Source organism: Myxocyprinus asiaticus, chromosome 14 (genome assembly GCF_019703515.2).
Source record: "Myxocyprinus asiaticus isolate MX2 ecotype Aquarium Trade chromosome 14, UBuf_Myxa_2, whole genome shotgun sequence".
In the NCBI taxonomy this organism is placed as follows: Eukaryota; Metazoa; Chordata; class Actinopteri; order Cypriniformes; family Catostomidae; genus Myxocyprinus; species Myxocyprinus asiaticus.
Window position 1 is genome coordinate 26167522 of NC_059357.1, and position 288358 is coordinate 26455879.

At 39.1% G+C, this 288358-nt stretch overlaps 11 protein-coding genes and 1 long non-coding RNA gene across 31 annotated transcripts in view; 6 read left to right on the forward strand and 6 right to left on the reverse strand.

Moving 5' to 3' along the window:
* Window positions 1-657: 657 nt before the first annotated feature.
* On the forward strand, window positions 658-101709 carry si:dkeyp-72e1.9 (syntaxin-binding protein 4). 8 transcript variants are annotated; one of them, XM_051717701.1, is made up of 22 exons: window positions 658-864; window positions 21912-21985; window positions 28493-28588; window positions 34707-34776; window positions 35455-35529; window positions 51885-51964; window positions 52935-53058; window positions 53418-53559; window positions 64318-64424; window positions 64894-65035; window positions 69592-69664; window positions 76131-76219; window positions 78087-78183; window positions 80004-80131; window positions 82101-82193; window positions 82366-82431; window positions 85384-85572; window positions 86759-86875; window positions 88167-88216; window positions 88316-88446; window positions 89208-89265; window positions 100269-100430. In XM_051717701.1, the coding sequence occupies exons 1-22, from the start codon at window positions 800-802 to the stop codon at window positions 100300-100302; spliced, it is 2100 nt and encodes a 699-aa protein (XP_051573661.1). In that variant the 5' UTR covers window positions 658-799; the 3' UTR covers window positions 100303-100430. The 8 variants fall into 8 exon arrangements, with proteins under 8 accessions (XP_051573661.1, XP_051573659.1, XP_051573660.1 ...); XM_051717700.1 differs by lacking the exon at window positions 658-864 and adding an exon at window positions 20343-20479; XM_051717704.1 differs by lacking the exon at window positions 658-864 and adding an exon at window positions 20343-20479 and having other exon boundaries at window positions 88167-88212; window positions 100269-100413.
* A 5142-nt stretch (window positions 101710-106851) lies between these two features.
* rrn3 (RRN3 homolog, RNA polymerase I transcription factor) lies at window positions 106852-114049 on the reverse strand. Of its 5 annotated transcripts, XM_051717056.1 has the most exons (19): window positions 113937-114027; window positions 113780-113803; window positions 113573-113692; window positions 113406-113462; window positions 113212-113301; window positions 112989-113118; window positions 112592-112651; window positions 111669-111732; window positions 111513-111582; window positions 111316-111414; window positions 110976-111068; window positions 110672-110798; window positions 110421-110551; window positions 110057-110187; window positions 109703-109887; window positions 108292-108400; window positions 108044-108196; window positions 107866-107953; window positions 106852-107544 (listed from the first exon to the last, which is right to left on the reverse strand). In XM_051717056.1, exons 3-19 carry the CDS (start codon window positions 113666-113668, stop codon window positions 107392-107394), a joined length of 1836 nt encoding a protein of 611 aa, XP_051573016.1. In that variant the 5' UTR covers window positions 113669-113692; window positions 113780-113803; window positions 113937-114027; the 3' UTR covers window positions 106852-107391. The 5 variants fall into 5 exon arrangements, with proteins under 5 accessions (XP_051573016.1, XP_051573013.1, XP_051573015.1 ...); XM_051717053.1 differs by lacking the exon at window positions 113780-113803 and having other exon boundaries at window positions 113937-114049; XM_051717055.1 differs by having other exon boundaries at window positions 113780-114036.
* Window positions 114050-115531: 1482 nt separating this feature from the next.
* Window positions 115532-117165, reverse strand: si:dkeyp-72e1.6 (transmembrane protein 238-like). The gene is made up of 2 exons (XM_051716416.1): window positions 116539-117165; window positions 115532-115802 (listed from the first exon to the last, which is right to left on the reverse strand). Exon 1 carries the CDS (start codon window positions 117024-117026, stop codon window positions 116553-116555), a length of 474 nt encoding a protein of 157 aa, XP_051572376.1. The 5' UTR covers window positions 117027-117165; the 3' UTR covers window positions 115532-115802; window positions 116539-116552.
* Window positions 117166-120883: 3718 nt separating this feature from the next.
* Window positions 120884-125148, reverse strand: mpv17l (MPV17 mitochondrial membrane protein like). The gene is made up of 4 exons (XM_051716442.1): window positions 124341-125148; window positions 122748-122818; window positions 122484-122513; window positions 120884-122026 (listed from the first exon to the last, which is right to left on the reverse strand). Exons 1-4 carry the CDS (start codon window positions 124642-124644, stop codon window positions 121841-121843), a joined length of 591 nt encoding a protein of 196 aa, XP_051572402.1. The 5' UTR covers window positions 124645-125148; the 3' UTR covers window positions 120884-121840.
* Window positions 125149-125569: 421 nt separating this feature from the next.
* Window positions 125570-148774, forward strand: pdxdc1 (pyridoxal-dependent decarboxylase domain containing 1). 5 transcript variants are annotated; one of them, XM_051716041.1, is made up of 24 exons: window positions 125570-125664; window positions 128706-128779; window positions 130311-130379; window positions 130511-130585; window positions 130669-130818; window positions 131180-131369; window positions 131497-131565; window positions 132929-133007; window positions 133099-133183; window positions 133323-133371; window positions 133470-133571; window positions 135074-135199; window positions 135320-135370; window positions 138337-138381; window positions 140419-140479; window positions 141707-141777; window positions 141932-142037; window positions 142954-143125; window positions 143395-143513; window positions 143613-143734; window positions 143848-143940; window positions 144561-144657; window positions 144758-144856; window positions 147123-148774. In XM_051716041.1, the coding sequence occupies exons 2-24, from the start codon at window positions 128706-128708 to the stop codon at window positions 147350-147352; spliced, it is 2334 nt and encodes a 777-aa protein (XP_051572001.1). In that variant the 5' UTR covers window positions 125570-125664; the 3' UTR covers window positions 147353-148774. The 5 variants fall into 5 exon arrangements, with proteins under 5 accessions (XP_051572001.1, XP_051572000.1, XP_051572002.1 ...); XM_051716040.1 differs by lacking the exon at window positions 125570-125664 and adding an exon at window positions 126945-127099; XM_051716042.1 differs by lacking the exon at window positions 125570-125664 and adding an exon at window positions 126945-127099 and having other exon boundaries at window positions 130672-130818.
* Window positions 148775-149528: 754 nt separating this feature from the next.
* Window positions 149529-176403, forward strand: gspt1l (G1 to S phase transition 1, like). Its single transcript, XM_051716046.1, has 14 exons — window positions 149529-149993; window positions 151411-151452; window positions 156392-156631; window positions 157059-157092; window positions 157188-157265; window positions 158889-159069; window positions 160168-160322; window positions 160463-160603; window positions 167550-167643; window positions 167749-167829; window positions 167933-168106; window positions 168227-168316; window positions 168501-168669; window positions 175765-176403. The coding sequence occupies exons 1-14, from the start codon at window positions 149798-149800 to the stop codon at window positions 175815-175817; spliced, it is 1728 nt and encodes a 575-aa protein (XP_051572006.1). The 5' UTR covers window positions 149529-149797; the 3' UTR covers window positions 175818-176403.
* Window positions 176404-180975: 4572 nt separating this feature from the next.
* LOC127451125 (nuclear distribution protein nudE homolog 1-A-like) lies at window positions 180976-188028 on the forward strand. Of its 2 annotated transcripts, none has more exons than XM_051715565.1 (9): window positions 180976-181156; window positions 182024-182128; window positions 182309-182462; window positions 184295-184443; window positions 184556-184692; window positions 184866-185069; window positions 185743-185828; window positions 186058-186203; window positions 186326-188028. In XM_051715565.1, exons 2-9 carry the CDS (start codon window positions 182043-182045, stop codon window positions 186372-186374), a joined length of 1011 nt encoding a protein of 336 aa, XP_051571525.1. In that variant the 5' UTR covers window positions 180976-181156; window positions 182024-182042; the 3' UTR covers window positions 186375-188028. The 2 variants fall into 2 exon arrangements, with proteins under 2 accessions (XP_051571525.1, XP_051571526.1); XM_051715566.1 differs by having other exon boundaries at window positions 182027-182128.
* Window positions 188029-188093: 65 nt separating this feature from the next.
* LOC127451119 (myosin-11-like) lies at window positions 188094-211690 on the reverse strand. Of its 2 annotated transcripts, XM_051715556.1 has the most exons (43): window positions 211674-211690; window positions 210585-210950; window positions 209831-209987; window positions 208773-208800; window positions 208043-208142; window positions 207828-207854; window positions 207241-207267; window positions 206779-206871; window positions 203993-204056; window positions 203732-203830; window positions 203412-203555; window positions 203239-203334; window positions 203011-203129; window positions 202309-202461; window positions 202047-202220; window positions 201734-201907; window positions 199328-199442; window positions 198985-199184; window positions 198600-198721; window positions 198418-198487; window positions 198142-198302; window positions 197838-197946; window positions 195429-195560; window positions 195106-195312; window positions 194768-194905; window positions 194528-194651; window positions 194133-194304; window positions 193791-194003; window positions 193548-193692; window positions 193178-193384; window positions 192984-193088; window positions 192732-192884; window positions 192402-192650; window positions 192092-192304; window positions 191727-191939; window positions 191375-191536; window positions 191154-191282; window positions 190953-191041; window positions 190662-190785; window positions 190339-190547; window positions 190159-190267; window positions 189848-190049; window positions 189484-189622 (listed from the first exon to the last, which is right to left on the reverse strand). In XM_051715556.1, exons 2-42 carry the CDS (start codon window positions 210918-210920, stop codon window positions 189849-189851), a joined length of 5862 nt encoding a protein of 1953 aa, XP_051571516.1. In that variant the 5' UTR covers window positions 210921-210950; window positions 211674-211690; the 3' UTR covers window positions 189484-189622; window position 189848. The 2 variants fall into 2 exon arrangements, with proteins under 2 accessions (XP_051571517.1, XP_051571516.1); XM_051715557.1 differs by lacking the exon at window positions 211674-211690 and having other exon boundaries at window positions 188094-189622; window positions 189877-190049; window positions 209831-210674.
* Window positions 211691-217150: 5460 nt separating this feature from the next.
* Window positions 217151-221350, reverse strand: LOC127451129 (THAP domain-containing protein 6-like). The gene is made up of 4 exons (XM_051715570.1): window positions 221220-221350; window positions 220702-220894; window positions 220513-220617; window positions 217151-218128 (listed from the first exon to the last, which is right to left on the reverse strand). Exons 1-4 carry the CDS (start codon window positions 221297-221299, stop codon window positions 217970-217972), a joined length of 537 nt encoding a protein of 178 aa, XP_051571530.1. The 5' UTR covers window positions 221300-221350; the 3' UTR covers window positions 217151-217969.
* A 711-nt stretch (window positions 221351-222061) lies between these two features.
* abcc1 (ATP-binding cassette, sub-family C (CFTR/MRP), member 1) lies at window positions 222062-267432 on the forward strand. Of its 3 annotated transcripts, XM_051715559.1 has the most exons (32): window positions 222062-222196; window positions 225569-225745; window positions 225901-226026; window positions 226288-226425; window positions 230407-230532; window positions 230652-230713; window positions 230972-231103; window positions 231213-231440; window positions 232180-232357; window positions 232833-232994; window positions 235324-235416; window positions 235530-235733; window positions 241481-241627; window positions 241731-241818; window positions 244316-244385; window positions 245042-245168; window positions 245280-245456; window positions 245845-246012; window positions 247810-247996; window positions 248264-248305; window positions 250342-250393; window positions 250741-250879; window positions 251020-251227; window positions 251500-251810; window positions 253874-254073; window positions 256137-256263; window positions 256352-256453; window positions 263922-264068; window positions 264213-264371; window positions 264532-264698; window positions 264787-264981; window positions 265912-267432. In XM_051715559.1, the coding sequence occupies exons 1-32, from the start codon at window positions 222149-222151 to the stop codon at window positions 266018-266020; spliced, it is 4596 nt and encodes a 1531-aa protein (XP_051571519.1). In that variant the 5' UTR covers window positions 222062-222148; the 3' UTR covers window positions 266021-267432. The 3 variants fall into 3 exon arrangements, 2 of the variants coding, with proteins under 2 accessions (XP_051571519.1, XP_051571518.1); XM_051715558.1 differs by lacking the exon at window positions 248264-248305; XR_007899062.1 differs by lacking the exons at window positions 245280-245456; window positions 245845-246012; window positions 247810-247996; ... (11 more) ...; window positions 264787-264981; window positions 265912-267432 and adding an exon at window positions 244547-244613 and having other exon boundaries at window positions 245042-245120.
* Window positions 267433-268214: 782 nt separating this feature from the next.
* Window positions 268215-288358, reverse strand: part of abcc6b.2 (ATP-binding cassette, sub-family C (CFTR/MRP), member 6b, tandem duplicate 2) — a 70204-nt gene continuing 50060 nt past the window's right edge. Inside the window, exons 12-31 of the mRNA XM_051715560.1 lie at window positions 287230-287433; window positions 286583-286729; window positions 281407-281494; window positions 280050-280119; window positions 279793-279919; window positions 279530-279706; window positions 278594-278761; window positions 278220-278403; window positions 278052-278124; window positions 276290-276398; window positions 275801-276008; window positions 274330-274640; window positions 274030-274229; window positions 272551-272677; window positions 272344-272445; window positions 272095-272241; window positions 271854-272012; window positions 271509-271675; window positions 271226-271420; window positions 268215-269683 (exon numbers count right to left, since the gene is read on the reverse strand). Coding sequence (XP_051571520.1) covers window positions 269575-269683; window positions 271226-271420; window positions 271509-271675; window positions 271854-272012; window positions 272095-272241; window positions 272344-272445; window positions 272551-272677; window positions 274030-274229; window positions 274330-274640; window positions 275801-276008; window positions 276290-276398; window positions 278052-278124; window positions 278220-278403; window positions 278594-278761; window positions 279530-279706; window positions 279793-279919; window positions 280050-280119; window positions 281407-281494; window positions 286583-286729; window positions 287230-287433 — 3072 coding nt within the window. The 3' untranslated portion in view covers window positions 268215-269574. The remainder of the gene's footprint in view (window positions 269684-271225; window positions 271421-271508; window positions 271676-271853; window positions 272013-272094; window positions 272242-272343; window positions 272446-272550; window positions 272678-274029; window positions 274230-274329; window positions 274641-275800; window positions 276009-276289; window positions 276399-278051; window positions 278125-278219; window positions 278404-278593; window positions 278762-279529; window positions 279707-279792; window positions 279920-280049; window positions 280120-281406; window positions 281495-286582; window positions 286730-287229; window positions 287434-288358) is intronic.
* Window positions 271561-288358, forward strand: part of LOC127451130 (uncharacterized) — a 17487-nt gene continuing 689 nt past the window's right edge. The window contains exons 1-5 of the long non-coding RNA XR_007899064.1: window positions 271561-271688; window positions 271927-272044; window positions 272135-272266; window positions 279562-279718; window positions 279835-280141. This is a non-coding gene — a long non-coding RNA (uncharacterized LOC127451130). The remainder of the gene's footprint in view (window positions 271689-271926; window positions 272045-272134; window positions 272267-279561; window positions 279719-279834; window positions 280142-288358) is intronic.

A 288358-nucleotide genomic window follows, 5' to 3' on the forward strand; every position in this document is an offset into this window, starting at 1 on the left:
ATAAAAATGTCCCTCTGCAATTTTAACTTAAAATTGTATTGTAAAACTCTTTCCATCTCCAGTTTATACATATGCACCAAACAGAGGGATAAATATAGACAGAGGTTTTGATTTACAGTATGAACAAGGACTACAGAGAGACAGTGTTACAAACAAATGTCTATGTGAGGAAACTGGAAACCTCTCTGGTGTTTAGGCTGCAGTGCAATGGATCTCTTAGGACAGGTCAACAGCCCGCCTATTAATCCGCTGAAGCAGAATTGTCATGACTGGGCTTCACCTCAGTCTAACTACACATACACACACAAGATAGGCTATGATCTCATATATTTGTATATTCAACATATAAGCTCAAAGTTTAGTGAGTTGCCTACCTCGACAGCATTTCGAGCATTTAGCCAATGCGCATAGGATTCTGTTGAAAGATTTTTAGACATTATATCTCAATATAAAGCCTATATGCAGACATTGCTTATATAAAAAGTCAGAGTAAGGTAACCAGAGTGGCTGTCTGCAAGATGTTGATTTTGTCTCACAGACGGCCAGGTCAGCATGAAAACCACGTGGTTTACAGATTAGAAGCTATAGTTGAGCACTTGCTACAGCACTTGCTGTATCATTGATTTAATGCTGAATGAATGCTGACTCTTGAACGTGCTCAACGAGGGAGGCTGGGAATCAGAGAGATGACATGAAATCTAGGTGATGTGACTGATGCAAATATTTGAAAGCACCGGTTAATTCCGTGACACAGGATTCGGAGCACAATATTTCAACCTTAACGTTTCTGTTGGATGCGATGTCCTATCTGAACCCCCGGGGGAGAGAACTCGAGCGCTTTGATGGACTTTCGCTCATTTACTGGTAAGATTTCATAATGTTTGTAGAGTCTTTTTATTTAACAGTTTTTATTTGGACATTTCCTTGGCATCTTCATCCGTTAAATGTGCCTGTTTCGCTGGGACATAAATACTTCAACTGTAAAATTACTCATATAGATTAGCCTACTTCATTCTGTAACTATAAAAATACATTTTAAAAGCAGAATTTGTAGGGAAAAGCATATTTTCTCCATGTGAGGTTCTTGTGATGGATCGCGTGAGGTACCGCTCTTCCACGGTAACATCTTGAACCGCGGTAAGAACAGGTATCTGTGAGCATTTCCAAACCTATATCATGATAACATCCACAGATTTGACAGGTTTTTTTTTTTTTTTTTTTTTTTTTTTTTTTTTTTGAATTGACATTGTATCCGTGGGACTGTTTCAAAGACTTAATAGAAATAATATTTAGAGAATCGCGAAATTCACGCCATGCGTGAGATATAGCGTATAAAGGTACTGCGAAAAATCTAGAGAGAATCTAAATGCATTTTTATGGAAAACATATGTTCTTCGTGTTTTAAACAGTTTTAAGTACAGTAAGGCAGATAAGGAATTCCCTCCAGAAATGTAGGTGTTAAAGTGAACATCTGTCACTGAAGCGTTTTAGCAAACTCTGTAAAGTCAACAGGCTTCAGATTCATTTGAAAGTTGTTCATTGTATAACGACTTTTGCAAGTGATGAGGTGTACGTGTGACAGGTTGAATAAAATCATTTCTGTGATCATTCCTGAATATTCTACTCTCATGACACAAATATTACAGTAACAATATCTGAAGAATAGCCAACAGCGCTTGTACCTGGGAATGAATCTGCCCAGCGACGTGCTAAATTAGAGGTTGGTGACCTGGGTAGTGTTGCACCAGCTGTGCGTAAGTTCTCATGTAAGTTAGGATGTAAAGTTCACATTAAGGGCTTAGTAACTACTTGTTAGTTTGTAACTAAGTCAGTGCTTAATTTGATTGCACCATCTGTTCTTAAGGCAAGACTAGTAGGTCGTAAACTCTCCATAATGTGTAGTCGCATAATATGACGTTTACTTGTATTTATCCAATAAACAGCCTTCAAATTTATACACAGAAGTGTTAAAAATCCGTGAACTTCAATTTGATCTTGTTCCGGTTGATGTTCAAACCTTGTTTGTTCACGTAACTGTCAGCTGTAATAAATTAAATCCCCATTAAATAGATTTAATAAATAGTATATTTTCCCTGTGTAAATAACAATATATAGGAGCTGTATCTAAAATAAATGAGGGGTGATAAATAAATACTAATACAACAGGCTGGAAAAACAGACATTTATTCATTTTAATATCCTATATATATATATTTTGAATGTGTTGAAACTTGACACCGAGCGACGCACCCTGAAAACTGCACCGTTAGATCGGTTTCATGCTGAAGAGGCGCATAAAAGTACTTTTTTTCTCTCTCTCTCGTAAATGTCAACATCATAATGTATGTTGAAAGGATTGATGCCTGTCACGCAAAACATGAGCTCATTGGTGAACTTTACGTCCCAATTTACGTGAGAACTTACGCACAGCTGGTGCAATCCTACCCAGGACACGAGTAGACTATTGGGAAGAGTCAGAAGAGACTACTGAGGGTGGCAGAGAATGATGCCGTCCCATGCCCTGAAATAACAGTGGCTATCTGAACTTAACTCAATCACAGCAACTCCCTGGAACAGCCTAACAAAATGAGTTCACCAATGTGCATGCCTAAAAACAAGTTCAATGTCACAACCTACTTAATTGCTCAAACACATGCTCTGCTGAACAGACATTGAAGTGAAACCATGTTGTTGTTTTGCAGAATGATAACTGGGATCTTTAAATTATAATATAATATCATAGCCTATAGAAAATGTGTTAAAATGATTTTAAGATGCTGTATAATCTATTGGGCGAGTTAGATTATATTCTAATATAAATCAGTTTTTTGAATCTGCTTTTTAAAATAAGGTCCAGTTCAGCTAGTGTATAAAATAACATAACTTTATCCCCTAAATTTGATCATTTTTATTTTGACATTGAAAAATTGCACAGTACTTTTACTACATAGTGTTAGAGAAACTACAAATCTTTTCTTCATTGTGAAATGACTCAACATAATATTAATCTACTATTAATAATTCTTTGAAACGTCTGTGATGTATTTTGTGCATTATGTAATTATCAGAGGCAACAGAGGACAAATGTAAACAAATGTACTTTACATACTCTGGCTGACTTGTATGAATAATTCATCTCATAATGACAGGTTTACATAAAACCCCATTTATTTACCTGATGTTGATCATAAACCACACTTTGAGGTAGGGCTGCACAATTAATAAAAAAAAATAGGCTTTTTGGATTACAATTACAGCTGCTGCAATTAACTAACCATGAAAAGCGTTAATTACATCATTCAATTTAGATCTATTCCTGTAGTGTCAAGATTTAATATTTACAAACAATTTTGGTCCGTTGTTTGCGTGAATACAATAGACAATCAGAAAATCTGTTTAAATTAGTTTATTAGCATATCAGAAACAACAACCTAGTATTCTAGTATTGTTGTGTTGCACACTGTCGGTGTATAATTTATTCAGAATGTAAGCAAAATTTGAAAACACTTGTTTTTTATGCAATAAAGCAAATTCAGAAACAATTCTCAGCTTGTTTTGGATGTATAGCCTACATAAAGAATGTGACATGCAGTTGCCCCACAAGTAATCCCAATTACAATATCAAGCTAAATAATCGTCATTTATGATTTTCGTCATAATCGTGCAGCCCTACTTTGAGGTATGACAATGTGCTTGATCATTAATTTGATTAGCTCTGAGCAGGGTTCATATTCTGTATCTCAGCAATGTGTCCATGTGCTGTAAACCCAAACAAGTGTCTCAAATCCTGGACATTTATAAGTAAAAAAAAAAAAACACTCAAAAGTGTGTATACACTCCTTGCTGATAAAAATGAATTAATCACTAAAATACACCATCATTATGTTAATGTTTGATGTTACATTTAATCAACTCGACCCCATCAATGCTGTGATGTTTGTGTCACTGACATTTTAAATAGTGCTTTGAGCACCATACATAATAGGATTGTTAACTTTATCAGTCTGATAAATACTTGTGCATATTATATTTCACAAACAGGGACATTATGTCCTTGTGCCCTGAACATTGTGGATTTGCGCTGATGTTGCACTGTGAAAATGATTGCATTCACTATTTCAGTTGCCATTTGCGTTTCTATTTTTTATCCAGACGATGACTGAGGCGTCAGGTAATCTTTTGAAGTGTAAATTTTATACTCAGTGTATAAAAGTTTTGTGTGCGTATTATATGAAAAGTGCTCTCTCTGCTATGATGTTGCAGTTATTTCAGTGTGACTGCAGTTGTCTCTGGCTGTGAACATGAGGGCTCTTCATAATGTACACAGCAGTTCAATGCTTAGATTTGTTAATGCGGTATAGCAACAAATACAGTAAGTTCAGTTAATGAGTATCATCACAACAGATTTGTTTCGATTGTTTCTTTGGATCAAAAACATATTTTAAAACCTCGTTTGTATACTATATTACAATATACCCAGTAACCATTATTTATCTGCACCGTGATTTGAAGTTTTTTTTTTTGTTTTTTTTTTTGCTAGTAACCATAATCAATGAATTATCATCATATTTTTGCTGATGCCAATCTTTTAGCTGCCTTGTTATTCTTGATCCTACATAATAATGAGCTTTTGTGTTGTTTTAATGATTGGAAAAATATTTTAATGTTGTTGTATTTGTAAACCTCATAATTGTTTACCTATTTTTAAAATTCTCAATTCATAAAACATTTATTTGATTTCTTGTATTGTGTGCATTAAACATGTTAATTATGCGAACATGTGATTTCAGTAAAAATTAGGTCATTAAAGGACTCATTAGACCAAAATACAGCCCCCTTTTAATTCGAACAATCCCCTTGATTGTTCATCCCTGCCCAAACACTTTCAGTGGCAACATCAAGCGAGATTAAAAGTTGATGATATGTTGTGATATTCCCTGAAATTCCTGTCTGTGCATTGCCTATGGAGGGCAGTCATGGGCCCAGAATTCAGCAGTTCGTAAACAGGTCAGACTGGCTTTTCAGACAGTTTCAGATTAACCCATTTCACAACACTGGGTGGTCCAGCATGGAAACTTGGCACCTGTCAAAAGCTCTCTCTCTCATCTCCCATCCTTCATTTCTGGAATGGGTGCCGTGTGAACTGAGCTTCTCTGTTATGAGTGACAAAAAAAGAAGCAATGGCCAAAAAACTGACATCACATTCACATAGTGCATCTCCGTCATCTCAGTTATGATGTCTCAATGTGGACTGGATTATCTGATAATCTGATAACAACCCACTGTGCAGATTTGGTGATTATAGTTTTGATGCAATGGGTGGTTGCCATGGCTGCTGAAAGAAACAGGGATAGGTCTCAGTCCATTATGGTGTACAATAGGTTAGTGTCTCCGTGTATTTGCATACAGCTACCGATACAAGAATGTGTAGGTGTGTGCTTGTACATAGCTGCTTTGTGTAAAAGGATGTATGTTTTTTGATGAGTGTTTGGTTGACATGACATCATGCTATGTGTTCAGGGTGTCCTAAAGGGATTAAAAAGGGATAAAAAGTTGAAAATTGTCTTAAAATATGTCAAAATAAATAAATAATGATAATCAACTAATGCATTGAGTGTACAGGAATTTCAGTCACTACTTAAACCTTTCTCAAAAAAAAAAAAAAAAAAGTGTTCTGGCCTGAATAAACAAATATTTTTGTTTCAATAAAAACCCTCATTAAAAGATTGAAAAATATTTTTTTACTTAAAAATATACAAACACGTTTGTTTGGTTTTTGCAATGCTATAAACTCTTACGTCCATGCATAATACAAAGATGCCTGAGAAATAGGTGACATGACTTTTTAACAACCCATTGTTTAGACACCTTTGTGGTGAAGTTGTATTTGCTCAACCTAAATTTACAAATTACATCTTTGAAATGTTTTTTTTTTTTTTTAAATGGTGTTGAGTTTTGTCTTGTTCCTTTAAAATAAAAATATACAAATAATTACAATAAATATTTAATGTTTTAAATTGTATTTGGTAACACTTTATTTTACAGTGTCCTTGTTACATATATAACATGTATTGACTATAGTAATAACAGTCAATTATGCATAATTACAAGCAACTAACTCTGAACCAAACCCTTACCCTAACCCTAAACCTATAGTAAGTACATGTTGTTAATTAGCTATAATCAGTAATTACTTGTGTAATTACAATGTAACAAGGACACTGTAAAATAAAGTGTAACCTTGTATTTTTTAAATATTTTATATATATATAAAATGTACAGAAATGTACTCTTGGCATTTTCTCAACCAACTTCTTGAGGTATCACCCTGGGATGCTTTTTAAACAGTATTGAAGGAGTTCCCATCTATTTTGGCACTTGGCTGCTTTTCTTAATTATTCGGTCCAAGTCATCCATTTCAAAAAGTCATCCATTTTTTGTAATAAAATGTTAGTTTTGTAATTAAAATAAATTAATATATTGGCACAATTATATTTTTGTCTACAAAACTAATTTCAAACATTTAAGCATACGCCTTCAGATCAAAAGATTTTTAAGATCATGAGAAACATTTCAGGCAAGTGACCCCAAACTTTTGACTGGTAGTGTATATATATGTATATATATATATATATATATATATATATATATATATATATATATATATATATATATATATATAATGGTGAGTTTTGTCTTGTTCCTTTAAAAAAAAAGTAAATAAATAAATAATTTTTTATTTAATTATTTAAAATTGTGTGTGTGTATATATATATATATATATATATATATATATATATATATATATATATATATATATATATATATATATATAATGTACAGTATATATTATAATATCAGACCTTTTATGGTAAAATAGTAACTTTTTTTTTGTTTTTTTGGCATTTTGTTACTTTTTAATTATAATATTCATCAGTTCTTCATACTGCATTTTCAAAAACAGCCTAGTATTCACAAGTTTCATGCCACATGGATAATTTATTCTGAGGTACAGAAACACCAATATTCTCAATTAGAATCACCACATAAATCTTTTTACTGCACATATACACTCTCAAATTTCCACTTACCCGTATCATTTATTTGTATTGGTGTTATCAAATATGCTACAGCAGGGAGCCCACTAGCCACCATCTTAAACTACACTATATTCTTTAATCTGCTTTTGCACACTTCTCACTAGTTGATCATATTGAACTGCAGCGCTCTTTCAGAATATAGCAATACATTCATCTGCTGTAGTGGCAGTGGCTGTTACTTGACAAGCAGTGTGAGTTAGTGAGTTGGGGTGGTGGATTGGTACTGGTAGGGAGGGCTTTAAGATTAACATTATATGAAAAGTCCTGCCAAGCATGCAGACACCGCAGTTGGAATAGATACATAAATATTGTTGTCCTTAGAATAGCTATAAATTCAGGATGTTCTCTGAGCCATTTCAATACCTCAAATTGTCTCATCTAGCGCAGTCTTATGGTAAGCCTTCCAGGGGTAATTATCTGCCATTCTGCCTGAGTTTATTGTGTTCTGCCTTTCTTGTGCATTGCAGTTTATTGAATAAAGAACAGCTGTCTCCTGTATCACAGAGGCTGCCCTGAAAGACTATTTTTAGCCTTTTTGCATCAAAGTTTACAAATGTAGGCACAGCCAGGCTTTTTAGAACAAATGAGATGAAAACTCTTCAATTTCTGTATACACAACAAGTCTTTCTCTGTGCCCATCATAAGTGGAAGGCAATGACACACAAGCTCAGAGTGCAGGAGTTGTACCAGAGGTCACCTGCTTTATTATTTTTGAGATAGCTGAAGCCCCTATCTCTGAGGATGCCTGGCCCATGCAAGTTTGAATTTGATCAGAATCAGAATGAGCTTTATTGCCAAGTATGCTTACACATACAAGGAATTTGTATTGGTGACAGAAGCTTCCAGTGCACAAACAATACAACAAGACAGAGATAATAAAAATATAGAATAAAAATAAAAAACGAATAGAAAATATAAGTATATATAGAAATACACAATAAGACAAAATGTATATACACCGATCAGACACAACATTAAAACCACCTGCCTAATATTGTGTAGATCCCCCTTGTGCCACCAAAACAGCGCCAACCCGCATCTCAAAATAGCATTCTGAGATGATATTCTTCTCACCACAATTGTACAGAGCGGTTATCTGAGTTACCGTAGACTTCGTCAGTTTGAACCAGTCTGGCCATTCTCTGTTGACCTCTCTCATCGACAAGGCATTTCCGTCCACAGAACTACAGCTCACTGGATGTTTTTTGTTTTTGGCACCATTCTGAGTAAATTCTAGAGACTGTTGTGTGTGAAAATCCCAGGAGATCAGCAGTTAAAGATACTCAAACCAGCCCATATGGCACCAACAATCATCCATGCGATTATTTAATCAGCCAATCGTGTGGCAGCAGTGCAGTGCATAAAATCAGGCAGATACGGGTCAGGAGCTTTAGTTAATGTTCATATCAACCATCAGAATGGGGAAAAATGTGATCTCAGTGATTTGGACTGTGGCATGATTGTTGGTGCCAGACAGGCTGGTTTGAATAGTTCTGTAACTGCTGATCTCCTGGGATTTTCATGCACAACAGTCTTTAGAATTTACTCAGAATGGTGCCAAAAACAAAAAACATCCGGTGAGCAGCAGTTCTGCGGATGGGAACGTGTTGATGAGAGAGGTCAACAGAGAATGGCCAGACTGGTTCGAACTGACAAAGTCCACGGTAACTCAGATAACCACTCATAATTATTGCTCAGTGGAGAAGTTTTAACTGTTCATGAGGTGGATGGCCTGAGGAAAAAAACTGTTGTTGTGCCTGATGGTTCTGGTGCTCAGTGCTCTGTAGCGCCAGCCAAAGGGCAACAGTTCAAAGAGGTAGTGGACAGGGTGAATGGGGTCCAGTGTGATTTTTACAGCCCTTTTCCTCATTCTGGAGTGTACAGTTCTTGAAGAGAGGGCACGGGGCAACCAATAATCCGCTCAGCAGTCTGAACTGTTCTTTGTAGTCTTCTGATGTCTGATTTCGTAGCTGAACCAAACCAGACAGTTATTGAAGTGCAGAGGACATATTCAATGACTGCTGAGTAGAACTGTGTCAGCAGAGGCTGTGGCAGGTTGAACTTCCTCAACTGGCAAAGGAAGTACAACCTCTGCTGGGCCTTTTTCACAGTGGAGTCAATGTGGGTCTCCCACTTCAGGTCCTGTGATATGGTAGAGCTCAGGAACCTGAATGACTCCACTGCTGCCACAGTGCTGTTCAGAATGGTGAGCGGGGTCAATGTTGCGGTGTTCCTCCTGAAGCCCACAATCATCTCCACTGTTTTGAGCATGTTCAGCTCCAGGTTGTTTTGACTGCACCATACAGCCAGCTGTTCAACCTTCCTTCTGTATGCGGACTCATCGTCATCCTGGGGCCGGTTGCATAAAGCTGTTTTAGACTAGTCTTGCTAGTTAGTCATCTAAAATGTTGGTCTTAATTTTTTCAGTCAGTTGCATAGATCAGTCCAATTTAAGACAAAAATGTAAGACAGCACACCCCTAGACTAACTTTTGTTTGCATTCCATGTTGCCATGTCAAATAACTGTCAGCTGAGCCAGTGGGGGATTCAGTTGAGGGCTGAAAGGGGCTTGAGTTGAGACTTTGTAGAAGACTTTGACTTCAATGATGGTAACAAAATGTCATGTGTTTTTTATTATTTGGGTTAAAATAACTAAATTTGTTCATTAGAATACATTTTGAAGCACTGTACTCCTCTAATATGCAAATATTTTCAGCAAATGAAAACTGTATTGAGCGTCGGCCATTTTTCTAAAGCTGTTCAGTGTTTTACATTTCCCACAATGCAATGCAAATTAGACTGTCTTACTAAAGACAACTGTGAGCTTGTTTTATGCAACAGGCTTTCTATGGCATCTTTAGCTAGTCAAACTAATTGTTAGACGCAGTCTTAAGTTAATGGCTGTTTATGCAACAGGCCCCTGGATGAGGCCGATGACTAGTGTCATCTGCAAACTTCAGGAGCTTGACAGAGGGGTCCTTGGCAGTGCAGTCATTTGTGTTGATGTAGAAGAGTAGTGAGGAGAGCTCACATCCCTGGGGGGCACCAGTGCTGATCGTACAGGTGCTGGAAATTTAAGCACAGCGTAGTTCTAGCGGGAAGACTCACAGCTGTACATCATCGCACCATTAGCTAGGTTACTCCTAGCCAATCAAGCGTTAGCCATCGCTTTATAAGCCTGCTCACAATCTATCACATTGCTGTTTCAGTGTGCCAACACGGCAACCTCCACCACCCCACCGCCACAAGTTGAGTCCTGTCCTGCACAGGGGTAGGCTCCTCGCAGGATAGACGGTTCCGAGTACAACTTCTTTGGACCGCCAGACGGGGCTTACGCCAAAGAGAGACATTACATTTCTGTTTTTTATATTCATCAAATAAATGTAATCTTCAATTTTACTCAAGTCTGCGAGTCTTCCTGATAGAAGTGAATTTCCCCAGTCTCACTAACTGCTGCCTGTCTGTCAGAAAGCTGGTGATCCACTGACAGATAGATGTGGGAACCCGAGAGCTGGGTTAATTTATTCTGGAGAATAGCTGGGATGATGTTGTTAAAAGCCGAACTGAAGTCCACAAAAAGGATCCTTGCATATGTCCCTGGTCTGTCCAGATGTTGCAGGATATGATGCAATCTCATGCTGACTGCATCATCCACAGACCTGTTTACTTGATAAGCAAATTGAAGGGGATCCAGAAAGTTCCAGTGATGTCCTTCAGGTGGGCCAACACCAGTCTCTCAAATGACTTCATGATCACAGATGTCAGATCGATGGGTCTGTAGTCATTAAGTCCTGTTATTTTGGAATGAAATACTGAATTCAGTTGTGAGACATTGTTATAGCATTTCCACAGTACTTGAATTGATTCACTGACATTAATCGACTATCTTCAAATAATTCACTAAAATTCAGGATTGGCAGTGTAAGTTACACTAACAATTTGCTTTGGTGGGTTGTTCCAAAAAACACAGTTAACATGCCATATAAATCAGTTTGTATGATATTACTTTACATACAGTATTCAATATACAATATGTAATAAACAATAATACAACACAGTGCAGTTCACATATGGGGTGTGTAATGATGTACTGAATAGTGCAATTGGAATGGGCAGAATAAATAATAGATGGATTCTAGTTGTTATAACTTATGTACAGTGTTGGGTAAGTTATACATTTTTTAAAAATAAAATACACTACAAATGACTAATTATTTCTCTAAAATTGTAATCAAATTACTTAATTGCTTCATTGAAAAAGTAATCACATTACTAATTAGTGTTAAGTTACTTTCTAAAACACTTTTTTGCTCAACAAATTCCAAATAATGTCTATATTTCTTTCTTGTTCATTGTTACACACAAGTCATACACTCAGCACCTCACATTTCTCCTTCAATGACTCGTTACAGGGTCGTAATTGATGTATTCTACATAATATATTAGAAATAAGCATAACCCTATAATGTAATTAAAATCAATTAAATTATTTTGAAAGTCAGTAACTGAAATCTGATTACAAGAATCTAAAATGTAAAGAATTACACTACTTTTTTTTACTAAAAAGTGATTTGATTGAATTACTTTGTAATTGGATTACACCCAACACTGTTTACAAATATGTCAGTTATCCCTTTGTAGTGTTCTATAAGCATTTCACTCATGCGTAGCCTGTTTAACCTCTAATGTGTGTGAACAGATGAAAGCTGTTATGCTGCCATAGAGCACCATTTGTTTATATTCATGGTACACATTATTCTGCAATGCATTGGGAAGCATGACTGCTGTGTAGCCCTATGCACATATGATTGACAGGCCATCCTGGAAGCAGATTATTGAGTAAATTGAAGTATTCTGCCCTGTCATGGCTCGATATATGAATGTGCAAATCACAGTTGACATTACTGTAAACTCATGAGAGACATGCAGAGTGCTTTAAGTCAATGTTGTTTTCTGTAGTAAATTTAAAAATAAAGCTCATGATGTTGTTCAGTGTAAAAGCTAATCCTCAAATTACATCATTTCAGTCTGTGAGTTTGGTAAAAGAAAGGCTCAGTCTGGTCACATAGACTTGACAGGTTGGGGGGAGTAACTGAAAAATCCCTGGCTTGTTTATATGCTTGTACCATTGTTACATGACGCAATAGATGATTTTTGACTGATCCATTTTTTTCTATTTTGCCTGGTACTATTATAATTTTGGTACCAAAATATTGCATTGTACTTAATACATTTTAAGACTTAAATGGCATGCATATAAAAATCTAAAGCAAACACACTATTTCATGATATTTACAGGTGAGTTTCATCTGCAAAATTCTGAGCTTTCAGAGCAGCTTTGTGTGACTTGTTTTGGACTGTAACCCAAGGAAGAGATTCAAAGTGGTCTCTGAGTCACAAGACATATGTCAAGGTACATGACAGCAAAGAGTACATGGTGTCAGTGTATTTAAGGCAATGTGTCACTCTGACTCTAACTAGGGCATAAGCAACACTGTTTGCTTAAAACTAAATGACAGTAATCTCCATTTAGAGTCACTTCATTACATTATGAATGCGGAGTTAGTCATTTCTAAGAAAGTTTTGAAAGACCCACTAAACCAACATACTTTATATTTAAAACATTACACATTAAATTGGAAGAAAACACAAGGCAGAGTAAATTTGAATATTGTAATCCACCTACTGTGTAGTTTTACCTCAAACGTGTATAGAACTGATTGCTGTGTGAGAGGACTGCACTCTAGCTTTACATGACATGACAGTAGACAATAGCATTGGCTAAAAATGGAAACAGCAAATGGTTTAAGAGATTAAATATGTCTTTCAGAGTTGACGAGGATTTAGAGTTTTCTGCTTTTGCATAAATGTTGTTTTCCCCCAAACCATCAGCAATTTTTTATCTGTGGCCACCCATGAAGGAATTTTCTGGGGAGGCAAATATGTAAATAATTATTGAAAGATCAAACAAATAAAATATTGCAGTGGGTTTAAAAATATCATGTTTTATTAGCCTCTAAGTTTGTGCTGGTAGTAATTGTACACAGATGATCTCCTCTCCGTGATATCTTAAGAGAGTCTTGATAACTACCTATGTGTTATTATCTTTCCGAACACCAACCCAACTTTTGTCAATACAGTAAACAAGTGGAACAAATCACGCGTGCCATCTACAGACTACGAATAATGCAAACATTTATAAATGAATAGAGGGACCCATTCTTTGTACAGTAACATCAGCAGTACTTAACCAATACAGAATGTGAGGAACTCCATCCTTCACTGCTTCATTGAGTCGAATTTTTATATGATCATATTGTTCGGCCTTTTACGTGTTCATTGATATTTTGGTAAATTTTGAAAGTTTCTCTAGACCTGTCACGTTAACTAGAAGTAATGGTCGACTGATATGGGTTTTTCAATGGCCGATGCTGATACCAATATTTAGAGAGCAGGATGGCCGATATTAATGCCGATAAACATAATACAATTTAACAACAGCAAATGAGATGTACAAAAAAATTCTAAAGTGAAACCAACACTTATTTTATGGAATATTTCCTCAAATTTGCATTAACTTCAAAAGAAAGAACATTGAAAACAGACATTTTTGACTATCCATTGACAAATCTAAATCTGAAGCAGGTAGATTTTGTAACTAACGCAAGTGATATTTAACACTCTTGTTAATCTACCAAGCGAACAAGGTTATAGGCCGATGCTGATAATCACAAAATGGACAAATATTGGTAGATTTATCTGCCTGGCCGATATATCGGTCTGTCACTAACTAGAAGCAGGCTTGATGATGCATTAATGTAATACTGAAAGCTGATTGGCTTGAATGGTTACCTCCGATAAGGATTGGTTATGAATGCGGAAGAAGGCAAGTTTCATTTTGGCTCTGTTTTGACTTTTTTGGCTGCATTTTCGACAGAAGCAGATGACGATGAATATCTATTTTGATTGGTCAGTTTACTAATGAGAGGAGGCTTTATGCCCTCAGCCTCCTCTGGCATTCATACAGATTCATACAGTGGTTAAAACTCACCTGGGCAACTGTGCATGAAAGAAAAATCTTTTTTTTTAAAGGGATCTGAGTTATGCATGTTAATAGGTAAATTGATTTTGAATTTGATCACTTTTCTTGTTATGTTCATTTTGAATAAATTTTTTTTGAGGAGGCTCAGCTTCCCTTGCCTCCTCTGATGGGCCATGAGCATTTTAAATTCTTGTATTCAGATTACAGTTATTGACTTTCAATTAATTTAATTACTTTTAAGTACATTATAGGGTTATGGTTGTTTAGTTATGTAGAATACATGAATTATGGCCCCGTAACGAGTCATTGTGAAGGAGAAATGTGAGGTGCTGGGTGTATGACTTGTGTGTAAAAATGAACAAGAAATATAGACAATATTTTGAATCTGCTGAGCGGAAAAGTGTTTTAGAAAGTAACTGAAAAGTGGAATTATTATTTATGTGATTACTATTTTAATGAAGTAATTAGTAAAGTAATATGATTATAATTTGAGATAAATAATTAGTAATTTGTTGTGGATTACTATTTTTAATAACTTACCCAACACTGAATGTAACACAACTGAACATCTAATTTACCTCATTCTAAACCATAGACCCTTTTCAAATATCCAGGTTGGAGAGCAGAAGTAGATGCATAGCAGGGTAAACTTGAATGGTGGTGAATGGGAGACCACAGCTAATTTTATTTTTGCTTACCTGTTTTGCTCTTTTTTGCTTTGCAAAAGAAGATAAAAATATACAGCTGTAAGAAGAGAGAAATGTTCTGTCACTCCCTCAGCTGTTAGAAGCCTTATCGCAGCTGTGGTAATATAATACAAAGTACAAATATTAAAAAAATTGGAAATATTAAAAAGTTTGCTACATTTATGTTGTTAAAGAAGGTGGAAATGCATCATAACAGGTCTGTGAAAAGGGTCCATTGGCTTCACCATGATGTCTAGTGTATGCTTTGCTATTCCAGTGATACAGAAACTCTGTATCTCATGGTCAAAAGATTACAACAGCCTGTCAATGTTATAAGTATAATTCTATAAGTATAATTTTTATATGCACATTGATCTTAAAAGACGTTGATAGATGCTTTGCAGCTATGTGTATCCTAATGTCCCTAATAGACCACATATATTACTTAATGTCAGAGACACTTTGTATATCAGATATTATTAGGGTGAATCTCACAAAACCTGGCTATTTCTTCTAAAATGAAAATAAAGAAATAAGAAATTAGATTTTGCCTAAAGCACATTTTAAGGCTCATCAAGATTTTTTGCATTTTGAAATTGTTTTCAGTTAAAGACATTTCCCCCTAAATTATCATTAGCTACTGTAAGAAATAAGAATAATAATGAAAAGACAATGTAGCATATTATTTAAAAGTATAAAGTAATTAATATATATACCGATCAGCCACAACATTAAAACCACCTGCCTAATATTGTGTAGGTCCCCCTCGTGCCGGCCAAAACACCGCCAACCCGCATCTCAAAATAGCATTTTGAGATAATATTCTTCTCACCACAATTGTAAAGAGCAGTTATCTGAGTTACCGTAGACTTTGCCATTCTCTGTTGATGTCACGAACTCAAGGACTCCTCCTGCTCACCACCAGAGGTCTCCCTCGCCCAAGTTCTGAGGGCACCACGAACTACACTTCCCAGCATGCCAACCTGGACTGATTACACTCACACCTGTTCCCTATTTCATAGACTATTTAAGTGCTGTTCAAACAATAGTCATTGCAAGACTTGTTTTGCTCTTGCTAACATTTCTGAGCGTTTACCTCTGTTTATACTGCCTGCCTGTGTTTGACTTCTGCCTGTTACCCACCGTTTGATACTCTGCTGCCTGCCCTGAACTTTGCCTGTTTATGACTATGTCTCTCGTCTGCCTACGCTGTTCCATTACTGGTGATTTACCCTGCCTGTCTGTTTATGAGTTGCACGTTTACTATTAAACCGCATATGGATCTTAACCTCTGTTCTCCGGAGTCTGTGTTACAGAAGACTTCACCTACTAAAGATCCAGCGGCACTCCAGCAATTGTCTACTGAAGTTTTCGCTCAAGCTAATGTGTTGGCTGCCCACCAACAGCAACTCACCCGGCTGACTGCTTCTACGGAGGAATTAGTAAAGATCTTGCAAAACCTCCGCATTCATGCATCGGACCAACCGCCACATGCATCTCAGTCCATTCTGGTGAATAACACTCCTTCTCCGAACACCTTCACCGCCAACCCACATCTTGCTTTTCCGGAGAAGTTTGATGGCACATCAGCTAGGTGCAAAGGGTGTTTGATGCAGTGTTTGATGTTTGTGAAGCAGCAACCCACTCTATATCCATCTGATGACAGTCGCATCTCTTTTGTCTGCTCCCTATTAACCGGAAGGGATCTGGACTGGGATACCGCTATATGGTCTTGTGAGGGTTTGAGGTTCACCACCTTTGAGTTTCTCCAGCGATTCCGAGAAGTATTCGAGCATCCCGAGGGAGGAAAGAACACTGGCAAGCTGTTACTCTCACTCCAACAGGGGAAGGACACCGCTGCCGAGTATGCGCTTACATTCCGCACACTCACCGCTCAGACTGTATGGGTAGAGGACACCCTCAAGTTGCTTTTCCGAAGGGGACTCTATCTGGAACTGCAATCCGAGCTGGCATGCCGTGATGAAGGGAGAACCATGGGCCAGTTTATCAACCTAGTCATTCGCCTCAATCTCATCCACTCTCGAAGATTGGTCCACTTCTCTACTGTCACTTCACAGACCACATCCAGCACTGGTGGAACTGAACCCATGCAGATTGGGCACGCTCATCTGACGTCGGAGGAGAGAGAACGCAGCATGAAGCTCCATCTGTGTTTATACTGCGGTCAGGCCGGACATCTACGAGCAATCTGTCCCTTAAGGCTAGTCCGATCATTTAAACCGGCGGTGAGTGACGTCTTGACTCCTATTCACTTCTTCCTGTATTAAGGTACCCGTCAATATAACTGGTTGTCAGAACATAATCACCACCCAAGCTATGATTGATTCTGTTGCTTATTGATGAGGGCTTAGCCAAGAGGTTCAAGATACCACTAATCCCCTGTGAATCTCCTTTGGCAGTGGCAGCGTTAGATGGATGCCACCTGGGAACCGGCCATGTTCACTTCACCACTACAGACATCTCCCTCCAAGTTGGCACTATTCACACTGAAAGAACACGCCTCTATATCATTCATTCTCCTCACAACCCTGTGATACTTGGATTACCGTGGCTTCAACAACACGAATCCTCAAATCTCTTAGTGTGAAGGACAGATTTCCCGGTGGGACTCAACTTGTTTCTCCAGCTGCCTAAAGCCCATTTCACCTGTTTCCATCGGATCCACTACTGTCACAGAGGTTCCCTCTTCAGTGCTCAACCTACCCTCTGAGTATGAAGCCTCTCAACTTCCTCCTCACCATACCAGTGATTGTGCTATTGAACTGTTGCCCGGCACTACATTACCACGAGGTAGGATCTTTCCTTTGTCTGAACCTGAGTCTGAGGCTATGAAAAACTACACTGAAGAAGAACTGGCAAAGGGCTTCATGCGACCATCCACTTCACCCGCGGCAGCCGGGTTCTTCGTTGGCAAGAAGGATGGCGGGCTCCGTCCTTGCATTGATTTCCGCACTCTCAACCACATTACGGTAAAGTTCTGTTATCCTTTACCTCTGGTCCCAGCAGCATTTGAACAGTTAAGCACCGCAAGATACTTAACCAAACTCGACCTTCGCAGTGCATACAACCTCATACGCATCCGGGAGGGGGACAAATTGGAAGACAGCATTCTCCACCAGCAGAGGCCACTACGAATATCTGGTCATGCTTTTCGGGTTGGCCAACAGTCCTTCGGTCTTCCAGTCATTCATTAATGATGTCTTCAGAGACATGCTTAACCGGTGGGTCACTGTCTACATCGACGATATCCTCATTTATTCAAACTCTCTGGAAGAATACATCACCCATGTTCGAGCAGTCCTTCAGCGTCTGATCCACCACCAACTCTACGCCAAGGCTGAGAAGTGTGAGTTCCATCAGACCTCTGTGTCTTTCCTTGGCTACGTCATCAGCCCAGAGGGGGTCGCCATGGACGACTGTAAGGTATGTGCGGTACTAAACTGGCCTCAACCTACTTCCGTGAAGGAGTTGCAATGCTTCCTGGGGTTCGGCAATTTCTACAGGCGATTTATCTGAAATTTCAGTTCAGTCGCTGCCCCACTGATGTCCATGTTAAAGGGAGGGGCTCCAAACTGTGTTGGTCTGCAATGACCCTCCAAGCCTTCAAGAACCTGAAGTCTTGCTTCACCTCCGCTCCCATCCTGCACCATCCTGACCCTAACACTCCTTTCACGGTTGAAGTGGACGCCTCTAACACAGGAATCGGAGCCATTCTCTCACAACGTCATGGAACGCCCCCGAAACTCTACCCTTGTGCATACTTTTCCCGTAAGCTATCTCCTGCTGAGCAAAACTATGATGTGGGCAACCGAGAATTGCTGGCTATGAAAGCGGCTCTAGAGGAATGGCGACATTGGCTGGAGGGGGCGAGACATCCTTTTCTCGTGTTAACAGACCATCAAAACCTTGAATATTTACGCTCTGCTAAAAGACTGAATCCTAGGCAGGCTAGGTGGGCATTGTTCTTTACTCGATTCAGTTTCACCATTACCTACTATCCAGGTTCCAAAAATTCCAAAGCCGATGCTCTCTCTCATCTGTTTGAGTCTGACACTCAGAACCAGACATCTGAATCCATCATCCCCACGTCTCTAATCTTGGCTCCAGTTCAATGGGATATTATGACCGAGATCGCCCAAGCTCAGATTCAGGATCCGACTCCTCCTGACTGCCCTCCTGAGAAAACCTACGTTCCATGACTCCTTTGGGAAAAGACCTTACAATGGATCCATACTACCACCAGTTCCGGACACCCAGCAGCCACACTACAACTGCCTCGGAACCGTTTCTGGTGGAACACCATGCAGGCGGAAACCATTGCCTATGTCAACAACTGTCCCACCTGTGCAGCAAACAAATCCTCCAGGCAACTTCCTGCAGGACTCCTCCAACCTTTGGCTATTCCCCATCGTCCTTGGTCTCACGTTGCCATCGACTTCATCACTGATCTCCCTGTCTCTCAGGGTAACACAGTCATTCTTACTGTCATTGATCGATTCTCAGTTGAGTTCTACATTTGACCTCTCTCATCAACAAGGCATTTCCGTGCACAGAACTGCCTCTCACTGGATGATTTTTGTTTTTGGCACCATTCGGAATAAATTTTAGAGACTGTTTTGTCTGGCACCAACAAACCTCCATGCAATTATCTAATCAGCCAATCATGTGGCAGCAGTGCAGTGCATAAAATCATGCAGATATGGGTCAGGAGCTTCAGTTAATGTTCACATCAACCATCAGAATGGGGAATAAAATGTGATCTCAGTGATTTGGACCGCGGCAAGATTGTTGGTGCCAGATGGGCTGGTTTGAGTATTTCTGTAAATGCTGATCTCCTGGAATTTTCACACACAACAGTCTCTAGAATTTACTCCGAATGGTGCCAAAAACAAAAAACATCCAGTGAGCGGCAGTTCAGCGGACGGAAACGCCTTGTTGATGTGAGAGGTCAACAGAGAATAGCCAGACTGGTTTGAACGGACAAAGTCTACAGTAACTCAGATAACCGCTCTGTACAATTGTGGTGAGAAGAATAGCATCTCAGAATGCTATTCTGAGATGTGGGTTCGCACTCTTTTGGCAGCAGGAGGAGGACCTACACAATATTAGGGAGGTGGTTTTAATGTTGTGGCTGATCGGTGTATGTATGTGTCATAGTATATTTGTAATAAGCCAATAGGAAAAATACTGTATAACAATAAGAATTTAATGAAAAATATAATTTGCTTTTGTGGTTAAATGTGACCTGAACATCGTTCTGACATGAATATTTGGTTTTCTTTAAACCACCTGTTCCAGTCATTTTTATTTATTTATTTATTTTTATTTTTATGAAACAACAACATAAAATGTATCTATGTAAAACACTGCCCCCCCAACCCCCCCATTTTTGTTGCCTTATTGCATAAGATTTAAGCTGTGGGCAAAGTTGATGTTTAGGATGATCTGTTAACTGCGCGTGGTATTAGAGGACTGTAGCAGTGGATCATGTGGCTCGCGCTGTGCCGGACCTCCGCGAGGCGCTGATCACGAGAGGAATGGGCATACAGGACGCGTCGCTGGATGCGCAGAAATCTCTTCAAAATGCCAACATTCTCGGTCATGTACAAGGGAGCTGTCATGATTAGCAGGTACAAATATTTATTATGTAATTTTAAGGTAGTTACGCTCCAAAATGTAGACACCGTGCGCGCTTTGGTAGCTCATTATTTCTGGAGTGAGCGATTAGCGGTTTGAGCTGTCTCGAGAGAAGAATTTAAATGAGCGCGAGATCTCAGATTCTCCGCTACCCTCAATATTTAGATGAATTTGGGTACAGGTGTTGGTTACCTGTGGTGCACTCAGGGATGTCCTCTACAAAAATGAACCATGCGCGCGGACTTGGTCATATAATTGAAGACAGAAAAGGAAACGCGGATGAAATGTATTATTGGACCATTCATCCATTCATGCAAATATACAAATGCATTTTAGACACAACAGTACGACAAGGACATGTTTGCATCCATGAACCAGATGCGTTCCAAAAAAAAAAACATTTTAGGAATCCACAACACTGTAGGATAAACTATTAATGTGTTCTAATCACCTAGAGATTATAATGTGTTTGTGCTGACTAAATTCTTTCAGAACATAGGCGACCTCATAAAACTTTGTTTGTGCTTTTTTGTTTTGAAAGACATTATGATGTTGGTTAGGGAAAGCATGCATTCTTTGTTATGTAACTCTGATATTCTCAAATTAATTTGCAAAGCATTGCTAACTTGAATTTTAGCCTCAGAAAAAGTGTAAGATTAAAGCAATTTAAAGTACAATTTTAATTCATTGACAGTATAAGGCAACCCTTAGAGAAAAGCTAAATTTGCGTTCATAATACAATTTGTATTTCTCTGGTGTAGTGGTGCTTTGCTATTTTAAGTCAACAAAATATTGTCAGTGTTCTGAGATACCGTCTAAAATAAGAGAAGTCTTTAAGAAACTTACAATGACATTAATTTGTATGGAAAGTGTTTCCTCTGCCAAGAGTGTTGAGTTTTCTTAATTATACTTAAGTAACTAATGTTACTTATTTAGGTAAATAATTAAGTACAAACTTAATTACTGCTATGTGTCTCAAAAATCAGACTCCCACAATTTTCCCTGTGTTTGCCCACTTTTAGGAGCCTAACTAAAAATAATGCAGGACATTTATACTAAATAAATAATACTAACTCCCCAATGGAAAGTGGTAACAGTTCGCAGGCACAGTGAGACTGTAAATTCTGTCTCTGTTTACCTGTACTTTGTGTAAGATGTAAAGATATACATAATCTGAGTCATCAGCGTGTACATTTTCAAGGTTATTAGTAGTGACATGGTTCATTTCAACCAAGGGGTTTAAACCAAGAGGTTTGTTTCACAAAAAGGCCAGGAACTTGTTTTTGCACATTTCTTTGAATCTAACTAGAATCATCATGATACTAGTGTTCATTGCATCCTTGAGGATTTTATTAAAATATTTATCAAAGTTTGACATGGTAAATAATGTATCTTCTTTATTGCTCTTGTTTCTGTCCGGCATAGGACACTGATGGGTCCACATGGAGTAGATCGAGCAGTGCATTCTATGGAATTTACAGATTGTGAAAATGGATTAGGTAAGTGATTCACAAAATGTTATCTATGAGCATTTGTGTGCATCTGCCAAATGTCCCTTCATATTTTAAAGGAATATTCAGGGTTCAATACAAGTTAAGGTCAGTCAATTTACCACAAAAATTCATTTTGATGTGTTCCTTTTCTTTTTTCTTTTTTTTTTTTTTTTTTGTTGATTTGTCTCCCCTTTTCTCCCCAATTTGGAATGCCCAATTCCCAATGTGCTCTAAGTCCTTGTGGTGGCGTGGTGACTCGCCTCAATCCAGGTGGCGGAGGATGAATCTCAGTTGCCTCCGTGTCTGAGACCTTCTATCTGCGCATCTTATCACGTGGTTTGTTTGAGAGTGTTACCGCGGAGACATAGCACGTGTGGAGGCTTCACGCTTTTCTCTACGACATCCACGCACAACTCACCACGCGCCCCACCAAGAGCGGGAACCACTTTATAGCGACCGCGAGGAGGTTACCCCATGTGACTCTACCCTCCCTAGCAACCGGGCCAATTTGGTTGCTTAGGAGACCTGGCTGGAGTCTCTCAGCACGCCCTGGATTCGAACTCGTGACTCCAGGTTTGGTAGCATCTTTACTCGCTGAGCTACCTAGGCCCCCTGTTCCTCCCTATCTTTAAAAAAGCAAAAATCAAGGTTACAGTGGGGCACTTACAATGGAAGTGAATGGGGGCCAATCCATAAACATTAAAATCCTCACTGTTTCAGGGGGCCTGGGTAGCTCAGCAAGTAAAGACGCTGACTACCACACCTGGAGTCACAAGTTTGAATCAAGGGCGTGCTGAGTGACTCCAGTCAGGCTTCCTAAGCAACCAGTTGGCCCGGTTGCTAGGGTGGTTAGAGTCACATTGGGTTAACCTCCTCGTGGTCGCTATAATGTGGTTCTCACTCTCGGTGGGGCGCATGGTGAGTTGTGCTTGAATGCCGCGGAGAATAGCGTGAAGCCTCCACACGCGCTAGGTCTCCACGGTAACGCGCTCAACAAGCCACTTGATAAGATGCGTGGATTGACTGTATCAGACGTGGAGGCAACTGAGATTCGTCCTCCGCCACCTGGATTGAGGCGAGTCACTACGCCACCACAAGGACTTAGAGCACATTGGGAACTGGGCATTCCAAATTGGGGAGTAAAGGGGAGAAAAACAAAATACTCACTGTTTCAAAAGTATAGCCACAAAATGTAAACAATATACATGTTAACATGATTTTAGTGTGATAAAATTGCTTGCTAACCTTTTCTGTGTAAAGTTATAGCCAATTTTACAACTTGGTTGCCATGATGCCGTAAACCCTAAAATCCTAAAACGACTAGTAAACATGACAATTTAAACAACTTTACAGTTTAAATAAGTAGGCTTGGAATCGATTCCTTTTTCAGGCATCGATAATTGCAAGATTTTCCCGATGATAATATCTATCTATCGATCGATCGATCGAACTGTTGCCTTCTGGCCGACGCTTCAGAGCTCTGAGCACCAGAACTGTCAGGCACAGGAACAGTTTTTTTCCCTCAGGCTATCCTTCTCATGAACAGTTAAAACTGCCCCATTGAGCAATAATTAATGTGCAATACACAGCTTAGTCTTTCTATATTATCCAACACATCCAACCTCTTTTGCCATTACATTCCCTTGCACTGTATAAAACTGATTTGTTTTAGATTTGCACTACACATGTGTATGTATGTTTGTGTGTGTGTGTGTGTGTGTGTGTGTGTATATATATATATATATATATATATATATATATATATATATATATATATATATATATAGTGTATTCTAAATATACTTTTTTCTTTTCAATATTTATTTATTTTGTATCCAATTTAATTATTTTTTTAAAAGTCTTGTTGCTGTTTTGTATTGTTGTGTACTGGAAGCTCCTGTCACCAAGACAAATTCCTTGTATGTGTAAGCATACTTGGCAATAAAGCTAATTCTGATTCTGATATATATATATATATATGAATTTTTTCAGATATAAATTGGGCTGCTTGTTGCACAATTGTTTTTGTCTCTTCAGACATATTTCTCAACACAACTTTAATAAAGTGTGAGCGGCAGGGTAAATTAAAGTGGGCCGCACACCAGATGCGTCTGGCGGACGACATGGCGTTTAAAATTCAAAACAATTATTTATTTTCTACAAAAGGTATGCACACACTGCCAACACACAGCGTCAACGTTCTGCAGCGCCACAGAGCGCAACTCGCACAGTTTTCCATAAAATTCGACCCAAATAATTATCGATGGACAAAGATTATTTACTCTAGCCATCACCCCATTGACTTTCATTGTAAGTGCCTCACTGTTTTGTTTTTGTTTTTTAAAGAAAAAAAGGGCCGAGTCGAAATACATTTTTGCGGTAATCAACATTATGCTGAAAATGTTGTTGATTGAGCTTAACTTGTATTGAACCCAGAATATTCCTTTAAGGTGAAGTGTGTAATTTTGACAGTGCTTTCCCAGCTTTTCCCATTTATAGGCAGGTTCCCCAAAAGTGTAAACACTGTGGCCCTGTGGCAGTATCAAAACATTTATCTGTTTGTTTGAACATTCTGACCAGTCCAACATAGAAACATTGGCACAACCAAAGGTGTGAGTTTGGGGCATGACTATTTGTTTTCTGACCAAAGGCAGATGAGTGGAGTGTTGAGGAAACCTGTTTGAAACATAATTTTTGCAATTTCGTATGGTAATGCTAATTGTGCAGATTTGGAAGTGAAATCAGTTCTGCATGCTAGTTTGATTTTTTTGTTTGTTTTGATTTGTTTGTTTGAACCTTTTTTGTGTGAGAGTTCACAAAAGCCAATGTATCTTTGTTCTCTGAACAGCATGTGAAGTCAAGTCATTTTTATTTGTATAGCGCCTTTCACAACACACATCGTTTCAAAGCAGCTTTACATAAAATCATGCAAGACCACCTTAGCATCAGCAGTGAGACATGAGAGCTATTAATAACAAACTTATCCAAAACATTAGAAGTACAACATATTTCTTGTCAGCTTTAATGAGGGCCAGTGCGCAGCATGCATGTCTGATCTCTAATGGCCACAGGCAAGTGAAATGGAGCATTCAGCAGACTGTTGGAATAAAACGATGGCATAGGGTTAGGATACAGTTATTTTCCAGTATGCAGATGCACACAAGTATATGCTTGCACTCTCTTTGTTGTGTTTATTCCGCAGCCTGCTCTTCCTCCTCACAATAGATCAAAAACACTATTTGAAGGGAGCACTAAGCTCCTTAAACCTGTCCTTCTTACATCTCAACTTGCCTAGTCATCAATCCATTGTGTTGAAAGAGGATTCTTTTTTAGGAGAAATATTCATGATACAGACTTTGGAAGCAGCGCTCTGAATCAAAACAGCACTGCTAAATAAAATAATAACACGTGACATGATTTGCAGTGCTATCATGTAGAGAGTTAAAAGTGTGAAACTGTTGTACTCTCAGAAACATTCAAGCTTTTATACAGTCCTTACTTTGCATTTAATTCATAGTATATGGGATTTACTGTATGTACAGAACATTTTTGGGGGATTACCAGGATCGCAGTTCTTGACTCTGTTCATTTAAGTGTCTCCACCTCCAATTTTTATCGGAAGTGAATCTATTAATATGCAACACCAACTTAATTGAACTAAACTCAATTAGTGCCAATAAATTGTTTCCCTATTAGCACCAGATAAGCCTGGTGCAAAAGAGCATAGTTATTACTCCATGAATGTGACTAAACTATTATAGTGCCTTTTACAATATATTAGAAGAACGGATAGTTCTTACTCTAAACTTCGAAGCCTTTGTAAAATGACTAACACTTTCTGTATTAATGTGGAAAATTGCAAACAGCCTAACCTTAGAGTTGGGCTAATTAACTATTTACTTGGTGACATTTTTTTTATTTATTTTGATTATTATCAATAATTAATTTAACTGTTTATAAAACATTGCTGCCATTTTATAATTTTGCCATTGCTGCCATTATATAAAATAAATAAGCCACTAGAGTCCATGTGTTACAGTGATTTTACAACAGTTAAAGGAATATTCCAGATTCAATACAAATTCAGCTCAGTTGACAGCCTTTGTGGCATAAAGTTGATTACCACAAAAAAATTATATCTACTCGTCCTTTTCTTTAAAAAAAGCAAATATTTAAGTTACAAGGCACTTACAGTACAATGGAAGTGAATGGGGCCAAATTTTGGAAGGTTAAAAAGCAGAAATGTGAAGCTTATAATTTTATAAAAGCATTTAAATGAATTCTTCTGTTAAAACTCATGTATTATTTGAGATGTAAAGTGTTTTAAATTGTAGTTTTTACAATCGTCTTAGGGTTTATCATGGCAATGAAGTTGGCAATGAAGTTGTAAAATTGGCTATATCTTTACACAGAAAAGGTTAGTAAGCAATTTTTATCACACTAAAATCATGTTAACATGCAAATTGTTTACATCTTGTGGCTATACTTTGAAACAGTGAGTATTTTAATGTTTACGGATTGGCCCCATTCACTTCCATTGTAAGTGCCTCACTGTAACCCAGATTTTTTTTTTTTAAAGAAAAGGAGGAACGAAAGTTTAATCAACATTATTTCACAAATGCTGTCGATTGAACTTAACTTGTATTGAACCCAAAATATTCCTTTTGAGGCAGTTTTTGGCACTTCGCTATACCAAAGAGCACCCCTTTACCGTGATAAAAACCACTGCACTGTGGCTTATTGCTTCATTCTGTTTGTGTCCTGCATGCAAATAAATATTCCACAGGTTGTGGTGTGAAGATACTCATCTCATTAAAGGCTTTAGTGTTTTGTTGGTGACAGAGCTTGTTTCTGTTGTCTCAACAATTAAGGGCCTAGCAGCTGCTCTCTCAGATAAGGGATCTACGATTTTTTCTCACTGGTATCTAGACAATGCAGTCAATAATTTTATTTAGGGTTTCCATGGTCATGGAACACCTGGAAATATCATGGAATTTCTCAGTTGTGATTTCCAGGCTTGGTATAGTCTTGATAAAATCTTAAAAGTCATGAAAACGTCACAGACATGTCTGTAGTGAATATACATTTTACTTGTTTTCCTCTGCAGAAAAAATATCCCATTGGCTAGGTCATAGTGATGTTTGATTTGTAAGCAAATCGTTCTTTTAAATCAGTGAGTAGGTCAGAATATTTTATAAATTCATGAGTCTAAATGATTCATTAATCAGTTGATCTAAATCAAAATTATTTAAAAAAATACATAACTAGTAATCACAAATTACTGGAAAAGTCATGGAATTTCATTGTTCAAAATAAGTGGGAACCCTGATTATTGTTTATAGATAAACCCTGTGCTTATTTAACCTACAGGATTTCTATGTGTTTAATGCCCTTGGTAATGGATTCAGTGAGGCAGAGAATCATCTACATCACAGGAAGAGGATCATTCTATCACTAGGGAGATTTGAAGCTTTAAGGGCTGAAGAGTTGCTGTTGTCAATACTGAAATCCAATAAACTCATTTTAGTCTACTGAGAGCTTTACAACTTACAACTGAGGCATTTGGTGACCTCGGGGTGATGCTTACCTCACAGCATATACCTGATGCTCTGAAAGTTAAGGCTCTGACATGTAACGATTAAAATTTGACCTAGGTCAACTGTAAATCTTTACTTTATCGGGACTCGTTTTCACAACATAGGCTGTTTATCTCATTAGTTATCTTGGAGATCAGACACGCACCTACAGCACCTGGGGTGCAATACATTTACAATTGTGTCCTTCACTTTTCTTACCAAAGTGACAATAATACAGTTCCCAAAACACGTTATTGACAATTACTAGCACAATAAAGGTTCCAGTGATGCACTTCAACCCGAGGCTGTGAAGTTAACTAACTCTATAAGCAATCTCTGATTAAAAATCTAATTCATCAGGCATAGGGTAAAGCTGTCTGATACAGTAAACCTGTTCTATCTCCTCTTGTTTAGGAAAGAAAAGGATGAATCACACTCTGTTCTGGAAAAGCCAATTCACACTGCCCCAACAAGCTCCAACAAACACCAAAAAACACATTTGTTGGGTTTTGTTGGGCCAGTGTGTTCACTCTGTTGGCATTTGTTGGGGCAGTTTGACAATGACAGTTATGCTTCTCAACATTCTAAATCCAACAGTGAACTTCAGAATGTTGGTTTTTGTTAAGGCCAATTCACACTGCTCCAACAAACTGTAACATTCTAAATGTTGAGAAGAAAAACTGACATTATCAATCCATCCCAACAAATGCCAAGTAGGTGAACACACTGACCCAACAAACCCGTGTTTGTTGGAGTTTGTTGGGGCAGTTTGAATGAGCCTTACAAGAAAACACTAGTCATTGCTCAGATCTTTTGGTTCACCATAACCTTTAATAAAACTAGAAATGCAATCAGATAAGAAGTGATTAATCAGTAATGAGGACTATAGTGGGATTTCTGAGTTTTGTTTAAATTACACATATTTTGTCTCCTTAAGGAATCAAAGTGATTGGTGGTGTGAAAGAACTAACTGGAGAGGAATATGGAGTTTATGTGAAGAGGATCTTACCTGGTGGCCTTGCTTCCAGTGATGGTAAGTTCTCACTGAAGATTAATTATGGAATATTTTGTCATAGTTTCATTTTGACAGTTTCTTGTGTTAACATGTATCCAGACACCCTCCTAAACAATTTAAACAATGTTAGAAAAGTGCTTCCGAACTTTTTTGACTCATCCCAGACACCAAACCAGAAATGTTTTCTTTTAAACTCAACCTGGATGTCATTTAGCATTATCATTAATATTATTTAAGTGTCCATTTCAACAGCTGTTCACTTCTACATTGAAAACAAACAATACTGTGTGTGAAAAACTCACCAAGTACCAGCTTGTTTGTCTAATCAGGTTTTGACAGTCCTGGGGCAATCGTAGAAAAACTTTCTCTGAGAAAGACCTAACAGCGGAAAAAAAATAAATTAATTTGCGGTTTTTGTATGGTGTAATTTAATTTATCATTGAAGCTCAACAAGTCATCTCACTAAGTCTTATTATCCTTAAAAATTATACTGATAAAATCATGAGATTAATTGTGATCATTATAGAAATTCAATTTGTAGTCATTCAGACACTTCAAACATCCATCGCAGGGACTGCTGTAATTTACAGTGAAGTTAAAATCTGTTAATCTCTTAATTATATTGCTTTGAAACAGCTTTTGCTAATGAACAAAGGGAATCAGTGCTGTTATTATGAATCAAAGCATCTCCTGTTATCAAGCAATCACAATTTGAGATTAGTTTTCATGCAAATTCAGATTACAATTAGAATTTTAATGTGAAATATATAGTAAGTTCCACATGAACAGAAATTATAATGCTTCAAAATGAATTTAAAAAGGAAACTGTTTACATTTCTGGGAAAAAGATTGTCTATCTCACTGGGTATAACTCTGCTTAAGTCTCTCACGTGTGAAGGGGAGTTTAGCCTCATCCCTCTGCTTAGAGTTAATGCCCCTGACGGACTAGAATTACAGTCCCGTTCTGCCACTGCATTGCACAGGGTATATGAGAGCTTGTATGGGCGCATGCGTGCTGCAGTGACTTTGCTTGTTTTTAGCCTGCTCGCACGATTGCTGTCAGCTCACCATTCAGAGAACTCAAGCTTCCTGACTGCACTCTTTGGTTCGGTGGAAAGTCAAGCTTGTTAAACTCAGACTAGCTTTTACCTGTGAAAAATGTTCAGAGGGAATCTAGTCAGCTTTTTAAAAATTGTGATAATCCAGGGTGATTGTAAAATATTATCTCAGACAGAGTAGGACATAAAGTACAGTGGCCCCAAAAATATTTGGAAACTTTTGGACAATTAAGTCACACTAAAATGTCTAAGAAATGTATAAACGTCATTGCATTTCAAATAAAATATCTAACCAAGTGGAGAATGCAAACAAATGATGCTAACTTTTTAATTATGTTGACTTGATGAAGGTTTTTTTCAAAATCCTTAAACCAAGACAAAAATGTATAACACTAAAGGGGCAGTCAAACTACAATTCGCGCTACATTCACTTCTATTCAAACACATCCGAATGCAGCAGACCAGAAATGCAAGTTCATGCAAAGAAATTTCATACTACGCTGCATAGCAAAGTTCAAGCTTTTTGAACTCTGAAACATGAATTCATACAATGAGAGGAGCCGTGACCAATGGAAGATGGAAACCTCACACCCTGACATCTTGGCTCAATTCAAAGAATAAATATATAAAAGCTGAAAGTTTTATTGTTGCAGGAAAGTGAGAAGACAATATATTTGAACATTTTTAATATAATATTATTTGTTATTTGTGATGTATTATTTACTAACACCAGAAGCCCTACTGCGTGATATCATATCCTGGTTTGTTGCATTTTCCGAAAAAATTTGTGTGCTCAAAGCCTAGTGTGACTGACCCTTAACTCCTCCTAGGTAGTTCGAGCTACATCCACCAAACCTGGTACAGACCTTCAGAGTATTCTGGAGTAGTGTGCTTTGTCTTTACTAACTAAACAGACTTACGGTTTTCGCACAGCGGAAGATCAAAAATGAGACAATTCCCCTAGACTTGCATTGACAGAATGTTCGAACAGGCCAACGGAATGCTTGTTAATTCAAACTCCAAACGTCACAAATTTTTAATGTAAACAAGCCTAAGACATAAGGCCTTTGATCTACATTTTTTGCATACCTTTCCATGAAAAAATAGCTTACAGCACCTTTAAGTCTCTCTCTCTGCGGATCTATCTATCTATCCATCCATCCATCCATCCATCCGATGGTTTATCTGACTATCTATGTGACTTTAAAGTCTTTCTAGCAAGTCAGTCCACTGGCGGCCATCTTTGGAATGTTCTTGGGAAGCTATTTCCAGTCATGAAAGCTCCTATCTACTTTAATGGGGAAAGACCAAAATCTCCAAAATGGTTGGTCAAGATTACGATAAACAAACACTGGAATCATAGCGGGACTTACTTTCTGCATCGTTGACCATTGGCCATTTCAATTTCTCCCATTAATTTTAATAAAAGTGGCCCATCTCTGCTATTAGATGGGAATAAAGTTTGGAATAATGTACAGATTTTGCTGTTATGGAAAGAAACTGGTACTTTTATTCACCAAAGTGGCATTCAAATGATCACAATGTAGAGTCAGGACATTAATAATGTGAAAAATTACTATTACAATTTGAAAAAAATTAAACTACTTCAAAGAGGTCTCATCAAAAAATCCTTCATGTGCAGCAATGAAAACTTTGCAGATCCTTGGCATTCATGCTGTTAGTTTGATCATATACTCAGGTGATATTTCACCCCACGCTTCCTGTAGCACTTGCCATAGATGTGGCTGTCTTGTTGGGCACTTCTCACGCACTTTATAGTCTAGCTGATCCCACAAAAGCTCAGTGGGGTTAAGATCCATAACACTCTTTTCCAATTATCTGTTGTCCAATGTCTGTGTTTCTTTGCCCACTCTAAGCTTTTCTTTTTGTTTTTCTGTTTCAAAAGTGGCTTTTTCTTTGCAATTCTTCCCATAAGGCCTGCAGCCCTGAGTCTTCTCTTTACTGTTGTACATGAAACTGGTGTTGAGTGGGTAGAATTCAATGAAGCTGTCAGCTGAGAACATGTGAGGTGTCTATTTCTCAAACTAGAGACTCTGATGTACTTATCCTCTTGTTTAGTTGTACATCTGGCCTTCCACATCTCTTTCTGTCCTTGTTAGAGCCAGTTGTCCTTTGTCTTTGAAGAATGTAGTGTATACCTTTGTATGAAATCTTTCTCTCTTTTTTTTTTTTGGCAATTTCAAGCATTGTATAGCCTTCATTCCTCAAAACAATGATTGACTGAGTTTCTAGAGAAAGCTGTTTCTATTTTGCCATTTTTGACCTAATATTGACCTTAAGACATGCCAGTCTATTGCATACTGTGGCAACTTAAAACAAACGCAAAGACAATGTTAAGCTGCATTTAATGAATAGCTTTCAGCAGTGTTTGATATAATAACAAGTGATTTTCTAGAACCAAATTAGCAATTTAGCATGATTACTCAAGGATAAGGTGTTGGAGTGATGGCTGCTAGAAATGGGGCCTGTCTAGATTTGATCAAAAATGACTTCTTTCAAATAGTGATGGTGCTGTTTTTTACATCAGTAATGTCCTGACTATACTTTGTGATCAGGTGAATGCCACTTTGGTGAATTAAAGTACTAATTTCCTTCAGAAACAGCTAAATCTGTACATTATTCCAAACTTTTGGCCACCAGTGTAGTCTCTAGTGACGTTCTGTCCGACTAGCTATCCAGCTAACTAGCTGATGGTTTGTCTTACTGTAATGTCTGTATAACCATTAATCTTCAAACTTTTAAATGGGTCATGAAATGTTATTTTTTTAAATAATTGTATTATCTTCCCTGAAGTCCAATGATAATGTTAAGTTTTTTTTTTCACCAAAACAGTCACAATTTAGTAATATATGATAATTTCCCACCCTGTTTTTGGCCCTCTGATTGAAACGCTCGGTTTTGGCCTAAGCGCCTCCTTAAAACTTCAACGTAAATGCCCATTGTTCTGATTGGCTAACATCATGCAGCCCCTCAAATTCAGCAAACTCAGTCAGAAGAGAATGAATAAGCCCCTCAACATTATAAAACAAAATTGCAGGATTTACACATAATGCACATCCAACACATTGAATTCAGATATATTAAACTGTTCATCTCAAGCACAACTGTTAACACTCAGCACCATCAAACAGTCTTGACATTTGAAATATTCATGAATGAAATGATTTACTTACGTTTGATCGGGTCCAAGTGTTTTTAATTGCCCCCATCCTTCAATAACAGTTCCTTTGCAAAGCTTGAATCGTATTATAACTGGTTCACAAGCAATCCACACCGAAATAAACGAACACACCATGGTCTAAAGCACTGTGAAATGACACACACACATACTATAGGCGTACTGAGGTGCACATCACTGGAAACACAAAGCGGTCAAAGATGTCCATCTTAGTTTATGTTTACATAAACCAACAATTAAAATTAGTTAGTATTTTAAAATAGTAGGGTGAAAGAATGTGTCCATGACGCATTTGTGCTCAAAAAAACAAGCTGAATGAAAGAGAATTGCTTCTCCCTTTCAGAGTTGTAACTTGACACCGCGTCTTTTAAAAGCAGCGAGATACATGGCAGCAGCCAAAGAGTCTGTGTTGTTCATGTTTATATACAAAATAATTCAAAATTGTCCAGATGGGTCCCCTTTGGTGTTATGTTAGGAATGGTTAGCCACACAAGGCCTGCTCTCTTGACTTGAACTGCACTGCACGCCAGTTGGTGGGGCCAAGGGTGCGATGACGCATGTTGTAGAATGTGTAAATACAAATGAGCAATGTTTTGTGACATCACAAACAGACAGATTTCAAAATGAGACATTTCAGCAGGGTGGTACCTATAAATGCTTTTTTTAGACTGGGGAGGAAGTGTTGAGTTTTTACAGTAAATTTACAGTATGTTTTTATAGTACAGATACCTCTTATGTCTAAATATCAAGGTAAATGTTATTCTCCATTTCATGACCCCTTTAAAACCAGTTTAAACTTTTAGACAAAGCTTTGTCAAGCCAACATCAAAGTGTGTTGTGACAAAGTTTACAACTGGGGTCAAAGTCATTTTTTGTGGATGTACAGTATGTGGTTCCACTCAAGTTCACACATGTATGCTACCACAAGTGTAGTTCATCATATTAACTATGGACATGTTCCGCAAAGTTTGATTCCAAAGTGTCCAAATACATTTTGTCTTAATTTGGAGGACTTGTTTTATCATTTGAAATTTGACTTCTTTTTGTGAAATGTTTTGCTTTAAAAGAGTGTTTGTGCTATAGTTCTTTAAAAAAAATGCCACTTGGTTTGATATTTTGTTACGTAATGCATAAAGACATTCATACATATTTAAATGTGACTTAAGTGTCCAATTACTTTTGGGGGCTACTGTATGTGACTTCTTTGAGGCTTTGCAGATTGGTTGATTTGATTAGATCTGACAAGATATCACTAAGGTAAATGTAGAAGGGGGTTGAGTAGAGGTAACCCTGACCTACATCTTAAGAGAGACGTTTCAATATGTCCCAAGGAAATGAAAAGGATTAACAGATTGTTGTGCTGCCTGTCTGTGCATTGCTCGGTGATATGCAATGGTTGATCCTACTTTTACCAAATAACTAGACAAAACTAGACAGAATAACTGCCTATCTAGAGTCTAAAATGTAAGTTACTCAATACTTGTTTATAAAACTGTTGAATGAAAGCAATTTCACATTCGCAATAGTGCTTTTTTACTGAATATCAGCACAGCTGTGTATTGGCTGGGGGCACAGTAATCATGTGGCAGGTAATAATAATATCCAGGATTGCAAAAGCAGAAGTCAAATCCATGTATTGAAAAAAGAAATTGTTCGGGGATTTTGTGCTTACAAATTTTTTAAAGAATATAAATCAGTGAAACACACTCAAACATTGTATGAAAGTTCACATAACAGTCACCAGACTTACAGTCTAGTTCACTTAATGGTCAACAATCTTACCATAGGGTGGACAAAGTATTTATTTCATACCCTTCCTTTTCTTCACCCATGTCTGGGCCCATGTGGCCATTTAAAGTTTTTATTTGTATTTTTTTAGGAAACCTACAGCCTGGAGACCAAATCCTTGAAGTGAACGGTGAAAGCTTGATTGGTGTGACAAGTGAAAGGTACCTGCCCTCTTTTTTTTTTAATCTTATTTTAGTTATTCTTTAAAAAAAAAAAATGTTATCCCCTTTTCTCCCCAATTTGGAATGCCCAATTCCCACTGCTTACTAGGTCCTCTTGGTGGCGTGGTTACTCACCTCAATCCGGGTGGTGGAGGACAAGTCTCAGTTGCCTCCGCTTCTGAGACCATCAATCCGCGCATCTTGTCACGTGGCTCACTGTGCATGGCACCGCAGAGACTCACAGCATGTGGAGGCTCATGCTATTCTCCGCGATCCACGCACAACTTAACACGTGCCCCATTGAGAGCGAGAACCACTAATCGCAACCACGAGGAGGTTACCCCATGTGACTCAACCCTCCCTAGCAACCGGGCCAATTTGGTTGCTTAGGAGACCTGCCTGGTGTCACTTAGCACACCCTGGATTCGAACTTGCGACTCCAGGAGTGGTAGTCAGCGTCAATACTCGCTGAGCTAAACAAAGATCCTGAGAATAAGCAGATCAAATGCATTTTTTGGGTGGGTGGATGGATGGATGGATGGATGGATTTGGTGGAATACATATATTGCCATACATCACTGTATCACAAACAAGTTACATACTGTATCTGCAACAAGAGTGACTGGTCATCCTTTCATCATGGCTTTAAATCTGTCTGATATTGTTCTTTGATTGTAGAGCGGTGGACATTCTTAGAGCAGCATCCTCAACCAATCACATGCGCCTTCTGATAGCCAGGGATGAGGAAGCCAGGTAAGCCACTGATCCATCCATCATAATATCAGCCCTGAAGAGAGTGAGAGATGGATTTACCCTGATAAATCTCACTGTTACAGTAACTCAGCAGATTGTCCAGAACATTTGTTTTGAAATCAGCATAAGACTGTGTTGATTAGTTGCTGTGTTCTCTCTGGTGTGAGTTGGTTTGTTCAGCAGGGAAACAAGCGGCTGTATTTGGTTTTATTTTTGGACTCTTCCACTGAAGGTCCCTTCCATCCCTTTTCTGCCACTTAATTACTAGCCCTTGCCATCACTTAAACACTCTTATCCTCGATTACTGTTATTGATCTATGGATGTCTGACCTGGGCACCCCTCAGAAGACATTTTAAATAATTAATTGAAAGATTAATCATTTTGTTCATAAACTAGAGTGTTGGCAGTGCATGTGAGCCTCTTGGCATGCTGTTCAAAGAGGCTCCTGGCAGCATGGGTCTGGTAATAGGCAGGAGAACACAGGCCTCTGGCCCACAGGCTCCCATACTCAAACCTATCAGTGGAAAAACAACATTCCTGCTCATGGACATGATAGTGATCTTTTCATTTTCCAACGCTTGGAGATTACATTGGCTACATTTACATGTGCACTAATAATCTGATTATTACAATAATCAGAGTATAAGGAATAATTAGATTATGATGTTTACATGATTTGGGCAAACCTCTTGAATCCCGTTTACATGCAACTTGCCAATACGGACAATACGGATAATACGGATTATACGCTGAGAAATGTGATGTTTTAATGCTTTTTTTTATAAATGAATTATTATTACAAAAAACTTCTTGTTGCAAATATGTATCTTAAGGTAAATTGTATCTAAGGAAAATTAGTCAGTTTGTGAGTCTTTTTGAACGATGTATTAAAAGAAATGGTTTATAAGAGACATTTTCAACTACACTGGATGCACTTGTTTTTAATTCACTAAAAAGGTTCTGTTCATTAGAGTCATTCGTTTGTCTAACTACACTGGTCACTCTCTCTGTTTTGATTCACTAAAATGAATAGTTAATAGAGTCATTTGTTCGTGAATCGGAATACATGCGCTGGATGTTGTTATGTTCTACCCATGAGGACTCATTTGAAAAGGATGTTCTATTCCAGAAATTTGGGAATCGACTCCGATTCCTGGTTTTGGAATGGATGGAACTGTTACCAAAAGTCATATCCAGACTCATATTTTCGATTCTTTTTCGATTCCGAAAAAAATGGGAGGTAAAGTTAAATCTCATAATAAACAGCACACTACTAAGTGTTATTTGCACTTTATAATAGCATGAATGACATTTACTATTAATAGGTCCATTCTAAAAATTAATTTAGGGCCTATATGCACTTACCAAAGCGCGATGGTTCAATCCCATGAGATAAATTTGAGGGAAGTTTGAGTAGATGTGCCTGTATTTCGAAGAACTACTGCAAATAATCTTAAAAGCCCCATTTAACCTACATTGAAATTGTCTGTTTCCACTCATGAGTTCTTGTTTAGAAAGAGGTTTAAATTAGAATGTACAGTAATTGTCCACTACCTTTTGTACACTCAATAAAATGTCCAAACAATACACTTCAGTTTTATTGAAAAATCTATTTTTAAAAATATATCTTTTATAACGTGTATTTAAAATTTTTGTTTTTGAATTTGATTTCATAAAATAATTTTAATGTAAAATTGTGTAAAATGTAGGCTTATTAAAAAATATATATGTGTAAAATGTTTTAAAACAATGTAAAAATGTCCAGAACGAGTAGATTAGTGTTACATTCTCACTTTTATAAGTGCAGCACATTGATCATTTACACTTTAACATACCGATTTATTGATGTGATCTGGGAAGCTAACTGAACTCTGCCATCTCCTTGTTGCAGACTTGTGTTGTAACATCTGGGAAGTTGTTATTGTTTGCCAATTTACTGTCACAAATTTGGCATGTTACTTGATTTGAATCCAAAGTAAAAATACCAGTGTTGTTCCAAATTTGTGACCTAGAGAAATCTGTGACTAGAGGTCGCTGTTCATCAAACGTTAGTGCGAGAACGTGCTTTGCGCATGTGCACGTTATCGTGAGCGCACCTGGGGAGTCTGTTGACCAGGGACGGATTAACCACCGGGCCGATTGGGCCGTTTCCCAGGGGCCTCTAAACTCAAAGAGCCACGAGCTCTAAATCAATGATTTATTTATTTTGGGATACCTATTATAAATCCACGTACATTTCAGCCTTATGTGAAATATTATTTGTTCGGCCGAATGTGTGCTGGACGACAGCAGCACGAGCACAGGCACTCAAGTGCACGCTCAGGGAATCTGCGTCTCACAGGTGCAGTGCCTTTATTTGAAAGACTGCAGAGAATAGTGTCTGATTTACAAAACTCTTCCAAACACAAAGATAAGGTGCAGTTTACCCTGGCTGTGTACAAAACTGATGGTTTAAATTCATATAAGTGACAGAATTCGTGCAACAGTATAGAGTACTTTAAAATGTTTAAGTCCTGCATGCTTTTAATGTTTAATGATAAAGAGAAAAGTGCCTTAATACCCTAAATATGAGCATGGTAACCTTTTGTAATATTTGGTTAACCGCCAAAGTTCACGAACAGTTATTGTGTTATTTATCGGGAGTTGGGAATCTCAGATAGCAGGGAATAAAGTGCACAGTGAGATTTGAGTCTAAATAGCACAATACATAGATCTCCGAATGATAAAATCACATTAAAGTTGAACAAAAATAATCTCTGTCACTGCCTGCATCATAGTAGGCCTATTTATAATGAATAGAAAATGCGTAATTCTCCCGGGCACGTTAACTTTATAGGACTTCTTCTGTATGCTTTGATTTTGAAATGATTCAGCATTTAACTTGTGTAATTATTGTCTGCACACCAGAGCAAAAGGGGGAAAAAACATTGGCTCACCGTTTATCAAGCGCTGAAACTTTGCCAGGTAAAAAACAATCTGGAATCATGTGTAACAGTCACATTAAGTCATCTTTGCAACCTGAAGGCTGCTTCATCAGAATGTTGATTTGTGACACCAGCGCTAAAAAAGCTTGATACAGTGCAACAAATGGTGAAACAGAACACAGGTGTCTCGAGATGCATTAATAAATATTGAAATTATATAATAACTTACACAGTGTTTAAAAAATGCGACTGTCCTGCACAACAAATTGTATAACAGAACGCAGGTGTCTTGATGTGTTTATAAATATTAAAGCTTTTTAAAACTTCACAGGGAGTTGTGGCACAGTAATCAAAGACGTCTGTCCAGCGCTTGTTTACGTGGTCTCGATGCACATGTGAACAGCCCGTAACTTGCCCTATAGCTTTCTTGAAAAACTGACCCGAACCTGGCCCAAAACCTGTAGGTTCGTCGGGTACCGTCGGACTCAGATCGGGTTGAAGACCTCTAAACACGTGCAGAATAACCAAATAGTGATTTTTGTATTTGATTACCATGCACATCCCTATTAATAACGCATGATTTTGGATAGGTTCATAATTAAAAAGTACATATAATTGGCCATTTAAGACAAAAATCCAACCAAATCTGGTATACCGCATAAAAGTGAATGTAGTTACATGACACGTCATAAGGGGTCTCCATGGTGTTCTTAATCTGTCCTTGCTGTTCACAATGCTGTGGAGAAACAGCCGCGTCGAGTCAGCGATGCTGTAAAAACGGGTTAATTTACTTAAAAGAAATATCCTTATTAGACAAGCTGTCCATGCTCTATTCTGATGATTATATTTTTTTTCTGTTTGTGTTTTGCCATTGTGAAATTTTATGTATCAAATACATTAATAAAATGATGTGTAGTCCAGTGTCAATTGTTCATTTTAATTTGTGTGTGCGTGTGTGTGTTTACCATTGCGATGGTTATTTAAGTATAAAGTATATTTATTCATGTATAATTATTATTATCAGTATTATTATTACTATTATTTATAATAACACTTTTTTTTTCTTCACAGAACTGATGTCTAAACTCCACTGATTTATCTCTAAAAAGCATTTTAATGTTAAAGTCTTTAATGTTGTCCAAATTCATTCTGGTAATGTCTAAACTCCTCTGTTTTATTCCCAATAAAGCATTTTGGTCTGATGTAAATATCTACTGAGATACAGCAGGGTCACCAAACCTGACAAGGCAGCATAATCAGAAATCTGTTACCCACCTTTATTTCATACAGACTATCTCTAATGTTCTTCAAATTCACTCTGGTGAGATCTAAACTTCCCTCTTCTGTACTTTTAAAAAGCATTTTGGTCTGATGTGAACAACTACAAACATACAGCAGGGTCACCAAATCTGACAAGGCAATAACAAACAGTATTCACTGTTTGCAGTGGCTCTTTCTTAGTGTGACCGTTCATTTCAATCACTTTATAAAGCAGCTCAATGGCAGACTGACGTATAATGTTTTCACATGAAATTGACATTAAAGTTTACTCAAATGAGATGACTCTGTGTAAGTTGTTGTAAAGTCTGTGTGAACTTTATTCATAAAGGAAAAAACAAAACATTTAGTAGATTATTTCTAGAAATAAAACGTAAAAATGTAAGAAATTTATGTTTATATATATATATATATATATATATATATATATATATATATATATATATATATATATATATATACACTCACCGGCCACTTTATTAGGTACACCTGTACATCTACTTATTCATGTGATTATCTAATTAACCAATAATGTGACAGCAGTTTAATGTATAAAATCATGCAGATATGGGTCAGGAGATTCAGTTAATGTTCACATCAACCATTAGAATGGGGAAAAATTGGATTTCAGTGATTTCAACCGTGGGATGACAGTTTGTGCCAGACGGGCTGGTTTGAGTATTTCAGTAACTGCTGATCTCCTGGGATTTTCATGCACAACAGTCTTTAGTGTATAGAGAATGGTGCAAAAAACAAAAAACATCCAGCAAGTGGCAGTTCTGTGGATGAAAACGGCTTGTTGATGAGAGAGGTCAACGAAGAATGGCCAGACTGGTCCAAGCTGACTGGAAGGTGACAGTAACCCAAATATCCACCCGTTACAACAGTTCTATGCAGAAATGCATGGACAACACCTCGAACATTGAGGCGGATGGGCTACAGCAGGAGAAGACCCCTCCAGGTACCACTACTGTCGGCTTAGAACAGGAAAATGAGGCTGCAGTGGGCACAGGCTCACAAAAACTGGACAGTAGATGATTGGAAAAACATCGCCTGGTCTGACAAATGTGGATTTCTGCTGAGGTACACAAATGGTAGGCTCACTGCAGCCTCAGTTTTCTGTTCTTGGGCAGAAGTGGAAACCAGCGTGGTGGTAGCCCATCAGTCTCAAGGTTCGACATGCTGATTCCCAATGCCTCAGAATCGATTCTTTTTCTTCTTTTTGGAATAGATTTCCAGCCCTACACATTTGAAATAGGTGTTTCCCTGCCATTATTTTGTGGTATATGGTCTTTTTATCACACCAACATTCAATTCAGACTGCAACCGGACATTTACAACTCTGGAAATTTGGCTTTTTTTTTTTTTGCCGTGGGGCTGTAGATTCTGCAGCAGGGGAGGAATACTGCTGGAAAACCATGCAAGAAACTGTTGTTTCACGTGAAGCCGAGAAGTAAGTGCAGTTTCTTCTGTTTCGTGGTGTTTTCGAACCTGTGCTTGAGTGAAACATCATCCGTTTGCAGCATCCGTAGTCATGACATTTGGTCACGAGACACGCAAGACACAAGAACCAAAGAGGTTTGATGTTATTGATGTGTCGCCATTTTTTTCTGATTAACAATTTTTTATTGATTCACATATTTAACACAGAAAAACAAAACATATATACACAGAATCAACAATTAACCCCCACTATTACCCCTCCCAATCCCCAAGATATCCGCCCCATTTCCCCACAAACAAGTTAAATTTCCCCAGTCTTCTAAATGACCCTTCTTCAAAGTCCGCCACCCTCCCCATCTCCGAGCACCACTCCTGAAATAAGGGCGCTCCAGTCGACCTCCATCCCCTTAAAACTATCTGTCTGGTGATCATGACACTGGTTAGGACCCAACTCTTTATGTGTCTATTCTCTACATCGATGACTGCCCCATCGCAACAAATACAGAGTCTGGGGCAAAATGAAACCCGAGTGCCCAATACATCACACACAAAACTCTGAACCTTCAACCAAAACTCCTGGATCTTAACACACCCCCAAAAGACATGAGTAATGTCTCCATCCTCTGATTGTCATCACCAGCAGGTGGGTGTGTCTTTAAGTCAAAGCTTATACAATCTACAGGGGGTCCAATAGAATCGATGTAAAATCTTGAATTGCAGGAGGCATGCAGACTTGACGTTTTTTAGAATCCTAGCCCACTCTCCTTCCTCCAGTACCAAGTTTAAATCTTTCTCCCATAATCTCTTGACAGAAGTTAAAGCTCTGTCCCACTCTGAATTAGTCAGGCACTGAATAAGCAGGGAGTAATACACTGATGCCTCCTGATCTTTTCCAAAAGCAGTAATCACCCCTCCCAGAGTGTCTGCCACTTTAGGGGGGTGTATGCTACTCCCAAAAATAGTACAGAGCAGGTGACGCAGCTGTAAATACCTAAAGAACTGAGATCTGGGAATCCCAAAATGTTGAACCAAATTTTCAAAGGATCTCAACACTCTGCTCTCATATAGGTCACCGAGTGTAGTAACCCCCATCATAATCCACTCTGACCAGCAGAAAGGAGACTTATTAATACATAATTTTGGGTTCAGCCATATGCTCGAGGCAACATTTAAATAACTGTCCAAATTAAACACTCTGGATACTTTTGTCCATACTAAGTGCAAATGTGAGATAACGGAGTGTAATTCAACTTCTCCGGTTAGTTTGATAGAAAGGCTTTGTAATGGAGAAATAGGGGCAAGAACTTCCTGTTCAATACAAAACCAGGGAGGGGCTCTCTTAGGTGGAGGCGACCAATGAGCCAAATGTCGGGTAGGCCCGACATTTGGGTAGGCCTAGCCCACATTTGTCATTCAGCCTATGCAGTTTACCAAAATGTAATCTGGGACATTTCCCATTCAAATGAAGGACTTCGCTATGCTATCAAATTGCTTGAAATAAAAGAGGAACATCTATAGGGAGAGATTGTAGCAGGTAGTTTTGGAATACAATTCATTTTAATAACATTAACCTTCCCAATCATCGATAAATGTACTGAAGCCCACCTGCCCACATTGCTCGAAATCCTTTTTATTAAAGGGTCAAAATGAACTCTAACTAAATCACACAAATTTGCTGGGAATAAAATACCCAAATGCTTAAAGCCCTGTTTGGGCCACTGAAAGGCGCCCGGCTGAAAAGCCGTTATTGGGCAGTACGCTGTCAGAGACAAAGCTTCGGATTTAGACCAATTAACTCTGTATCCCGAGAACTTAGAAAAATAATTAATAATTCTGTGGAGGCAAGGCATAGACCTAGAAGGGTCGGAAACGAATAACAAAATATAATTTGCATAAAGCAGAAGCTTATGCGCCATACCTCCCGCCATCACCCCTGGAAAATCGTCCTCCTTTCTTATCGGGCTGCTAATTGTTCCAGGGCAAGACAGAATAATAATGGGGAAAGAGGGCAACCCTGCTGGGTGCCACTATCCAGAGTAAAGTAATCTGAAATTAATAAATTTGTTTGTACTGCCGCTACCGGGTGTCTATAAAGTAACTTAATCCATCCAATAAACGTACTCCCAAACCCGTACATTTTCAAAATCGTAAAATTTAATCCCATTCTACCATATTAAACGCCTTTTCGGCGTCAAGTGAGATGGCAGCAACTGGAGACTGATCATTCGCCACAGACCACATGATATTGATGAAACGCCTAATGTTATCAGTAGAGCTGTAGCCCCAAATAAACCCCACCTGATCTATATGTATAAGAGATGTCATAACTTTATTTAATTGGTGATCCAAATTTTTTTACAATAGTTTAACGTCTAGCTGGATCAGGGAAATTGGATGGTAACTCTTACACTCGTTTGGATCATTGTCCTTTTTAAGAATCAGACTGATCTGGGCTTGCATCATGGTTGGCGAAAGCTTTCTATTCTTTAATGATTCTGTATAAACTTCTACCAGAAGTGGAGCCAATTCTGTAGCATAAGATCTAAAAAACTCAGCAGCAAAGCCATCTGGCCCTGGAGCCTTGCCTGTAGGCAAGGCCTTAATTACCTCGCCAGCTCCTCCATGGTTATATCAGAATAAATGTTTTGCTCATTCGTCAGTTTAGGGAGTTCTAATGGTTCCACAAAGTTTCTAATATCTTCATCAGTAGACGAAGATGTGGAACTATAGAGATCAAGATAGAATTCTTTAAAAGCATTATTAATATCAATGGCCGAGGTAAAAATTTCACCACCAGCAGATTTCACTGAAGGAATGGTAGAAAAAGACTCTCTCTGCTTTATATAGCTAGTCAAAAGCTTCCCTGCTTTGTCCCCCAACTCAAAGTATGACTGTCTTGCCCTGAATAGCCAAAACTCCACCTTCCATGACAAAATAGTATTATATCTGTATTTCAGTCGGGTCAATTCTCTGAGACCATCAGACAACATTCGGCGCTTCAGCTCTGCCTCTGCACTTTTAATTTTCCCTTCCAACTCCACGAGTTATCGTGCTTCGGATTTTTTGATGAATGAGGCATACTGTATTATCCGACCCCTAAGAACTGCCTTAAGTGCCTCCCAAGCCACGCCCACAGAGGATACTGAGGACCAGTTGGTCTTCTTTTAAACATTGATTTCAGCCTTTAATATTTGTTGGAATTCAGGATTTTGCAGAAGGGACACATTAAAGCACCAACTATATGAATTCATTTTCTCCGTATGTGGCAACATCTCTAAACTCACCAGGGCGTGATCTGAGACTAAGATGTTTCCAATTGAGCAGTCAACAACAGATGAAATGAGGGACTTAGGTATAAAAAAATCTATTTTAGAATAAATCTTGTGGAATGATGAAAATAATGTATAGTCCCTACCAGATGGGTTCAAAAGTCTCCAAATATCTGTAAGACCAAGATCTTTACACATCCCGTGAAGCGTCATTGTTGCTCTAAGTGGCTTACACACTTTTGCTTCACTATGATCAAGGACTAAGTCCATCAATAAATTAAAGTCTTCCCAATATTATATCATGAGGGGTGCCAGTGGCTTGCAACAACCCTTCAAGATCTATAAAAAAGTCCTGATCATCAGCATTAGGTGCATAAATATTAGCCAAAATCAATCTTTGCCCCTGAATTTCTGCTAAAACAATAATGACTCTTCCTAATTTATCTTTAATCTGTTTGAGACATTTGAATTGTAGATGTTTACTTATCAATGTAATGAATCCCCTGCTCTTACTTGGGCCAGCACTAAAGAAAACATGCCCACCCCATATCTTCCCAAATTTTTCAACTTCCTGCGGAGAAAGATGCGTTTCTTGAAGAAACACTATGTCATATTTCTTACGTTTAAGAAATAACCTTCCTTCTTTTTATGGGGTGCCCCTACCCATTTACATTCCACGTGAATAGAGACAATCCACTCATACTAACATCTGACATTTTGACATATTAGAAAAATAGATTGTGTCAAAAACAAAATTATAAAGACCACATTCCAACATTAGTGCAACAGTCAAACCCCGAACTTCCCCCAGAACCAAACAAACAGAAAAAAGAAAAATGTGCACATTAACCCTGTTCAGTTTCCTCAGGCAGTCAAATGAATGTTTAGTGAGCCAGCTGTTACATGAGTGCAACAAATGACCTAATCACTCCAATGTCTGGCAAAAAATACTCCACAAAACAAACTCCAGCCAATAGGAGGCATAAGCAAAAAGAACATGCAGATTCATCCACAACACTGTCCCGAAGGAGTGTTACTACACAAAACAAACTCCCGCCGCTAGGCGGAACCAGCACCAAATGAAACAAAAAAGGCGCCCAGTTTCCTCAGATGGTCAAGTGAATGTTCAGTGAATTCATCTGCAAAGTGAGTATCACATAATGACTTACTCATTCAATTGACTTTATGAAGGACATCGCTTGTTGGGGACATGTAAATACTTTGCGGCCTTCCTTAGCATCTATTCTCAATTTGGATGAGAACTTCAGTGCAAAAGCGAACTTCCATTGGTGTAAGCGACCTTCCGATTGCATTCCTTGAATCGATCACATCAAATTCACAAAGTCTGGGAACAAGAAAATGTTGTGGTTCTTCCAAGAAAGCCTTCCTTTAATCATCGCCTCGCGTAACACAAGATTTTTATTGATCTCAGAAATTTGGCCAGGAGTCAGTGGATTGCTGAGCCGGAACTCTATGAGCTCACTCGATTTAGAGCTTATGGCCTGTTATGTCGAGCAGACTCGGGAAGAGCCCGTCCAGAAATTCCACTATATTCTGACCCTTTGCTCACCCAGGAATTCCAACAGTTCGGACGTTGTTCCTTCGGTTACGATTCACCATATCTTCCAACTTTTCCCAAACGCGTTTCAAGTCTGCCTTGGTCGCTAGCGGTTTAGCTGCTAATTCCCTCTCCAGGTAATCGATCCGTTTGTCAGCATCTGCCACTCTTGTAGCCATCTCAGTGAATTTTGTCTCCATGGCAGTGATCGATTGATGGATTACAGCAAGCTCCTCCAAGTCCGCAACGACCTTCGTCAGCATTGCAGACATGTTCATCAATTGTCGCCGAATTTCCTTCACCTCACTGGCCAAATTGACTCCCGGGCTTTCGGCCTGCTGCTCGGGAGGCTTCAGCTTGAGCACGGAAGGGTCTTTTAATGTCTCCAGAGCCCGAGGATTTTGAATTCTTTGACATATTGTCTTCCTAGAACAGTTAAGAATCAGGGTGTATCAAGTCTCACTGGTTTATTACACAAAAAGTATTAAAACTAGCAAAGTGCACAGAGCTCGCCGTTCACACGTCCGAACCTCTCATGGCGCCACGTGACTCCTGTGTCGCCATTTTTTATATATTTGGGCTCACTATACATATGGGATTGTCATATAGGTATGGGTGTCATGTTGGTTTGGAATGAGTAAATAATGACAAGGAATTGAGTAAATAATGACAACATTTTATTTTTGGGTAAACAATTTCTTAAAGATTTTATGAAGATAGGTCATTTTTTAAATTGCTCAAATGATTGCCCAATTTATTGTGCAGAGACAACTGTAAGACATTCGTAAGTTAACTTCCACAGCAGTGTAAAGCCGGGTCTCTGTGGCGTTTTCAAAACATTGCTCTGTTTTTTTGAGATGGTGTGTCAACTTGCTAGGTTTTCACATTCTAAACTACTTTACCTACAAAAACACCTGTTCATGCACTGAAATATGCCCGTTCATACGGTTTAAATTAAGATGACTACTTGCCAACTATCTGTCACATAGAAGCAAAATGTTCTCCCATATTTCTGGGACACTTTTAGTTTTGAGGTTAATAGGCATTTATAGGTGTGTATAATGCAGTTTCTCAGATGTGTTTGCTGTGAGAATCTGTGCCCTGACCTCTACAGAAAACTCTACATACTGTACAGACAGAGCAGCAGGAGACTCAGTCACATGACTCTGTAACTACAGCACAGGGATTGTATGAATGAAGCAAGTCAATCTGCATTGCGTGCAAATCTGATTCTGAGAGAGAGAAAACGAGAGAGTAGAATGAGAGCACACTCAACGTTTAAGCTGTAAGCATGATGAGATGAGCACTCGGGTCTCCATGCTTTAATCTGCGTTCTCCCCCTAACCAGTGTGCATTGAGGGGATTATGCCACTGCCTCCATGCAAAGACCTCTACTGCCTTCACCCACATATCAACAACCTGCAAGTCGTCAGTGACCGAAAGACTGCACACACCATTTCTAGGATTTTTGTTTGTGGATGTATAAGTAAGGCTGTTTAGAATGTGCACATATTCGCTGTGGTTTCTTCAGACAGTGCTCACACCTTTTTGAGTCAGCTCCTTACCACATTATGCATCACGACCTTGCATGACTTCCACCCTTTAATCCACACAGATACCCTGTCCTGAGGACAAAGAAAAAGAAGGAAAAGCCATTTTTGCGTTGTGTCATGTACTTCGAAAGCTGTCACCTACTGTAAAATCTAATTAGTTGACCTTACTTTGATTTTTGAAGGCAGTGGTTTGCTTGTTTGCTAGTTATGATTCCAAAATGTGACATTTCAAGTACTATTTAATTAGGAGCACTTAATTGTTTTGATTAATGATAGCTTTAGGGTTTAGAGAGTAATGGTAACTTAATTAAAACTAGTAAGAATATTACAAAAATAAAGCTTAAGTTGAATCAGCAAATTTTATTTTTTTAGATAAGTACTAATATTTACAGTGTACACCTAGCATTTGAAATATATTTTTAGCTTAGGGTTGGAGGAATGCAATTTAAGAGTAAGTAAGGGCCAAGTTATTGAAGATGCTTTAAACCCATAGTATAATTTCATTGTACATTTTCAGACTGATTACACTGTGAATTCTGCAACAATAGGTCAAAGGTTTTGCTTCTGAAATTGGTCTGTGCTTACCGAAATTCAAATCACTGCCCCCAGTCGCCAAAGGTGGAATTTTGGTTGAATGCATGGGCACGTGTGAGCTTCAGTTTCCAGGTGAAATGTCCACAAAGTGGCGCCAAAAGCGAGTTTGTTTTTCTAAATGATGTAATACAGTAAACAGGAATGCATATTTTATTTTCTCTTCCCTCTAACCCAAACCCCAACCCTAAACCTAACTGTCAGTGGAGTAAAATTTTTTATTTTAAAGCGAAAATGCAACCTCCAAATCATGCTAAGAGGTTGCTCAAGCAATGCACTAGAGGAAAATTTGTTCATGCTTGAACTGATGCAAAAATGTCTGATGGAGATGCCGCTTGTCAGTAAGTTGGCTGAATGGGGTTGATTTCAGGGTAAATAAACTTTCAGAAGCAACATATCGATTTCCCATGTGATCATGTTGGATATTTAGGGCTTGTGCAACTACTCATTTTTACTAGTTGGCAAGTCTTCCAGTCAACTAATCGACTAGTCATCTCAGATGTCTGCAGTGCAAACAGCACTGTTCGCTTATAAGATGCTTTGGGAATGCAAAGCTCTATAGGGTTTCTTTATTTTACATTTTGTGTAATTTCTAATATATTTGGTTACAGTTTGCTATACAAAACTAAAGTCATGCAGCTACGCTGGGACCAGAAAACACTTCTGGTGTCATCATGTATAGAACAAGCACAATTGAAGTCATGTGAACCATGCCTAGTTGACACTGACCCAGCACATCCACAAGTGTCAGAATTAATCTATCAGAACTAGTAGCTGCCACCCCCAGTGCAGTTACATTATTTATGAATTTATCCAAAGTGACATACAACTAGGAATATTACAAAGCTGTTAGAGGGTGAGTTCACCTAAACAGTAATATTCTGTTATCATTCAATCACAAGTCATTCCACACCCGTAAGACTTTCTTTCGTAGAACACAAAGGGAAATTTAAGGCAGGATGACAGACTCAGTCACCATTCACTTTCATTGCATGGACAAAAATGCAATGAAAGTGAATGGTGACTGAAGTTGACATTTTGCTGTTCTATGGAAGGAAGAAAGTCATTAGAGTTTGGATCAGGTACACTTGCATCAGAGCATAATGAACACATGTCCATAACTGAAGAGGCTTTGAGTGCAGTGACAGGACATTTCTGCTGACCTATATCTGTCACTCAAGAGGTGTCTAAGGGAAAAGAACTAGGATGGAGATGAAGGGGAATGTTTAGTAGAGATGAGCATAGATGGTGCCCAGCCGAACTAAGGGGAGAACTTAGCATGTTTATTTGAACTTAATAGCCTGGTCGCAAATTCTAGAAAATCTATTTAATTAGCTTTATCTTTCAGTAAATTGGCATGACCATGAAGTTTTGGTATTTTCGTGTGAGCATGCGCTAAATCTAGGCACAAGTGGGTTTGGTGAAATCGTGCATGCAATGTGCAAATAGGCTGAATCAAGTGCAATTTAACTCTGAGGTTCTACTCCCTCACCATCTGTGTCCTATTATATAGTCCATTCCATACTTTCTTTTGTGCATTAACTGTGTCTTTGTTGAATGTCAGGCATATTTCTATAACAGTGACACGCGCCTTTTATACGTGTGGAAAATGTAGTTCTCGTCAGAATTTAGATTTACGCTCCATTAATTTATAGAGAATGTAAGTAATATTAATAATTTTCATCTACTGACACACAAAGAATGACAAGTATTAATAGAGATTGTATCGGCAAGCACTTCACTTCTACCGGCTGATTTTGATTTTGAAAAATTAAATCCATTTATTGAAACACTAAAAAATGAAACCAAAAATATTCTAAATTAAAATTTTACTTCAAATGAACAAAAATATTATGAAAATAACGAAGTGGTCAAAAAAATCATACCAAATCCAAACATTTTACTCTTTCCAACTTCTTCCACCGGCCCCTTTTGCAGTGACTTAAAATCACTCTACACTCTACAGGTGGATATATAAATTAGATCATATATACAATTGTAAATATAATTGAAAAATAAGCCATAACTTTTAGATAGTTTAACACAATCTCATATTTTTTTATTTATTTTAATACAACAGTGATCGTCAGGGACTTAATTTAATGTTCCACTATATTTTAAGTGAGTTTGGACATAAGTTTGAGTTTGAGTTTGGGCATGTACTGTATTAGCACCTGCTGGTGGACTCTCCAAACTGCAAATGCAGGAACTGAATTTAGACTTTGCGCTGAGATAAGACAATGTATTGAAATGCCTTAGCCCAATTACCTATTTCTTAGGAAAATAGCAAATTTTGCTTTGCACCACTTCATTTACATAGAACACACCCACAGTTTGCATGCAAACACCCTCAGTAGCGCAAACACTCCCACCCACACCCACTTGCGCTTTGTGCTGACACGAAAATTGCACTTAGATGTAGCGCTCTCACGAAAATTGGATAAGACGTTGCGCACAGTCATAAAGCTTAGTGCTGTGCTTTACGCACTCATGAAAATAGAGCCCTTAAACTAAAAGGATGTTTCCTGTGTTCATTTACTGTGAAAAATGAAAAATAAAGGTGTAGAGAGTGGGTCGGGCCGAGTGGCGACTGTGCGGAGCGAGGCCAGGTTGGACACCTGCAGAGGATTATCTCGCCCAGCAGTGGCTGATTATAGCGTTAACTGGGGAGAGATAAAGCCGCGGCGAGAGCTGCAGTCGAGGAGAGACACAGGGAGAGAGAGAGACTCAACGAAGCTGTTTATGTGTAGTGTTGAGCTGAAAAGCCAATAGAGTTTATGTGTAGTGTTGAGCTGAAAAGCCAATAGAGTTTATGTGTAGTGTTGAGCTGAAAATCCTACAAAGTTTATGTGTAGTGAAGCTGAAAAGCAAATAGAGTTTATGTGTAGTGTTGGGCTGAAAAGCCAACAAATTTTATGTGTAGTGAAGCTGAAAAGCAAACCTTTTGTGTACTGCTTATTGTGTGCGACTGAAAAGTGCAACAATAAATGTCTACATGTTTGTCAAGCCGGCTCCAGCATCCTCCTTTTCCAAGAACTTCCTTACAAAAGGCTTTTCAATCTCGGCTTATGAAGTACAAGTTAAAATCACTGTATTACATACCAGTGATAGACCAATATATTGACTAGGCTGATTATTCTGCACATTTTTGGCCAATTTGAGATTATCAGTATCAGGGTTAGATCTATCTTTTATCAATCTATTTATTGGCTTGTCAATGGATAATAAACATTTTCGGTTTTCAGTGTTTTAGTGAATTTTGCGTAAATATTATGTTCACTTGATTTCAGCAATTCAGTGTATGTCACCATTAAATTGGATTATACTGTATATCTGCCATATATCAGCCATCAGCCACCTTGCTCTCTTGATATCAGCATTGGTCAACAACTATTACATACTACTTACAGTAGAACTATAACTTTTATGATCTTTTATATTTTAACCATTGTATTCAACCCTCTAAAGAGGACTAATATCTGCTTAGAGCATATTTGGATTCTGTAGATAACATTCCTGAGTCCTTCACTGTTGTATCCTACATGAATTAACTTCATATTCAATATAAACGCATTATATTATTTTGAAACAGTGCAAGCTGTTCTTACATAATCTGAGGGCAATAAGAACTGTTATGTCATTTATTTGGGGGTTTTGTATGATGTGATTGAAGGCGTATAATCTTTTTTTTTTTTTTTTGGTTGCATGATTGTTATTTCCTCTTTTGTCTTTATTTAGGCGGGAATTTGCAGAGCTTCTTGAAAAATATGGCACAAACAGCAGTACAGGATCTACCAGGAATTCTCCCAGTCAGCATAGTATGTTCCTTTTTCTCAGTCATTGTCAAATTTCCTTAAAAAACAGAATTCTTTACTGTGTTCTTTACCCTAAAAGTCTCTCTTTTCTAACCTCACTCCTAATGTGATATAATAACGGTTAGGAAATTCTGATTCATGCAATATGATACTCACAACTGGCTAACAAACAAGTGGGTGAGGGAGGGAGGGTGGCGGTCACTTCATCATCATCTCTGGCCTTTTTAACTATTTTATTTATACTCGTACTGAAATACGAATTTAAAACTGGTGAAAAAGTGAAATGTTTTTGTGTTTCGAAAGAACTATCTGTCTGTTTTGGACTTGGGGGGGGAGAAATAAATCGGCGCTTGAAAATGGCTTAAGACAGCGCATTTGTCCATTATGCAATTGTGAACATCTGTTTCTGCCGGGGAAAGACGCACTGCTTAAAAACAGAGAGCATGCTCGGAGTGCAGGCTACACAGCCTTATCGCAGCTCTATATTCTAATGATGTAAATTGCTTAAAGAGTGTTTCATTTTAAGTCTTTAATTTAAAAGTGCAAATGAGATGACCTCCTTTTGGCATTTTATATGCTTGTCTTTGACAATTGCAAAGTCCCCCAAACTCAAGCAAGCTCATTCTATTTTTGTGGACATACACACTGTAACAACTTAGGGCACCTTTATAGATAGCATGTGAAGGGCAATTTTTGTATGTTTAATATTTCATTTTGTGCTGCATTATATAATAGATATCACACCACAAAAATTTTAACAGAATATAATCCTACGCAATCAGTATAAGCTGTGCTGATTTTCAATACAGCAGCGCTCTTGCTTGAGTGATTTTGCTTTCACACTGTGGATTACAGATGCCCCTGATGCAGATGAATTGATGACTTTTGTCACTGCTCTCTGCTAGTACTGATATGTTTGTTTTCAGACGTGATATCAGGCATTTGGTGATCACTAAATATTTTTCTGCTAAAGCAGGCAGGTACTTGGAAAGCACATCATCAGGGTCTTCATCCAGATCTCAGAGTCCACTTTTGCTTAGTCCTGCAGGCTCTCAGAGTAATTACAACAGTACAGGACCCTTGCTACGCTCTTTAAGGTACTGAAAACTAATGATATTGTCTGGTAAAATTTAGTTACTGAATTGTTTAACCAATTATTTTAATCGACACATACATATTTTTCTTCAGCCCCGTACTGTACTTCACTCTAGTCTACATTGTAAAAAGCGGTAACCTGAAATTGTTACCTTAAGAAGCTATTTCTACCTGAATTAACCCTTAAAAATTATTTTGTTGGTGTAATGTAATGTAGTCAGATTAATGCAGATATGTTAAATAATACTTTTGACTTTAGTCAACCCATTTAATTTAGATGTTACCACACGAAGCAAATTTATTTATTTATTTATTTATTTTGCAGTGTAGTAATATTGTGTGTGTTGTCGTTTGGTTTCAGTCACCCAGGTGAAGGGGTTATTCAGCTCATATCAATTGTCCGCTCCTGCAGTCTGGGCATTACCATCGGAGGAGGCTCCAACAGACCTGATGGCCCTGCAGTTTTTATCCAGGAAGTCCTGTCTGGAGGAGATTGCCATCGGGTAAGACAGTAAGAGAGATGAAACCTAAGGCAGGTGGCTTGCTGACTCACTTCCCAGACAACGTTTTGTGTATGAAGGCACCTACTAATGAAACTGGTTTCAGACAGGCTTATATTCACTGTAACATCACATCTAATGATCCAAAGCAAATTCAAGTGAGCTTTACAGAAAACCAAGCAAATATTTAGTGACCACAATACTTATTTCTCAGTAGAAATGGAGTCATAAGTTGAAAACAATGGAAAAATGGACATTCATATAATTTTTATTCTTTTCACCAAAACTGAAATGCAAGCCCAGGATTGTAATATCATCTGCAGCAAAGAATATATTTATGCTGCTTTCAAAAGCCGAACAGATGAAGGCATTTCTGTAGACAGGATGTTACGCAAACATTGGATTCAGACGTCCCTTGTTGCCTTTTTACCTCCTTATACTGCAAAGGCAGCTTTCAACTTTTGGACACTGCCAAATAGACTGCAAGTAGTAAACAGGAATGAATGGGATATGTCACACAGTTCTGGGAAGTGTTTAGTTTGACCTGAGGCAAAGACACAGATTATGAACCTCCGGGAATCCTAACCCAAGCAAGGATCGCACAGCTTTTTACACCTTACCGTTAAGCTCTGACACATTTAGCAATCTTTATCGCAAAGGGGGTTAGGATTACACAGGGGATGGCATACTAGAATTTCAGTTGCATACTAAGACTGAGCCAATGAAAAATGTTCCTCTTAAGTTGGTAGACATCTCTCAGTACTGTCTTAGCAATTTACCCCCTGCCCTACATTTGTCATATCCCAGTGTTTAAACTGAAGGGTGGCTGGGAGGGTCGTTACTGTTTGCAATATTAGTTAATGCATGATTAGGTTCAAGTGAAGCAGTAGTTACAGTATGTTTGGGCCGTGACACAATTTGATCACGTCTCTTCCATGGTCGTTTTGAGTTTTTATCTGATAGACATGATAGGCATGGTGAAGGACTCTGCTGGGCTTGTGTGTGGTGCTGTTCTGGTGATAGAGAATGCTGTCACAGCAGAGCAAGACTACAGAGGTCAGGTTTACAGATGGCTGCCTAGGGCATCACCCTCCCTGTGGAACATTAAACTCAGAAAGGGAACAGTAGATGTAACTTTCACTACACAACTATTATGCTGAAACTCAGATATATGATATGGCTCAGTTTGTCAATGTCAGACCACTGGCCATCTATATAATATAAAGCCCCATGACAGATTTGAGTCTTCTTGCCAGAATCGATGTCCAGAACTCAGGAACTGTACACTGTACCATCCTATTAAAAAAATAAAACAAAAACAAAATAAAAGAACAAGCAAACCATTTTTGTTTTTGTAGTCATTCAGAAGATTGTCTCAGGAAAACAATTACATTTATTCATTTAGCAGATGCTCTTATCCAAAGCGATATAAAATAAGGAAGTATACAACATAAGCGATTCATCTTAAGGAGACAGTACCATGAAAAGGACTGCATTACAAAATTTCAATTGTATTAGAAAAGTACTAGCCAAGACAGAAATTAGAGTGCAAACAAAAAATTATATATACTGTATATACGTATATACAGTATATATACAGTATATATATGTATATATACAGTATATATATATATATATATATATATATATATATATATATATATATATATATATATATATATATATATGTAACAGATAAAGTTTAGGCAAGGAGGAGGCGGGAACCGACTGAACAGTAAACATAATGTTTAATGATAAAACTCAACATAAAACAAACATAAACAAACACAGACCCACATGCAGTGTGGCCGCGTGCTTCTCTCTCTCCCCAGTGACAAACATGTCCCGCTCCACATACCCCCACCGCCCAACTCAGGTCTGGGCAATGTCCGGCCTGCTAACCTCCCCCCCCATTCCTGGAGAGGAAGTCAGCCACAACCATCTGTGGCCCCAGCCTGTGGACCACCTTAAATTTGAAGGGCTGAAGTGCCAGGTACCAACGAGTGATCCGTGCATTGGTATCCTTCATGCAGTGGAGCCACTGAAGCGAGGCGTGATCCAAGTGGAGGATGAAGGCCCGCCCCAGCAGGTAGTAGTGGAGAGTTAGGACCGCCCACTTGATGGCAAGGCACTCTTTCTCGATGGTGCTGTAGTTAGTCTCTCTCAAAGAGTGCTTATGACTAATGTACAGCATGGGGCGCTCCACCCCCTTTCTCACTAGCTGCTGCCTGTCTGTCAGAAAGCTGGTGATCCACTGACAGACAGAGATGGGAACAGAGAGCTGGGTTAATTTAGTGAATAGGAGAGTGGAGCTGATGGTGGTAAAAGCCGAATTGAAGTCAACAAAGTGTATCCTTGCATAAGTCCCTGGTCTGTCTAGATGTTGAAGTAAGTAATGCAGTCCCATATTGACTGCATCATACACAGACCTGTTTGCTCTATTAGCAAATTGAAGAAGATCCAGAAAGGGTTCAGTGATGTACTTCAGATGGGCCAACACCAGTCTCTCAAATGACTTCATGACCACAGACGTCAGAGCGACGGTTCTATAGTCATTAAGTCTTTTGATCTTGGGTTTCTTTGGGACGGGAAGTTTGTGGAGTGTTTGAAGCAGCAGGAAACTTCACACTGCTCCAGTGATGTGTTGAAGATTTGTGTGAAGATGGAGGCCAGCTGGTCAGCAAAAGATTTTAGACAAGTGGGTGAAACACCATCTGGGCCCTGTGTTTTTCTTTTCTTCTGCGTCCGGAAGACCCAGCACACATCATCTTCACAGATCTTAAGTGCTTAATGTTGAGTAGCAGGAGAGGGGAGGAGGGTGGTGGCAGGATGTGTACATTTTTGTGTGCTGTGAAGGTTAGAGTGGGTGTGGTTTGTGTGACTGGGCTTTTCAAATCTACAGTAAAACACATTCAGGTCGTTAGCCAGTTGTTGATTCCCTACAGTGTTGGGGGATTGTGTCTTGTAGATGGTAAAGTCTTTCAGGCCTCTCCACACTGATGCAGGGTTGTTAGCTAAAAACTGTTTTTTCAGCTTTTCAGAATAGCTTCTTTTAGCCACTCTAATCTCCTTTGTTAGTCTGTATCTGGCCTGATTGTACAAGATTTTATCCCCACTTCTGTAAGAATTCTCTTTGGCCTCATGATGCTGCCTGAGTTTTGCTGTAAACCATGGTTTTTTCATTTTTGTATGTTAAATAAGTCTTAGTAGGAATGCACATGTGGCTATGGCTTCAGCTTCAAAAACATTCCAATCAGTACAGTCAAAGCAGGCTTGTAGTTCCAGCTCTGCTACATTGGTCGATCTTTTTACAGTCTTTACTACAGGTTTAGCTGATTTTAATTTCTGCCTGTTGGTTGGAAGAAGATGAACCAGACAGTGATCAGAGAGTCCTAAAGCTGCACGTGGGACAGAGCGATATGCATCCTTTATTGTTGTGTAGCAATGATCCAGTGTATTTCTGTCTCTGGTGGGGCATGTAATGTGCTGTCTGTATCTGGGCAGTTCACGTGTGAGATTTGCCTTGTTAAAATCTCCAGGAATAATAATAAGTCTGGTTGTTGAGTCCAGGTGTTGTTGATCAGTGTCTGTGACCTGATCAGCCAGCTGTTGCAGTGCTGCATTCACACACGCGTGTGGAGGAATATAAACACTCACAAGAATACATGAGGAAAACTCCCACGGCAAGTAGAAAGGCTTACAGTTTATGAGGAGCACCTCTAAATTAGGACAGCACATCTTCTTCAGCATTGTTACATCTGTACACCAACATTCGTTGATGTAAAAACACGTTCCACTGCCTCTCGTTTTCCCTGTTAACTGCGGTGCGATCCGCTCTGAACAGCTGGAAGCCCGGTAGATGTAATGCGCTGTCCGGAATGGCTCCACTCAGCCAGGTTTCTGTGAAGCACAATCAGGCATGTGATCAGCCAAGGACAAAAAAGAAGGAAGGCAAATTCACACACACAAATTATATTATATTAGTTCACACAGAGGAGGAATTGACCTTGGACGTTCGCTGTGAGGAGCCGCAATAATAGCGTTATCTGTGGGTGCTATCTCAATGCGCATGTTTTGCTGTTGGATTCTCCATTTTTTTTATGTTTTGGATGCTCCATATGTTTCCGTAGTGCAGTCTTACCATTTGCTCCATAATTAATAGGTTTGTTGCCTATTAATAACATATGTTGCAAATTGCCTTGCCTGGTTCACTGATTTTACTGAAACAATTCAGTGAAAGGGTGCACCCTTCAACCTGGACACTCTCCTGCAACCAACTCCATTTAAAATGATTTTTTACCCCTTCATCAACTGTCTTTACTTCAGGGCTGTTCACATCTATCCTAGCCATGAGTTTATGGAAATAAAGAATAATAGAAATAAATGACATGTAGAATTGCAATTCATTTATCTGACAGTAAAATGACAAATACAACACAACAAATAGTCTCTAATGTTAATAATAAAATGTTAAATCAATTATAAGTCATAAGTCTACATCAGGAAGGAGGCTAAATCCTATAAGCAACTATTTTTCTGAAATAAATATTTCACATTTGGCCACACAAAATACAAAACATTGTAATTACTCAATTCTGATTGGCAATTTTAGTTTTATCAGTTAATTTTTTTTTTAGCAGTTTAACAGTCAACTAACAATGTTTAATCAAATAGGTTGATACTTTGTGCAAAGCTGTCTTATGCTGATGTTAAATATGATTAACAAATGGCATTCCTTAATAATTAATTTCAGCAATAATTCGCATGCATAAAAAACGTAATGCTGTGGGCTCATGAAAGCTCCACACACAGCCGCTAGATGGCGCCTCTAGATGCAGTGCTGTTGGCATTAATCCGCATGTAATAATAGTATTTAAAAATGCAGCATTTTACATTTTCAGGGGTGTCAAACTCAGTTCCTGGAGGGCCGCAGCCCTGCAGAGTTTAGTTCCAGCCCTGCTCTAAAATGCCTCCTTGTAATCTTCAAAAACTCCTGAAGACCTTGATTAGCTGCTTCAGGTGTGTTTAATTAAGGTTGGAGCTAAACTCTGCTGGAATGTGGCCCTCCAGGAACTGAGTTTGACACCCCTGATTTAAGTAGACCCTTTGTTCCAGCATGACTTAGAAATGAGGAGTAAGTCAAGCATTTGTTCAATTGTAAGCCATTAAATCGTGGAATGGCCTTAAAAATTTTTTAGGCCATTTCACGATTTCAGTCTATATTTAGTTTATAATGTTGCTTTAATGGATATCACATAGACAAGCAAGAATTCCAAAATGTTAAGGTTTTACAGCATTTTGTAACTTATACTGTCATGTCCTTTGCAGTTTCCCACCAAAGTGAAAATTATTGTTAATAAAAATGACACTACATGTTTTTATAAGTACCGATCCATCTACGTTTGGTGTCTATTTTTCACGGACTCTCTGGATTCATTAAGATAAAGATGACTTACCTGAATTACGTCCCGAATGAAGCAGCCATTCTGCACATTCTCAACAAGCACGACGCAGAACGTTGAAAGCGCCAAGGATCCAGTTGGTGGATTGGACGACACGTATATATATATATATATATATATATATATATATATATATATATATATATATATATATACACTGGCAGCCAAAAATGTGGAATAATGTACAGATTTTGCTCTTATGGAAAGAAATTGGTACTTTTATTCACCAAAGTGGCATTCAAATGATCACAATGTATAGTCAGGACCTTAATAACTTGAAAAATTACTATTACAATTTGATAATAATTTTCAGAACTTCTTAAACGACTTCAAAAAGTTCTCATCAAAAAATCCTCCACGTGCAGCAATGACAGCTTTGCAGATCCTTGGCATTCTAGCTGTCAGTTTGTCCAGATTCTCAGGTGACATTTCACCCCACACTTCCTGTAGCACTTGACATAGATGTGGCTGTCTTGTCGGGCACTTCTCACACACCTTACAGTCTAGCTGATCCCACAAAAGCTCAATGGGGTTAAGATCCATAACACTCTTTTCCAATTATCTGTTGTCCAATGTCTGTGTTTCTTTGCCCACTCTAACCTTTTATTTTTGTTTTTCTGATTCAAAAGTGGCTTTTTCTTTGCAATTCTTCCCATAAGGCCTGCACCCCGAGTCTTCTCTTTACTGTTGTACATGAAACTGGTGTTGAGTGGGTAGAATTCAATGAAGCTGTCAGCTGAGAACATGTGAGGTGTCTATTTCTCAAACTAGAGACTCTGATGTACTTATCCTCTTGTTTAGTTGTACATCTGGCCTTCCAGATCTCTTTCTGTCCTTGTTAGAATCAGTTTTCCTTTGTCTTTGAAGACTGTAGTGTACACCTTTGTATGAAATCTTCAGTTTTTTGGCAATTTCAAGCATTGAATAGCTTTCATTCTTCAAAACAATGATTGACTGACGAGTTTCTAGAGAAAGCTGTTTCTTTTTCGCCATTTTTGACCTAATATTGACCTTAAGACATGCCAGTCTATTGCATACTGTGGCAACTCTAAAACAAACACAAAGTTAAGCTTCATTTAATGAACCAAATATTTTTCAACTGAGTTTGATATAAAATTATTTTCCAAATCGATTTTCCAAAGTGATTTTCCAAATTAGCAATTTAGCATGATTACTCAAGGATGAGTTTTTGGAGTGATGGCTGCTGGAAATGGGGCCTGTCTAGATTTGATCGAAAATGACTTTTTTTCAGTAATGTCCTGACTATACTTTGTGATCAGCTGAATGCCACTTTGGTGAATTAAAGCACAATTTCCTTCCGAAACATCAAAAAATGTACATTATTCCAAACTTTTGGCCGCCACTGAATAAGATGTGTGTGTATATATATATATATATATATATATATATATATATATATATATACAGGTGCATCTCAATAAATTAGAATGTCATGGAAAAGTTCATTTATTTCAGTAATTCAACTCAAATTGTGAAACTCGTGTATTAAATAAATTCAGTGCACACAGACTGAAGTAGTTTAAGTCTTTGGTTCTTTTAATTGTGATGATTTTGGCTCACATTTAACAAAAACCCACCAATTCACTATCTCAAAAAATTAGAATATGGTGACATGCCAATCAGCTAATCAACTCAAAACACCTGCAAAGGTTTCCTGAGCCTTCAAAATGGTCTCTCAGTTTGGTTCACTAGGCTACACAATCATGGGGAAGACTGCTGATCGACAGTTGTCCAGAAGACAATCATTGACACCCTTCACAAGGAGGGTAAGCCACAAACATTCATTGCCAAAGAAGCTGGCTGTTCACAGAGTGCTGTATCCAAGCATGTTAACAGAAAGTTGAGTGAAAGGAAAAAGTGTGGAAGAAAAAGATGCACAACCAACCGAGAGAACTGCAGCCTTATGATTGTCAAGCAAAATCGATTCAAGAATTTGGGTGAACTTCACAAGGAATGGACTGAGGCTGGGGTCAAGGCATCAAGAGCCACCACACACAGACATGTCAAGGAATTTGGCTACAGTTGTCGTATTCCTCTTGTTAAGCCACTCCTGAACCACAGACAACGTCAGAGGCGTCTTACCTGGGCTAAGGAGAAGAACTGGACTGTTGCCCAGTGGTCCAAAGTCCTCTTTTCAGATGAGAGCAAGTTTTGTATTTCATTTGGAAACCAAGGTCCTAGAGTCTGGAGGAAGGGTGGAGAAGCTCATAGCCCAAGTTGCTTGAAGTCCAGTGTTAAGTTTCCACAGTCTGTGATGATTTGGGGTGCAGTGTCATCTGCTGGTGTTGGTCCATTGTGTTTTTTGAAAACCAAAGTCACTGCACCCATTTACCAAGAAATTTTAGAGCACTTCATGCTTCCTTCTGCTGACCAGCTTTTTAAAGATGCTGATTTCATTTTCCAGCAGGATTTGGCACCTGCCCACACTGCCAAAAGCACCAAAAGTTGGTTAAATGACCATGGTGTTGGTGTGCTTGACTGGCCAGCAAACTCACCAGACCTGAACCCCATAGAGAATCTATGGGGTATTGTCAAGAGGAAAATGAGAAACAAGAGACCAAAAAATGCAGATGAGCTGAAGGCCACTGTCAAAGAAACCTGGGCTTCCATACCACCTCAGCAGTGCCACAAACTGATCACCTCCATGCCATGCCGAATTGAGGCAGTAATTAAAGCAACAGGAGCCCCTACCAAGTATTGAGTACATATACAGTAAATGAACATACTTTCCAGAAGGCCAACAATTCAATAAAAATGTTTTTTTTTATTGGTCTTATGATGTATTCTAATTTTTTGAGATAGTGAATTGGTGGGTTTTGTTAAATGTGAGCCAAAATCATCACAATTAAAAGAACCAAAGACTTAAACTACTTCAGTCTGTGTGCATTGAATTTATTTAATACACGAGTTTCACAATTTGAGTTGAATTACTGAAATAAATGAACTTTTCCTCGACATTCTAATTTATTGAGCTGCACCTGTATATATATATATATATATATCAGAATCAAAATGAGCTTTATTGCCAAATATGCTTACAAATACAAGGAATTTGACTTGGTGACAGAAGCTTCCAGTGCACAAACAATACAACAACGAGACAGAAATAATAAAAAATAGAATAAAGAATAAAAATAAGTGAATAGAATATAAAGTTTATATAAAAATACACAATAAGACACAAAAATATACGTATAAACAAATACAATCTGTTATATACAGTGCAAGGGAATGTAATGTGCAGAAGAGGTAGGATATGTTAAATAAAAATAATTGACTAAGCTTGTTATTGCACATAATTATTGCTCAATGGGGCAGTTTTAACTGTTCATGAGATGGATGGCCTGAGAGAAAAAACTGTTCTTGTGTCTGACGGTTCTGGTGCTCAGTGCTCTGTAGTGCCGGCCAGAGGGCAACAGCTCAAAGAGGTAGTGGGCAGGGTGAGTGGGGTCCAGGGTGATATGCCAGCCCTTTTCCTCACTCTAGAAGTGTACAGTTCTTGAAGGGATGGAAGGGGAGAACCAATAATCCGCTCAGCTGTCCGAACTAGAGGTCTTCACGGGTCCAAAAATCCATGCCCGAACCCAAAGAGACCCGGAAATTCACTACCCAGACCCGAACCAGACCCGTCTATTATTTGAAAGCTTGGACCCGTACCCATGCAGAACCGAAAAATGCTTGACCCAGACCCGAACCGGACCTGTCTATTATTTGAAAGCTTGGACCCATACCCATGCAGAACCGAGAAATGCTGGACCCGGACCCGAACCAGACCCGTCTATTATTTGAAAGCTTGGACCCATACCCATGCAGAACCGAGAAATGCTGGACCCGGACCTGAACCAGACCCGTCTATTATTTGAAAGCTGGGACACGGACCAGGCCGGGTCTGCTCGGGTTAGGGTGGACCCGTGAAGACCTCTAGTCTGAACTGTCCTTTGTAGTCTTCTGATGTCCAATTTGGTAGCTGAACCAAACCAGACAGTTATTGAAGTGCAGAGGAATGACTGCTGAGTAGAACTGTGACAGCAGAGGCTATGGCAGGTTGAACTTCCTCATATACTACATTTTGTAAGGTTTTGTTTTGTAGAGTGTACAGTTAAGTGCTCACAGAAAAGTTGTGTCTTTAGCCATTTTTTGAAGACAGAGTGGGAGTCTGCTTCACGAATGATGTTGGGAAGGTCGTTCCACTATCGAGGTACAGTGAAGCCGAAAGTCCTGGAAAGTGAATTGGTGCCTCTGGGTGTTGGTGAAATAAGAAAATAGGGTGAATCTCACAAAAACATATTCAGTTCATATTTCACCCAAAAATCTATTGCATAGTGAAAATGAAGCATATTTTAGCACTATTAAGATTTTTTTGCATGATTTTCTTATGACAATTTAATAGATTTCCCACAGTTTTCTTATTCCAATTTTACTCCAATTCATTATCGTAATACAGAAATGTTTATTATTATATTACTATAATAATCATTTATTACTGTACACTAAAAATAAGGATATTTGCAGGTTGTTCAGTTTACTTAATTAAAATTAACTAAAGCAACACAATTCTATAACATTTTGTCACAACTTGATTTCATTGCATTATATCCAATTAAATGTGTAAAATGTTGGGACTATATGAATACTTTTTGTAGCATTGATGAAACTGGGCAGGGGATTTGCATTTCCCGGCATGTTTTGCATGGGACTGGATGAGGTGAACAAATGTTGAAATTAAGTGTCATTTTATGCATTTTTAAGCAAAATGAGAATAGAAGGACATTTTTAAATGTTTAATGTTCTGATATGTTAGTATGTAAAAAGAGTGTCTGTTAGGCTGGAGTTTTGGGGGTTACCATTGTGGTGAAGACTGGTGCTTGTGCTTAAGTTGAGGATGGACTTTCATGTTCAAGTGATGTTTGATTCAAGTTCTGCTTAGCCCTGCAAGCAGTTGCTATTAAATGCAACAGTGCAACAGTGCAACTGTTTCACTGTCTCACACTTGCTCACCTGGAATATACTATTGATTAATTATTGGTTAAAGTTGGACCACCATAAGAAAATTATTTAATTAAAAATTATTATATTGAGTTTGACGTATGAAGTTGCTGTAGTGGTGTTGTGTGTGATATGAGAGATCCCTCCACCCTGTGTGGTGGTTGATGAGTAGTAGAAAGGGTCATGTTCCTGCTGATGCTGTTGGTGCTGCCTTTTCAAACTGAACGTCTGCCATGAATTATGGCTTATCAGCAACATTTAGTAAAGTTTTTTAACTTCTTTGGCATTGTAGGATGGACGGCTCAGACCTGGTGATCAGCTTATTGCCATTAACAAGGAGTCATTAATTGGAGTCACATTTGAGGAGGCCAAAAGTGTGCTCAACAAAGTGAAATTCAGGTATTCCTTCTGTTCTTTACATCTTTTAATCAATATATAGGTAGTTGATGCATAGCGTGTCAGTGGCCTTTTTTTAATTAACATCAAGTTATTAGATTAAAATGTATATGAAACTATAAGGGAAAGTGTATATCTTAGCTCACCATTTCTTTTAAGTTTTTCCACCATTTTTAATCACATTTTTAACCTCACTAGTTCATTTGAAATGGTCCTGTTGTGTGAGAAATAATTTTTTTTAAAGCACAAATATTCCATGTAGTGTCTTAATTAATAAAATCTGCATGCATTAAAATGATAAAAGAACTGGCAAAATACTCTTTAAAATAGTTTTCGATGTATGGCACTTTACACCGCAGGACAACTTCTCAAAAATATTTCATGTCAACTACCCATTTGTTTTTAATCGTTTATGTACTGCCTTCTTTTATATACCAAATTATTCATATGTCCCTGGTTTTTACCCTTGAAGTCAGGAGCCAGTTGTGGATATTGCCTTCATCCCAGGAAAAGGACCTTTCTCCAACAGCACGTCATTACATAATGGGGTTCAGAGGGGAGTTGGGAACGGATACAACTCCAGCCGGTTAAAAGTTCATGTCCGATCTCCTGAGGTGAGCTTTTACTAGAATAATCACAGATCACAACATGTCTCCCTGAAAATTTCAAAAATATCAGTGTTAGCTCCTTACTTTTATTTTTTACAGAGACATTGAGACATACAGTGGCCCAAAAAGGTACTGTATTTGGACACTTAAGCCACACTTAAAAATGCCTGAAAAGCAAAAAATTTCACAAAAAGAAGTTTAAGTTGCAAATCATACAACACCAAAGATGTTGGTCTGAATGAAGACAAAAAAGTCTTTACATGCATTCTGGTTGAAAAACGTAATAGAACATGTCCAGAGTTAAAGATGTTTTTAGGGTTCTAGAATTTACACAAGCTGTGAAGCTGAGCCTTTGGATTAGCCACGCCCCCTTTTTTCCCAAAACCTGCACTCCAAATATACCAAATTAGCTTTAATGAGACCGACATGACCAGAAATAGTTGACAAAAACAACAGCAGCAAAATAGTGCCCTCAACTGACAACTGTTATGAACAACATGGCTTAAAAATGGCATTATGCCTCAATAATTCGCTGCAACTACAATACTATGAGAATGCGCAAAATGATTGACGGACAGAAAGCATTGGTTTTTTTTTTGTTTCTTTTTGAGTCTAGAGCTGTCACAGTGACCTGTAAGATATCTCAGGACACTTGTTTCATTAATATCTTTCAGGGAGTAGGAAAATGTTTTGCATACCTTTCCATGAAACAAATTTCTTACAGCACCTTTAATGTGATGAACGTCCTGGTTACTTGCATAACCTCCGTTCCCTGATGGAGGGAATGTGACGTTGTGTCGATGTAGTGACACTAGGGGTCACTCTTGGGAGCCCAAGACACCTCTGGTCTTTGATAAAAGGCCTATGAAAATTGGCAAGTGGTATTTGCATACCACTCCCCCGGACATACGGGTATAAAAGGAGCTGGTATGATACCACTCATTCAGGTTTTGTGCTGAGTAGCTGAGACAAGGTCCCGGCCATTTCAGCGGGTAGTTCAGCATTGTGGCAGGAGGGACACAACATCTCGTTCCCTCAATCAGGGAACGGAGGTTACGCAAGTAACCAGGACGTTCCCTATCTGTCACTCACTCAACGTTGTGTCGATGTAGTGACACTAGGGGTCCCTATATGAAACGCTGCAACTGGCTGAAATGTGTTACGTGAACTGGCGGTGTGTGACGGGCAGATCACTGTGTGCCAGTGCACCAGGCCAACATGTAACCTCCCCCAACGCTGTTATGAGTGTCAAGCAGCCCTTTGGGGACAAGTCGACTGTCCAAAAGATAGAGACAGCCTAGCCCAGCTGTGGCCTCTTATCCTTTTTTTTTCCTCTCCCAAAAAAAAAAGGAATTAACCGACTGGGGCCACCAGGTCTAGTCGGGGGGGTGTCACTCCCAAGGGGAAGACACCGCAGAGACCATACCCCACCCGGGGGGGGGATTTTCAGTGGAAATACGTCGATAATGGTCAAGACAAGGACAGGCCGAAAGGGAGGACCTTGTACTGATACGCCCGACCCTCGAATGCAAACCGTAGGAAGGGTCTGTGTTGAGGTAGAATCGAGACGTGGAAGTACGTGTCCTTCAGGTCTACTGCTGCGAACCAATCTTGATGCCGGACGCTCGCTAGAATGTGTTTTTGCATCAGCATCTTGAACGGGAGTCTGTGTAAAGCCCAGTTCAGTACTCGCAGGTCCAAGATTGGCCGCAACCCACTGCCTTTTTTCGGTACAATGAAGTAGGGGCTGTAAAACCCCTTCTTCATTTCGGATGGACGGACAGGCTCTATTGCATCCTTCTGTAGGAGGGTAGCAATCTCCGCGCGCAGGGTAGCAGCATTCTCGCCCTTCACCGAGGTGAAGTAGATACCGCTGATACTACCCTGGGCGAACGCCTGGCGAACTGAATCGCATAGCCGAGTCGGACGGTCCGGATCAGCCATCGCGACAGGTTGGAAAGCGCAAGCCACGCGTCCAAGCTCCAGGAGGGGGACCAAGGGGACAATCTCATCAGACGTACCAGTGGGTGGGGCCTCGCGGCGGGGTGGAGCCTGAGGTGCCACGCCGTATTGTGGCTGTGCTGAGTTCAGGGACATCGAAGCACTTACCTGGCTCTTTGTGACCACCTCCGGAACAGCCTGGGATGGGGGAGGAAGAGGCCTGTCCTCGTGACCCGTGGAGACTGTCACATCAGGGGCAGATTTGTGCCACAGCTGGGCACGCAGGGGCGGGGAGACTGCCGCTGGAGCGCCAAACCTGCCAAAATGGAATGGTGGACGGTGGTCATGATGACGGCCGTGCACACCGGGTATGTGATCCAGGGAACAAGGAAACCGCTCTTTTGCTGAACTCTTGGGTACCGCAGCCACTTGGGCATGCGGCGAAATCAAATGAAAATGCAACAAAAGATTCTCCTCCCGGCCCTCCACCGGGGGATGGAGTGGTCTGTTTACCAGGTCCAAAGCAGTGTGTTTCATCGTCCCTGGGTCGCCCATCTCAGGGGTGCTTCGGAGCCTTTCGCGGGTTCTTGGCAGCCGGCCTTGAGACGGGTGGCGTCTGCTTCCTGAGGTGGGCTCCACGCCGGGGCTGTGCCGAAGGGGCGGGCTGCGGCGGAGCCAGTGCAGTCACCGCAGGGGGACGCCCTTGGCGACGAGCAGGCGGGGTGTGGGATCTTGAGCCGCGCCGGGGCAGGATGTGCCAGATAGCCTCCGTCTGCTGATTCAGTGACACTGTCGAGGACTTTGCCCCGCAGTTCTCGACGGTGTCACTGAATAGTCTAACCTGGGAAATGGGGGCAGCAAGGAACCGTGCCTTGTCGGCCTCTCCCATCTCGACCAGTTTGAGCCAAAAGTGGTGCTCCTGGACCACCAAGGTGGACATCGCCCGCCCGGGAGACTGCACCATGACCTTTGTCGCCCGGAGAGTGAGGTCAGTCGCCAAGCACAACTCCTGCATCAATCCCGGGGCGGAACTACCCTCGTGCAGTTCCTTTAGCGCCTTGGCTTGGTGGACTTGCAGGAGAGCCATGGCGGCGGCTTGTCCAGCGGCACTGTAGGCTTTGGCCATCAGGGACGACGTAAACCTACAGGCCTTGGACGGGAATTTTGGTTGCCCGCGCCAGGTGGCGGCGCTCTGCGGGCATAGGTGCACCACGAGCACCTTATCCACTGGGGGAATCACAGAATAACCACTGGCCGCCCCACCATCGAGGTGTGAGGGCGGGGGAGCTGAAAGATCGGAACCGGGCAATAAAAGGTGCCTCCCATGACCTTGTCATCTCCTCGTGCACTTCTGGGAAGAAAGGAACTGGAGCGGGGCGTGGCTGCCCGGGAAAGCATGTCCGTTATTTCCGTGTCAGCCTGTGACTTGGCGACCGTACCCGAGGGGGGTAGCCCAGCTGATGTTTCCTTGTTTGACTGGACGAGCCTGCTCTCCAATGCTGCGCTCGAGAGCTCATCAGCTTCGCGGGCTCCGAACAAGAGGTTGCACTCACCGTGAGATGAGCTGGCGGACTCATCCAGAAGCCCGATCGGGGCAGACGAGCGTGCTGGGGAATGGGAGGTCTGTACCCGGTGGAGGTGGTCCCATTGGGGTCCCCAAATCGCCCCCAGTGCTAGCCGCGCTGGCCTCATACCCGTAGGTAGAAGGACCGAGGCGGGGAGCCGCTGGGGTGGCTTGCTGCGACCGCAACATTGCCATGGTCATGTTCTCGCAATGAGTACATGATCCATCCACGAACGCTGTCTCCGCGTGGGTCGCGCTCAGACACGAAAGACAGATAACGACCACAACCAGGAATAACACACAAACGGAAAGGCATCTTTAAAAAGACACGTCTTTAAAAAGACGTTCCGTGTGTGCCGCTCTTTTAGAGCAATATACTCTTTTAGAGAAATATACTCTCTTATTTCTGCCGAAGGGCCCAGGGGCGTTCTCTGCAGTGCACCAGTGCAGAGTATGGAGAAGCCGCTGAAATGCGCCATCGGATCCAGCAGAGGTGAATGAACAGTCAGCTCAGTAAACATCGACTGTTCGGCTCCAAAGAGAAAATCTGAATGAGTGGTTGCATACCAGCTCCTTTTATACGGGAGTGGTATGCAAATAACACTCGCCAATTTTCATTGGCCTTTTATCAAGGACCAGAGGTGTCTTGGGCTCCCAAGAGTGAGCCCCTAGTGTCACTACATCGACACAACGTCGAGTGAGTGACAGATAGGGAACTACACTTGTGGTTACACTGCTAGGACACCTGTGTGAATTTGAGGGGAACTGACTTCATGCATCCACTAAAAATCAATCAAAAATGGGCTAAAAGTCATTTTAAAAAGGCTCAGAAAAGGGAAGTTAGTTCTGAGAAAGCTGTAGCATCATTTGTTTACAGATGCCACTTACTTTGTATATATTGTTATATAATGCAATGACATTGAAATCCTTTAGTGTGACTTAAGTATCCAAAAGTGTCTAAATACTTTTTTGGAACACTATACATTATGTGCAGGCAATTTCATTGTTATGGTCTTTCTGCCCTGCATTTGATTCATCAGAACTGTTTTTCTCATAGATGCGACAAGAGGAAATATCTCCTGTACTTTCATCTTCTCCTGATATCTGCCCTCCAGATATACAGGTTTCAGGTATGTTTCCTCCCAGAGTCACAAATAGTCACTTAAACATGAAAATACAAATTTACCCTCTTAATTACAGACATTGTAATACCCTTTACATCTATTTTTTTTCTTTTCTTCTCACCACCTAAAGAGGCCAATGCTGAATATTTTATTAATATATCTCAGATTTCCCTTTTGAAAGAAATACTCTAGTTTCATAGCCTTTAAAACATGTTAACTTTGTGCAAGGTAATCACAATATATACACTGTGTGTCCAATTATTAGGCAAATTGTATTCCTCAGGATTAATTTTATAGCTGAACAAACACAATGCTCTCAGTCAATCCAAAATGTTATTGAACCTCAAAACTGAATGCTTAACAAAGAAAGTGAGTTTTGTTTTTCTCAGGGGAATATATAAGTGTGCACAATTATTAGGCAACTATTAGTGTGCACAATTATTAGGCAACTAAATTACAAAAAGAATTTCTCCCAACCCAATTGTTTATTCTCAATTTTTAGAGTAGGTGCAACAAATAAGTAACAATTAAAACAAAATGACAACTAAATAAAATATTTGGCCTTTCAAAAATATTCAGTGACCAATATAGCCACCCTTCTTTTCAATAACTGCCATGAGCCTTCCATCCATGGAGTCTATCAGTTTCTTGGTCTGTTCATGATCAACTTTCGCTGAAGCAGCAACCACAACCTCCCAAATGCTGTTCAAAGGGGTGTATTGTCTTCCCTCATTGTAAATCTCACATTTGAGAAGGGCCCACAAGTTCTTAGTAGGATTTAAGTCAGGTGAGGAAGAGAGCCAAGTCATTATTTGGGCATCTTTGAGGCCCTTGCTGGCTAGCCAAGCAGTGGAGTACTTGGATGCATGTGATGGAGCATTGTCCTGCATAAAGATCATGGCCTTCTTGAATGCTGAGGACTTTTTCCTGTGCCACTGCTTGAAGAAAGTACTTTCCAGAAACTGGCAGTAGGTTTGAGAATTGAGTTTCAGTCCATCTTCAACTCGAAAAGGTCCAACTTCCTCATCCTTAATGATAGCAGCCCATACTAGTACCCCTCCTCCACCTTGCTGGCACCTGACTCAAAGTGGTACGCTGTGTCCATTAGTGATCCAGCCACGGGCTCATCCATCTGGTCCATCAAGAACCACTCTCATTTCATCTGTCCATAAAACCTTTGAAAAATCTGTCTTCAGGTATTTCTTTGCCCAATCTTGATGCTTCAACTTGTGAATCTTATTCAGTGGTGGTCGTGTTTCAGCCTTCTTGACCTTGGCCATGTCTCTGAGCACTTGACACCTTGTACTTCTGGACACTCCAGGTAGGTTGCAGTTCTGGAATATGGTAGCATTGGAGGATAATGGGTTCCTGGTAGCTTCACGTTTAATTCTTCTCAGGTCTTTTACAGTTAATTTGTGCCTTTTATTCTCCATGTGTTTTTTGCTCCCCAGTTGACTATTCGCAACAAAACGTTTGATTGTCCGGTGTAATATACGTCTCAATAGTTTAGCTATTTCAAGAGTGTTGCATCCGTCTGAAAGGCATTTTACAATATTTGACTTTTCAGTATCAGTTAAATCTCTTTTTTGGCCCATTTTACCTGAGGTAATGAAGCTGCCAAATAATTATGCACACCTTGATATAAGGTGTTAATCACTTTCGCCACACCCTCCCTCATTACACAAATACATACCACCTAAAAATGATTGAATCCAATAAGCATTCAAGTTTATATGGTTTGGAGTTGGAAAATGTGCATGGAAATAATGATAAGATCAGAATACTCACTTGCCTAATAATTGGGCACGCAGTGTATATTGCTCTGTATGCCTTCATATCACATTACATTAGAATTACTCAGTGGTACTGTTTGTAAAGTGCATCTTCTACAAAACTTCACAGTTACACATAAAAAATAATAAAAAAGGTACCTTACAGATCTTTTTACAAAGTGCAAGTAACAAAAAATAAATACATAAAATTAAACAGTGCTTTGAGAAACAGGATTTCTCCCAAAGCAATTATTTATTTTGTGAGAGAAGGAGAGAGAAAGAAAGATTAAGGATTAGTCAGTAGCAGTGTTTGGATTTTAATCAATGGCCAGTTGAAAAATAATCTCATGGTCCCCCAGGGACCAGGCATGTATCTGAGGTGTATAAAATACATAATCAAATTCCAGAAGACAGTACAAAATAAGGGAGGAAGGCTTCTTTCAAGTCGGGACAGATATTCCTCTTATCTCAATTTACAGCAGCTGGGTAGCTGTTCAGTATAGATTGGTTTGCAGTATAGCGTGTAATCCTTTCTTGAGGCACTCAACTGGGATTGATAAATTGCTATTGAAACATACAGAAAACCCATTAAAGTTATTTTATGCTTTTAGATACTTTGTAATCCGGGTGAATGTTTACATTTCAAGTGAGATCTTTGTATGAAAACCATTCAAAGAAGGCTTCACTTTTGTATTTGTCTGCATGTACAAAAAGTCACATTAAAAATGTATCAAAGCCATTATGTTACATAAAATATAAAATTAAGTGGCATCTGCAAACAATAGATGCTAGAGCTTTTCTCTCTTTTCTGAGCCATTTTGGCAAGAACTTTTAACCAACTTATCCCAAGATCATTAGGATGCAAAGGATGAATAAATCAGTTCCTCTTAAAGGGATAGTTCACCCAAAAATGAAAATTCTCTCATCATTTACTCCTAAAAAGAAGCTCCTAAAGCACATAAAGGTCACATAAAAGTAATCCATGTGACTCCAGTGGTTAAATTTGTCTTTAGAAGCAATTTGATGGGTGTGGGTGAGAAACAGATTAATATTTAAGTCCTTTTTTACTATAAATCTCCACTTTCACTTTCACATTCTTCTTTTGTTTTTGACTATTCACATTCTTTGTGCATATTGCCACCTACTGGGCATGGGAGGAGAATTTATAATAAAAAAGGACCTGTAATGATAGTAATGATCTGTTTCTCACCCATACCTATCATATCGCTTCTGAAGAAATGGATTTAACCACTGGAGTCATATGATAAATTTTATGCTGCTTTTATCTGATTTTTGTAGCTTCAACATTCACTTGCATTGTGAGGACCTACAGAGCAGAGATATTCTTCTAAAAATCTTCATTTGTGTTCAGCAGAAGAAAGAAAGTCATACACATCTGGAATGACATGAGGTCGAGGAAATTATGAGAGAATTTTCATTTTTGGGTGAACTATCCTTTTAAGTTCACACAAGTGCCTTATCACATTACGTTCCACTAAGTTTGACAATCAGAAAATCTCTAGATACTTTTTGTCTTAATTTTTAATAGTAGATTTATTGTATTATCAGTTCAAATTTGACAAATCTCTTTTTAAAATGTTTTATATAGCATATTTTTGTGAAATGTTTTGGTTAAAAAGTGTGCTTTCTTTCTTAAAAAAAATAAAAATAAAAGCCTCTTGTTTTGATATTTTGTTATTTAATGTAATGATGTATACATTTCTAAGTGTAACTGAAGTGTCCAAATACTTTTTGGGGCTATTGTTAATATTAAGTTGGTAATATGAATGACTGAGATGTCCACCACGCACCTGTCCATGAGTTTATCCCTGGCCCAGAGCTTAAGGTGCAGCAGAGGTTAATCTAGACAGGATATGTGCATACCTGACTCGCCCTTGAACTCTGAATCGTGCAGTGTTTACACAAACAGTATTCTAATCATTCATGATATCTGTGGAGCGTATAGTGCTAAATTACCCATTTATCCAAACTTACAGATTTCACAGGACTAAAGAACATCTCTCTAATCTGGATTAAATGGCCACTGTAAAACCGCAAAAGACATTCTGTGTAGCCGACTTTTTGTGTCCTTCCCATAAAGGAAGACTGGATTCGTTTAGACTAAGACACAGGTGGATGTTTATCACCCTTGTCATCCTTTAATTGTTGTTGTTTGTTGTTAAGTCTTTTAAACTTTGTGCTTTGTTGTTTGGAAGGATTTCTAATGTTATCTAACACTGGGTCCTAACCAGACATGATGCATTAACGCGTCATGCGTTAAAAATATTGCAATACTTTTCTCACGTTATTGTGTTGATACTTTTGATCCCTGTATCAATATTTTGTATTATTCTGTTTGTGTATTCGTATCACATGCTGGGACATGGATATGACAAATATGGGTCTCTCTCACATGTTTGCCACAACGATCCAACTATTATATTGTGATGTATCGCGATACATATAGAATCATGACCTATGTATCACGATATCTTATCCTGAGGTGGTTGATGATACCCAGCCCTATTGATTAGAGTTTTTGTCTTAACCAGCCACGACAAGCGACGAGTGACAGGACATTTTGTTGATTGCTTGGTTTCTATTTCTGCGGTGTCTCGCATTTGCTGTGAATGTGCGTGTAATGCAGTAGTTCCGCTTTCAAAGTGGACAGACAAATTGCTTGATTTAAATTCGCTGAAATCAGTGTAAAGGATGATTCTAGAATTCTGTGGATGTAATACAGAAACATTCTAACTGTAAGGCCACGTCCATACTAAACTCTGTTTTGCTGTTTTCTAACGTCATCATTTTCCAAAGTATGCAGTACTAGAGAACATTTTTAAAAGTCTCCATTTTCGATGGAGGAAAATGTTGTTCTAGTGTGGATGAGAGGTATAAACATATGTCTTAAAGCCGATTAAAGGGCTTGTGTACAAGTTTTGACAGCTGAAGTTTGAAATCACAAACATTCAAAAACAGACTCTTAGATCATTTGAACATTCTGTCAATCGATGGGAGAATAATAATAGCCAAGCTGTAGGGTCAGTCCAAACAGAATATCCAATAAAATGAACAAATGACCAGTGACCACTATTTTTGATCCCCAAACCTTTCAGCCCTTTGAAGTTCTCACAATGGAGGGTAAAGTCTATGAAGGAAATAGGGTATAGGGATGATCAGTTCTGAATGGAACACACCCCATCAGATGAGTTAGAAAAGATATGGTAGCACAAGGCAGAAATGCCTGAACTCTTTGCCAAGATTCACCAAACCCATGCGTAGATGTTGTAGGAGCCAATTTGTTAAATTCTTCAATGTTTTAAGTGTTTGATGAAGTTAAAATATTTCATAATGTATTATTCCCCCTTTATGTATTTATGTATTATTCACGTTTACACATTTATTAGAAGAGACTTAAATAAATGAAAATGGATTGCGTGGATCTCAACTTTAAAGCTAATTGGAACGGGGGTCTGTTTAGTGATTTCCAAATCCTAACTTGTACATTGAAGACTTAAGACAGTAAGTACCTACAACATGGCCCCTGGTCTCCATGGATAGATGCTGTTTAATGGTAGTTGACATGAAATACTTTTGGAAAGATGACATTTCCTCCAGTGTGACATACTTTAGTCCATCTAAAACTACTTTAAATTGTATTTGGCTAATTCTTTTATAATTATTATGCATGAAACTTCAATGATATCAAATTAAAGCTGAAGTATGTAACTTTTTCAGTGTTAAAAAAAATAAAATATGCCAGCTTAATATGCAGAGACAACTATAAGTAAGCCATTCATAGGTTAATTTTCTCGAAGACTGTAAATACTGTGTCTTTGTGGCACTATGAAAATTCCTGTGTTTGTTTTAAGTGACCTGATTAGACCCACCCCAACAATGTTACTCAACCAGTGGCATGTGTTGGGGGCAGGACTATCTCTTTGTTTGATCAACAGCAGACAAGGGGTGTATTTAGAAAGATGTTTTGAAAACATTGTTTATTTTTGCAGTTCCATTCAGTGGCGCTAGTGGCGCAGAAATTATTTACTTCAGCTTTAACTGAGAGACTATATGCAATATTTGTAGAAATTAATTTGTCAAACCGCAGGACCATTTAAAATGAACTGGTGAAAATCAAATCAAATTTTGTGCATGGCCATTGCACATGAGAAATCTTGATGCCATGTTGTTTTTAACTAATAGTTGTATTATTGTGCTACAAACATTTTGGCTTTCCACACACAATTCTGATGAAACACTCATAAATGCACCATTAATCTGGATTGTTTTAGTTGTCCTGGATTGTGAGGAAGTGCGTGACCCATCAATACCACCTGTTAAATCCACTCCCACTGGCTGAGCTCCCTGCTGTGCCGTGTTGGTCCTGATTTACCAGCATGGGATGTATGGGGGGTAGTTGTCAGGGAGGTAGAGCCAAACAATGCCCATACCACAAAAAGCACTGGTATTAATACTGGTGTTCTCTATCGCCATCTCTCTCTCTCTTCCCCTCAATTCAAATCCCTCACTTTGTTCATAATCTTTATTGTATTAATGTAATAACCATTCATTTGAGCTCCCAGACAATGAAAAACATTTAGGCCACATTTTCCAATGCAGCTAACTAGCACTCAGCACTAAATGCTCTTATGTGAGTGTGACACTTAACTGGGTGATTTAATGTCCCACTTTCTTACCAGCTTCCAACACACAGAGACCGGCCACTGTTTCCAAACCCAAGATCTCCCTGGACCCCCATATACGGCTCAAATCAGAGAAGCTCGATCTGGTAAGCCAGGTTTACCCAACCAATTTTGCATGTTTTCATATTTTTTGATGACTAGGACCCCACAACAATATGATAAGCCCCTTGTGAGGTACCACCTTCCTACAATATAAAGGCAGCTGTAAATTTTTGTATATAAAGACCCATTTATACTGTGTGAGAAAAATAGTATGTGCAATATTATAGACATGTTGTTTGCTAAATTAAATAATTGGCTTGTATATTGTTATTGCATTAACACCAAAATAAATTATTAAAATATAAAAATATGAAAATAAACTTTGTTTTTAGTTAATAGCATATCTTTTATTTCCACACTATTAGAATACTGTTAAATGTAGAAACATGAAGACAAACATTTTCAGTTTGATTTAAGTTTATTTGCACTTTTCACAATAAATACTGTTCCAAATCAGCTTTACAGAGAATACAGCCTGTCAGCAATCTAAAGGTGACAGTGGCAAGGAGAAACTCCTTATAAAAATATAACATAAGTATTGTACAATCTATTCTTCAAAGTATATTGTAAGGTAGGAGAGATGAACAGATAAACATTAGCAATATTTTTTCATAAAACTACATGCAGTTTTTATTTTTTACTGTTAAAAACTATGGCTGCCAATAGAATAAAATAATTGTAATGAAGCTCATTTTTCCGACCAGACCTTAGAAAGCAGAATGAAACAGAAATAATGTCATTTTTTTTTACTGTAGGTAATCACAGCCTTGCTGATATTCAGTACAGCAGCATGATTGCGATTGTGATATTACTTTTATTCAACAATTATAGAACAAGAAGTTAATACTGAATAACTTACATTTCAGATACAATATGTCTGCATATTTTGTTTACATATTTTTGCTCTGCTAACGAAGAGAGTTCCAAAAGAATCTAAAGCAGGATTAAAGATGTCTGGAACGCTGTACACACAGGGAAGCGGAGTGATACAAACAGTGAAGCGCCCCAGTGCTGTTATACAAAATATCAGCACTCTTAAAAAGTCATTTGGCCATGATGTTTTGTTCAAGAGTCCCATAACTAACTTTTGAATGAATCTCTTTATATTGAATGGATACTTGTACCTGAATCTGTACTTTTTATTAATGACAGGATTAGACTCATTATTTCAAACAGCATAAAGTAAATTTTGCGGGTTAATCCCATTGTTATCTGTACAATTGACTTCTAAAGGAGCCCGTATCTCATTGCAAAGTCACTGACAGACTGTTTATACAGATATCCTTGTTGTTTTTCTCATAGATTTCTGGCTTTGCTCTTTATTATGGTGCAGTTGTTTAGCAGAGATTTAATTTAATCCTGCTGATCCTGAGGCTGACCCTAATCTACCGGTCCATTAATAGGATTAGGTCTCAATGGACGAGAGCACTTAAATGTGGACTAAAGGCACAATGCACCCAATATTAAGTGTTGCATGATCAGGTATTTGAAACGGTGCAAAGTTTTCTATGATGAAGTTCCTTTATACTGTTCACTGCTAATCTTGTTTATCAAGATTTCATAAGTAGTTTTCTAAAGCAGTCCGGTTACCATACCATTTTAAATTTAACAATATTTTATCTTATTTTTGTGGCAGTATCATCATTGTTTAATCTGATTAGCCATATCAGTGCCTTTTGACCATAATTGTGGTTGACTGTGCTTATGGATGATAAGCTTGGATTTATTGTACGCCACTGACTTGACCTTTGTTACTACACTGCCCTCTTGTGTATGTAGGGGTAACTTTCAGGACACTTTACAAGCTTGAATAGACAGGTACGATCAATATGTTTAGTCAAGGGGGCCATAGTCACTGGTCAACTAATACAATAATGATAGGCAGATTTTGACAGTGTGGTCTTGCTGTAGGCTCTGTCTTATCTGGGTCTGGATGTTACAGAAGAGAAGAGACAGCAGCTCAGAGAGAGTCTCACTGCAGACCCTCAGGGTACAGTGTCATATGGAGGTATAGCTACATCCCGTACACACTTATTTAGCAAAAAATGCCCCCATAGTCAATTCCCATGTTTTATTTCTGTTATCTTACATTTGATATAGGCCAGACTGGGGCTAGTTGTCACACGGGGAAGTTGTCAAAAGGGCTATATCTCTGTAACAATACAATTTGGAGTCAAATTTCCAATTGCGCAGATGTGTTTTCTCTAGTGGAGTTTTTGTGTGTTGGTTTCAAACACCTAATTCAGAACCCTCTTAAATGAACATAATTTTTGGAAATTACATCCTCCAAAGTAAATTTTATGTAAAAACATCTTGCACTGACTGAAAATGGGGTGTTGAGATTGGAAACACAGGCAACATATATATTTATAAATATGTATTATTATAAATTTGTTTAAAATAATTATAAATTATAATACATAATTCTCTACCAAAATATAAAATATATATTTTTAGGTGTTTCCCATTAGGTGCAGCCTGAATGAAGAATGAGGTAAAACCAATGCCAGGCGAAATAGAAAAATTATGCAGAACAGCATGCCGTTTTGTAGAAAAAAATTAATGGAAATATGACAGGGAAAGCCCCCTGTCGTTTTGTTCTCCCCCGTTATGATAGCACTTAAATCATTAAAAAAAGTCAAACAATTAAAACTAATTTGTTTCTGTTTTGTGCTGACACCTATGTACTTTTTGCTAACTTTTTGCAAGCTTTTCTGTAATTTTCGGGAGACACTGTTTGTCTCGTGCATCCAAAAGTGTCTGACTGGCAAGTTTCTAAAAACTTTAAACAGATGCTGCTGATTGCAGTAGGCATACTGGCATACAATTATGCAAGGGTCAGCTATATTATATAGTCAAATTTTTACTAAAAGTTTTAAATGTGTTCTTAGAATAAAAGTATTTGTCAGGTCAGGGCATATTGTCACATGTTTTTTTAAATGTCATAAATTTATACAGTTTATCAGTTACAATATTTGTTCGCCAAAACAATGTTTTTACATATTTGCACGTTACCTTTTCCATTTTTGTGGGGCATGTGACAACATGCCCCACAAAAGTTCAATGTGTATTCAATAAATTATGTCTTTTTTCCTGGGCCATAATTGTAAAAATGTTCAATAGCTTTTTTTTGTAGTCAAGGTATGTGGCCATACAGAAATTGACTTTCAAAAATAAGCATACCCTAAAAAAAATTAATGGAGTGAAAGTGTGACAACTCGACCCGGTCTCCCCTATGTCAAAATATTTTAAAAGTGTTTTCTGATGAAAAAGAAAAAACTACAATCAGTTGTGGAAACATGAAAACACTGAAAATTACTCCCAACAACTCCAAAAATTTAAACAGTGATTACAAAAAAAAACACCTGTATAATGTAATATATCTTGTGAATTATTTACAGCTACTTTATTTGAGGTTGATTTTATAGGTAACAGCCAATATTTTTTAGATATAAATGTATTTTCAATTATTGAAGTGTTAATTCAGTCAAATGAGACAAGGAAATAATAAAATTTTGACATAGACTAAAGTGCACCTTTGGAAAGGGAATACATTTTTTTATATAGAAATATAAAGCTAAAGGAATTTTCTTGAAATACTTAGTTGGGTGATATAAGAAGAGAATGTATTGCAAGCAAATACTGACCTGATATCACGTTTTCAAATCCACATAACAGAAACAGGTGGTTAAGATGACGAGGGTATAATTGTTGTATTTCACACCTTTTTTTGTGTAACCCTTTTTAATAACACATTGAATCCTTGCTTATTATGTATATTGTGCTTATCTCGGGTATTTCTAACTATGCCTCTATCTCCCTCATAAGACTTTGTGGAAGCCACACGCAGTGTTTATCAAGAGAAGCTGGAGGAGGCGGGACTAGGACAAGGGCCCTTTATGTTCTCCTATCAGGAAGCAGCTAGCTTGATGGACACTTCTGCCTTTCACTCCCCAGTAAGTGCATCTACAGGATTCAGCATTGAGTGCTTAACTTTGATTCTGGCTAAACTTCTACGCAATCTTCAAAGCACCTCCTCACAATGTAGACTTTACTTTCTCCCAAAGTTGAGCATTTTTGAGAGCTTTTCTGCTGCTCAAAGTCTTTTAAGCAAAAAGCTTCATTTGTCAGAGTTTGCTCGTTACGTTCCCTCTGCCTTTTGGATATAGTTGAAGTCAGAAATGTACATACACTTAGGTTGAAGTCATTAAAACACATTTTTTAACCACTCCACAGATTTAATATTAGCAAACTATAGTTTTGGCAAGTCGTTTAGGACATCTACTTTGTGCATGACACGAGTAATTTTTCCAGCAATTGTTTACAGACAGATTGTTTCACTTTTAATTGACTATATCACAATTCCAGTGGGTCAGAAATTTACATACACAAAGTTAACTGTGCCTTTAAGCAGCTTGGAAAATTCCAGAAAATGATGCCACGCCTTTAGACAATTAGCCAATTAGCTTCTGATAGGAGGTGTACTGAATTGGAGGTATACCTGTGGATGTATTTTAAGGCCTACCTTCAAACTCAGTGCCTCTTTGCTTGACATTATGGGAAATTCAAAAGAAATCAGCCAAGACCTCAGAAAAAAAAATTGTGGTCCTCCACAAGTCTGGTTCATGCTTGGGAGCAATTTCCAAACGCCTGAAGGTACCACGTTTATCTGTACAAACAATAGTACGCAAGTATAAACACCATGGGACCACGCAACCATCATACCGCTGAGGAAGGAGACACATTCTGACTCCTAGAGATGAACGTAGTTTGGTGCGAAAGTGCAACTCAATCCCAGAACAACAGCAAAGAACCTTGTGAAGATGCTGGAGGAAACAGGTAAACAAGTATCTATATCGACAGTAAAACGAGTCCTATAGCGACATAACCTGAAAGGCTGCTCTGCAAGGAAGAAGCCACTGCTCCAAAACCGTCATAAAAAAGCCAGACTACAGTTTGCAAGTGCACATGGGGACAAAGATCTTACTTTTTTGAGAAATGTCCTCTGGTCTGATGAAACAAATATTGAACTGTTAGGCCATAATGACCATCGTTATGTTTGGAGGAAAAAGGTGAGGCTTGCAAGCTGAAGAACACCATCCCAACTGTGAAGCATGGGGGTGGCAGTACCATGTTGTGGGGGTGCTTTGCTGCAGGAGGGACTGGTGCACTTCACAAAATAGATGGCATCATGAGGAAGGAAAATTATGTGTATATATTGAAGCAACATCTCAAGACATCAGCCAGGAAGTTAAAGCTCGGTTGCAAATGGGTCTTCCAAATGGACAATGACCCCAAGCATACCTCCAAAGTTGTGGCAAAATGGCTTAAGGACAACAAAGTCAAGGTATTAAGAGTGGCCATCACAAAGTCCTGACCTCAATCCAATAGAAAATGTGTGGGCATAACTGAAAAAGCGTGTGCGAGCAAGGAGGCCTACAAACCTGACTCCGTTACACCAGTTCTGTCTGGAGGAATGGGCCAGAATTCCAGCAACTTATTGTGATAAGCTTGTGGAAGGCTACCCAAAACAACTGACCCAAGTTAAACAATTTAAAGGCAATGCTACCAAATACTAACAAAGTGTATGTAAACTTCTGACCCACTGGGAATGTGATGAAAAAAATAAAAGCTGAAATAAATCATGCTCTCTACTATAAAATAAAGTAGTGATCCTAACTGACCTAAGACAGGGAATGTTTTCTACGATTAAATGCCAGGAATTGTGAAAAACTGTTTAAATGTATTTGGCTAAGGTGTATGTAAACTTCTGACTTCAACTGTATGTCTCACATCGATGTATGAGCACTGAATTGGTTCTATAATCACAAAATACACTTCTGGTATTAATAAAGTGCACCTGCAGAAGTATACAGTAGTCACAGATGTTTTTTTTTTTTTTTTTGCAATGTCACTCTATTTCAGACGTATGAGTCAGAGTGCAGCTACAGCAGTGAGGAGCTTGAGGAGTTTCAATCGGAAGTCAAACAACTTCAGATGCAAATGAAACAACTCAAGGTGAGCACCGATACTAAAATAAACACTGTGTAACTGGATTGTATGCTTCCTTTCGTGGATATATTCATACAGCATATGAGTTGACTGTCTAGAAAATTGTGCAAGACAGCAGAATTTCTATGCGAAAAGTCTCAACATTTTTAAATTACAACATTTATTGTAATACTCACAGGTGTTGCTGAAAGACACAGAAGACAGTAAGAAGTCTCTGGAGGAGGAACTGCAGAAGACAGCTGAGGTAAACCCTACTGATTCTCAGTGTAAATAGCTCAAATTATGGCATCTAAGTATGAATGGGATAGTTCACCCAATTTATGGGATTTATTCACCCTCGTGTCGATTCAGACCAATATAACTTTCTTTCATGGAACAAAAAAGGAGATAATTTGCCAAATGTCTGAGCTGCTCTTTTCAATATGATGAAAGTGGATGGTGACTTATACTGACAAGCTCCACATAAATCCCCACAAAATGCCATTCATTTTTTCTATAGGGATTTCATAAAATCCTTTATAAATAGTGTGACCAGATTCCTGCTTGTGGAAAATGGGACAGCCCCCTCCCAGCAAAAATGAAATTGATGTATCCTTACCTAGGTGCAGATCAATGCGAAGTAGAGGGTGCATCCGCATCTGTAACTGTTTTCACCTTGTACTTTTTGCTGGCAGCAATTTTTCTCAGTTTGCACTTGTCTTTCAAGAGTTTATCGTAAAATGCAGAGCAGTCTGGTCCAAAATTAAGACGTTCGAAAAGCATTGCCTTCATGACTGTTACACTGAGTTGAGATTTATCCGGTGTCCATGCTGCGTTCATTAATGAGAACACATGCTCCACAGATATAACCTCCACAACCTTGGCTAAGACTCCAAAGTTGATGGTCTTGTTCTCCAGCTCACGAACATGGCCGTCTTGTTCATGTTCCACTCAGTGATGCGACAAGTGACAATGTTTTTCGCGCAAGCCCACTCATCAAAGAGTGTGGTTTCGTCAATCAAACTGAGAGTGGGGATTCTGGAGTAAAAGTGTTCGAGGCTGCTCTGAATGTCCTTCCACTCTGGGATGTCTCTCAGTATGGCTCAGTATGGCTCAGTATGGTTTTTCTGCGTTCTTCAATGAGCAGCTCCAATTTTGGAGGTAATCCACTGATGCTGATTAAAAGTTTCTCACTGCACAAAATAAATCATCTGCTCACTTGTCACCAGGGCATCCAACTGCTTTTTATTGTCAGAGGGTGTGAATGATTCCTCCAGCCTGGCCTGCAAGACTTTTCTCAGGTCATGAATGTGCAAAGCTATGGCTGTACACAACAGAATAATAAGCAAAAAGTCCTTCACTTGCGTGCACCTTGTCAGATTCTGAACTTTGCTTCACAAAAAAATTGCTAACACTTGGTGTTGCACACTTACTTTTAACAGCATCCACATGCTTTTTTGTATTAACACGCTTCACGCTGTCGGTGCGGCCTCCATGGGCAATGGAAAAGCAAGCTCCACAAATCTCATGCCTCACTTTACTAGGCTCTGTCTGTGACTCCTTTTTTAGGAATGTAAACTCTTTTTGAAGATCCTCATTAAATGTACATGCACGCTTCCTTAACATTTTTCCAGCTGCAATTTCATCAGTATGCTCTTTCAAACTGACTCTTCAATCAGTTCACTAACTGGATGTCTATTGATAGGGGATTGTGATTGGATAGTTTAATCCAGTCATGTACTTTAAATAACACTGTGTGATTTTATTGGTTTTACAAGCCGTATCATTGGCTACCTTTGATTAGAATTCTCACGTGACTTTTTAGGCATTTTAGACAAATTTTAGGAGAGGGGAAATACGGAACAAAACACGTTTTTGTTTTTTCAGAAGAAGTCGGGACACTAGAAAAAGTGCTAAAATACAGGACTGTCCTGGGAAAAACGGGATGTCTGGCCACCCTATTGATAAAGGAGTTCTAACAATTAGCTCTGAAGGACATCCCATGATTACAAACTTTGACTTGAAACAAGAAAGTATTTGAAAATCGGAGAAAAAGATAAAGGTACAAGACTGTGTACTTTAAGGAAAAGTTCACCCAAAAATGAAAACTCTCTCATCATTTACTCACCCTCATGACTATCTTTCTTCTGCTGAACACAGGTGAAGATTTTTAGAAGAATATCTCAGCTCTGTAGGTCCTCACAATGCAAGTGAATGGTGGCCAGATCTTTGAAGGTCCAAAATGCACATAAAGGCAGCATAAAAGTAATCCATACTACTCCACTGGTTAAATCTATGTCTTCAGAAGTGAGGTGATAGGTGTGGGTGAGAAACAGATAAAATTAGTCTTTTTTTACTATAAATTCTCCTCCCTGCACACTAGGTGGTGATTTGCACGAAATTGGCAAAAACAAAAGAAGAAAAATTTGAAAGTGAAAGTCGAGATTTATATGAAAAAAGGACTTGATCTGTTTCTCACTCACACTTATATCGCTTTTGAAGATATGGATTTAACCACTGGAGTCGTATGGATTACTTTTATGCTGCCTTTATGTGATTTTTGGACCTTAAAAGTTCTGCCCACCATTCACTTGCATTGTATGGACCTACAGAGCTTAGAAATTCTTCTAAAAATCTTTGTTTGTGTTTAGCAGAAGTAAGTCAGTCATACACATCAAGGATGACATGAGGGTGAGTAAATTAGAGAATTTTCATTTTTGGGTAAACAATCACTTTAATGTCTTTCATGAGGGAATGAAATACAATACCATGAAGCACTGCAAATGACATTATTTAAAAATGCTAGAAAAATATAAAACTATTTATTTAAAGTTATTAATAACTATAGAAACAATACATTTTAAGTTTGTTGCAAATTATTCAGACATAAACAAATATAAAAGTAATTTCAGAGTGTAGGGAGAACAACTCGGTTGCGTCATTCGTCATGGGAGTGGATGGTCGCTGAAGAGTTCATTTGGTGTGCTTTGTTGGCTGCGACTGATCTGACTGGGGGATCTTTCTCTGCTGGATCATGAGTATTGTAGTTCTTGACCAGACATTTAGCTATTAAACACTATATTTGTATGTGTACCATATATATGTCAGTCATGCAGGTCAGGACAAAATGAAAATTTTTACTTATACCATTTATTAAAGATATATTTGTGCTCATCAGTTTGTATGTACTTTGTTTCTGTGTGTCTGTATTAAATAGAAGGCCACAGCCACAGTGGAGGAGAATAAGTCTCTGAAGACTAAGCTGCAGGTAGCAGAGGCGGTTCAGAGACAGACTAACAGTGCCGAGCAGGACTATGAAGAGGTCATTCAGCTCCTGGAGGCCGAAATCAAAGATCTGAAGAACCAGCTAGCTGGAAAAAAACAAAGAGGCCTGGAGGCTACCAAAGTAAACAATATTTTAAAAACATAAAGTACTGTGCAAAAGTTTTAGGCAAAGTTTATTTATTTATTTATTTTTATCCCCTTTTCTCCCAATTTGGAATGCCCAATTCCCACTGCTTACTAGGTCCTCATGGTGGCATGGTTACATACCTAAATCCAGGTGGCGGAGGACAAGTCTCAGTTGCCTCCGCTTCTGAGACCGTCAGTCTGCACATCTTATCACATGGCTTGCTGTGCATGACACCACAGAGACTCACAACATGTGGAGGCTCATGCTACTCTCCGCGATCCACACACAACTTACCACGCACCCATATTAAGAGTGAGAACCACTTAATTGCGACCACGAGGAGGTTACCCCACGTAACTTTAATCTCCCTAGCAACTGGGCCAATTTGGTTGCTTAGGAGACCTGGCTGGAGTCACTCAGCACACCCTGGATTCGAACTCACGACTCCAGGTGTGGTAGTCAGCATCAATACTCGCTGAGCTACCCAGGCCCCAGGCAAAGTTTTAAGTTTAAGTTTTAGCAAAAATTTTGTATATGGAGGATGCTTTCAAAAATAAAGCCATGAATCATTTTTAGTTATCGATTAACTAAATACAAATACAATAATTTATATTAACTAATACAAAGTGCAGTAAACATACAAAAATTAAATAATTTTTTGGTTTGACCACCACATACCTTTAAAACAGCACCAATTCTCCTAGATACACTTGCACACAGTTTTTCTTGGTTGTTGGCAGATTTTTCAAGCTTCTTGGAGAATTCACCACAGTTTTTCTATCTATTTAGGCTGTCTCAATTGTTTCTGCCTCTTCATATAATCCCAGAGTGACTCAATGTTCAGTGGGGGGGCTCTGAGGGCCATGCTATCTGTTGCAGGGCTCCCTGTTCTACTATTCCATTTTATGTGCAAAATGAATGTTTGGAAATCTAAAATTTATATTTCCTATTGACAGAAGATATAAAATATCTTAAGAAAAAATAACTTGTGAAACATCTAATGTGCCTAAGACTTTTGCACAGTACTGTATGTTTGTCTGCCAAAACTTATTTTACAAGATGATGTAATGACTGCAAACAGCTTTGTAGATTGGAAAAGTGTACAGCCAGGTGATTGTTATCCAGGACAGCAGAGTCTTATTTCAAGATGAACTAGTTTTAAAGGGCATTTTCTTCACAGGAAGATGTGATGGACCTGAACAGGAGACTCACCATCATTGACAGCCAGTTGAGAAAATCTGAACTGACAAGGAAACATCTGGAGATATCCAATAAGAAGCTCCTTGGCTTTGCTCAGGTATACACACAAACCACATTTAAACTTTCTAAATGTAACTCAAAAGCATGAGTACGCTGTAAAAAGTGACAACCTGAAATTGTTACCTTAAAGAGCTATTTCTAGCCGATCTAACCCTTACAATCATTTTTGTTGGTGTAAGCTAATGTAATCAGGTCGATTCAGTGATGTTAAATAATATTTTCAACCTGGATAAAACCAGTTAATTTAGATGTTACCACATTTTTTAGGTTAACATATTTTTCAGTGTAAATTTCTTCAAGACATACAGTGGCCCGTAAGTGACATGCAAGTCACACTTAAAAATATCAGAACGTCATTGCATTATATGACAAAATATCAAACTTGTGTCAAGATGATTTTTAATGGAAGTTCACACAGGTGTTCTAGCAGAGTAACCACAGGTGTAGTTCACCACATTAAAGGTGCTATATGTAAGATTGACAACAAGCGTTTGAAATGTGTACTGCAGTCCAAATTCAAAATATTGGAGAGTTGTCTGCCCCGCCCCAGACTCGAAGCTCATGCGGGTTGCCAGAATGTTGACAAGCAAATTAGCCAACTCAGCATCCATTTTAAAGGATTTCTGGGCTTTAAGCTGTCTCCATCTTCCAAAGGCATCTCCAGTATTTATCCTTGTTTTACTACGCCTCTGGTCATGGTGGTTTTTAGACAGATGGCGAGGCTTTTAGGTCGGGTGGAATCTGTTATCTCTGATCCAGTTCGTTTGCTGGCTTCCATGGCTGCAGCACACAGTGTTGTTTGCCTGCAAACTTGTTGAAATCTGGCAACCTGGCGGTGTCGAAATACTATTGGTGAGTGGGCATGATCACACAGGCCCAGAATGGAAACTTCAAAGTAGAATACACTGGCTGTAGAATTATTATCAGAGAAGCCAGTGTTTCAACTTAGCATGTTTCCTAATTCTGTAATGACATATTATGGTCATTTTATGATTTAGTACAGTAAAAATATTACATATAGCACCTTTAACTGTGGATATGTTAAACAACCAGAAAGTGTCCAAATACATTTTTTTTTTTTTCATTTTGAACAATATATCTATTGTTTTATCATTTAAAACTGAGCAAATTTCATTGTGTGAATTGTCTTACTTGAAAAGTGTGCTTGTGCTCTTTCCACTTTGGCATTGATTTATTTTATTTTATTTTAATTTTTTATGCAATCATACATTTTTAAGTGTGGTATAAGTGTCCAAATGCAGTGGCTACTGAAGATAGCATTTTGAAAAACATCAAAGTTTGCAATGACCCATTTTAACTTTCAACAGAATGTCCACAAAGTTCTCACCAACACCGGATTATTTGGGATAGAAAGTGGGTGAGTTTCTCAACATAAAATTTGTTGGCAGTGCTTCTCAATTGCAGTGCTCCCCTTCTATGACATCATAACTTATGGCATCACCTCTTCATCCTACAGGAGCATGCAAGCATCTCCATCAACTGACAGCCCTGACACCCCCTGCCCTATTCCTGACCCTGCCTGCCAGCTTGCAGCTAAGGCCAAAGAGCTTGTGGATGGTGTCTGTTCACTTTGCACTGAGGATCACAGTAAGTGGGAAAGACATACATACAGTACTGTGCAAAACTTTTAGGCAGTTGTGAAAAATGTTGTATTGTAAGGATGCTTTCAAAATGAATAATGAATAATTATTCTCTGTGGGGGCCCTACCATCTGTTGCAGGAACTTCTTGTTGTACTTTTGTTCTATTCTTTTTCCAAAAGAAATTTTTTGAAATCTAAAATGTATATCTCCTATTGACACACTAAAGCAGAAGATATAAAATAACCATCTTAAGACAAATGTACTTGTGAAACATTCACAAGTACCCTTTAACAAGACTTTTTCACAGTACTGTACACTAGATCATTGATAACCATAGTGTTCTTTTTGTCTTAATTTTGAACAGTACTCTATAATTTCAAACTAAAACTTTATTCGTAAATTTTGCACTACCTTTCTTCAACAAAAATGGCACAATATTTTTGTATCTGATGCAAAGGCATTAAGATGTTTGTGCCATAAGTGTCCAAATCTTTTTTGGGACAACTGTTGTATCCTAATACATTTGGGGGCCACCGTAAACCGCTTTCAACACCTAACCTAAACGGCTGTTCAGTCAGTTGTATCATCTGCCGGTGTTCCAATATATCTGATTGTGCAAAAATCTGTTTGACAGTGATGTAACTTACATAATCGGTTCAACTCATCACTTACACATGGCTAAGTACAATTTTTGCCTATGAACTGATTTGACCTTGTGTTATCACAACATTATTCTCATTCAGTACCTTTTGGTTGTGTTTTGTAGCATTACCGCAGTATGTAGAGGGATGCATTGTGAGGGCTGGAGAGGACTCTGATTCAGAGTGAGTGACCGCTGATGTGGGTTTGTTGTGTTATGAAACCGTCAGCATTTTTCCCTTCACTGCTGCTGTCAGCTGGGTTTAGCTTTGGCCAAATGTTCATTTCACTGTCACAAAACACCTCACTATAACTGCTAGCCTTGCAAAACACCACAGCAGGTGTCACATGGCTCATTTTTAAAAACATTAACAAGAAGGATCAGATTCATTGTCACGTGAGCATCATATTCATATCAGGATATGACATTAAACATCTTTACTATGGATCAGGGTATCCCCAGATCCTTAGAAACTATTAAAATTACTTAAATTCACTTTCATATTCACCTTTCAAGTGAGTAATGTACTGTTCTGCATTTAAATCAGGGACTGAAAACGTTATTTTTAAATGTTGGTAACTGGTTAATTTAGTTCCGATAATTTTTTTTAATGTCACCAAAGTCTAAATGGTTTATTAATAAACCACAGTAAATTTTCTGAATTACACCACTTCCTGTTGCCCAACAAATTAGGCTTTTCTCTTTTTTTTCCCCACAAATACATGCAGGGTTAATCCAGATACAAGGAAAAATATTAAGGCAACAATGTCTCTGTTTTTAACAAGTCTTCACTGAATTATTGTTAGATATGGTGCACTGATACAGATTTGATGCTGCCCAGTTCTGACCGAGATGCAGATCTGTAATTAAAACAAATTATTAAAATAAAATAATTCAATAATTATTACATTGTAAAAGGTCTCTTCTTAATGGAAAGGAGGAGGCGGGAACCGGATGAACACTCAACGAACTTTAATCACAACTTAAACACTTCCAACTGAAACACAACATAAAACACTGATGCACACACACAACTCTGCGTGCGTCTCTCTCTCTCGAACTGGCGTTTCCGGCTCCCCTTTATCCCTCTCCCACTGACAGGCCAACTCGGCGCCAAGCGCACCCTCACGGCCTGGCCACGCCCTCCTCCTCTTCACACTCCTCCACTGCCCAATTCAGGCTGGGGCGCCATCCGGACTGGCTTACTCTCTACCCAATCTCTGGAGGGGAGACGCTGCCCTTCCGGCCGTTCCGCCACCCGATGGTCCTCCCTGCCTCCTGAAAATCTGAGAGACGAGGAGAGGAAGAGGGGAGAAAGAACGAGTGGAAGAGAGAGAGAGAGAGGAGAGAGAGTAAAAGAATGCGGGATAAAACAACACCCCTCGGCTCCCAGGCACGCTGCCCACCCGGTCCTCAGCCGCTGCACTGCCCCCTAGCGGACGGCAGTGGGCTTCTCTGCCTCCTGGCGGCTGGTGGCAGCTCCTCCACCCCCTGGCGGATGGTAGCGGTTCCTCCGCCTCCCAGCGGATGGCAGCAGTTCATCCGCCTCCCAGTGGACGGCAGCGGGTCCTCCATCCCCTGGCGGATGGCAACGGCAACTCCGCCCCTGGCAGGCGGTAGCGGTTCCTCTGCCTCCTGCCAGACAACAGCGACTCCTCCGTCCCCTGGTGGATGACAATGGCTCCTCCACCTTCAGGCGGATGGCAGCGGCTCCTCCTTCTCCTGGTGGATGGCAGCGGGCTGCTCCCACCCCCGGGCTGACGGCAGTGGCGAGTACTCCCAGGACAGGGTGCTCTTCCTCCTTCTGGGTTTCGGTACCAATGTAAAAGGTCTCTTCTTAATGGAAAGGAGGAGGCGGGAACCGGATGAACACTCAATGAACTTTAATCACAACTTAAACACTTCTAACTGAAACACAACATAAAACACTGACGCACACACACAACTCTGCATGCATCTCTCTCTCTCGAACTGGCCTTTCTGGCTCCCCTTTATCCGTCTCCTGCTGATTGGCCAACTCGGTGCCAGGCGTGCACCCTCACGGCCAGGCCACGCCCTCCTCCTTGTGACATACATGTTTAAAATTAAATAATTCAGAGTGTAGTCCAAACACGCTCAAGCAGTGTGTGCATGCATGCAGGAGAGAGAGATTTTGGCGAATTATTGATTTTAGATGCCCCAATGTATTTTTGAAATATTTTAAATATTTTTGGGGATACATGTAATATTAAGGATACATTTATTTAAAATGTTATTTTATATAGGCTATGGTATACTTTGCTTGTTATGATTTCTTTGCTGAAAAATCCCCCACATGCATGGGAAAAAATTTAATTGCATACTGTCACTTATTTTGGTTGAGGTAATTTTAAGTGTGTTTTTCCAGACCAGGGCCCATATTCACAAAGGTTTTTATCACTTTTCCAAAGAGTTCCAAGCTAGGAGTTTTTGCTTAAAACCTATTCACAAAACTGCTAAGAGCAAGTTTTAGTAAGGAAATGGTCTTGGTAACGTATGTAACCTCGGTTCCCTGAGATTAAGGGAACGAGACAATGCATCGCTGACGCTATGGGGGAGTGCCCTTTTAAACGACCTAGTTGAAACCCTTCTACAATAACGCTAATTTTAATATTGGCTATGGTGTTTAAGCCCCGCCCTTTGATGTGCAAAGCTGTCCGGTATAAAAGCAGGCGCGCAAACACCATTCCTCAAAATTTTCTGACTGGGGGACAAAGAACGCATAGCTTGCACCTCAGAAAACTCTGAGTCTGTAGTGCGGCCAGCTTATGCAATGTTTCATTCCCTTCATCTCAGGGAACCGAAAAGTTAATACATAACCGAAAAGTTCCCTTACGAATCCATTCACTTGACATTGCATTGCTGATGCTATGGGGAACCAGAGTCCCATCACGCCACACTACATGACATAACCCTCCCAGAGAGGGAACCGAGGCATAACACTCGGAAGAACATGACGCCACAGTTCTGCGGGACGGTGACTAACATGAGTATGCTGCAAGTGAATGACCCTCATGGTGAGCCAGGAGGGGAACACTCAGAATATATATGAACTATAGTCATATAGTATGAATTAACCCCTTCACGAACCCAGTTGGGAAGGAAGTTTTATTATAATGAAAGTGCTTGTGACTTTTTGGAAATACAACGGTCTGAATGCAGGCAGTTGTGTAAAATGACAGGGAACCCGTACTTAAAAGAGGGGCATAAGTATATGTTTGGTTAACGAATTAGCAAGTGCTCTAGACAGAGAGGACTTGCGATGAGAGAGAGACGTTATGTCTAAGTTGTAAAACCTTGCAAATGTGTTTTGAGAAGACCATCCTGCTGCAAAACATATGTCTTGTAAGGACACACCGTTCATACATGCCCATGAAGAGTTGAGTGTGCTTTAACACCAAATGGGCAATTTGCACCTTGCGACTCGTAAGCCAGGGCAATCGCATCAACGATCCAGTGAGAAAGTCTTTGCTTGGAGACGGACTTTCCTTTCATGTGTCCTCCATAGCACACAAAGAGCTGGTCAGACAGTCTGAACTGGCGGGTGTGCTCAACGTATGTGTGTAGCGCTTGCACAGGGCATAACAAATGCAAGGACTGTTCCTCATCCGAATTAAATGGAGGGAAAAAGGCTTGAAGGGGAACCACCTGCGCTCTGAAGGCCGTAGTTAGAACCTTATGCACATAGCCTTTTCTGGGTTTGACAGTAGCTTTTGAAATACCCGGACCAAACTCCATACCTGAACTGTCGACTGACAGTGCTTGTAAATCATGACCTGTTTCACTGAGGCCAGAGCCAGCTGTAATGCGGTCTTAAGAGAAAGCACACACAATTCAACAGAGTCCAGAGGCTCGAAGGGGGAGCTTTTATGACGAAAGTTAGGTCCCATGTCGGAACTGTAGTCGGGTGAGGGGGGGTTTATCCACCTCGCTTCCCTAAGGAACTTATGATTAAATCATGTTTGCCTATAGATTTGCCAGCTTCAGGTGCATGATACGCAGATATAGTCACCACATAAACTTTGAGCATTGACGGAGTGAGCCCTGCGTCCAATTGCTCTTGAAGAAATATGAGAATTTCAGGTATGGGGCAGTTCACCGGGTCTTTGCCATGTGAAAAGCACCAATTAGTGAACACATTCCATTTCAGTGCGTAAAGGCGTCTCGTAGACTGCACTCTAGCCTGTAAAATGGTGTTCATAACCGACGGAGTCAGTTTTGGCACATTTAGCATGCTCTGTTCAGGGGCCACACATGCAGGTTCCACAGCTTGGGCTGGGGATTCCAGATTGTGCCCTGCCCTTGAGAGAGGAGAACCCTCCTCAGTGGTATTCCCATGGAGGGCCATCCAGAATCTCTATCATTTCTGAAAACCAGGACTGATTGGGCCACTTCGGCGCAACCAATAGAATCGTTTCCTTGTCTTCTCAGACTTTGCATTTGACAGAGTGAAGGTGGCACACCGGGGGAAACGCATATTTGCGTTTCACAGGCCATTTGTGGGACATATGTCGCCTGCAGGGAGAGGAGATAGTGCTCGCTCCACAGGAAGAGGTGACAGGTTAGTCTCATCATTGGCAGGGAATGAATTCCACAACTGCCGTGTTGTCCAAGGGAATCAAAACATAATTTGCTGTTTCAGACTGAAAAGCCTTCAAGGCTAGGAAAACAGCTGATGACTCCAGGCAGTTTATGTGCCACGCCCTCCTTGCACCTGCCCAGGTGATGAAGGCCGGGTGCCTATCGCATAATGCACCCCAACCTGTGTTGGAAGCCTCCGTAAAAACTTGCCCCAGCATGACACTTTGCTGGTAGAAAGCAGGAGCTGTCCAAGGTGCTGTAGCAGCTAGACAACGGCGTGATATAGCGATGCGCATGCGCCCTTGGTGCCAGGCATGTCGTGGCACACGGTGCTTGAGCCAGCACTGAAGAGGTCTTGTTTAAAAGACCTAATGGAATGATGGCAGATGCTGCCACTGTAAGTCCCAATGCTTTTTGAAAAAGCTTCAGTGGAAGTATTCTCCCCAGTTTGAACTGAGACAGATACTGGAGAATGGCCTGAATGCACTCGCTTGTGAGAAGCGCATGCTTGCACAGAAATAAGTCTCTGTGCTGGCATAACAGAACCTCTGATTGGGCCAGTAATAGCCAATCATTGAGGCTGTTAAAAATGTGTATTTAAATGTGTATACATGTCGATGCACTTTGTGAACATGCGAGTAGCCAGGGACAACTCGAACGCGAATCTCAAAAGCATCCTGTGAAGTAGTACAATTTGTACATGAAAGTACACGTCTTTCAGTTCTATCGACGCAAACCAATCACATGGGTGGGTGTGTGATAAGATCTGTTTTTGAGAGTAATCATTTTGAGCAGGCGCTTCGTAAGTGCACGATTCAAATGATCTAAAATTGGCTTTCCACGTGTCCGCGTAATGGGACAGAGGTCAATTTGGTTCATTCACTCTATGATATAATGCGCCGCTCACCATCGGGAAGCGGTTGTGCATAATGTGTGGTGTTTGAAGTGGAAAAGTGCTCTTTACTGAAAAAGTGTGAGCGTCTCATTCATGTGCAACGATCGCTGTACTCGAAGCATTTTTTTTTTTTTTTTTTAATATGAGACACAGAAGCAACATTTTGAACAACAATATTCCTTTCCTGTCAAACAGCAGTGGGGAAGAGGGAACAGCATTGTTTGTCTCCAATCGAGCCTTCTTCAGGACAGGTCCGAAAGGAATGGCAAGCTCTGCATTCCACTTCATAGGGCTGTGCCCGTCAGGAGCATTTTTGCTGGGGGGGGGCTCGCACTGAGGCGGTTGCCTTCATTTGGGCCACGGCTTGAGTGGCTTTACCGTCGGCTCAGCGCTCAGGTGCTAAGGTAGCAGGCATGGGGTTTTTAGCAGGGCGCTGGCCAGAGACAGAGCGGGAGTGAGCTGGTTGTGATGAAGTACTGCTTTGTTTTGGCATAAAATGTCTCATAGCCTGCGAGTGTTGCTAAGTCTTGATGTAGCACTCAGCAAACCTATCCACAGAGCTGCTGAAAAGGCCAGCCGGAGACATCGGAGCAGCAAAGAGAGCAGCTTTTTCCGCATCACGCATTTCCGTGAGGGTCAGCCAGATGTGATGATTCAAAACCACCAGGTTGCCCATTGACTTGCCAATGGCCAGTGCAGTGAATTTTGTGGCTCGCAGTGCTAAGTCCGTAGTGGTGCGGAGCTCTTTTAACAACTTTGGATTGTGGCCTTGCTCATCCATTGCTTGAGGAGTTTAGCTTGGAAAACATGGAGCACTGCCATCGCATGGAGCTTGGCCTGCCGCTGAGTATGCTTTTCCAGCCAGTGCGGACGTCAGTCGACACAGCTTGGAAGGATGAATGGGGTGTTATTTCCACGGCCTACTACTCACTGGGCAAAGATGTGCCGCTACCACCTCTTCCATAGGGGTTAGTTGGGCATAACCTTTGTCTTCCCCGTGGTCCACTTTAGTGAGGAGAGAGGAATCACTGTAGGAGCGAGCTGAATAGGGTGCGCACCAGGATTTTGTCAGTTCGTTATGAACTTCCGGGAAGAACGGGGCAGATCTGCGGAACGCGGTCGCTTGACGACGTCCGGACTGCAAAAACCATTCATCAAGGTGAGATTTTTCAGGTTCCTCTGGAGGAGACCACTCAAGACCGAGTTCTTCAACTGCCCTTGAAATGACGCAAAGCATTTCCTTGTGAGTAGCGCATGCACGCTCCTCGCCCTCGCTGGGGGAAGGGGCGGCAACATTCTCCATTAACCACTTGCCAGATGCAGCGAGCGACATAACATCATCATCCCCAGCATCAGAACCACCGAACATGAAGAGGCCATGCGCTCCTGAAGAGGGCCAAAGCTTGTTGTGCACATACTGTATCCGCATAGACGCATTATATGGAGATTTTTTTTTAATTATTTTTTGTATCCCCTTTTTCTCTCAATTTGGAATGCCCAATTCCCACTACTTAGTACGTCCTCGTGGTAGTGCGGTTACTCTCCTCAATCTGGGTGGTGGAGGACAAGTCTCAGTTGCCTCCGCTTCTGAGACAGTCAATCCGCACATCTTATCACGTGGCTCACTGTGCATGACACCGCGGAGACTCACAGCACGGGAGGCTCATGCTACTCTCCGCAATCCACGCACAACTTGCCACACGCCCCATTGAGAGCGAGAACCCCTAATCGCAACCATGAGGAGGTTACCCCATGTGACTCTACCCTCCCTAGCAACCGGGCCAATTTGGTTGCTTAGGAGACCTGGCTGGAGTCACTCAGTACACCCTGGATTTGCGACTCCAGGGGTGGTAGTCAGCGTCAATACTCGCTGAGCTACCCAGGCACCATTACATGGAGATTGAGGGGCTCACGGGGTGTGTGCCAGCACGAGGTCCACATCAAATTCATCCTGCACGACCTTGCGGCCCTGCCGTGCCTCCTTGTGTGATCCCTTGGGAGTCACAGAAGAGGTGGGTGTGAGGGCGGGGAGGCTGAATCATCCCTCAGAACGAGGGCGATTCGCGAGCAAAGCGTCTTGAGACTCATGCCCTCACAGTGAGGGCAGTCTGACTCCATGAGAGCTGTCTTTGCATGGGCACGGCCCAGACAGTGAACCCAGCTCTCATGCTCATCTGATGGCGGGATGTGTCCCTCACACAAGGAACACCTAGATGTTTTTTGTTTTTGGCAACATTCTGAGTAAATTCTAGAGACTGTTGTGTGTGAAAATCTCAGGAGATCAGCAGTTACAGAAATACTCAAACCAGCCCGTCTGGCACCAACAAATGTGGCAGCAGTGCAGTGAATAAAATCATGCAGATATGGGTCAGGAGCTTCAGTTAATGTTCACATCAACCATCAGAATGGGGGAAAAGATTTGATCTCAGTAATTTGGACCGTGGCATGATTGTTGGTGCCAGATGGGCTGGTTTGAGTATTTCTGTAACTGCTGATCTCCTGGGATTTTCACACACAAAAATCTCTAGAAATTATTCCGAAAACAAAACACCCAGTGAGCAGCAGTTCTTTGGACGGAAATGCCTTGTTGATGAGAGTGGTCAACAGAGAATGGCCAGACAGGTTCGAACTGACAAAGTCTACGGTAACTCAGATAACCGCTCTGTACAATTGTGGTGAGGAATAGCATCTCAGAGTGCGAGAGGGGGAGCTACACAATATTAGGCAGGTGGTTTTAATGTTGTGGCTTATCGGTGTATATAATATATATATATATATATACACACACACACACACACACACACACACACACACACACACACACAGTATCACAATAGCTTATAAGGATACAGAAATCCTGCTGAAGCAATGCGGGGAATCAGGATGCTGAAGCGGCCCATTCACCAGCGAAGTGTCAAGCGGTGAGGCAGCGTAAATGTTCGCTGGAACACTGCAGAGGAGTGGAGAGTCTTCTCATTGCCGTGAAGATCCCGCCTGCTGACTCGTGTATGTTGACGGTGAAGTATTAGTGGGCTTCTAGACGAGAGATGAATTGCTGTCTTGAAGAAAATTCTGAGGAATGGCGTTTGCGTGCCTGCAAAAATGGGTCCGCATCTGACGTCATAGCGATTCTTAGCGATTCCATTGGCTCATAGAACTTTTGATGAGTATTACATTCACTGCTTGAGTACAAAATACTACACTATTCTTTTATGATGTATATCCATATAACTTTGTAAATACGACATTTAATGACTTTTAAATCATATGTTATACATAATTGTATATTACCACAGCTATGGATTGTGAAATTAAACATTTCTTGTTCTGTTTGTTTTAGCATACAACTTACATTTGGCAAGCTATGTGCCACAGAATTACTGAACCACAATATTAAAAAATATTTAGCATATTTACACACCTTTCAATTGTATATGCACACCAGCAATTATGATGGAAAAATAATTGTGTCCTGAGCAGGTTTGAGTACATTTTAGAACATTTAGCTAACACCAGCTTTCCTAAAACATGTCTTTTAATGCATGATTTTTTTACATCTTTTGTTGATGTAATAAAACGAGCATGCATCCCGTCAGCAGCATCAAAACAGAATATCGTGGGTAGCCCCACGATTGCCGTGATTCCCCATGAATATTCCCTTTTTCTCTGTAACGAGCGTACCTACATCCACAGGAAAAAACACGCTATGATTTGTGCGGTCTAGAGAGGGCATATTTAGTTTGATAGATTATTCTGCTGACGGATGACAGAAATTCCTAATTCATTCGCGCTACACAGTTTCATTTTGCTTGTGGCCAGGGAGGGCAGAGTTGTCAAAACCTTTATTTCTGGTGTAATTGGGTTGTTTCAATTTGTGGGAGAGGTAATTGCATCTTTAACTAAGTTTACAATAATGAAAACACCCTCACGATTCAAGCGATACCATTTTTTTAAAAAAATTTTTTAAAGGTCAATGTCAACATTGTAATATTTTTTATATAATATTATATTATTAAAATACATCGACACAGTTGTGATTCAGGCGATACCTTTTTAAATGGTCAATGTCAATACAATATTGTAATATATTGTTTTTAATGTGGATTGACGGCAGCTGCCATGCTTTGGATAGTTTGTTAACCGTTCTTTAATTTCGTTCTAACGGGTTACCAACTGGAAAGGAGACAACGGAATGCTGGAACCAGAACGAAAAAATACAGTTTCTGCTCAGAACGAACCAAAATTAAAAACATTTTGTTTTTAGTCCCTGATTTAAACATCAGTGTAAATCCACTGTTTTGTGGTATATTTGCAGATTCTGTACTGCTATTGCAATTTAAAGTCAACTACAGACAAAAAAAAAAAAAATCATTCTGATTAACATGCTAACCGCAGATGAACACTGCAGAAGTCTATCTATTATTCTAAACCACATTCACAAAAATACTGATCGATATAGGAAGCCTGATTAATTTGTCAATCTGTTCTTTTGTATATGTATATATATACAAAAAAAAAACAAAAAAAAAAACATATATATATAAAAAGATCAGCATCCATGTCACCCTGCAGCTCTTTCTTGGTTGCACACTAAAGCTAAGCAGGGTTGAGCCTGGTCAGTACCTGGATGGAGACCTCATGGGGAAAACTAGGGTTGCTGCTGTAAGAAGTGTTAGTGAGGCCAGCAGGGGGTGCTCACCCTGTGTCTGTGTGGGTCCTAATGGTAAGTATAGTGATGAGGACACTATACTGTAAAAAGACACCATTCTTCAGATGAGATGTTAAACAGAGGCTACTCTCTGTGGTCAAATAAAAATCCCAGGGAACTTCTTATAAAAAGTAGGGGTGTAACCCTGGTGTCCTGGCCAAATTCCCCCATTGGCCCTTATCCATCATGGCCTCCTAATAATCCCCATCCCTGAATTGGCTACATCACTGCACTCTCCTCTCCATCAATAGATGGTGAGTGGTAAGTGTACTGGTGCACTATTGCTGCTGTCGCATCATCCAGGTGGATGCTGCACACTCCCCTTTAAGTCCTCTCAAAATATTAATATCATCTAAAAAATTTTTTTTACCTATATCGCCCAGCTCTAATCACTACAGTTCAATCGAGCATATTGATGTGGTGTTAAAAATGTTTGGAGGATTTAAAGGCAGAATTGTGATGCTTAAAATGTTATAAAAGCACTTACATTAATTCTGATAAAACACATGTATTATTTGAGCTGTAAAGCTTAAAATCATAATTTTTGTGGTCGTTTTAGGGTTTACGGCATTACATTTTCTGTAAAGCTGCTTTGAAATGATGTGTGTTGTGAAAAGTGTTGTAAAATTGGCTATAACTTTACACAGAAAAGGTTAATAAGCCTTTTTATCATGCTAAAATCATGTTAACATGTATAATGTTTATGTCTTGTGGCTATACTTTTAAAACAGTATTTTAACATTTACAGATTGGCCCCTTGACTTCCATTTGTAAGTGCCCCACTGTAACCCAGATTTTTGTTTTTTTTAAAGAAAATGAAGGATGAGTCAAACTTAATTTTGTGGTAATCAAAATTAAGCCACAAATGCTGTCGACTGAGCTTAACTTTTATTGAACCTGAATATTCCTTTAACATGCAAATTCCCTGTAGATTTGTAGACCCTGTAAAACTCTACATAATGAACCATTATGCTTTTTTTTTTAGCCTCATTCACTGGCCACAGCCTCCCCTCATCTGAGATCCTGCTGTAGAGAGGAGATATCAGTAGAGGATCTGGGATGGACAGAAACTGGGCTAATTCTCAGAAGATCAAGTTTGTTGAACCGAAACAATACTGTGGAAATAAGAGACTAAGTTTTCCGTGTGGGTTTTATTTCTTTCAGTTCATTGTTCATTAACTCAAGTGATATCAGAGGACTGAAAAGACAGCTCTACTGATTAAAAAAAAAAAAAAGTGTTTTTTATAAATTAAAAGAAGAAAAAAAGCAGTCCAATACATATTTAACTTGTAGCATTACTCAAGTTTCATAATGTAGATGCAAAGAGGGGATTAAAAATTGAAACAAGAAAACACCACAATACGTAATAAAGGTGACTGTAATATTCGATGGTAATTTTAATCTAAATGCGTCATCAGTTCGTCAACGATGTTACCATGTGCCATGTGCAACATTTAACTCAGCAGATTAAGTGGTTACCATGCACAATTTTAGAGAAGTTGCAATATTGAAAAGAGAAAGAGAGCGTTCTATACGACGACGTTACATCATATATCTCCCCATTAAACAAATGTAATGTAAACACATGTGGCTGACCTCTCTATTAGAGTTAGGTAATAATATGAAGTACATGTATTACATTTTACTTAGGGAATTTGGGGCACAGTCCCCACTTTTCATCATTTGATATGATGCTTATTTGTATTTGTTCTGAGAAGTACTATGATGTTTTGAAGATTTTATATTTTGAGTCCAAATCTTTTATTATTGAGAGACACGTGGACATGCTTGCTTCTAAGTATGTATGCAGTTGCTGTTATAAACCTTGTAAATCTTGCAGTCAAACCCTTTGATGTCCTCTTCATGTCCTTGCTGATTATGTCATTCTGTGCTCAGACACATTTGCAGTACAGGTTAGTCCAATGTCAGCCAGCACCCTTTCCATTACTATCAGGTATAGTCTTTTAAGTGCTTAGGGGAAAAATCCTTCATAGCTTGTTACTTTGATGAAGGGTATCAGAAGTGTATCTTAGTTATGGCGTTCTTGTATCTATACTAATTGTACTGGAAGGATTTTGGTTGTCATGGCACCATTGTGTAATGTAGGTTATATTGCAGCGTTCCACCCCAAATGCATCCATTCAACTAAACAATACAAATGGTTCAGAAAACTGTTCTCATAACCACACTGTAGTCGACTTTTTTGTCTCGGAATATATTGTAGGATCATTTCTATCAGTGTGTAATACTGTGGTGACATTTATTTCCTGAGGATAAAGGTGGAACTGTATGAAACATTAATTGTAAGGTTATGCAGGTTCATTTATATAAATAACAGTAAAAATACTGACAGTATAGTCCTGTGATTTAACTAGATTGCATCATATGTGTGGCCTAAATATCTTTCTTTTAATGTTTTTATTAAAGTCAGAACAACTATGCGTTTTTGTATGGGGTTTATTTCCTGTTGATGTCATCTAATGCTCTTTTTGGTCATAAAAAACATACACTGGTGGTCAAAAGTTTGGAATAATGTACAGATTTTGCTCTTATGGAAAGAAATTGGTACTTTAATTCATTAAATTGGCATTCAGATGATCACAATGTATAGTCAGGACATTAATAACGTGAAAAATTATTACAATTTGAAGAAAAAAAAATTCAGAACTTCTTAACTACTTCAGATTTCTCAGACAGCTTTGCAGATCCTTGGCCTTCTAGCTGTCAGTTTGTCTAGATACTCAGGTGACATTTCACCCCACACTTCCTGTAGCACTTGCCATAGATGTGGCTGTCTTGTCGGGCACTTCTCACGCACCTTACAGTCTAGCTGATCCCACAAAAGCTCAATGGGGTTAAGATCCATAACACTCTTTTCCAATTATCTGTTGTCCAATGTCTGTGTTTCTTTGCCCACTCTAACCTTTTCTTTTTGTTTTTCTGTTTCAAAAGTGGCTTTTTCTTTGCAATTCTTCCCATAAGGCCTGCACCCTTGAGTCTTCTCTTTACTGTTGTACATGAAACTGGTGTTGAGTGGGTAGAATTCAATGAAGCTGTCAGCTGAGGACATGTGAGACATCTATTTCTCAAACTAGAGACTCTGATGTACTTATCCTCTTGTTTAGTTGCACATCTGGCCTTCCACATCTCTCTCTATCCTTGTTAGAGCCAGTTGTCCTTTGTTTTGAAGACTGTAGTGTACACCTTTGTATGAAATCTTCAGTTTTTTTGGCAATTTCAATCATTGTATAGCTTTCATTCCTCAAAATAATGATTGACTGATGAGTTTCAAGAGAAAGCTGTTTCTTTTTTAAAATTTTTGACCTAATATTGACCATAAGACATGCCAGTCTATTGCATACTGTGGTAACTCAAAAACAAACACAAAGACAATGTTAAGCTTCATTTAATGAACCAAACAGCTTTCAACTGTGTTTGATATAATGACAAGTGATTTTCTACAACCAAATTAGCAATTTAGCATGATTACTCAAGGATAAGGTGTTGGAGTGATGGCTGCTGGAAATGGGGCCTGTCTAGATTTGATCAAAAATGACTTTTTTTAAATAGTGATGGTGCAGTTTTTTACATCAGTAATGTCCTGACTATACTTTGTGATCAGTTGAATGCCATTTTGGTGAATTAAAGTACCAATTTCCTTCTGAAACAGCAAAATCTGTACATTATTCCAAACTTTTGGCCGCCAGTGTATAAATTAATACAAGCACTCTAATATCTATGTTGTAAGTCAATGGTTATATGCTGTGAAATGAATATAAGTGGTTTTGTTGGGGAGGTGAATTCAACTGACAGAATCAATGACATTTAGAAGACTGGATAGTTTGTCCAAAAGCTTCAAATCCACTCTGATAAACTGACACCAAACATGCTGATGCATATGTGCCATGAGAAAGGAGGTATAGCTTCACATGCGTGTCAATATATATTTTTGTGCCAAAGCTGGGTCATGATACAATATTTTTAAATTAATTTGCCTAGCAAGAGTTGCATGCTGACGTGGTCGTAAAGGGGTCATGACAGGCCTTTTATTTATTTTAATATGTTCCTTAAGGTTCACTTACAGTGCATCCAGAAAGTATTCACAGCGTTTCACTTTTTCCACATTTTGTAATGTTACAGCCTTATTCCAAAATGGATTAAATTCATTATTTTCCTCAATTCTACAAACAATACCCCATAATGACAACATGAAAGAAGTTTGTTTGAAATCTTTGCAAATTTATTAAAAATAAAAATGAAAAAAATCACATGTACATAAGTATTCACAACCTTTGCCATGACACTCAAAATTGAGCTCAGGTGCATCCTGTTTCCACTGATCATCCTTGAGATGTTTCTACAGCTTGATTGGAGTCCACCAGTGGTAAATTCAGCTGATTGGACATGATTTGGAAAGGCACACACCTGTCTATATAAGGTCCCACAGTTAACAGTGCATGTCAGAGCACAAACCAAGCCATGAAGTCCAAGGTATTGTCTGTAGACATCCAAGACAGGATTGTATCGAGGCACAGATCTGGGGAAGGGTACAGAAAAATGTCTGCAGCATTGAAGGTCCCAATGAGCACAGTGGCCTCCATCATCCGTAAATGGAAGAAGTTTGGAACCACCAGGACTCTTCCTAGAGCTGGCCGCCTGGCCAAACTGAGCGATCGGGGGAGAAGGGCCTTAGGGAGGTGACCAAGAACCCGATGGTCACTCTGACAGAGCTCCAGCATTTCTCTGTGGAGAGAGGAGAACCTTCCAGAAGAACAACCATCTCTGCAGCACTCCACCAATCAGGCCTGTATGGCAGAGTGGCCAGACGGAAGCCACTCCTCAGTAAAAGGCACATGACAGCCCGCCTGGAGTTTGCCAAAAGGCACCTGAAGGACTCTCAGACAATGAGAAACAAAGATTGAACTCTTTGGCCTGAATGGCAAGCATCTTGTCTGGAGGAAACCAGGCACCGCTCATCTCCTGGCCAATACCATTCCTACAGTGAAGCATGGTGGTGGCAGCATCATGCTGTGGGGATGTTTTTCAGCGGCAGGAACTGGGAGACTAGTCAGGATCGAGGGAAAGATGAATGACGCAATGTACAGAGACATCCTTGATGAAAACCTGCTCCAGAGTGCTCTGGACCTCAGACTGGGGCGAAGGTTCATCTTCCAAAAGGACAATGACCCCAAGCACACAGCCAAGATAACAAAGGAGTGGCTACGGGATAACTCTGTGAATGTCCTTGAGTTGCCCAGCCAGAGCCCAGACTTGAACCCGATTGAACATATCTGGAGAGATCTAAAAATGGCTGTGCACTGACGCTCCCCATCCAACCTGATGGAGCTTGAGAGGTCCTGCAAAGAAGAATGGGAGAAACTGCCCAAAAATAGGTGTGCCAAGCTTGTAGCATCATACTCCAAAAGACTTGAGGCTGTAATTGGTGCCAAAGGTGCTTCAACAAAGTATTGAGCAAAGGCTGTGAATACTTACGTACATGTGATTCTTTTTTTTTTTTTTTTTTTTTTTTTTGTACATTTGCAAAGATTTCAAACAAACTTCTTTCACGTTGTCATTATGGGGTATTGTTTGTAGAATTGAGGAAAATAATGAATTTAATCAATTTTGGAATAAGGCTGTAACATATCAAAATGTGGAAAAAGTGAAGCGCTGTGAATACTTTCCGGATGCACTGTATAATAACAGTAAACAAAATTTTAGCACAAAATACCTATATTTGTAAAAAATGATCATTTCCCACCCTCATTCTGACCTTCTGTCAGAAACACTCAATTTAGGTGCTGCTTCTCCTTTAAGGATTGACAGTAAATGCCCACTGTTATGATTGGCTCATGACTGACCTGCTCTCTCATTGTCATCTAACTGTTCACCCTACTGGGCAGGCTATGGAAGTGATTAAAGGTAAAGTATGTGTTGTTGTGGGGTCATATTCAAATGTCTACCACAGTGTGACATCTCAATTTGGAGGATGTAGAGGCAGCTTTGTTTCAACAAATGCTCTTTTTGCAGTGAGAAAGTTTTGAGTTCTGAAAATTACACTGTTTTTATAGTACAATGACTATTTTTGTCAAAAGAGTAAGGATAATTTGATTCCTCATGTCACGACCCCTTAAATACTTGTGTAATCTGCAACCACAACCGTTTTTGTGTAAGTATTATTTTTTATTTTTATAGATTTACACATGCATAAATGTAGTTTCTTTTAAGAATGCGTGAGTGGATTTGACCTTTTTGTATCATGTTTACAGTAACATTACTGTAAAGGGTAATCACATTTATTCTCTTCTAGACATGGAGATAAAAAGTTTTTTATTATCTGCAATTATTAAACTAATTATAATTATTATTCTCATTTTATGAATACATTTAATAGGTATTAAATTATTGTTATATTGTAATGCTTTACCTGGTAAATAATGATAAAAATCAACATTTCAATAGTTTCTAAAAGATTATATCCATCTTGAAAAAATAAAAAGGCAACAATAGTACATTTTAGCAATATTTTAATAAAACTGGCAAACCTTTAAACCATTTGTCTTATTTTACATGTTAACATTATCTTAAGAGTAAAAATGTCAAAATTCAGTCTGATTCTGAATTTAGCACAAATTCAGCAAGATTCAGGACACAAACTCACTGTGTAGCACACAACACATGCTATGCTTTTTATAAAGAAAAAGCCAAATAATATGGCATAGTTGGATCATTAAAATTTCAAAACAAACACCATGGAAACTCATCTCTAAAGGAAAAGTATTCCTTTGTATGTCCTGCTGAATATTTCATAACCTCAGCACTGGGAAATGAAGCCCATTAACCAACAACATAATCAGGCAATTCCAACCTATCAATCCATTTTAAGAACAAACCTGTACAGAACAGACTGAAAAATAAATAACAAATAATATTTACTCATTGTAACGGAGTACAAATTGATCATTTCATTACAACACTGTCTCAATTTCTGGGCTGTCAGTTTCTCTCAAAAACAGATTACATGACATTGTCTGCTTGAGAAACCTCCGGTGATTCTTTAATTTCACTATTAATTTACCCCCCTTGTGCTGCCAAAACAGTGCCAACCCGCATCTCAGAATAGCATTCTGAGATTATATTCTTCTCACCACAATTGTACAGAGCGGTTATCTGAGTTACCGTAGACTTTGCCAGTTCGAACCAGTCTGGCCATTCTCTGTTGACCTCTCTCATCAACAAGGCAGTTTTTTTGTTTCTGGCACCATTCTGAGTAAATTCTAGAGACTGTTGTGTGTGAAAATCCCAGGAGATCAGCAGTTACAGAAATACTCAAACCAGCCCGTCTGGCACCAACAATCATCCATGCAATTATCTAATCAGCCAATCGTGTGGCAGCAGTGCATAAAATCATGCAAATACTGGTCAGGAGCTTCAGTTGACTTTCACATCAACTATCAGAGTGGGGAAAAAATGTGATCTCAGTGATTTGGACCGTGGCATGATTGTTGGTGCCAGAGGGGCTGGTTTGAGTACTTTTGTAACTGCTGATCTCCTGGGATTTTCATGCACAACAGTCTCTAGAATTTACTCAGAATGGTGCCAAAAACAAAATACATCCAGTGAGTGGCAGGTCTGTGGACGGAAATGCCTTGTTGATGAGAGAGGTCAATGGAGAATGGCCAGACTGGTTCGAACTGACAAAGTCTACGGTAACTCAGATAACCACTCTGTACAATTGTGGTGAGAAGAATAGCATCTCAGATTGCTATTCTGAGATGCGGGTTGGCGCTCTCTTGGTGGCACGAGGGGGACCTACACAATATTAGGCAGTTGGTTTTAATGTTGTGGCTGATTGGTGTAACTAAAATGTGCAAAAGAAACATGAGTTCTATTTCATGATGCAGTCTTAAAGTGTGATAGGGTGTTTAGCAAAACTACTGACACAGAGGCCAGTAAAACTGGTGTGTAAAGGGTCACTTGCAGGAGTTTCTTAACAGCCTCAGTAAGATCTGTGCCAACACAAGCACGTGCATTCCTTGAGCACACCCACATGGTGCTGTGTTGCATGGTTAGCTCCTCAGTGACCTGCTGATAACTACTATAGTGGATCAGAAGGGTCGCTGCAGGAAGGAGATGGGGGGAGAGCCCACGCTCCGCGGGCTGTGCAGGTGAGAGTCATAAGAGCCTGGAGTCATGCCAACTATTGTGTCTCCATGTGGAGTCCCTCCATGCAGAAAATCATCTTCTTCCTCCATGGACCCCTGCGAGATGAGATCAATTGTTAGCAGTTCCAGATAAATTCACACAGGTGTCCTAACAGAGTAACCACAGGTGTGTTCATCATTAACTATGGACATGTTTCACTAAAGTCTGACAACCAGAAAGCAACCAAATATTGTCTGAACATTATATCTACTATTTTATACAGCATTTTACAGCCCAATGTTTTGTGCCTGTACTACCTTTTTTTTTAAATGAATGCCACTTGGTTATATATTTTGTTATTTAATGCAATGTCAAACCACCAAAACCTGTGTTCAAATCCTTTAGGGTACCACTGTAAATGTAGGTGAAGGCATCACCTTTCTCACTTCCTTCTTTGGTAAATCCATCATACATTCAGAAGGCTCCTCCCACACCTGGTAGATTGGCTCAATGAGTTTTCCAGAACTGTTGTGAAAAAATTAAAATATGATGAGTCCACTGAGCCATTATGCCAATGCTGAGATTGACAGAATGGACATGAGGCTCAATGCATACCTTTTTAAGAGATATGGATCAAACGGGAAGAAAGTATCCAGAGGGTTTGTGTTAGTGGACACACAGTTGCCGCCCATTGAACTCCTCACCACTGGCAACAGTTGACGGTTGTTCCGCTCAATGATGGTGTAACAGAACACGAGCTGATACTTTCTGCCAACACATGGGTAAAACTGCCCTCATTTATCATGCTTTTATTTATTCCATAAAGCTATGTAATTAGATGAACAATATCTCTCAGGCTGTACCTGGTGATGGCTGCAAACATGTTGGTGACAGCAGGTAGACAGACCCGCAGCGGGTTGAGCTGGCACATCACAATGCGCTCTAGATTCAAACTTTGTAGGTAGGCCAAACCTGCAGAAACAATGCATGAATGAATGAACATGCCCAAAGCATTCTTTGCATCCAAAAGGAATACTTTCCTAACCTATATGACTTTTTTCCCCTTCCATGGAACATAAAAGGATTATTATAGCCACTCTTTTCAATATCATGCAAATAAGGACTGGGGTTGTCAAGCTCCAAAATTACAAAAAGCACCATCAAAAGTATTTTTTTAAGGCCACCCTATACTTCATACAAAATCGAAGAACGAACGAGTGTGAGCTCATTTAGAACAAAATCTGGCCAAAAAGGTGTATGTGTGTTTGTTTCGGTGGTTCGTAACAGCTCGCCTGAGTGAAATTTTAGGAAAACTTCTAACCGACTGATAACCACTTTCTTACTGCCATTGGTCCACACCATCGGTAGGTGTGATCTGGAGCTCCATCCACCTTGAGGCCACAGCTAATTCTGTTTATGTTGTTCAGTCAGTCAAGATCAGTCAGTATGAACACATCGGCGTGTAGCGTTATTAGCGAGCTGGTGCAAATTACCAACATCTGTACGATCGTTCCCACAGAGACGTTTTCCAAGACATGTTACGCAATTTTTTTTGTTGAATTAGTCTACAGAAGGAATCAAATCTACTCAAATACTCTCAAGAGCCTATTCACTCATGTGCCATCTGCCCAAAGTAAGATATGCCAGTCATCATTCTTTTGTCTGTATTCTGCACATGAACACTCTTTTATACGCCCATCTTTGCAGTAGTATCAGCGTCATCATGAATTCAGAATGTAAACAAGACAAATGAAACATTTTCTACTGCATATATATTACTTTAAATCCTCTTCGAGTGGTTAAAACAGCTTCTTTTACTGACCTCATGTGAATTCTACTCATTTTTAAGGTTTTACATGTAGCGTCCTCATATTTAAACGTACTTCTAAATGCCTCCCACAGCGGTGTGACCGGTGTCTGAATGTTTGCAAACAGTATACCATTGCTCAGCTGTTTCAAACTTCTTTTTACCCCTGAACGAAGAATGAAGCACTTCTCCAGAAGTATATCGAGGCCTTTAGTGGTCCATGGTGCAATTTACTCCATATATTCTACATTCTTATATCCAGTATATTCTTATACATATTCATTCTATATTCTTCTGACAAGTATGTTCTAGGATAATTAAAGGGTGAAATACATTTTCAGGTCAAATATTCTTTCAAATAACTGATACAATATCAGTCTAATGTTTGACACTAAGCAGATAAAATAAGTTAGCAGTGATGCACAGTACTTACAGAAAGATCAGAGGTACATTCCACATGTACTGACCTTTTTTCATATTGCCCTCCAGAATAGCATTATGTCTGAAGATCAGTGTGTAGAACACAGCCTGGCAGGCTGTGTAAAAGGGGCTGTGCAGATTCACATCACAGAAAGCTCTGGAGCCCGAGTCCTGGCTGTCTATGTAAAGGTGCAGCCAGGGAACTAACAGGTCCAGACAGGCCTTGACTGTTCTGTGGAAGAGAGGAAACTCTACAGCACCAGTACTGACATGAAGGAAACAGTTTCAAATGGTATGTTCAATCAAACCACATTTGTAACAAACCACTGCCAAGACAGATGATTAAATATTGGACTTCAGTGTATCAGATGAGATAAAACTGCAAGACAAGAGATACATACGATACTGGCAAAAACTTGGCTCTTGCCATGAAGCTGCCCATGTATCCAGCAGCAGCCTGTCTCAGGATGGGGGGCTGGGAAGGGCTTTGTAACTGCTTCCATAAGTGATCTAAGAAGGCTTCAGCCAAACCCTGAAAAAAAAAAGCAAGTCAACCTTTAGAAACAAAACACATCTCATGTCTCTTACAATATATCTCATAATATGTCCTCCATAAGTAGCATTTCTTAATAACAAGGAACCAAAATATGCACAATGTTACAAAATCAATTGTTGTCAATGAAATGCTTTGTTAAAAAGTGCCCTTCATCAGCTGTAATCAGATATTGAAGTCTGTTTTGTTTTGCAGGAGAACTGGAAGCTTACCAGGCGAAAGCTGCACAGGTAGAACATGCAGTACTGCACGTGACAGGAACCGTGAGTGGGAAGCACCACCTTATCGAATACAGACAAGAGGTCCCTGTACAGAGCTTTGGCCTTCTCAATATCTAATGAGCCTAATTGGGTAGGAACAATCATAGAAAAACAGTAAATAATTAATAGACATTTAGTTATGGGACACTCAGTGTCAGATCTTATTCATAACAACAACAATAAAAATAACACTATGACCTCACCATTAACATGGCAGATGTCTTTAATATAAGCCAGCAGGACTCTCATTAAGGTGTCTAATCTCTCTGCCACAGGGTGAACCATTACGGCCCCATCAACAGGTCTCGATAGAGATTCCTCTTCTTCATCCTGCCATTGAGAAGAGAGAAATGTCTATGACTATACAAAAAAGGGGGGAAAGAGTGTGATATAAATGAGTTAGCCCTGAATAAGGTTAATACATGTGATTCGAACACCGTGATTGTGTTCTGCATGTCAGAGTTTGGCTTTTTTTTTTGTGTTATTAAGTGTTCTGGAACTACTGACCATGTTGAAGAGACAGTCGTCCCGTGAATCTCCACTGGCGTCTTGCTGCGCTGCACCTTCCATGTCTTCAATCTCACTTCGTGGTGCACTAACCTGTCACAAGTCAAAACATCTGTCGTTGCACTATTTGTAAATCAGTAGTTAACACGCATTTCTTTGAGCTATACTAGATTAATATTTATAATAATGTTTGTGGAAAGTGTATATTTTAGGTGCTGCAACTAGTCAGCACATTTTTCTTAACTAGTTCATTTTAAATGGTTCCGTGTTGAAAAATATTTTTTTAAAGAACACATATTCCATGTACTCCATGCATAATATATATATATATATATTTTACATCTAGAGTGAGCATCTTGCTGATAATGAGCTCCAGCAGGTCTCTTCTCAGGGCAGGGATATAGACTGTAACTCTCAACAGATTGTGAACATAACACTCCTGTGTGGACAGATAATACAGCCTCAGGTTCAACTACATATGTACTGACATCTTCCAGGATTTTGAAAGCAAAAAGATAATCTCTCTGTATAACTCACAAGTGTTCGGGAGGATTTCTGCACAAAAGGGAACTTTTCGGAGAGGATTGGCGTCAAGAATCGGCTGGTTCTGAAAGAAGCAGGGAACATGTTTTTTTAATGATGAAGGAACTACTAAATATGGAAAAACAATTCTGGGTTTTATAAGACACTTACGATGGAACATATCTTGCAATCAGCTGAAGAGCTTGATGACACTGATCAAATGTTCTTGGAAGATCTGTATAAATTTTAAAAGAAACAATGAATTATGGTGTGAATTAAACAGTAGGTCACAATCAACCCAACAAACAACTGTGAATCATTAATGCAGATTTGCACTGTACAACATTAAGAAGATCAGACCTCTCCTATCTGAGCATGCTACACAACTTCTTGTCATATCTAGACTGGACTACTGCAATGTTATTCTGGCAGGACTTTATGCATTTACATTTAAACCTCTGCAACTGATCCAGAAAACGACGGCCCGTTTGGTCTTCAACAAACCCAAGAGAGCGCATATCACACCTCTCTTCATCAAACAGCACTGGCTGCCAATAGTTGCTTGCGTCAAGTTCAAGGCATTGACGCTCGATTACAGAACAACCACTGGTTCTACACTCACTACTTCAAGTCTATATGCCCTTCAGAAGCTTGCGATCACTGGGTGAGCAGCGCCTCGTGGTGCCACCTCATAGAGGCACAGAATCACTTTCTCTGACTTTCACTTCCACTGTTCCTTGCTGGTTGAATGACTTTCCCAACTCCATCCAAGCAGCTTATCCCCTAACTACTTTCAAAAAACATCTAAAGATGCATCTCTTTTGTTAGCACTTGACTTAATCCTACTCTCTAGTCTTCTCTCTTCCTTAAAAATAAATTCAATCCATTCTTTCACCAATGTTCCTCCCTACTTATCTAAGCAATTTGAAACTTTGTATTGCGGCACTTCTCATGTTACTGCTTCCTTAGCACGATTCACTTTTGCTGTATTCTTTAAATAAGTGTCTGCTAAATAAATAAATGTAAAAGTAAATAAATCTATAATGGTATTTCAACAACAATTGATTTCACAAATGGTATAGAAATACACCCACTCTCATCTTCATCATCAGAATCTGAAATATCCACATTTCCATCCTGGATTCTTATTCTCTCTGAAAAAAATTTAAAAAAAATAAACATGATTATAAGCGATTTGAGCAATCTCAAACTGAGCAATGCATTAACAAGGACAAGGTAAAAATATTGATTTAAAAAGCTAAAATGTGACCAAAATGATGAAAAACAAATGATAAAATATAATTTGTAAAATTAATATTTTTGTAATTTACCACGTTAGAAGGTCCCCTAATTAACAGCATTAGCTGAGAGACAATCTCTTTCATAAGTAAGCAGAATGGGCATTATAACTGAAATATACCCATATGAATTGGAATCGAGAAATTGTGAATCGGAATCGAATCAGGAAATCTGAATCAATACAAAACTTACTTGGCATAAAATTAGAGATGACCATCTTGAGACATGGTCTTAGATAAACTGTCTGGGCTGACACAAGGTTACTCAGAAAAGCCAGATATTCTTCCACAACAGCCGGACTGCGGCCGAGCCAAGGCAGCTTCTGTATAAAAAGACACTTCACAAGTTAGAGCAAAGCAAAACTGGGACCCAACTGACATTTGATGATAATATCACACACTGATGTTTCACTCACCAAAACAACATAGATTAATTGCTCATGATCTTTGCCAAGTTGGGTGACACAGGTCCTGAATTCTTGCAACCAGTTGATGATTTGGCCATCCTACAATGAAATACAAAAAAATAAATAAATAAATAAAAAACATTTGAGAGCAAGTTTCTGATGCACTTTTTAAAACACAAACACTTATAAAACACAATACTTGCCTTAATATCAGGGTCTGAGAGCTGATGCTTGATCAGTTCATAGTCACTCGTGTCTCCCTATAGAAGTCACACCAGACATGTCAGTACATGTTTCATCAGACATGGCTGACAGTGACATGAATCGGCTTTCCGAACATTATACTCCAAACATCGTACCCTAAACTCACCAGTTTTAGTTTGGCTAAAGTATTGGCAACAGTGCCCCCAAAACGCACAGTTTTCATTGGAGGTGTATTGATGAAATCCCTGTCGTCCACTTCCATAATGTGTCCACAAGTAGTCTTAATCTGAGAACAAAATACGCAATCGACATAATGTTAATACTGGCACCTTTAATCAATTAACCCTACTTTACAATTCATTCAGTCACCTACAATTGCTGCCTCCACAAACGCTAGCTGAAATAATCAAGAAACAGACAAAAGTTGTATAAACCGGTGGATTATAAGTATCCTTATAGCTTGCACGAAGTAACAATTTTAACCACATTATGCGAGCCATAAGTAGAGTAATTAATTCATTGAATCTTACCAAAAATGCTTATTCATAAACTATGAAATTTTAAAATTCCGTATTCTAAATGAAATAGTGAAAGATTCACATGCGTAACCATGCCGAGCGCTGCACAACAGGAAGTGCTCACCGGTCAGCTGGACTGTTTTGACGGAAGTCGTAGATGAAGCGCCCAAGAAAACATTGAAACGTCTACCACCACCTATTGGTTTGGAGTGTAATGACTCTGTAAATGCCTTTCTTGAGAGTTCGTTTCATTAGCGATGAACTTCTGTTAGTCTAATTGGGGGAGTCTATCGAAAACATGTCCAGATCACATTAAGAATTTTCGGTGGAAATGTGATTAATTTTCATGAAAATAATGTCACAATGCAAAAATATAAATAAATAAATAAATAAAAATAAAATACAAAATAAATACAAAAATCTCAAAAGTCCTAAATCAGGCTTCATTTTCCTAAAATTTCCTTTGAATTGGGTTGAAAAAAATAAATGATCTGGACATGTTTTTGACAGTTTTTTTTAGATTTACCCTATTTGAGAATAGGAACACGTCACCAGGTTTAGGACGAACGTTCTCACTGAACAAGTTATTTTATGTTAAAGGAATATTCTGGGTTCAGTACAAGTTAAGATCAGTCAAAAGCATTTGTGGCATATGTGACTTGCCCCTCCTTTTCTTAAAAAAAAAAAAAAAAAAAAAAAAAAAAAATCTGGGTTACAGTGAGGCACTTACAATAGAAGTGAATGGGGCCAATCCGTAAACGTTCATATACTCACTGTTTTAAAAGTTCAGCCACCAGATGTAAACTATATGTGTGTAAACATGATTTTAGTGTGATAAAACTTACTAACCTTTCCTGTGTAAAGTTATAGCCAATTTAACTTAACTTCAATGTCGTTATGATGTAATGTAAACAAACCCTAAAATTACTTTAAAAATAATGATTTAAAAGAACTTTACAGCTACATCAATTTTAGCAGAAGAATTATTCTAAGTGCTTTTATAAAATTATAAGCTTCACATTTCTGCCTTTAAACCCTCCAAAAATTGGCCCCCATTGACTTCCATTGTAAGTGCCTCACTGGAAGCTCGAATTTTTTCTTTCTTTTTTTTTTTTTTAAAGAAAAGAAAAAGAAAATGAGGGAATAGTTGAAATAATTTTTTGTGGTAATCAATTTTATGCCACAAATAGTTTTGATTGATCTTAACTTGCATTAAACCCAGAATATTCCTTTAAGTTGGCAAAAGTTTTACACAGTTAGCTTAAACTAATTGTGTTAATGTATGAAAGTCACTGCATTTACATAAGCCTATCTAATATTTTTTTAAAAACTATAAATACGTACGAAATTTGAAACAGTAAACTTTTGTAAATAAGTGAGGATACTGTCCTTGAGATAACGATATCAAACAGACTATACCTCCCTTTTCATTTACACCTGCTGATTCTAAATTGGTATGAGCAAACAAAGATAAGAGGAAGCAAACCTAACACTCCTTACTGTTCAAAGGTTGTATGGTGAATAAAAGCAAGACACTAGAAAATATCTGGGTTACAATTACATGTTGGCTAAAACCTTTAAACCAGACACAGATACAAAATACACAGTTATATTTAGGAAAATACATCATTTTATTTTTTTGGTCATACAGCCATTCTTGTCAGTGCATAATTTCAAAACAGTGTGTGGTACAAATCATAAAACACAAGATTAATCAAATCAGTAAAAACAGTAAAAAAAAAAACAAAAAAAAAAAACAATTGCAGTTCACTTTTTCACAAAATTTTCACAAAAAATAAGACAAAAAAAATTAATATAAAAAAAGTGAAAAAAATCTGCTTAGGCAATGCCATATGGTTGAATGTCCTCTTCTGTGACCTGTCAAAATAAAACAAAAATTTTTTACAAAATGTTCCTCTATATTCATTATAGATTAATTTACCCTCTAGGCTACTTATATTAATTTAACCTATTACAACATGGAAAATGCATTTATGTGCCTTTATATATTTTGTTGGCTCTTACCAACCTGTGCTGCAGACATAATTTCTCTTATTGCATCTTTGTTTTTGTTTTTTTTGGGGGGGGGGGTTGCTTCTATTTTGTCCTTTGTGTGTGTGTGTGTGTGTGTGTCTTTTTTATACTTTGTTTTAGCAAAAGTGTGTGAGCCATTTTCAATGAATCCTTTACATTATTCTTCTTCTTTCAAGTTTGTTGAAAAAAAAAAAAAAAACTCAATCCTGTAGTGTAAAAAGGGTGAATCTGACTACATATTTAAACATAAAGATATGTCTATTTTCTTTTACATAGGTCTCCATTGTTGTTCTGAGCTTAGGTTTTATAGGTTTCATGGTTAATGTTTAACAGAATGATCTGCCCTACCTATGATTCAAATATTTCCTCAAAGTCATTTCTTCAAAATATCGTGTATGTTCATTGTTCATATCTAGTCAAGTATTGCAGTTAACAAGAAAAAGTGATGGCACAGTCACAATCTATCTCAATAATGTGTTCATCAAACCATTTGGATAGATTGATGTATTTGTTGGCATTGTTACTATCTTGTAACTTGTTGCCCAATATAGACAGTAAAATGTAACTGAGTGGTAATAACCTGTACATGACGGATCATATGGCCTGTGTTTCTCCAGTCACTGTTGCAGACACAGTGCTCAGGTTATCCTGAGAGGTCATTGCTAGAGCTACTGGTACTGGACGAGTGCCTTCTCTTCTGTGCTTTACTTGACCGGGTGCTGCACCTTGACCTCGGGTCACCCCATTTCTCCTGAGAGAGTTCCTGATTCCGCTTGAGAGGCGACTGGAGAACCTCCTGACAACTCCTGCCAAACCTCTGCCCTTCTTCAACAAACCCACATCATCCTCAAGCTCCTCTGGTGGCACCTCAATATTACCCGTGTACCAGAACACCCACCAAATGAGGCTCAGAAAAATGATAATGGCGCCTGCATATATAAGAAAGTCGTAGAAAAATAAATCTCCGAATACGCCCAGCAATAATATGCTGAGACCAAGAACGTCGAAAGCCACGGCGAGCCAGAACGCGCAAGAACATCGCCCGAGACCACCCGGCGCTGCCTCCATCTCGAAGATGTTGTAGGACTGCCTGTTTAATTCTTCTGTCGAACAACCAGTCGTCTGAATTAAGAGTCTGGGTGGTTTCTGTTTGTTTGCATAGGTAAGCGGAGCGGAGGAAGGAGTTCTCCGTTACTGCTTCAACAGTCGTAACGCACCTGGAAAGGGAGTGGCATAGAGCGGTGGGTGCGTCTTAACTACACGGGCAGACTCACCTTGATATGAGGGCCTGTGCTGACTCTAGTGTACACAACAGCAGCATTTGAAATGAGGATACTTTCGGCTTTATAGAAGTAATGGTATTGATCATTTTGGAAAAGGCTGTTTTTGGTGCCATATTGGCCGTACCATGAGCGCTCCGACTGACCTGAAAAATATTTACTCTCAGAATATTTCATCAATCATGAAGTGTGTCCCGTATTTCTGTTGGCTGTTTAAAAGAACTAGCAATGCCCAATTTGCGAATGAATAAATATTTTTGAGTCGGTTCTTTTCAGTGAATTGGCCAAACGGGCTTGCAACATGGTCTGAATCTATTCGTGATTCAGTACAATTCGTTCGGATCGCTCCCTCACTGAATCATTGGAGCCGTTTCTCACACAGTAAAACAGTATCGGGATATTTACGAATACAGAGAACAAACAGCGCTGAATACAGTGGACATGTACCTACAATCAACTGAAACAAAAGGTACAGTTGAAGTCAGAAGTTTACATACACCTTACAAATACATTTAAACTCAGTTTTTCACAATTTCTGACATTTAATGGTAGAAAATATTCCCTGTCTTAGGTCAGTTAGGATCACTACTTTATTTTAAGAATGTGAAATGTCAGTAATCGTAGAAAGAATGATTTATTTCAGCTTTAATTTCTTTCATCACATTCCCAGTGGGTCAGAAGTATACATACACTTTGTAGGTATTTGGTAGCATTTCCTTTAAATTGTTTAACTTGGGTCAGTTGTTTTGGATAGCCTTCCACAAGCTTCTCACACTAAGTTGCTGGAATTTTGGCCCATTCCTCCAGACAGAACTGGTGTAACTGAGTCAAGTTTGTAGGCCTCCTTGCTCGCACACGCTTTTTAGGTTCTGCCCACAAATTTTCTGTCAGATTGAGGTCAGAGCTTTGTGATGGACACTCCAATAACTTGACTTTGTTGTCCTTAAGCCATTTTGCCACAACTTTGTAGGTATGCTTGGGGTCACTGTCCATTTGGAAGACCCATTTGCGACGAGTTTTAACTTCCTGGCTGATGTCAGATATTGCTTCAATATATCCACATAATTTTCCTTCCTCATGATGCCATCTATTTTGTGAAGTGCACCAGTCCTTTCTGCAGCAAAGCACCCCCACAACATGATGCGGCCACCCCCATGCTTCACAGTTGGGATGGTGTTCTTCGGCTTGCAAGCCTCAAACTTTTTCCTCCAAACATGACGATGGTCATTATGGCCAAAAAGTTACATTTTTGTTTCATCAGACCAGAGGACATTTCTCCAAAAAGTAAGATCTTTGTCCCCATGTGCACTTGCAAACTGTAGTCTGGCTTTTTTATGACGGTTTTGGAGCAGTGGCTTCTTCCTTGCTGAGCAGCCTTTCAGGTTATGTCGCTATAGGACTCGTTTTACTGTGGATATAGATACTTGTTTACGTGTTTCCTCCAGCATCTTCACAAGGTCCTTTGCTGTTGTTCTGGGATTGATTTGCACTTTTTGCACCAAACTACGTTCATCTCCAGGAGACAGAATGCGTCTCCTTCCTCAGCGGTATGATGGTTGCGTGGTCCCATGGTGTTTATACTTGCATACTGTTGTTTGTACAGATGAACGTGCTACTTTCAGGCATTTGGAAATTGCTCCCAAGGATGAACCAGACTTGTGGAGGTCCACAATTTTTTTTCTGAGGTCTTGGCTGATTTCTTTTGAATTTCCTATGATGTCAAGCAAAGAGGCACTGAGTTTGAAGTAGGCCTTAAAATACATCCACAGGTACACCTCCAATTGACTCGAATTAGCCAATTAGCCTATCAGAAGCTAATTGCCTAAAGGCTTTTCATAATTTTCTGGAATTTTCCAAGCTGCTTAAAGGCACAGTTAACTTAGTGTATGTAAACATCTGACCCACTGGAATTGTGATATAGTCAATTAAAAGTGAAACAATCTGTCTGTAAACAATTGTTGGAAACATGACTTGTTTCATGCACAAAGTAGATGTCCTATGTGACTTGCCAAAACTATAGTTTGCTAATATTAAATCTGTGGATTGGTTAAAAAATTAGTTTGAATGAGTTCAGCCTAAGTGTATGCAAACTTCTGAATTCAACTGTAACTTATAGTGATGTGTCATGTGAACAAGGGGCTGTTCAAACTGAACCTGTTTTTGCATCTGCTCACACTGTTTTTCAATCGTTTTCCATGTAAACATTTGCTAGATGGATGTCTTTTGACAACTGAGTCATGTTTCTCTGTGTTTTTAGCATCTCTCACGTGAGTGCTGCATTTTTAGATAAGGTCAAGTTAAAAAGAACTACTTCAGCTGATAAAAACGTGTCTCGAGACACCTGCGTTCTGCTCTATTCGTTGTGGTGCGTTTTGCTTTGTTTGCTCTGAACGGTTACTGGAAGAAATGCTGTAGCCAATAGTTACATGAACGCTACTCATACTCGAGAAAAAAGAAAGCTTCTCTCAAAGTCACCAGAATTTAATGCTTTGGTGTTGTTTTTGCAAAAAAATAAAAAATAAATTAATTAATGGGGGAGCATGCCCCTGGACCCCCCTGATATAAATTGTACAAGGCAGATTTTTTTATACATCAGATTAAATCCTGCAGGCGCCCATGGTCCATACAACTTTGGTCCAAAAATATGAAGGTCCAAAAATCACATAAAGGCAGCATAGAAGTAATCAATACAACTCCAGTGGTTAAATCAATGTCTTCAGAAGCAGTATGAAATGTGTGGGTGAGAAACAGATCAATAGGCTATTTAAATCTTTATTATTATTATTATTATTTTTTTAACTGTAAATTCTCCTCCCTGCCCTGGATTACTGCCTTTATGTGCTTTTTGGACCTTCAAAGTTCTGGCCACCATTCACTTGCATTGTATCGCCCCATATTAACAGATTACACCCTTCACATTGTAAACCTGAGTGAGTGGCGAGGTGAAGCGTCCCAGACGCGGCAGTAAGCGGATAGTTTCGGTGCCGAGCCTATTTTTGCTGCGCGGCTCACGCTGAGCTCAGCGGCTCTGGGTGCAGTAGAAAACTAAAATAATGTGGATACTATTTTAGAAAAGACGCAAAATCAAATAAACAATATTTAAACCGAACCAACTATACACTCCAAATTATTGGTCTGCATCTTGACCAAACTTTTTGGAAATGTCAGTCTTTAGATAGTAGATAGGAGCTGTACATTTATGTTGCTTATTTACAAAGAAAAAGACGGCCAGGCTGCCCGAGAGCGTTCCAAAAATGACAGCCGAGTGGACTCACTTGCCTTGAAAGCCACTTTGATATATTAACCAATCACGACCAAGTACGCTGATAAACAAGTGCCCGCCGTTGACGTAACCTAGAAAAGAGACGCGGGTAATGTGAAAGCCCAAACGCAACGCGTTGCTCACGCACCGCTCACGAAGTGTGTGAACCGGCGTAAGAAATATGTTCTTTTTAATCCCTTGGTTCAGAGCTGAAGAATAGAAACGTCTGTCAGAAAGAATTAGTCTGTGTTCCCTTTATGATATCTTACTCAGTCCTCTTACTGGAGCAGGTGTCATTCATGTGACATTCCTTTGGAAGAAATTGGTCTTTTCCACATATATCTCAATATTAATAAAGTGGCTGGATTAACTGTTAGGTTAAACAATTCATGATTTTTATTTACATCCTTCTCAATTTGTCTTAAAATCACTAGCATTCAAAATCAAAATCAAAAGGCATTTCTCCAAAATCATGACATAAATGTTGACAATAACTAAGAGAGGATTTTTCATTCCTGTTGTCAGAGGTCATATACATGGCAGACAGCAAGCGCACACCAAACATTTTTGCCCTTCTAAGATTAGCAAGTGTGTGATCCTGCTTAATCCACGTAGACAATCAGCACAGGACAAGCTTTTATCCATGTTACCCAGCACCACCCTCAATACCTCATTTGATCTATGCTGATCTGTCTTCTGTGACAATTCTGCAAGTTAAACATATTACTTTCTTAAGAACAGCATAACATGAAACTATACAACCTACAAACAATGTAACCTCTGGTTTATCCAAACTATTAACCCTGAAAAATCGACATTTTGTAAATTGTGTAAAGCAATACATAATTACGATTACATTTATTTTTATTTTTTTATAGTTTAACAAGGTGTAAAGCTTTTGAATACTGCATAAGGAAATGTAAATGTTATGTAAACCTTATGAGTGAATGGGTCCTGATTTCAGTTAAAAAATATGAACTAATCTCACAGTGAATACCAGTAACAATATAAATTTTGCCAGCTAAGATTGCCTCCAAAATTAACTTTCAGAACATATTTTTGTTTGCATAAAATACTACACAGCATGTCCATCTAAGATAGTATCTTACAATAAATAAGGTATTTGGGTTGAATGGCAACCTCATGTAATATAAGCAAAGGAATAGGGTTTTTTTCAGCATAAATATAAATTAAAGGTATCAACATGTTAACAGAATTTTCATAGAACTCTTAAGACTGTAAGTGACAAGATTTATAAACAAAACACAGCCCTAATACACTGTGATCCTGAACAGTCCATCCACAAAGGCACAAAGTTGTTCATGTGCGCCACTGTATTGCTATTTCTCCTCATCTTTACTGCGAGGTAGAAGCCCTTTTTTGGGGCCCATGACCCAAGCCAAGGCCACTGCTGCTGTGCCATCCCCACTCTGCCGTGAGAAACATAAGAATGTGGCCCAGATAAATGCTGAACAGCCCATGAATGCTGTCCTTAGGTAAAGAGGCATCAGAACGAAATTCAGAAACTGCAAGAAAATGAGGTGAAAAAGAGGTTAAAGGGTTAAAATTCTGTCATCAATTACAATCCCTCATATTGTTCCAAACATTTACTTTTGAGCAACCCAAAATGAGAGGTTAGGCAGAATGCTAGACCTCAGTCACCATTCACTTTCATCGCATCTTTATTCCATAGAATGAAAGTAAATGTTGAGTGAGGGTGTCAGTCCCTAACATTTTGCCAGTAATTTCTCCTTTTGTATTCCTTGGAAAACTGGTTTGTAATGACACACGAGTGAGTAAATTACATCACTTTACTATCCTTTTATTGCACCTAAATGGTGACAAATTCATACAAATTAAAAGAATGCAAGTTAAGAATATTGACACAGCAAAGGATAAAGCAAAGGAAGTGCTTATCGCATTGTTATCGGTGTATGCGGATGACAGATTGTGGATATGTGATGACAGAATGGTGGTCCTTACCTGCATGAATGGCCAGTACATTAGTCCAGTCTAAAAGGTAAAAAATATACAGATAACATTATTCTCTCTGCACCAAGGATGTAACCAAATATTTAGGATTGGGGAGGCCAAAGTAAACATTTAAGAATTAGTTTTAAGAATTTGACCTTTTCATGAATTCCTTCAAATTTTCAACCAGTATACTAGACTTTTACATACTAAGGTTAGCCATGGCTGAGCTGACCAAGCTGACTTTTCTTTTTGTGGGCTATCCATAGGACCTACCTTATATGTATTAAAAAACTTTTCTCGCCAGTCTGCAAATATGTCCTCCTTTCCCTCAAGGAAACTCACACCTGTGAAGACAAAGAGCTGAATAATTCAAAGAGAATAAACTTATAAATGTGATATGTTATCATGGCAGTGTGGGGTGGGGGGCTAGGGCGGCATTGCCCCCCTTGATTTAGCTTGAGCCCCCCCCCCCATAAACCTTTTGATGCCCCTGTGGTGACAGTGAAACAATCACGGGGCACACCACCCCACGGACTGACGGTAAAATGATCAACGTTGCCCCCCAAAAAATATAAGTGCCCCACCAAAAATCGCATCCTAGATCCGGCCCTGTATGTGATTGTGATATCTTTGTGTTGAATGCATTTCCCTCAAACACTATTAGCATTGCATCGTGGCAGAGAGCATTTTGCACTGCTATTTCAGTGGCAGTCCTTATTCGATTAGACACTTGAAATTCAGGTGAGAGCACTGAATATCCATAATCCGCAGAAAACTTTATACACTGAAAAAAAAAAAAAAAAACGACTTGTAAGGTTTACTTAATTTTTACTTCACAAGTTTTTGAACACAGTACATTTTAATGTAAAATTAAGTAAAATCTACTTAACTTCATGACATAATATTGATTAAAGTGAGAACATTTTATGTAAACATTTCAGTTAGTACAGTTAATACATTTGAGTAACTTTTACTTACAAACTGGATGTACATGGTATTTCAATTTAGTAAAATTATATTTTATTGAACCGTTTCACATTTTGCACATTCCTTATAAACACATGTTTAATCATATATCACATGACATACATAAGCCTTCCACAGGGACTCTTAAAACATGCTTGTAGTCTATTAAACAACACCTTGCATTACTGTCGATTGAAACAAGAAACAGGGCTGCGCACGCAGACCTCAACACTGGCGGTAATAATAAAATGGTAATTTTTTTGATCATGAACAGGTAATTTTGAGTAGAAAATTAACTTCAGACTTCACAAAACAAGAAGTAAAAATGGTGTGAATTCATTAACTATTCAAGTCCTGTGCATGATGCAAACACCAGCTTCGAAAAATTAAGTAAAATTTACTTAATTTATTTTCCAGTGAAATTTACTCAAAATACCAAATAAATATGACAACTTCTACTTTAGGATTAAAACACGATGACGCATTGTACAGATAACAAACAGTCATGAATAATATATTTTTATAAGCTAGAGTATACATTTGTACATGTTTACTTAATATTTTCAAGTTCACACTTTAACTTCTTCAATGTAGAATATACTTAATGATTTCTGCTATATTTACTTCACCACAAATTAATTTTCTTCAGTGTATGGTTTACCCAACAGACAGGGTTTACCCGTAGCTATCAGGGTGAAAGATGGTAACAATTCTAGGGGCCCACAGGTCCAGGGGGGCCCACAACAAAATGTAAACTGTATTTTTTTAAATGTAAGGGGCCCATACCAATATACAGTCAGGGGGCCCAGAATTCCTTACTACGCCCCTGCTAACAGATCAAGTATTAAGTGTCCATATATTTTATATTGTAATAAGAGCTGGTCAACATTGATACAGTACCTGTGTAGAAGACACTGGTGGCCAAAGGTGATGCAAAAGTTTGGTCCAAAAACAGTTTGCGGACGATCATACCGGCCGATCTTCCCGGGAAACGACGTTCCAAGGCCCGTAACCAAAAGTAATTGAAGTTACCTTGGAAACTGAGGGCCACAATCGCCACATTTCTCGTGTGCTTCCAGTCAATCTCATCTCTCTGCGCGAGACACTGATGGACGAAATCCCCTCCCGCGAACAAGCATCCGTATAACGTGACATTGGCTAACCAAGGTAATACCTTAGCTCGTTTAAAAAAAGATTTTCTCATGTTCAACAAAACGACAAATTGTTTTGCTTCTTAAGCATTGGAAATGTTGTCGATAAAACAACAGACCTGGTATTGACAAATGGGCATTACATATGACCTTTTGCTCAGTACAAGTGCAACACACTAATGAACAATTCAATTAAGCCTTCTACCTGCTCTTGTCAGTTAAGCTTTTAAAAAGGCTTTGCAGTAAATGACCGATTAATGGTTTGACCGCTTATTGTGATTCATGGTGAACATCCTTCAGAAACAGTATAAGATTATGAAAAAGTACCGCCAATTAAAACGGAGACTAAACGAGTAACTAGGTTCAGTCCATTTTCTTTAACATGAATAGGCACATCAAGCCAAAAAAATAAATACGATTGATTAATCAATTTACCAATTAAATTAAAAGGTCCCTCTCCGCGTTCATACAGTCATCAGCAGTTTCCCGTTACTTAGTCAAGTGCTTAAATCCTACATTAATCTGCCCGCGCGCTCCTGCGCGTTGGCGGCGGCGCGCTTCTACATGATCTGTATGTATTTAGCAAGTCAGTCCACTCGGCGGCCATTTTTGGAACGCTCCCGGGCAGGCTGGGCAGCTATTTTTCCACGTATACAAGCGGCATACAAGTGCAGCTCCAATCTACTTGAATAGGGAAAGACCAAATCTCCAAAACGGTTGGTCAAGATTACAATCAAAGAACATATTTCAAATCAGCAGTAAAATATCATAACAATGGTTCATACATTGTGCTTCTTCACATCGGATTACGCTAAAAAAAACGCAATTTTCCCGACTAGTATAGCTAATGCGCATGCGTGTTCTCGAGTTGATTGACAGCCGATGTCTGTATTTAAAGGGGATTGGCTCTTTTACCTTTAAGGCGGGACTTCCTTCCTACATCCATTGACCGTTCCAGTTTCTCCCTACATCCATTGACCGTTCCAGTTTCTCCCATTCATTTTAATAGAAGTGGCCCGTCTCTGCTACAAAACCTCTGATATAATAGAGATCGACCATACACAACAAGACAAGTGAGTTTTTTTATGTTGGTAAGGTCATCATTTACTGAGGCGTATATTTTGACACTTTAAATGTTAACAAATCCGATCCTTATATAGGAAACTGTAACGCTGATTTGATATGCATAACTTCACAATCATGGACTTATTTATGCATACTTAGGCATAAGCTTCACTAAATATTGTCGTATTTATTTTTAAAGGTTTTCTCAATGCCTTTGATACGGAGCCCCTATAGGCCCAATGCGTTTGCGTTCTCTCGCAAAACTTGTGCTCTTGTATATGCGTTTCCGCTCTGCAGGCTATTGCATTTATGAGAGATATGTCGAGAGGACAGGTGCGGGTGCCTACTTTTTGTGGAAAACTGCATCTTGTAAACATGTAAAGAGTGAGAAGATACAGTGACTCCTTTCTGTATTGCATCATTACATCATACACAAATCTGATTTATGGCATATGCAAATGACCGTTTTTATATTTGTAGCATGTTTCCCAAACTACAGGCCCAATGGAATTTCATCATATGCTCTAATATCAACTATTTTATATTTTATATATATATGTATGTTTATGTGGCCATTTATCATGCACCAGCAGATGGCGACAATTGTGTTACGAGTGAGTCAATCATTCAACACTGACATGAACCAAACCGCATAAATGATGCCTCCACAGGGCACTCTGAAGGGAGAGCAATCATGGTGGCTAAACTAAAGGGTTGTTCCAAATAAAAATACGAATGATTTAAAAGTGAGTTTCGAATTGCAGTTATTTTATAGCCCAAATCCTTCAGTCACCACACATAATGAAACATTTATTGCTTTATTAATGGAGAGAGAAACACCATCACAACAATAATTCAGTTGTGCGCCACAGCATTCCACTTAAATTAGACCACTCGCATTTAATGTAATTTGAACTGTGTTGTCTTTATTTTCACACATTCATAAATGGAAGATTATGATTTGTGCATTGCCTAAGTATTGTCTTTTATTGGGCTTCACTTTCATTGCACTGGCTTTCTCATCTTGTTGAACTCAAAAGCTGGAATAATGCTGGAATACACATAGGAGAGCTAGCAGAAGACTGTCATTATGACGCACATTTTGCGAGCCAATTTGCTTATTTTTTCCCACTCAACTAATTTTTCCTCACTACCTTGACCCATTAGGGGCTCAGTACTTTGACAACCACTGCATCATTACATGTCATTGCTTTGGAGTAAACTGTCACTGTAAAGGGGGCGTCTGTTTAGTCTACGTCAGCGCTGCCAGCGTGGAGTGGCATGACACCAGGAAGTGACAATATCGAGGAAGGATACGAGAGCTGGATTTTTGTGCTTCTTGCATTTGTTTTCTTAAAATATACAGCCTGCGATAGCAAACAGGGTCCCGGAGAGTCGCTGCAACTGGCTTTTTAACATTGCACGTAGAAGTAGCCCGTGAAGGTAATGTAGAACAGCATAATATCATTTCCTGAAGGACTCGCTCATTTCATTAAAATGCTGGAAGCTTATGTTACTATGTCAATGCCAGACTGTCATAGAGATGATGATGCGGAACACAACCGGATTTATTAGAAGCAGTAAAAAATTAGCATTTGTTTATAGTGTCGTACTGTTTAACCCTTGTGCGACCTTCGGGACATTTTTGTCTTTTTCATTTTTGTTTTTTCGATAATTTTGTCTGTGTTAAGCCATACGTTTAGCCAAAGGTGTGCATTTTTGGGGGAATTTTGATATTTCAACCTCAGTTCCTATAATACATCTATTTGTACACAAAATAGTTACACTCAGGACCTTCAGGACAAAAATGTCCCCATTGAAACCCATTAAAACAATGCAATATTGATCCCAGTGCCATTAAAGCATAAAATCATGAATTCTACGATATTATGCTTTCATTCCGGAGCCCTGGCTTCAACATTTTAGATTTAAATATTTTCCACCAGATGGCGCCATTTTTCTCATGTTTAGCCTATGGAGCAAATACATGCTTTTTTCCCCTGTTTTCTGTTTGCTGTATTATTGAGCACTGCAGGCCAATTGAATAAATGATGCAGCTAAAATTGTGTTGGTGTGGATGTCAGAGTGTGTGTTGTATGTGTGTATTGAGAAATGTGTGTGTGTGTGTGTGTGTGTGTGTGTGTAAAAAAACAGTGGCATTATGTAAACAAACTGGCATTTCAAGGGTTAAAATCCTGAAAATGAATGGATATTTGGTAGTTGTGATCAGGACTGATGTTGGTTAAAAAAAATTAACTCATTGAAAGTGGAAAATAATATTAATATATAATATTTTTATGGCAGTTTTTTGACGTGGACATTTTTGTCCTCTAAGGACCTCTGAGTAACTTTTTTTTTTTTTTTTTTTTTATTGACGCACAAGGGTTAAATGTGAAAGTACTGTTAAAAAAATAAATGGGTTCCATTAATGGAATCTGCAGTCCACAAAGTTTGTGTTATCGTGTTACTGTAACGAAGGAATAATATTAAACGTTTTTTTTAAGAATGACTAATGCTGAAAATTCAAAACGCTCCAGCGTGATGTGCACGAGGACAAGGAAAGACATTAAATCTTTCCTGGTCTAGACTAGGTGGTTGTGCCAGATGAGTTCGCAGCTGAGATAAACGACTTTACTTGCTAGTATAATTAAGTGAGTATTGTCATCCGACAGGTTTACACACTCCCCGTATCCTGAATATCAGGAATCATAAGTGATTGTGAGAACAGATGAGATAGCAAGAAGGATAGTAAGGACAGCATTGTGTCACTTATTTGACACAATTTGGAAAATATAAATATAAATCAGGTCTATTATTTGTTTCTGTTGTTTATTTGGCCAAAAAAAGAAGGTTATGTGTAAAATTATGCCCTATTACCATTAAAGGGCAGAGGCCTAAATGACCCCCCCAACCCCCCTCTGAAATCTGATGAGTTTTGTTAAAGCTTAAGGAATCATTTTATTTGATGAGACAAGAAATGTGATATAGGTCTACTTTTTGAGCAAGAACAGCAATACACATTTTAATTCATTGTGCTTTGTATTTGCAGATGATGGACCCGGCACTTGCCGAGATGGGAAACCATCTCTCTGATGCCATGAAGATTTTGGAAAGTGGAAAATTGTGAGATTCACAGATATTTTCACAGTTATTATTTTTGCAATTAGTTGTTTATTTTCAAGCCCTCTTTATGTTATCTCAAAAATATTCATAGTCCTCTGAAAACAAGTTTGAACTCATCTAAGGTTTCAGATTTAATGTATGTAACATTAGAACCCTTTCACACATGCTACCTGGTAAATTGCAGTAAAATTGTTGGATTGCCTTTTTGGTAAATGTACAACATCTGCTATAGATCTGTTCAGCTTGTAGTCCTAAAAACAGGAAGAGAATTCGCCATGTGTTCCCTCGGATTTTCCTATGGGTTTTTATAAAGGTTTTTTTGAACTTATATGTAAAATTAGGTCTGCGGTAAACAATACTTGACGATACGTGGACGTTTTGTTTTACAAAATAAATTACACAGATTCATACCTAAAATGTGAGTTTTGAAGCCATATTGTATTACATACTCTAAAAAAAAGTATTATTATTTTACACAGAAGTTCAAAAACCCATAGGAAAATCCAGAGGGAACCCATGGCGAATTAGACTTACGGGTTTGCCTACAAATTGACGTCATGGCTGAACAGCACTATTGACACATGCAACAGTTTCTGTCTTTTTTAGTTTTACGACCATTCACACATCAGCACCAAAATGCTGTTAAACTCTGAGATGTAATTAATAATTTTATCAGTCGACAAATTTCTTTGTGCTTTAAGGCTGGATTACACTACACCACTTCTAAATCTGAACAAAATCTAAAAATATTAGGTATCATACACTTACCGATTATGTAAATGAACAGACAAACATTGGGCATCACAAATGACTGAGGAACACTCCGGTTGACAAGTTGATCTGATCTCAAAATCACGTGGAAACACATGCCCCCATTCTAAGAGACGCATGACAGATATAAACAAACATGGATGTACAGGAGCTCTGCCTTTGATGTGGCTGGTACTCTGTTGTGAATCAAAATAAACATGCTGAGCAGATTTGAGTGCGGCCTTGGGTCGAGAGCGGAGACTGTGATGAGAGTTAAAATTGAGTGGTGTTAAATATTTTCTCCACTTTGAGCGTTTGTTCGCCATCTCCATTTTTTCGTGGTTCAGTGTTGTAGCCGTGCACGGTTGATTTCCATTTGCTGCTCACCGTATGACTTAAGATTTGAGTCGTGGAGCCTCATACACTAGGAGATTTCCTCTATAGTAAACTCTAAAATATAAAATATGTTTTTATATCCTCAGACTAAATGGAATACTTTCACTATATGTCCAATTTGATGACATTTTTTTGACTCCAGAGTAACTGAATCCTCTCCATCTTACAATAGCACGTCCTGACCTTGTACATGCTCAAACCGTTAATCTTACGACTCAGTTCACACATAGCATAAAAACTGAACTTTCATTCATGGAAATATTCATTGCTAAATTTACCGGTATTTTCAAACAGGGGGTGTTCACACATGACTTCTAAACTGAAAATTGTAGGTAATTATCTGAAAAAGGCTGTATGTGTGAAAGTGACATTTGTGTGTATGCAGGGAGACAGAACAGGTCAAAGCGAGAAGAAAGCTGAGTTGGAAAGACATACCGGGACCCTTACAAGTAGAGTACGTGAGACTGTTTTACATAACATTTACACTGTAAAGTACAATTTACCTTTAAAATCAATGCATATTATTAGCTATCGTGTCCAAGCCTTTTTTTATTGCCTTTTCTTTCCCCCTATTTTTTCCTGCAGCGGACAGGATGTTGTGAGCATACTCCAGCTAGTCCAGAACCTGATGCATGGAGATGATGACATGCAGGGTCATCGGTAGGTCATATTATAATATTGCATTGAGAACATGTGCAACCCCTGTTCTGCATAGTGCCATTAAACAATGTTTGGCTCTTCAGCAGGATGCAGTATGTTGGAGAGCAGGGACACATGGCTCTATTGGGACACAGTCTGGCTGCATATATTTCTGTACTGGATCGAGAAAGACTGAGAAAGCTGACCACACGCATCCTGTCAGATACCACTCTCTGGCTCTGCAGGCTTTTCAAGTATGCTCGAGTTCTCTGTGTGAAGTCTGTTTCAGGGGGATTCTCTTTTTTCCAGGCTTACAAACACTTAAATGGTGTAAAGCTATTTATAGAGATTTGTGTTGCAGCATTAGTAACAGGCTTCACCATTAGTTCACCTCAGCAAATGTTCTTGGCAGTGTCTTTGCTTGAAAAGCTTAGTGGGCAAAATATTGGGTTTTTTATTAAAATAATGATTGATTTAATGCTGAACTGATTTCACCAGTTTACTCCCATCATTGCTTATCACAGATGTTGTACACAAGTTTAAACAGCAGGTGAAGTGTTTTTTATTTGTATCAAGCACAATTTAAATAATGTTTTAATCAATTATTTTTAATAGATATGAAAACGGCTCAGCTTATTACCATGAAGATGACCGTGAGGGGTTGCTGAAGGTGTGTCGGCTGGTCATTAATACTCAGTATGAAGACTATGCTACTGAGGGCTTTACTGTGCTCAGCTCTAAGCAGCCTGTTATTTACCAAAGTGCTGCATGCAGACCTGGCCTGGGACAACATCTCTGCAGCCAGGTACAATGTCACCTCTAAATCACATACTCTACATGCTACAGATCTGAAATCATTCACATTGTTACACTATATTACCAAAGTAAAACTGTTTGCTTTGATTAGGCAAAATTTTTTGTTTACTTTTCAGCTGGGGCTGCCTCTGTCAAGTCTTTGTATTGTACCCTGTAACACAATGTTTGGTTCCTTGCACCAAATGGTAGGAATTTGTTTTTTGGTATATAATGAAAGTTACCATTTTTTTATATTTAAAGGAATAGTTCACCCAAAATGGGAATTTTGTCATAATTTACTTACTGTACTGTGATTGAGCTTCTTTCATAATGCTCATGAACATGCAAAAGATGTAAAAATGGCTTAAAATTCTGGTTACCTCTCACTTAAACCTATCGTATACCTTTAGAAAACTGTAAAATATAATGCACGGATTACTTTTATGATACTTTTGGGTCCTTTTTTAATCTTTGAAGTGAGGCACTATCCACTGTCATTTTATTGTAAAGACAGACTGTGATATACATTCAAACAAATACCTTTGTGTTCTGCATAAAGGGCCCTATATACTTCCAGAGAAGTTCTTCTTCATTATTTGTTCAGGGGTAAAATGAAGTCTGGAACAGCCGTGCAACGGTATATTGTTTGCGAACATTCAGACACCCGCCACACCGCTGTGGGAGGTGTTTAGAAGTACATTTAAATATGAGGACGCTCAGTAAAACATTAAGTAATGTGACATTAAAATGTGTTATCAATGACTTGATGCCTCATTCTATGAATAGAGATCAGTAAAAGATTTGTTTTGAACCATTTTGTTGATGATTTATGTTATCGTAATTTATGATGACGCTGCTGCAAAGATTGGTGTATAAAAGACTGTTAATGTGCAGAATACAGACAAAAGAATGATGATAGGCATATCTTACTTTGGGCAGATGTGTGAATGGCTTTCACTGCAGACAGCACATGAGTGAAACAGCATATCAAATAAAAGAGTTTGAGTTTCTGAGTAGATTTGATTCCTTTTGTAGACTAATTAAACAAACAAACAAACCAAAAAAACGCTTGACGTGTTCTTGGAAAATGTCTCCAAGTGAACGCTCGTACAGATATAGGTAAGTTTGCACCAGCTCACTAATAACTCTAAACACCGGTGTGTTCATGTTGACTGATCTTAACTGACTGAACGGGAATTAGTTGTCAGCCTCAAAGTAGGAGCTCCAGGTCACACTTTCCGATGATGTGGACCAATGGCAGTAAGAAAGTTAGCAGCTGGTAAGAAGTTTTCGCCCAGGAAAAACGAACGCAAAAACATGTTATTTTTGGCCAGATTTTGTTCTAAATGGATTTCATATTAAATATATTGGGGCCTTGAGAAAGTCATGTGTTTTGGAATGACATAAGGGTGAGTAAATGACAGAATTTTTAATTTTTTAGTGAACTATTCCTTTAATGTAAAGGTGTTACAAGTGAAACTTGTCCTACATTTCTGCTTCTTTGAAATTGAAGACAGTTCATTGAATATGTGTTTAAATTATCTGCTGTTTTGAATTGTCTTTCCATAGGATGTTGCATTGCTTGACAAGTTGATCAAAGATGATCAGGACTCAGGGAAGGTTCCGCTGTTGTTGATAGCGAATGCTGGTCAGTTTCTTATTAGACCTTATTAGTTTTTGCAAGCAATTGTTAAAGGTCAATTTTGAAAGCAATCATTTAAATTCAATTCTACTCCCAGGAACGCCAGGTGCAGGTCACACAGATAAACTCAGTCGTCTAAAAGAGCTCTGTGTTCAGTGCAACATGTGGCTCCATGTAGAGGGGTTAGTTTCCGTTGGTCTCTTTTTATAATATAGAATTTCCTTTTTTAATTAACGAAAGACTTTATGTTATAGATTACAGCCTTGGCTGTCATGATCGTTAATATTTTGGGGTTTTTGACTGTCTTTGCCACTCTCTCAGGGTGAATTTGGCAACACTTGCTCTTGGTCAGGTCTCCTCTACTGTCACGGTATGTTGGTGGGTTTTTTGGCATGCATATGCCCATGTTTGTTTCCTGTGGTTGGGGGAGTGCTCTTATTTTGTTTCTCTTTCTCTCTGTCTCTCAAGGCAGCCACCAAGTGTGACAGTATGACTTTAACCCCAGGCCCATGGTTGGGTTTGCCAGCTGTGCCTGCTGTCACTCTCTACAGACATGAGGATCCAGCTCTGGTCAGTGAACAGTTATACTAAGTAGTATTACTATATACAGATCAACACATTGTAAAGAATCATGTTTTTAAAAGTGACTTTAAGGGTGTACTCAGTCATTTTTCCCTCATTAAAAAGATTTTACACAAAAATATAGATATAAAATATAGAATAGATTATATTATAATATATACAATATACATATTTAAAGTAATGTACACTCACATAATATAAATTCTCCTGTCATATCAGCGTCGTAATAAAAGCTAATTCATTTTACATGAAGCTGGTCGCCTCATGGTGGCTGCCATGTTGAGATCACATGACTAGCCTAGTATTACTCATTTTATCTCAGGTGCCCCCCTGTTATTGGACAATTTCACTCACAGAATAAATGAAACATGACTGACTTCAATTTGCACATAAAAAAAGCATCAATGCAGCATCCACGCCACTAGGTGTCATTATAAATCCAAGAGGACTGCCATATTGGCCAGTGCAACATAAACAACAAATGACTGAGTTAACCTATAATCCAAGAGTATCACTGCATCCTAATATTCATACTTCCCTACTATATAGTATGCCAAAAACAGTATGCCAATGGAGTAGTATGTCCAACTCGTCAGTATTCATAAAACTTTGATGACCTACTTCTTCCGGCGAGATTGTGTCGACTGGAAACTGTACGATCCAATAAATCCACGTGAGCTAAGGAGACGTCACTTCTTTGCAGCCTGAACTTGTTCAGAATGTTGAATCTTCGTGACATCTGCGCTAAAGACAATCAGTGCAACGAATGAAACGGAATGCTGGTGTCTCGACTTGAAGTTCTTGAAGAAGCTTGAAGTTCTTTTTAACTTGGCATGGTGTCTAAAAATGTGCTGATCTTGAGCAAGATGCTGAAGAAACAGCGAGATGCTATGCAACAGTCAAAGACATTTGTCCAGCATGTGTTACATAGGAAAACAATGGGGAAACAGAGCAGACGCATGCAAAAATACACTGGATCTGTATGGCCCCTAACTCATCCATTCACGCGTGTCTGTGAGTGAGAGGGTGACGCGCAACAAACCCGAACCCGACCCGACCCAAACCCGAAGTCCGACTTGGAAAAACTAACCTGAACCCGGCCCGAAACTCAACGGGTTCTCAGGTCCCAATGGGCCCGAGTACCTCTATTGTAGAAATTCACAGTCAACCATGATTAATCCATGAGTAAGTGTTCAAAAACAGGGCGGTTACTGAGATTAAGCATGTACTATTCAGCTGGTCATATCATCATAACATGGCAGCCCCATGAGGAGACCCTCTCCATTTACAATAAACCAGCTTTTATAAGGTAACTGATATGACTGGAGTCTCGATTTTATACATATGTTTCAAAATTACTATTTATTTCTTTTAGGAGTAAAAACAATTTTCTTTTATGAGGAAAAAATTACTGAGTGCACTTTAAAGCATGAAATATGCTGTGATGCAAATACCTCATACTGTTTGTACAACCTGCTTGCTGGGGGTAGTCTCTTGCAGCCGGTCTGACTTCCAGCCAACCAGTTGAGAAGCTGCGGGCTTTACCGCTCTGGCTGTCCCTGCAGTACCTTGGGCACGATGGGATTTTAGAGAGGATTAGGCATGCCGCACAGCTAGTGAGTATCATGCCAACTTCATTTAGATAATCCGATGCACTGTAGCATACGTAAAGTACTTTAAACACTATAAGAATTACTTTGACCTCAGTTTCACTCAATTGATCTGTTTCTCTGTAGAGTCAACAGCTGTTGGAGCTTTTAAAGACACTGGCTTCAATAAAGACCTCGGTAGGTAAACATGTTTTAATCCATTCATGTAGGTTGGAAAAGAGCCTTGTAGAGTTACACCACAATTCCACAAATAAGTATGTGAATAGGAAAGATTTTGGTCTCTCAAAACCTTAATTTTCCTTACTTTGGAAGCTTCTATATATCAATATTTCCTCTGTCCTCAGTTGGTGGTCTGCTCCCTCTCTTATTAAAGTCTTGGTGAAATCCACAACCCTGGCAGACATTTTTGTTATTTACAACCAGAAAACATAACAATACATATTTCAGCTGAAACATTTAGGATACTATTGTTTTGATAGATTACTGACATATTTGGAATATTATTTGTACTATATGATTATGAAGATTTAGTTCTTTTTTATATCAGTGGCCTACTCTTTCCTATCAGTTAGACAATATCTATTGCAAAGGGCCATAGAAACTTAGGGGTATGCTGTGTCATGTCAAGGGGTAAGTTGAATTATTGGGGGAAAACCTGAATGATTTACTTGCTAAACAAAAATATGAACATAAATTAGTTGTTTATACAAAAAAATAATAATACAGTACTGCGCAAAAGTCTTAGGCACATAAGATGTTTAACAAAAACATTTGTCTTAAGATGGTTATTTGTATCTTCAGCTGTAGTGTGTCAGTAGGTAATATACATTTTAGACTCCCAAACATTCCTTCTGCAAATAGAATATAATAGAAGAACAGGGAGCCCTGCAACAGGTGGCATGGTCCCATAGAGACCCCAACTAAACATCAAGTCAGTCTGGGAGTACACGAAGAGATAGAAGCAATTGAGACTAAATAAATAAAAAAACTGTGGCGAAGCTTGGAACATCCTATCTACCAACAACCAAGAAAAACTGAATTCAGGTGTCCCTAGGAGAATTGGTGCTGTTTTGAAGGCAAAGTTGGTCACACCAAATATTGATTTAGCTTTTTTTATGTTTACTAGACTTTGGATGATGTTAATTGAAAAATTAAAACTAATTCTTTTTGAAGAAATCCTCACTATGCAACATTTTTCACAAGTGCCTAAAACTTTTGCACTGTACTGTATATACAGGTGCATCTCAATAAATTAGAATGTCGTGGAAAAGTTCATTTATTTCAGTAATTCAACTCAAATTGTGAAACTCGTGTATTAAATAAATTCAATGCACACAGACTGAAGTAGTTTAAGTCTTTGGTTCTTTTAATTGTGATGATTTTGGCTCACATTTAACAAAAACCCACCAATTCACTATCTCAAAAAATTAGAATACATCATAAGACCAATAAAAAAAAAACATTTTTAGTGAATTGTTGGCCTTTTGGAAAGTATGTTCATTTACTGTATATGTACTCAATACTTGGTAGGGGCTCATTTTGCTTTAATTACTGCCTCAATTCAGCGTGGCATGGAGGTGATCAGTTTGTGGCACTGCTGAGGTGGTATGGAAGCCCAGGTTTCTTTGACAGTGGCCTTCAGCTCATCTGCATTTTTTGGTCTCTTGTTTCTCATTTTCCGCTTGACAATACCCCATAGATTCTCTATGGGGTTCAGGTCTGGTGAGTTTGCTGGCCAGTCAAGCACACCAAGACCATGGTCATTTAACCAGCTTTTGGCAGTGTGGGCAGGTGCCAAATCCTGCTGGAAAATGAAATCAGCATCTTTAAAAAGCTGGTCAGCAGAAGGAAGCATGAAGTGCTCCAAAATTTCTTGGTAAACGGGTGCAGTGACTTTGGTTTTCAAAAAACACAATGGACCAACACCAGCAGATGACATTGCACCCCAAATCATCACAGACTGTGGAAACTTAACACTGGACTTCAAGCAACTTGGGCTATGAGCTTCTCCACCCTTCCTCCAGACTCTAGGACCTTGGTTTCCAAATGAAATACAAAACTTGCTCTCATCTGAAAAGAGGACTTTGGACCACTGGGCAACAGTCCAGTTCTTCTTCTCCTTAGCCCAGGTAAGACGCCTCTGACGTTGTCTTTGGTTCAGGAGTGGCTTAACAAGAGGAATACGACAACTGTAGCCAAATTCCTTGACATGTCTGTGTGTGGTGGCTCTTGATGCCTTGACCCCAGCCTCAGTCCATTCCTTGTGAAGTTCACCCAAATTCTTGAATCGATTTTGCTTGACAATCATAAGGCTGAGGTTCTCTCGGTTGGTTGTGCATCTTTTTCTTCCACACTTTTTCCTTCCACTCAACTTTCTGTTAACATGCTTGGATACAGCACTCTGTGAACAGCCAGCTTCTTTGGCAATGAATGTTTGTGGCTCACCCTCCTTGTGAAGGGTGTCAATGATTGTCTTCTGGACAACTGTCAGATCAGCAGTCTTCCCCATGATTGTGTAGCCTAGTGAACCAAACTGAGAGACCATTTTGAAGGCTCAGGAAACCTTTGCAGGTGTTTTGAGTTGATTAGCTGATTGGCATGTCACCATATTCTAATTTTTTGAGATAGTGAATTGGTGGGTTTTTGTTAAATGTGAGCCAAAATCATCACAATTAAAAGAACCAAAGACTTAAACTACTTCAGTCTGTGTGCATTGAATTTATTTAATACACGAGTTTCACAATTTGAGTTGAATTACTGAAATAAATGAACTTTTCCACGACATTCTAATTTATTGAGATGCACCTGTATGTGTATATATATATATATATATATATATATATATATATATATATATATATATATATATATATATATATATATATATATTAATGTATTATCCTGTTCCAGAGTCGTATTTTGCTGTACATTATTCACATTTTATTAAAGATATCCATAAACAAGGCATTAATCGGTTTAATATCCAGAATATTTTTTAGTAATATTTCTATAAACATAAACAGTTTATATTCCTGACAACCAACAAAGGAAAGTTTACAAAAAGATCACTTTTTCCTTTCAGTCAGAAAACATAGGCTAAAATCTTATAAGCAAACACTTGTGTTCTGTGTCACCACCATTAGGATGTCCTTGAAAGTGAGGTGTCTCTTCTCGAGGCTTTACACATGGTAAAGAGCAGAGATGTTCATCATATGTATATGTTGGCGGTGTGGTTTGTGCCGTCAGCAATGTGTGCAGCTCTTATACATAGTGTGGTAGTGAGAGTGGGTGCCTTGGTTTCAGGATGTGGTGTCTCATTCCCGGGTCCCTCCCATCTCCGGGGGCTCACTGCGGGACGTGCTGGGCTCTCTTATACTCTCTATTGTAGGTGGGACCAACCCTTTGCCTGCTTGATCCCACTCCACTGCTTCTCTTCCTCCCCGTCACTTGCGATGTTTCTCCACTGTTCCCTCCCTCACCATGTCCACCCATGAGTGCTGGTGCTTTAAGGCTTTTAATCCATTAAAGGCCTACCAGTGCTACAGGCATGTGCAAAACATTTAGAATATATCACTTCACAGAGCTTGATGACTCGTTGGGCATCAATGCTGGACCTCAATATGGAGAGATGATGCGTCATCATGGGAATTCTATTAAATAAAATATCAGAATTATCTTTAATATGGCCTTTGTGAGAGATGGAGCAAAATTGATGTTCCTGTGTGTAATACTAACACATTAGAGTTTGTTTGTTCACTCTAAAGTTAGTCATAAATTAGCTATGAAACAGGAACATGGTGAAATTAAATGTGTTTAAATGATAGTTCTCTCAAAACTGAAAATTCTTTCATTTACTCATCTTCATGTTGCTTTAAAGCCATATGACTTTCTTCCATGGAACACCAAAGGAGAAATGTAGCTCCAAAGAGCTGCCCACTTCCATATAATGAAAGTGGATGGGTACCACTGAATGGATACACAAAGTGTTTTTAAGAAGAAAATTCTTCTTAACTATTTTCTTTGTAATTTTTTTACAAAACAAAATCATAATTTTTATTACCGAAAAAATAACTTCTTTATCTTTTTCTTAAGATTGTTCTTAAGAAGAATAAAAAATGTCAAAAGAAAATCGTTGTAAATAACATCTTAAAGTTAGTATAAACTCACAGTTGTCTTAAGTCCCAAAAGATCAGATATTTAATCAATTTAATGTGTTGTTTCTAATGTGACTCATTCTATCATGTTGAGTCAGAAGTCGCAATGGACAGTTTATGTAGAAATGTGATTTTAGACCAAAACGTGTTTTCAAATGGTCAGATGTCAAAAGTTGTCAAATGGTTACCAGCAAGTAAATTCTCTTTTTATGTTTAATGACATTAAACTTACTCACTTTTTTAAAATAAAAAAATGATTGCAAAGTGCTTACCACTTTAAAAAGTTAATAGATCGATACATTTATTGAATTTGTTGTATTAGTAGTCTTTATGATCTGTGAACTATATTCCAAGCCTTCTGAAGCCATATGATAACTTTGTGAGAGGAAAAAGCTGAAATTTCAGTCATTATTCACTGAAAATCATGCTCAACAGCTGTTGTCACCATTCACTTTCATTGTATAGAAAAGAGCAGCTTTGAAATTCTGCTTTAAATAACATTTTTTGTGTTCCACAGGAAAAAAAGAAAGTACTGCAGGTTTGGAAAATCTTGAGATCGAGAAAAATATGCCAGAATTTTCATTTTTGTGTGGCAAAAATTCTTAAAGCAGTAAAGAGTCACTTGGTTAATATTTAAGGTTTTGCTTCCTTGATTTATGTGAATGATAGTTAAAATTTTGTTCGTAGTTTTGAGTCATGGAAATGTCCACTAATCATTAAGGTAGTATACTTTGAGTATTCTAACAATGGGCATTCCTACTGTAATTGAAAGAGTTATATGTCCAAAAGCTGCTCGTAGTTATAACAAAGGTTCCAGCATCATATAGACATTCCAGCACAAATGCATGACTGTAGGCCAGACTGTAGGTCTGATTGACCTGTCAAACAAGTAGCAAGCTGGCAAAAATCCATGACACTGCATCAAAACATTCAAAGACTAAAACAGTTTTCACAATAACATGGTAGTGCTCACGGCATGACATTAAGGCCTCTGTAGTGTCTTTTGTTCAGAAGTATCACAGGTTTCATTATACCCCTTCTCCACCCTCTTTGTCTCTCTGATGTTTGTAGGTGGAGGATGAATTGAATTCTCCAGTGGTCGTCTTCAGGTTTTCACAAGAGTGCAGTGCACGTGAGTTTTTATTAAATTGTATCAATGATAAAAAATAAAATGTAGCTTGATCTTATGACTTCATTGTAATATGAAAACATACTATGACTTTTAAAATTCAAAACTTCATCCCCAATGAAAAAAGAACAGAAAAACTAAGCTTTAAAAATGGCTCGTTACGAACTTTGCAACTTTCTGACGTCAGATAAATATGACTGAACACATGACTGCCCACATTTACACAACAATGATGCCTGTTCATACATTTGGCCCACCCAGTCACAGTAAGGCAATACAGAGGAAGTAGGATAGATACTCTCATTTCTAAAGACCAGAAGAGTCATAATGATAAGCTTCACATATGTCCTTGAATGTTCTAGTACGATTTTAACTGTTTGTGTGGCACATTTCAGTGCAGATTATTTTGTGATCCTGTCACAATGTAAAGCAGACTTTGCAAAGAGGCTGTTACGTAAAAGGATGGTTCAACCAAAAATGAAAATTCTCTCATCATTTACTCACCCTCATGACTTACTTTCTTCTGCTGAACACAAACGATGATTTTTAGAAGAATAGTTCAGCTCTGTAGGTCCATACAATGCCAATGAATGATGACCAAATCTTTGAAGGTCCAAGAAGCACATTTAGGCAGCATATAAAGTAATCCATAAGACTCCAGTAGTTTATTCCATATCTTCAGAAGTGATATGATAGGTCTGGTGAGAAACTATAAATATTTAAAGGGATAATTCACCCAAAAATGAAAATTCTCTCATCATTTACACCCAGAAGAAACAAAAGAAGAATAATGTCAAAGTGAAAGTGGAAATTGATAGTAAAAAAGGACTTAAATATTGATCTGTTTCTCACCCACACCTAACATATCGCTTCTGAAGTTATGGATTTAACCACTGGAGTCACTAGAAAATGTTCATTTTTGTGTGAACTATTCCTTTAAGAATGAACCAGTGCAAACTATATTAGAATGGGCAGCAAACCCACAGCCAGTGTGCAAGCGCAACAAAACTGTTACACATTTCACCTGTGAAGAGGGTGTTTTACACAGAAGTCTTAAAGGCATAGCACCAAAACACTTTACTAACATTATAAGCAGACCTCAGGAGAAACAATATTGTATGACCCCTTTTAGACTCTCATTGTTTGCGTCACTGTTTGTAATATTATATGACTAACAGATACTGTTGCACATATCACATATATGGTCAACCTTCTCAATTTTTATTTCAGCGTCAAGTGGCGGCTCAGTAGAGGAATATTTTGCAGGGGAAAGAGAGATTCTTGATGCTCTTAACAGATGGGTAAATGCTTCTCTCATTAACAAGCACTGTATTATTTGAGTCCTATAGAATATGGTGAAGTGTGAGTATGTTTAATAGGATATCAGAATGACCTGATTCTAAGATGCTTTTCTTTGAAAAGAATGACCTCATTGCTGCTTATGTGATTTGTCAGTTGGGTGAGCAGTTGGCACAGCAGGTGCCCATCAGTGGTGTGGATGTGGTTGAGCTGGAAGATGAAGGTGCATGTGTTCGTTTCAACCCCCTCATGACTGCTGCAGGTGAGACTTTTAGGAGGTTATTAAAAATCTAGGCTGCTTGCACAAAATGTTTAAGTTCAGACTTAAGCAGTGCTGACTGGAGAACTGGAGAGAACCTGTCATTTGTGCACTCAGGATTTTTATCCTCATTAAAAAAGTTTTACTCAAAGAAATTTGTAATTTGGTAATATATGTTTAAAATCATGACATGAAATGAAGACTCCAGGCATATCAGTAACCTTATAAAAGCTTCTTTATTCTACATGGACAGAGTCCCCTCATGAGGGCAGCCATGTTGGGATCACATGACCAGTCGAATACTACTCGCTTTATCTCCATAACCGTCCTGTTATTGGACTCCTTTACTCATGGTTTAAATCAATCATGACTGACTGTGAATGGTGAATTTCTACAATGGCATCTGTAACGGAAAACTATTTTTTGAATGATGCTACATTCACGCCCCTAGGTGTCAGTGTAAGTCCAAGGCGACAAACAAAATGTTACAGTGCACCTTTAAAACACATCTTAGGCTTATAGACAGGCAGCAAAAATCCAATTTGACGTAGCTGACTCAAATCCATTCAGTTGTTAAGTAGTTTGAACAGTCATGAGACCCCATTTAATTAATTCATGTTAAAGGGATAGTATATACAAAAACAAAAAACTCTGCCCTCATGGTGTTTCAATCCAGTATGACTTACTTTCTTCTGTGAACACAAAGGAGATGACGTTTGTGTTTCTCGGAAGAAAGAAAGTCATAAATGGGTTTAGAACATCATGTTGGGTGAGTAAATGACAGAATTTTTTTAGGAGTGAACTATCCCTTAAAAAGGCTCTCACCAATCACTTGGGGTGTGTGTGTGTGTGTGTGTGTGTGTGTGTGTGTGTGTGTGTGTGTGTGTGTGTGTGTGTGTGTGTGTGTGTGTGTGTGTAGTGCTTGGTACTCAGGAGAATGATGTGGCTGCACTGGTGGAGAAGCTGGGAGAGATGATTCCAGTACTGAGCTGCACCCTGCACTTCAGACAGGACTTCAAAAATGAGGTGCTTCAACAGGCTTCTCTTTCTTACATTGAGGATCTGAGCTGGCCTGGTCTGGGGGGTGTGAGGTAAAGTCAGTTCTTAGTTCAAAGTGGTATTTATGCTGCATTCACGTCATATTGGAATACCATAATTATGGATTTCTGACTAGTAAAAACCATTCACATTTGTGTCCAACTCCGAGTTGCCATCTCGTAATTACAGTAATTCCAACACGGCATGAATGCAGCATAATTAACAGTAATGTTACAGGAAACAGTGACTCAAAAAATGAGAAGAAAGTCTCCTGGCTGCAGTTTTTCACAGTGCCAAACAGAGTTTTTTTTGTTTTTATCAGGTATGAACCCAGAAGCACAGATCTTGATGAAGATAAGAGACAACAGAGTGTGGAGGGGATCAACAGCGACTTGCTTAAGAAACTGAAGGAGCTGGATACAGACCTGAGCTTCTCTATTGGTAAATGATGGATGGTCCCATCATGAATTTTGACAGTGTTACACCATTGCTTTAATTTATATCAATTCTGTGACCTCAAAACTCTTGTCTTCCACACAGGCCCTGAGTTTTGTGAAGAGAAAAATTGCATATTTATTGGAATGGCTACAGAGGACCTAGATGTTGCAGAGCTGGTGGAAACTATAGTATCTCTTGGAAAAGACATTGAAGAAAGTGGAAAGGTACAGAATGTATTGATTTTTAATATAGCTCTTCAGTAATTTAATAGCTTATGCAGATGCAGAGAATCAGATAAATACTGACAAATAATGCACCTGTTTATGTTTGTGGCTAGTTATTTGAGAACATGACTGAAGTAGTAAGAAAAGGCATTCAGGAAGCTGAGCAGCAGCTTCAGAAAGCCAATGAAGAGAAGCTTATGGAGGAGGTGAGTGGATACGTGTAAATGTACAGTGGGGTCCAAATGTTTGAGACCACATGGCAAATCTAGAATTCAATTCTAATTTAAACCTGGACATAAACAAAGTTTCAGGATTTCAAAAAATTCAGCAAAGAAAAGAAAAGTATGACGTAATGTGAACACGAAATATTTAAGATTCTGCACTGTTTCTAGGTGAAACAAACCAAATTGTGACACTGACCATGTTAGTTATATGTATGAAAGGCCATACTGTATTTCCTTGCTTCCATTGAAGCACACATGATGCTTCTTGGAACATTATCATATCAGGCTGGAAAAACATGGATCATCAGGTCTTCCAGAAACTTTTGGAGTTCAAGCTATACTGTATAATGTCATTAAAACAAAAGGGGGATGTTACTTTTTCATTTATAAAACAAGAACTGTATTAAATAAAAAAATAAAAAAAGAATTTAAATGCAAAATGGAAGCATTTTCACATTTTGATCCCACTAAATATGTTGTGTTTGTAAGAGAGTGCAAACATTTGTTTTTTCTACTTTAAATAAAATAATGTTGAAATATGATTGTCATGTCTGTTTTCTTTTTTCTTTTTTGTTGGGCAAATTTGGCCATTTTTTTGGCAGGGTGTACTTCGGCAGATCCCTCTGGTGGGCTCTGTGCTAAACTGGTTCTCTCCGGTGCAGGCCTCTGTCAAAGGCAGGACTTTTAACCTGGCTGAAGGTACAGATTCACTAAATATGAAGTGAAGAAGCACAAAAATTATTTTTAGTGTTAGTTGTCATTTTTTTTTTTTCATGGTATCTATTTTTTTCCTCCTAAGGTTCTGTAGACAGCACTGAGCCAGTGTACTCCATTAAAACCCAGATGAGTAAAGACGCCTTCCCTGATTCCCCCAAGTCCAGCGCCAAACGGTTCCCAGGTAACCTTTGATCTAGTGATGAACCAATGTATCGGTCGCCGATATTTATCGGCCAATTATTAAACCAAATTACCAAATCGGTTTTAAAAATGGAAACGCTGATAAAAAAAACCGATGGTTCATTTATAATTATCACACGTTGTAAAAACTTTGTTTCAAATGCACAATCCAAAAATAATGATAGCCATGAAATGTAGAAGAGTTGGCACTCCTAAGAACATGTAATATTAAATTTTTATTAGTGCTGTTAGTTGATTACAATTTTTAATAGTTTGTAGTTAATCACGATTAATTGCAGATTTTAAAATTGCTGAAATTTGACACTTTATATACTTCTTGACAAAATTCATTTATTTCCATTTTAGGAAAGAAAACAAAAAAATATGTAGCAATATAATGCCTTGTTAACATTTTCCAAACAAAGCATTCCACAATATAAAGATAGCAATGCACAAAAATATCACAAATTGAAAATGGGCAAAATCACTGCAATGGGCATTAAGTCTCTTAAACTCTCATCCTCCCCAATATTAATCTGCCGGTAGACTGTGGTTATCTGCTTGTTACTACAATCGTGAAACTGCACTCGTGATTTGCGTCAGAGCGTCAAGCTCCGCTTTGAACTCACCATGAAAAGCACTTGCAAAAAAGCATTTTCATTCTAAGCTTGTAGGCTTCTCTTGGTAGAAGGGCTCTGGCGCTGTTGTGTGTCTGTTTGTAGCATGTGTGTCAGTGTAATGACTCCGGGCAGACACATTACAAAGGTTCCGCCCTTCACACTTTTTAAATTTATCGCATACATTAATGCGTTATTTCTGACAGCCCAAATTTTTAATCATTCTCATTAACGAGAAAAAAACTTTGTAGACGTGACAGTTGTAATACTTGAAGAGGTAAAACCATCCAAAATGCTTTGAAACCAGCAAACTTTGACTTCTTAGGCATTGGTATGGTATCCATCCATTAAGGCTACACATTTCATTGAGTTAAGACAAGACAGAAATTTTAATATGGGGTGCTTTTCATCTCTGAAATTGTGCATCCTTGGTTCCTTTCCTCATTTCTTAGCTCCCTCCCTCTTTGGAAATGAGGAAAGGATGCAAGTAAAAGAAACAAGGATGGAGGAATCGAAGCAAGATGTGTTTGTAAAATGGAATGGCCTGCTTACTCACGAATCACTTCAAAGCACCATCTTTGTGCAGCTGCAGTACCTCGGAGCACTTGCCGTTATTTTGTTGAAACTTGATTAATTGATATTTTCATATTAAAACCTAATAATTAAAGATGCACTGTTGAAGTATGTGACAATTATGGTTTATTTAAACCACAAAGGTGAAACATAAATTAAAACTATTGTACCAGATGTAAAAGGGGAGGAGAATTCATGTGTGTGTCAGGTGCTTCGACCAAAAAGTCTCACTCAGACGTCCTCGGGAAGCTTCCTCCATCCTTGATTCTTGTCTTCTCATGGTGCATTTAGAGAACTGATACGTCCTTCATGATGCCAGACTTTGAGCAGTTTCCGGGTCGCGGGCTCGAGGACAGAGGAGTGAGGAAACGAGGATGCACAATTTAATAAATGAGAAGCACCCATGGTCTTGCGTGATTACTTAACCTTGAAATCTTAAAAATACACTGCATTCAGTGCTTCAGTTAGCATTGTGTAAGCAAGCTGCACACTCTAGCGGTGTGTATGGCATTATCCATTATCATTATACCACAACAGAACTTTTTGTTCCTTTGGTTACTTTATTTTTCCATGATGTGGTTGACATTTCTGTGGAATTGCCCAACATATGCATAATATTTTCACATTAATCATCATGCTTTGATATTTAGTTATTTTTCAATATTTTTTTTATCTTTTTATTTTCTATTTAGCTTTCATTGTGGCTCTCTTTAAAAGTTTGGCTTGTCATGTTTTCAACAGATCCAATCCATGTTCAATAAAAATTATTTATTTTTAAAACAGTAAAAAGCACATGTACCTTTTTGTAAAAACAAAGCAAAAAAACAATAAAAAATAATTCCTAAGCGAAACAGTGATCTCATGACAAAATAAGGTAAGTGGCAAAATATCGGTATCTGTATCGTCCAAAAGTTTTCATATCAGTGCATTTCTACTTTCATCTTGATCCAAGATCAGTGTAGACCTAGTTACACTAGATTACTAACTTGTAACTTTATCAACATAAAAATTAATCACAGTTTATTGACTTTTAAAGAACTCGTAAATCTCGGGTTAATCATACGGTGTGATTCACAGGCCAAAAACTCTTCCAGCGCCATGGAGCAGGCTCAGACTCTATCAGTGATACCAGCTCTGTTGGACAGCTTGAAGAATCATTCAGGGAAGCAGCACCTATCCAGTCTGCAGAGGAGGATGTGGCTGAGGTCCCTCAGGAGCACTCTTCACATGCAGATGAGGAAACGGTCTCATCAGACCAGCGTCTACCAGAGGGCCAAGAGACAGAGAGTGCAGACGCACTTAGATAAGATCACTCCTGAATGGATGTCCATGCGGTTGCGCTCTGAATAACAGTGGAACCTGCATCCATGTCCTTGATGCCTTGAGCAATTCACTCTTGGAAAAAGGGATAGTTCACCCAAAAATGAAAATCCTGTCATCATTGACTAAGAAAGAAAGCCATATATGTTTAACGTGTTTAACTGACGTGTTTAACTTTAGTCATAAGTGAGTAAATGATGACCGAATTTAAATTTTTGGGAGAACTGAACTTTTAGAAATGAAGCAGCTTTAAATGCAAATAACAAAACACTGTCTGAATATACGTCCAAATCTAACATCCCCATTCTTAGTGAGTAGATAAGCAATTGTACATTTGTATATTTTGATCAGTCAAATTATATTTTAACCTTGGAGTCAGCTCACAATTGTTTATGTGCACTGCCAATGTCTCTCACCATAATGGGTGACTTTAGTTTACTTCAAATTTTGGTTATGGATGCTTTCCCTTATCTATAGGCCTGTCTAACAGGTTTTTCTTATCCATTTAGGCACACTTTATTTACACAACTTAAGGGCTATTGTGGCCTCACCATCATGATTACTAATGTCAAAATGTCTTGTTTGCCAAAAGCTGGTTTTATGTTTGCATTATTCACTCTTCATAGGCAGAGACTTACAGAAGAAAAGTTATGATGCTTAAAGACTCGTGCAGCTGTTTCTAATCAAATGATAGATTATTGCACTTTTATGTACAGAATGTCACACTTTAATCAGAACAACTGAATATTTATTTATTCTATAAATTATTCTCTTGGAGGACATTAGGCTATTTAGAGAAAAGAGTAGCATTTGCCAAATTTACAGTAATTCCCTTAAAGTGTGAGGATTTCAAATCACACAGATCCATCCAGCACTTTTGGCTTTACCAATAGTGAAAATATGATTATACTGCTCTCACTGTGAAGAATGTGTTTTTTTGAGTAATTATTAATTTTTTTTGGATGTATATGAAGGCTAAATATGATGTACCAAGACGATTTTTTCTTGTTTACACTAACATTAATATTTTTGGCACACAAAAAGCATTGCTACTCTGAAATTGTCTTTTCACACGCATCAGCATATGAATATTGTGTGTATACTCCATCCATGAGAAGAAATTACACTACAGCTACTGTAGATCACATCCATCCATATTTTATTTTTTGGACAGGAAGTGCTCTTTTCATAACTGTGCTTCCTTATGGAATAATAATGTAATTGCCAACCTGCGCATCCTTTTTCAGACTTATTCTATTGGTGCAATAAATTATTGGGATTTTCTTTGGGGGAAAGGAGTACTGACTTGAAATATTGCATCAAAAGTAAGAATACTGGTTTTTGTAATTACAATAATTTTATTTTACAATGAGCAATGATGTAAAGACAATAAAGAAAATGGTCCTTAAGCTAAAGAGTTCTTTGTCAGTATTTTAAAATTATTTTCTTAAAGGTGCACTCAGCAACTTTTATCTTTGTGTCATCTTGGACTTACACTTACACCTACACCTAGCGGCTTGGATGCAACATTTAAAATCAATAGTTTTCAGTTTCAGATGCCATTGTAGAAATGTAGTATTCACAGTCAGCCATGATTACTTTAATCAGTGAGTGAAAGTGTCAAATAACAGGACGTTACTGAAATTAAACCAGTAGTATTCATTTGGTCATGTGATTCTAATATGGCCGCCTGCATGTGTGGACCCTCTCCATGTAGAATAAAACAGCTTTTATAACATTACTAATATGACTGGAGTCTTCATTTGAATGTAAGTGGTCATGATTTCCTGCATATATTGCAAAATTACAATGCATGTCTTTAGAAGTTAAACTTTTTTTTTTTAATGAGGAAAAAACGACAGAGGGCACCTTTAAGTAAATCAGACTTCATTGGGGAAACACTTGATTCTAGTCCTAACTACCATGTACTCCGCTAGAATAACAATTACAAAAATGTGATGTTTTTAAGTATATAAATATTATGTTTGGCTTCAAATGCTGTTTATTTAGTAGTTTTTTAACAGTTTCAGTGTTCTTGAGCGGAAATGAGTTTTGTTCTTTTAACAAATGGTCAGCGCACGGTCGGTTCAGTCATAATGTGGAAATGTAGTTCTATGATCGACACCGCTAAAATGCATTTCGTGTTCTTCCAGCAACAAAGGTACTACATTTCCCAGCAATCCACCTGCAGTAGCTCCACGAGGCCAGGGGAGTCGTCAGCGCACACGAGGGCTCATTCCGAGTGCAGTCAAACCTCCCTTTCTCTCGCCCATTGATGAGACACACCGGCTGTTGGATTTCAACAAAACGGGGGGGAAGGCCACAACGCCGCGAACGGAAAGTTTGAACGACGCAAGGGCTGACCTTAACAGCGGTTAAGGCCAGACACGAGAGTAATCAAGTTCGTGGATTTAAAGTGTGCCTGTGTGGCGATGGACGCGATAGACACTGCCCCTGATTCCTGGGATCAGGAGGACGATGGCGAGGCCCAGGTCGACGTGCAACTTTCCAACGCTTTTTCTACCAACCTAAACGTGGACGCCAAGCCCTTTGTCCCCAACGTAAACGCCGCAGAATTCGTCCCGGCCTTCCTGCAGAAGGGCTCCGCGGAAACGGTGGAGTTAGTAGGTGAGTTCCCGGTTGAGTTCGCTGGTTATTTAACGTGGGTTCGCCGGTCTATTAGCCGCTTTAGCTGTTAGCCTCACACTCGCTTGTTCGCATATGCTCAGTGCCGCTATTTAGCATAGATGCTACACCACAGTCACTATCAACGGCTCGAAGCGGAAACGGGGCCAACGTGTTAGGATTACATGAACCACATAGTTTGGAACTTGACAAGACTTAAAATGTACTTAATATGTATAAAAAGTGCTAATTGAACACATAGCACGTTAAAAAGTCTGTACCAACTTTTCATGTTAGAAAGGGATTCAGTTTGATGGCTACTTAGTAGTTAAGTGCTAATAAAGCACATCGAGACTTAATAACAGAGACTTCATTTTGTCAGGATTGAAGAGAGAGTTTTCACTTGGTTCTTGGGTTAGCTGGACAGATAAGCGAAGCTGAAGTCATGTGAAGGGCTTTTTTTTTGGTTGTACCATAATCAATACTGATGATTATTGACACAGCACTTCATAATAAACCAGTTTCTCCATTGGTTGATTGTTTGAGGAGCCTCTCTTTCTTTTGGCTGAATATTTGAGTCTTTAACAACCCCCCCCCCCAATTCTGCCTTGATGCAAACATGATGTACCTTTATGTGCTGTTATTTTGGTGTAACGATGAAAGTCAGTTGGTGCCCTAATCAACTAGAGAACACACCTATAAGTTTCATCTAATTCTTGAACCACAGAGTATTAACCACCAGAATGCAGCTGATTACATGGCAACTGAACATACTATTAAATGTTTTAACAATTCTTATCTGAGGCCTTTATGAGAATGTGTTGTTTGAACACAGCATGTGTTTAATGTGCACACTGGAGGTTTTCTGAGAATGATCAATGTAGCGTGCAATGAAGGTAAATGGAGTGGTATGATCTTATTTGTTTTTTAACTTTTCAAAGTTAAAGTTTGCATAATTTATGTAAAGAGAGGCAATTCATAACCTATACAGTAACAAGCAACGAATCTATGAGAATGTGAAAAATGAGAATACATCAATGGGATGATTCAAGTTTACATTGGCACTTAATCTTTGTTCCATTCATCTCCTGCTGTAACATTAGGTCAGTAGAGATTACTTTTAGGTAGAGATCTTGCCTTTTCAGCCATTTGAAGACCAGACATTTATATACAACATGCAAATTTGTTTGGAGATCAGAAAACAGAACTTTTGTTAATTGCCCCCCATGCTGTGGTCTGACTTACCATGAAGAAAATAGATGTGCTGTTCACAAACATAAAATAATGCAGTAAATTTTGTTGCTAGTGTGTCCAAGTTGGAAAATAAGCATGCATTTTTCTTTCGAAATTACCATTCTTAGTTACTTAGACTGTTCTACATAATTACAGCTGTTAAAGTAAGCCTTGTTTCTTCCCACAGGTCCCAATACAGATGCCAGTGTGGAAGTATTGGAGCCTGAGGGTAAGTAAATGCTGAGACATAACCACATTTTGTTTTACATCTTGTATTTTCTTTAAAGTTTATATGTAAAGCACTTTGAATTGCCATTGTGTATGAAATGTGCTATATAAACAAACTTGCCTTGCCTACATCCCCATAATAGTGATACAAATAAATTTGCTGCTACAAACGTGCTTGTCCACATTCGATTTGACAGCCATCAAACAAAACTTGATAAACAGAGGACTCACCATTATGATACCCCCCAATTCAGCAGCAGTCATTCTCACCTTAAGGCCTTTACACACCAAATGTGAAGTTTCGCCGCAACTTCTCGCCACGATTAACTTTTTTTAAAATTGAAACAATGGATTCCTAATGAAGCCAATTTCACACCTGGAGCAAACATTTGTGCGCCGACAAAGCAATGTTTTTTGTTTATTTTTTTATTGTAATATTTTTTTATATATATATATATATATATATATATATACACAGTGATTGTCTTTTTTTTTTCTGCATGGTGATTAAATGCCCTAACCAATAAAATGAGTTTTGGATCACATTTCAGGAGCAGCTGCAGTTACCAAAACTAGCGCAACTGGTGGCGCTAAAGCATAGAAAGCGCTGAAGTAACTCGAGGAAGAAATCCTGAAACAGCATTGAGGATGTGTAGTTCAGGATTTGCCTTAAAAACTGAAACTTTTTTTTTTTTTGCTCATATGGGTTCTCCTAACATACTACTTCACTACCTTGCTTACCCTTAAAAACTCTGATCTTGTGTGGATTGTCTTCGTAATGTATTCCATGTTGCTATTTTGTTTTGCTTTTGGATTTAATCTTACATGAGGTCTTCTATTTATCTTATATATATTGTAGCATCTTTGCTTTTGTATCTCTTTGTAAAACAACTTTATGGATATTAAGTGTTACTTTGCCAAATATTAGGCTTGGGTTCAATGCCTTTTTCATGCATCGATTTTCCCGATGATTCTCTCTCTCTCATATATATATATATCGGGATTTTTTCAAACATATTTTGTCAACACAACTTGGGTAAATTGTGAGCGGGAGGGTAAATTAAAGGGGTCGCACACTGTGCATGTGTGGCGGACTAATGTACGTTCTAAAATTCAAACCAATTTTCTACAATAATACACACCAGCAACGCTCTGCATCAAACTTCTGCAGTGCCACAGAGCGTAACTCGCGTAGTTTAATCAATAAATCGTTAAATTCGACCTAAATTGTTATCAAAGTACAAAGATTATTTACTCTAGCCATTGCTGGATGATATATTGTGAATAAGTATCTTTCATAGAGCCTACACATTGTATTTTCAGTTACAAGTATGTCTTTTTGTGGTTTGACAGCTTGATTGAGAAACCTATTCAAGGCTACATACAGAGAAATTGCATAATAAAGGTTGCAATTTCTAATCATTCAGTTTGCTTATTTACACCAGGTTCATACACTAACCTGCAAACTCATCAGTGTCACTTGGTTAATTCTAGAAGTACAAAAACCTTCATAAATTTGGACTGCCATCTGCTTCGCCGCATCAGCTTGTGTTTGCGTGTGATACCTCGACCTGCTTCAGTAAATGTTATATTACCCTCTTGTGGTCTCCAAACACTATTACGCCAGATTGTTAAACTGAGGCCAACTGAGTGAATTGGAAAGCACGCAGATTAGGCTTATAATTTAAATGTTGGCTAATTTTAATACAGCTCTGGAAAAGAGACCACTGCAAGATTATCAGTTTCTCTGGATTTACTATTTATAGGTATGTATTTGAGTAAAATGAACATTTGTTTTTTTTCTATAAAGTACTGACATAATTTCTCCCAAATTCCAAATAAAAATATTGTCATTTAGAGCATTTATTTGCAGAAAATGCAACTGGTCAAAATAACAAAAAAGATGTTGTCAGACCTCAAATAATGCAAAGAAAACAAGTTCAGATTTATTTTTAAACGAGAGACTGTGGCTAAAAGGCCTCTCCAGGTCTCCGTATAACCATTAGATGACCAGGTGGATGATCTGGGGGTGCTTCAGCAAGGCTGGAATCAGGCAGGTTCGTCTTTTTGAAGGACGCATGAATCAAGCCATGTACAAGGTTATCCTGGAAGAAAACTTGTTTCCTTCTGCTCTGACAATGTTACCCAACTCGCGTTTTATTTTTTTTGTTCGGCTTGCTAGAGAACTTGCTTTTGTTTCATATTGTGATTCCATGGTTGTTTACTATTGATCTTGTCAAGTTGTTCTCATCCATGATTGGGAGAGGGCAGACCAACTAAAAGGTGCTTTGCGCCACATATTATAAGGCGTGAATGTGTTAACAGTGATTATTTGCCTAGTTTTTAATGTGAAATGACCATTCGTTTGCGATTCATTTTACATAATCGTGTCACGATTGGTGTGCAAAGGCCTTTAGACTTGTGAAAGTATGTAACTAGGTGGGTCGGAAGAGGATGGGAGGGGGTCAAGCACAACAACTCGCTAATGATAGAGATGGTGGAACATGAATATGTGAGAGGAAAAAAGAGTTTTGGGGTACTTTGCTGTATATCAATCATTGTCAAAATATGCACAAGATTCAAATATTTTGTTTTAACTTTTGAGAGTGAAGTGAAAGCAGATGTTGCCACCAAAACCGGGACTGCTTAAGGACCGTGTATACTTTGTTTTTCCATGTTCTAGATCGGATCATGCCCGGATGACCACGTTGCCTTCCAAAGTATACTTTTCTGAGCGTGAGCGAATACGAACGCGTTCGACGCGTGCGCACTACTATGGTTTGTGATACTCTTTTAGTACAGTCAATGGCTAACAATGCGCACAGACAAGGACCGCGTCCACGGGTCAAGATAATCTGGGGCTGTGCTGATGACGAAATTTGTCACGCATACTGTGCGCAGAGCGATCAGCAACACGGACAATACTTTGGCCTTTAGAGACCTAATATACATTTTTTGATATTCTCACAAGGAATGTTTCTGGTTTAAAACAAGTTTAACTCTATTAAAAGTGTTTGTTGCATAATGTTGATTACCATAGAATATAATTCTGACTCATCCCTCTTTTTCTAAAGAAAAAAATTAATTCAGTAAGGCACAATTAAAGTAAATGTGTCCAGTACACAAAATATTTACTACACACTGTTTCAAATGTGCAGCCGCAATACTTTGCTTACCAACCTTCTTTGTGTAAAGTTACCCAGTATTTCAGCTTTGTCTTGACGACAGAGCGCTGGTAAACCATGTAGGCCTAAATCCCGGTAACTTTCGCACCAAAAAGAGAGATGACGAGACTTCAAGATTTTAGTTTTCAACATTGTCTTCTGTTTTTGAAGAAGTCGTCGTGTTATCCTGTACATGTTCAGTCATACAAGCTACGTTTCCATCCAACTATTTTTAAGAGATCCTGAGTGGAAACATTTGATATGCGAATGAACTCTCAAAAGTTGCACAAAATTTAATGCGCTAGGAGGAGGTGGATTTTCTAGAGTTTCGCATTAGTTAAAATGCACATGTGATGAAAATGACTTTGCATGAACGATGGCATGTCGTGACCATTTGTAAAGTGTGATGGCAATGCGTTCGTCGGATGGTATAGGTGTGCAAGAGCTTGACGTGACTGGCTCAACGAAAGGCCGGACCATGGCAAACAATTTTTCAAACATAGCTCTAGTTAGTCAAAAGTGCTTCAGCCATAGATCGTCGTTAAAGTGGGTCCTCACAATCCACCAGAACTGTTTTGAGCACAGGCGCTCCCAGGGATATGGAGGCTGTCGTCGAATGAGAATAGCCATTTGAGCCCTAATTAATGGATTGTCCTGTGGAATCATTCCTATCAGTTTCAAGTTCAGAGCGGACTGAGTGACAACAAGCAGGTTAAACCAAAGCAGAAAGCGAATGTCTTCGGCAAAACCTTCTGGACATCATTTTTTAAAGTGAAAGCCCCACATTGAAAACTAATTTTAAAATTAATATGCACAATACAGTGTTAAAATATTTTGCAACACAGATTCTTTTAGGATATTCCACAATATGGTGAAATTAACTTCATATGCTCTTAAAAAAAAATACAAATAATTGAAAATTTATTTTAATATCTGCTACATAACTAATGGTAAAACTGTACATATTATACACCATCTGTATGCAATTTGAAACAAAAGACAAATGTTTGTGATCTCTGGGATAGATGGTCCTTTTTTATTCCAATAAACTTCCGTATATTTGGCCGGTGGGGGCCCCGATGTTCCGCGCGCTCTCACATCATCATTGGATTAACGCATTGCATTTTCAAATAACTTACCGAATATCACCTTTTTCCTCCATCTTGCAGCCCTGTTAACGAGTGCGGCCCATTCTGACGTGTGATTCCGATTTCACCACGGTGTTCTGAGTAAAAGTCCACTCATGTCTGGGCCAGGAGTTGCTGTCACGCCTGTGTGTGATTTTGAATTCTCTGCAGTTATGCAGTCTCACCACGGTTCCCCTCATATATCTGTTCCACAAGTGCTGTTGAACTCGCACCGGCCAGGAACCACTGTCATGTCTGCGTGTGATTTTTGAATTCTCTGCTGTAATGAGAGCTCATGCATAAGGCAGCGCAGTGATTTAATGGAAGCTTTCCTTCTCATTAATAATACTGAGAAATGCTCAGAAACATGACGTATTAGTGTACGCTACTACCAACCACCACTGAGAGTTCACACACATACCTAATTTAGGACGTTTTTAAACTGGAAAGAACGAAGTGGCTTAGAATTTAGAATGACCATTTTTGTTCTTTTCTCAAAATAATGTCTAGAAACGCATTTATGTTGACACCAAAAGCAGCAATATTAGTCACAAGGGAAATTAAGTTTTTCTGATTGACAAAGAACTAACATTCTTCAACAGTTCTTAGTTAATAACTGCTGTAAAAATAATGTTGGTTTTGCCATCAGCTCCACCCATGGAGAACGGTGATGCAGAGATGGCAACAGACGACACCTGGGAGCAGAAAGGGAGTGAGCCCAGTGAGGCTGAGGCAGAGCCTGGAGGAGATGGTGGTCAGGCTGAAGAAGACTCCCTACAAGAGGAAACGATGGAGGAGGAGGAGGAAGTGCCAATACCTAAAGTAGCCCCTATACAGCCAAATGCCCCCAAGAAGGAACATGTTAATGTGGTCTTCATTGGCCATGTCGGTTAGTGTTTGCAGATTGCTTTTACAATGTATAATAAAAAATTTGAATAATTTATGGAATTGTGCATGCAAAGACACACAAGCACACATTTTTTCCTATAAGTGTCAGTTATAACCAAGAATGTTTTTTTTTTTTTTATCCTACTACTATTTACAATAAAATATTTAATGTTTTTTTCTTATATTTCAAACTTGTGTGCATACTTTCTGGTAAATAAAATTGTCAGTGAGCCCAAACATTAATTTCCTTAGGTAACTCCAATTTGCATGGATTTCTTTTTTTTTTTATATCTTAATCATTTACCCTCAGACCTCTGCTCAATAGCATAATGGCAAACACTTTTAAAATGGCATTAGAGAACGGTGAGTTCACCACCTTTATCTGTCTAGTCCTCACCCTGGCTCGCTTTTATCTTCTATTCTACCAGATGCTGGCAAGTCAACTATTGGAGGACAAATTATGTGAGTTGTTGTTTTTGATGCTGTGTTTTTAGCAGATAATGTGGGTTTTCCAGCCCCCATTTCTGATAGCCCTGCTCTCTGCCCCTCCCCTGCAGGTATTTAACAGGAATGGTGGACAAACGAACTCTGGAGAAGTATGAGAAGGAAGCCAAGGAAAAGAACAGGGAAACTTGGTAATTGTGTGATTAACATATTTTTACTTTCAGTACAGCAGCTATTTTATCAGAACATCTGGTGTTACATATACACTGATCAACCACAACATTAAAATCACTGACAGGTGAAGTGAATAACATTCATCATCTTGTTACAATGGCACCTGTCAAGGGGTGGGATATATTGAGCAGCAAGTGAACAGTCAGTTCTTGAATTTCATGTGGTGGAAGCAGGAAAAGCATAAGGATCTGAGTGACTTTGACAAGGGCCAAATTGTGATGAGCATCTCCAAAACGGCATGTCTTGTGGGGTGTTCCTGGTATGCAGTGGTTAGTACCTACCAAAAGTGGTCCAAGGAAGGACAACTGGTGAACCGGCGACAGGGTCATGATGCGCATGGGGAGCGAAGGCTAGCCCGTCTGGTCTGATCCCACAGAAGAGCTACTGTAGCACAAATTTTAAAAACTTAGTGCTGGCCATGATAGAAAGTTGTCAGGACACACAATGCATCGCAGCTTGCTGCGTATGGGGCTGCGTAGTCGCAGACCGGTCAGAGTGCCCATGCTGACACCAGTCCACCGCCGAAAGCACCTATAATGGGCACGTGAGCATCAGAACTGGACCTTGGAGCAATGGAAGAAGGTGGCCTGGTCTGATGAATCACGTTTTCTTTTAGATCATGTGGACGGCCGGGTGCGGCATTTGCCTGGGGAAGAGATGGCAGCAAGATGGGAAGAAGGCAGGCCGGTAGAGGCAGTGTGATGCTCTGGGCAATGTTCTGTTGGGAAACCTTGGGTCCTGGCATTCATGTGGAAGTTACTTTGACACATACCACCTTCCTAAAGATTGTTGCAGACCCCTTCATGGCAACGGTATTCCCTGATGGCAGTGGCCTCTTTCAGCAGGATAATGCGCCCTGCCACACTGCAAAAATTGTTCAGGAATTTAAGATGTTGACTTGGCCTCCAAATTCCCCAGATCTCAATCCGATTGAGCATCTATGTGCTGGACCAACAAGTCCAATCCATGGAGGCCCCACCTCGCAGCTTACAGGACTTAAAGGATCTGCTGCTAATGTCTTGGTGCCAGATACCACAGGACACCTTCAGAGGTCTTGTGGAGTCCATGCCTCAATGGGTCAGAGCTGTTTTGGCGGCACGGTGGGGACCTACATGATATTAGGCAGGTGGTTCTTAATGTGGCTGATCAGTGTAGATGAGGAGCGAAGGAAAGTCATACAAACACAGATATATCCAAGCTACGGCTGGGTTTCGGCAACTACTTAAAACAATTCTCGTCTTGATGCATATCCACCAACACAATGCATTGTAATATAATAACTGGATCAAAGCCAAAACTACGGCAAACGAGTGAGAGACCATGCGTGTCTGCGAGAGAGTGAATCTGTGGGATTTTATTTCAACTTCTTGCACTGCTCAGTTTTTTGTAGTATTGAGATGACCTGCTTCATTTATTAAACTGAAGTTGTATGAATGCATACAAAAAAAAAGTAATTCAAGAATAAAAATGTTTATAAAATATCATTGCACAAATATCTGCACAGCTCTAGTCCAAGCAAAGCAGGGATTTGTAACAGCAGTCATTTCTTAAAAAGATTTTCATAATAAAGTGTTTCTCAGGTACCTCTCATGGGCCCTTGACACAAACCAGGAGGAGAGGGACAAAGGAAAGACTGTGGAAGTTGGACGTGCATACTTCGAGACGGAGAAAAAGCACTTTACCATTCTGGACGCACCAGGTCACAAAAGCTTCGTCCCCAACATGATTGGCGGTGCATCACAGGCTGATTTGGCAGTGCTGGTGAGTCATGGCATTGAATAGGCACTAGGATGATGTAATCGGATATCGACAGTGTCTTACAAATCTCCCAATGCAGATTTCAACGCTCATTGGCCCTGTTTCTACCCGCTATTATGATGCGTCTCGGGTGATCCGATCACATGTGGTCAGGTGAGACACATCACTATTTACACTTGGTCATTAAAATGCGTCTCCTGTGACCACTTGTGATTGGATTCGGACGGGAGGGTCTCTGTTTCATGACGATATCAACAATGCATCTTCACATGGATTGTGAATGCAACTCTGCAGGTTCACTCAAATATATCTTTGTATTAAAGAAACAAAGACAATTGTTTATCATAAAATAATACAAGACCATGTTCACCTTGAACCTAAAATTGAATTCTTTAGGCAGCGTTATTTTGGGAACACAAGGGAATTAGGCTTGCACCTAATATGAAACTGTAATATATTTAACTTTCTATAAGTAATGGGTTTTTTAAAATTTATTATTATAATAATTATCATCTTTACATTTATAATTGTCTAGTTCTTAATTTTTAGGCCATTAGTAATTTCCCACCTGCATACTTGCGTGATGGCAAATGGGGTGGTTGGAGATGGTAAATGTTTGGATTTTGGAAAGGTGATTGTATACGATTTTTTTGATCACTTTGTTATTTTAATCTTTTTTTTTTTTTTTCATTTAGTTTAAATTGCAATTTAAATTTAGAAATATATTTTTCGTGTTTCAATAAATGATTTTTTTTTTTAAAAGCAAAAATATTCAACGACCCCTGGCAGGGGGGTGGGCAATATAATTGGATATCACAATATTTTTTTTATAAGGCGATTTATCAATAAAATATTTGTACATATCGCCCAGCCCTAATAGGCTCTGAAGGACAGCCATGAGAAATAACCACTCATGCTGTCTGCTGTTCAAAATCTCTGCACAAAAACAAACTGCTCTGAGCTGGGACCATATTAAATGTTAATAGCAGACAGTAGTTGGTGCTGTTTGAATACGGATGTCAAACTCAAAATGCTTAGACTATGTCTCTCACAAAGACCAAAAGACCCTGAATTAATAGCTAGCATTATTTATTTCTAAAGGTTATTTCTGCAAGGAAAGGAGAGTTTGAAACAGGCTTTGAGAAAGGAGGCCAGACGCGAGAGCACGCCATGTTGGCCAAAACTGCTGGAGTGAAGCATTTGATTGTACTTGTAAACAAAATGGATGACCCAACAGTGAACTGGAGTTTGGAGAGGTCAGAAAAAGGACATCTTAATAGCTCAGTAGCTATTGTTATTTTATATTGCGCAGTTCTTTTTCAATTGGTGTTACATAATTTAATTGTAAGTTATAACTTTTCGTGTCATAAGAAATAAATCCTTTTTTTATTTGTAGGTACGAAGAATGTAAGGAGAAACTTGTTCCATTTTTGAAGAAGGTTGGGTTCAACCCCAGAAAAGATATTCATTTCATGCCATGTTCGGGACTTACCGGGGCCAACCTTAAAGAACCAGTGGAGCACTGCCCTTGGTATATGTAAGTGTGCTGAGTTAGCTGAACAATTGATGTGTAGTTATTTTAAATTTTCATTCTAAAGCTTTACAATTTAAAGATTTATGAAAAACATGTCTAAAATATCTCTGTGTGTGTTAGGGCTGCAACTAGCGATTATTTTGATAATTAATCTAACGATGATTAGAACGATTAATGCAACGATTTTTCTTTCTTATCCCTTTTCTCCCAATCTGGAATGCCCAATTCCCACTACTTAGTAGGTCCTCGTGGTGGTGCAGTTACTCACTTCAATCCGGGTGGTGGAGGACTAGTCTCAGTTGCCTCCGCTTCTGAGACCATCAATCCGCGCACTTGTCACGTGGCTCGCTGTGCGTGACACCGTGGAGACTCACAGCATGTGGAGCTAATACTACTCACCACGATCCACGCACAACTTACCACGTGCTCCATTGAGACCGAGAACCACTAATCGCGACCACGAGGAGGTTACCCCATGTGACTCTACCCTCCCTAGCAACCGGGCCAGTTTGGTTGCTTAGGAGACCTGGCTGGAGATTATTGCAACGATTAATCATTAGCTCTTAACCTATTATTCAGCTTGTGCCCTGACTTATAAGCACGTTTAATACAACCTTTTTAACAATAAAGGGGACAAAATCATCTTTTAAAAATACCTCTGAATGACATTCATTGAATTAAAAGGAAAAAAATACTTATCAAGTTTAATTCAGGAAAGAAATTCACTGCAAAAAATCCTATTATCAAGTGTTTTTATCTTTTTTCCATTTAAAAGTCTAAAAATCCTTAAAGCAAGATACATTTACTTGAGAAGCAACATATATTTAGACTTGCTTTAAGAGAATGTATCTTAAATATATATGTATTTTGTATGCAAGTGTATTTTATCACTTGGTTATACTTCTGCGAGTGCAATAAAGACAAAATATACTTATAGTCAAGATCTGTTCTATAAAAGCAAGTCTAAACATATTATATGCTGCTTCTCAGGTGAATGCGTTTTTTTAAAGGATTTTTAGGCATTTTAAAATATTTGTATTTTTAATATTTTCAACATTCTCAGATAACAATTTTTATAGCACCTAAAGTAAATGTACATTGTTTTAAAGGAGTTTTAGATATTTATATTGGGAAAACAAGCCAAAACTGAAACAAATCAAAAATGTATTTTGTTGCAGTGTATAATGGGGTGAAGACTACCTCTCTCACCTTTCTGTTCACTTCAGTCCATCTTTAACTCACAAAAAAAACTCTCTCTTATTAATAAAGCTGCGTAATGCCAATTTGCTTCACGGTAAGAAATGCACAGTGACATATATTATGATTCAATAAGTCACGAGCCATCACGTTATAATCTAGCTGCAGCAAGCACGCGTGCGCTCGAGGGACTAGCGTCCCCGCGACAGGGTGTGCCTCAGCCGGGTGCAGTTTAATTCTCTCTCCCTTTGATCGGGACATTTGCGCAACTCGAAAAGACGTTGACCGCACAGAGAAATGCCAGTTTCTGAGATTAGTTATTTACATGATCTGCTTCCGTAATATTTGAACTGTAATAAAGCTATACCCATTAAATATAACTGCATTTAAGATGTAACTCCGAGGGGGGGCCTGGGTAGCTCAGCGAGTATTGACGCTGACTACCAGCCCTGGAGTTGCGAGTTCGAATCCAGGGCGTGCTGAGTGAATCCAGCCAGGTCTCCTAAGCAAACAAATTGGCCTGGTTGCTAGGGAGGGTAGAGTCACATGGGGTAACCTCCGCATGGTTGCCATAATGTGGTTTGCTCTCGGTGGGGCGCGTGGTGAGTTGTGCGTGGATGCCGTGGAGAATGTCTCTGCGGTAACGCGCTCAACAATCCACGTGATAAGAAGCACGGATTGACTGTCTCAGACACGGAGGCAACTGAGATTCGTCCTCTGCCACCCGGATTGAGGCAAGCCACCACGAGGACTTTCAGAGTGCATTGGGAATTGGGCATTCCAAATTGGGGAGGAAAGAAAAATGTAACTCCGGGGTGTTTCCATTAAAGACACTCGACACGCAAATTTTGCTTCAACGGAACAGCAGCTCCAGCTCCACTTATTCCCTTCTGTATTTACTTTTGTATTTTTGCATTATTTCCATCATACTTTGCAATCTACTTCACCTGAAGCTGTGAAAGTTTAGACTGCATCTGGACTGTGAGCTGTGTAATTCCTCCTCTCCTCAGTCAGGCATGAACTGCAGTGCTGCTCTCGCACATCATCAGAGATTAATGTGGTCTCATGTTATGTTAAATAAGATCTAACAACTATTCAACAACGAAAATGTGTGTCGACTTGTGTGAATGCATGTATATACAGTGCCTTGAACAGTAGACCCCTGTGCAGTTTTCAAAAAATTTCTTGTCCGGTTCCAAATTTAGAATATATTAAAGTATGACTTTTTTCCCAGCTTGTACACAGTATTGTATTGCATGAAATAAAAAATCCAAAAAAAAAAAAACTACAACTAAAATTGGGAATTAAAGTGTTCATACCTTTCGTAATTACTAGGTTAACCTTGCTCTGGTGCAGGATATTGTCTTATAAACGCATCTAATTTGTTGCTCTAGTCTCCACTAGTGTTGGAAATTAGTTGATCAGCTGCTTTCAATTACTTCATGAGCATAAATACCTTCTCTCTATAAGGTCAAACTGTCTGGTTTGATTTTTCTTAAGATAAGAGTATTCAAAACAAGTGGGGGCCAAACTTAGTCAGCCAACAAGAATACCACTTGTCAGAGAGGGTACTGCAAAACCAACCATCACTCTGACTGAGCTACAGAAGTCATGGGCTGTGACTGAAAATAATGTCCAGCCCCATTATCGGTGATCCAATCACATGTGGTCAGGCGAGACACATCGCTGTTTACACCTTGTCGTTAAACGTGTCTTCTGTGACCACTTGTGTTAGAATTTGGAGGGGAGGGTCTCTGTTTCACGATGACATACATCAGTCATTATGTCAGTGTGTTACTGAATGATATTCAAGCACAAAAAAATCTGTAAAGACAAAGCGCGAAAAACAAAACGGCTCGCTGGTTCTCCCAGATGCGGTTGAAATTTAATCTCAGCACAAAAGCAACATGTCGAGCAGAATTATCCATTATTTTAGTGGATTACCTGTATTAAAGGAGCTTCAGGTGTTCGTGCATCTCATCTGTGTTGATATCAGACACAATAAAGAAGATCCGTGAAGCTCTCGTGATTGTGTATGCATCCACTTTTTAAAACCTGTTTAGGCCTGTATTTAGAGCTTACTACTTGTGATCGGATCACCCAAAACGCACCAGGTGGAAACGGGGTCAGAAAATGGCTGTACAAGAGAGTGGCTAGGAGAAGTCTTTGCTGGAAAAAAAAAAGCACATGCTTGCTCGTAAAGACTTAGCAATACGTCACTTGGAAGATACTGCAAAGATGTGGGAGAAGGTCTTATGGTCTGATGAGACTAAAGTGGAACTTTTTGGCTTAAAAACTAAACTGTATGTGTGGCGCAAAGCCAACACTGCAAATCAACCACATAACACCATCCCCACAGTGAAACACAGTGGTGGTAGCATCATGTCAGCAGCAGGGACTGCAATGTTGTGAAGATTGATGGGATAATGAATGCTGCAAAATACACAGATATTTTGGCTAAGAACCTACTCACCTCTGCCAGAAAGTGCAAAATTAGGAGGAAGTTTGTGTTTCAGCAGGACAGTGACCCAAAGCACAATGCCACATAACACTTGAGTGGCTTAAAATGAAGAAAATTAATGTCTTTGAGTTGCTCAAAGTCCTGACCTCAACCCTATTGAGCATCTGTGGAGAGAACTTAAAATTGCCGTCCATCGCTGATCCCCAACTAACTTGGTACAACTTGAGCAATTTTACAAGGAGGAATGTGCTAATATTGATCCATTACATTGTCCGAAGTTGATAGAAATGTATCCAAAAAGATAGCTGCAAAAGGTGGTTTAAAGCTGCACAACATAACTTTGTGTTCTCTAGCGACATCTGTGGTTTAAAGTTAAAAGTTCAAGCAATTTGTGAAGAATACATTTCGTCAGTCTTGTTTCGGCACTGCTATTCTGACGGATGAATCTCATGATTTAAGGTTTCCAGGACATCGCTTGTATGTGATCACGACTGGGAAATATTCAGTCACAACTTGCTATTTTCATATTTATATTATGATAAAAACGAAAAAATTACTTACTTTGATAAAAACACTTATTTACATATTTAGATTGAATTAATTTTACACTTATAGCACTTCTGACACTACACTCAAAGCGCTTTTACATAGAGAACAGTGGACTCAATCACGACCAGTTACCAGTATATTGTAATATGATTTTTCACGTGTTATATCTACTCTTAATGTTTGTATTGTACTACACTTATAAATTTAAAAGGTGAAACTCGTGTTATGGCTGATACGAGTTTAATGGAAGACTTTATTTCTGTATTGTACAGCCTTAATTGATAATGCAAGTGAACCGTAATACTTCAGTAGTATGTCTGTGGAATGCTCCCAATTACACAGTAAACTAAAAACATAAAATGAGGATTCAGTCATGATGGGGATAAAATATACTTGATTAAACATGAAATAATATGCTTAAATATGCAATATAACAATTACAGGAAGTCAGTTTCAGAAGTCATACATAAACATGTACAGTAACTTCCCCCGACAACGTAGATACATTTCAATTGGTTAACTCTCGAGTAATGTTCGATTCATACAAGCAATATAAGCTTCAACAACACTTCGTCAAACAGATAAACTTCCATGCAGACTACAGTGATGCTGTGAATTTCGGGAGTGTAGCTGAACTGAACAGCATAGTTTCTCCTTCCTGAACACATGATGGCCGGTAATTTTTTCCTGCGTTTACAGACATGACGCAAGGACGAATGAAATAAGCCAGCAATTTCGCACCAAATCCGACCCAACAGCTCAAAATACAAAACATTTTTGTAGGCTTACCATAGTGAATTGGGGTAAGGTAAGGACATTGTTTTGAACACGGATTGTTTATGTACTTAATAATGGCAATTTGTTCATTTGTAACCAAAAAAATCTTACATAATGCAGCTTCAACCATGCATTAATGTAGGGGGGTGAGTACTTTATTTTATTTGGCTGCACTGTTGCAGAGTTCAGTGATTTTAAGAAAACAAAAATCAGCTGAATTACTCAATCTCAAGTTGTGCAAATAATGTGTTTGAAATAATGGTTGGGGGCTAAATATTTTTTCAAGGCATTGTATATGTATGCGCGCGCGCGTGTGTGTGTGTATATAGGTGTATAATATGTATATATATATTACTCTGCAAAAAAAGAAACGTCCTCTCACTTTCAACTGCTTTTATTTTAAGCAAACTTAACGTAAATATTTGTATGAACATAAAAAGATTCAACAACTAAGACATAAACTGAACAAGTTTCACAGACATGTGACTAACAGAAATGGAATAATGTGTCCCTGAACAAAGTGGGGGTCAAAATCAAAAGTAACAGTCAGTATCTGGCATGGCCACCAGCTGCATTAAGTACTGCAGTGCATCTCCTCCTCATGGACTGCACCAGATTTGCCAGTTCTTGCTGTGAGATGTTACCCCACTCTTCCACCAAGGCATTTGCAAGTTCCCGGACATTTCTGGGTGAATGGCCCTAGCCCTCACCCTCCGATCCAACAGGTCCCAGACGTGTTCAATGGGATTGAGATCCGGGCTCTTCGCTGGCCATGGCAGAACACTGACATTCCTGTCTTGCAGGAAATCACGCACAGAACGAGCAGTATGGCTGGTGGCATTGACATGCTGGAGAGTCATGTCAGGATGAGCCTGCAGGAAGGGTACCACATGAGGGAGGAGGATGTCTTCTCTGTAATGCACAGCATTGAGATTGCCTGCAATGACAACAAGCTCAGTCCGATGATGCTGTGACACACCGCCCCAGACCATTACGGACCCTCCACCTCCAAATCGATCCCGCTCCAGAGTACAGACCTCGGTATAACGCTCATTCCTTCGACGATAAACGCGAGTCCGACCATCAGCCGTGGTGAGACAAAACCGCGATTAGTCAGTGAAGAGCACTTTTTGCCAGTCCTGTCTGGTCCAGCGAAGGTGGGTTTGTGCCCATAGGTGACGTTGTTGCCAGTGAAGTCTGGTAAGGACCTGCCTTACAACAGGCCTACAAGCCCTCAGTCCAGCCTCTCAGCCTATTGCGGACAGTCTGAGCACTGATGGAGGGATTGTGCATTCCTGGTGTAACTTGGGCAGTTGTTGTTTCCATCCTGTACCTGTCCCTCTGGTGTGATATTCCGATGTACTGATCCTGTGCAGGTGTTGTTACACGTGGTCTGCCACTGCGAGGACGATCATCTGTCCTTCCTGTAGCGCTGTCTTAGGCATCTCACAGTTCAGACATTGCAATTTATTGCCCTGGCCACATCTGCAGTCCTCATGCCTCCATGCAACATGCCTAAGGCACGTTCACTCAGATGAGCAGGGACCCTGGGCATCTTTCTTTTGGTGTTTTTCAGAGTCCGTAAAAAGGTCTCTTTAGTGTCCTAAGTTTTTATAACTGTGACCTTAGTTGCCTACCGTCTGTAAGCTGTTAGTGTCTTAATGACCGTTCCACAGGTGCATGTTCATTAATTGTTTATGGTTCATTTGAACAAGCATGAAAAACATTGTTTAAACCCTTTACAATAAAGATTTGTAAAGTTATTTGGATTTTTACAAAATTCTTTAAAATACAGTGTCCTGAAAAAGGGACGTTTCTTTTTTTGCTGTGTGTGTGTGTATATATATATATATATATATATATATATAGTATTATTATTATATTTTTTTTTTTTATGCATTAAATGTGTCAGAGTTTTGTTTGAAATATTGTGTTTGATGTATTTTAATTGTCCCCTATCAACAGAGGGTTACCATTCATACCACACCTGGACAGTTTGCCAAACTTCAACAGATCAAGCGATGGACCAGTCAGATTACCCATAGTAGACAAGTATAAAGTGAGTGTAGGGGAAGTTTACTTGACAAACATTTGTCATGGAACATTCTGAAATGATGTAATTTTGTACGTTTTGTTTTAAAAACATGTTCGGGTGTCTTGACAGGACATGGGCACTGTGGTCCTGGGGAAACTGGAATCGGGATCAATCAGTAAAGCTCAGCAACTTGTGATGATGCCCAACAGGGTAAGATAATCGGAATGCAACAGTTTTACGTTTGATGTTTAACTGAGGTTTCTGACATTAATTGACTAAGTGATGCATGTCTGCCTGTATGAACTGTGTGTAGCACACTGTAGAGGTGCTGAGTCTGCTCTCTGATGATGTTGAAACTGATGATGCGGGACCTGGAGAGAACTTGAAATTGAGACTCAAGGGTATTGAAGAGGAGGAGATCCTTCCAGGCTTCATCCTCTGCACTGCTGAGAGCCTCTGCCACTCTGGGCGCACATTTGATGCCCAGGTAACTCGCCACACATCATGCCATGATTAAGAGCTGAAAGAGAAGTGTTTTTTTTCTCTCTCATTTGTTTTGGTTTTGCAGCATACAAATATTGAGTGTTTTTGTCTCTGTCATTTTCAGATAGTCATCATTGAACACAAGTCAATCATCTGCCCAGGTTACAACGCAGTTCTTCATATCCACACATGCATTGAAGAAGTGCAAATTACGGTAATTGATACAAATGTTATTCAGTTTTATTTCAGTTGATACATTGACTGATTAACATACGGTAGGTACATTTATGGGGACATTGTGATTAGTGAAGAAATCTATGCCTGTAAGCCCACAGACTAGATTTACAGCTAGTTCTGTGTCTCACAGTGATTTAATTGTGCCTCTGGCCCCTTTACAGGCCTTAATCTGTCAGGTAGATAAAAAGACAGGGGAGAAGAGCAAAACGCGACCCCGTTTTGTCAAACAGGACCAGGTGTGCATTGCTCGTCTGAGAACCGCTGGGACCATCTGCCTTGAGACCTTCAAAGATTTCCCTCAGATGGGACGCTTCACCTTACGAGATGAAGGTAAGTGGACAGTGGGCCAATTCCAAACAGCTTTTTGTGCCCAAAAAAGGGGGTGCTTATTTGAAGGTACGTTTAACATGAAATTGGGCAACCTAATCCCTTTTTCGCAAAGCTGTTAGTAAAGTGTCAATGCTGTGGTCATTTTGCATAAGTAATTTTGATAGTTTATGACCATGTGATTCCTGGATTGTGCGTCTGTACTATTCATTTTAAAACTTATGGTAATTTATTAATCTAAACCCCCAGTTGCTCTCATACACCTGTCAATGGGAAATATTCCTTGTCACATGGAGAACCATGCAAGATTTAAATCCCGTAAAGACACAGAGACACTATTTAAAGTAATATTTGCTACCAGTCTTTCTTTCTTTCTTTCTTTTTTTTTTTTTTTTTGTGTCATTAACAATTTTTATTGATTCCACATTCAAATCAACACACACAGCACATGAAAACACGGAATCAACTTTCAACAAAATATACCCCCCTCCCTCCCACCCACCCAGCACACATCCCAGTGGTCAGACACGCATACAAGCAGACAGTCCAAAGAAAATACTCGGACCTAAAAAACAAAAACACAAAATTTGTCCAAAAGAAAGATAAAGGGTTCCACACATCAATTAATTACATACACTCCATTTAAACTGTCCCTCTCCACTGTTCCTCCCTGGCAACCCTCCAAGAAGGCCAAATAAGTGCCCTACTTCTTCTCAAAGGCACCCAAGGTGCCCAGCTGTCTATGCGACATCTTTTCAAAGGCCGCCACTGCATGAGTGGTGCACCAGCCGACTTCCATCCCCCAAGGATCACTTTCCTGCCGATCATCACACTGGTAAGGACCCAGTTTTTAATGTGTGTATTCCCTAAGTTAACCCCCGCCCGATCACCCAAAATACAAAGTCTGGGGCAGAATGAAATCTGAGTGCCCAGGATCTCACAGACATAACTCTGAACCCTCGACCAAAACTCTTGAATCTTAGTACAATACCAAAAAACGTGGGCTATGTCCCCATCCTCTGATTGGCATCGCCAACAGGTGGGTGTATCTTTGAGACCAAGCCTATGCAATCTAGAGGGAGTCCAATAAAAACGATGCAGAATCTTAAATTGAATGAGGCGCATCCTTGCATCCCTAGACATAGACTTGACATTTTTTTAAATCCTACCCCATTCTTCATCCTCCAGTACTAAATTCAAGTCTTTCTCCCATAACTTCTTGAGATGTCAAAACCCTGTCCCCTAGACTCTGAATTAGCCAGGAATAGTACGCTGAAGTCTCGTGACTCTTTCCAAAAGCCTCTAGTACCATCTCAAGAGTGTCTGCAGCTTTAGGGGGCTGTGTACTAAACCCAAAGATGGTACAAAGTAGATGGCGCAGCTGTAAGTACCTGAAGAATTGAGATCTGGGAATCCCAAACCGCTGTGTAATATTTTCAAAGGATCTCAATGCTCCATTTTCATACAGGTCACCCAGCATAGCAATTCCCTTCTCAGTCCATTCTGTCCAGCAAAAAGGGGACTTGCTAATACACAATTTAGGGTTTAACCAAATACTTGTGACAACATTCAGGTAAATGTCCGAATTGAGCACGCGGGAAACTTTTGTCCACACTAACTGCATGTGTGTGATAACGGGATGTGTCTTTACTTCTCCGGGCAGCTTGGTAGAAAGATATTGCAATGGCAAGATAGGGGCAAGGACCTCCTGTTCAATAAAGAGCCAGGGAGGAGCTCTTTCAGGCGGAGGCGACCATTGCGCCAAATGTCCGAGACCAAAAGCATAATAGTAAAACAATATTTTGGGGAGACCTACCCCGCCTTTGTCAATTGGCCTGTGTAACTTGTTAGAATGCATTCGAGGACGTTTACCATTCCAGATAAAAGATTTAGCAATACTATCAAATTATTTAAAATAAAAGAGGGGAACTTCAATGGGGAGAGACTGTAATAGGTAGTTAAATTTTGGAATACAATTCATTTTAATAACATTAACCTTCCCAATCATAGATAAATGTAATGAAGCCCACCTTTCCACATCACTCAAACTTTTTTATTAAAGGGTCAAATTAACTCTGATTAAATCACAAATTTTTCTTTTATTTCAAATAAATGTTTGGGCCACTGAAAGGCGCCCGGCTGAAAAGCCATTACCGGGCAGAACGGTGTCAGAGCCAGAGCTTTGGATTTAGACTAATTAACTCTGTATCCTGAAAATTTAGAGAAGGAGTTGATCATTCTGTGGAGGCAAGGCATAGATCTAGTGGGTTCTGAGACGAATAATAAAATATCATCTGCGTAAAGCAAAAGCTTATGTGCCACACCTCCCCCCATCACCCCTGGAAAATCATCCTCCTTTCTTATCGTGGCTGCTAATGGTTCCAGGGCAAGACAGAACAATAATGGGGAAAGAGGGCAACCCTGCCAGAGTGCCCCTATCCAGAGTAAAATAATCTGAAATTAATCCATTCGTTTGTACCGCTGCTACAGGGTGTCTATAAAGTAACTTAATCCAACCAATAAATGTACTCCGGAACCCATACATTTCCAAAGTCTTAAAAAGATAATCCCATTCTACCATACCAAAGGCCTTTTTGGCATCAAGTGAGATGGCAGTGACTAGAGTCTTATCATTCGCTACTGACCACATGATATTGATGAAACGCCTAAAGTTGTCAGAAGAGCTACGGCCCCGAATAAACCCCACTTGATCTATATGTATAAAAGATGTCATAACTTAATCGGTTAGCCAAAATCTAGCTGGATCAGGGAAATTGGACGGTAACTCTTACACTCGCTTGGATCTTTGTCTTTTTTAAGAATCAGACTGATCCGGACTTGTGTCATGGTTGGTGGGAGCTTTCCATTCTTTAATGATTCTGTATAAACTTCTAGTAAAAGTGGAGCCAATTCTGTAGCATAAGATCTAAAAAATTCAGCTGCAAAGCCATCTGGCCCCCAGAGCCTTGCCTGTAGGCAGGGCCTTAATTACCTTGTCAAGCTCCTCCAAGGTTATCTCAGAATCAAGAGAATTATTTGCTCAGTCATCAATTTAGGAAGTTCTAAAGGTTCCACAAAATTTCTAATGTCTTCATTAGTAGACGAAGACGTGTAACTATAGAGATCAAGATAGAACTCTTTAAAGGCATTATTAATATCAATGGCCGAGGTAAATATTTCACCACCAGCAGATTTCACTGAGGGAATGGTAGAAAAAGACTCTCTCTGCTTTATATATCTAGCTAAAAGCTTCCCTGCTTTGTCCCCCGACTCAAAGTATGACTGTCTTGCCCTGAATAACCAAAACTCCACCTTCCGCGATAAAATTGTATTATATCTGTATTTCAAACGAGTCAATTCTCTGAGGCCATCAGACGACATTCGGCGCTTCAGCTCTGCCTCGGCACTTTTAATATTCCCTTCCAACTCCGAGTTCACGTGCTTTGGATTTTTTGGTGAATGAGGCATACTGTATGATCTGGCCCCTAAGAACCGCCTTAAGTGCCTCCCAAGCCACGCCCACAGAGGATACTGAGGACCAGTTGGTCTCCATATAAACATTGATTTCAGTCTTAAACATTTGTTGGAAATCAGGATTTTGCAAAAGGGATACATTAAAGCGCCAACTGTATGATCTCTTTTTCTCCATATGTGGCAACACCTCTAAACTCACCAGGGCGTGATCCGAGACTAAGATTTTTCCAACTGAGCAATCCACAACAGATGAAATGAGGGACTTAGATATAAAAAATATATATATATATATATATTCTAGAATAAATCTTAAGAACTGATGAAAAAATTTATAGTCTCTACCAGATGGGTTCAAAAGTCCCCAAATATGTGCAAGACCAAGATTTTTACACATCCTGTGAGGCGTCAATGTTGCTCTAGGGGGCTTGCACACTTTTGCTTCACTATGATCAAGGACTGAGTCCATCAAAAGATTAAAGTCTCCTCTCAATATTATATCATGAGGGGTGCCAGCGGCTTGCAACAACCCTTCAAGATCTATAAAAAAGTCCTGATCATCAGCATTAGGTGCGTAAATATTAGCCAAAATCAATCTTTGCCCCTGAATTTCTGCTAAAACAATAATGAATCTTCCTAATTTATCTTTAATCTGTTTGAGAAATTTGAATTGTAGATGTTTATTTATCAGTATAATGACTCCCCTACTCTTACTTGAGCCAGCACTGAAGAAAACATGTCCACCCCATAACTTCCCAAATTTTTCTGCTTCCTGCGGGGAAAAATGCGTTTCCTTTTTTTTTTTTAACATTTGGAATGCCCAATTCCCAATGTGCTTTTAAGTCCTCATGGTGGCGTAGTGATTTGCCTCAGTCCGGGTGGCGGAGGACGAATCCCAGTTGCCTCCGCGTCTGAGATCGTCAACCCGTGCATCTTATCCCATGGCTTGTTGTGCGCGTTGCCACGGAGACAACGCGTGTGGAGGCTTCACGCCACCCACCGTGGCAACCACGCTCAACTTACCACGCGCCCCACCGAGAACGAACCACATTATAGCGATCACGAGGAGGTTACCCCATGTGACTCAACCCTCCCTAGCAACCGGGCCTATTTGGTTGCTTAGGAGACCTGGCTGGAGGAAAGATGCGTTTCTTGAAGATTTCTTATGTTTAAGAAAAGAAATAATCTTCTACCTTTTTGTTGGGTGCCCCAGCCCATTCACATTCCATGTGGAGAGAGACAATCCACTCATATTAACATTTGACATATTGGTATAATAGAAAAAATAAATTGTCAAAAACAAGATTATACAGACCACATTCCCCATTACTGCAACAATCAGACCCCGAACTTTCCCCTGAACCAAACAAACAGAAAAAGGAAAAACGTGCGCATTAACCCGCGCGCGACAGCGCCAACCGACGTCAATCCCTCTAAACTCAGAAGGTCCATGTACGCATGCGAGAACCCCCGCGACAACTTTGCCATCGGATTGCTCAAGTCCGGTGCTTCTGCACAAATTTTGTAAGGCACAATTACATAACAGAAAATACTTTGTAAAACAGACCCCAGCCAATAGGCAGAATAAACACAAAGAACATATAGATTCATTCACAGAATTGACTCGAAGGTGTGTTCCTCCACAAAACAAACTCCAGCTGACATAAAGCTGTTCAGTTTCCTCGGACAGACAAAACATTGTTCAGTGAGCCAGTTGTTATGAGTTCGGCAGATGACGTAATCATTCTAATGTCCCTTAAAATATTCCACAAAAACAAACTCCAGCCAACAGGAGGCATAAGCACAAAGAAAGAACAGATTCAACCACAACTGTCCCGAAGGATTGTTATTCAACAAAACAAGCTCCAGCCGCTAGGTGGAACCAGCACAAAAAAAAAAAAAAGAACAGGCGCCCCGGTTTCTCAAATGGTCGTGTGTATTGAGCGAGTCAAATTCACTCGGAGGCTGCATAAAATAATACGCCATGACTTACTCAGTCCGTCAACTTTATAAAAGACATCCTTGTGTAGGTATGAAGATATTTTGCAGTCGTTCTTAGTATCTATTCTCAATCTGGCCGGGAACTTCAGTGTAAAAGCGATCTTCATCCATGCAAAAGTTTCTTGGAGTCATTCCACAAAACAAACTCCAACCTCTAGACGGAGCCAGCGCAAAAAGAAACAAAAATGGCACCCAGTTTCCTCAGACAGCCAGAGTAAGCACAGGGAGTTAATCCACTCTGGAGCTACATGAAAAACCTCAAATGGCTTACCCATTGTTTTTATAAAAGACAGTGCTTATTTTGGACACGTAAATACCCTGCGACCATCCTTCGTTTCTATTCTTAGTCTGGTCGGAAACATCAGTGCACAAGTGGTCTTCCGTTGATGTAAGAGTTTCTTACATTCCTTGAACCGATCGTGTTTCTATCTTGTCGAATTCGCAAAGTACGGGAACAAGAAAATATTGTGATTTCTTCCAAGAAAGCTTTTCTTTTGCTCCTCGCCTCGCGTAATACGAGATCTTTATCGGATGATCTCAGAAATTTGGCCAGAATTGATCGAGGCCTGTCTCCCTCAGCCGATCTCCGAGCCGGGACTCTGTGAGCTCGCTCGATTTCCAGTTTTTGGCCTGTTATGTCGAGCAGACTCGGGAAGAGCTCGTCCAGGAATTTCACCATATCTCTGCCCTCTTCATGCTCAGGAATTCCAACAATTCGAATATTGTTCTTTCGATTTCATATTTTCAAGATCTTCCAATTTTTCCAAAATGGATTCCAAATCTGTTTTTGACATGGGTGGATTAGTTGATCATTCCCTTTCCGATGACTCAAGATAATCGATCCGTCTTTCAACTTCTGTCACTCTTGTGACCAACTCAGAGAATTTTGTTTCCATTGCCGTAATCGATCGACGTATTACAGCGAGATTCTTCAAGTCAGCAACACCTTTGTCAGCATCACCGAGATGTTGGACAGCTGACACTGGATTTCATCTCCTGATGTGCCGTCCAAATAGAGTCCCCGGCTCGCAGTCCCGTCAGAGGCCTCAGCTTGAACACGTAAGTGTCTTTTAATGTCTCCAGAGTCTGAGGATTTTGACTTCTTTGCCGTGTTTACCTCAAAGAGCAAATATGTAACTGGGTGTATCAAATCTCACCAAATTAAACAAAAATCATTAAAAAACTAGTAAAATGCGCAGAGCCAGTCGCTCATACGTCTGCTCCTCACATGGCGTCACGTGACCCTCCTGCTACCACAATCTTAACAGCTGTGAGCATGAATTTTGCTGCTAAATTATCAAGGCCACTTGGTAGATAAAGTGGCAGTGATGTACGTCTTCGTTTAAGGTGCTCCAAAATGGCCACAGATGAGACCGTAATGCGCTGCTGCTTTCAGAGTCCTCACTTCAAGGGCTTTGCTCTTTGCAGTGACTTGGGAATAAGGGATGCTCACTTTCGATTGGAATTCGCCCATAATCATCAAAGGCTTCTCATTTTAAACAAAGTGAACAACCATTTCTTCTTTTTAACTTGGATTTGTAGTTTTATATCTGTTTCATGAAGATTTTTGCTGTTTTTCAGGCAAAAACCCATTCCTATAAATATGTACGTTCTCTTGTCTTTCAGGGAAAACTATTGCAATTGGGAAGGTGTTGAAGCTTGTTGCCGAGAAGGACTGAAAAGAATGTGTGATGGTTCTGAAACGACTGACCAAGGCGGAGATTGATGCTGCTTCAGCTGCAGTGCACTTCACAGCCCCCTGTCCTTTCTTCACTCCGCCACTTGAAGACCAGCTTAAAAAACTTCTCTTAAAAGAAATCTGTTTTTAAGCAAATGAAAATCAAGTCCACATGTGTCAGCTTTCTCATATTGAGAGCTCAGCGATGCCATTTGTTTTAGGTTCACCCCATGACCTGTTCCTCCCCATCAACCTGCACACATAAAGTGGCAAGAGATTTAGCTCTCTTTCAAACTTTTATTTTTTATTAATTTCTTTTTGCTTCCATCAGAAAGAGATAATGGCAGCAGATACAGTAAGCGTATGTGGACCAAGATTTGCTTGTTAACATTAAATGATTTATGAGCAGTAAAGTTTGAATGATTAACCAATTGAAACCAAAATGTCAATATCTTAGTTGTACATGTCTCCCATTGCTTATTCCCATTTTGGTTTCTGTTCACAGAACGTTCTTGCAAAGTGCATGAGCGTGTTCACGTTATAAAAGCATCTTCTGTGACAATAAAATATAAGATTGGGGAAAAATGGCAGTTGTTTTTTTGTTTTTTTTTTCACCCCTTCACGTGTATAACTTGTGGTGTAGCCTGTTTTTGTATATATAATAATGTAACAGAAATACATTTGACCTGTATCTGACCTGATAATTCGGGGTATGGATGCTTTAAAGTTCTGCCAGTTAACATCTTTAGAATGTCAGGGCTCTACAGTAAGGCTGGTCCGGATCCATATAATATACACTACCGGTCAAGTTTGTGGTCACTTGCCTGAAAAGTTTCTCATTATCTTAAAAACCTTTTGATCTGAAGGCGTATGCTTAAATGTTTTAAATTAATTTTGTCGACAAAAATATAATTGTGCCAACATATTTAATTACAAAACTAAAATTTTATTTAAAAAAAGTTTTTGAAATGGATGACTTGGACCGAATAATAAAGAAAAGCAGCCACTAAGTGCCCAACATAGATGGGAACTGCTTCAATACTGTTTAAAAAGCATCCCAGGGTGATACTACAAGAAGTTGGTTGAGAATATGTCAAGAGAACATTTCTGCAAAATCTAGGCAAAGGTTGGCCACTTTGAAGATGCAAAAATATAAAACAGTTTTGATTTATTTTTTATTTTTTTAGTCACAACATAATTCCCATAGTTCCATTTCTATTATTCCATAGTTGTTATGACTTTACTATTATTCTAAAATGTGAAAAAAAAAAAAAGAGAAAGTGACCCTAAACTTTTGAATGGTAGTGTATTATATACATATATATATACACACACTGATCAGCCACAACATTAAAACCACCTGCCTAATACTGTGTAGGTCAACCTCGTGCCGGCAAAACAGCACTATCCTGCATCTCAAAATGCATTCTGAGATGCTATTCTTCTCACCTCAACTGTTCAGAGTGGTTACCTGAGTTACCGTTTCCGTCCACAGAACTGCCGCTCACTGGACGTTTTTTGTTTTTGCCACATTCTGAGTAAATTCTAGAGACTGTTGTGTGTGAAAATCCCAGGAGATCAGCAGTTCCAGAAATACTCAAACCAGCCCATCTGGCACCAACAATCATGCCAGTGTTCCTAATAAAGTGTTCAGTGAGTGTTTATAAAATGATAGTGTGTTTGTTGATAGCTAGCAACAAGGTTCAAGAGTTATATGAACAGATCAAATTTAAATTAGGTTTACTCAATTCATTTAGTTTTTTGCTACACAAAATATTTTAGCAGAGTCTACATTTTAATTTATTACCAAATAAACTTATTTTCATTGTGTGGAACCAACGTCCACAAGTGAATTAAGTTAGACAAAAATGTTTTTTCAGTGTAGTCATGTAGAGTGGAAAAATGGCAACACATAAACCAAAACTAGGTTTTAATGATCATATTATTTTTTAAATGTATTATGTATATTAAGCAGCATTTTATTACATTACTGGCTCAGCGGTAAGATTTTTTTTCCCCCCAGGTCAGTATTTTTCCAGTCAGATTTTTACTTGCTCTGCCAATATTTTCACTGACCCCACCTAAAAAAAGGTAAATTTTAGTTTAAGCCAGGTTTTTTTGTTTTGTTTTTTTAATGAAATGGCAATTTTTCTTTACCAAAGAAATGCTACGTACAGGGTAGTCCACTTCTTAAAGCAGTAGCAATGTGATTTTAGTATTTGTGGGTGCAATTACTCTGTCAGAGACAGAAATAGGGCAGTGCGGTCCTGCTCCAGATGTTCATACAGACATACCCACAGGGAGTGGCTTTCATTCCACTGAATTTTGTGGATAAATACAGTATCTGGCAGACAGAAGTGGAACAAGAGCTTCTGTATACCATTTGATGGGTTTGAGCTTTCTGAGTAAGTGTATCTCACCTTTTGATTTTGAGATGTTTATAGCTGGGTTTTACTATACCACTTTTTCTTGTGTGTATGTTATGCATGATTTAAGGTAGGATTCATATTGGTGGTCTCTCATTTCTATAGATCAGGATGCTCTCCAACGTATCTACAGTTCCGACTGAGGGCAGCAGCCCGCGAATGGATGAATCTGGCTTGTGCCTGGAAAAAAATCCCCACAAAGGATTGAAATGCAGCTGGAGTCACTTTCAAAAGCCAGCCATGGCCATCTTTATTGGGAGTCTTCTCTTTGGCACAGGAACTGCACTGTCCTTGTTATACTTCACCCAGGTGCAGGGCAATGTGCCCTATTTAGTAGGACCTGTATTCTTGTCTGTGGGGCTGATGTTTCTGGTGACTGGACTTGTCTGGGTGCCTGTCATCAAGCAGAAGATGGTCCATACAGCAATGACCCAAATGAGCCATGGCAGACCTCTGCTACCAGAGCAAGGAGTTCACACACAGTCCTGTGTTACCATTTCATAGGGACAAAACTATTAATAAGGAAGAATGTTTGTTTTATTTTTAAGATGTAATTTATCTAATGTGTTTCCTTATCCTATGAAGCGATAAAATGTTATATGTTTTGCGTGCAATTATAGATTTGTCTCATGTTGTGAGTGCTTTTTATTGTTTTTTTCTCCTGGCAAATCCCTACAACAGGATTAAAATGGCTTCAAATGCTCACCACTGATGTCATGAGAGGGCAGAATTATTTCAGCTCATAATGAATAGTAGGGTCATTCATAGAATACTAAAAAAGCACAAATATCTGGGTCAGCTCTGAAAAAAAAAAAAAGGCTTTGTACATTTTCCAAGCTTTGAGATTAAAAACAGGATGCACAGATTTATTTTTTGTCTATCATTAAATCATATATTTATTGTTTATCATTTATGTAGTGGTTGCTGAACAAAATTAATTTGTTTATAATGTTAAAGGGATAGTTCACCCAAAAATGTAAATTCTGTCATCATTTACTCACCCTCACGTTGTTCCAAACCTATGAGATTTGCACATGCCCACCTAAAATCAGTAAATGATACGTAACCTAGGCCGCCAGAACAACAGGCTGGCTTTTCAAACTAGGTGAGTTAATGCTGTATTATTTTTTTAATGAATTGTGGATTGTTTTAATTTTAAAAAGTGAAGAGTTTCTATCTAATTGCACGGAACGGCGGGAGCGCTGACATGAAGGCACCAACAAGATAGACAGTCTGCCTAAGCTGAACAACCAAGCAGAACACTTATTACAGCCGGGATGGGATATTTTTTAACCAATATTTTTTTTTAAAGTTTCAGGAAAAGATTCGGGACATTTCTAGTGTTACAGTGAAATGTGAACAGCGCAAGTAATACATTTACTACACCGTGCAGTCACAATTAACTTTCATTGCATATTTTTCCATTCAATGAAAGTTAATGGTGACTGAGACTAACATTCTGCCTAACATCTCCTGTGTTGATGGTAGAAAGAAAGTCATATGGGTTTGAACAGTATGAGGGTGATTAAATAATGACTGAATTAACATTTTGTATGTTGGCAAGTATTCTTTTAAGGCGCATAATAATATATTTTTTACCCAAACAGGATAGTCTTTATGTTCTCACATCACTTACCAAATTTCGCCAAAACCGTCTATTGAGAAGTAGTTTTGACCAATGAGTTTCTAAACGTTGAATCCTTTCTGCCAGAGATCTTCTATACGTAAATAACAATCTCTGCGCTTTTACCATACGAGAGAGCGTAACGACAAAGAATATTTAGCAGAGAAGGGCCACTTCTATAAAAATGAATGGGAGAAATTGGAACGCTCAACCGAGAAGCTCTGAGTGCCCAACGATCAACGGATGTAAAAGGAAGTCCCGCCTTACAGTTAAAAGAGCCAATCACCTTTTAGATACAGACATCACCTGTCAAGCAACTCTAGAATGCGCATGCGCATTAGCTATACAAGCCGGGAAAATTGCGTTTTTCAGCGTAAAATCAGGTAAAGAATAACAATGTATGATACCAGTATTGTCAGATTTTATTGCTGATTTGAAATATGGTCTTTGATCGTAATCGTAAAACCGTTTGAGATTTTGGTCTTTCTCCATTCAAGTAGATAGGAGCTGCACTGGCATGATTGGAAATAGCCTCCCTAGAGCGTTCCAAAGATGGCCGACAGTGGACTGACTTGCTAGAAAGACTTTGGTAACGGTCAACTAGCGTGTTACAACAGTAAGTCACTGTTTGCGGATACCATACAAATGAAAGAGAAGAGCCGTAAACTGATACCTATCTGTCGCAAATTTGTCCGCGTCTTCTCTTATAAAACAGCGATTTTATTGTAGTAAACTCCACACATAGTTCATTCCAAATTATTGTTAGTGTAAAATATGTTGAAAATTAGCGAACAGGCGGTCAGTTCATTAAGTGATGAGCTGTTTCCTCACAAAAGCAATTTATTCAGCACACTGAAGCATCTCCCCCATAGACATCCGTTAAAAAACGGCCTCTTGTCTCCTCCCAGTATACCGCCGCGTTATGCTATTTTATGCTAAGAATGTTGGCTAAACTTGACAAAAAAGGCTCTGGTTTCTACAGCGCATCCTAATGGCTGAGGAAGATAACGGAGGATTGCTTGAAACAAACATAACCAAACAACCAACCGATGGTTCTCAAAATGACGGCGTCATTACAAACAGGCCAATCGGAAACGGGCATGAAACAAACCACGAGCTGAGAGTTTTTACACAACAGAGGAAGAATCCCATTGTCAAGAGTGTAACGTCCCAACAAATTAACTGCGTATTGTGTTTTTATTTTACTCTCAACAATCTGAATCATAGTATTTTCTCTCACATTAAATAAGTACATATCTGGAGATAGGAAACTTTGAGCATTTCCCAGAGGTAAGTTGCTAGCTAGCGTGATGGCTCTTGGTTATGGTGATAGTTTTAACAGTTCAGATAATTTAAGAGAAATGTTAGTTCTCTCATATTTAAGCAAACCTGCTTTTACTCACATCGCTACTGTCATATAACACTATTTCATTAAGTATTTCATGTCAGCATCATCTTCTATATGAAGTTGTTGAAGTAACCTTCATAAATCGAATTACCCGACCGTTGACATAACTTTGAGTGACCGGTGTTTGCTGATAGCCCGCTAGCACATTTAACCCTGAAATGTTTGCCTGTAATGGTGATATTACCTTCTTTCTTCTATTATGTAGGAATAGTAATGCTGGTGTGGCCACTTGCTCTTTTTATCAGTAATACAAAAGTACGTCACCTTATTTCACTCTATTTTTAGTGGCGAATGTATTTAGTATGGTTAGCTTAGCTTGAGGTAGTAAATCATCCTTTAGTAGAAGTCTTCAGTTAGTCACCGGGCCTTTAAATATAGACACAATTTCACCGTTACAAATGGTAACAGTTGCATGCCGAGGCGAAATATCTCCAGCTTTTAAAAATCATAACAAGACACGCCCTTCCTCTTCTGTTTTGCCTATTTCAATGAAACACACAAGACCACAGCAGTAAGTGTGTGCCTGTAATTTATCTCCACAGGCACAAATGTTTTGCTCAGATCCTACCCCTGTATGTATTATGTATACTAATCTTCACTTTGCCTTGTATAGAGTTCAGCTGGCTGGCCATATAAAAACTTAATTGTTTTGGTCTTTTGAACCAGACAGACTTAGAAAGTGGTAGAACGTGTCAGCTTTGGTCTAGGTTGTTTAATATACCTTATTGATTGTCATTATATTTCGCCAGTAGACCCGACTGAACAGCAATGAGTGACCCTGAGCCAACCTCATTTGCATCTGTTGAGGAAGAGAGGGACTTCTGGAAGGAACAGGTTGCCAAATACCAGCAGAGGTAGTTTAATATGTTTTTTATTCTGATTTATGAATTAAAATATGTAATTTGATCAACAGTGGATGTGAAGGATCTTAAGGGAAATTAAGACATGTGTACAGGTTTGATGCTAAATACATCAGATCAGCCTAAGAGCCCACATTTCATATGTGTTATTAAATGGCTTCGGTGTGTTTTCAGGGCTGATGAGGCGCAGGAGGAGCTGCAAGAGTTTCAGCAAATGAGTCGAGACTATGAGGTGGAACTGGAGGCAGAACTGAAGCAGTGTGAGGCCCGTAACCGAGAACTGCTTACAGCTAACAACAGGCTTCGAATGGAATTAGAAAACTACAAGGTATTGTGGCAAATTATAAGCACATGGTTAGGAAACTACGGTGGTCAAGGGATGCACAACACATCCAAATTTGCAAAGCAAATAAAAGCTGAAAACACAACGGAAATGAGCCACAACACAACAAAATTAATCAGATACACCACAACAAAGTTTATCAGAGAAAAATAGTTCTAAAACACTGTACTTGTTTGTTCTTTAGTGCTCTGGCCAATACCTGGTTGGGTTTCTACCAGAACTCAATGCACATAACTTCATCAACATTTGCTGAAAATGATGCTGGCAGCTCTTATAAGGTGTCCTGCTCCCACGAAAATGGGCCGTATGCAGGCTGTAGCCCTCGCTCAGGGGACATGCTCAGTTTCCCGGTCAACTCTTTCTTGTGACACATTGACTGGGGAACTCTTGTAGTGACTTGCAGTGAGACAAACAGCTGCCGAAATCTTCCGAGCAGCCTCGTGATCTCTCATGTATTGAGTCAGACTGCTACCCGACTTAAAATACAGTGCTTAAAATTATATATATATATATTTTTTCTGTTAATTTTGTTGTGTTGTGGCTTAATTTGGTTGTGTTGTGCACTTCTCGGCCACTGTAGGAAACAGCTCTTTTGGAAGCTTCAGGTAGACACCAGCATATCTTTAACCTTAACCTGTAAAGCCTGCCTTGCAAAGGTATTCAGACCCTGTACAAACTCTCTCATTTTACTGAATAACAAATCCTAAAAAAGTACATTAGTTCATCATGATACTGGTATTTCAAAACACTGAAATCCAACATTTGTAATATGTCAATATATGTTCCATCAAAATATATATGATTTAATATGCTTTTTTCATAAGTATTTGGTTCCGAGCGATGTGTTTACATGGATGAAAAACCTTTGCCCTAACAAAGACGCAATAGACTTAATGTGTTCTCTGTAACTCTTAAGATAAAGATAACAAACATATTGTCAAACAAACTCACAGTGAAGGATCTTTAATCAAGTTGTCAGTCTTATGGGCAGCTTTTAGGGAAAAATGGGCCATGGCCACACCTCAAAAATTTGCAAAGCATTTAAAAACTTATCCCAAAAGACTTAAAGATGTTATAACTCCAAAAATTGGCTCAGCAACATTTAAATGTGGGGATTAACGGTACGTTTTTCTCTTTGTTATATACTAAGGTTTCATATTGTATATGATATGTGACTACAAGTATGACTTGGATCCATATGTGAAAGACATAATAAGCTGTTAACTTTTTGTCTGTCCTCTGTACCTGTTGGAGGACACATTTGGAGGAGCTGTGTAACTGATGTGCTGTTCTCTTAAGGCACATCTATGGTATTTAGCGTTCTGTAAAATTTGAATAATAATTTTACTATCTACAGTATAACTTGCATTCAATCGTAGGTATATATACACAGATAAAAGCATTTGAATGCTCTTCGATGGAACATGTACTTCCAGAATGTCTGTGGCTGGATGTTTCAGTACACAGTGCTTTGCTTACTGAGGACACAATCCCACATTCACAGAAAAACAACAAAGACCCGATTCAGGGTCAGGAAAGCATCTGATGCTTATTTCTGCATCAGTGTCTGGAGGGCAGAGGGACTCTCACTCATGCTTTTAATTGATGCTTATTGTAGGAGCATGTTTGTAAAACCATGTTGCAGTGTTGATTTAAAAAGAGACCCAAGTCAAGTTGCATGTAACTGATCATTCTTATTGTATAACAGTGCCATGTGCCTTATACATTTTTAAATAATCATCTTTTTATCAAGGGCCTGTTTCTCTTGCTCTGGTATGTAATGTAAAAAGACAATATTTGGTTTTGTTTATTAACAGGAGAAGTATGAAACACAGCACTCGGAGGCAGTCAGGCAAATCTCTACTCTCGAAGGTGATCTAGCAGAGACCACAGCCATCAAGGACCAACTACACAAGTACATTCGGGAGTTGGAGCAGGCCAACGATGACCTGGAAAGAGCAAAGAGGTGCTTTTGCTAGTGAAGAAATTTATAATGGCTTGTGCATTCTGTTTAAGATATTCTTGACTTTTACTGTTAATTCATAAAACCTGTGTGTGTATCCCGCTGACTCTTACAGGGCCACTATAATGTCGCTTGAGGACTTCGAGCAGAGGATGAATCATGTAATAGAGAGAAATGCCTTCCTTGAGAGTGAGCTTGATGAAAAGGAGAATCTTCTAGAATCAGTACAGAGATTGAAGGACGAAGCTAGAGGTAAACTTGATTCACAGGGCAACCTGTGTGCATATGCACCATTCACTCTCATCTAACTGAACAACTTCCATGATCATCAGTTGTATGATCAAGCAATTTTGTCAGTCACAAATGTTTTAACAGATTTCCTGTTTGTCAATGGTGATTGCATGTTGTCTTTCTGCTCTGGGCAGATTTAAGACAAGAGTTGGCTGTTCAGCAGAAACAGGAGCGTAAACCGTCAATCAGCCTCTCGAAAGACACCGAAAAGCCAGAAGCCACACCTTCAAGACCCTCTTCTGTTGTTAATGCCACCCTCCCATCTTTCATTGCCACGCCCTCTAGGCCTCCAGGCTCGGGGAGCACATTCAACACGCCCCTGGCATCGTACAGCCGAAGTGAGCTCAAAAACAGATAAACCTACACTCACTTATCACTTTATGAGGAAAACTATGGTCCTAATAAAGTGCCCGACGTGGTCTTCTGCTGTTGTAGCCCATCCGCCTCAAGGTTCGACATGTTGTGCATTCTGAGATGCTATTATGCTCACTAAAATTGTACAGAGTGGTTATCTGAGTTACTGTAGCCTTTCTGCCAGCACGAAACCAGTCTGGCCATTCTCCGTTGACCTCTCTCATCAACAAGGTGTTTCCGTCCTCAGAACTGCCGCTCACTGGATGTATTTTGTTTTTGGCACCATTCTGAGTAAATTCTAGAGACTGTTGTGCGTAAAAATCACAGGAGATCAGCAGTTACAGAAATACTCAAACCAGCCCATCTGGCACCAACAATCATGCCACAGTCACATTTTTTCCCCATTCTGATGGTTGATGTGTACATTAACTGAAGCTCCTGACCTGTATCTGCTGATTTTATGCATTGCACGATTGACTGATTAGATAATAGCATAAGTAGGTGGACAGGTGTTCTTACTAAAGTGCTCAGTGAGTGTATTTAGTTACTACCATACATTTAAAAACTTAATTTCTAACACTGAATTTTACATTATTACTAATTTTCAAGGATAACTATAAAGTAATATGACTAATTTTATTTTACTATCATGTCCAGTTGAAGGTCTGACTGGAACTCCTCTTACCACATCTGCACGGATATCTGCCCTCAACATCGTTGGAGAGTTGTTAAGGAAAGTTGGGGTGAGTTCAGCAGTTAATTGCTTTAGGCATTATGTTACCACTTAACTACAGAGTTTTTCAATTCACTGGTCCATTGTCTGTGAGTTGTTACTAAACTATAGTGACAGAATTGCACAGACATGCAGAAACCTGTAGCAGTTATTATTATTTAAAGTTTTCTCTCCCTGCTTCAGATGTAGATATGTAGTTGTGATATACTTATATTATGTTGCTTTGTTTCATGTTTCAGAACCTTGAATCAAAGCTAGCATCATGCAGAGAGTTACACATCCATGAGAAAACACCCGGTCATGCAGCGATTGGCCAGAGTTCACCAAGTATTTCACGAGAAACCCAAGAAAATCCATCCAATGCAAATGGCCTCTATGATAAGGGGTTAGTCTCACAATTTGAAGCGCACCTCTTTAATTGATTGAACTTGATGTGCATTGTACCACATCTCTGGCTTGTTAATAATTTGGTGTTCTTCATGCCTTTGTCTTTGGTTTGTGTTGCAGGATGGTGAAACGGTTGGACTTTGGAATAGGACAGAAGATAATGCTGTGAATAAAGCATTATCTGCTCTCAGTACACAAGTGTGTCTTTCATTCCCAAATCCTTGGGAAATGCAATATTCCCAATTCATTAAAATGAAAATGCTTTTTCAGGAGCTGATGCATATCTTTATGCTATCCTTCTAATTCTTCCACTCATCATTCGTTTTCTGTGAAGGGTTCTGCTTTTGCAGTCACATCAAACCCATTATAGAGACTTTCATATCCCCACTGTTTACCAGCCCTCTCTGTCCTCTGGAATGACTGTACTACCTGTTGTTTTACTGTTTTGTTGGGAGTTTTTGTGTGTGTTGCAGATGTACTTAAGTTCACACTGTTTGTTTGTTGTTTGTTTGTGTTGTTTTTAGATTTCTGGTGACATAGCAGTTTTGACATTTTTAATCTGCACTGTAATTTTATGATTTGCTCTTTTGGAACCATGAATTGGGAGATGCAGGTGACTGAAAAAAGCTATACTTACCTCTGCAACCCCATTATATTTGGCACTGAACTACTGAACAATAATCTGAGTGAAACCTCTATTGCACATACTTATTGTTGTACACAGGACTCGAGCGATGTTGACAGCAGGTTCATTTTTAATGCAGAAATGCCTGGTTTTATTTTTTAAATATTAGCATATATATATATATATGATCTGTAGGATTTTGTTACTAACTGATGGAACTTTGTCTTCAGTGTTCAGAGTTGGAATTAATGTTACAAGGGGGATGGTGATCTGTTGTGAACTGAAGCTGCTGTTCATATCTCATTTTATTGTTGCCCTCTTAAGGGCTTATTTGAATAACCAGCCGTAGCAGAAATGTGTACAGTATGCATGATGACAGCATCCACTTTAGGGCCTTTTTATGTTCTAGTTTTAGCTAATGCAAGGTAGGAAACCTCATTTGTATCAGTGCCATCTTTGATTTAAAAGATTGTATCTACAGTACTGAAGAGTCTTTACTGTCATACCATGCACTGTACATGAATGTAACGTGCCTTAATTTTGTGGCCATAACATGCTTTTCCTCAAAGTTAGCATGGGTATTGGGTAACTTACTAGCCTGAAGGGAGCTCCAGCATCACTTTGCTATTCTTCCCAATGTATTAATTCTTTGATATGTCAGAGAGTCCTGGATGAGAGAAAAACATTGAATTCTAAGTGGTTTAACGCCTTAGTTTTCACATTTCTGTTATGCAAGAGTTGTAGATTAAGTCAATTAACAAGCAATATGAATACTTCAGTGAAGGGAACAAATATTTTTATGTTAAAAATAGAAATGTAAGGGAGAATTAATACATTATATTTTCCACTTTGCCTAGCGGTACTAATGAGAAGTAATGATAGAAATAATAGACAATGATGGTTGAAAGGAAGATTTAGCACACTTTATTGCACCAGAGTCATCTCAGGGCATCATGTAAGCAATAACCTCACTAAAGATGTTGTTACAGTCCAAATTCTGTTAAGTGTTTGTCTCTATAGGCACAAGGCATGCACAATTGCCAATTATATAATTGTCAACTTGTATTTTCTTTGCTATTAATGACATCTGCTATGTCTGCATTCCTTTTCAAAAGCAATGCTTAGTTTCTCCTGCCTGTGTAAAACCATTTTTTTGTTGGTTTATTACTAACCTACAAAATAAAATGTCTATATTATGGGACTGATTTTTTTTTTTTATACATTCCTTTAAGTAATTTGTATTGTAAAAGAAAGGATAGTGCACTTGGTTATGAACATTTATTTTTATTTCTTAAATGTTATTCAGATTTGAATCTGTATCACAGGCAAGGCACAGCTAGCACTGCACTGCATGTAGAATCAGAAATTAAGTTTAGTCAAGAAAATGCCCCATAAAAACTTAATTATAGAAAATGATTAAGAAACAATATTTGACAAACTGAAATCATGCTTTCACTGTTGTCAAAGCATCCCTTACCAAAAAGTACCATGGTACAGTGATGTTTAACCACTTTGTGATACTGATATACAGTATATTGCTGTACTGAAAGATTATCAAATTCATGTTCCAAGCTACTTTGTACATGGTACATGTCCAAAAGCTATGGTGATACCATGGTACTCTTAGTGAAATTTGGTTGCTTGTGAAACTGACTCTACACACCAGTCAGTTTGAATAAAGTCAATTTGAATAAATTAGTGAAGGATAGGCTTATGTACCAATCTACCATTTGAGGAGATGGTCAAGATTCAGTATAGAAAATTCTGAAAATGAGTTTACATTTCTAAAATATTACGTCTAGTATTTTAAAATATTGCCTTTTGTATATAGAATATACACTGATCAGCCACAACATTAAAACCACCTGCCTAATATTGTGTAGGTCCCCCTCATGCCACCAAAACAGCGGCAACCCGCATCTCAAAATAGCATTCTGAGATTATATTCTTCTCACCACAATTGTACAGAGTGATTATCTGAGTTACCGTAGACTTCGTCAGTTTGAACCAGTCTGGCCATTCTCTGTTGACCTCTCTCATTAACAAGGTATTTCCATCAACAGAACTGCCGCTCACTGGATGATTTTTGTTTTTGGCACCATTCAGAGTAAATTCTAGAGATTGTTGTGCGTGAAAAACCCAGGAAATCAGTTACAGAAATACTCAAACCAGCCCATCTGGCACCAACAATCATGCCACTGTCCAAATCACTGAGATCACATTTTTTCCCCATTCTGACATCTGCATGGTATCACATGGATGATTTTTGGTGCCAGATGGGCTGGTTTGAGTATTTCTCTAACTGCTGATCTCCTGGGATTTTCACACACAACAGTCTTTAGAATTTTAGAATTTACTCAGAATGGTGCCAAAAATAAACTCAGATAACCACTCTGTACAAATGTGGTGTGAAGAATAGCATCTCAGAATGCTATTCTGAGATGTGGGTTGGCGCTGTTTTGGTGGCACGAGGGGACCTACACAAATTAGGCAGGTGGTTTTAATGTTGTGGCTGATCGGTGTATATAGTCATTATAAATAGTCATTAAATATAGCAAAAAAGATAGTGAAAGGCTGTGAGACGGGGCTTTAGGGTATTATTTCCTTAGTTGTCATTTTGGGTGCCACTGATTGGCACTCTTTGAGGTTTCTCAGGTTGATTCACAGGTGTAGCTGAAGAAACCTCATCTCCTGGGACCTCAGAACTCTCAATCATGCTCCTACGTGTTCTTCTAAAGCTCCCACCTCCACCACGCCTTAATGGGGTGCTGAAAGATGAGTCACTTCCACGCCTGAGGAATATAGAGATTAGAAACCAGACTGATTAAGATTCTGAAATATTCAAGGTCAAGATTGCATGGGCTGTGAAGTGACGAGTATCCTCATATCAAGTCATACAAGAAAGAATCCTACCACTTTTAAACATGAAAACCTAAGTCCCTGAAAGTCTTGACATGTACATTAATTTAGATTGCAATACAGAGGATGTCAGTAAAAGGGATGCTGGCTCCACATACATTACAGAAAGGTGTCACAGCAGAACAACCTGAGTTTGCTCTTGAGTGAGGAAACCTCTCTGCTCAGAGTGTCATTAGCCTCCGTGGCCTCGTTCAGCTCTTTCTGAAGTTTGCGACGGGCAGCAGTCGCACGCTGAGACTCCTCATCACTTTCCTCCACCTGCATCTTGAGCTGCCTCGCACGCAAATTTGCTTTCTCAGCCTACAACAAAGATGACATCAGTCAGAGTTATCAATGACATGATATAAAACAAAGAACCTCAAAAGCTCAAATAAAGGTATTTGCATCAATCACAAGCTAAACTTCATACCTGGTCCTTAAACTGCTCTGTCTGTTTTCGCTCATCCTCTATCTGATTCGTCAGTTCCTTCAGTTGCTTATCCTTCTGGCGCATGGCCTTGGCAATTGCTTGTCTCTCTCTGTTGTGAGAAACAATCTACTTGAAATCACTGTCTTTATAGCTAAATGCATCTTACAGCCCATTTCTCACCTGCTCTCATGGTCCAGTTGGTCCTCCACCTGATGCAGTTTGGATTCTAAGGTGGCTATAGAGATTTGTAGCTTGGATTTGACCTGCCCCTCCATCTCTTGTAACTTGGCCCTCAGCTCTTTGTTCTGCCTCTCCATCTGCTGCCAGCCACTCTCGTTTATCTGAGCATTGGAGCGTTCTATCTGCAGATCATTGGTCAGCTGATCCACCTGGATATAAATATACAGGATTTGTAATATCTTTTATTGCTAAAAGTTCGATGGCATCTCAACAGAGGCAGATCACTGGACACTGAAATAAATGGGTGAAAGAGACCAAATCACCTGCTGCACACTTCTCCGCAGTCTGTCACTAAGTGTCTCAGAGTTTGTCTTTTCCTCGTCAAGCTCCTCTTCTAACTGCTGGATCTTGGCATCCAGACGACGCCTCTCATCAGACATGCCGGATCTGCATTAGAGCACACGTCATCAGTGAGCAGTCCTTGCATATGGTATTCTACTTTGCAAAGACACTTTCTTTTCTGTATAAGACATTTAACAGTCTTAAAAGTCATCAAGTATACAAGTTCAGTAGCTTTTTATGCTCCATTTTGCAAATAATAATTATGAACTTACTTTCCAAACGAGCCACTTGTCATCTCCGCTGCCAACTCATCCCTCTCTTGTTCTGCCTGTTTGCGAGCTCTCTCTGCTGCAGCCAGCTCCTACAGAAAGAGGCACTGACATTACATTTATTCGGCTAGATGAGCAAAACTGTTGTAATCAACAACAACCCGCTTATATCAGTATAAATCTTAAAGTTTTGTTTTCTACTACCTCCTGTAAATGTATGATTTCCACCTCCATGTTTCTGGCCTTTCTGTCACATTTTTGAGCACTCGAAAGAACCTCCTTGTGGGATGCCCGTGTGTCCTCCAGCTCCCTGTGGGAATCTTTCATCTGAGCCTATCATGAGAAAGGAAAATTAACTTTGATAAAGGTCATGAAAATGTCAGCTCAACCTCCAAAAATGAATTTCTGAGGTTTCATCCTCTGACCTGAGTCTTGCGGAGCTGTTTAATGGCTTCATCCCTAGCCCTTCCGATTGCGTCAACTTGGTCTTCAAGGTCCTTCAATTCCCCCTCAAGTTTCTTCTTAACGGCTGCCAATGAATTTCTCAGCTTCTGCTCATCTTCTAGCTCAGTCTCAAGCTCACGTACCTGTGAACCATATAAATACAAATTAAAAGAGCATACAAATATGCAAGGTTCAGTAAACACAGATTATTTGGCAAACATAATTTTTTTACTCTTTTCTTTGGGATCTTCTAACTTGCTCTACAGAGGACAATCAACTATCTTCTTATTGCTCACTGAGCAATAACAAACAAATTGAAACAAATATTTTCACCTGCTTAAGCAATTGTTTCCTCTTCTCTTCACTTTGCTCCTCTCTGCCCTGCTGGTTTCTCTGAAACTGGACTTTGAGGGCCTGCATATTGACTTCAAGATGGAGTTTAGCATCCTCTGCAGTCTGCAATTCATCTTCAAGTTCCTCTATCTGAATCTGCATCTCTTCCACTTGAGCCTCCAGCCCACGTTTGGCCTTTTCCAGCTCATGGATCTTTCAACAGATTTTACACACAACATTAAGGATAATTGTTATTTCATACAACAGCACCATATCCCGTTGGATTGATTGATGTTGATTATGAACTACTGTCCAAATTTCATGTTACCATCAAACACTTCCAATAGAAAGACACATCAACTCACATTTCTGCCCACATCACCCTTTAAATTGGTCAGATCTTCCATCTCAGTGCGAAGTGCTTTATTGAGTTTCTCTAACTCTCGTAAGGAGCTCTGGGCTTCTTCCAGTGCTCGAGTGAGGACCAGACATTTGGTCTCCTTCTCCCGTGCCTCGGTCTCGGCACAGTCGCGCTCCTCAGCATACTTGCTGGAGATGGTCTTCTCTTCAGCAAGCATCTTTGAGCAAGACAGGGAAGTTGTCACCAAGGTCATTAACATCAGTGTAACTTATATTACAACTGCTGAAACATAAAAATAAATATTGAAATCCAACCTGGTCAAATTTCCGTTGTTTCTTCTCGAGATTTGAAACTAGCTGTCTCTGGTTATCCAGGTCCACCAGAACATCCTCCAACTCTCGCTGAAGATGAGTCTTAGTCTTCTCCAACTTGTCATAGGCTACTGTTTTCTCCTCCAACTCTCCGTTTGCGGCCTCTAGTTCCCTCTGCAGCCGTTTCTTGCATTCTTCAAGCAGTTGAAGATTGCCAGAGTACTCATCCATTTTCTTCTTCGCATCTGACAACTACAGTAAAACGCAAGCTCTTTTTTAAAAACTAAATTGTGTTGAGATGTTTTTTGAAAACATTCACATTGAGAGACTAACCTGTGTATTAAGGCTGGAGACCTCTCTCTCCACGTTCCTTCTGGCCTCTGCTTCTTCCTCCAATTGTTCCAGCAGACTGTTTCGATCATCCTCCGTTTGATGTAACCGAGTCGAAACACTCAGTTTCTGACGGGTCTCTTCACCAAGTAACTCCTACAGAGGAAGAAAGACAAAAGACAACAAGAGTCAAATGGTTCCTAAAATGGGCTTTAGAGATTGATGGCCAGGATAATTCTTTAGATGACACAATACCTGAGCATCTTGTAGCTGTGAGTTGAGGCTGGAAACATCTTTACTCAGCTTGATGTTCTTGCTCTCTGCCTCACTGAGGAGGCTGTTGGCACTGTTAAGCTCCATCTGAGAGATTTTACAAATAGGCTTCCATTGGTCAAGTATTTCTATATAGAAACCTTGCATAGTTTCTACAGTAACAATGAAAAACTCACATTCAGTTTAGATACTGTTTCTCCAAGCTCTCCTCTCTGCCTCTCACTCTCATTGAAGCGAGTTTGAAGGTCTGCAAGCTTGTTTTCCACCTTCTTTCTCTTCTGTTCCACATCTTGCTTTGCATTACCCAGTGAGTGGAGCTCTCCATTCATTTCTGCAACTTCCTTCTCAAGAGACTGTTTTGCCTTCTCCAGATTGGCCTTAGCCTGTATTTCAGGTTCAGTTTAAGAAAGACATATGTTCATATGCAAAGGTCATACCATGACTATCTCACACTGCATTAGTTAGATCACAAGAGTTATTGTGTGTGTGTTGTTTTTACACTGTAAATATAATTTGTTTTATGTCATTGTTAAACAATGTTCTTACCCGTTTGGATTGCTCTAGCTGCTGACTAAGCTCATTTATAGCCTGCATGTTTTTTTGTCTCATGTTCTGCACTTGAGCCTCATGGCTCCGGCCTTCATCTTCCATCATCTTCTTCAGCATGGCTACCTCCTGCTCTCTCTTAGCCCTGTCCAAGAAAGAGACTAAGATACTTAGACCTAAAATACCAACACTAAAATACTATAAGAAAAAAAAAGTGATATGACTAAGTTACAAAATAATCACCGGAGCTCTTGCTGGGCCGCTGTGTTATCTAGTGTGTCCTCCAGTTCAGACCTTAGGGCAGAAAGCTCTTCTTCAAGACCCTTCTTGGCTTTTTCTGACTTCCTACAGTTCTCCTGTTCAGCTTCAAGTTCATCTTGAATCTCTGAGAGAAGCCCTTCCATTTCCTGTATCTTCTTTTGAGCAATGATCTTTTGAGCCGATTCTTCTTCCACACTGGTTAATATACAGATTTTGATAACCATTTTCACGGAATGATGCAAAGGTTACAATTCACAAATAGAAGTTAACAGAACAAGTGGCAATATCTTTCAATAGTAATTTATGATGTAAATAACAAAGTACCATGCTTGGAGATCCTGAATCTCCACTTCCTTCTTGGCAAAGTGGGCCTTGAGTTCTGCAATCTGGGCCTGCAGGTCAGTTATCTGCTCCTGTAGATCATTATACTCAGTCTCCAATTTACGTTTAGATTTCTCCAGATCCTGATGACTCTTCTCTTCCTTCCTCATTCGAACTACACAGAAACAAACAAACAAACAAACAAACAAACAAACAATCTTTTCAATCTTTTCTATCAACTTGCTTTGATGTCAGAAATTAAAATTAGCCAGAACCAATTACAGTGTGATCTGTGTTTGGTTCACTATGTTTACTATATTATTCGATTGAAGCCTTTATCAGTAAGATTCCTGAGGTTAAAAAAAAATAATTAAGGGTGTAAAGGCACAATGACACACCTTCAAGATCTGAAATCATAGATTCGTGTTTATTTTTCAGTTTAGTCAAATTTTTTGATTTTTCTTCCTCCTCAGCAAGGTTGGAGCAAAAGTCAGCTAACCGCTCTTCCAACTGTTGCTTCTCCTAAAACCACAGAAGAACAGGGCAATATTCCTCAGATCTGGATTTCTTTGATCATAACTGGAATGACAATGATCCACAGCTTGGACAAAACATTGTTGGTCAAACTCAAAACAAACCCTCTGCAACTTTTTGTTTTGATCATCCATGATGAGGATATCATCCTCTAGCTTCTTAATCTTCCCATCCACGGTTGCCTTTTCAAATTGGAGCTTCTGTCTGGCATTTTCTTCATCTGCCAACTGGTTCTCTAAATCCTACACACAAGAGTATAAAACACTATGTTATCTGTATGTATATAAATAACATATTAATATATTATGTATTCACATGTAATGTATATACAGTATGTATGTCTATACAAAGGCATATCTGTGACAAATTACTATCTGTCTCATTCCATCCATGACAAAAGCACTAGTAGTCATTTATCTCTGATAACTGATAACTGTTCAACCTTGAGCTGTTTCTGTATGTTTGTCTTCTCTTGCTGAAGGATCTGGCTGCGCTCCTCCTCTTCCTCAAGCCGAGCCTCCATCTCATGCAGTACCTCCTCCAGCTCTTGCTTCTTGGTCTCCAGCTGTATCCTTACCTCCTCAGATTCTGCATACAACTCTGTCTCCTCCTGCAGCTTTGCCTGTAATTGTTTCCTCTCCTCCACCAACTATCAAAGATGAAATACACATATACACTCCAGTCAATATGCGCATATTGATGGCAAATGAGAAAAAATGTATTTACCACTTTAAGTTTGAATCACACATTGGTCCTTCCTTTTACCTGGTTGTGTTTATCTATGATCTCTTTTAGTTCAGTTTCAGACTTCTTGGCCATTTCTTTGGCTTTCTGAAGCTCCTCCTCCTTTTGGCTCATCTCCTCTTCTTGACGGGTCACTTGAAGCAGGGGTTTGACCTGCAAAAAGAAAAATAATTGAATACGGTAGTATTAAAATTTACATGGACATGTATTTTTGGACCACATAGTAAAGGAAAAGCAGCCAACAATTGCCCAGCATACATGGAAACTCCTTAAATATAGGTTTTTTTGTTGTTGTTGTTGTTTTTTTTATTCGCTTTGGTACTATTTTCACAAGTAAATGGTACATTTTCAAAACTCTTAGTACTAACATCACAACAGATAATCAAACATGCATTTTTTTATTCAAACATTTCAGCATATTTTCAATTGACAAAAAACACAAAATCACAAAGTAACATTTTCACAACACCAAATAAGTGTTTCAATTTTCATTGAAAGTAACTGCCTTTCATAATGCTATTATCGTCAGACTTTTCATTTGCATCTGTTCTCATCCATTTTAATACATTTAAGTATCATTTCATCCAGCTGATCTAAATGGTTAATCAATGAATAATTTGGTTTATCTATAGATTTTCAACTGGTTTGACTATTTTATGTGTTTTTAAAATATCAACATCTACATGCGTGAAGGGTGTGCATATGGCTACGTGGGTTTGAGTTTTTATTGCCGTTGAAACGATTAGTTGAGCCATGTTTCCAAGCACACCACGTCTTTGTTTGCGGGTATACAAAAAAATTGCCTGATTGACTGAGCCAGTGGATCTCCATTTGTTTGTCAGGATGGTGCTGTATAAGGAGTTAGATACTTCTGTTGCCAGTCGCTCTTCTTTTCTGTTTTTTTTTTTTCTTTCCTTTTCAGTTTGTTAGATTCTAGTGTGTGTAGAACTATTGCTGCTCCCAGTTTTGAATGTATTGTTGTTTGTTTTTTTTCTTCTTTTTTTCTTCCTAGCCAGCATAGAGTTTTGCAGTATACTATTGGGTAATTGCTGGCTAGTGGTGTTTCTTTTTCTCTCTCTCTCTCTCTCTCTCTCTCTCTCTCTCTCTCTCTTTTTTAATCATATAATTGTTAATCTTTTTTTTTTTTTTTATTGTGTTAAAGGCCTTGCCTGTAACCAGGGCAGTTTGGAGTGCCCACCCCATTTAGTGACCTGAGGGTTTATTATCTGAACTTTGGGTGTTACACAGTTGATGTGAGTGTAGTGCTTTATATTTGGCTGTGAAACCAGTGTGATTCATCTTTCATTCAGTTGGTGTTTAAAGGATTAAGGCTTGCTGTCTCCACTTATGATATGCAGTGAATTATCACATGTGTATGTAGCTCAGTGGTTCTCTAGGTTGTTCAAACAGTGAATGAGTCTTTTAATCCTGGTAGGCTCAAATATAACAGTCAATGTTTTAAAATGTATATATTGCAATTTTTTTTATTCTTTTAGATTTCCTATAATCCTGGTTTTCCTGTAATCCTAAGGTAAAATCGAGGGGTGGCGTAGTCTTAGATCACCCCACGGGGTGTTACATTTTGGCATTTTGAAGAACAGCGGCTGGCTACAATAACATCTTTGGGCCATCCCCACTCTTCCCGTGTATCTCTACGTAGGCCTGCAGAATAGAGGAAGAATTACAGAGACTTCGCACTTGTGTGGAGCAACTCCAGATTGAAATCCAGAGACTGTCTGGACAGAGACAGAATAGAGACTCTGGGCTTGATATTTCGGCCTCGCGTAGGGAGCAAGCAGTTTACATCCCTAGAGAGCGCAAATGCCCGAAGTTCTCCGGAACAATTATTGGTGGGGCCCTTTCGGTTGAGGAGTGGATAGAGGAGGCTCAGATTTCAACAGAGTTCTCATTCTGTTGTGTTTGGTTGATTAAACCAAATGTTCTCATTACACGTCACAATAATCTTGTGTTCTGAAATGGTGATTATATTAAAGGAAACATGTACAAACCTTAAGAAAGCTTGTTAGCAGGTTTTGAAAGAATGACTAGCTTTGTTACAAGTGTGATCAGTTTGGAGTTTTGTACTAAGAATTTTGAAAATGTACCACTTGCATGATAAAATAGTAACAAAGTGATTAAAAAAATCTGTAAAAAGCACCCCAGTTTGGTTGAAAGAATGCCCAGAGTCTGCAGAGCTGTAATCAAGGCAAATGTGGCTACTTTGAAGAAACTTAAAATATAAGATAGTTTTGATTTGTTTAAAAAAAAATTTCACTACATAATTCCCATACTTTTGTGTTATTTAATAGTTTCAATGACTTGACTACTATTCTACAATGTGAAAAATTGTACTAATAAAGAATAAGTAGGTGTGTCCAAACTTGGTAGTAAATGTTGCAATGTGTTTTACATCTGGGCTTTAACACTTACTTTAGTGAAAAGTCTCCACCACTGCCAGTTCCTGAGGGTAAGATACACAGCGCAGTTCCTCTGAAGCACTTTCATGGCTATCAGCTGTTTTTGTCTCTTGCTGAATGCCCTGTGAGAGAGTGGTTTACTTGAAACTTTAAACTTGTCCTAATGTGTGAGTATAACCTTTCAGTCACACAGTTTGTACTCTATACAAAGTTTGTAATATGCTAAATATGGCAATAATAGGCTGCAACAAATCTACAATACAGTGCAAGAAGCATCTAGAAATAGTATATATCAGCATTATTTAACAGGAACTCACTTTCTGCCCAGAAAGCCACGTGCCTGGGCCTGGAAGGCAATTATGATAACAGTAAGTTTCAGGTCACGTTCTTCCTCGAGTTGTGCCAAAACTCCTGTACGGAAGAACATCTTGCTTAGACCAATGCGGTACAGGTTGGGGTCCAAATCTAGATGTTTGATCTAGCAATACAAACGTAGGAAGATATTGATATCAAGGTTAAAATGATCAAGGTGCCCAATTAAATGATATTCACATTGACTGCAGTATAAGATGATATATTTAGCTCAAACTCACTATAAGTGTGCAGGCCTGTTTTCCATCCATGAACCCTTTGGAAATGGCACCAGCAGCCAGGATCTCATAGCTAAAAAAATGATCAATAAATGCAATCAGTTTCAGTCTGCTTCATTAGATGTATCCAAGTCTACAAACTCTACATTTAAAATAACTGAGCATGTGTTTTAGAATGGATTCACCGTTGGCGAAATTCGTGAAAAACAATACGATTGGGAAAGCCCTGGCGACAGATTCGGATCCCTTCCAGTACACCATTACAGCTCAGCTGCTCTAGAACCAGATGGGCATCTATCTTCCCAGCCTAAAGATGAAAACAATTTAAAAAATCTGAGAATGTTTGATTTTTACTTTATTTTTTTATATGTATGGATTAATTATATTACTGGTTTAAATAGCAATGTACTGTATGCTAATAGATTAAAGAGGTATATTTCCATGTTTGAATGCTAAATAACACACAGACATACTAAACTTGTTCTTGTCCCTCCAATTATTACCTTTTGGACATCACATTCCAGTAAATACAAATATAAACCACTGTATTAGAACATTTGGTGTGGTTACCCTTTTTTCATGGTTGGGGATGATGCAGCGTACAAAGTTTGGTTGAGTGTTATGAAGAGTGGTCATTAGCTTGCCAAGAGACTCTTTGTACAGCTGTCCCACAGTGCGGAACATGCCTTTCTTGGACTTGGAAGCAGTAGGCACAGAGCTATCAGACTTTGCCATCTTAGCCATAGTTTCGAGACCAACCACACGATCCACTGATGGGGAAAAAAGGATGTAAGAAAGATACATTTAAAAAAAATTTGAGAAGAGAAAAGCTTTATAAAATATATATTGTTTCTATTTCTGATAAAATAGACTTAAGTAAACAGGATTACTTTTGATCCTGACAAAGACTCACCATCTTTCCAGATGTCTTGCACAAAAGTGCTGGAAGAGTTACTCAACAGTGATGTTACATTGTCATTGAGTGGATCCATGTTTTTAGTCAACCAAGATGTGGCATTATAATCCACCTAAATCAAATGAAAATAAAACTATTATCAATCATAACTGTAACATTTGACCTCTTACCTCTTTTTTTACAAGATAAGCGAAGGATGGCTGCTTCAGTGTGGAGGTCTCTAGCTGAAGCTGCAGCCACAGACCTGGACAAGCTCACAGATATATCAGTTTCTGTGAGGATATGTGCATCCCTACTAGGACATTTTTATCATTCAATAACGATAAACCATGGTTTACAGGAAAACTCAGAAAGCTTTGCCATGCCAAAGAGGATGCTTACAGAAGTGGAGCTAAAATATTGTACAACCAGGTCTGAAACACACTGACAAAGGACATCAGAGTGGCTAAAAGAAGTTACTCTGAAAAGCTTAAAAAACAGTTTTCAGCCAGTGATCCTGCACCTGTGTGGAAAGGCCTGAAAAGCATTATCAAGTAAAAGACACCTCCCCCTCTCTCTGTAGAGAATCAACAAATCGCTGATGAATTGAATGTGTTTTACTGCAGGTTTGAAAAGCCCAGTCTCACACCCATCTCCTGTTCTGATCTTCACTTCACACACATACCTGGAACCCCCCTCCTCCCCCCTCCTGCTACTCATCCTGCACTTATGGTCTATGAGGAGGATGTATGCTGGGTCTTCCGGAAACTAGGAAAGCTTCAGGCCCAGACTGTGTCTCACATGCCTGTCTGAATGTCTGCGCTGACCGACTGGCCCCATCTTCACACAGATCTTCAATAGATCACTGGATCAGTGTGAAGTTCCCTGCTGCTTCAAATGCTCCACCATCATTCCGGTCCCCCAAAAAAGCCAAATCACATTACTTAATGACTACAAACCTGTCGCTTGCACATCTGTGGTCATGAAGTCATTTTAGAGACTGGTTTTGGCCTACCTGAAGGACATCACTGGACCCTGCTAGACCCACTTCAGTTTGCTTACTGAGCAAACAGGTCTGTGGATGATGCTGTCAACATGGGACTGCATAATATCCTGCAACAACTCAACAGACCTGGGACTTATACAAGGATCCATTTGTGGACTTCAGTTCAGCCTTCAATACCATCATGCCTGATCTTCTCTCCACCAAACTGACCCAGCTCACCATGCCAACCACAATCTGTTGGTGGATCAACAGCCTTCTGATAGATTGGCAGCAGCTAGTGAGACTGGGGAAAATCACATCCGGGAGCCTCACTATTAGCACTGGTGCTCCTCAGGGATGCGTTCTCTCTCCACTGCTCTTCTCCCTGTACACGAATGACTGCACTGCATAGGACACCTCTGTCAAGCTCCTAAAGTTTGCAGAGGACACCACGGTCATTGGCCTTATCTGTGATGGTGACGAGTCTGCATACAGATGGGAGGTTGAACAGCTGGCTGTCTGGTGCGGTCACAACAACCTTGAACTGAACATGATCAAAACAGTGGAGATGATAGTGGCTTTAGGAGAAATCCCCCAGCATCTCTCAGGACCTGAAGTGGGACACCCACATAGACTTCATTGTGAAGAAGGCTCAGCAGAGGTTGTACTTCCTTAGCCAGCTTAGGAAATTCAACTTGCCACTGGAGCTGCTGACTCAGTTCTACTCAACTGTCACTGAGTCTGTCCTGTGTACATCTATAACTGTCTGGTTTGGTTTGGTTTGGTTCAGCCACCAAATCAGACAGAAGGAAACTACAACGGACACTCAGGACTGCTGAGAGGATTATTGGTGCCCCCCTGCCCACCCTCCAAGACCTGTACATCTCCAGAGTGAGGAAATGTGCAGGTAGAATCACTCTGGACCCCACACACTTCCTTTTTGAATTGTTGCTCTCTGGCCGGCGTTACAGAGCACTCAGCGCCAGGACAACCAGGCACAAGAATAGTTTTTACCCTCAGGCCATTTACCACACGATCAATTAAACTGCCTTCAGGACTCCCCATAGTGCAATAATGTAAATAAATATCTCATGTACATATGTAAATTCACTCATATTTAATTCAATAACTTTATATACCCCTACCTTGCACATATTTTACCACTTGCACATGTACTGTACAAACGCCATTCTATGTTATATGTCCTATTTTTCTGTATGTCTATTTATACTCTTACCTTGTTTTATATTCTATATCTCACTGTAATGTTCTGTGTGCACTTGCTTGTTTCTCCTATCATCAAAAAAAATTCCTTGTGTATGTGAGCACACTTGCAATAAAGCTCATTCTAATTCTGATTCTTAAATTAAGCACTTCTGTTGCTTTACAAATGTTCTAGATAGATAGATAGATAGATAGATAATAGATAGATAGATAACCTTGCCAGCGTAGTGTTGCACAGTGAAGAAAGTCTTCTCCTTTAGATTCTTGGGCTTGGAGAATTTGCAGTGGTTTGAATGAGTGTTTATTAGTTTATCAACAAAAGACACATCAGTTGCTTTTGGAAACCAGCACTCCTCATCTAGCAGAGCTAGGATACCAGGTGGATTGTTCTACAAGGGGAAACCAAAACAAATTTCACAACTGAGTAACTTTTACAGATGACCAAAGATTATTAGCTAATAAGCATCACCAAATGTTGTATTCAAATAAATGTAAAATGTATGAATGGTGTTTACAACACAAACTAACCGGTCTCTCAATGAGTTCAATGCAGGGCAGGAGGTCCAGACCAAAGTCAATGAAATGCCACTCGATGCCCTCTTTCGTGTACTCTTCCTGCTCAAGAATGAACATGGTGTGGTTGAATAGCTGTTGTAGTTTCTCATTGGTGTAGTTGATACACAGCTGTTCAAATGAGTTATCCTGTGGGAAGAGTACAAAGGAAAGGCCTTCAAGTTCAAGTTTTGATTTTATAAGCTGGTCATGAATCCTTTTGCCCTGTCACACTCACCTCAAAAATCTCAAAACCGGCAATGTCTAAGATGCCCAGAAAAGAGGCTCCTTGGCGCTTTGTCTTATCCAGAGCCTTGTTGACACGTCCCAGGATCCAGCGAAATAGGCGGTCATACATTGCCTTGGCTAAAGCTTCGATAGCAAAGTCAGCCTGTTTAATATATATAGCATTCATTTTATAACTCACATTTGTTCCTTTTCTTTTGAATAAAGTGGCAATAAATAATTGGAGAGATATATTTAGCAAACTGTCACTGGTTGTTTGGGAAAATAAACCAGGTACCCTAAGCATCCATCAATCCACCCACCCACCCACCCACCCAACAATCAACCAACCAACCAACCAACCAACCAGTCAGTCAGTCAGTCAGTCAGTCAGTCAGTCAAGAAACTGACCAAGCAACTAAGCAACCAGTCAGTCAGCCAGTCAACCAACCAACCAGACAGTCAGTCAGTCAGTCAGTCAGTCAACCAACCACCCAGCCTACCAACCAACCAACCAGTCGGTTGATCAACCAACCAACCAACCAACCAACCAACCAACCAACATACTAGTCAGTAAGTCAGTCAGTCAGTCAGTCAGTCATTCAGTAAATCAATCAATCAAATCAATCAATCAATCAATTGATTGATTAAATAAAAGCACATCTCTCATAAAAAACTATTGCACTTAATTGCATTGTATAGTGTTGCATTGCACCTGTTCTTTGGTTTGTGCCTTCTGTACCATCTCTCTGCCTACTTTGATGCGAGGAGTGAGAATGGCTTTTGTAAAGTCCGTCAGATTAATCCCTTGCAGATGGCATACTTTCTGCGCAGCTGAAGGACACATTTAACACATGTGACATTCAAAATATCATTGTGTTTTAGTCAGCTTCAGGATAAGAGCAACATTAGGAATTAATCCATTTGTAACCTGAACGCTTACCTGTGTTGTCTGGCATGCTGGCCTGCTCCTGGTTTTTCTCTGCTTTGAACTCAATGTTCCCCAGTTGCAGCACAGTAGAGCATACCTTCAACATGCCTGAAAGCAAAACAACACTTTGTGTAAAACAGCCTGGAAAGACAGGATAAGGTTTAATACATAGTTTTGTTAGATACCTATTCTTTCCTCCTCGTTGAAGCCCAGGACCTCCATGGCCTCCAGAGTCTCATCAAACATCTCATCATCCTGCTGGCCTTGTACCTGCACATGTCCAGCCACCAGGAAACGGTAATTACCAAAGTCTTCCAGCAAGAGCTCCTCTGTGGAAGAGAGTGGTTGATAATGGTGAGACTCTAACATTCACAAACTCTTTTTCTACATTAAGGAAGCAGAATCACAGCTGAAGTTAAATAGGGTGTAGACCTGTGAAGGAAACTAATAAGAATAATCACACAAGCTTTAATATAAGGTTCAAGTGGAAATTAATTGTCCTCACCACGCAGTTTGTCTTTGGCTCCAGCCACCATGTAGTAGAAGATATGAAAAGATCTCTCAATTTTGGCCTGTCGAATACATCGAGACTTTTCCAGGAGGTCTGAATTAATCAGGACATTAAGGTGAAAATGAGTGTGTTTGGGTTTATTGTATACTGTATATGAGGTCTTCACCTTTGAATGTTAAATGATTTTGATCCATAGAAATTTTTGTATCAATAATTAAGTTATAAATCTCATAAAATGTGTTCTTATTAGGATACAGGTTTCAATGTTTGCTCCAACGATGTAGCCAGTGTTGTCAAAGTTGATTTTAACAAATTTTCCCTGAGAAGGAGAGACAATAAAAGTGTTCCCTTATGACTCGGTACACTTGACATTGCGTTTATTAATGCATATGGGAGTGCCTTCCACACGACCTAGTTGAAACCTCTCTACAATAATGCCAATATTCTAATATTGGCTATGGTGTTAGAGCCCCGCCCGTTTTGGCACGAAGCTGTCTGCTATAAAAGCAGGTGCACAAACACCATTTCCTCAGAATTTCTATCTTCAAGACAGCGCTCATCTCTTGTCTAGAAGCCCTCTACCTTTGCCATCGATATACATGAGTCAGCGGGCAGAATCTTCACGGCAATGATTGGCTGTTACTGCCGCAATCAGAGGCTCTGTTATGCCAACACAGAGACTTACTGCTTCAGCATCTAAACAGCTTGGGCCTGTTTAGCTCTCCCCCAGCCAACACAAATCTCCTTTTTGGGAGTTCGCTTCGACTCCACGAGCAGACGCACGCACCTCACGAGCAAGTGCGTTCAGGCAATTCTACAGTATCTGTCTCAGTTCAAACTGGGGAGAACACTTCCAGTTAAACTGTTTCAGAAAGCTAGCGTTATACCAACGAGGTGTCACTCTGGGGAAAGTTGTCAGGTGGAAAGTGGTGACTACGGATGCTTCCAACACAGGTTGGGAGGCGGTGCGCGATGGCTGCCCGACTTTCGGCACCTGGACAGGGGAGAAGAAAGAGTGGCACATCAACCGCCTAGAGCTATTGGCTGTATTTCTAGCCTTAAAGGTTTTTCAGTCAGAAATAGCGAACTGGTTCGCTCAGACAACATGACAGTTGTGGCATATATAAACTGCCAAGGCAGTATTCATAGTATGCGTTTCCCCTGGTATGCCTGATTCACTCTGTCATATGCAAAGTCCGAGAGGACAAGAAAACGATTCTATTGGTTGCGCCGTAATGGCCCAACCAGCCACGGTTTCCAGAAATGATTGAGATGCTGTTCAGCTCACCATGGGAAATACCACTGAGGAGGGATCTTCTCTCCATCTGGCATCCTCAGCCCCAGCTGTGGAACCTGCATGTGTGGCCCCTGAACGGAGCGTGCTAAACGTGCCAGAACTGACACATTCCGTCATGAACACCATTTTACAGGCCAAAGCGCCATCCACGAGACGCCTCTACACACTAAAATGGAAGGTGTTCACTGATTGGTGTCTCTCACATGGCAAAGACCCAGTAAACTGCCCCATACATGAAATTCTCATATTTCTTCAGGTGCAATTAGATGCAGGACTCACTCCGTCAATCCTCAAAGTGTATGTGGCATCTGTATTTGCATATCACGCACATGAAGGAGCAAGATGATTAAACCCACCTCAGCCGGCTACAGTCCCGACTTGGGACTTAACTTTAGTCCTAAAAGCACTAGCAGGGCCCCCCTTCAAGCCTTTGGATTGATTTGCGCATGCTCTCCGACTACACTACTGCTGGCTCTGGCCTCAGTAAAACGGGTCGGTGACTTACATGCACTATCAATCGAAAATTCATGTCTGGAGTTTGGCCCCAGGCTTTCAAGAGCCACTGTCAAACCCAGAAAAGGCTATGTGCCTAAGGTCCTAACCACACTCTTCAGAGCGCAGATGGTTCACCTTTAGGCCTTCTTCCCTCCTCCATTTAATTTGGATGAGGAACAATCATTGCATTTGTTATGCCCTGTGCAGGCACTACACGCATACATTGAGTGTACACGCCAGTTCAAACTGTCTGATCAGCTCTTTGTATGCTGTGGAGGATGCACAAAAGGAATGTCCGTCTCCAAGCGAAGACTTTCTCACTGGATCGTCTATGCAATTGCCCTGGCTTATGAGTCACAGGATAAGACTTGGCCAATTAAAGCACACTCAACTAGAGGCATGGCCTCCTCATGGGCATGGACGAATGGTGTGCCCTTACAAGACATATATTTTGCAGCAGGATGGTCCTCTCAAAACATATTTGCAAGGTTTTACAACCTAGATGTAACATCTCTCTCTTCACAAGTCCTCTCTGTTTAGAGTGCTTGCTGTCCATTGGCCAAATATATATACTTATGCTCCTCCCTTTTAGGAGGAGCTCCCCATCTTTTACACAACCGCCTGCATTAGGCCGTTGTAATTTACCATAAGACACAAGCACTTACATTATAAATAAACTCCCTTCCCGACTGGGTTCGTGAAGGAGTTAATTCATACTATATGACTATAATTCATAAATTTGTCCTGTGTGCTCACCTCCTGGCCCAACATGAGGGTCACTCACTGCGGCATACTCACTCGGTCGCCATCCCACGAGACTGCAGCGTCATGCTTCCTTTCTGGGAGGTTATGTCATGTAGTGCGGCGTGATGGGATTCTGTTCCCCATATGCGTTAATAAACGCAATGTCAAATGTACTAAGTCGTAAGGGAACGAGACATTGCGAACGCTAGCCGCGCTACAAGACTCCGAGTTCTTGAGGTACGAGCGATATGCTCCTTGTTCTCAGTCAGAAATTCTGAGGAAATGGTGTTAGTGCATCTGTTTTTATAGCAGACAGCTTCGCGCCAAAACGGGCGGGGCTCAAACACCATAGCCAGTATTGGTGTTATTGTAGAGAGGTTTCAACTAGGTTGTGTGGAAGGCACTCCCATATGCGTTAATCAGGGAACCGAAGTTACATACATAACTGATACGTTTATACTAAAACTCATACTGAAAAAAAAAACTCAATGAAGTGTTTACTCACAAATCTTGAGGAATTATCATTTTTTATGGTTTTTGCATTCCCAAATGCCTCCAGAATGGGATTAGCCTGCAAGAGTTGCTTCTCTAACTCTCCCTGAACCAATGGACCAATGAAATGTCATTATTTGAGATTTAATGCAGTTTAATTAAAAAATGCAAATTAAATGTTTTAGAACTACAAACAACAAGATAATGAAATATAGAAATAAGAGAAAGTGAAACAAACATGCTAAATATTCCAGTTCACCATGACTATCAAATGGTAAACACTAAGCATAAACAACTATAAGACTCTTCTAATGTACTTTACATTAATATATATGAAAGAAAAAGGCCATTTAGACATTCATATATTAATTATGCCATGTTACATCATTTCTGTTTTACTGACATATAAAACAATGAAAACCTTGAAAAAAAAAAAAAAAAAAAACAAAGTATAGCAAGAAGCTCAGATACTCACAAAGGCTAACTGGGGTCCTTTTTGTTGCTAAACAGAGTTAAACAATGAATCCGTTAAAAACTACTAAAAGTTGAAATGGAAGAGTGCAGAATATCTTACTCTGTATCCCAGCCTAATACATGATTATCAAAACAAACAACAATTCTAGTCATTGTAATTTTCTGACATTTTTAGTAATTATTGTGTCTTTTGTTGTTTACTTCAGCCCTGCATATCCAATCCAAATATAATTCAACAGTTGTTCTTTGTTTTATAAATGCTCAGCTGCTACAGTACTGTCCACACCCCAAAGCACAAAATACATCAGCAAATCTATGTAAAATATGCTCAAAATTGTTACACTAAATACAACCTCCACCCATTATTAATAAAACCACCACACATTAATGTACTGCATCATGTTGCACTTTATTCTGTTTTGAATACTATTCTGATGCTAGTGATACTTTGTAATACAGCACTTTTCATACCACTGTGTCCTAAGATGATTCGCTTATGTTTTCCTCTTTTGTAAGTCGCTTTGGATAAAAACGTCTGCCAAATGAATAAATTTAAATGTAAAATGTAAATGTAACACACAAACATACCTTGTTTAGTGCAGAAGAGCTTATATCCTATCACAAAGAAGTTAGTTTGATTTTAATCAAACACTATACAACTTTAATAATAAACTTGCAACAAAATCTAAATAATGAAATGCAAAAATGCTGTTATCTTATATTATGTTATATGATTACACCTATGGTTTTAAAAGTCTACTGTGGTATGTAAATAGGTTGAATTACATGAAGGTTGAACTCACAGAGCCAGTGTCTCTCTTCCCTTTGTGTGATGATGCCACAACAGCGAGGTACTGGATTACCTTTTTGGTGTTTTCAGTTTTTCCTGCACCTGACTCCCCACTGCCCAACATATATATAAAAAATATAGGGATAAAGGGATAGTTCATCAGCTCTTTTTTTTCTTCATATAATGAAAGTGAATAGTGACTGAAGTTGTCTAACATCTCCTTTTGTGCTTCATGGAAGAAAGAAAGTTATATGGGTTTGGAACAACAAGAGGGTGAATAAATGATGACATAATTTAAATTTTTGGATGAGGTATCCATCTAGGATAATTATTTAATTTCCATGAATTACTTTTGAAGCTTATTAGCAAATAGTGAGATTATAAATTTGTATTATTTTATGGCCCATGTAATATTTGACCAGTCAAACTAAAGTTCTATGGCCAACAGTACTTCTTGCAAATCTATCTGCTGATTAAATCTTTATTGAGTGTTGCCTCAGAGACACAATGGGTACTTCTTCTCTTGGGCTGCCAGTTATAATGAGTGGATGAGTGTAATGCTTTATCACTAAAAGATTAGCAGACAAAATAATATCAAACCTGAAAACAGGGGCCCTAAAAAGTATTTGGCCATGTTTTGAATCTCTTTGCATTATATAACAAAACCAATGGTATTTATTTTAAAGACATGCACAAACGCACTTTTCAAGCAAAAGCAGTTTTCTTAAGTTTAAGTTTCTTACGTGCAGAGAACAGACTGGTCCTCACGATCTGCGGAGAAAGAAACAGAGACATTTGGACTCATTGTACAAAGACAGGGCAAGAAATGCTTGAATTGTCACAGCTATGAACCTGAACGAGATTAACAAGGGGACAGGCTGTCTAAACACAAACTCCACTATTGTTCACTGGAGGTCCCCACCACCAAAATCTCACATATTCTAAATTAAGTACAGGGTGTGATTAACTTAAGTTCATACTTCCAAAAATAGATGTTAAAATCTCACTGACAAATGGAATGGTCCATGTATGGCAAGTTCAATGCCAGTATGGAGTTAGAAGTAGTGCCTCACACACACTGTCCACTTTACATGGCTGTCTGTGCTGTAATAATTATGAATCATTAAAGCTCAAGTGTGTAACATTTTCATTGTTAAAATACTTTCTCCTTTCCCACTTTAATATGCAGAGACAACAATAAGTAAGCCATTTGTAGGCTGATTTCCCTAAAATGTTTCCCATGAACACTGTGGCTCTGTGTCGCTATCAAAACATTGCTCTGTTTATATATCTGGCCTTGCTTTCTGAACACCTAACTTCAGCCTGTTAGTTTAAAGGAATATTCTGGGTTAAGCTCAATCAACAGCATTTGTAGCATAATGTTGATTACCACAAAAAAATTATGTAGGCTCATCCCTCCTTTTCTTAAAAAAATAAAAAAAGCAAAAATCAAGATTACAGTGGGGCACTTACAGTGGAAGTGGATGGGGCCAATTTCTGGAGGGTTTTAAGGCAGAAATGTGGAGCTCATAATTTTATAAAAATACTTACATTAATTATTCTGTTAAAACAGGTGTATTATTTGAGCTGTAAAGTTGTTTAAATCATCGTATTTACGGTTGTTTTAGGGTTCACACCGTTATGTTATAACACAAGAGGGACAAGTCGAAATAATTTTTGTGGTAATCAATATTATGCCACAAATGCTGTCGATTGAGCTTAACTTGTTTTGAATACAGAAAATTCCTTTAAACAGGGTTTTTCAGGCTGTTTTCTGTGAGTTTTGAAGACTGGTTTTAACCTTGTAGCATGTTCCTGTAGGCAGTGTCAGTGATGGCATAGATATGAGGAGGGACCTCATGACGCTTCTTCCCCTTGTACATCTCAATGATCTTCTCAGAGTAGATGGGCAACATTTTATAGGGGTTTACCACCACACAAAAGAGGCCTGAGTAAGTCTGTAAAGTTAAGAATAAATTGATATTGATCTACTGAGTACTGCATTTCAGGAAGAAGAAACATTCTTGTTCTACCTATTATACATATATGGTACTAATATAATTCTTTTTTCAAACTTTGACATAGGGGAGACTGGGGTTAGTTGTCACATGGAGAAGTCACAAGGGCTATATCTCAGTAACTAAGGTTTCAAGTCAAAAGTTCAATTACACAATTTTTTGTTTTATCAAGATGTATGTTTTGTATGTGGGTTTAAAACAAACATCTAGTTCAAAAGCCTATAAAATCAGAATGTTTTTGTAAACTCTGTCCTCCAAACTAAAATTCCATAAAACCAAACTAGCATACTAATTTTCATGGCCAATATAACAGCTTTTTTTTTTTTTTTTTTTTTTTTTTTTTTTAAGCCAATACATATCATATAGGACCAGTAATGTATGTGCCTATCCTATCTTTCAAAACTAAACCTACCCTGAGAAATATTCACTGGAGTAAAAAGTGTGGCAACTAGCCCGTCTCTGTTACCAAGATATTGTCAAGAATACAGACATTAGCAGTATCATCTACTGAGTAAATTGATGTCTGTGTGCACTTACATAAATGAGACCTGAGAAATACCTCTCCCTGAGGTTGTGTAGCACTGAGGCCTCATTCAAGCAGGTCAGTGCAGCCATGTCTTCAACCTTGTTAAACTTGGGTGGGTTCATTTTCTGGATGTCATCTTTGTTCACCGTCACCTTCCGTCCATTTTCAAGCTCAACCACCAGCTCATTCCCATTCTCCTCTTTGATGCTCGCTGACTCAAAACCTTCCCTTTCTGAGGGTATCCACACCATCTTTCTGGCTGACCAATCAGCCTGGGCCACCCCACTGTTTTTGAAGTCATTGTCAAGGAAAAGGAACTTGCTGCTGTCATCATTGTCTGGTTGCATGGTCAGTTTGAAGTGTTTCTGTGACTTATTCTATGATGAGATCAGAAATGCATTTTATGATCTGTCTGTTTTTGCTCCTTTCCAACTGTGATGGATGTGCAAACATTCAGCCTTATATATTCTAATGAACAAAACCACAGTCATATCTTTGTTATGACATTTCATGGGACACTTGCTCTCCAAAGCCCTTTTGAGAGGTGATAACGAATGTCCAATGTTCATTCCTTATATGGAGTGTGTCCAGTAAAAGCTTTCTCACACCACTGACATACTGGTGGGAAATGGTATTAGCTGCTTTGTATTTAATCATTTGATTTGCATGGCTAATGCCCAGGATATTTTATGGTCACAGATGCTTTGAAAGTCTTAGAAAATGTTTACTCTATCAAATACAATGGAATGACCCATGTTCACATATGATCTCAGTAATATTTCAGCATAGTTTTGTTGAAAGATTGCACTTTTTTAGTTAAACCTACACCGTGCTTTAAACAGATCATCCTTACAATAATTCTTAAACATTTCAACAGCTCAGACATGACCCCTTTAACTAATAAAGTGTTGCATTAGAATGTTTCAAATGAGAAAATAAATTATACACTGTTTAATTAACATTTTTAAAAATATAGTATGTTTCTTTTGCCTTTTTTAATATAAAGTTAAATAACTCATCTCATCAATGCAACAAAATACACAGTAAGTTTAATTATTCCAACATTTAATCACATAATTTCCCATAAAACTGATCCTTACATGCTTTGATAACCTCTTCTTGGTCCTTGAAGATTGCAAGTGGCAGAGTACGCTTTAGAGCAGTATCCCAAAGATGAGTACCTTGGATGATCAATATTCATTTTTGAGGCTTACTTTATGGACTTAACTATGGTGGGTGGAGCAAGTCATTTGTACCAACCTACAGGCAAATTTATCAGAATAAGCATGAAGTGCTATTGACTTATGCAAATGACAACCTATTCCTAAGAAACACAGTATTGTAAAGGTCAATAAACACTTAAGGACCATATGTGCCTCTCATGGTGCTTTATGTCAGTCAGTATATAATATTTTGGCCCACAATCCTAATTTGTCAAACAAAGGCTACCTGTGTCTTATATCCTGCCCTTACCAATGCACAAGATGTCATTAAAGGTGTCATTTGTGACATGTTTCCCACAACCAAAACCAAAAATTCTGGCTCATAATGAACAAATTAAGCTTTAATTTCACAAAGACACTTTGTTTGACCCATGTACAGTTACCAGGTTTGGGAAGAATGGTCTGTCTGCGTCCTGCAAGACTACTACAAGTTACGCCTCGTTCAAGTATCCGGTGAAATGCTGAGGTCTTGCAACAGCTGGATGACTCATTCATACATTGTATTTGTTGTGTTTATTTAAAGTCCTGCAGCAACCCTACAACTACACCTGTCCTTACCCCTAAACCTAACCATAACCACCAAGATTAAAACTGAACATAGGCTATACTGCAACTTAAGCCTAGTGCACACTACACGACTTGCAGTTGGCGCCCTGCGACTCACAGTCTTGTTTTCCGCTTGCTGGTTCGCACACTACACAACTGATTGCAGACTGTGTGTACCATTTATACGACCATTTGTCCCCGACTGAGGCCATGTGTACACTGGTATTAAGATGCATTTTGTGATCTGATCACAAGTGTTCAAGTGAGACATATCACCACTTATGTTCTGATTTTGAGGAGAGAGTCTCTGTTATCCCCTGTATAGCTGCTTTAGTATCATGGACAGCTCCTGCGTATTACCAGCGAGGTGTCGCGCTAGGGAAAGTTGTCAGGCGGAAAGTGGTGACTACAGATAATTCCAACACAGGTTGGTGGACGGTGTGCGATGGACGCCCGACTTTTGGCACCTGGACAAGTGCAAGGAGGGCGTGGCACATCAACCACCTAGAGCTATCGGCTGTAATTCTAGCCTGAAAGTCTTTTCAGTCAGAAATAGTGAGCTGTCACATCCTAGTTTGCTCAGACAACATGACAGTTGTGGCATATATAAACCACCAAGGCAGAATTCATTCACTGCCTCTATTGAGACTGAAGCATTGCCTCCTCTTTTGGAGCGAGCATCATCTCCTCTCCCTGAGAGAGACATATGTCCCAGGCCGCGTGAATTATGGCACGGACCTACTGTCACACCAAGGTGTGATACCGGGTGAATGGAGACTTCATCCTCAAACTGTATTGAGGATTTGGGAAATATTCTGCAAAGCAGAAATCGATCTATTTGCCTCTGTGGAGAATGCCCACTGTCCCCTCTGGTATTTGAAGTCCCAAGCCCCACTGGGAACGGACACAATGGCACACAATTGGCTAGCGAAATGCAAATATGTGATTCCCCTGGTATGCCTGATTCACTCTGTCATATGCAAAGTCCGAGAAGACAAGGAAACGGTTCTATTAGTGCTCTCCTTCTGGCCAACACGAGGATCACTCACTACAGCATACTCATGTCGGTCGCTGATCCACAAGACTGTACCGCCATGTTTCCTCTCTGGGAAGATATGTCGTGTAGTGCGGAGTGATGGGATTCTGTTCTCCATAAGCGTAGCTACGCAATGTCAAGGGAACATCTCGGTTATGTACGTAACCTCGGTTCCCTGAGACGAAGGGAACAAGACATTACGAACGCTAGCTGCACTACAAGACTCACGAGCGATGTGCTCCTTGTTCTCAGTCAGAAATTCTGAGGAAATGGTATCTGTGCACCTGTTTTTATAGCGGACATTTTCACGCCAAAACAAGTGGGTCTCAAACACCATAGCCAATTTTAGAATATTGGTGTTCTTGTAGAGAGGTTTCAATTAGGTTGTGTAAGAAGGCACTCCCCATATGCGTTGCTAAGCAATGTCTCGTTCCCTTCGTCTCAGGGAACCAAGGTTACATATGTAACCGAGACGTTTTTTACTGCATGATAATGAGCAAAAAATGTAAAAGAAGAAAAAGAAAGTGCTTAAAACTGGTGCATTGTTTCTCTTTACTATATGCAAACATGACGTTTAGAGCAGAATTATGAGTTATTTTAGTGCAGTACCTGTAACTGAGCTGAATGGGCATGCTGCTCATATACAGGTGCATCTCAATAAATTAGAATGTCGTGGAAAAGTTCATTTATTCAGTAATTCAACTCAAATTGTGTATTAAATAAATTCAATGCACACAGACTGAAGTAGTTTAAGTCTTTGGTTCTTTTAATTGTGATGATTTTGGCTCACATTTAACAAAAACCCACCAATTCACTATCTCAAAAAATTAGAATATGGTGACATGCCAATCAGCTAATCAACTCAAAACACCTGCAAAGGTTTCCCGAGCCTTCAAAATAGTCGCTCAGTTTGGTTCACTAGGCTACACAATCATGGGGAAGACTGCTGATCTGACAGTTGTCCAGAAGACAATCATTGACACCCTTCACAAGGAGGGTAAGCCACAAACATTCATTGCCAAAGAAACTGGCTGTTCACAGAGTGCTGTATCCAAGCATGTTAACAGAAAGTTGAGTGGAAGGAGAATTGTCAAGCAAAATCGATTCAAGAATTTGGGTGAACTTCACAAGGAATGGACTGAGGCTGGGGTCAAGGCATCAAGAGCCACCACACACAGACATGTCAAGGAATTTGGCTACAGTTGTTGTATTCCTCTTGTTAAGCCACTCCTGAACCACAGACAATGTCAGAGGCGTATTACCTGGGCTAAGTAGAAGAAGAACTGGACTGTTGCCCAGTGGTCCAAAGTCCTCTTTTCAGATGAGAGCAAGTTTTGTATTTCATTTGGAAACCAAGGTCCTAGAGTCTGGAGGAAAGGTGGAGAAGCTCATAGCCCAAGTTGCTTGAAGTCCAGTGTTAAGTTTCCACAGTCTGTGATGATTTGGGGTGCAATGTCATCTGCTGGTGTTGGTCCATTGTGTTTTTTGAAAACCAAATCACTGCACCTGTTTCCCAAGAAATTTTGGAGCACTTCATGCTTCCTTCTGCTGACCAGCTTTTTAAAGATGCTGATTTCATTTTCCAGCAGGATTTGGCACCTGCCCACACTGCCAAAAGCACCAAAAGTTGGTTAAATGACCATGGTATTGGTGTGCTTGACTGGCCAGCAAACTCACCAGACCTGAACCCCATAGAGAATCTATGGGGTATTGTCAAGAGGAAAATGAGAAACAAGAGACCAAAAAATGCAGATGGGCTGAAGGCCACTGTCAAAGAAACCTGGGCTTCCATACCACCTCAGCAGTGCCACAAACTGATCACCTCCATGCCACGCCGAACTGAGGCAGTAATTAAAGCAAAAGGAGCCCCTACCAAGTATTGAGTACATATACAGTAAATGAACATACTTTCCAGAAGGCCAACAATTCACTAAAAATGTTTTTTTTTTATTGGTCTTATGATGTATTCTAATTTTTTGAGATAGTGAATTGGTGGGTTTTTGTTAAATGTGAGCCAAAATCATCACAATTAAAAGAACCAAAGACTTAAACTACTTCAGTCTGTGTGCATTGAATTTATTTAATACACGAGTTTCACAATTTGAGTTGAATTACTGAAATAAATGAACTTTTCCACGACATTCTAATTTATTGAGATGCACCTGTATGTGTCCCTGTTGCATTCGCTTTTAAAATGTTTAGATCATAAGCTTATGTCCCTTAAAATCGCAAATAACCAGCAAAAAACAACAACAAAAAAACAAACAACAACAAAAAAAAAAAAAAAAAAAAAAACGTCCATTACAGCTGTAATTAGTGTCATCCCGTCAATCGCCCAAAATGCATCTTAATTTTAAGATAACAAAAGATTTTAAGATAACAAAATTAATTCATAAACTCGCGCAGTTTATTCTTGATAACATGTCAACAAACATGAAAGAACGGCTCTCTCCCGTATTCGTGCTTATTGCACTTATTTGCACAGGAGAAAACACCTGATGATAAGTTGTCTCCATATCTAGCTGGTTTGAAATCTCTCATAGCTTCTGCTACTAGTCTCCATGTGTTGCAGGAGTGCGGGCACACTATAAGAGCGTTGGTCGTGAGACTTCTCATTGCAGACAAGTGGCCAACTCAAAACATAAAAAGAAGACAAGCTGGAGTCCTGCAGTGTACACTAGGCTTTAAATGTGCACTCAGTAACTTTTTTGTTTATGTCATCTTGGACTTTAATCGTACTGCCATATTAATAGGTGGCGACAGTGAAAAGAAACGTGATGAAAATGATGAGAAGAAACTATGCTAAGCTAATAGGCTAACCGGCTAGCTTGTGAGCTAACTGGAGAAAACAGAACAAATAAATGTTCAATTTAACCAGGTATATCCCAAGTTTAACAATATGATATGTGACATATAAAAGTTATTATTTGTCATATTTACATAGTTAAGACAACATGAATCATACGTTCTTTCAGCCAATACAACCGCGTTGTGATTCATGGGGGGCGTTACTTTCCCTGCGTTCCAAAAGAGATAAATCAGCCTTTGAAGGGCACTTCAAAGTGAGAACAGTCATGATAGTCATGTTGTAAGATCGCTTCAAAAAGAATTTCGAATAAGAACTTTATTTTTGAGCTTAACACCTTTCAGCCTTCCAAAGCACTCAGTTGATGTTCATTTTTTTGAAGAGAATTGGGCCAAGGGATAAATCACTTCTGAATGGAACGCATCCTTGGATTGTGGAGTTACTTAAATTGATGAGGCAACAGCACTCTCTATGTTTCAGTTTATGTATTACATTTCCATACAGTCCCAATGAATCATAACAGCAGCAGTGGCAGAGAGTCCTCGCCATAGTAATAAATACATAGACGCCTCATTACATCGTATTTCGTCAAATACATGTCGAACTTAATACGTCAACGCGTCCGCCATACTGGACCGGGCAAGACTGCACTGTAAAAAAATACAAGTAATCGGGGGAGCTGCGGTTTTTCTGGATAAAAAGCACAATAACGTTTACATTTCTCAGCCGATTTCAGTGGTTTATGATCTACATGGAGTACAAAAAATTTCTGTCTCCAGTTACTTAGAATCTCGATAGATATACTTGGAAAATTATTCATTATCATCAGGAATTGTGAAAACTCAAGCTTGTCAAGCATAGATTTAGCTTATTTTTCTTGGTTAATAATTGTGGAGACGTGCCTCATATAATATAATTTAATGTACATGAAATGTGAATAAAATTTTTTCATTGTGGAAATGGCTTTTTCTGTATTCAACCCCATAATTTTAGCTTTTCATGTGCTCCGGGTAAGAACAAAGCTTGTTCTCTTTGAAATACAAAAATAAATAGTGCATCTTTAAGTACTAATAATTGATCATCAAAATCAAAATCAGCAAATACAAATCAAATAGTGAGACACTGGCAGTCAGTCTGCTTTCTGTATTTTTATAGCAATAAAAGAAATTGTAGAATATAGTCAATAAAAAAGAAAATAGTAAATAAAATTGTGAGTAGTGAATAGTACAATAAAATTAGTATAATATAATACAATAGTATAATAATAATAGATTGATAATAGCAAATAGTATACGTAGTACAAAGAGTAGTATAATAGTCAATAATAAAGTAAATAAAATAGTGAGTAGTGAATAGTACAATAATATCTAATAATAATAGCATAATAGACTATATGGTATATCATCCATCAATCATCTATAATTGCTTATCCTTTGTAGGGTCGCGGGGGGCTAGAGCCGATCCCACCTGTACAAGTTATACTCTTCTTTAACAAAACGGGGATGGGAGCTAAAATCCTTGGAACAAAACTTTTTATGCACAGCTTTTTTTCTTGAGTTGCCACTCTGTCATTTAAGAGTGTTCAGTCTGGCAATGTGGTGCAGCCTTAGTTTGTGGAAGACAGACACAACTAATTACAAGACCAAAAAATGATGGTTGTCAACTGTTTCCTGAATGTGCTCTCTGAGAAAAAACACATCATCTGAATCAATATCAGCTCAGACAAACTGACTGATCAAGGACACTCTGACGGCTTTCCCCAATGATGACTGGCAAATAAATCGCTCAGCTGATCTCTAGAAGGTCATGCACTGTGTTCTTTGCCCTCCGTTCTCGGTCCTTCACATTCCTCATCTCTCGCTCCAGACTCTCCACCCTAACCAAGGCTTCACAGAGTCTGGCCTTTAGACCAGTAGGAGATGCAGGCAATGCATAGGAGTGTTCCTAGTAGAAATAAGGTTGAAAATGTTTAGAGTAATGTTTATATCACATCACTCACCGATATAGCTAATTTTTGAGCTGGAATGAAAACAGACCTTTTCTATGTGGATTTTTCACCGTTATGACTATGCAAAGGTACTCCGAAGGCTGCTTTCTTAAATATTTTTAACAAAGAACATTTGACATTATTATTATACATTGTCATCAAATTCTAGAAATGAACACTGAGAAAATAAAGAATAAATAAAAATAAAATAAATAGCTAAATAAGCATCAGTACTGTTTAATATCAGTCAAATGCTGATAATTAAAATAAAGAATAAACAAAATAAAACAAATAGCTAAAGAAACATCAGTACTGTTTAGTATCAGTCAAATGCTGACCATTTAAATAAAGAATAAATAAAAATAAAATAAATAGCTTAACATCAGTACTGTATGTTTAGTATAAGTCAACTGCTGACCATTTAAATAAAGAATAAAAATAAAATAAATAGCTAAATAAACATCAGTACTGTATGTTTAGTATCAGTCAATGGCTGACCATTTAAATAAAGAATAAATTAAAATAAAATAAATAGCTAAATAAACATCAGGGGCCGGTTGCAACAGCTATACGTATGTTACAACTTAGTCTAGTTGTGGCGTAAATGGGCACTAAGTCACAATTTACGCTCTACTAAATATTTGAGCGTTGCACTATTACATTTATGTAGGACATAACCCTACATATAAACTAAATATATATGGCAGCCTCCGACCAGGAGTAACTTATGGAATAAAAAAGCAGACTCATTTAATGACATCAATGAGCTCACGTTTTGGTTGATCAGTCCTTTAGACATATATGATGATGTTGGCATTTACACTCACTTACATTTACGAGAGAGAAAAAAAAAAAAAAAACTTACTTTTAAGCGGCTCTTCAGCATGAAACCGTTCTAACAGTGCCGTTTTTAGGGTGCATCGCTCGGTGTCAAGTTTCAACACATTCAATATATATATATATATATATATATATATATATATATATATATATATATATATATATAGGATTTTAAAATGAATAAATGTCTATTTTTCCAGTCTGTTGTATTAGTATTTATCACCCCTCATTTATATTAGATGCAGTTCCTATATATTATTATTTACACGGGGCAAATATACTATTTATTAAATCTACTTTTATTATGTATCCTATTTTAATGTCTGGAAAACCAGACTTTTAAATATCACATTTTATAAATGCAACGATTGGAATTGTTCGGTTGAAGGGGATACCAAACTGTGAATACTGAACAAAACAGTTTGGTGAATACATGTTTACACATTAACTTCCACTCAGCTGACAACAATGAAAGTAGCTACGTGATTACCTAGTTAGCTTTAAGTTGCCACGGAGAGTAAAAGATGGACTTAATTTACTTTCCAGCATTGCGTCTCACCAACTAGGTAACAGCGAAGCGTGAAATCAACACTCACCACACACAATCCACCACTGCACCATTGTCTGATGAGCTGCAAAAAGATGCTCTGATGTTTACCTTTCAATCTGCTACATTACTGACTGCACTGACAAACTATAGCTGGCTAACAGCAAACAGATGTGATAAACATGAGTGACATGGTTGTCAGGGACAGGGTTAACATTATATTAGTTATATAATACTATTAATATTTTTTATTAACTTTCAAGTATGCATTTCACAAACTAGTTAGCAATTTAACTAGAAGAGACTGCTCAAATCCACACCGGTTAACTCCACCCTGTAAACAGAGTCAGCTCTGTAAACAATGGAGTTGGAGTGCGCTCTGCTGGACAAACTACGCAATGACACCAATTCTAAAGCATTGTTTTCTGCATTATATGTTCTGGAAAAAAAGTTTTCATATTGGTAAAATATACGCAGATACCGATATCGGCCGATATATCGGTCGGGCACTAATCTGAACACAAATGAAGATTTTTAGAATAAGTTTTTGGATGGGTAAATCAATAGAATGGAAGCATCTGGAGCCTTATATATGGATTACTATTATCATGCCTAAAAATGATTTATGGACTTTGAAAATGTTGGTTGCTATCTCCTTCCATTCTAAGTCCCTCCACATCTGAAAACTTCTTCTAAAAATCTTAATTTGTGTTCAGATGAACAACAAAATTCATACATATAATAATCCTTTAATCTCATCACCCCTCAATCCCACTGCCATCACCGTGGGTTTGTGTGTGTCAGGGAAGCATATTCAACACCAGCATGTTTCAATGTATGCATGTGTATACATGAATGTGTCTGAAAATAGTGGCAGCGAGCGAGAGAGATTTGAATATGACCAGAGCCATGATGCTCACAATTGTTCAGGGGTTAACTAGTGAAAATACTCACAACATTAGGCAGAGGGGGTACAGACTCTTGGAAATGTAGAGAACAGTCCACTAACAGGGTCTCTTCAGCCTTCCTTGAGGCTTGTGTTGTCCTGGTTGCCACTGGCTAAAATGGAAAAAAATATATATATAAACGAGCCACGATTTGATGACAAGCGACCAAATCATTATAGCCTATCGATACACCTACTCTTTGGAGATGAGTCGGGAAACTGAAGACAGATGGTTTAGCTCCATCTCTCATCCTGACAGTCTGACCTGTCCTGTCAAAGTCCTCCGGCTTGAAGTGCTCACTGCATAGCACAGAGGACTCACTGGCTGAAAAAGCTTCCCTTCTTAAAGCTACTTCCCACTGCCTCCTCAACTGTTTCTCTTTCGGAAACCTTCAAAAAGTTTTAGAAAAGTTAGCTAGCCAACTAACTACAGTCAGATTTACAATATGTCAGTCTCTCAGCCGAAACGATTAGCTTGTCACAAAAGTCGGTTTGGAGAAAAACGGCAATATATATCAAAATTTCGATTATGGGCAATTTAGTTTATAATATAAACTATAATATAAGATGAGACTTTATAAGAAATCATGTAAACGTTATAAGTCTCAGCTTTTTTATCGCTAGCTATTAATAGTCTGACTCTGGTGGGCAACTAGTAAGCTTTCAACAATGTTATAATGACTAAATACAACCAGAAACAACTGTTCAGTCTTACCTATGGAAGGTAATCCCCCGAGATCTGGTTTGGATTGTGCGACGGTTTGTACAGCCCCAAGCTGCACACGAGTCGGGCATCTTTTCTCCAATACAGCTGCCTGAGAGTTATGGCAAGTTGCCCGATCCAATATGGCGACGACGTTGACGTACGATCCAGCGGCCAATGAGGCGTCTATTTTACATTTCTATGGTCCTCGCTGCAGACTGTAGCGCGATGATGTAGTTGATCTAATCCTCTGCGTAGTAGATACTGGTGACGTAGTGGATGTTTTGGTTTTTATGCGTTACACTGAGTACATTATTACTTAGTATTAAAGTATTACACTGAGGCATTTGTTTAATATAGCTTAGCTTTTAAAAATGGTAATAACCATGGATTTCGTAAATTACTTTTCCTTGTTTTTTCTCTGCACCCACAGAAAACAAATATCTAAATGAAGCAATATACTCCTCACTATAATGTGCTCCTCATTGTAACATCTCCTCCGCTGTACATAAATGCCATGGAGTGTATTTGTATACAGGGGCGTGTGTCTTTATACGCAATAAAGACAGAACAGAGCAGCGTGCATAGACTTTGAAGTGAACAGCTGGATTTATCTATTAATTTAATTTAATCGTTGTGGCCCTTTGCAGATTAATGTCATACAGTGATTTTATTTTAATTAATTTGCGCAGCCCTAATAAATGTGTGTGTTATATAAATATATACTTTATTAATTAATGACCGTTAAATACATTACAGCAATAAACCAAAACATTAAAATGTGAATACGCATGCGCATCCTCTACGTCACTAAAATCCAAAACGCATGGGATTAGATCCACTACGTCATTGCGCTACAGTCTGCAGAAAGGAGTACTTGGGTGGTTATGAAACGGAGGTAACCCCCAGCACACACTGTAACAGATCATCTCCTACGGCGAATGGGTATTGACAGTTTCTGCAGTTTGGACGGTTCTGATCCATTTTGGGTAAGTAAGAAACCGTTTCACAGCCACGAATTGCGTTTATCCGGTGAGATGTAGTTTTCAACAGACTGTAAAGGTTCGCCGGGTTTTTGTTGCACAGCAATATATACACTGGCTGTATCTCAAACTAGTGAGCTATCTACTTAGATAGTGGGTCTCATATGCGCTTTGGTTTATTTATTTTGAAGGTCAGAAAATGTTTGGGTATCAAAGACGCGCGCTTGAGTTTGACTCGCTTCGAACGCTTTTATGAGGGCCACAGTGCTGTCTAGGTAGACAGATAACTAGGGTTCGAGACACGACATCACTTGCTAAGCTAACCGGTTAGCTGGAAAGCACACCACCATGAATGCATGAAACTCAGTATGGACTTTCAGTCTGTTTTGCTCATAGCTCTTAATGACATTGTAACCGTCACTTTAAAAGCATTAGGGAAAATATATGTGATGTGTAACACTGACACCTGCTCACAGTGTTTTATCAGTGTAAATCAGAAGAGTTGACTACTTGATGATACACCGATCAGCCACAACATTAAAACCACCTGCCTAATATTGTGTAGGTCCCCCTAGTGCCGCCAACCCGCATCTCAAAATAGCATTCTGAGATGATATTCTTCAGACCACAATTGTTCAGGGTGATTATCTGAGTTACCATAGACTTTGTCATTTCCAAACAGTCTGGCCATTCTCTGTTGACCTCTCTCATCAACAAGGCGTTTCCATCCACAGAACTGCCGCTCACTGGATGTTTTTTGTTTTTGGCACCATAAATTCTAGAGACTGTTCTGCGTGAAAATCCCAGGAGATCAACAGTTACAGAAACACTCAAACCAGCCCGTCTGGCACCAACAATCATCCATGCGATTTCCTAATCAGCCAATAGTGTGGCAGCAGTGCAGTGCAGTGTATAATATCAGGCAGATATGGGTCAGGAGCTTCAGTTAATGTTCACATCAAACATCAGAATGGGGAAAAAATGTGATCTCAGTGATTTGAACTGTGGCATGATTGTTGGTGTCAGATGGGCTGGTTTGAATAGTTCTGTAACTGCTGATCTCCTGGGATTTTCACACACAACAGTCTCTAGAATTTACTCAGAATGGTGCCAAAAACAAAAAACATGGATGGAAATGCCTTGTTGATGAGAGAGGTCAACAGAGAATGGCCAGACTGGTTCGAACTGACAAAGTCTATGGTAACTCAGATAACCGCTCTGTACAATTGTGGTGAGAAGAATATAATCTCAGAATGCTATTCTGAGATGCGGGTTAGCGCTGTTTGGGCAGCACGAGGAGGACCTGCACAGTATTAGGCAGGTGGTTTTAATGTTGTGGCTGGTCGATGTATGACTTGTTTGTTTTTTGGTTAGCTAATGCCTCAAATTCCAGCTAATTTACATTAGACAAGGTAGATAATTATTAGTTACATTCAGACAGAATTAAATTAATTGATGTTTAATAGTTTATATTCCAGTTTGTGGAAGGTTTACTTCTGATATGTCAATGGATTGCAAGATGTTGTCTGACAGATACAGACAGTAGGTTAAATTTTGTCCTTCAGGATAAGAGGGGCAAAACATTGAATTATGAATCATACTAAAAAATGACTGAATACCAAGAAAGTGTGTTGTATGTTTTCTTGAAATGCTGTCATCTGCTTTGTGTTTGCATTGTTACTCTTTTGTTTGCCCGATCACAAAGTGCTGTGAGAGATTAGAAGATTTTTAAAGTTTTATTTATATACACTGGCAGCCAAAAGTTTGGAATAATGTACAGATTTAGCTGTTTCTGAAGGAAATTGGTACTTTAATTCACCAAAGTGGCATTCAGCTAATCAAAGTATAGTCAGGACATTACTGATGTAAAAAACAGCACCATCACTGTTTGAAAAAAGTCATTTTTGATCAAATCTAGACAGACCCCATTTCCAGCAGCCATCACTCCAACACCTTATCCTTGAGTAATCATGCTAAATTGCTAATTTGGTTGTAGAAAATCACTTGTTATTATATCAAACACTGCTGAAAGCTATTTGGTTCATTAAATGAATCTTAACATTGTCTTTGTGTTTGTTTTTGAGTTGCACAGTATGGAATAGACTGGCATGTCTTAAGGTCAATATTAGGTCAAAAATGGCAAAAAAAAAAAGAAACAGCTTTCTCGAGAAACCCGTCAGTCAATCACTGTTTTTTCAAAGAAAAAGCCACTTTTGAAACAGAAAACAAAAATAAAAGGTTAGAGTGGGCAAAGAAACACAGACATTGGACAACAGATAACTGGAAAAGAGTGTTATGGATCTTAACCCCATTGAGCTTTTGTGGGATCAGCTAGACTGTAAGGTGCGTGAGAAGTGCCTCGACAAGACAGCCACATCTATGGAAAGTGCTACAGGAAGGGTGGGGTGAAATGTCATCTGAGTATCTGGACAGACTGACAGCTAGAATGCCAAGGATCTGCAAAGCTGTCATTGCTGCATGTGCAGGATTTTTTGAGAACACTTTTAAGTTCTGAACATTTTTTTTTTCAAATTGTAATAGTAATTTTTCATGTTATTAATGTCCTGACTATACATTGTGATCAGTTGAATGCCACTTTGGTGAATAAAAGTAAAAAAAACTTTTGGCCGCCAGTGTATAAAGTCATGTGGTGAATCTTGAAAGCTTTCAAGTACAGGTCATATTTTACCCCAAAATAAATAGAAAAAAATATGAGTATGATATATAAATATTTTAAATAACATATTGAAATTGTTAATAATATATTTAAAGGACATTTCTTATTTATCACTTGATTTATGTCCTTGAAATTTTCTTGACCGGTTTTGTGAGACTCACCCCATTAGAGCCATTATAGATTAAATGTTAAATGCATTTACTTTGACATTTCAAATGTAATGAAAATCATATTTCATGTCCTTGTCTTGAAAATAAATAAATAAAATAAGCACTTTATTTATTGATATGTTCCTGTTTTCGTCTCAGGACATGATAATGCAAAGAAGTGCACCCAACAGAGAAAACTGATTTGATTTTCATTGTAATGAAAGGTTCAGCATTCTTTAGCAATGTACTGTTGTCACTGCTTAAAAGAGACTTATTTTGGCAAGAAGTATGCTGAAGACACTCTGGTATGCTCCAAAGCACAGAAAAAGTTATTTTCTTGGTTCTTTGAAAAATCCACTCAAGACAGAGTTCTGAAGTGTTTGTTCTTCTCAGTTCCTTGCACACATCATTAGGTCTTTGTGTGCTTTGTCAGTCAACAAAGTCTGAACACTTGGTCATCTCCAGTTGTTACTTTGTTTCTATGTTTCGTCAAAGGAATCTTCTTTCTTATGGAATAGTATGGAACCCCCTTTTGTCCTTCTATGTTTTCAGGATTGGAACCGGACATGGCAAACACCCAATCCAGACCTGACACCATGTTACCAGAACACAGTGCTGGTTTGGATACCATGCCTCTACCTCTGGCTGTTAGCACCATTCTACATCCTATACCTCAAAACCCATGACCATGGATACATATGCATGACACACCTCAATAGAGCCAAAACAGTGAGTAGTAGAAAACAGGCTTCTGGTTGTTTTTGCATTCAATAACGCAACAAAACTATTCACGTTTTATCTAGTGGCTTTCTTTGCGAGTGTATTCCCTGATAACTCTGCCAAGTCAAAAGCTGTTTCAAGGTCATGTGACTCTCCCCCTAAAGGTTATTGGGTTTGCCCTATGGCTTATCTGCTGGGCAGATGTTTTCTACTCTTTCTGGGAAAGAAGCCAAGGTGCTGCCATTGCTCCTGTCTACCTGGTCAGCCCCACAGTGCTTGGCATTACAATGGTGAGACCTGTTCTTTCACAAAATGAAGTGCTCAATAAAACTACTTTGCTTGTAGATTATTTTTCTCGCTCTGATTTCATATTCAAATTTACATGAGCTTGTTCCTCATTGCCTATGACATGGAAAGTAAAACTAGACCTACAATCATGCTCTGGGTCAGATTTTAGTTTATAGTTAGATAATTTGTCTGTGCAGTATCTTTTATTAGCCTGACATTTACAAAACTGTAGTGTTTAATTTCTGTCTTTATGTGTGTTTCAGTTGCTGGCTACATTCTTTATCCAGAATGAGCGGATGAAGGGGGTCCAGTCATCAGGGGTGATGCTCAATTTTTGGCTGGTCACCATAGTGTGCGCTACTGTCACCTTTCGCTCCAAGATTCTTCATGCACTTAATGAAGTAAATATGATTTCTATTTTTTTGTTTAAACAAATGCTCACACGCTTATTTGAACGTGTGCTCTGATACTCCTTTTACACTGAAATGCACAACTAATCAAATTAAAATCATGATATGCCCTAGTGTGATTATTAAACTGTGAAATGCTGCAATCTTAGTCTGTATGAGCTGCATGAGCTTTAAATGAATGTATGAAGCAGACCGCTCATAAACTGGAAACCCCACAGACTATGAGAATCATTCTCGTTGTATGAGAGATGACAGAGCAGAGCACTAATCCACTCTGAAGTGTTATTTTGATATAATTTGTATAATTAAATCACAGCATTTGCACTTTAACGATCACATTGGGCCATGTAGTGAACTGTTTATCCAGAGAGGTTAAACTTCCGTCAAAAATACATGTCAAAGTAAAAGCACGATTCATAATAAAAGCTAAACGCCTGAAATTTAAGAAGTTACAACAGAAATATATTATAACTGTATAGTAAAATGTAATCCTCACTATAGAAATATTTATAATAATAATAATAATAAATAATGATTGTATTAATAATAAAAAATAAGCAATATATCACAAGCCAGAGTGCTTAATAAAAGTTTGTTAAAAATGCAATGGTATATTGATAAGTAATTGTTCTATATTTAACTTGTTAAAAGTTTTTAAAAGTTTAAGGAAGATATTTTGATTAGACACCATTTTGATAATTAAATGAAATTAAACTTTAAAACATGGAATTATGGAAAAATAATTAAAAAAAGGAAAACAGATTTCAGTAGGGCCCTGCTTAAAAACAAACAAGTGTTAGAAACACTTGAAGGAAACATGCATATCTTTTATTATTTACATTGAAATTTAATTTTAAATAGGCTAAAAGAGTGCGTTCAAAAGCACATTATCATATTAGCACATTTTTTTCTGTGGTATCGAAATTGGTATCGAGAACTGAAATTATCACTCGTACCGATTACTGAAATTTTGGTACCGTGACAACGCGCGCTCTCTCTATCTCTCTCTCTCTCTGAGAGAGAGAGAGAGAGAGAGATAGATGGATAATAGTGCTATCAGTCGATTACAATTTTTTAAAATATTTTGTTAATTGCGATTTATTGCATATTTTGAAAGTGCTAAAATTTGACTATATGTACTTCTTTTCCTGTCAAAATGCATTTCTTTCTTTCTTTCTTAGGAAATAAAACAAAATAATATGTAACAATATAATGCTTTATTAACATTTTCCAAACAAAGCCTTCCACAGTATAAAGATAGAAATGCACTAAAATAGCACCAATTCAAGAAACTTTTTATTTTATTTATTATTTTCTCCCCTTTTTCTCCCCAATTTGACATGCCCAATTCCCAATGTGCTCTAAGTCTTTGTGGTGGCGTAGTGACTCGCCTCAATCCGGGTGGCGGAGGACGAATCTCGTTGCCTCCGCATCTGAGACAGTCAATCCACGCATTTTTTCACTTTACTTGTTGAGCGTGTTACCGCGGAGACATAGCACATGTGGAGGCTCATGCTATTCTCCGTGGCATCCACGCACAACTCGCCACGCGCCCCACTGAGAGCGAGAACAACATTATAGTGACCACGAGGAGCTTAACCCAACGTGACTCTACCCACCCTAGCAACCGGGCCAATTGGTTGCTTAGGAGGCCTGACTGGAGTCACTCGGCTCGTCCCGGCAATTCAAGAAACATTAAACTTTTCCCAAAGTTTAAGGGGAGGTTGACTAATTGAAAGAACTAGTCCTCACATACAGCTCTGTTAAAAAGCATTTGCCCCCTTCCTGATTTCTTCTGTTTTTGTGTATATCTCATACTAAATTGTTTTAGATCTTCAAACGATATATAACATAAAACAAAGGCAACCTGAGTAAACACAAAATACAGTTTTCATATATATATTTTTTTATTGAAGCAAAAAAGTTATCCAACACCTTTATCACCCATATGAAAAACGAACTGCCCACTTAAACTTAATAGCTGGTTGTGCCAACTTTAGCAGCAACAACTGCAACCAAATGCTTCCGATAACTGGAGATCAGTCTTTCACAATGCTGTGGTGGAATTTTGGCCCACTCTTCTTTGCAGACCTGCTTAAGTTCAGCCACATTGGAGGGTTTGAGCATGAACTGCCAGTTTAAGGTCCGGCCAAAGCATCTCAATTGGGGTCAAGTCAGGACTTTCACTAGGCCACTCCAAAACTAAAATTTTTCTTCTTTTGAGCCATTCAGGGGTGGACTTACTCCTGTGCTTTGGATCATTGTCTTTCTGCATAATCCATTTGCGCTTGAGCTTCAACTCGCTGACTGATGACTGGACATTCTCTTTGAGGATTTTCTGGTAGAGAGCAGAATTCATGTTTCCCTCAATTATTGCAAGTCGCCCTGGCCCTGAAGCAGCAAAGCATCCCCACACCATCACATTACCACCACCATGCTTGACCGTAGGTATGATGTTCTTTTTGTGGAATTCTGCGTTTGATTTACACCAGATGTAACGGGACACCTGTCTTCCAAACAGTTCCACTTTCAACTCATCAGTCTACAGAATATTCTCCCAAAAGGATTGAGGACCATCAAGGTGTGTTTTGGCAACATATAGATGAGCCTTTATGTTTTTCTGGGTTAGTAGTGGTTTTCGCCTCGCCACCCTTCCATTGATGGCATTCTTGGCCAGTGTCTTTCTGATAGTGGAGTCATTAACAGTGACCTTTATTGATGCGAGAGAGGCTTGCAGTTCCTTGGATGATGTTCTTGGGTTTTTTGTGACTTTCTGGATGAGTCATCGCTGTGCTCTTGGAGGAATTTTGGAAGGTTGGCCACTTCTAGGAAGGTTCACTATTGTGCCAAGTTGTCTCCATATGGAGGTGATGTATCTCACTGTGGTTCTTTGGAGTCCCAGAGCCTCTGAAATAGCTTTGTAACCCTTCCCAGACTGATGTATTCAATCACCTTTTTCCTCATCATTTCTGGAATTTCTTTCAACTTTGGCATAGTGTGCTACTGGGTGAGACCTTTTAGCCAACTTCATGCTGCTGAAAATGTTCTATTTAGGTGATGATTTGATTGAAAAGGGCTGGCAGTAATGAGGCCTGGGTGTGTCTAGTCCAGCTGAACCCCATTATGAATGCAGTTTCATAGATTTGGGAATTTAGTAACTAAGGGGGCAAATACATTTCACACAGGCCCATTTGGTATTGGATAACTTTTTTGCTTCAATAAATAACATTATCATTTAAAAACTGTATTTTGTGTTTACTCAGATTGCCTGTGTTTTATGTTAGATTACGTTTAGTATACACAGAAACAGAAAAAATCAGGATAGGGGCAAATACTTTTTCACAGCACTGTAGGTTGCATATTCATTACAATGCACATTAAATCCCCTAAACTCTCATACTCCACAATATTAATCAGCCGGCAGCTGCTTTGCTACAGCAATCGTGAAGCCACGTTCATGATTTGCGTGAGGGCGTCAACGCTTTGAACTCCACATGAACACTTTGAACGCCACATGAAAAGTGCCGGCAGACAAAAACGCATTTTGGTAATAGTTAAGACTTGCTGTGCTTTTGTGATAATTAAAATTCGCCTTAAATTGCCTAAAAAAGACTTGATTTCTACCACAAGTCTCATCTGGGCTTGTTTTGTACATCAAATAGCATTAAGAGTCCTGTCTCCATAATTTTATCACTGACACTGAATCACTGCTGTTTGTGTTTGTGGTGGAACATTACAAAGGTTCAGCCCTTCTAAACAGTGTTTATGCTTGTTTATGCTTTATTAACAGTAAATGCGTTAATTGCGATTAAAAGTTTTTTTTACACGTTAAACTTTAATGAATCGCATGCATTAACATGATAATTTTGACAGCTCTAAAATATATATATATGTATTTATATATTGCATTATTGCAAAAACTAAATATCAATATACTAAAAGCTTGTTTGTTCATATGATCTTTCCTTTCAGCCTTCCAGTGTGGATGTGTTCAGATATACCACCTTCTACATATATTACGCCTTGCTGCTCATCTCACTGATCTTGTCCTGCTTGTCCGACCAGCCTCCACTCTTTTCACAGGCTGTCAAAGACTTAGTTAGTGAACTTTATAGAACTTTCAGATTTTTCTTTTATGTTAATAATAGAAATATAATTTCTGAGCATTGAATAACTGAGCAGTACTCTGAATTATTATACTGTTAAATTGTGTACAGAATCCATGTCCAGAGTCGGGAGCTTCCTTCCTGTCCAAGATCACTTTCTGGTGGATCACAGGGTGAGCAAAATGATTGACTGGATTTATAACAGCACTTTTTAGAGAAGAGTCCAGCTTGCATCATTTTCTGATTCTTTTCTTACCTCTTTTCGACATTATTTCCTCTCCTCTTTCTACTGTCTGAATCAATAAAATGGGCAAAAAGGAACTGAATGATTGTGATTACTTTTGCTTATGTTTGAAGGTTGTATTCAGGCTGGATCTGGATTTTTGATAGTGAGTTAACTTCAAGAAAGAGTGTCTTTCTTGTCTTGACAGGTTGATGGTTAAGGGTTATAAAAGGCCTCTGGAGGAGAAGGATCTGTGGTCGCTCAACTCGGAGGATAAATCTCAGAGAGTGGTGCCACAGCTGGTGCGGTGCTGGGACCAAGAATGCCACAAGGTCAAAAGGTCAGATTCAAAAGAGTATTTTTTTATTTATTTTTTTCTTCAAGGATACAAGGATAAGTCTGTGAATTTAAATGTACTAATCCTCTGTTTGGGTTATTGTTTTTATTAGGTCAGTAGATAAGACCCTCTACTCCCCAAAACGGGCAGCAAATCAAGAAAAGAAGGATGGACAACCAATAGAAGAGTCAGAGATTCTGCTTGTGAAAACCCTTCAGAAAACTGGCGAGCCTTCTCTCTTCTGCGCTCTCTGCCGAACTTTTGGACCATACTTTCTTATCAGCTCTCTTTATAAGATTGCACATGACATCCTAATGTTTGTCGGACCTGAGATTCTCAGGTATGACCCTCCATCTTTCTGTAAGACCTCTGTGTAAGATGAATGCAAATGCAAATAACTATTAAATTGTTCATAGTTAAAATAGCATAACACTAATGATCTTATCAACTTTTTAAAGGGAAGAGAAAAGGCTTCCCATATCTTTTGTTGTTGTTTACTTCAAAGGTCAGTGTGCAGTAAAAGGCAGAACCAACATAGATAGGTTGCATGACATATTTTAAAGAATTTCAATATTTAACCATGGACCAACCATTTTTATCATACTTTTGTACGATAAACAATTTTGGTTCTGTGTTGTCACCACTGGATGTCCAATGTAAAATCTTGGTCATGAAGTAAAACCAGTTGATAACCAATGGTCTAGAGTGATAATACTGTACAGAGGAAAGGCCAAGCGTTCCCTCTCTGCTTCCACAGTCATACGGTTTGAAATAACTTTTAACTCTGAGGGAAGGCTACACTTTCAAAACAGCAGCTGTGACCCTCTTAAAAGAGCTCCCGTGTAGAGTTTGTTTTGGCATGCTGAAAATTGTGTCGTCAAATTGTGCAGTGGACCATGTTCAAATCCTCTCTAATCCTCTGAAAGTAATACCGTAATACTTGTCACCTGCCTCAGTGTGCCTTTAACCAGTTAGCCCACTTTTCACGTAATTGAATCCAGTAGAACTGCATTCTGCTTAGGCTAACAGGATTGATGTTTTAATCAATGCTCACGTAAACTTGGTCTTCTGTATCTTAGGCTGCTGATCCAGTTTGTGAATGATTCCAGTGCCCCCTCGTGGCATGGCTACTTCTACACCACCCTGTTGTTTGTTTGTACCTGTGTGCAAACCCTCATTCTGCAGAAGTATTTCCACGTTTGCTTTGTGACTGGTATGAGGTTACGTACGGCCATTGTTGGTGCTGTATACAGGAAGGTAAATGGTCTCTCTGTATCTGTGTGTCTAAAGTGTGTGTAACAGGGTGTAAACAGGTGTTTTGCAAATTTGAAGATGATTTTCCAGGGGGAACATCATTTAGCTATACCTTGTAAAATAGTAAAATGTATAACTTGAATATATCACTTAGGATAAAAGCATCTGTAAAATGCCAAAGCAAATGCATATAGAGAAAGATTCGTAACTGACAGACGCTGTTTTATTGTTAATAGCATGCTTTAAACGGTCATATCAAAAGGAATCAAACTTTTCATTAGAGAGAAGAGTTAATTGTACTGTGTAAACATACTGAACTGAAAGCTTCTTACCAATCCCAAAATTTAAACTAAGCTGGAAAATCTGCTCAATTAATTACATTACATTTACTCGTCAACAATGCCTAGTCAATGATCAGAATCTGTCTTGGACTTTTCAGAGACAGAAACTTTTAAATATTGTCCTTTATTTTGTCAAGGCCTTGGTCATTACCAACGCTGCTCGTCGCACATCCACTGTGGGAGAGATCGTGAATCTAATGTCAGTGGACGCTCAGCGGTTCATGGACCTCATCACCTATATCAACATGATCTGGTCGGCACCTTTGCAGGTTATCCTGGCCCTCTACTTCCTGTGGCAGGTATGTGCCCACACAACTGGGTCTTTCTGTAAACAGGGTGTCCACGGGTCCTTTAAAAGTCTTAAATAACTTAAATAAATTACAAGAAGTCTTAAATTTCTTTTGCTGAGTTCTTAAATTTTGGGGCGTGAATAGAGGAGACGCTGAAAACAGCAGAATCTGCATGAGTCAAAACCATTCTCTCTCTCTCTCTCTCTCTCTCTCTCTCTCTCTCTCTCTCTCTCTCTCTCGTGCAGCCAGCATTTAGCAGCTGACGCTGGAGTTTAGTGTGAGCGCGTGCAGGAAAGCGCATTTTTACTGAACTTACGATGTTACACATTTATAAACCTTTATAAACCCGTTAATCCGAAATGCAAATGCCGTTGTTTTGCGTATCTAACAGTCGCTCCTGCTTATAAATGACAAAGCTGTCAAAGTTGCAATTTGCAAGCGTGCAAGGTTTGAGCGGTCTTTTGACGCCTTTCAAATCGTTGCGCTTCCTTATTTTACACTACCTTTGACAATAATTGTAAAGCTAACTGAACTACTCAGCTGCAGAGTTATACCTGTTATATCTCCATCTCTCTAGATCTAGGGCTGCCAAGGTAAATGACACTGTTCTCACGCTCTCAGGACACACGTCCCTTTTCTCACACAGTGATAACGTCGCGGAGCAAAGGGGACACTGACAGTGCACGGACAGACAAGACAGAGCAAGCTGCATGATGCTGCGAGTTATTCAGGCCAATCGGAGGAAAGCAGCAGCACAGCGTCTCTCCCTCTCCTTCTCTTTCATAATTTAATCTGTTAACATTTTCAATACATCTTGTCAACTTTAAATGGACATTTTTAACGTAATATGAGTTTTTATTTGAGATATTTCACTCAAAAATTAAAATTGTCATCACTTAATGCTGTTGCAAACCTGTATGACTTTCTTATTTCAGTGAATATCAAAAGGAGATATTAGGGAGTTTCAGTCACCATTCACTTACATTGAATGAAAAACAAGATGCAGTGACTGAATGGTGACTGAGACTAAACGTTTTGCTTAACATCTCCTTTTTTGTTCCACAGCAAGAGAAAAATTCATACAGAATCAAGGGTGAGCAGTGATTACAGAAATTAAATTTTTAAATGAACTGCCAATTAACTACCTGGTAAAGTATTTGTTAAAGTTATCTGCCAAGAAAATAAATATAAATGTTATTCAGCACATGCTAGACCTTATTCACAGCAGCAATATCTTTGATTTGTGATTGACAATGACAACGAGGCTGTGAGGGATAGATGTACAGTCTCTTCAATGAGATGTACTGCAGTTTAAAATTGTTTTTGGATCATTCCGTGTACAAAACATTGAAAAAATATATTTTCAAGGACACTCAGTAGACACAAAACTCCAGACAACATGAGTTGTGAAAAATCAGATGGGATCTAAGAGCTTTTTACAGCTTTGTACCGTGCATGCCATTGAAGAAATGGTAAGTCTATCCCTCACAGCTTCATTTCCATTCCCATTAAAAATCAAACATGGTGCTACTGTGAATAAAGTCAATAGACCAATCCTCTTATTTACAAAAATGTCAGCGCATGCACAGTAAGTGGTGGCAGAAAGCCCGCTGATTGTTGTGTTAGATTTGGCAGATTAAAGGGTTAAATGAATATATGACACAAAACCATCATAAATAAAAACATATTCTTAGCTATACAATTTCAATAATGATATGAGTTAATAACAAACATGTAATTATATTCGCTATAAATTTATGCAGCAAAGTTGTGAGTTGAAATGATCTCCTCAGTCCAGTCAGCTCTGATGATGATCTTGAAGCCACAGCAGTCAACTAGAGCCCTCGAAATAATATTTCAACAACGTAATCCAATAAAAGTTTAATTTTTGTGCATGGTTTTTGCCATCACTTCCTTGTTTGACATAAGCGGTGATGTTGCCAAAGCATTAGTCTAATGCGTCATGTCTTTCTAGAAAGCAAGTGACTAAATATACAATATAGGCTACATATTTTAGGCTACATGCATTCTTAATGATTTAATTTAGAGTTTTAATGTTTTATTAATTATTAACACATAAATGCACAATATAATATATATAATATATATAATTTCCAGAGACATTCAAGTAGCCTCAGTGGTTTGTATTTACCAGTGTATGAATTAATGTTTTTTTTTTTTTTTTTTTTTTGTGTGAAAGTGGTCTTAAATTTTTCTTTTATTTGGCCTTAAAAAGTCTTAAATTTCATTCCTTCGAACCTGCAGATACCCTGGTAAATTTGGTTGCTTGTTTCATCATACATCAATAGTACCTGTTTCTTTCCTCTCTTGTTTTCAGAATCTGGGACCTTCGGTGCTTGCTGGAGTTGCCGTGATGGTGTTGATGGTTCCTATAAATGCAGTCATTGCCATGAAGACTAAAACATACCAGGTTTTGAACAATCTTTTCCATTGTTTCAATTTCTTAGATTGGCATGTCTGTGTCAGCTCAAATGGTTTTTGTTAAAAAGATTATCACTGTTAATCTGATACACTTGCCCACAGGTTGACCAAATGAAAAGCAAGGACAATAGGATAAAGCTTATGAATGAGGTGCTGAATGGCATAAAGGTGCTTAAACTATATGCATGGGAGCTGGCCTTCAAAGACAAAGTGTCTGCTATCCGAAAGAGTGAATTGCGTGTGTTGAAGAAGACCGCTTACCTTGGCGCTGTTTCCACCTTTACATGGGTCTGCGCACCATTTTTGGTAGGTGGTATAACTTGATCTGTCCTGGAATCACTCATTTTGCCTGTTTATTTTAAATTTTATAATTCCATGTGCTTGTATAATGGTGTTTTTTTTCCTCTTTGAAAACAGCATTTACAATTAATTTAACGTCCATAATGTGAAGTATTGTGAGAGAAACCAAATATTCTGACAAATAATGTTGGGCAGGAAGTTAAGATATTATATTGTTGGTTAAGGGAATAGGTGTGTTCGACTTCATGCAGCGCTGCACAGACCGATCGGCACTGGACTTGAAGCAGTGCATGTCGGTTAGAAATTTTTGTTCTTGCAGGTGGTATAGCTACCCATTCGTCTTGGCAAAATGCCTCTGTCATGCAAAGTCTTTGGTCGTCTTGCATGAACTGCACGTTTGAGATCTCCCCAGAGTGGCTCGATGATATTAAGGTCAGGAGACTGTGATGGCCACTCCAGAACCTTCACCTTTTTCTGCTGTAACCACGGGAGGGTCAACTTGGCCTTGTGCTTAGGGTCATTGTCGTGCTGGAAAGTCCAAGAACGTCCCATGCGCAGCTTTCGTGCAGAAGAATGCAAATTGTCTGCCAGTATTTTCTGAATAACATGCTGCATTCATCTTGCCATCAATTTTCACAAGATTCCCTGTGCCTTTAGAGCTCACACACCCCCAAAACATCAGTGAGCCACCACCATGCTTCACAGTGGGGATGGTATTCTTTTCACTATAGGCCTTGTTGACCCCTCTCCAAACATAGCGCTTATGGTTGTGACCATAAAGCTCTATTTTGGTCTCGTCACTCCAAATTACAGTGTGCCAGAAGCTGTGAGGCGTGACAAGGTGTTGTCAGGCATATTGTAATTGTTGTCGGGCAATTTTTGTGGGATTGGCAAGGTAAAGGCTTCTTTCTGGCAACTCGACCATGCAGCTCATTTTTGTTCAAGTATCGTCGTATTGTACTCCTTGAAACAACCACACCGTCTTTTTCCAGAGAAGCCTGTATTTCTCCTGAGATTACCTATGGGTTTTACTTTGTATCCCGAACAATTCTTCTGGCAGTTGTGGCTGAAATCTTTCTTGGTCTACCTGACCTTGGCTTGGTATCAAGAGATCCCTGAATTTTCCACTTCTTAATAAGTGATTGAACAGTACTGACTGGCATTTTCAAGGCTTTGGATATCTTTTTATATCCTTTTCCATCTTTATAAAGTTCCATTACCTTGTTACACAGGTCTTTTGACAGTTCTTTTCTGCTCCCCATGGCTCAGTATCTAGCCTGCTCAGTGCATCCACGTGAGAGCTAACAAACTCATTGACTTTTTATACACAGACACTAATTGCAATTTAAAAAGCCACAGGTGTGGGAAATTAACCTTTAATTGCCATTTAAACCTGTGTATGTCACCTTGTGTGTCTAACAAGGCCAAACATTCAAGGGTATGTAAACTTTTGATCAGGGCCATTTGGGTGATTTCTGTTATCATTATGATTTAAAAAGGAGCCAAAAAACTATGTGATAATAAATGGCTTCATATGATCACTATCCTTAAATAAAAGACAGTTTTTTTTTTTGCATGATCAGTCATAATTTCAAAATCAATGCCAAAATTTCACAATTTCTGCCAGGGTATGCAAACTTTTGAGCACAACTGTATGTGTGTATATATATGTGTGTGTGTGTGTGTGTGTATGTGTATATATATATATATATATATATATATATATATATATATATATATATATATATACACACAGTCATGTGAAAAAGAAAGTACACCCTCCTTGAGTTCTATGGTTTTACGTATCAGGACATAATAAAAATCATCTGGTCCTTAGCAGGTCTTAAAATTAGGTAAATACAACCTCAGATGAACAACAACACATGACACATTAAACCGTGTCATGATTTATTTAACAAAAATAAAGCCAAAATGGAGAAGCCATGTGTGAAAAACTAAGTATACCCTTACTGCTTCCATAGGAATTAAGAGGCTTAGTAGTAGCCAGGTGCTGCTAATCAAATGCCCTTGATTAATCGATCATCAGCAAGTTCGACCACCTCTATAAAAGCCAAAGTTTTAGCAGTTTGTTGGTCTGGAGCATTCAGGTGTGTGTTAACACAATGCCAAGGAGGAAAGACATCAGCAATGATCTTAGAGAAGCAGTTGTTGCTTCCCATCAATCTGGTTATAAAGCCATTTCTAAACAATTTAAAGTCCATCGTTCTACAGTGAGAAAGATTATTCACAAGTGGAAAACATTCAAGACAGTTGCCAATCTTCCCAGGAGTGGACGTCCCAGCACATTCACCCCAAGGTCAGACTGTGCAATGCTCAGAGAAATTGCAAAAAAAGAGTTACATCTCAGACTCTACAGGCCTCAGTTAGCATGTTAAATGTTAAAGTTCATGACAGTACAATTAGAAAAAGACTGAAGAAGTATGGTTAGTTTGGAAGGGTTGCCAGGAGAAAGCCTCTTCTCTCTAAAAAGAACATGGCAGCATGGCTTAGGTTTGCAAAGTTGCATCTGAACAAACCACAAGACTTCTGGAACAATGTCCTTTGGACAGACGAGACCAAAGTGGAGATGTTTGGCGAAATCCAAACACAGCATATCAGCACAAACATCTCTACCAACTGTCAAGAACGGTGGTGGAGGGGTGATGATTTGGGCTTGTTTTGCAGCCACCGGTCCTGGGCACCTTGCAGTCATTGAGTCGACCATGAACTCCTCTGTATACCAAAGTATTCTAGAGTCAAATGTGAGGCCATCTGTCTGACAAGATTGGCTGAAACTGAGTCATGCAACAGGATAATGATCCCAAGCACACCAGCAAATCTTCAACAGAATGGCTGAAAAAGAAAAGAATCAAGGTGTTGCAATGGCCTAGTCAAAGTCCAGTCCTCAACCTCATTGAATGCTGTGGTGGGACCTTAAGAGAGCTGTGCATAAACAAATGCCCGCAAACCTCAATGAACTGAAGCAACGTTGTAAAGAAGAGTTCCTCCACAATGATGTGAGAGACTGATAAATTCATATGGAAAACAATTACTTGAAGTTATTGCTGCTAAAGATGGTTCTACAAGCTATTGATTCATAAGGTGTACTTAGATTTTCACACATGGCTTCTCCATTTTGGCTTTATTTTTGTTAAATAAATCGTGACACGGTTTAATGTGTCATGTGTTGTTGTTCATCTGAGGTTGTATTTACCTAATTTTAAGACCTGCTAAGGACCAGATGATTTTTATTATGTCCTGATACGTAAAACCATAGAATTCAAGGAGGGTGTACTTTATTTTTCACATGACTGTGTATATATATATATATATATATATAAGGGATGTGCGCTACGACTAATTTGACTGTCGTTAAACGGAAGTTTTGTAACCGACTAGTCTAAAGAGAAACCAACCTTTAGAAAACGGTAAAAAAGAAAAAGAAGAAAAAAAAAGTGTGTTTATGCGACCCATTTAAAATACTTAATCTATTCAAATCCGAAGCTATTGAACATTACTACTAGAACAAGGCATGCATTCACTGAATCAACATTAGCGATATTTAACAGACATATTTATTGAAAACAATTGAATGAATAGTGCAGGATCAATGGAACAACCCTAAAAGCCTGTTCTAAATGGAAATCACCAAGTAAAAGTTACTTAACATATTAAAACAGTCAGGACATTGTTGAAAATAATTAACAGGTAGACTAAGCCAAATCTGTGAGAGAGAAAAAAATGTGCTGAAAACAAACAAAATATAGTTTAACCTGTTAAGCAGTCAGCACCTCGTTGAAAATCAGCAGATTAAAAAATGTCATACCTAGCCTAAAACAGTTATTTTCTAGGCTACTTACTCAAAAGCATAATTTTTTGGATGAGCAAAATTAACCCGTCGACATGGCCCGGTGAAAGACGGGACTTGACTCACCTGAGGCGATTATCCTGCACTTGAAAAAGCCAGCTCAGTGGAAAAATAACGTACAAGCATGCACAGATTTAAAGAAGACACAAATGTGAAAACATCCATAGGGACTTTCAAACATTTGGAAATCCAATTCCCGCACCACCGAAGTGATTTCATTACTACTTTACTGAGTTTGCTTATCTTGCGAGAGGACATTTTCCTGCACGTGCCGCGAGTGAGAGAGGGAAGAAGTACGCGCAGCTTGAGATGAAATTAAACTCTGTATCTGCTCCAGAGTGCAGCCTCTGTAAAAATATAAAGCCAAACGTAAATGTGTAAAAATTATGATCAGTTTAATGGGGGAAATATTAACCGACTAGTAATTCCAGTGTCGACTAGCAGCATCAGAACCATTTAGTCGACTAGTCTCGCACATCCCTATATATATATATATATATATATATATATATATATATATATATATACACTGTATATATATACTGTGTGTGTGTGTGTGTGTGTGTGTGTATATATATATATATATATATATATATATATATATATATATATATACACATATATATACACACACACATATATATATATATATACACACACACACATATAGATATATATATATGTGTGTGTGTTTTTGTATATGTGTGTATATGTGTGTGTATATATATATATATATATATATATATATATACACACACACATATATATATATATACACACACACATATATATATATATATACACACACACACATATATATATATATATATACACACACACACACACAGTATATATACAGTATATATTAGATAGATAGATAGAAGCAAACATTTACATTACATTAAGGCTACAGTACTACAGTAATGAAAGTGAATAAGGCCAGTCCAGAAAAGTTGAAAGATGCACTTTCAAAAATATTGCCACAAGACGTAAACATCATAGGTGTTTACATGATTTTAGTGTGATAAACTTGCTTTCTAACCTTATCTTTGTATAGTTATTTCAACTTTATTGTCATGACTACGTAATACCGAAATCTGGTAAACGCTGTAACTAAAATCATGTTGCACATATCGGGCCCTGTTTTAAGAGCGCTATGTGATGCGTCATACGTGCAAAATCAGTGGGCGTGCATGGCCATGAAGTTTTAATATTTTCGTGCTAGCATGTGCTGGCCCTATTTTGTTCATGGACTCACTTCCATTGTAAGTGCTTTACTATAACTGCGATTTTTCTTCTTTTTTTCAATAAATAAGGGACATAATCATCATCATGTCAAAAATGCTGCTTATTCATCTTAAAAGTGCTGTAAGTAATGTTTTTTTTTTTTTCATGGAAAGGAATGCAAAACTGTTTCTACTCCCTGGAAGATATTAATGAAATAAGTGTTGTAAGATATCTCACCTGTCTCTGTGACAGCTCTAGACTCTGTAAACAGCAAACAAATATGTGTACGGGGTTGCGGACAATGATGCTTTCTGCCTGTAGTCATTTTGTGCGTTTTCATAGTATTTTAGTTGCAGCGAATTATTGAGGCATAATGCATTTTTATGCCATGTTGTTCATAACAGTTGTCAGTTGAGGGTGCTATTTTGCAGCTGTTTTTAACAAGCGTTTCTGCTCTCAATAAAGCTCATTTTGGTATATTTGGGGTTTTGGAAATAGGGGGGCATGGCTAATCCAATGGCTCAGTTTCGTGGAAGTAGAACGGCTGAAATCGCTTACAGCACCTTTAAGACCAGGAACATTCATTAAGGAAGTAAATAGGGTAAATTCTGACTTCATATTATCTTCAATGGTTTGATCTTGTCTCTCTCTCTCGAAGGTTGCCCTCTCCACGTTTGCAGTTTATGTGTTAGTGGATGAACAAAATGTTCTGGATGCACAGAAGGCATTTGTTTCTCTGGCTCTGTTCAACATCCTGCGCTTCCCGCTCAACATGTTGCCCATGGTCATCAGCAGCATGGTGCAGGTATGACTGTTTGCTTTTGGAAAAAAAAAACAGAAACTCGCATTGTGTTTATAAGGTCATTTATTAAATATTTTTTAACTGAGTAATACATTGCTTCCATCAGGCCAGTGTGTCTATGAAGCGTCTTTGTGTGTTTCTGTCCCATGAGGAGTTGGATGAAGATAGTGTGGAGCGCCGAGCCATCACTGGATGTAAGTAATCCACAAGCAATTAAAATCTAACTTATTTTTACTGTGGTTTAAGTGGTTTTGCTAAGGCCAGCTGAACTATTATTATAGCTCACACTCCGGGTTAGGGATTAGAACAAACCCCTAACCCTGTGTATTAAGGTTTCTGTGCATTTGCATATGGACATGAATGATACCTCAAATCGTTTTGCATGCTGAGGTGTTATTACTTACACTAACTTACACTTACATGGACACTAAGTGATTAGACTTATGATTTTCACTTGGTGGCCAATAAAACAGTAAAATAATCCCATACTTTTGCTCTGAAGGAGGGACAAGAGCCATATCTAGGGACCAGGACCTGGACTGATGAAACATTCTCAAGAATAAAATTTTTCTTACTTACTTCCTAATATTTAGTTAAGAATATTTTGTATTCCAGAATTATTTTTTTTCAAGAATGTCCTTTTAAAAAAAATTATATATTGCACTTACATGCAGTACAAACATTCTTACAAACATCATATAATTTATCCTAAGAACTTTGTGTTTTAACCTTGTGCGATCCTACGTCCTCATATGAGGACATAACATTTTGGATTCCATGTACCCTATACATAATTTATATTTATTTAAACTGAATGTCCTCATATCAGGAGACTCTAGGCTTTTTTTAAGGGCTAAATTATCCAAGCCTGGAGTCACATGACAAAAAAAGATGGTGGCAATTTCAGTGAAATACTTCTATGTAAGCAGACAGTAACAAAGTGCTTCTGATTAAAAAACCTCATTAAGGTTTTACATTGAAATCTGTTTGTGTCAAAAGAGTAACATCAGAAGTTTCATCTGATGTGCTAGCACACTGTTAATCACGTTGTCCTCGTGATTAATGTCGAGGACATTGGGACTTTTTTTTAATGAAAAACCCAAGGCGTGATCACCATTGGTAATTAATCCGCATCTGAAAGCTGAACATTTTTGCTTTTTTATAGCTTTCCTATTCAGCCAAGTGCATTCACTCCTGACTTCAGGTTAGGAGTTCAGTTCCAGGCTCCAGATGATATGTACACCGATCGACTTGATTGGCAGTCATTGGACTATGTTAAACAGTACAAAGATTCAGAATTAAGTTAATTTATTTTAAGACAGCGAGGGAGTCTGCTTCATGGATGGAGTTGGAAGGTCATTTCACCAGCAAGGTACAGTGAAGCTGAAAGTCTGGGAAAGTGATTTTGTGCCTATTTGTGTTGTTACGACAAGGCACCGCTCATTTGCAGACAGCAGCCTTCTTGTGGGAATGTAGCTCTGCAGGAATGATTTTAGGTAAGCTGGAACAGACCCAGTGACTTCTGTATGCCAGCATCAGAGTTTTGATCTTTTATATGTTCAGAAACTTGCAGCCAGTGTAGAGAGACAAGGAGGGGTGTAACATGCGCTCTCTTTGGTTCATTGATGACCAGACGTGCTGCTGCATTCTGGATTGTGTGCAGAGGCCTAATTGCATATGCAGGAAGGCCAGCTAAGAGAGCATTACAGTAATCCAGTCTAGAAATGACAAGCGACTGAACAAGGAGTTGTGTGGCATGTTCAGAGAGCAGGTTGATTTTTGTGAATCCGACCCCAGAATATCATAAGCCGTGTTTCCACTATCGGGCCAAATGAGGGCGTGCTAGTGCATGCCCGGGCCATTTGCATTCCCACTGTCACTTCTGGAGCATCATCGTGCCTCCTCGGGGCGAACGGCCAAGCGTCTTTGGCCTGCTGATTACCCTTGTGCCAAAGAAGGCCAACTGGGGATTGAGGCAGGGTCAGTGTCAAAGGTCGGAGTTTCACTGAGTCAGGTCTCGCTTTCCACCAAGCAAAGACCAAAATAAGAAAATAAACGGCAGTTTCAGTCTCCACCATGTTCATTTAGAGTGCTAGCTAGACTACAGAGTCGGATACCTCAGCTTGAGTTTCCCTTTTGCTTGTGAAATGGGTGGGGTGTGTGACATTTGCACCAGGGCGACGTATTAAGGGCAGGTTTTAGGGAAACAATGCGGGGCTATTGGACCGATGGTGGGAATACAGATAATTCTTGGTCTTGCGGCTTGAGGTCCGAGTCTGTTTGCCCGGCTGACCAGTTTATAGGCCTGGCTCGTGATGGCATGATAGTGGAAACTAGGCTATAGAGGGTGAATTCCAAATGCCATTTTTGCACCCTTGAAGGGCACTGCTGAAAGTGGACACCACTCGAAAGGGCATTGCAAACAAAAGTAAGCAACTCAACCCCTTCACAAAGAGCTCTACCACAAGACCGTTAATGAAGGGAACATTCATACAGTAATGCCATGCTTCTTTCAGAGTACCCACTTCAAACACCAAATGCATTATTCAGATTTATATAAAACCACATTGTATTTGGGAGTAGCACAGCTGTTCAGTGACTCAGCCTTGAAATTGTGGTTTTAAAGAGTGAACAGCCAGCCCATGTGATTTGATGTCTACAAGACTTCACTGTTGTTTTCTGCTCATTCAGCTCCTGACAGCATCAGGATTGTAGACGGATCTTTCAGCTGGTCAAAAGATGACCCCCCAACTTTGAAGAGGTAACACTATTTCCTGTGTGGCAATCATTTGTGATGCGAGTATACAAGAAGCTTTACAAGCTCATGATGATACAATGAATGTTCCATGAGTGTTATAAAGTACTTAAATGTTGTTAAGAAATAAAATGACATTATATTCAAGGCATCAAAATGACTTTCAGCATTGACATGACATGATTGCGGTTATATTGAGCAAACTGGTGAAACGGGCTACTGAGGACACGACAGGCAAGTACATCTGCATGAATACTGGCCCAGGAGATCTTCAATTGCCAGAGGAAATATAATATGGCTAATCTACATTGATAAGAATGAGAAACATGATGAAATTTAGGTTGCTGTTGAATTGAATTCCTGGGCTTTAATCTTATCTTGATTTTGACCTTGTCTACTTCAAATCATGCATTGAAATATTTTATCTCTCTTTCATTATTGTTCAATGTAAAATCAGTTATCAGAAAACTCTAAAGGATTCATCCATAATTTTCAATCAAAAATTAAGTGAATGCAGAAATCATCATGATGAATGAATGAATGAAACACTTTCATACATGTTTGACACATACAATGCTGCCTCTGACCACATGGTGTTGGGGCTGTTAGTTCTTTGTACCCTTCCCGCTAATGTCTCAGACTCCATGTCTCTCTCTATCTAGGATTAACGTGCATATCCCTGAGGGGGCGCTGGTTGCTGTGGTAGGGCATGTGGGTTCGGGGAAATCCTCTCTGCTTTCAGCTTTGCTGGGAGAGATGCAGAAACAAGAAGGATCTGTCTCGATCAAGGTACAGACACAAACTCAGTGCTACATACGTTTCTTTATTGTAAAGTTGTTCGGTATGAAAACAGATGGGATGATAAATAGCTGCATTATGTCATGTTTAACATCACTTTAGGGCTCAGTGGCTTACGTGCCTCAGCAGGCCTGGATCCAGAACGCCACTCTCAAAGACAACATTTTGTTTGGACGGGAAACGAAAGAGAACTGGTACCAAAAAGTGGTAGAGGCCTGTGCCCTCTTACCAGACCTGGAGGTCCTACCTGGAGGAGACTTAACAGAGATTGGGGAGAAGGTAAATGTTCAGAAGTATTCTTAAATTGTATCCTGACCAGGAGAAATAGGATAAAGCATCCAAGCACTGTCTAAATCCTTTTTACTAATCAGTTTTTATCCTAATCAGCTATGATCGTGACAAGCAGCATAATTTTGTGTCATGTCACACTGGGTGTCTCTGCCCACAGTGAAATCTCATTTCGATCCGAAATCACACTCCATATAGGAGCATATTAAACTTCACATATGTTCTGACTGGCATAACTTTTTATGTTGTACCTGGTTAGGAAGTGGTGTAACGTAGTCAGCCAGATTAATCGATTTACTCATCTTCACCAAGTCTGCTAGAGGAGCTTTTATTTAAAGCCTTGTATTGATAGCTATACATGTGACCTTGTAATCTTTAGGGTGTAAATCTCTCTGGAGGTCAGAAACAGCGAGTAAGTCTGGCCAGGGCTGTGTACTGCAGCTGTGCTGTTTACCTGCTGGATGACCCGCTCTCCGCAGTGGACGCCCATGTAGGAAAACACATCTTTGATAAGGTTATCGGACCTCAAGGGGTGTTACAGGGCCGGGTAAGAACATTTCCTGTGTATTATGTAAATATCAGTGTTAATCTTGTCAACGAAATTTCAGATAAAACGTTCGTTGATGGAGAGTTTTTTATTTTATTTCGTCAACAATAATGAATACGAGACGAAAAAGATGCATCATGACAATAATTAAGGCGATTTTAATTCAAACATACTGTTGATGAAAATATGACAAGAAATAGTACTACAAGATGTTATCAATGCACATACAAAAGAATAAACATCTAGAGAAACATCTTTTTTTTAAAAGAAGAAATCTAGAAATATTTAATTGTACAGAAAGAGCTGAACACCGGCAAAATAAACCACTTTAAAAATGGGTAAATTATGTCACTCAAGAAATCCTATTTATACATGAGATTTATTACTATATTCACAACATATATGTAATATTACAACTTAAATTTGAGCAGACAGTGTAGCAAATGCACAGGTGAACTTAACTAATTTACATGCTAGTCAGAATGTGTACCGTAACTTGCATTTTGAACATGCTATTTCCATAGAAAATGCTATATACGCAGTGCAATATCCTAAACTGACTACAACATGGAAAATTATATTTATCTTAAGCATGAATTCAGAATACTATTAAAAAGTAGCTAAAAACTTCAGTATGTTCATGATATGATGTTATTTAAGGAGCATAGGTTTGCACAAGTGCAGCTGAATTTTGTATGTATCTTTAATAATTTTGTTTACATTTTTCTAAATGTAAACAAAAATGTAATTAAAGATAGGTCTATTACAGTTTGTCATTTTACAAATGATCATTAACTAAAATTACATATTCCAAAATTAGTGAATATGACATGACCAAATATTTAAAATTTAAAGGACATTTTCATCTAAACTAAGACTAAAACTTTGACTAAAGCAAAAAAAAAACAAAAAATGAACACTGGTAAATATACTAAAGATCGATCAATACTTTTGTGTTTTTCTTTAACAATACCGGTACCAAAACTGGTGCTGGCTATTTTTAAGTTTAATTGTCCGATAACCGATATGCAGTACAGATTTATTTATTATCTTTTTATTTGTTTTTTAGACTACAACAATTAAAACAACATGCATTCTGAATATTTGTTTAACAATAATTTGTATAATTTTTTTGTAAAATATTTATTTTAAATAATTAAGTTGTTATTTAAGTTGTTTTGTGTTGTAAATTGTTGCTGATTTCTTTTTAGCATTTTTAGGGCTATGTCTAACGGTTAAGGTTAGGATTTAGGGTTAAGGGTAGGTCTTTCTCACTTGGGAAACTGACGTAACAATTGAGCAAATTATGCAAGCAAAACATTGAACAAATACTTCACCTGTGAACATTGGTTGTGTCTGAAAGCTGGAAAATGCTGCCGTCGGAGGCTGTATACTGAGGTAGGATGAAAATAAGGTTCCCCTTTAAACTGTTCTGAGACCAATTTCCTTAAGAGGTCCATTTGTAAAAAAACTGTTGGTTGATACAAATTAAGTTTACATAAAACTGTCGCTGTTGGTTAAGTCATTAGCTGATTATAGAGCAAGTCAGCTGCCTTAGCTTTCGGATGCATCCATTGTTTCCTGTTGAACACACAGTGGTGTAATGGTGTTGTTGGGTGCTAGGCTTTAGGGAGCTACTAAATGACACCACTTATTGGAAGAACCGATACCCGATTACATAGAAAACTGAATATCAGACAAATATTGGTCAAGCCGATTATCGGTCTGTCTCTAATGTATACATAAGTCTTTTCCTTTAAACATTTCTAATTTCTATATCACATGGTATTTTTACAGACTCGGGTTCTGGTGACCCATGGACTGAGCTTCCTGCCCCAAGCAGACCTGATCCTGGTTATGGTGGATGGCGAGATCACGGAGATGGGGTCTTACACTGAGCTCTTAGGCAGACAGGGTGCCTTCGCTGAGTTCCTGTGCACTTACACCAACACAGAACAGGAAGAGGTAGAGGAGTCAGTGGGAGGTGAGACTGAGTTTCTTTTGTCTGAACGTGCCTCATGCTTTCATGCTTAATCATTTCTTCCGTCCTTTGAATTACTGAGTGTACAGCCAAAATACCAGTGTCTTATTCTGTCTGAATGATTGCTATTGTTCAGATCATGGCTTTGTAATCTTAGTCACTTTAATCTCTGTTTAACTTTGGATATCTTTGTCTGTGTGATATCTGTCTATATGTCTTCATATCCATGTGTTCCTATTTTTTTTTTTGTCCCATCTGTCGGCTCTTCAGAGGAGGGAGGGGAGGTGGAGGCTGAGAATGGGAAATCTGAAGGTTTGAGAGTGTAATAATTGGTCCCTGGGTCATATACTATATTAAATATGTCTGCATGTATTGCATGTTAGAATAGGGCTTGCAATAAACTTAGTTACACAGGCTTAAATATCTGAGCTCTGAAATATTTTAGGTGCGCAGTGTGTTGGATACTATAGTCTTCTCCCACTCTTTTACCATTGATTGGACCATAGGTCATCACCCTTGATTTACCTCTTTCACAAAAGTTGCTCAATCCTGCTCCTGGAGAGTTAAGTCTCAGTCTTGCTCTAACAAATCTGCCTGTAATTTTGAAAACTTGAAACCTTGATCAACTGCTTCAGGAGTGTTTGATTGGTGTTGGATCTAAAATCTGCAGGCAGGAAGATCTCCAGGACCACAACTGACCTCCCCGTCTTACACTGTGCTCCATTTGGCATTTGTAAATGTGAGAGAATTTTAGAGAGTTTGAAGAATATCCTGGCCACCCTATTCCATATAATAAAAGTCAATGGGGACTACAGCTGTCATGAAATCTATTAAGCTCAACAGAATAAATTTTAGATCATCTAATGTGATTTTGTGATGTCTTGGAAGCCCAAACCAGTTTCCTTAAGAGGTACATTTATTCATACAAAAATGCTGTAGGTTAAGCCACTGACTCACTGGGCAGCAAGGTCTGCTTTCTGTTTCTGACACATCGCTAGTGAATGTAAACCCTTTACTTTAAATGTATCAATATTTGTTCAAATAGAGCACTCTGATAGGCCATTCATGTCAGTTCCCCATCCACTTGACCTCACTGATACAGCACAACCTGCTGGTGATTCTTCTAACATCATCCCACACCCCTGAGCTTTAAAAATGCTTTCTTAAAGCCAAAGTATACTTTAGTTGTCCGCATTGCTGATCGGGACACCCACACTGTGTGACGCAGATTCAATCATTCGCACAGTCTTTATGGTTTGTCTGCGTGTGGCCCAGATTTTTTAGACACATGAGCAGTTATGAATGCACCTGCCGTTGACGGCCGTTTAAACATAGAGTAATAATTCCAAATGATGTCCATCATTTTGATCAATAAAACGGAAACAAGAAAACCATTTTAACCTAGTGCATCAGTTTTGACACCCTCTCTCGCACACTCTGTTTATTGCCTGGTATTAAGTGTTTCGGGCGATCCAAATCACTAGTGGACAGGCGCAATGACCTGGTAATCTGCATCTCTTTTGACCACTTTTGTGGGTCTCTGATTTCATGACTGCATACATCAATCCTTACGTCAGTGTATTACAGGATGATGAGAGTGCAAAAAAAGTATAAGAACAAAAAGCGTAAAAAGTGGCATGTAATCTCAATGCAAACATGACGTTTAGAGTAGAACTGTCAGGGATTTTAGTGGAGTATCTGAATTAACTGAGCTTCAGGTGTGTGTTTCTCATCTGTGTCACTTTATATTGATATCAGGCACACTGAAACAATTCTGTGAACTTGTGCATTTTTGTAAGTTTTCCGACCCGACGGTTATTTCCTGCAAGCTGCACAATGTTTTAGTGCAGCCAAACCTTTTCACCAGACAAAAAATGGATGATACTGTATATCCACTGTCATGTATATGCCATTATAATGGATGCTACACCCCTGAATGTAGCCCTTGTACTTAATAAATGAAATCAAGTATGATGGATAAAAATAGACTATGATGGAAATATTGCAAAAATAAAGATTTTTTGGAGCGCAACCTCTGGACCTGAGAGGTGTGGTTGCTTGAAAGGGAATTAAGATTACCCTTGATTTCCATTTTAAATGTCGACATGTTTGTACTGTACTGCAGACCAATGTTGTTGTGGACACTTCCGTAGAAACATAAGCTAAATTAAATTTGTGATAATTGTGAAAAAGGTTGAGTTCTGTGAGAATAGTTTGAGAAGTCAAAGCCATACACTTCTTACACTTTGTGCTTTGGCGTGTTGCCTGTAGGGATGTGGAATGGCATGAAGCGTGCATGAAGATGTGTCTACTTCTGTCTGATTTGATCTGTCTTTTCCCATCCACAGACACAGTCCCACGGAAAGGACTGGAGAATGGGGGCCCTGCTGTACTTCTGGGGTAAAGCATCACTGATCTATTTACTGATTCACTCCTTTGTTACAATTAACTAATGGTGTTTTTCATCTTGCGCCATGTCCTATTGCGGGAGTGAGGTTTTCATACAAAGTCCTGCTCCACATAGCTGTATACAGTATTAAAAATCAGTTCTGATTGGCTGTGATTTTGTTGGGGTGTGCAGCATTTTCGCTTCCAGTGTGGACAGGAAAATGACTTGTTGCATCACGGACACAGTGTAATAAGTAACAACCAGTTAACCTTGTGCTTTAAGTGCGCAAGTCATATTGTCATGTACTAATATTATATTGTCATTATTGATTTGCATGGTGTTTCTCTGTGTCCTGCAGACAGAGTCAGAACTCGCTTAATGCAGCAGGGACAGGTAAAACCTCACAGAAGACTGAACCAAATGATACTGCTGCAAAGAAAACTAAATCTGCAGAAGCTGCCAGACTAACCGAGGCAGACAAAGCCAACACTGGCAGGGTATGAGTCCGCATAGTTCTTTGAAATATATGGATCTTTCTTGATATGTTAATGATTTCCTAAAGATATGTTGATGCTTTGTTCCTGATTAGGGAGTCACAAAATCTGGTCTTGCCTCTGATAATTTGTATCACTTTCAGGTGAAGTTGGCTGTGTTTTGGGAGTACATGAAGGCTATCGGCTTGCCCTTGTCCTGCTTCAGCATCTTTCTTTTTTTCTGTCATCATCTGTCCTCGTTGGGATCAAACTACTGGCTTAGTCTTTGGACAGATGACCCTGTTATCAATGGCACCCAGCCCAACAGAGAGATGCGTTTAGGGGTTTACGGAGCCCTGGGACTATCACAAGGTGACACAATTGAACTGTCATCCAATTAGTAGTATGATTGCATACAACTATTTGTTCTTTTGTACTGATCATTTTAATGACATTGGCCACATTTACGGTTACAGTTACGACTTAACCTCCTCAAAGATTTTACTTTTTGTAATTATTAGTAAAGTGTTTATTTGATGTTGTTATAATTAAAGCAAATTAGTCCAGATAACCAGTTTGTGAAATTTAATTTTCACTGCTTTTTAAGCTTTTTTTTTTATTAAATTGTCTTTCTCTTTTGTCAGGTATTGCAGTGTTCTGCTATTCCATCTCTGTTTCTGTTGGTGGGATCTTAGCCTCACGTTACCTGCACCAGACGATGCTCTACAATGTTCTGAGGTCACCCATGTCTTTCTTTGAACGCACACCCAGCGGCAACCTGGTCAACCGTTTTGCCAAAGAAACAGACACTATTGACTCAGTCATCCCTAGCATCATAAAAATGTTCATGGGTTCCATGTTTAATGTGCTGGGGTCATGTGCTGTCATCCTCATCGCCACACCACTGGTAGCCATCATCATCCCTCCACTGGGCCTGTTCTACTTCTTTGTACAGGTATGTCGGCTGTTTTTCCCTGCAGCCACTTGTTAGGCTAGGCTAGCAAATCTTTAGGCTAAACTAAAAGCATTTATTTTGTAGCTTTGTGATTAAAGATCTGGGCTGGAAACCAGAAAGTAGCAGGTTCGAACCTCGTAATATGTTGCAAAAACAAATTCCACCAGCACTGGGGCTGGTGTGGTCATTAATAAATAAAACAAGCTATGAAAGGCCATGCATTTCAGTGTTTATACTGTGGAGAAGAAGTTTTCTAATAAATTTTGGATGAGCTCTGGTTTACCCTGATCTGAGGGGGTATTTACACTTAGTCACCTCATGAGTTTTTGCTGATCAGTTTGCTATTGCTAAGTGTAAATGCCGTCCATGACGGATTCGAGACCGATATGAGGTGGTTACCACCTCAGTAGGTGGTTTGAGACACATTCCAGATGAATCTCGGTCGTGTAAATGCATCTGGCTGTTCAAGCCACATATATAAACTTGATGCCCAAGCAAGGCTGTGTCAGCATAGGGAAAATGCTAAACAAATCAGCTGTTACAGAGTATTTGCATAGGGCTCACATCACAGAATAAATAATAACAAAGAAAGAAACAGATGCAAGTTGTAGGAGAGACAGAACATTTTTCTTCATTTATTTGATGCAGATTGCGGACAAATCTAAAACTAAACTCTGACAATGAGGGCAGCTGACATGCATGGACATAGTCTTACCTATGACAAGCCCTGAGGGGAAAATGCACAGCGCGTGCACACAGACACACCTGCGCACTGGGCAAAGTCACTTGGAATCCAAAATATATCACACCTTTTAAATTCTCTGCCTGGTATTAATAAAGGAGGTGAACTCAAAAGAAAAAGTATGTGAACCCTTTGGAATTACCTGCATTTATCTATAAATTTGTCTTAAAGTTTGGTTTGATCTTCATCTAAGTTACAGTAATGAAGAAAATCCATCTGTTTTAACTAATAACACTAATTATTGTATTGTTCTTGTACATATTGAATACATCATTCAAACATTCACAGTGGAGGTTGGAAAATGTATGTGAACCCCCAGGCTAATGACAATAAAAGCTAATTGGAGTCAGGAGTTGGCAAACCTGGCATCCACTTAATGAAATGCAATTGGAGGTGTGGGTTAGAGTTACTTTGACTTATAAAAAGCACTCAAACATTTTGAGTTTGCTATTCACAAGAAGCATCTACTGAAATTGACCATGCCTCGCAAAAAAGAGATCACGAATTGTTGCTTTGCATAAAGATGGAAAGGGTTACAAATGTAACCTGAAGAGCTTAGATATACATCTGTTCACAGTTAGACAAATTGTCTATAAATGGAGATGATTTAGTACTGTGGATACTCTCTCTAGAAGTTGCCGTTCAGTCAAGATGTCTCACAGTGCACACTGCAGAATGCTCAGCGAGGTAAAAAAAGAACCCTAGGGTGACAGCTAAAAGCTTGAAAGAATCATTGGAACTGGTTAACATCTTTGTTCATGAGTTTATATGGAAAGATTAAACAGTCATGGCGTCCGTGGCAGGACACCACGAAGGAAGCTGCTGCTTTCCAACAAAAACATTGATGCACCCCTGAAGTTTGCCAAAAACCACCTTTACACTCCACAACGCTACTTTTAAAATGTTTTGTGTTTTTGTCTATGCTTGTGACTTTGAAGATGAGAACACATTTTATGACCAGTTAATGCAGAAAACCAGTTAATTCCAAAGGGTTCACATAGTTTTTCTTGCCACTGTATTTGCATATAGCATGGGAATTGAAGATTGGATTTATAACCATTTGGCGGAGATACATTAATGTGGCCAAGTGTAAATGGAATGTGCTTATTTAATCAGATAGCAATGCTGTAAGTGAAAACGCATGAAGTGACCAAGTGTAAATACCCCCTAAGCGTCATGTATCTGATTTGAGAGTTGGAACTGTTCATTTTGTAATAAGGATTATAATTTGCAATTTGGCTAATTTTCAATCATTCATTTCCACTTATTATTCATTGCTGAGATGACATTCTAACATTGCCCATCATTCCATCTCTATAAGCGTTTCTATGTGGCCTCCTCTCGGCAACTGAAGCGGCTAGAGTCAGTGAGCCGCTCTCCAGTCTACACACACTTCAGTGAGACACTGCTGGGCACCAGCGTGATCAGAGCATTTGGAGAGCAGCAGCGCTTCATCAGGGAGAGTGATGGCAGAGTGGACCACAACCAGAAAGCTTATTTCCCCAGCATTGTAGCTAACCGGTGAGAATTAACAGGACTTCACTTTACTTTTGTCCAATGGTTTAGATACTCTACATGGCAAAAAGTATGTCGGCACCCCCTTCTAATTAAAAGGTTTGGCTATTTCAGCTACACCCACTACAAACGTGCATAAAATCCATTATACAGCCATGCAATCTCGTTAGACATTTTATTAGAATGGGCTGTACCTTTGTTCCAGCATGGCATTGTGCACAAAGCAAGGTCCATAAAGAAATAGTTTGACAAAGAGTCTGTTGTGGAAAAGCTTGACTGGCATGCTCAAAGCCCAGACCCAGGCACGGATTAACCCCAGGGCCGATTGGGCTGTTACCCAGGGGCCTCTAAATCCAAGGGGCCTAGAGCTCTAAACCAAATGTATTTATTAATTTTTAAGATATCTATTATAAATCCATGTAAATGTCAGCCTTATATGAAATACAGTTTGTTCGGCCGAATGCGTGCTGTACCAGCAGCGTGAGCATAGGCACTCGAGTACGCGCTCAGGGATTTGTGTCTCACAGGTGCAGCGCGTTTATTTAAAGGAATAAAGAGAACAGACTTTGATTTACAAAACACTTCCAAACATAGAGATAAGGTGCTGTCTACCCTGGCTGTGTACAGTGCTGATGGTTTAAATGAATTTATTACTGTATATAAGCGACAGAATTCGAGCAACAAATATGGAGGACTCTAAAATGTTTAAGTCCTGCATGCATTTGGCTAAATGTTTAATGAAAAAGCAAAGATGCCTTAATAGCCCAAATATGTGCACGGTAACCTTTTGGAATATTTGGTTAACTGCAAGAGTTCACAAACAGTTATTCTGTTATTTGTCGGGATCCAGGAATAAACACTGTTTATTGCCACGGATGCATCAAACACAAACTCAAATTAGCCAGGAATAAAGATCTTTGTGACACCTGCAGTAAAAGAGCTAGATACAGTGCAACGAATAGTGAAACAGAAAGCAGTTGTCTCAAGATGCATTTATAAATATTGAAGTTCTTTTAACTTAACACAGTGTCTAAAAAAAATATGGCGATCTTGCGCGGGACGCTGAAAAGAGTGAGATGTGGTGCAGTGATCAAAGATGTGCATCCAGTGCATGTTTACATAGAAAAGCAATTTAAAAAAACAACGCAGACGCACGCGTGAACAGCCCCTAACTCGCCTACTTGGAAAAACGGGCCCAAACCTGGCCCAAAACCCAAAGGTTTGTCAAGTACCGTCAGACTCATATGGGGTTGAAGACCTCTGTGTCAAGTGTAGAATAACCGAATAGTGATTTAAATATTTGAATACATGCGCATCTAGTAGTTAACCGAATTCCGACTATCCGTGCACATCCATATTAATAACGCATGTTTTTGGTTCAGTTCATAATTCAAAAGTACATGCAGTGTAATTTGCTATGTAAGATATTGCTCACGTTTTTCACTGTAATAATTACTATAAAGTTTTCCAAACTTTTCTACTGCCTATTAGAAAAATCCAACCAAATCTGCCAAGCGTCCTGTTGAGCGCATGAAGGTGAATGTATTCACGGAACTAGTGTAATGCATTATTATTATTATTATTATCATTGGGCATGGGTGCCTCCATGGTGTACCGGCCCATGGACCACTCAGTTCTTAATCTGTCCTTGCCCAAACCTAAACCCCAATGAACAACTTTGGGATGAATTGGACCACAAAATGCGATATCAGTGCCTAACCTCACTTATGCTGTTGTATCTGAATGGGAGCAAATTGTGGAATTATTTTTATCATCTAGTAGAAAGCCTTTCCAGAAGGGTGGAAACTGTTGTAGCAGTTAAGCCAGCTCTCTATTAATGCCCATAGTTTTGAAATTAAATCTTCAAGCACATATGGCTGTGGTATTTGGGTGTCCACATACTTTTGGCCGTATAGTGTACAGTATATTGGGTCTCTAAATTTAGTGATTGTAGTGTGAAGATTTTTTTTTTTTTTTTTTAGAAAAGTAAAATTCCAGTGGATATTTGTCTTTTCACCAGTGTTCAGTTTTACAGTTTTGATAGTTACCTGTGTATCACTGCCCTGCAGATGGCTGGCAGTGAGGCTGGAGTTTGTAGGGAACTGTATTGTGATGTTTGCAGCACTCTTTGCTGTAATGGCTCGGGACAGCTTGAGTCCAGGCATCATGGGATTATCTATCTCCTACGCTCTGCAGGTCAGCAGGACAGTGATTTGAGCCACCTTTAATATCGACATCTGAAATTTTGGCAATCATGCCCATTCTCACTACAACTTTCGTACAGGTCACGGCATCTCTGAACTGGCTGGTGCGGATGTCCTCTGAGCTGGAGACCAATATTGTGGCTGTGGAGAGGGTGAAGGAATATGGAGACACAGAAAAAGAGGTCAGTGCACTGGCCTGCAGATAGTGTGTGTTCATTCTGTACTCTGATGAGAGTCCAATCTGTGATAATTCCGGTCTAATCTAACACTATACTAGAGAAGCAGCAACAAATAGTTTATGTCCACATTTAAAGCTAGAATGATTTATTTTTTCAATGTCAAAATACTTTCTCCTATTAAGGACTAATAATTCAGAGACGACTATAAGTAAGCCATTCATAAGTTGATCCCACTACTCTGTTTGTTGGAGCATCCCAACTAGCCCGACACAGGAACATTGGATTAACCAATGATGTGAGATCAGTGACTGTCTGTTTGTTCAACCAATGGTTTACTGGAGGAGTGTTTGGGGAAACTGTTTGAAAACAATCATAATTTTTGCAGATCTGTTTGGTGCCATTAGTGGCGCAGAAATTACACAAGGAGAGAAGTGCTTGTTATTTGTTTATTAGAATTAGAGGTTTATTTGGAATTAGAGATGGACATATCGGTTTTACTGATTTATCAGTGCCGATAGTTGCCTATATATATATATATATATATATATATATATATATATAATTTATTTATTTTTATTTTTTATTATTATTATTTTAATTTGTGATGAACAGTCACATGGGGATTTGCTGTATTTAATAGGGCTGGGAAATTGAACGTGTTAATTTCTGCAATTAATAGTTGACTGTTTAATGCATTTAAAAAAAGAAATTATGCATTTAATGTAGTGCACACTTATTCATTACGCGTGACCTATGTCCCGAGCATAATAAACACAAGAGCGGAATAGACCTTTTTCACAGACTGTGATGACGTGTTTCCGCCTTATTTAGCAGTGTAAATTTTGCTAATTTGTTTTAATTATACATTTTATAACATTATGTTTTGTGTTAAATTACCCTAGAATTAGTTTTTAAAAACTAATTACCACAGCTGTGAGGGGGTTTCTATTACAGCTGCTGAGAGAGTGACAGTAAATTTGGCATCTTCTCCCATTTTACTGTCTTAATCCACCGCTCTGTATTTTATTTTCTTCTGGAAAGTCATTCAAACTTAAGAGTGGATTTATTTATTTTGGTCTTTGAGCAAATGTGTAAGTGAAAATAATATTTGCTGTGATCTCCAATTCACTCCCATTCACTGCTGTCGAAGTTTACCCTGCAAACATTTACTTCCGCGTTCCAAAACCCGGAGTGTGAAAAAGGTCTATTACTTTACAGAGAATGGAGACTTCACCCACAAATGGTGAGCCTGGTGTGGGAGAGAGATGAATATCTGTAAAAATTTGTGTAATGAACTCTATCCACAAAAAAACGTAAAATTTTAACATGTACATATTTAAATAATAAAAATAAGTGATGATTAACCAATTTCTTGCAAGTTCTTTGAGAGAAAGTATGAAGTAAATATATTTATGATTATATAATTTTTTTTTAATGTTTGTTGTAATGTATCGTGTACCATGATTTATCGCAATTAATCACAGGTTACAATTCACAGCCCTATAAATCTAAATCTTTCATCATTGACAATATTTATCCATATTTTTATCCTCACTTAAGTGCATATTTTGTTATTTTGATTGGATAATCAAATGTTCAAAAATAAGGTTAGGGCATGCAAATAAAAATGCAACTAAATGGAAATGTGCCTCTTCAGCCCATACATTGTTTTTCCAACTTCATATCATAATAATAAACCTTATTCCTCATTAAACCATCCTCTGGTGTAATATATATTTATACAAAACTCTGGGGAATATACTGTATAGGCTGTAAAATCTTAATTTAGTTAATACTTGAAAATGCTGCTGTAAAGCACTGAAATGGAGCCAAGTCTCAGAATTTCAAAAAAGAGTCTCTTGTGTTTTTGGGCTTATTTATTGTTAAAAGTCCCATGTAGTCCCATGTAATCCACCAAATCAAATTTTATTTTTTGGTTATTATTGAGATTATGGTTGAACATTAAACTGCATCTGGGATTTTATTCAGTTTGGACTGTTATTGCCTCTATATCTGTACCTGTCATAGTATGGAAGAGCTAAGAAATCTCTAAAATGTTCTATAAATCGATTTAAAAAATCCGTTATCTCCATTTTCCACCACATTAGTTATCTGTATTGCCAAAAATTCACTATCGGTCAACCTCTACAGGGCTCCAGACTGCGACTAAAATTTGCGACCAAAAATAAATGATTGTGACAGTAATTTAAAATGTAGTTGTCATTGGTGACAGACGGGATGTGTGCTTTCATATGCGGTTTTGTCAGATATCATCTTGTGAGTTATCGAATCTTGTGCCGCTTTTCACCCTTTCTGTTGATGATATGAGCTCGCTGGCTGCACGCAACAACAAACACAGCACGAGCCGTGATGTCCAATTCATAAACAAATTACTCTTTTGAACCGAGTCTTTATAATGAATCACCCGACAAGAGCTCGTTTGAACTCAGGAGCTCAGGTTAGCAGTTTGAGTTCCAATCACTTTCTCAGTGAATCAGCCGTCAGTGAGTTCACAACTGGGAGCGCAGACATTTCAAAATAGTAGTCCCATGTGTATTTTGGGCTTGTTTATAATTAAAAGTCCCATGTTATGTACCTAATCTTTTTTTTTTCCTGGTTATTATTGATTGGGATTGGAGTAGCACAATATACTGCTTCTGGGATTTCATTTAATTTGTGCTCTTGTAGTCTTTGTGTCTGGGCCATCTAGTCACAGTAAAGAAAGACTTCGATTTTTTATTTTATTTGTGTGTGTGTATATATAACATTATCTTTGTGTTTGTTTTTAAGTTGCCACAGTATGCAATAGACTGGCATGTCTTAAGGTCAATTAGGTCAAAAATGACATCTTCATTGAATTCTACCCTCTCAACACCAGTTTCATGTACAACAGTAAACGGAAGACTCAGGGGTGCAGACCTTATGGGAAGAATTGCAAAGCAAAAGCCACTTTTAAAACAGAAAAACAAAAAGGAAAGGTTAGCATGGACAAAGAAACACAGACATTGGACAACAGTTAATTGGAAAAGAGTGTTATGGATCTTAACCCCATTGAGCTTTTGTGGGATCAGCTAGACTATAAAGTGCATGAGAAGTGCCTGACAAGTCAGCCACATCTATGGCAAGTGCTACAGGAAGCGTGGGGTGAAATGTCACCTCATTATCTGGACAAACTGACAATGCCAAGGATCTGCAAAGCTGTCATTGCTGCTCGTGTGTGTGTGTGTGTGTGTGTATGTATGTGTATGAGTGTATATATATCGTTCGGTAAGCATTTGCACTGCGGTTCACCTCAAGTTTAATCTGGAGCCCAAGGTTTGGTGAAGAAAAAAAGCGTCAAATAGACACGCACAGCTACGACCACCGCCAATGCACCTGAATGGATCTGTAAATTGATACGCTCCCCCTGTGTTTCATGTGGGTCAACTTGATGACATCACTGTTCTTAGTCGAAAATGGCAAGTGGAGAAAACGAGCCGCTGTTAGAGAAGCCCCCTGTGATATTCAAGTCTCCTGTCTGGGAACATTTTATTTATTTATTTATGTTTTGCAGTCAATTACAACAGTGATGGTCAAAAAAACGTTTACAAAACAGGCACTGTTTGCAGACATCGCTCGACGCGAGTGCCATATACTGGTAACACATTGATTATATGATTAATCATTTACGCCGATATCACCTGGAGAAAGATGTAGATGCAGGTGAGCCGAAACTGCACACACTCCTTTCCATTTTTAAGCAGGCACTCAGTGCTAATTCAGACATACATGAAACAATAACTAAAATGCTTGAGGTGTTAATTGCCATACTCCTTTGATGAAGATTTCAGAGTATGATTAAAACACTCAAGCCGTGACATCCTGTACCCTTCTCATATCCTTTTTAATAGCAAGGTTCCCTCTACAGCTTCCGAATGTTGAATATATGTTGAGTTGAGTTTCAAATGCATTTTATGTTGATTTAGTAATAAGAGAAGTTTTTTTTTTTAAGTTCCCTAAAGAAGATTAACTGTGGTTTTACTATATATAGTAATAATGTAATTTCCATATAGTAACCATGGTTTTACTATATATTGTAACCATGACAGTAACCATGTTGATTTTGTGGTTATGATTTTACTACAAATACCATGATTAAACTTTTTACTGTAGTAAAATCATAATTTTTAAGGGCAAACCTGTTGAAGTGTTTGTTACCAAATACTTCTTTCTTTGGATTTGGAAGTAATATTTTTTTTTTTTTTCTGAACATAGCAAGTACCAAACCATACAGAAACTGTGACCCTAAAACAGTGATACAAACCGAACCATGAGAAATTTGAACAATTAACACCCCTATATATATATATATATATACCCCTATGTACACAGTTGTGCTCAAAAGTTTGCATACCCTGGCAGAAATTGTGAAATTTTGGCATTGATTTTGAAAATATGACTAATCATGCAAAAAAAACTGTCTTTTATTTAAGGATAGTGATCATATGAAGCCATTTATTATCACATAGTTGTTTGGCTCCTTTTTTAATCATAATGGTAACAGAAATCACCCAAAAGGCCCTGATCAAAAGTTTACATACCCTTGAATGTTTGGCCTTGTTACAGACACACAAAGTGACACACACAGGTTTAAATGGCAATTCAAGGTTAATTTCCCACACCTGTGGCTTTTTAAATTGCAATTAGTGTCTGTGTATAAATAGTCAATGAGTTTGTTAGCTCTCACGTGGATTCACTGAGCAGGCTAGATACTGAGCCATGGGGAGCAGAAAAGAACTGTCAAAAGACCTGCGTAACAAGGTAATTGAACTTTATAAAGATGGAAAAGGATCTAAAAAGATATCCAAAGCCTTGAAAATGCCAGTGAGTACTGTTCAATCACTTATTAAGAAGTGGAAAATTCGGGGATCTCTTGATACCAAGCCAAGGTCAGGTAGACCAAGAAAGATTTCAGCCACAACTGCCAGAAGAATTGTTTACGATACAAAGAAAAACCCACAGGTATCCTCAGGAGAAATACAGGCTGCTCTGGAAAAGACGGTGTGGTTGTTTCAAGGAGCAAATACAGAAATACTCAAACCAGCCCATCTGGCACCAACAATCATAACTGTCCTGGGCAGTGGTAGCTCAGCGGTTAAGGCTCTGAGTTACTGATCAGAAGGTCGGGGGTTCAAGCCCCAGCACTGCCAATATGCCACTGTTGGGCCCTTGAGCAAGGCCCTTGACCATGGCTGACCCTGCACTCTGACCCCAGCCTAGCTGGGATATGTGAAAAAAAAAGAATTTCACTGTATATGTGCAAATGTATAATGTGTGATAAATAAATAAAAAATCAAGCATATACAGGTCGGGATAAAGTAATTCAAAGGGAGAAATCCCCGTGGAGGCTTGTGGGACCTCTCGTACTGCAAATAACAGGGGTTCTAGCCACTTATACCAATTTCGTGTACGAACTTCTGAACCATATTTTTAAGGGTCCGATTAAATTGCTTGACCAGGCCATCCGTCTGAGGATGGTAAACACTGGTGCTGAACGACTTAATCCCCAGTAGTTCATAAAGTTCACGGAGTGTAGGTGACATAAACGAGGTGTCCTGATCAGTTAGGATCTCTTTTGGGATCCCAACTCGGGAGATAATTTTAAAGAGTGCCTCCGCAACACTGTGTGCTGAAATGTTGTGCAGGGGCACTGCTTCAGGGTATCGCGTTGCATAATCCACCAAGACTAATACAAAGCGATGCCCCTGTGCCGTCCGTTGTAATGGACCGACAAGGTCCATTCCAATTCTTTCGAAGAGGACCTCGATCAATGGAAGAGGGCGCATTGGCGCTTTTGGAGTGGCCAGTGAATTCACCAACTGACATTCGCGACATGCAGCACACCACCTGCGTACATCCCCACGAATGGCCAACCAATAAAAACGGGCCATGAGATGGTTCCTTGTCTTATCTTGCCCTAAATGTCCTGCCATCGGATTATAATGAGCCACCTGGAAGACCATTTCCTAGCGGCTTTTTGGGAAGCCGATAGAACTGGGTTGTATCTGGTTTTTATTGAGCATCCTGCGTCACTCGAAACAACCCATCTTTAATAATTGAAAAATAGGGATAGGAGAGCGCAACACCAGGCTGAAACTTTTGACCATCAATTACTCTCACTTGGTCAAAGGCATGCCTGAGAGACTTGTCACTTGTCTGCTCCAGCAGGAAATCCCCATGGCGGAGCCCTCACTTCCCTCCGGGTTTCCCTGACAAGGAGCTGACGTCAACGGCTCAGGCAGCGGCTGCCCAGCCAGTTTTGCGCTAATTCCACACCGGATTACTCTATTGCAGGACTCATCTGCACACATTCCCCTTCATAATGTCTGAAATGCTTGCCAATATTCCTTCCCGGAATATTCCTTCAAGTATGCAGATGGGATACTTTTCTGACCTGGTGTAGTCCATGATGGTGTTGAGTCTCTACTCACTGGTATACAGTATGTCCCTGCTTGATCGCGGGCGGCTTGTGACACGTCAGGAAACCGGACCCACGGCCCCTCATCCATCACCGGGCATTGATCCTGGATGTGTCCAAGTTCCCCGCAGTGCCAGCACACTGGCCCAGACCTTACCTTAACACCTGCGGCCCCGGATTTACCAACCTGGCAGGGAGGGGGAACCGAAACAAAGGGGTTCGGAGCAATAGAAACCCCCCGGGTCTGGGGAGCCAGCTTTGGAAAAATTACCCCCTGTTGACGGGGGGTAGGGACAGGAACAGTATGGGATGGGGAAGGGGAAGAGAGAGAGGGAGAGAGAGAAAAGGATTCACCGTCTCCCGGATACGCTGCCAAGTGGTCTTCCAGCGACACCAGACGGTGGCACTGGACCCACTCCGCCATTCCATTCAGCAGATGGTCGACGAACTGCTCCACCACCACCAGGTTGATGATTCCAAAGTTCGGCGCTCGATCACACCCCCGCCTCCACATATACTTTATGTAAATACCTGTTATGTAGATTCTGGAGGGTAATACTAAATTTAAAAAAAAGATCTTGTATTTCTTATATGTGTGAATTCTGAAAGGGGAACGAAAACTTATGAGACAAAAGGGGAATGCAAATATGTGCACTCAACTATACAGTATATACCGTGCATTAAACCTCTGATTAATGAGTTATCAGCTGTCTTTGACTTTCTATCTTGTTTTTGAACAATAATCTAAAATGAGCAATTCTGTGATGTGGCAACTAAAACAGCCATTTGGCTCCCAGATGTTTCAGTTTAGGAGCCAATGGCTCGTTAGTCATTTTTTTTTAGTCTGGAGCCCTGCCCTAATTGGAATTGGTACAAGCTTAAAATGGCTTAATTTTTCATTGAATGGAAGTTGATTGTTGAGGCCTGATCATGTCTCTCTTTATAGCCTGTGGGTGATTCATTGATATCGCTTGAGGCTGGACTGTGATGTAGTGATGCAGTCTTTTTTCACAGGCTGAATGGAAGTTAGAGTCCTCTACTCTGCCTGCTGGCTGGCCGACTGCTGGTCACATTGAAATGCGCAACTTTGGCTTGAGATACAGGGAGGACTTGGAGCTGGCTATTTGTGATATTACGGTCACTATCGAGGGGGGAGAGAAGGTAGGTGGAGCTAGTGCACATTTCAAAGTCTGTTAATGCTTTGACTATCAAGAAATATTGTCCATTTAGGAATCATGCCAACTAAAATATTGTTACATAAATATACAAGGTGTAATCATGTTTGTATTTGTGCGTTTAATGTAGGTTGGAATTGTGGGTAGAACAGGAGCAGGGAAGTCATCTCTGACATTAGGTCTTTTCCGCATCATTGAAGCAGCTCAGGGAGAGATCCGTATAGATGGAGTGAACATCGCTGAACTTGGCCTGCATGAACTACGATCCAGAATCACAATCATTCCTCAGGTATCAAACTAGGATACAACTACATGCTCATTTATTTAGCATGACTCTGTAAAGTTTGTTCCCTGTTATTAGGCATACATTTGTTAATAATTTTGAGCATTTAAAAAGGAATTAAGCTGTATTGTGTTTTTGTGTTTCTATCCATCTTGCTCTATATCAGGATCCAGTGCTGTTCTCAGGATCCTTGCGTATGAATCTGGACCCCTTTGATGGCTACACTGATGAGGAGGTGTGGAGAGCTCTGGAACTCGCACATCTCAAGAACTTTGTGTCTGGCCTGCCTGACAAACTGAACCATGAGTGTTCAGAGGGAGGAGAAAACCTCAGGTACAAACTCAAACTCCAACCTCTTCTTCTCAACAATGCTCTATACAGCAGTTGACTAATATCTCATGTGATTCTTACTGGACTTCAGTTTGGGTCAGCGGCAGCTGGTTTGCCTGGCTCGAGCTCTCCTCAGGAAGACCAAGATTCTGGTTTTGGATGAAGCAACAGCAGCTGTGGACCTGGAGACAGACAATCTCATTCAGTCCACCATCCGAACCCAGTTTGAGGACTGCACCGTTCTGACCATCGCACACCGACTCAACACCATCATGGACTACACCAGGTCAGAAAAGTATCCCATCTACATACTTGAAGGAATATTCCGGGTCCAGTTAAGCTCAATCAACAGCATTTGTGGCGTAATGTTGATTTCCACAAAAAATTATTTTGACTTGTATATCCTTTTCTTTAAAGAAAGCAAAAATCTGGATCCAGTGGGGCACTTACAATGGAAGTGAATGGGGCCAATCAGTATACATTAAAATACTCACTGTTTCAAAAATTATAACCACAAGACGTAAACAATGTGTGTAAACATGATTAATAAATTATATCCAGTTTTACAACTTTGTTGCAATGACGACGTAATGCCGTAAACCCTAAAACGACAATTTAAACAACTTTACAGCTCAAACAGTACACAACATTTAACAGAAAAATGAATGCAAGTACTTTTATAAAATTATAAGCTTCTCATTTCTGCCTTTTAAACCCTCCAAAAATTGGTCGCATTCACTTCCATTCTAAGTGCCTCACTGTAACCTCGATTTTTGCTTTTTTTAAAGAAAAAGAGGGATGAGTTGAAATGAATTTTTGTGAGAATCAACATTGTCACAAATGCTGCCGATTAAGCTTAACACTTGTATTGAACCCGGAATATTCATTTTAACCCTGTTCACACTGACAGCGGTTTTATCGCTAGATATCTTCAGGTTGCTGCACTGTTGGTCTCTTGTTGGCATTTCTGCTGCTGGATGCCCTAAAGTTATTGGTGGGCTGTGCAACTGGCAATGACTTTTCAAAATCTGATCACAAATTAGATGAATTACAGTTAAAATAAGTTTCATTCTATTTTGGTAAGGACTCTAGCTTTGTTGCTACAAGTGACTGTCAGTGTGAAATGGCTTTATTTATTTTTTCTGATTCTTAATAATGAATCTACAAAATTGTCAATTAGAAAACAATATATATTTTCTCAATTCTTTCTCAAAAGGGTGCTGGTTCTTGATAAAGGCCAGATGGCAGAATTTGGTTCTCCATCCACTTTAATCACCAAGAAGGGAATTTTCTACAAGATGGCCAAAGACTCAGGTTTGGTCTGATAAGGAGAGGGGCTGAAGAGCCCTCTGTTCATTTAGGATATATCACTGGGTGGAGCCCATGTAGAGAGAACTAGGCGGGGCATGGACACTGTAGGTGCCTCTGCATCGGGCCTAGAGCTCACATACAGCGTGACTATGACATCCATTACTCTCTACAGCCGTAACTGTAGCCCTCAGTTTTCACTCCATTTTAAAAGTTTCGCTGCAAATGCTGCTTTGAAGGATTGTTTGATGCCAACATTTGGAATGTTTGATTTCTTCATAGCTATTTGTGTTGTCTGATTTCATTTGAACGACTTCTCTTTTTGTGAACATACCAAACCACTGAGTCATACACTCCTGCTTGTTAGTGATGAAAACAAATTATAATTTCAATATTGTTTTACTAGAATTGAAGAGTAAAGAACAATGGTCTTTCTGTGCAATGTACTGACAATGCCTTCAGCAGGGAAACACTCCTCCGTGTTCTGTACTTTATGTATATGAGTGTGTGCTCAGTTCAGCAGAGCATGTGGGGCTCCACCCCAAGCCAGATATCTTATATGAAGCAATTCCCTTTATAACAATCCTTCTAAAGACACACACAAAAAAAATATCACCCAGAGTTTTTATTGCTGTTGTTTTTTCTTATTTCAGTAGTATTTATTTATATCTTGAGAGTAACTCACAATATCTATTACAACATTATTTTACCATATCAAATATTTATTACCAGGCTTCTCCCACTGAAGAAGTGGCTTAGCCCTGTCTTACCATTATCATGCAGTAGAGGCTAAATTTGCCTTCTGCTTTGATTTAGTGAATGTATTTTGCTTGCATATTTTATTCATCATACATGTTTACTATTATGTCACAGTGATCATTACACCAAAAGACTACAAATGCACTTATTGTTTAATTATTGAAACAGACTAGGTCAAACTAGGGTTTATTTTTTCCAGCTCTGGTGGGGGATATTATAAAAAAATAAAAAAACTATGTTTGGAATTATCCTATACCCAAGGATCAGATACCAAATCAAAGTTGTTCTGTAAGGGAAGATTGCCCAGTAGATAGATGGTCCTTCCTGCCGAGCGCTGTGTGCTTCACTCTGTGTGCTGTATATCATATCTGTTGACTGTCCGCTCAGTGCGTCAGATTTCATTCTTCAGTACCTCCACTCTGCTGTTCTATTAGAAAAGTGAGCCTTTTGAGTTTTTTTTTTTTAAGGTCAATCAGTTTCTTTTTTCAAGAACTGACAAACAACCATAAATAATAACAAACTGTGATATATCTGATTTGTTATTTATATGATTTGTATGTTTGCATAAGATTATTATTTGATATTTGTATACATGCACTAGTTTTAAGTGTGCTTAGTTTAATAAATCAAGCTGACATGTAAAGGGGAAAAATAAATACGTTTTTGTAAAGAGCCCTGGGTCTGTGTTTTACAAAAGCTCATTCTGTTGCGCTTAAAAGAATGATCTGGGTTCAGTACAAGTACAACTCAATTTACGGCATTTGTAGCATAATGTTGATTACCACAGAAAATAATTTCAACTTGTTCCACAGTTTATAAATAATAATAATAATAATAATAATAAAATCACAGTTAAAGTAAGGCACTTAAAAAGAAAGTGAAATGCACGCTGTTTCAAAGGTTAAGCCACATTATGTAAACATTATACATGTTAAAGTTCACCCAAAAATGAAATTCTCTTATCACTTACCCTCATGCCATCCCAGATGTGTATGACTTTCTATCTTCAGCTGAACACAAATGAAGATTTTTAGAAGAATATTTCAGCTCTGTAGATCCATAGAATGCAAGTGAATGGGTACCAAAACTTTTAAGCTCCAAATGCACATAAAGGCAGCATAAAAGTATTTTTTTTTCTCCTTCCTGCCCAGTAGGCGTGATATGCATGAACAATGCGAAATCTTTTAAAGTGAAAGTGGAGATTTATAGTAAAAAATTACTTGTATATTAATCTGTTTCTCGCCCACACCTATCATATTGCTTCAGTGGTTTAATTTATGCCTTCTAGAGTCTTATGGATTACTTTTATGGTGCCTTTGTGCTTTTGGCGCTTCACATTTTTGGTACCCATTCACTTGTATGGACCTACAGAGCAGAAATATTCTTCTAAAAATCTACAGTATGTTTGTGTTCAGTAGAAGTCATGCACATCTGGGATGGCATGAGGGTGAGTAAATGATGAGAATTTGTAATTTTAGGTGTACTATTCCTTTAACATAATTGAAATGTGATAATCTCTCTTCTACATGATTTTAGTGTGATAAAATTGCTTACAGGGCTTACTGGCCTTACATCGTAATGGCAACAAATTTGTAATACTGGATATAACTTAAAACATACAAGGTTAGTAAGCAATTTTATTACACTAAAATCTTGTTAACATGTTTACTGTTTGCATTTTGTGCCTATACTTTGGAAACCGTGTGTATTTTAATGTTTATGGACCGGCCCATTCCATTTTAAGTGCCTCACTGTAACCTCGATTTTTGATTTATATATATATATATATATATATATATATATATATAATTAATAAATGAGGTACTAAACATTTTTGGTAATTAACATTATGCCACAAATGCTGTCGATTGAGCTTAACTTGTATTAAACCGGCAACAATCTGGCACTCAAAATGTCATTTTGACAGATAAAGGAAACGAGCAAGAAAGGTCTTTTTTTTTTCATCCATACTGCCAACATTTATTTTACTAAAGCTGTCAAGAGAATAAAAATAAAAATTCAAGTCTGACAGTCACACATGCATGTGTGCATGGAAACATGTTATAAATATAAAAAAAAAAAAAAAATACAGATATGATACAGTACAAAATACATAAATACTGATTTAACCTTTAGACTGTATAGTTACTAATAAAGTACTTCCTAATATTAATACACACACAGACAAGTTCTGTATAATGATAGATGTTGCATTTTTACACTAATCCAGATTTTCTCACATCTACAACACTGACTCTTTCACCCTTCAAGATTTAATGCGCTGATGTGTTCATTAAACTCTTAATAGCCAAAAAAGGTGCCAGTAGAATTATAGCTAGCTCTACAGTCGTGTCTTATCCTCATCTTTGCTTAGAATAAACTATAAAAGTCAAATATCCTCCCAAGCTTTACTTTGTCAGCAACGAAAGATGGTAAACGTGGCTATGCGCACTGCCTGACTGTCTGTTCACATATGGAATGCCTTTGTGGTAAGTAAATGTTACTTGAGACTTCACATTTTGTAGCACCTCCAAAGGCTGTAATCAAATCAGCAGCACACTGAAGCACACTGCCTTTGTTAAACTAGAAAAAACGTGGTCACCTCTAGTAGAACGACTGTTTCAGCGAATCCCCTTCATCCAGAGTTTGTAGCATTGTGTTCTTGATGGAGGAAACGCTAGGGTTATGGTCGCAGAAAGTATGTTGCTTAAGTGTATTCTGCCCCACAGTTGTTTTACCCTCTTGATTGGCTGAGTGAAGAGAGAGAAGATTGTTGATGGTGGTCACTTCAGGTTTGTCTGTTATTGAGGTTTCACACTAGCCCCGCCTCCCGACACATTCGATAGAACTGACCACGCTGAGAGATAAGATTGGGTGGAGAGTCCATCTCTGTGATGTAACCTCTGTCCATTACGATCACCCTGCAGGAACAGGTAACAGAAAAATTCACCCAAAAATGAAACTTTTGTCATCATTTACTCTGTATGCCACTCTTGCTTCTCAAGAACACAAAAGGAGATGTTATAAAGAATGTTAGCCTTAGTCACCATTCACTTTCATTGTATGGAAAAAAGATGCAATGAAAGTGAATGGTGACTGACATTGTTAATCCCTAAAATTCTGCCTCCCTTTGTATGGAGCCCCAGGGAGGTAACTTATTTTCGGAAATAGTTCTGTGTTTTCTCACAGATAGTTTTGCGCTCCTTTGCAATAGTTTGTGTTCCCTCAAAATAACTTTTGTATTATTTTGGGGTCCCTCGCAATGGCTTTATCCATCCCTAACAAAAATTAACCATGGTTTTACTACAGTACAAAGTTGAAATATGGTATAGTAAAACCTTAGCAACCACAACATTTACTATGGTTTTTAAAACCACGGTTTCCACCAAAAAAAAAACATGCCCTTACAAAAATTAACCATTAACGGTAACCATTTTTGTGATGATAACCATGGCTTTAAAATGTACAACACATTTAACTTGCTATAGTGTTGCTGTAGTAAAACAATGTTTGTGGCAGAATAATTATGATTTTTATTTTCAAAGTTGGTTTTCCTGAATTATTACTACGGTTTTTACACAAATATCATGTTTAAAAGTGCACTCAGAAATGTTTACCTCATTAAAAAAAGTATAACTCCTAAAGACATGCATTGAAATTTTGCAATATATGTAGGAAATCATGACCACTTACATTCAAATGAAGACTCCAGTCATATCAGTAACTTAATAAAAGCTGTTTTATTCTACATGGAGTGTCAACACTTGGAGGCAGCCATGTTAGAATGAATACCAGATGAATACTACTCGCTTAATCTCAGTAATCGTCCTGTTATTTGACACTTTCACTCACTGATTAAAGTAATCATTACTACATTTCTACAATGGTATCTGAAACTGAAAACTATTGATTTTAAATGATGTTGCATCCAAGCCACTATGTGTCAGTGTAAGTCCAAGATGACAAAGACAAAAGTTATTGAGTGCACCTTTAAAATATGGTTAATATAGTAAAATCATGGTAAATTTTGGGGTTACTCTGGCTTTACTACTTTTGTTTTAAAGGATTAATTAAGCTATTGTGAGGGAACCCCAAATAACTAACTTTTTGTGAGGGAACGCAAAACTACGTATTTTAAAAATAAATTTCCTCCCTGTCCTCTACGGGGCTCCATACCTTTTGAGTTCCATGGAAGAAATACATTTCTACAGGTTTGGAACAACATGAGGGAGAGTAAATGATGACAGAATTTTCATTTTGGGGTGAACTATTCCTTTAAATGGTATTGTGTTGGACTGTAAACGCTTACCATATACACATAACCATCAAGTTTACTAAGTTTTGTGTTCAGTCAAAAACCGTGCACATTTCTGACTTGGTTACATGATGATTTCATCTCATATTCATCTAAAATAACCAACTTTGTATGTTATAAACGTGCACATGTGCTCTATTTATTTTACCTAGAGTAGTCCATGATGGTGTTGAGTCGGTGTGCGATGGTCAGAACGGTGCAGTCCTCAAACTGGGTTCGGATGGTGGACTGAATGAGATTGTCTGTCTCCAGGTCCACAGCTGCTGTTGCTTCATCCAAAACCAGAATCTTGGTCTTCCTGAGGAGAGCTCGAGCCAGGCAAACCAGCTGCCGCTGACCCAAACTGAAGTCCAGTAAGAATCACATGAGATATTAGTCAACTGCTGTATAGAGCATTGTTGAGAAGAAGAGGTTGGAGTTTGAGTTTGTACCTGAGGTTTTCTCCTCCCTCTGAACACTCATGGTTCAGTTTGTCAGGCAGGCCAGACACAAAGTTCTTGAGATGTGCGAGTTCCAGAGCTCTCCACACCTCCTCATCAGTGTAGCCATCAAAGGGATCCAGATTCATACGCAAGGATCCTGAGAACAGCAATGGATCCTATGGCAAAAAGGTAAACCTTTATGTAATTCCTGTTGGAAGGATACCAGACTTCATTCAAGTTTATACAGTTTATAGCTCCAGTTTGAAGTTGCACACCCATCTTTTTTCTTTCTTTCTCAGAATTCATTGTATTCAAAGACTCATTCAGTTTGTTTCTTTCTCTATTGTTCTCTACCTGAGGGATGATGGTGATGCGGGACCTCAGTTCATGCAGTCCAATCTGTGCAATGTTTATCCCATCTATGTAGATCTTTCCTTTTGCTGCCTCAAGGATCCGGAAGATTCCGAGAGCAAGAGATGACTTTCCAGCCCCTGTTCTTCCCACAATTCCAACCTGAGAGGATTCAGAGAACATCTTAGTACCTAGTACAAAATGTTATGAATCTTTTTTATTTTCACCTAATGTTGGTATTTACTTTCTCTCTCTCATTAACACTGAGGGTAATTTCCTTCAAGGCCCAATCAAGACCCCTGCGGTACTGAAGTCCATATTCCTGGAATTCAATGGAGCCAGTTTTGGGCCAGCCGAATGGGAGTGGGGTGTCCTCTAATGTCCAGGGAGCCTGTGCACAGCCAAAGGCAGAATAAGTAAGCTCAAGGACGCAAATAAATACTTTTGGTTCCGTGGTATAAGGGGATTTAGGAGAAAAAAAGTGAGAGACTACCTCTTTTGGTGTTTCTGCATATTCCTTCACTCTCTCAACAGAAACAATGTTGTTTTCAACATCTGTCCATGCCCGTACAATCCAGCTCAGGACCCCTGTTACCTGCAATATGATTTTTCTTGAGAAGATCTCATCTAATAAACTCACAATAATGTCTTTTCCAAAGTATTTCTAAAGACAAAATTGATTACTTCTTGTGTTTCCTACCTGAAGAGAGTGGGATACAGCAAGCCCCACAATTCCAGGGCTTAAAGTCGCTCTTCCCATTACAGAGAGGATAGCTGCAGCAAGGACCAGCAAGTTACCCAGGAACTCAAGATTTACTGCCAGCCACCTATCGAAATCACATGAAAGATATTTTTACAAAAATTACAGATGCAATCTCCTTTATATCTCAATTGCTTCTTCTAGACAGCAATGAGATTAAACAGAGAACAAATGTCAGCTTTGTTTAAAGAATTAGTTCACCAAAAACAAAAATTCTCTCATAATTTACTCACCCTCATACCATTCCAGATTTGTATGACTTTCATTCTTTTGTAGAACACAAACAAAGATTTTTAGAAGAGTATTTCAGCTCTGTAAGGCCATACAATGCAAGTGAATGGTGACCTGAACTTTAAATCTTCAAAATCACTTAACAGCAGCATAAAAGCAATCCATATGACTCCAGTGGTTAAATCCATATCTTCAGAAGCAATATGAAAGGTGTGGGTGAGAAACAGATCAATATTTAAGTCCTTTTTTACTATAAATCTCCACCTTTGACCAGTCCCGACCAGTTGGTGGCGATATGCAAAAAGAATGCGAATTGCCAAAAAACAAAAACAAAAGAATAAGAATGTGAAAGTGAAGGTTAAAGTGGAGATTAATGGTAAAAAATAACTTAAATATTGACCTGTTTCTCCCCCACACCAAGCATATCACTTCTGAAGACATGAATTTAACCACTGGAGTCTTATGGATTACATTTATGCTGATTTATGTGATTTCTTTTTGGGGATTCATAGTTTTGGTCACCATCCACTTGCATTGTATGGACCTACAGAGCTGATATATTCTTCTAAAAATCTTTGTTTGTGTTCAGCAGAAGAAAGTCATACACATATGGGATGGTATGAGGGTGAGTAAATGATGAAAGAATTTTCCTTTTTGGGTGAACTAACCCTTTAACTCTCCTGTTTCTTAGATGTTTCTCCTGAGAAACAGACCCCAATAATCTCACGTGTCTTGCTAGAGTTGCAAAAGAGATCTTGTCACACTGCTCAAAATTGCCTACAATCAAAAGTCAGATTTTAACATGATCTCAATCAACTGCATCAAATTTCACATTAAATTCTTCCAAGACCAAATTATCTGAGTTATGCTATCCATATCAAATTTATAATGTGGATCTTTACTCTTACTGCTTGTCAATAATTGTCTCATTTGTGTCTATCTCTCCGAAGGAACTTTAGTATAAACATCTGATACAAAGTTGATACTTAAGATATAATTGAGAACTCAACTAAGTCTGCTGAGCTTTGAAATGGCAACCTTTTAGCAATAAAATGTTCCTCTGAAGTAGTGTGTTCACATCAGCCTAAACTAACTCTATATTCATGCTCTATAAGCTAACTTGTACTGTAACTAGTCTTTATAGAAATATATACAGGTACAGTTTGACTTCTAATTACAAGATCTGACCTGGTGGCCACAAATCTTGGGAAGTAGGAAGTTTGGTTGTGGTCGACCCTGCCATTAGCTAGCAGGATAAATCTAGGTTGCTCTCCAAAGGCGCGGATCACACTGGCTCCTTGGACTGTCTCATTGAAATGAGTATAGATGGGAGAACGACTCACTGACTCTAGTCTACGTAATTGGCAGGAAGTAGCCACATAGAAGCTCTGTAAACACAGAATAGAACAGAAGAGAAGGATGTCAAATAGATCACTGATTCTCCCAGTTATAAGATTCTTGCATGCTGAGTGATTTGTAGTAGCATACCTGAATGAAGGCATAGAGAAGAGTCAGTGGCAGTATGATCACGCCTGCAAAAGGCGTCGCCATCAGAACGATAATGCAAACCTCCAGCAGTTTGAACACATAGCCCAGCATCATCTTCAGCCCATCAGGGATCATGCAGTCAATGGCGTCTACCTCTTTAGAGAAACGATTGAGAAGGTTACCACTCGGTGTACTCTCAAAGAAGGACATGGGAGAGTGAAGTACATTGTTGAGAAGTTCCAAATGAAGATGCCGGGATGCAATTATTCCTCCAAGTGAAATAGCCACAGTAGTCCCAAAAATTGCAATTCCTGCAATGCAATATCACAGTTAATGATCATAGAACAATTGAATTGAAATACAATTCATGTCCCCGAAGGGTCTTCTAAACTCAAGAGACTGTTGTGCATGAAAATCCCAGGATATCAGCAGTTACAGATATACTCAAACCAGCCCGTCTGGCACCAACAATCGTGACACGGTCGAAATCACTGAGATAACATTTTTCCCCATTCTGACCTGTATCTGCATGATTTTATGCATTGCACTGCTGTCACATGATTGGCTGATTAGATAATCGCATGAATAAGTAGGTGTGCAGGTGTACCTAATTAAGTGGTCTGTGAGTGTATATACTGTATATATTATAGTGTATATATACAGCATTTTTGTCTTGTTTTCCAGTTAAAATACCTAAACATCCTTTAAACAAAATATTTACTTATGAAGCAAAATTACATATTAAGTCTTGTTTTTAGAGATATTTAACAAAATGTGAGGTTTATAGGCCAATAGGGTTAGAAAAATAAACTTGTTTTCCCTTTGAATGAAGCTTATATTTCTTTTTTTGTCTTTTTTTTTTTTTTTTTCAATTTGGAATACCCAATTCCCAATGCACTCGAAGTCCTCGTAGTGACTTGCCTCAATCCGGGTGGCAGAGGACGAATCTCAGTTGCTTCCGCATCTGAGACAGTCAATCCGCACATATTATCACGTGGCTTGTTGAGCGCGTTAACGTGGAGACATAGCGCGTGTAGAGGATTCACGCTATTCTCCACGGCATACACGCACAACTCACCACGCGCCCCACCGAGAGCGAGAACCACATTATAGTGACCACGAGGAGGTTACCCCATGTGACTATACCTTCCCTAGCAACTGGGCCAATTTGGTTGCTTAGGAGCCCTGGCTGGAGTCACTCAGCATGCCCTGGATTCGAACTCGCGACTCCAGGGGTGGTAGTCCGCGTCAATACTCGCTGAGCTTCCCAGGCTCCTGAAGCTTATATTTCTTTATTTTACCCCAGTTTTTTCTTGAAAAGTCTTAAAAACAAAAACAAATATGTCAAGGAATTTTGCTTCTCAAGTAATTTTTTAGAAGGTATGTTTAGATATTTATACTGGAAAACAAGACAAAAATTCTGTGTAAGAAAATTATTTTTGTAGCGTTAGGAGCATGAAGGATTTCCAACCTTGTGCAAAGCCAAGTGCTCCAAAAACCCCAAGCTTTAGATCCGTGTCGACCTGTGTTCCATTTATAACAGGGTCATCTGCCCACAGCCTTAGCCAGTAGTTGTAGGCCAGTGAGGCACCTTGCTGGAACGCATAGAGGAAGATGATGGGGATGATGAAGGCCAGGCCAATGGTCCTGAAATATTCCACATACATCTCTAGCTTCACCTGTGTGACCCATCATAAAGAGAAAAAAGTGAGGAACATAGTTCTGGATGATATAGTGTATGCTTGGATGGTATTATAGTGCTCAGAACAATGGAGCTCAAAGACCTGTCATCATGGGTTAAAATTAGATCTCTGTGATGATATAGGAGCTAAAGAAACCCTTGTTTTTGACCCATAGCTAAAACTGACCAGCCACACAAAATCTTTTTGGTGTTTAGTTATGTGTGAAAGTATACAGTATTTTGGCTTGCAATATCTGTAGATGTGGCTGTATCACTTACTCGCCCCGTATGGGCTTTGTCAGCCTGGGTGAGTTGTCCAACTTCCTCCTGGTCCTGCTCTTGTTCTGTGTCAGAAATGGTTTGAATACTGGCACTTCCCATGTCTCCACTTCATTAAAGAAAAACGAAGAATTGACAGAAAAGTTAATATGTACTCTTCAACAACTGTTGTGCTTCAATTTACAGTAAATTACTCAAAGTAAGTTTATTAGAGGAGGACACCTGGCAGTGTTGGGTAGTAATGGATTACATGTGAGCTGGATTATGTAATCATTTTACAAAAATTAATTGTTTGTAATAACATTTGATTACGTTTAAATGTGCATAATCGAGTTACAGTTACTTTTTAATGGATTGCATGATTACATATCGATTACATTAACTATCCATTTTGACTTTCAAAGAATCAGTGGGGTGGGGGTGGACTCAGGGACTGAAAAATAGTAAACTGTTGTTTGATTTCATGTTTACTCATGTTTAATAAAAGGAGTGTAAATTGGTACTTAATACACTTAAAGGGATAAAATGAAAATTCTCTCATCATTTACTCACCCTCATGCCATCCCAGATGTGTATGAATTTCTTTCTTCTGCTGAACACAAATGAAGATTTTTAGAAGAATATTTCAGCTCTGTAGGTCCATTCAATACAAGTGAATGGTGGCCAGAAGTCTGAAGGTCCAAAAAGCACAAAGGCAGTAATCCATATGACTCAAGTGGTTTAATCAATGTCTTCTGAAGTAATCCAGTTGGTTTTTAGGTGAGAACAGAACAAAATGTAACTCCTTTTTCACTGTACATCTTGCCATGCAGTTTCTAGGCATGATCATGATTTCAAGCTACACTTTCTAGTGCTTGAAGCATGCGCAGAATCAAGCTTGAAATCATGATCGTCAAGGAGACTGCTGTCAAGATTTACAGTGAAAAAGAAGTTATATTTTGGTCTGTTCTCACCCAAAGTCATATGGATTACTTTTATGCTGACTTTGTGATTTTTGGAGCTTGAAAGGTCTGATCACCATTCACTTGTATTGTATGGACATACAGAGCTGAGATATTCTTCTAAAAATCTTAATTTGTGTTCAGCAGAAGAAAAAGTCATATAAATCTGGGATGGCATGAGGGTGATTAAATTATTAAATTATTTCCTTTTTGGGTGAACTATCTTTTTAAGTATCAACATGCAGTGTTGGGAAAGTTATTTTAAAAAAGTAATCTACAATAAATCTAGTAATCTACAACTACTCTAAAATTACATTCAGATTACTTTACTGATTACTTAATCACATTACTAATTACTTTTAAGTTACTTTCTAAAATACTTGTCAAAATGTTTTTTTTTTCTGCTCAGCATATTCAAAATAATGCCTATTTTCTCCTTGTTCATTGTTGCACACCCTTCAGCTGTCACAGAAATGCAAATATATATATTTTTTTTAATAAATATTTGTAACCCAAGTATTGTACTTAAAAGTTATTACTTTCATGGAAAGTCAGTAACTCTAATCTGATTACAAGAATTTAAATGTTATGCATTACACTCCTTTTTTCCTAAAAGGAATTAGATTACAATAACTAATTAATTTGTAATTCAATTACACCCAACACTATTAACGTGCAATAAGTAATCCAAAAGTAATTTTAAAAAGTGTAATCTAGCAGATTACATTACTGATTAAAATGTATGTTGTGTAATTTGTAATTAGTTCCAGATTACATTGTTAGAAGTAATTGACCCAACACAGACACTTGGTTACTTTCACCTGATGAGTTGCTCCTGGGAGAGGTCAATGGAGAAGTCTGTCATGCTGAGACGAGAGACAGATTTCCTGGTCCCTAAAACAATTTGAATCTGTGTTTAAGTAAATAAAAAAAAAAGTGTTGCTGTTGTGACTCCTAAGTCAAGTTGGACACTGAATACTTTATCTTACCTCTGTGGGTGGAACTCTCCTTACGTTCGTTACCAGCGAAGGCTTTAACAAAGTCAGCAAAGGCATTCTTCCTGCTCAGAAGCTCAGCATAAGAGCCCATCTCCGTAATTTCTCCATCCACCATTACCAGGATCAGGTCTGCCTGGGGCAGGAAGCTCAGCCCATGGGTCACTAGAATACGAGTCTGTTTGAGTGAGCATTGGAGAGTATCATCAAGCAAACAGAGTTTATTTTGTTTGTTTTATTCTTTTGAAAGCCTATACTTTGATTATTGCTAGTAGTTGGCAAAAAATGTGACAGAGAGTGTAGCATTATAAAGGCTACTTTGTTTTTCAGGTCAAATATTTTGTTTCAGTTGATGAAAATGAACAAACCTTATTTTTAAGAACTCCATTTGGTCCAATGACCCTTTCAAAGATGTGTTGACCCACATGTGCATCTACAGCTGACAGGGGATCATCAAACAAATAGATGTCTGCCTTCCTGTAGACTGCACGTGCCAGACTCACTCTCTGTTTCTGACCGCCAGACAGATTCAGCCCCTGTGAACACCATACACCTTGTTGTTTTTAAATCATAGGAACAAATTGTGCCAGTTCAAAGTTAATCTAAAATTACAAACACAGCTCTGGGAGCACTTAGCTAACAAACAAGTCAGATAATGTTCCTATTGTGTTATCCTTTGAATTAATTGTTTCTGTTTCTCTGTATTTTCATTGACAAGTCACTTTGATTAAAAGCATCTGCTAAATGAATAAATGTAAATGTACAGCCACTTTAAAGTGATAGTTCACCCAAAAATAAAAATTCTTTCACTATTTACTCACCCTCATGGCATTCCAGAAGAACACAAAGAAAGATTTTTAGAACAATATTTCAGCTCTGTAGGTCCTTACAATGCAAGTGAATGGTGACCAGACCTTTGTAGCTCCAAAATCATAAAGGAAATATAAAAGTAATCCATAAAACTCCAGTGGTTAAATCCATATCTTCAGAAGCGATATGATAGGTGTGGGTGATAAACAGTTCAAAAACAGTTCACATTCACTTACATCTGAAAGTCACATGTGGTGCCTGTTTAGTTTCACTAATCAGCTAAATAATAATTTAGTTAAACTAATCAGGACCTACAGAGCTGAAATATTCTTCTAAAAATATTTGTTTGTGTTCTTCAGAAGAAAGAAAGTCATACACATCTGGTATGGTGAGTAAATGATGAGAGTACTTTCATTTTTGGGTGAACTATCCCTTTAAATTAGGTGGTCTTAATACAAACAGGACGTTTGGTATGCCATATTAAGAAATCTAACTTTCTCTCCGATCTCTGTGGCATCTCTTGCAGGTAGGATCTCTAGGTCTGGCAGGAGAGCACAGGCCTCCAACACTTTCTTATACCAGATGTCTTTCTTTTCCCATCCAAACAAAATGTTGTCTTTGAGAGTGGCATTCTGGATCCAGGCCTGCTGAGGCACATAAGCCACAGAGCCCTGCAAGAAAGTGTTAGCAAAATTATATGTGAAACTTATGTGAATGATGCCAATATAATCACAAATATGGTTCCTGTATGCCTTACTTTCACTGTTACGTGACCACTTTTCTTTTCCATCTCTCCCAGCATTGCAGACAGAAGAGAAGATTTTCCACTGCCCACATGACCTACCACAGCCACCAGTGTACCGTGCTGCACTTTCACATTGATCCTGAAGAAAGACATCAGCCATTGCCAGATTACCATCTTCATATGTTTAGGAATAATGGAATCTAAAAAGATCTTTCAGCTGATGTTTTAACTGTTAATATGAGTGATAAAAGACATTAAAAGGCACCCACCTCCTAAGGAATGGTGGGCCATCTCTAGACCAGCTGAAAGTACCATTGTCAATAATGACACCATCTACATCTGAGAAAAATAAAATGCATTGGTAAAATTTACATTATGTTTAAGAGTGCACTGCATCTGAAAGAAACTATATCTTAAAGAGATAGTTCATCCAAAACTTCTGTCACACTCTCCCTCATGTTGTTTCACACCTGTATGGCTTTCTTTCTTGTTTCTTTCAAAAGACAGGCAGAATGTTAGCCTCAGTCACCATTCACTTCCATTGCATCCTTTTTTCCCATACAGTAAGAAGTGTATGGTGATAGAGGCTGTCAGTCCTTAACATTCTGCCTCCTTTTATGTTCCACGGAAGATTTTCACGGACTTTTGAGTGAACTATCCCTTTAAAACCATAACATGAGTTAAAGAGGCAATACAGTTATGGTCATTATTTTGCTTAATACATCTGCATTGTTTTTATAGCCACCATGCATACTTTAGGATATATATGGGCCTCACTATGTAATTAATGACTTTTAGATTATGAAAAAGTGGGAGGACTGAGGCTTCCTCACAAAACCTTCTCTTTGACCTCTAATATAAAAATAGGAATATTCATGTTTTATTTTTAATACATCTATTTTAAATAGGTTGCAATAAATAAGGCAATAAATAATGCAATAAAATGTGGAAAAATATAATTAAATATAAAAAGCTGAAAATCCCCCAACACTGACCACAGCATGAAGTCATAAGTACGCATTTTAGCCAGTGCCAACACCCACATAATACCCACACAATTTCCTTGTCGTGTTTGTGGAATTACAGCCTTTAAATGAATGTCACTGATAGACTGCACAAATGGGCTCCTCTTGCAGAGGAACTGCAAAAACATTCTTTAAGGTCTTTTTGACAGATCAGTTAAAGGGATAGTTCACTCATAAATAAAAATTCTGCCTTTATTTACACACCCTCATGTTGTTCCAAAACCTGTATGACTTTCTTAGGCAGAATGTAAGTCTCAGACACCATTCCCTTTTATTGTGTGGAAAAAAAGATGCAATGAAAGTGAATGGTGACTGAGGCTGTAATTCTGCCTTACATCTCCCTACGTGTTCCACAGAGTAAAGAAAGTTATACGGGTTTGGAACAACATGAGGGTGAGCAAATAATAACAGAATTTTCATATCCCTTTAACTTTTATTATTATTGTTACTGGGATACCAGATTTGGGGTCCACCTTCATATTGATTGGAAAAATCTCTTTATTGCTTTACATGTATAGCAATGTCAGCCATCTGTGGCTTATAAAGTAATTTAATTGCAAAAAGGGAAAGTTTGAAAGCAATGAGAAGTTAATGCACTCACCAGGATTGTAGGGAACATTCTCCACATTATCGGGTTTCAGCTCGTCCTGACAGAGAAACTTCCCGAGACGTTTGAGAGAAACAACCGCCTTAGAAACAATGATATTCAGATCTTAGAAAAATGAAAAACTTCATGTTTATAGATACTGTATAACAGTTCTGGAAATAGAGAACAGTGCTGAACCCTTGCTTGGATGGAGGGCCATTTCTGTGCATATGGGGGCCCTAAGCAAATTTCTACTTGGAACTCCACTCCCCCCTCCCAGATCCAGGCCCATCCATGAATGACACCACAATACAGTCTGACTTAAATAACTTAAAAATGTAATATATGAATTTCACAAAATGCAAAAAATTAACTAAATTAATCAAAAATAACAATAAATTACCAATAAATAACTATATAAATAAATATAAATAACGTCCTGGTTACTTTCGTATCCTTACTTTCGTATCCTCCGTTCCCTGATGGAGGGAACGAGACGTTGTGTCAATGTAGTGACACTAGGGGTCACTCTTGGGAACCCCAAACACCTCTGCTTTTTTTAAAAAGGCCAATGGGCATTGGCGAGTGGAATTTGCATGCCACTCCCCCGGACATACGGGTATAAAAGGAGCTGGTATGCAACCACTCATTCAGGTTTTGTGCTGAGGAGCCGAGACAAGGTCCCTGGCCATTTCCCAGGTAGTTCAGTGTTGTGGCAAGAGGGACACAATGTCTCGTTCCCTCCATCAGGAAACGGAGGTTACGAAAGTAACCAGGACATTCCCTATCTGTTGCTCACTCGACGTTGTGTCGATGTAGTGACACTAGGGGTCCCTATACAAAACGCCACAACTAGCTGAACTATGTTATGTGGACTGGCGGTGCGAGATGGGCAGACCGCTTTGTGCCTCGTAGCCAGTGCACCAGGCCGTCACGTAACCTGCCCCAACGCTCTTATGAGCGTCGAACGGTCCTTCGTGAACAAGTCGACTGCCAAACAATTAGGGACAGGCTAGCCCAGCCGTGGCCTCTTTTCCTCTTTTTCTCCCCAAAAAGAGTGGAATTTGTTAACCGACTGGGGGCCATAAATGTCTACATCGGGGGGGGGGGTGTCACTCCCAAGGGGAAGACACCGTGGAGACCACACCCCGACCAGAGAAGGGGGGGTATTTTGTGTGGATATATGTCACGTGGTCTTACCGAGTCTTGTCGGAAGTATGTCATGTGGATAAGTCTCATGGTATGTCCTACCCAATGGGGGAGGAGTTCTACAAACATGGTGACCGGGGCAGAGGGGCCTCTGCCCAAGGAAGACGCAGTTTACCGAGGAAACGATTTAGCAGAAGATATCACATGGGGTCACCTACGGGGACCCAGCACATGTGGAGCACCTACCCCAGTACAGGGCCTAATTAGCATACATACTGGGCCGGCAGCAAGTTTCTCCGCAAACTCGTCTGCCACAGGGCTAAGGAGGAAAGTCATCCAGGGATCACAGCTTGTGAACACGACTGGGAGTCAAAAGCGCACGTCTTCACCCCAATGGAGGGGAAAGGTGCTATGTGCAAGTGGTACACCCGGCCAGCTGTCCCGGAACTTACCTGCTCGTACCTGACAATACATGGGACGAAACCGGCTCAACCCGGAGATTGTAGAACCTCGCAAAGGTGTTGGGTGTTGCCCAGCCCGCTGCTCTGCAGATGTCTGCCAAAGAGGTGCCACTGGTCAGGGCCCAGGAGGCCGCTCACTCCTAGTAGAGTGGGCTCGTAACCCCACGGGGGGCGGCATATGCCATCACAATGGCGTCAACGACCCAGTGGGCGATCCTCTGTTTGGAGACAGCGCTTCCATTCCGCTGTCCACCAAAGCAGATAAAAAGCTGCTCGGAGCTTCTAAAGCTCTGTGTGCGATCCAAATAGATGCGTAAAGCACGCACCGGACACAGCAACGCCAAGGCTGGGTCTGCCTCCTCCTGGGGCAGTGCTTGCAGGTTCACCACCTGATCCCTTAAAGGGGTCGTGGGAACCTTGGGCACATAGCCCGGTCGGGGTCTCAGGATCACGTGAGAGTAACCCGGACCGAACTCCAGGCACGATTCGCTGACAGAGAACGACTGCAGGTCCCCTACCCTCTTGGTAGAAGTGAGCGCAGTCAGGAGGGCAGTCTTCAAAGAGAGTGCCTTTTGCTCAACTGACTCCAGAGGCTCAAAGGGAGTTCCCCCGTAGACCCCGAAGGACTACAGAGAGGTCCCATGAGGGGATGAGGTGCGGTCTGGAGGGATTCAACCTCCTAGCACCTCTCAGGAACCTGATGATCAAGTCGTGCTTCCCCAAATACTTATCATCCACTGCATTGTGATGTGCCGAAATGGCGGCCACATACACCTTCAAGGTGGAGGGGGACAGCTGCCCCTCCAGCTTCTCCTGCAGGAAGGAAAGCACCGATCCAACTGCGCATCTCTGGGGTCTTCGCGTCGGGAAGAACACCACTTAGCGAACAGACGCCACTTCAAGGCATATAGGCACCAGAGCCCTAGCCTGAGTGATCGTGTCTACCACTGCAGGTGATAGGCCACTTAGGTCTTCTGCGTCCCGTCCAAGGGCCAGACGTGGAGATTCCAGAGGTCTGGCACGGGTGCCAGATGGTGCCCCATCCCTGAGAAAGAAGGTCCTTCCTCAGAGGAATTTGCAGGGGGGGGGGTCTGTCGTGAGGAGTGTGAGGTCCGAGAACCATGTCTGGGTGGGCCAGTAGAGTGCTGTGCAAGTAGGCTCACTGGGGGAAACGCATATTTGCGTAATCACGGGGGCCAGCTGTGTGCCAGCGCATCTATACCGAGGGGTGCCTCAGTCAGGGCGTACCAAAGCGGGCAGTGGGATGATTCCCAGGAAGCAAACAGGTCTACCTGTGCTCGACTGAATCGACTCCAAATCAGCTGGACCACCTGGGGATGGAGTCTCCACTCTCCCCTGAGCGTAGCCTGTCGTGACAGCGCGTCCGCCGCGGTGTTGAGGTCGCCCGGGATGTGAGTGGCTCGCAGTGACTTGAGGCGCTGCTGACTCCAGAGGAGGAAACGGTGGGCGAGTTGTGACATGCAACGGGAGCATAGACTGCCTTGATAGTTGATGTACGCTACCGTCACTGTGTTGTCCATCCGGACCAACACGTGCTTGCCCTGGATCAACGGCCTGAACCTCCGCAGGGCGAGCAGTACTGCCAACAACTCAAGGCAGTTGATGTGCCAACGCAGCCGCGGGCCAGTCCAGGAGCCGGCGGCTGTGTGCCCGTTACATACGGCACACCAGCCCGTCTTGGATGCATCCGTCGTAACCATGCACGGGGAGGGGGGTCCGCCGCCGGAGCGCCGAACCTGCCAAAATGGGACGGTGGACGTGATGACGGCCGTGCGCACCTGACATGTGACCCAGGGAACAAGAAAACCACTCTTTTGTTGAAGTTTTGGGTACCGCAGCCTCTTGGGCATGCGGCGAAAAATGAAACAAAAGAGTCTCCTCCCGGCTCTCCACCGGGGGATGGAGTGGTCTGTCCACCAGCTCCATAGAAGTGGGTCTCCTCACCCCAGGGTCACCCATCTCAGAGGCACTTCGAAGTCTTCCTTGGGTTCTTGGCAGCCGGCCGTGAGAGGGGTGGCGTCTGCTTCCTGCGGTGGGCTCCATGCTGGGGCTGGGCCACGGGGGCAGGCTGTGGCAGAGCCGGTGCTGTTGCTGCAGGAGAATGCCCTTGGTGACGAGCAGATGGGGTGCGGGGTCTTGAGCCACGCCGGGGCAGGATGTGCTGTATAGCCTCTGTCTGCTTCTTCAACGCAGAGAACTGCTGGGCGAAGTCCTCGGCGGTGTCGCTGAACAGGCTGACCTGGGAAATGGGGGTGTCAAGGAACCGTGCCTTGTCAGCCTCTATCATCTCGACCAGGCTGAGCCATAGTGCCGCTCCTGGACCACCAGGATAGACATCGCCTGCCCGAGAGACCGCACCATGACCTTCGTAGCCCGGAGAGCGCAGCTCCTGCATCAATCCCAGGTCAGAACTACCCTCGTGCAGTTCTTTTAGCGCCTTGGCTTGGTACACTTGCAGGAGACCCATGGCATGCAGGGCGGAGGCGGCCTCTCCAGTGGCACAGCAGTCCTCAGCCACCAGAGATTACATAACCCTACAGGCGCTGCATGGGGGTCTCAGGCGGCCCTGCCAGGTGCTGGCGCTTTGCGGGGACAGGTGTACCACAACCACCTTGGGGAATCGCCGAGTACCCCCTGGCAGCCCCACCATCGAGGGTAGTGAGAGTGGAGGAGCTCAGAGACTGGGTCCAGGCAGTAAAAGGTGCCCGCCACGACCTCGTGAGCTCCTCGTGCACCTCCGGGAAGAAAGGGACCATGGCGGGGTGCGGCCGTAGAGAACCAATCGTCAGGCTGCGAAGGTTCAGGGGAGGTGGAGGGTTCCACTCCAGCCTGACACACGCAGCCGCCCGGGCAAGCATGGCTGCCAGCTGCGTGTCAGGCTGCGACTGGGTGACCACACCCAAAGGTGGGAGCCCAGTCGAGTCCTCAGCGTCAGACTGGACAGCCCACTCTCCGATGCTGCAATCGAGAGCTCATCCACTTCGCAAGCACCGAAACGAGATCGCAAACTCGCCCTGAGACGAGCCGGCAGTCTCATCCCAACGGGCTAACGAGTGTACTGGGGAATGGGAGGTCCGTGGGGAGTTACCCGGCAGAGTGGCTCCCATTGGAGTCCCCAAATGGCCCCCAGTGCTAACCGACGCGGCCTCAAACCTGTAGGTAGAAGGACCGAGGTGGAGAGCCACTGGGGTGGTCTTTCCGAAGGAAAACCACAACTGCAACATTGCCATTGTCACGCTCTCGCAGTGAGAACATGACCCGTCCATGAACGCTGTCTCCGCGTGGGCAGCGCCCAAGCACGTAAGACCACGATCGTGGCCACTGGAAGCGGAGAGGTAACGACCGCAACCAGGAAATACACACAAACGGAGAGGCATCTTTAAAAAGATGCTCTCCTTTAATGCCACTTTTTTAAGAAGGGAAAATATACTATTTTAGCTGCTGAAGCACCCAGGGGTGTTCTCTGCACTTCACCAGTGCAAGAGGGGGAGAAGCCTTTTCTAAAGCTAGAAAAGGCCCTGCTTGGATGTTTGAAATGCCAGTGCCGTGGTCAGTCTCACCTGCATGGTAGTGCTCATTGCGAAGGGCAGTTGACTGAGCGGCGTTTTGAGAATGTTGATGAGGGCCATGGACACAAAGACCTTCTGAGCATCCAGAACATTTTTATCATCAATCAGCACGTATACTCCAAACATGGAAAGCGCAATCTGAGGGCAAACGGATGACATTTTTGAGCTTGAAAAGCAAGCACAGCATTGCTAACTGAATTACTATACACACATTAAGACTATATTAAAGGAATAATTCACCCCCAAATGAACATTCTCTCATTATTTACTTTAAAACCCTATACTTTCTAACTGCTGTGGAAGACAAAATTTTTTTTTTTTTTATATTCACAGGGTTTATTTTCCATATAATAATAATTAGTTCTGTTCATCGCAAAAAGTGATCGTATAGCTTCAGAAGACTTAGAACATAGCACATGAGTTGTATCGATTACTTTGTAGTTTTATGCTGAGTTTTTTTTTTTTTTTTTTTTTTTTTATAAAGCTTGACAGACCGGAGTCATTATTCACTTTCATTATATGGCAACTTTTTAAACACCATTTGTGTTCCACAGAAGAAAGTCATATTGACAGAATTAAAATTTTTGAGTGAACTATCCCTTTAATGTGTTGAGATGATGATGTTTTTGTGAATGTACCAGGAAAGTGGAGGAGTTGAAGGAAGCAATGGATATTGAGTACAGAATCTGAGACTTCTTCAGGGCATTGAGCTCTTTTTCTCTGTAGCTGAGAACACGTTCGCGGAAGGCTTTCTCCCAGGCGAAAAACTTTAGGATCTTTATTCCACTCAAGATCTCATTCATAAGCTTAATGCGTCCATCCATGTACCTCATCTGGACCTCCTGAGACCAGCCAAAAAGATAAAAACATGCATTCAGTTCCATTGTGCACAGACATGGTAATAATAATCAAACTGAAAACACATGGTTCTTAGCATATACTGAGAATCATGGAAGCAAACTCATTGTTTGTACACAAGACCAGAAAGAAGCTGCTGTATATGGGCGATTTTCAAATTTTTGGGATGTTTGAGACAGAGCAAATAAAGACATTTCACATTTACAACAAAGGAAAATCCTTTGCAGTCATTTTGCCATAACATGAAAGCAACAAAAGACAGGAAAACACATAGACCGCATGTCCACACTTTCCCTTGTATGATTTAAACCAGCTGTAGACATGATGCAGTTCCTACACTGCAAAAAATGATTTTGTTAATGGATATTTTTGTCTTGTTTTGCAGAACAAATATCTAAACATTCTTAAAACATGAAACATTTACTTGAGATGAAAAATTTTGTAAGATAACTTGTTTTCAGTCAATATTTATTGAATTAAAGGAATATTCCAGGCTCAATACAAATTAAGTTCAAGTGACAGCATTTGTGGCATAATATTGATTACCACAAAAAATTATTTAGACTCATCCATCCTTTTCTTTAGAAAAAAAGCAAAAACCGAAGTTAAAGTGAGGCACTTACAATGGAAGTGAATGAGGCCAATTTTTGGAGGGTTTTAAGGCAGAAATGTGAAGCTTATAATTTTATAAAAGCACTTACATTAATTATTATGCTAAAACTCAAAATTATTTGAGCTGTAAAGTTGCTTAAACAGTCATTTTAGGGTCTGTTGACATTACGTCGCCATGGCAATGAAGTTGTAAAATTGGATATAACTACACAGAAAAGGTTAGTAAGCAATTTTATCACACTAAAATCATAATTACTTGCATCTCGTTTATGTCTTGTGGATTTTAAAAACAGTATT

Coding starts and splice junctions, on each gene's coding strand:
- LOC127451125 (XM_051715565.1), top strand. CDS start 182,043: ATGAGTGACCCTGAGCCAACCTCATTTGCATCTGTTGAGGAAGAGAGG. Junction 184,444..184,555: donor GACCTGGAAAGAGCAAAGAG/GTGCTTTTGCTA, acceptor TGACTCTTACAG/GGCCACTATAATGTCGCTTG. Junction 186,204..186,325: donor AATGGCCTCTATGATAAGGG/GTTAGTCTCACA, acceptor TTTGTGTTGCAG/GATGGTGAAACGGTTGGACT.
- LOC127451119 (XM_051715556.1), bottom strand. CDS start 210,920: ATGCAACCAGACAATGATGACAGCAGCAAGTTCCTTTTCCTTGACAAT. Junction 202,462..203,010: donor AGGCACAAACCAAAGAACAG/GTGCAATGCAAC, acceptor TATATTAAACAG/GCTGACTTTGCTATCGAAGC. Junction 198,722..198,984: donor TCCCCAACCATGAAAAAAGG/GTAACCACACCA, acceptor TTTCATCTTTAG/GCTGGGAAGATAGATGCCCA.
- abcc1 (XM_051715559.1), top strand. CDS start 222,149: ATGGGTATTGACAGTTTCTGCAGTTTGGACGGTTCTGATCCATTTTGG. Junction 254,074..256,136: donor CCCAGCATTGTAGCTAACCG/GTGAGAATTAAC, acceptor ACTGCCCTGCAG/ATGGCTGGCAGTGAGGCTGG. Junction 264,372..264,531: donor GAATCACAATCATTCCTCAG/GTATCAAACTAG, acceptor GCTCTATATCAG/GATCCAGTGCTGTTCTCAGG.
- gspt1l (XM_051716046.1), top strand. CDS start 149,798: ATGGACGCGATAGACACTGCCCCTGATTCCTGGGATCAGGAGGACGAT. Junction 156,632..157,058: donor GGTCTTCATTGGCCATGTCG/GTTAGTGTTTGC, acceptor CTATTCTACCAG/ATGCTGGCAAGTCAACTATT. Junction 160,323..160,462: donor GTGAACTGGAGTTTGGAGAG/GTCAGAAAAAGG, acceptor TTTTATTTGTAG/GTACGAAGAATGTAAGGAGA.
- pdxdc1 (XM_051716041.1), top strand. CDS start 128,706: ATGATGGACCCGGCACTTGCCGAGATGGGAAACCATCTCTCTGATGCC. Junction 130,586..130,668: donor GATGACATGCAGGGTCATCG/GTAGGTCATATT, acceptor TTGGCTCTTCAG/CAGGATGCAGTATGTTGGAG. Junction 135,200..135,319: donor TTAGGCATGCCGCACAGCTA/GTGAGTATCATG, acceptor GTTTCTCTGTAG/AGTCAACAGCTGTTGGAGCT.
- LOC127451129 (XM_051715570.1), bottom strand. CDS start 221,299: ATGCCCGACTCGTGTGCAGCTTGGGGCTGTACAAACCGTCGCACAATC. Junction 220,895..221,219: donor CGGGGGATTACCTTCCATAG/GTAAGACTGAAC, acceptor AACTTTTTGAAG/GTTTCCGAAAGAGAAACAGT. Junction 220,618..220,701: donor TCCCGACTCATCTCCAAAGA/GTAGGTGTATCG, acceptor TTTCCATTTTAG/CCAGTGGCAACCAGGACAAC.
- si:dkeyp-72e1.9 (XM_051717697.1), top strand. CDS start 20,412: ATGCGCAGAAATCTCTTCAAAATGCCAACATTCTCGGTCATGTACAAG. Junction 69,665..76,130: donor TCCAGATATACAGGTTTCAG/GTATGTTTCCTC, acceptor CTTTCTTACCAG/CTTCCAACACACAGAGACCG. Junction 85,573..86,758: donor GAGGCCTGGAGGCTACCAAA/GTAAACAATATT, acceptor TTTTCTTCACAG/GAAGATGTGATGGACCTGAA.
- mpv17l (XM_051716442.1), bottom strand. CDS start 124,644: ATGAGAAAATCTTTTTTTAAACGAGCTAAGGTATTACCTTGGTTAGCC. Junction 122,514..122,747: donor AGTTTTTTAATACATATAAG/GTAGGTCCTATG, acceptor TTTACCTTTTAG/ACTGGACTAATGTACTGGCC. Junction 122,027..122,483: donor TGTACTGGCCATTCATGCAG/GTAAGGACCACC, acceptor ATTTTCTTGCAG/TTTCTGAATTTCGTTCTGAT.
- si:dkeyp-72e1.6 (XM_051716416.1), bottom strand. CDS start 117,026: ATGGAGGCAGCGCCGGGTGGTCTCGGGCGATGTTCTTGCGCGTTCTGG.
- rrn3 (XM_051717053.1), bottom strand. CDS start 113,668: ATGGAAGTGGACGACAGGGATTTCATCAATACACCTCCAATGAAAACT. Junction 111,069..111,315: donor GCAAGATGCTCACTCTAGAT/GTAAAATATATA, acceptor GACTTGTGACAG/GTTAGTGCACCACGAAGTGA. Junction 107,545..107,865: donor CAAAGAAGGAAGTGAGAAAG/GTGATGCCTTCA, acceptor CTCATCTCGCAG/GGGTCCATGGAGGAAGAAGA.